At 35.5% G+C, this 235,670-nt stretch overlaps 6 protein-coding genes, 3 non-coding genes and 2 pseudogenes across 14 annotated transcripts; 4 read left to right on the top strand and 7 right to left on the bottom strand.

Annotated features, from left to right (window-relative positions):
- The first annotated feature begins 5,041 nt into the window (after positions 1 to 5,041).
- On the top strand, positions 5,042 to 6,592 carry Ufsp1 (UFM1 specific peptidase 1). Of its 2 annotated transcripts, XR_010370145.1 has the most exons (5): positions 5,042 to 5,187; positions 5,269 to 5,439; positions 5,667 to 5,876; positions 6,216 to 6,507; positions 6,546 to 6,592. XR_010370145.1 is itself a non-coding variant. In XM_064436535.1 (4 exons), exons 1-4 carry the CDS (start codon positions 5,074 to 5,076, stop codon positions 6,360 to 6,362), a joined length of 642 nt encoding a protein of 213 aa, XP_064292605.1. In that variant the 5' UTR covers positions 5,042 to 5,073; the 3' UTR covers positions 6,363 to 6,592. The 2 variants fall into 2 exon arrangements, 1 of the variants encoding a protein (XP_064292605.1); XM_064436535.1 differs by having other exon boundaries at positions 6,216 to 6,592.
- A 44-nt stretch (positions 6,593 to 6,636) lies between these two features.
- Dhc98D (Dynein heavy chain at 89D) lies at positions 6,637 to 59,724 on the bottom strand. Of its 2 annotated transcripts, XM_053758699.2 has the most exons (92): positions 59,600 to 59,724; positions 58,578 to 58,884; positions 57,829 to 58,020; positions 57,164 to 57,193; positions 56,379 to 56,519; positions 55,333 to 55,388; positions 54,751 to 54,981; positions 54,250 to 54,384; positions 53,342 to 53,412; positions 53,173 to 53,245; positions 52,693 to 52,781; positions 52,256 to 52,433; positions 51,976 to 52,122; positions 51,628 to 51,720; positions 51,179 to 51,369; positions 50,770 to 50,968; positions 50,318 to 50,565; positions 49,904 to 50,048; positions 49,398 to 49,511; positions 48,885 to 49,065; positions 48,321 to 48,473; positions 47,941 to 48,023; positions 47,609 to 47,735; positions 47,140 to 47,382; positions 46,821 to 46,990; positions 46,351 to 46,538; positions 45,845 to 46,006; positions 45,346 to 45,546; positions 44,821 to 45,112; positions 44,497 to 44,655; positions 43,872 to 44,108; positions 43,534 to 43,787; positions 43,040 to 43,188; positions 42,841 to 42,950; positions 42,318 to 42,496; positions 41,663 to 41,858; positions 41,315 to 41,412; positions 40,861 to 40,996; positions 39,636 to 39,722; positions 39,140 to 39,282; positions 38,748 to 38,926; positions 38,267 to 38,449; positions 37,666 to 37,791; positions 36,810 to 37,063; positions 36,250 to 36,438; positions 35,726 to 35,898; positions 35,240 to 35,405; positions 34,484 to 34,642; positions 34,097 to 34,191; positions 33,298 to 33,555; positions 32,940 to 33,099; positions 32,515 to 32,613; positions 31,198 to 31,321; positions 30,272 to 30,456; positions 30,074 to 30,166; positions 29,334 to 29,486; positions 28,532 to 28,687; positions 28,145 to 28,315; positions 27,647 to 27,835; positions 27,150 to 27,276; positions 26,834 to 26,934; positions 26,482 to 26,607; positions 24,924 to 25,101; positions 24,348 to 24,478; positions 24,008 to 24,150; positions 23,516 to 23,608; positions 21,934 to 22,036; positions 21,407 to 21,604; positions 20,907 to 21,051; positions 20,394 to 20,611; positions 19,787 to 19,992; positions 19,052 to 19,570; positions 18,816 to 18,963; positions 18,603 to 18,738; positions 18,093 to 18,247; positions 17,664 to 17,882; positions 17,316 to 17,480; positions 16,663 to 16,771; positions 16,053 to 16,216; positions 15,575 to 15,667; positions 14,664 to 14,842; positions 13,746 to 13,905; positions 12,981 to 13,182; positions 12,611 to 12,753; positions 12,267 to 12,425; positions 11,736 to 11,907; positions 11,211 to 11,342; positions 10,113 to 10,272; positions 9,570 to 9,789; positions 8,995 to 9,174; positions 8,507 to 8,653; positions 6,637 to 7,234 (listed from the first exon to the last, which is right to left on the bottom strand). In XM_053758699.2, the coding sequence occupies exons 2-92, from the start codon at positions 58,882 to 58,884 to the stop codon at positions 7,088 to 7,090; spliced, it is 14,778 nt and encodes a 4,925-aa protein (XP_053614674.1). In that variant the 5' UTR covers positions 59,600 to 59,724; the 3' UTR covers positions 6,637 to 7,087. The 2 variants fall into 2 exon arrangements, with proteins under 2 accessions (XP_053614674.1, XP_053614675.1); XM_053758700.2 differs by lacking the exon at positions 57,164 to 57,193.
- Positions 12,807 to 12,925, bottom strand: LOC128677989 (5S ribosomal RNA). The gene has a single exon (XR_008405592.1). It is a non-coding gene; the product is annotated as a 5S ribosomal RNA (ribosomal RNA).
- On the bottom strand, positions 29,633 to 29,705 carry TRNAA-AGC (transfer RNA alanine (anticodon AGC)). Its single transcript has one exon. It is a non-coding gene; the product is annotated as a tRNA-Ala (tRNA).
- Positions 31,881 to 31,953, bottom strand: TRNAA-AGC (transfer RNA alanine (anticodon AGC)). Its single transcript has one exon. It is a non-coding gene; the product is annotated as a tRNA-Ala (tRNA).
- Positions 59,725 to 60,647: 923 nt separating the features above from the next.
- Positions 60,648 to 70,275, bottom strand: LOC128677834 (putative uncharacterized protein DDB_G0282133). Of its 2 annotated transcripts, XM_053758969.1 has the most exons (4): positions 70,093 to 70,275; positions 64,959 to 65,120; positions 63,432 to 64,438; positions 60,648 to 62,054 (listed from the first exon to the last, which is right to left on the bottom strand). In XM_053758969.1, exons 1-4 carry the CDS (start codon positions 70,112 to 70,114, stop codon positions 60,828 to 60,830), a joined length of 2,418 nt encoding a protein of 805 aa, XP_053614944.1. In that variant the 5' UTR covers positions 70,115 to 70,275; the 3' UTR covers positions 60,648 to 60,827. The 2 variants fall into 2 exon arrangements, with proteins under 2 accessions (XP_053614944.1, XP_053614943.1); XM_053758968.1 differs by having other exon boundaries at positions 60,648 to 64,438.
- A 3,044-nt stretch (positions 70,276 to 73,319) lies between these two features.
- LOC128677549 (uncharacterized) lies at positions 73,320 to 76,751 on the bottom strand. The gene is made up of 5 exons (XM_053758483.1): positions 76,535 to 76,751; positions 76,049 to 76,084; positions 75,472 to 75,674; positions 74,218 to 74,456; positions 73,320 to 73,835 (listed from the first exon to the last, which is right to left on the bottom strand). Exons 1-5 carry the CDS (start codon positions 76,548 to 76,550, stop codon positions 73,370 to 73,372), a joined length of 960 nt encoding a protein of 319 aa, XP_053614458.1. The 5' UTR covers positions 76,551 to 76,751; the 3' UTR covers positions 73,320 to 73,369.
- A 495-nt stretch (positions 76,752 to 77,246) lies between these two features.
- LOC128677581 (uncharacterized) lies at positions 77,247 to 80,188 on the top strand. Of its 2 annotated transcripts, XM_053758531.1 has the most exons (4): positions 77,247 to 77,359; positions 77,961 to 78,183; positions 78,689 to 78,927; positions 79,443 to 80,188. In XM_053758531.1, the coding sequence occupies exons 2-4, from the start codon at positions 77,980 to 77,982 to the stop codon at positions 79,846 to 79,848; spliced, it is 849 nt and encodes a 282-aa protein (XP_053614506.1). In that variant the 5' UTR covers positions 77,247 to 77,359; positions 77,961 to 77,979; the 3' UTR covers positions 79,849 to 80,188. The 2 variants fall into 2 exon arrangements, with proteins under 2 accessions (XP_053614506.1, XP_053614505.1); XM_053758530.1 differs by lacking the exon at positions 77,247 to 77,359 and having other exon boundaries at positions 77,679 to 78,183.
- A 181-nt stretch (positions 80,189 to 80,369) lies between these two features.
- Positions 80,370 to 84,174, top strand: LOC128677629 (uncharacterized; annotated as a pseudogene).
- Positions 84,175 to 87,223: 3,049 nt separating this feature from the next.
- On the top strand, positions 87,224 to 217,506 carry Ptp36E (Protein tyrosine phosphatase 36E). 2 transcript variants are annotated; one of them, XM_053758311.1, is made up of 17 exons: positions 87,224 to 87,355; positions 135,068 to 135,536; positions 157,069 to 157,092; positions 181,162 to 181,280; positions 188,091 to 188,178; positions 191,917 to 191,993; positions 194,312 to 194,446; positions 206,640 to 206,777; positions 207,225 to 207,391; positions 208,189 to 208,324; positions 208,637 to 208,886; positions 209,090 to 209,166; positions 209,370 to 209,501; positions 209,851 to 209,979; positions 210,278 to 210,465; positions 211,826 to 211,961; positions 212,050 to 217,506. In XM_053758311.1, the coding sequence occupies exons 2-17, from the start codon at positions 135,338 to 135,340 to the stop codon at positions 212,128 to 212,130; spliced, it is 2,076 nt and encodes a 691-aa protein (XP_053614286.1). In that variant the 5' UTR covers positions 87,224 to 87,355; positions 135,068 to 135,337; the 3' UTR covers positions 212,131 to 217,506. The 2 variants fall into 2 exon arrangements, with proteins under 2 accessions (XP_053614286.1, XP_053614287.1); XM_053758312.1 differs by lacking the exon at positions 157,069 to 157,092.
- LOC128677891 (dihydropteridine reductase-like) lies at positions 114,982 to 115,726 on the bottom strand (annotated as a pseudogene).
- Positions 217,507 to 235,670: the final 18,164 nt, after the last annotated feature.

A 235,670-nucleotide genomic window follows, 5' to 3' on the forward strand; every position in this document is an offset into this window, starting at 1 on the left:
ATACGATCTTGATACACTATCGTATACTTGACATATATTTTACATGGATCAGCTCGGGCTCTATCCAGTGCAGTCCCCTTTCCCCATACATTTTTGATGTAGTTTTTGACGTTTTTGATCCGTATAATTTCTGATTACAATTTTCGACGTGGTAGGCAGGGTATGGAATAAAAAGAAGGTAGATATACAAATGAAAATATATTTAAGTACATTTCATTACATAATTAAGTACTTAAAGTGATAATTAACAATTATGAAACAAAGGTCGCATTATTCACATCGTAAAAGTTCTCGATTAGCGTCCACCACGGGCGATGCCATCATCTGGAAAAATAAATACATACTGAACTACATACTTAGTTAGATATATGTATTATAATTTAATCAAAAACATATATTGTATTATCTTTTACCTCTTACAGATGGTATTACATACATACATACATTTATCCCTATGATATGATTGCCAATAATAAATGTCACGATCGTATTGGATGTCACATAAAGCCGTAGACAAAGGATCACTTGATTAAAGTCCGGTATGTGCTGTGCCACGACATCAAAAGGCCTACCACGAAACATACAAACTCGTAGCATGTTACTACGTCCACATACTGTTTCTTTTGCCCAACAGTGCAATGCAAAAAATGAGAGAACGTGGGGAGCTATGTATGAAGTGCTACGTGTTTTCTATTTCATGGTAGCCCCCCAGAGCCTTAATGACCTAACTGCACTGTGAACGAACTAATACCTAGCTACAAAACCTTAATAATTACGTACTTGGTCTGTAAGGGTATTGGTTCGGTCCATTAACGGAGCCGCTGTTATAATCTGCGAAAAAAGTAAAATTAATTAAATGATTTGTTTTTAAAAAACCGAACTTTTAAAAAATTAAAAAAAAAAGCAATTTATGTTCAACAAGATAAGTATACAAAATAAATCAAGATTGGATAAAATAATATGTAAATTGTTTGCTGACCTATCGATGGGAAACTGATATCAGCTGAAAAAAAAGAATTTATGACGAATTATTTTTGAGTGCTTGCGTAGTTAAATTCGTCTCTGATAACGATTAGATTACACATATTTCAAGAGAAATTTCCAAAAGGTGAAAATCATGAAATATTTTCATAAAAAAATAACAACAGTTCATTCAGCGTTCTATGTAGTCTAATATATATATATATATATTTACATATAGGTATATGTAAAAATGTATATAATTGAGAAAATAATACGTACGTTTTTCTGGCCTAGGGGGTCGGGTTGCCGTCGGCCTATAGAAACCAGGGTCGACCTGAACTGTAAGGGAAAGCATATTAAATTGAAAATGTTAAATATGTACGATGTCCAAACGATTTCTTTGACATCGATTTTCATTTCCCAGAAAACTATTTCACGATTTTCAATACACTTGTATTTTTCTTTATAGGTACATTGAATTAACTATTAAGTACATCGCAGATTCATATTATCGAACAACATGTCACAAAAAGAGTATTTAAAAACACTTTCAGATACTAGAAAAACACTAACATTTCATATACGTATTAAATTATTTTTTAAAACTGTTAACAAAAACATATTTCAATATGTAACAAACATTTTAAATTGTAAACAATTTGTATAATTAAAGTACCTACATATGTAACAAAAAAATTCTTTTGTATCAATATTTTATGAATAACTATTACCTAATTACTGTCATCTTCGTAAGATAAAATATAACTGTGTTAATTAATACATCACATTGATAACAAATTGTGCCTTGATTAATGATCATTGCGTATAAGAATCTAACCTAACGCCAACTGATGAACCCTAAGTTTTTGTTATTATTAGACCTAGCGCTCGCATCGCATGGCTCGCATATAAGTAGTAGATATCAAGTTAAACAGTTGTTAAAACCCATTCTAACCTTTTCTAAGTTTGAAGCTCCGCTCGCTTCGCTCGCTCCACTCGCTCCACTTTGTTATGTCAAAACCTAACCTATCAAACCTATCTGTCACCGTTTGTAAGTAATGAATAACATAAGAAATGAAATTAAAAAATTGTAAACTAATTTTAAGATTTGTTACATATTGAATTAAATTATGTGAATTGTTTTATGGGGAATAAAAATCGTTGAAGTTAGTGATGGGTTTCCAATTTCCATTGCGGGAATGTGAGAAAAATAGTTTTCAGAAAATTAATAAATTAAATAAAATTAATGTCACTGTACATCCTATTTAGAAAATTATTTTCTTTTATAGTAGGTCGGTCTATCTATCTATCTATATGGTCTAATTCTAATTTATTGATTGTGGTTAGATACTTACATCCGCCGGATTGAGGTTGGTCAACGACGTTTACTAAAAAAATAGATAAAGAAGTATTATCAGGATGATTTTTTTCAGTTTTAAGATCAAAAATCCTTACATATTAAAAATAGCAGAAGCCTCCATGTCGCGTCTGTCTGTATGAACAGGAAAAACTACCGGACCGATTTTTGTACGGTTTTCACCAATATATACTAGTATGATGTGTTTTTCTTTCAATTAAAAACAGCCTACTTGATCAGCAATAAATAATTACCATCCACCACACCATCGCTTGGCCAATGATTCGACTCTATCATCCAAATGTTTAAATAGATGCCACATGGAAGCCACGTTCATTACTTTTTTGTCAAGTTGATGGACGTTACAATAATTGTTCTATAAAAACTTATTTAAGTAGGTACCTACTTCATAAAAAGTTAAAGCATTTTTAAGCTAAAGTAATTTTTTTGTAAGTAATTATTGCACTTCATAATATTTGATATTGACAGAAAGAGCTAAAACATACCTACTTTGGGTGTAACTTTTTATGAATAACATGATTAGACTATATGGCTCAACTAATATTTAATTTAGGTATATTTGTATGTAGATATGTAAGTACTTACCTGAGAAATCAGGTGATGAAGCTACTTTTACTGAAACGCAAAAACGATACTTAGGTACATCAGAAAATATTTAAATCCAAAAAAAATGTAACATACCTGGATCTTTTTCCTAACTTTATTTAATGTCCAAAGTTTAAACTTTCACTTAAGGTACCTTCGTTTTTTTATAATTTTGTTGATCTTAGTTAGGTCTTAGATTATATAGCGAGTAATATGTATAGGCAACTTATAAATAGATTATATATTTTGATCATAATATATTTCTGGTCTATTTGTAAGTTACCCATACACATTGCACCTAATTACCTTTATCTTGGGGCTGGCCGTAAACTGTTGCTATGACGGCGAGGGCTAGGATCATCTGTAATTTTAAAAAGTCGTTAGTACCACTAGTGCCTAGGAACTAGAGAATAGAACTAATTGGTATACGGTGGTTACGATCACCACCTTTTTTACTGATGGTGATATTATCTACGAGTAGCTATCTAAATAAATGTGATTGAGGAGGACTCTGAACACGGAACAGTCCCTGTTCCATGTTCAGAGTCCTGGCCTAGACTATGACCTATATTTCTCCTGAGATTGTGGGCTAAATCCTTGACAGCTGAGAGGCAACAATGGCATTCCCAAAGAGGTTGAAGTCAGGCGGCCGTACAAAAGTAGTCCGTAAAACCTTCAAAATTCAATGATATTTTTTATGCTAAAGTTACTTATCGGCTTCGAGGCATCACATCCGACAATAACACTGAGTACATGCTCAGATAAGACACAGCTCTATGTGGCACATAAAGAATATTTTACTTTAACCACTGGTAAATGAAGAAAAAATATTTAAAACACATCACATGGTAGTAGGACTAAGTAAATCTAATGCTAATTATTATAAAAAAACTTACGACAGTCTTCATTATGCCGATTATTGAAATTATAACAAAATAAATGAGCCACACACCGACAAGCACAGTAAGTGCATGTACACAAAATAGATTGCGCCGAATTGTAATACCAAATGTCGTTTATATAGTCTCCGTCGGAAGATAACCCGCGACCTCGCACAATGTTTATTTACAAAACTATTTTAGCAGAATTGGACGTTTTCCTGTTACCTAACTAATATATCTTGAATGTGTTTTTTCAGGACATTTATATACAATAATTAATAGGTAATAAAAGTATTGACGCCGGTTTGTGGTATCATGAGTGTTTAATATCGCAGCAATAGCTCTATCAATCTGACAATATAGCTCCACAATGTCGCTGAATATAATCAAATGCCGCCGCGAATGCATGAACATTGCATAATTAGTATGGGTGTTTTTATCTACCGCAATGTACCGCAATGTAAAACCAACAATGTATATCAAATCCGCCAAAGTTTGGAAAACTGTTCGACAACAGTGCGGATCCGGCATAACTATCTTACAAGGCCAGTTATATGTTAAGTAAATACTTATTTTGTACACCCATCACTACCAGTGCTATTTCTACGATGTTACATTCATATCGCAGCTCTACCCACACCACTGAACAAGACACAAGCATCGACTGACCAGAGAGTGCCAGTAAGTATCTGCGTGCTGGAGATGTGTCGGCTCCGGTCGAGCTTAGCCGGCATTGAGAATCGCAAGGAGTGTAAGAAATTTGTGTATAGTTCATAGGATACACAGATATAAGAACGTTAAATATCTGTGATCTGACAGTTCGATGAATTAAACACAAACGAGAAAAGGAACCTACCAGACCACAAACTGTTCTACGTGTACCACTCTGGTTCAAAAGAGGATTCTGTTAATCTGAGTACGTACCTTTTTACAGTATCTAGCTGTATTATTCGATGTTAGCTCTTAGGGCTGAATATTAAAAATAATGTTGATAATAAGAAAGATAGGTTCTAATCGTTTTCTAATCGTTCTAACTGTTAAATAAAATAGCTTAGATAAAATCTAAGCTATTTTAGTTAACAGTTTAAAAACAAATGTTTTTAAATTTGTGTTTTTAAAAACAAATGTTTTTAAATTTGTGCTTAGAATACATAAATGGCATTCCTCTGTTAACGCATTTGCTTCATTGAAACTTTTGTTTGCTGAAGCTGTCAAAGTCATCGCAAGAATGATCATGGCAGTGACAAACAGAACAACAAATAAAAAATGTCAGACTTGTTGACAAACGTTCACGAAGTTGCTGATATTTCTGGCGATTGTTATTTTGTTATAGGAAACTATGAATATTATCACTATTTGTGCGATGGATTTGACGACAGGGTTATTATTTTATTGTTTTATTATTATTAATATATTATGCGAAGTGATTTCATGTTTGATAGGTTATGTTGTTGTTTTCAGGGTTGGGGATGTGGCTATCGCACCCTGCAGACGATATGTTCTTGGGTGAAACACAACTATCGAGAAGATCAAAAGGTTCCATCTATTAGAGAGATACAGGAAATTCTGGTGCAATTGGAAGACAAACCTAGATCATTTGCAGGCTCAAAACAATGGATCGGCAGTTTTGAAGCGAGTTTTTGTTCAATTTTATTGATCCTAAAAATATTTACAAACATAATCATTCTTTCTTCTTATTCTTTCTCAAACAATCATTGGGAAAAAGAAAAAAGTTAAATCAATAGTGGTATATAAAGAACCAATAGATTATTACGTGTCCAATGATTTAAAGATTTGCCGTCATTACGCGAATGTTCGTTTTTATTGTTTTATTAAAGTTATTTTATGATTATTTTTAGGTCTGTTTGGTAATAGATAAATTGTACGACATTCCATGCAAAATCATTCATGTTAATAAAGGAGATGAATTGCAAAGTATCATAGACAGTTTGATTTCTCATTTTGTCAAGTTTGGAAGCCCCATCATGATGGGTGGGGATGTGGACTGTTCCTCTAAGGGCATCATGGGTGTCAGGGTTTGTGGAAATGATACCAGCCTGTTAGTTGTGGTAAGACATGTTTGATTTTAACCTTTTCTGGATATGCTTATCATGTATAGATGTGATAAAAAATAATCTTCCAAAACAGTCAAAATGGCTGGAGATCTAAACATGAGGTATTTTCATATAAGAAATGTATTAATATCCTCCTGATAAGATCATATATTTATGTAGTTTTTGTATCTAGAATTTTTGGATTAAGCTGACCATATTCCCTCATAATCCTTCAAACAGTCCAAGTCAATATTTTCATACCCAATTCACCTTTACACAGCTCTGTCGCAATGGTGTGATAGAGCTGGTGAAGTGAAGGTCTTAAGAAACTTATTTTCATCTGTTGGTTTCCAGGACCCTCACTATGTGGGCAAGGAGGAGTCAAAGGAGTTCCTACATAACAAAGGCTGGGTGAAGTGGCATCCAATCCGTGACTTCCTAAGTTCATCCTTTTACAATTTATGCTTGCCACAAGTTAGATATAAAAAGTTAAGTTTATAGTTTAACACTTTCATTGCAAATGTCTTCATTCTCATGCACTCTTTGCAAACATCGAGCATATATCCAACCAAATACCACTGCAAATGTGTTGAATAAAGTGTCATAGTGAAAGGGTATGTACTTTTTATCATTGATTTTTATTCTGGTTTAACAAATTATTATTACGAATATTATTTTTATAAGTTCATTTTACCTGTGTGGAGTATAAAATAAAAATGATTATTTAATGTTATCAGTTTTTATTTAAGCTAAATATATACAATTTATCTTCTTTTCAAACAATACATTAAATATAGGTGTATAAGATAATCTGACTAGATAAAAAATTAACTAAACATAATTCTACTTTCTGAAACTCTCGATTCTTATAAGAGATATTAATAGCAAACTCGCACTACGCACACTAGGTAGAGTACAAAGTTCTTGCGATGTTATCATACTGCATAATTAAGTCTATGGCTGTCAAAGTCTTGTAGATAACAATTTGATTTCAACAGGTTCATAAATAGTTTGATTTGCTTTATAAACTTGATACTGTCCCTCCAGTATGATCAATTTACTTTTCTCATCATACATAATTATATAAAAAGTCTTATATAAAATTTTATAAAAAGTATACTTCTTTCCTGGTGGGTCTACTATGGTCCGGAAGGACTTTCCCGTTCAGTCTACATTATAACCACACGAATCAGAGTTTCGTTGACTAGAAACACCATCATCAAACATTAATCAGTGTTCATGATAAGGCAGACGCCCTGCAGGATCCAGTGGCTGCAGTGCTCGGCGGTCCAGAGGTCGGACTCGAAGACCAGGCCCACGCCCATGGCGTTGCGGCGCGTGGACGTCGTGTACACGGGCGTGCGAAGCGTGTTCTGTTGAATACATTATATTTGTCAAATCACTACATAGTATTACAAAGTCACTTCCCGCTGTCTGCCCTTTGTATGCTTAGACCTTTAAAACTACGTGTAATATATGAGCGAGGTTACGTGCCCCATCCTTGCACGTAACTGTATATCACAGCCACATGACTGATGCTCTATCGTCTCCCCGTCTAGTAAACAACTCAGCGCTCGCTCGCGGCGCTTCGACTTATATCACAGTAGTGGGAAGGAATGAATGTAGACGCATACATTATACTACACAACGGGTTTTTTTTATACTTAGCATGATTCCTGAGGAAGGTTTAGGTGTATAATTTATTATCGTTTTATCGCAGCCGGGTCGGGTCGATAGTACATTATAATCCTTACATGTCATAAAAAGAAGTCCCCATGTCGCGTCTATCTGTATGAATGCGATAAACTCAAAAACTATATCGGACTGATTGTTGTACGGTTCTCACCAATACGTAGTGTGTCGTGAGGAAAGTTAGTTGTATAATTTATTATGGTTTTACCCGAGCGAAGTTGGGACGGACCACTAGTGACGAGGCATTTATGGACAGTAGCTTCATTACAGTTTGTGGCCTTGCCGCGAGTTTCTATACAGACGGTGCAGTCGCTATTTTATGATATATATATGATATATTTTATGCTTGAGATAACTACCAACGCGCTAACACATTCTAATATGGAGATTTGGCGTTGTTTGGTCTTGGTTTCGCCTTCCGTTGATATTCTAAATCTAGACTACAATTTATTTTTTTCGAAAGTAATGATTTCCTTGCATTGTCTGATGCGTTTGAACGCTATAACAATGTAAATTGAGGAAAATTTCAGCGTACCTACTAGATGATCTTCTGTTTGAGGTGCAATTTGTGTACTAAGTAAACACTTTAGTTGCATGCTAAAGATCATTTGAGGATTTTTTGCTTGGTGAACTTGAAACGGAATAGAGTCTAGAGCTGTTTTATGCTTGTTTTTAATCCGGTTTCGTACGACGACCTTGTCATATACTTCTACAGACTACGGACCAAATATATATCATCATCATCTGTGCACTTCTTTAAAGAAGGGGGAGCTTGTTTTCCATTCGGAAAGCCACGAGTCGCCATGGCCGTACCTCTTCCCCACTCGTCTGCCTCAGCCCTGCGTAAAGACATGGCAATACGAGTCTCCTCTTTTCTTTTACTTTGTGGACCAGACTCCTGTTATTATTTGCAACTTGCAACAGTGATGATGTGTGACGAAGATTATACCAACCTGCAGTTTCAACTTGTGAGCTTCAATAGGGATGATGTACATCACTGGCAGTTCAGTGACTAGGACCTTGGGGTGTGACCGTCGGAGACACCCATCTTCCACGTCCCAGCGAGCGCCCTCCAGGTACAAACCCCGCACGTAGCAGCCCTGGAAATATTTATTAAACCACATTGGAAACTACCTACTATTATGTCTTCTAGACGAATCTTCTAGCAAAAGAATTATCCGTAAAAGAATCTCATTAATCAAATAAGTGTTTCCCAATAACAAAAACAATTCATATTTTTGGTTGATCGGCCGATTCCAAAACGACCCTTACATACCTACATACTTATGAGGAATTCGACAGGGAATAGCTTTTTCCATAAAGTAGAGAAGGGACCTTTCGACGGCTGGAGAGACTATTGCAAGTAACTTCAAAACCGGCAGTCCTTAGTTGTACCTGTACCTGATAGCAATAAGCTAGTTAGAAGATACTATACACTTACCGTGACTGGTCTCTCCTCGATGTCATCAGCGTTGATCCATTTGGTGACCTTGGTGAACTGCGTGGAGCGATCCAAGGGCCACGTGTACAGTCGGCACGCAATCTGGATATGCGCGATCAGATATGACTCTGGGATGTGAAGCCCTGACAGCCAGATTACCACTGGTTCTTCTATTGTTGCCTGAAAAAGCGATAAAAATTTTGGATAGCTCATGCTGGTATGATAGGTGCCAATAGTGTTACATGGGTATATGGGTATCTACTGCTAAATTGCATATCTATGCCTACGCATATGAAAATAATATCCAGCTTATTGTGTTTTCCCACTGCATTGAGAAGGAATTAACACATTCTATGTTTATTCTTCGCTGTCACCAGCTTGGAAGAATGCTGCATAACAGAGCCGAAAGACTAGCTGTCTAGAAAAGATTTTAAACGATAATCTAAGTCAAAACAGCTTCCATTTTTATATGTCATGTACTTTTCTAGTAATTAGTATCTTTTAATTCTTAGTTGATAATAAGTATATTTTGGTATTGCTTAAATCTTTTTGTAGTAATATTGTAAGAAACATACCCAATCAGAGTACTGCTTAGTCCTGCTGATGAAGTGATCCATCCACCCGCCCAGGCCCTTACAAGTGGCTGGCGCGAGAGCACGCCACACGTTTGGCAGTTGTCCATTGAACAGACTGTAGGAGACGTTGTCGAGTACGGCGTCCATGCCGATTTCACCGGCTAACGCTTTGCGCAGGAGAGATAGGGTCGTGCGCATACGACTGATTAGGCGGTTGAATCTGAAAGAGTTAGATTCGATAGACTGGACTGATAAACAACCAACTAAGTAAATCCATCCCACAGCAAACGTCTAAACGTTAATTAGATCTTAGTCTGATTGCTGAGGTTTAAAATTATAAGACACCTTAGACTCTTAAAACTTTAAATGAACCATTTATTTTGCAGCTGGCACTTTGTACTTATCTATTACCAAATCTTACATCTATTCTTCGTTCTGTCGGCATTAGAGCGAATGTATTTAATCCATTTTAAATATTATATTTTATTTATTTTAATATTTTCTTTATTAATTAATCAATTATAATAATATAATGCAGGATACCTCTCAAGCTCCTGCAATAGTACGACCAGCGTGGGCGTGATGTTCATCTCGAACTGCTTGCGCACGCGCCAAATCTCGTAAAGCGCGGGCAGCTTGCTCAGAACGTCCACAGCGATCGTGTCTATGAAGTCTTCACGACTCATCGCGCCGCCACCCTCGCCTTGGGACAATCATCAGCCATTTTGATAGCACTAAGCACTAATTTAGCAATCGCGTTTAATTTTAGGCAATAAATGTTCATTCATTCATTCACTAATATTATAAAAGCGAAAGCTTGGACGTGTGTAAGGATGTTTGTTAATCGACGCAAAATCTATTACGTAATACGTGAAATTGTAACACGTGTTTTTGTGTAACACGGGTAGAATATATTCTGGAATAGCATATACGTACATTGCTTCCCTGCGAAATTCCTGTTAGTGTAATCCAGAATTTCTCACGGAAGCAAAGTACTTACATGAACACGAAATTCTTGAAATAGAAGATATTGCATTAAACTTACCAGTTACGGTTTTCACTGTTAGTTGGATGAAAATAAGAAGAAAATGAACATATGAGAAAATATAAAATCCCTTCTTTGTAACTAACTTACATACATAAACATCTATGAGAAAATGTAAAATCACTTCTTTATACTTACATTCAGCTTTCGGTACTGACGGCGTGAAATAAATAACGTAAACGTATAAGTAAAGAGAGAATATAGAAAAAAGTCCATTAGTCTTGTAAGTATAAATAGAGAGCAAACAAAAGATTATACCTTCAGTGATTGCAGATATACGTGTTGATTTGTTCAATCTTACAAGACTTACTGTGGAGATATTTTACGTAATAAACATCTTCGTAGAATTTTGTGGAAACAATATCAAACATTAGTTCAATCATTCTAGAGTAGATTAACGTTTATATACCAATAAGTAATTTTATAAAAAAGTCTTATGTTATTTCTAGTACTATAAAATCATAAAAAGACATGGTAAGATTGTTCACATAGTTGTAAGAAAAAAACGTTATTAGGTTGCATCGGGTAGCATTCGGCGACGACGATCGTGCCGTGATAAATGTGGGCGTAGCAGGAGAGAAAATGAAGGTACTGACTGGTTTGCGGTTGGAGCTCGATGAGATGCCCCCACATCTCGCGCACGGCCTGGCTGAAGTAGCCTATCTCCGCGTTGGGGTGTAGCCCGAATACCTCAGGGGTATTCGCTAACGGTAGGACATCGATGAATTCTGTGAAACAACATTTTATTATTTAGGTATGTATTAGCTTGTCCTTCTTCTTCTTGATCTTTTCCCGTCTATGCAGGGTCCGCACAAAAGTGTCGTTCATTGCGTTCTCTATGTATTCGGTTAGCAAAATCGCATTAATTAGTATTGATTGTTAATACTCATACATCCCTGCTCTCAGCCGTCCTCGCACATATAAATTAGTTATTTGAAAGTAGTTTTTCATGATCTACTTTTTTATTTTTCGTATTAGATTGATTCATATTTTTGTATTCCTCAATGGTCCGCGTAGAATTTTTTTGAACATTTTTATTAATATTATTATTTTAACACATCGTGGCAATGACATGTCTATTTGATGAATTGACAAGATAACATTGGAATGAAGAAACCAACCAATGTACTCTTCTCTTTCCCCGTCCGGAGGTATGACGTAGTCGAAGACGGAGTCCTTGTAGAAGTGGAAGGGCTGGAACTTGTCGAAGAGGAACTCTCCCATGTACTCCTCCATGTATGTGCGCACCACTCGTCGGTCGAAGTCGTCGATCACTCGCCCGCCGTACATCACCTATGAACGCAAACAATTCAGATTCAAAAATAATTTATTCATTCGCGTGTCGTCTCGCCTAAATTTGTGAGAACACCACCAAAACAGCACTTTCTGTGAGATGTCATATATAGGTTCTTCAGTGAGCAGGTAGTAGATAAGTGTGCCATGGTATGACAAGAGGCACATTAGTGAGTAGGATCAGAGCCTATTGATAGACTTCCATGTCGGTTAAGGTAGATGGGCTCCAGGTGCGCCGACAATGGGATGGATGATGCTGCGGGGTACCTCTCTTTCCGGTATTTAGTGGCTTCACTGGTTATAGGCGAGGCTTCTTTGATAAAACTGTGCCGGCTTTTAAACCTATACATATAACTTACTTCGCCAAAGAGATATTTGAGCGTGGCCCAGGGTATAGGCCCCTTGGCCGCCTGGCAGCGCTCGAGGTAGCACTGCAGGATCTGCATGCACACGACGAAGTCGGACTCGCTGAAGTCGTACGAGATGTTCCAGCCGATCTTGTCGTATTTGCGACGTTCCTGTGAAAATAACGGTTTATACAAAACTTTTCAAAAACTAATTAAAATGGGCGGAACGAACACATTTTTATCAAAATTTCTATTATTTATTAGCAAAAACTAAAACAAAATGTACAACGGTAAACTATAAGTAATATTTTATAATAAAAATGCATATTTTTTTTCTGTAATAAATAATGATTTACTTGAACAACAGCGTGGAAAAATGCAAGCACGTAGACCAGTTTCTTGAACAACGGATGCGGGCACTCTTCCAATGCGTGTGCGCGCATTTTGAAATATGTATTGCGAAGATTCAACTTCAGGCCGTTGGGTGGCTCCGTTACAACTGAAAAAATAAATTTAAAAAATATGTAATTATAGGATAACAACAATGCAAAAAGCCAACATCACGTGGTGTTCCCAGGCGGTCACCCATCCAAGTACTGACCGCGCCCGACGTTGCTTAACTTCGGTGATCAGACGAGAACCGGTGTTTTCAACGTGGTATGGACGTTGGCGACGATCGTTTTGAAATATGTGAACTATTTAGAGACTACTTTATATTTATCGTACCTTTGAGCGACCTTTGTAGAATGCCAATGGGGAATGTCGGTGTAGGATCAGTAGTCAGCCACAATCGATATTCTGGATGCGGCTTTTCCATCAACTCTAGTTGTTTCTCCAGTTCTCGGAGGAAGGACACGAGAAGGTGGCAGTTTTGGAGAATCAGCCATTGGCCGTGAGAAATCGCGCCTTCGAGCAATGCTAGCGCCGCCTGTGGCAGAAAAAGAAGTTAAATTTGTGATATTTTTACATTATCACAAAACATTTGTGTTTAGTTTTGTTATGAGCAGACACTTTTACAAGTATACATTAATAATTTTTTATAGATAGGTAAGTACTTACGAGTATATCAATTCTCAAAGCTACAAATTACTTACTAGTATTTCGGAAGGACCACTTCCGATATGAAAGGCTGCTAATATTGCCAATGGTTTGCTTGTCTATAAGGGACGCCGGCCCGTGTGAAGTGGAGACGAAAAGTAGGAAAGTGGACCCTGGGCTCCGAATTGAGAGGTAGGTTTTAGGTTTTACAATTGACACGGTAAAAGGACTATAGCAATAAAGCGATTTTATTATGCCGGCTCCACACTGTCGCCAGAGTCGAACTTCGGCGTATTCGGTATATAGATAGTTACATTGCTGATCTTTCAATGTTCGCGCATGGGTGACAGTCATCATTTAAATTAGAATATGACGTGAAAAAGTGCCTGTGAAGGCCTAATTTCTGAATAAATGATTTGATTTTGTGTGGAGCTGCCATTATATTTGTCTCACCCCTTCTTGGCCCTGTCCCAGCGAGAGGTACTTGAACTTGCCGCCGCCGAAGCCGCACCGGTCGGCCAGCTTCATCAGGTCGGCTGTAGGGTCCGACCCTGGACTCAGGATGAACACCACCGGCGTGAACGGAGTCGTCTGCTCCACTATCATGTCCAAACTGCGAGGAAAAACGTGATAAGTTAAAAAATACATAATTAAAAAAAATAGCTACCTCGGAGTACTAGATAGCATCAAACAACGACGTGTGTTCGACGAGTTTTATTAGTTTTTTACTGACGAATAATCATCATGTCGAGTGTGTTATTGCTAACACAAGATTTCATTCAAGTCGCCTAAAGGCATCTGACATGACTTTTACGACTTCTTACCATGGCAAGCCATCTATCTAGTGGCAAGTAGTCACGTACATGTGAACCTAACTGTTCACCAGTGTGCAGGATGATTCCTCACGATGTTTTCCTTCACCGGAAGCAAGTGGTGGTCTATGAAATCTACTATACATACATATATGAGTCAGATTGGTATACAAACGCATATGGCACGAGTAGGATACGAATCTAAGACCTTTCGATCCACAGACGGGCATCTTAATCATTACACTACCACCACTGAAACTATCTAATGCTAAACCCTCAATACGGATAGCGAGCGATGCGAGCGGGTGAGGTGGTAGGCGAAAACATGGAGTCAAGTACAAATGTAAGGAATGTATTGAGTTATATCAAAACTCAAAAATGTCGGCTCTCTACCTCTAAGTAGTGCTGCGAGCTTGATGGTGTTTTAAAAAAAACCCTGTATAGTTTTACTATACTTTATATCATGGACCAAATATGAAAGTAGTATGTATTAGCATATTTGGTCCATGCTACTTAACACCAGCGCCTACAACAACTTCTATCCCGTTAGCCCTCGTACCTGATGACGGGAGGCGTGATGTACTCCTCGCCCATAGTGACCGTGATGTAGTCGGTGAGCGCGCGGTAGATCCTGTCCACTCGGAAGCACCGCAGCAGCATCAGTATCTCGAACGGTTCCAACTTCTCGCGGTAGTTGTTCGGGATCTCGTTCGATTCCGGCGTGTCGCTGTCGAACCACTGTCGAAGATAATGTCGTTATGCTTAAAATTATAAAAAAAATCAGACTATAAGCTCCATACATTTGTTTATTTAAAACTAGAAGTTTTCCGAGGCTTCGCTCCCGTGGGAATTTCGAGATAAAAATATAGCCTATAGCGATCTTGAATAATGTAGTACCTTTCTAATAGTGAAAGAACTTTTGAAATCGGTTCAGTAGTTACGGAGATTATCCCCCCTTAAACATACAAACTCGCAAACGCTTATGTCTTTATAATAATAGTATACATTGAGAAATCAAATTAAAATACATTAAAATTATTACTTGAGATTTGCTGCTTTTTGAAAGCTAAGATGCTGAATGAATATTTCAAATAATAAAAGTCAACTATGATTGGTCCTATATTTACTCAAATATCATTATATTAGTGTAATATGCATTACGAATGACATTATTTATTAAAGTTTTTTGGTTTGTAGCGTATTTTTACCATTATTTAGTACCTTGTTCACGAAAAATCCATAGCCAATAGTCTCGCTTAGTACATATAATCGTAATCCTATCCTAATTATAACTAATATTATAAATGCGAAAGTAAGTTTTGTTACCTCTTCACGCTTTATCTTCTCAACCAATCTTCTTCAAATAATGCATCTAGTTTGAAGTTTGGAGAAGACCTTTCATCCTAAAAATAACTATTCCCAGCTGGCAAAAGCTGGTTCATCATAACAATAATAAAAATATGTAGGCACCTCCTGCCAAGCGTCAAGCCCTCTGGTGATGTGGTCGGGTAGCTCACCAAACGCAGGGAAGTCTACACTTAGTTTCATTATATCTTGCCAGCCCTGTTAACAAAGCATTTAGTCAGAAACAGCTAGATTATTAGAATATAAATCATATTGGGTTTGTATTGAAAGGATCCAGGCTGTCGGAGCTAAACAAGAGGTCTGCTGTCTGTGGAAAAAAGATATTAATGGAAATAAGAAGTTATTACTAAGGTCTGACTACTGTGAATGCCGAAGACCATGCAAAGTGAACATGCAAGTGAAAAAAAATAAGGGTAACGGCCTGGGCTCTGTATTCCGGTTGGGGAAAGAACCGTGAAAACGCTCAGATGAGAGTGATTGGCAAACACTACAGAATTGCATATATTTACATGAGACGTGACTAGAATTCCAACTATCTATCAGACTACTTAATGAATCAACCACTTCTACTTAGTCTGTAAACCTGTGATGGAATCCAGGCGCCTGGTGAAGCGCGAGCTGCCTTCTCCAAAGCAACATTTCCTTTGATGAAGAAGTCCAGCTGCATCTGGCTAACGAGGCCGTCGCTCTGCTGCAGCTTGATGTCCATTTGGAAGGAGAACAGAAGCTTGTGCCGCTCGAATATACCTGGATATCAGGTCATTGAGTTTTTTATTTTGTGTACCAATATAATTAGCTACCACATGAGGAAAGAGATGATTTTCGCTAGGCGTATACGACAAAAAATATTGTATGAAATCAACGGTTGTCTGCAACGCCGGAAACTCGTCTCGCAAATGTGAGATAATATTACAAAATACAATATAGTAATTTTGGTATATAAATGCTTATGTAACCCTGTGTTATTTAACATTTCTTCCATTGACTTTATTTTATCGACAACCATCCAGTATGTTTTGGATAATAAAAATAATTGAAAATTGTAATCTATATATCATATTATTCCTTGATGTGATTTTTAGTATTTACAGTTTTAGAAAGTAACAGAGCGAAACAGAAAAGAGAAGAGGTACACTAAAACCAGCGATCGGAGACCAAGTCATTGAAGAAAATTCTATATATAGACTACATACCAGTACAGCCGTAGTCGTAGACGTTTTTGGTGAGCATGTCGATTATGTTCCTCAGTCGCTTAGCGAGGATCACGTTGGGCATCGCTTTGCGGAGAGCGAATGAGAACACCTGAAGGAATGATATCTGAGTAAAATACCAAATATTTTTTAAATTTGGAAGATTTGTTCGCTATTGTCAGCTGAAGACCGAGTAAAGTTTTCTTAACATCAATGAGTTTGGAATCATAGGAGAGAATCACGAAGTCCAAGGATGTTAAATTTAAAATAAAAGATAGTACATATCTATAACTAAAACTTTATTTCAGGCCACCTTTTACTTTTCTTTTTTCTTGGCTTAACTACATTTATACATAACTATTACAGCTGAATAAACGTCTTTCATTAAATACCTGCCTAACTCTTTATAGCAGTCAAAATCCTTTTAATCGTTCTATGATTAAATAAGTAAAGCTCAGGGGCGCTGCTAATATTTCACCAATCTCAGTCATATTATAAATGCGAAAGTTTGGATGTGATATATTTGTTATTCAATCACGCTAAATCTACCAGAAAGATGTCGGTGATATTTGGACCAGGGTTAAATTTAACTGAACATATAGGGTATATTTTATCGCGGAGCGGAGTCCCTACTCATCAATGTACTACTATCTTACATCCAGATACGAAGACAGAGAATACTGGTACATGCTGTTGACGCCGGCCATGTCTGACAACACGAAGAAGAGAATGGAACCGCGCTTGGCCACAGGACGATAGCCGTCTCTCAGTTTCTCTATGTCTTTTGTCGTCGTTTCCGCGAGGGCCAGTTTTTCCATTACCTGTGAATAAGGTATTTACTTCAGAAACAAAATTAAGACTAAATTTCACTTGATAGTAAAACAAAATTTTTGATTTGTGACCGGTGAGGTATGTTTGCAGAAGACGCTTCATAGTCTATTTATAGCCAGCAAGATTAGTGTATAATACATAACTCATAATCGACATAATTTCATCATACATACTTCACCAGCTTTCGACTTGGTGTTCTCCAGTGTAACGACCAGCTCGACGTTGTCCAGCATGTTTCCGGTAGAGGTCGCTAGTTCTCTGAGCAAAGAGTCTTCGAGCCCAGACAGCAGACTCTTGTTGGCGCTGGTTTCTATGATGAGACTCTCTCGCTGTTCTTCAAGATCGGCACGCTCAGCTCGTACTACCACGCTTAGGAGCTGGTCTTCTAAGCCCTGGTATTAAAATGTTAAGTTTTGGTAGTATCTTGCCTTTGAATACTTGGATATGACGATAATAATAACAATAAAGAATTTCCTTCAGTAGAATAAGGCTATGAAACTCAAACGAGTTTCATAAAATCAGTTAAACTCTTAGGTACTCCAATGTCAAAAGAAACTATGCATCGCATTGTATCCTGATGGTTAACAAAATAAGTCTCTTACTTGCACTGTGACGGTATAATTGATGACGACCGCCTTGGCGTACGCAGCGGGGTTGAATTGGGGGTTGGCGAGCTTAGTGGTGAGGTACATGCGGAAATTGGGGTCGTAGTCAACCTCATTGCTGCCCAGCATCACGAATGTGCGCCCGCTTTCAACTACAAACGTAGATAGGTTTTTATGGAGGTACTTTTTCACTTTGATACAGGAGGACAAAATAGTAATCGCGGATTTTTTAAAATATGGCGGCCTATAATTATTTTCAAATAGATAGTAATTTTTTTGCAATAATAAAAAAGTTATTTGGTCCATCCATAACACATAACTATACCACGTAATGACATTACTTTTAAGTACATTCATTTATTTATTTGAACTTTATTGTTGCACAACTTTAAATGCAAATAAGAAGTAGACTAATAAATGTCTCAAGCTACTTGAGATTGTAAGAGAATCTGTATTTTCAACAGTATTAAGGAAATAGTGAAAATTTAGTGAGAATCTATTTCCTACCTTTAATATTCTTCTCCAGCACATTATCGACGACGGGGTCAATGTACTCGTTGACGTCCTGAAACAGCACCGGCATGCCATACTTGATGGCCATCTCAAGCTGCCGTAGAAACTGGGGGTCGTTGAACGATAGCACCTATACGAAAAAACATCCAATCAATATGTTGCATCAGATCGTATGAAATTTTAATAGTTGAAATGTAGTTAGTATACCTTGAGATTGTTCTTAGCCTCTTTCTTTTTAATCCAGGTAAGAGCTTGCGTCTGAGGATCTATACAGAGAGGAAACCGAGATGCTCGCGTAGTCAGAATACCGTTTTGAACTGACAGCTCGTCTGGAGGCAAACCTTCGGAGTTCCATCTACAAATAAAATGAAACTTATGATTAAAGTGATCGAATTAATTTCTGTTTATGGTCGATTTGTCTACGATTATCAGTAGTTTCTTACCCGCTTATCTCAACCTCATTGGTCAAGTTTCTTTCAAGCGTAAACGGCTCTGTGAGTGGTATTCCTCGCTCCATAACATCTCCCAGCCAATCTTCATAAATCATTGTCTCGCGGAAAGAGAAGGAAAATGGTCCGGCGTAACTCAAAAACGACGCAGACAGCAAACAATTCCCAATGAGCCGCGATTGCTCCACGTATAATGCGGCCAAATCTATTGTCCAACGTTTCTGTTCACTAGACAATCCAGACATGAGCTTGTCTGCTGCAACTAATCTTCGCATCATAATATCTGTCTCTTCTTGCAATTCCTGCCGCCTCAACATGGCAGTATCGTATTTTGCGTTCAACCCATCTAAAGTTCTCTGGAGCCGATCTATTTCTCTGTTTAGAGAAGCTAAATAGTTGACGGCTTCAGTGTACTCTTTCTCCAACGCTTCTACTTTGTCTTTCTTGGGTTTCACTTCTTTGTATACGGCACAGTAACCAAGGACAGCAATAACGAATTTCAATAAACCATATCTGACGAAAAAAGAAAAAGTTGTTTGTTATAAGGTCCTTTAAATTTCGATAAAGTTATCGTTGACTTGAAATTTTTATTTTATTTGAACGGGTGTATTTAACAGTTAGCTACGGCGGTTTAGCGGAATAGACATATTAGTAGGATATTATTATGGATAGTTCTTTCAGAATTGGAATAGGAACGCAACACATCAAACATCATTTAAACGTACTTACCCAGCTTTACTAATCTGTTGCATAGTCTCCAGTTTCTTGCTCTTCTTCATATGAGCCTTGACGGCTTTCACTTGATTCTGTGTGATGAGGTCACAGTTCATTTCCTGAAGGTTTCTCAAGAAATTCGGATCCGCCATCATGCCCTTAGCTCCCTTCCAACTGACATCTTTTATACCCCTAATGATGACGACACACTCACAGACGACCTAAGTGATAAACAAAAAAAATATTATACAGAAAAATGTTGCTATTATGTTGACGACTTCAAATTGTTACAAGCATTTACAAATGTTGTCTTATTTTAATAGTGCGGTAACTATATTCGGAGGCAATATGTATTTTGGTGTTTTGTTTTATGAATAAACTAGCGACCCGTGCCGACTTCTCTCGGATAAATACATAATAAAATATACATTTGAACCTTCCTCAGGAATCACACTAAATATCCGAAATCCGCATGAAATTCCGTGCAGTATAGATTTGGAGTTTATCGCGAACAGATGGAAGGATGTAAAGATGATTTGAATTGAAAATAATGTTTGACTTAACAAGCCCTATCATATGATGTTTGCAGCTGCTTTGTGGCTAAAAATCTATCACCACCAACCTGTACGGCCTCAGGCGGAGTTGCAAAGGATCTAATTTCAGTAATGTCATTCTTGTCCAAATCGGCCAAGGCGAGCCTAGCAGCTTCTAAGGCAGGCATGGCGGCCGACAATGCTTCTTCGGCCTCGGCTTTTTCTTCGGAAATCACCACGCTCTGTTCGGTAATCTCAACAGATTTGATGGCTGCGACTTGCTGCTTGCTGACTGCTGCTTCCGTAGCTGGGATAAAATAAGTGTAAAATCGCATATACTTCTAAAATTCTCAAATGTCTTAGGAAAATATTTGCCCATTTTAAGATCCAAAATTAAAAACGTCGCGATGCCACATTACTTTTAACTTGCTTGAGATAATCTAACACGCTTGAGATGAAGAAAAACATCGTGAGTCAATTTGCGTTTTATGATTAGCTAGGGTATGAAATAAATAATGCAAATTACTAAACTGCTCAGTTGACGATTCCACGTAATCGCATATATATTATGATAAGAAATAACGAGGAAAATAGTTTTTTACCAGTCGAAATTTCTCTGAGCAATATCTCGCACTCCTTGGTCTGTTCGGCGACGATTACCTTCTGCACGGCCAATTTTGCGTTCAAATCCTCTAATTGCACGTTAGCTTCTTCTATCTTAGCCAAGCCTCCTATTAGACGCTCGCACTAGATCCATGCAATATAACAAAATATATCACATTTTTGAGACGTAATTTTAGATACGTCATTTGATATTTTATATGGGTAAGAATAAAGGTGGCGGCGGCGGGGCTAGGTATATTATAAAAAAGGTTGTTGATTGTTAGCAAGGCAATAGATTAGATGATAAGGTCAGAAAATTGTAAAAAATATGTCATTGAGCATCGGAAAAACAGGGTCCACTTTCCTACTTTTTCATCTCCACTTGGAACGGTCGATTAGTTCACGCTAGTTTTAAATATTTTGTTTCTTTTGTAAGAAGTGTCTGAAATAGTAACAAATAAAACTATATATTCATCTAGTGCTTGGTACTTTTGTTTACCTGAGCGACAATAAAGGCATCCTTCTCGTTGAGCAGCGAGATGTAATTAGTGAGGTAGTCCATGTAGTGCTTCGGCGTGACGTAGTTGTTCCTACGCAGGCGCAAGAGGAACTCCACAGAGTACCGCGCCACGGACATGTGCACGTGCACAACGTGCTCCACTATTATCGGGCGGAACTCGTCTGGGATCTTCTGGATCTGTTTTATTTGAAAATATTTTATTTATTAATTTTTTTAACATCTTAACAGTGGATTATGGATTTGATGGATTTCCGAATCCATAATACGGCCATAATATTCCGAAAAATTTATACAGGGCATAGAAAATGCCTATATATATAGAAGGGTGGTTCTCAGAGCTTTTCCGTCGCTGCAGCCGCGTTGTCATTACCATCCGTCAATATATTCCGATTTATTTTCAACAAAAATAAAAAACTGTGAAATTTTTTGATGATAGGACTCAAATCACGTGTAGGTACATATAATATGTATGAAAGTATGTATATTAGTATGGATTGAACACTTACATCAGCAAGGAACACGTTGGCCACAGCCAGCAGCGCCTGCTTCGGCCACGGAAACTGCCAATCGATCGTAGTGTTGTTCACCAACCCTGGGAAACTTCGGCATCTGTTGGTAATTACAGGGTAATCATAGACTAGGATACATACAGGATGACATTTTGATCATTTTGTACTTTTGTCTACAAGCTCAGTCTATGCTACTGAACAACTTTTACGTTAGAGAAAAATCCTAAAACGAAAATGACAGGGCAGGACAGCTGAAATGAAAATTATGTAATGGCAAAATTATTCTTGCCAGAACTAGACCATTTCAAACGACAATCGCCACAATATTTTTTGATATCCTCCTATAGGACCTATTATAGGAGGATTTCCAAAAACACAGCAGCTTAATAGTAAAGGAACTATTAACTTACACTAAAGTAATAGCACCATATTATTGAGCTGCGTTACGCACCATAGCAAGTACAAATATAATGACAATATAACCGTCACGAAGTACATGTATTAAATGCCAAGAGAAACGACTGCATAGCGGGTTTTAAAATTGAACACCGCCATCTAGTGTTGCATTGGGAAAGTGTAATAAGGGATGAAATTCGGTGGCGGCGCCGTGTTCGCGCGCTAGACTTGCGATAATGGTGAACACGCCACGCAAAAGTTCAACTAAAATCAATTTATTGCACTAAAAACAAGATACAAAACATTGTTTTGTTTTGCTAAGTATATGACAACTTGAAAAATTACACATAGGCGGCCTTATCCCTAGTGCAATCTCGTACAGGCTACCTTGCGAAAAGGAGATATGATTCAAATGCATTTACTCTAGGTAATAATAAGTACTTATAAACATGGAAATATTACCCACTGAAGACTAAATATATTAGCTCTAAGGTTATACGCATTATATTTGTATCCTGAAGTGATGAGCATAATATCTCAATACGCGCGTATACAATCGCGCAGCGTGCGACATACGGTGGTGTACACTGGCTTTCAAACTCCATCAAGACCCCTTTGTTGGACTTTAATGTTGATGGCTAGAAGTGAAGAATAAAGTAGTGACAGTGACAGACATCTGTCCCTTATCTCATATTTTATCGCGGAATGGTTTCCCTTGAAATTGATTCGCTAACGACGTGCTACGTGTTTTACAGAACCTAATGAGTCAGGATAAGTATGTCATGTTCTCATTCGTATGCAAAAATGGTTCTATGACCATATCAAATACTTTTCGTGTTCGGGGTATGTACCTACTGTGGGCGAAGTGCGGGTTTGCATTTCACTTCTCATCATCGATTTGAAGTGAGACATATCGAAACAATCACATTGCAGAGTGGTTGTCGTTGCGTCACAAGGCGCAATGCGATTGGTCCGTTGCGTTTCGCTTCGAATCGATTCGATGGTGGGAAGTAAAAACCAGCACTAACCTCTCTGGTCTGATTACATTGTTTTTAGGTCTCAAGAAAACGATGGATGAGATTTGCCACAGGACCGAAGGAAAGAGGCACTAAAAAAGGTAGGCCTTTACTAGTAGTAGGTTGATGTGTGGCTGAAAACGATGATGATGACCGAATGCGCAAACCTGTTTCTCAGAATATCACCGCTGGGTGACATAGAGAGCACCACGTGCAGGTTGTCCGCGCATTTGTTGCAGAAGAAACTCCATACAGCGTCTCTGAAATTTAATTATTAAATTAATCGAATAGCTGGGTAAGTATATTATAGGTGAATATGCAGATTGCAGGTATTGTCTTAATCCGTGATATGTGGCTACTCACAGGTGTGTGGGCTAGACCTATGTTTAATCTTTACCACCTTGGCTAAACCTAGGTGCAGCTAGTCTCAGATGTTTTCACCTGGTTTTCGAGAGAGTGTTCTTCTTAGATCGAGATGCAGCCGACAATGATGTTTAAATTTGATATGTATAATTAGGATAACTTCAATCTAGGGCCTTGTCCAAACCTGTATTGGTGGTTTGGACCACAGGATTGTGTTCAGAAACGGTAGAAAACCTGGCCCACAAAAACCTATCATCTTGAATAAAATTGGCGGAAAGTAAACAAGTCAATCTCACTTGGCGACGCCGAAACCAGCTTCGTTGCACTCGTTGCGCACCGCGTTGATGATGCCGTCCTTCTCATCGTCGCCGAACAGCGCCGGTATCATCCCGATCATCAGGATGTTGTTGATAAACTCCAGGAAACCCTCTTCTAGGATCTGCATGGAACAGCAACTTAATATTATACAGATAATTAATTTGTATTTTTGTTCATAATGAATGAACTCAAAAACTGGACCGATATAAACTTTATGGTGCCTTCAATCATTTCAACGCACTATGGCTACTTTTGAAATCGAGGATATAGATCTATCGTTTCAGAGACGCTTTTGTTTTTTTTTAACATCAACCTCACCTGAGCTGCGGTGAACAGGAATACCGTCTTCTTGCCGTCCACGCCCAGCTGGTTGTACATGCGCTTCATGTCGTCTTTGAACGTGTTCTCGTTGTAGTTTCGAGTCACAGTTATTTCAAACATTTCGCATCCTGTATATATTTAAGTAATGCATTTTATTAAATCCATATAAAATAGAAATCTTCCTCTATCGTTCCATGTGCTTTAGCTCGATCTAGATCCCGCTACGGATGTCAATGCAGTTAGAATATAGTAGTACAGCCAGGTCACTAGGTAAAAAATAAGGAAAATTTAATTATTTAATCATGTACATACAGAGCTAAGAGTTGATAAACTCGAAGGATTTTTGTTGTAATTGAGATTCAATCGTGTAGGGTTGTTAGCCTATAGACTGTGAGAAGAATCTCCAGTTTATAAGCCATTCCCAATCTGCGCAGGAAGAGAAGCAACTAGCATATTCTATGTTTTTCTTTCGCTCCATGATGAGATTCTGCATTCATAAAAGGCCACTATTACTGCAGCGGGATGTGATGTGAAATGGTTGATGATAAAAATGTCGATAATAAAAAAATATACCAGCAGCGAAAGCAGCAAGTCGACAGATCGATTTCTTGCCGGAGCCACCAACGCCTATGATCATGGCATTGCCGCGGTCCATCCTCAGGATCCTGTGCAGTCGCGTCAGGTGCTCCAGGCAGTCCTCAAACAGGACTACAGACATCTTGCCCACACGCTCATTGAACTCGTCCAAAATCTGCATAGGATATGTACAATGTCTAAAATCCGCGTCAGCGTGTGATTTCCTTATTTTATATTGGTCGAAAATGTTATTGTTAGAACTGGTGTAAAATTTTATAGAAGTGGCTAAAGGCATCTCAGACTTGACTTTTACGATTACTTACTACAATCTAATGGTAAGTAGTCGCATAATCACTAGTGAACTATATTTAAAGACCATTTACAGTGAAATTGCGAGTCAGTTAGAGGCCGCTCATTTGGCTCGTATAAAGGCCGTAGGCCTGAGTCTGGCGCTTGGTTACACGCGGTCCCATCACCGCACATGGGAACACTGCTAGACAATGATTCGTTGAGGGTGGCCGTTGCTCTGAGGCTGGGTTGTGATGTGTGTGAACCACACCGCAGCATTTGCGGGAAGATGGTAGAAGCTGACGGTCACCATGATGTTGGATGTGTTAGATGGTCGTTTGTCTCGCCATCATTCTTTGAATGATATTTTTCGTGGGGTTTGATATCGGCAAATATTCCTTGTCAATTGGAACCTCCTGGCCTCTCGCGTACAGACGGAAAGCGACCTGACGGCAACACTTTAATACCGTGGCAGAGGGCGTTGCCTTTTATGGGACGTAACATGTGTAATGCACATATGCAGCGTCCTACCTCACTAATAGTAAGCGTTTGCCTGGGGCGGCTGCAAAGGTGGCAGCTGAACTTAAAATGGCCAAGTATTCTGTTCCAGTTGCCGTGGAAACGGCTGGCCCATGGTGTTCGGAGGCGAAGCGCTTTGTTGGTGAGATAGGACGGCGTTTAAGGTGTCGTGGATATGACTATCGCTCCGGATGGTACTTGGTTAAAAGGCTATCAATTGCTATCCAACGAGGAAACGCAGCTAGCGTTATGGGTACTTTTGAACCGGGTACAATTCGGGGTGGCATTTTTGATTGACATTGCAATTATTTATGTTTTATTTCGTTTTATTATTTGTATTTTTAATAATAAGTTACAATATAAAAAATAAAATACTATAAATATTTAGTTCACCAGTGTGCAGGTTTCCTCTGAATCTGAAATGAAATCTATAACTTCTCATGCTGAGTGAGTCAATAAAGCAATATAAAGCCTTGATAGCTAATAGCAGCATTTCCAAAGACAGGTAGGCAGCTGGTCGTAAAATCAGGGCCGAAAAATTCAATGGTCACATTTGAGATAGAGAGAACAACTAAAATCCATTTGGCTACTAGTTGTTCTCTTTACAATGTTTGAAAGTACATAATAAGTAGTTGAATAAAATAACAGACGAAAGTAAAATAAAACTATATAATCGAAATTCGATCACTGTGAACATATACCAAGTTTATCAAGTAAATTGGGTTTATGTTATGAAAACATAAATTACCTCTTGGAAAAGAAAGTAAACCGCTTCGTAGTCGAGTAGATCTTCATAATAACGAATTTCCTCCTCATCCAGTGCATTTCTGTAGTCACCAAACAACAGCGGGTCCCGTTGGACGTACTCTTCCAGCTGAAATAAAAATTGTTTCCCTCAACATGTCCCAAAAAGTAGGTTCTTCATAAAAGTTTTGTGATACATAATATCCTATGTGTTTTTCCAGTAAAATCTTATAAATGTATCTTGATCAATTTCTGTGTGTACCGTATTTCATCAAAATTCGCCCGGTAGATTATGATTGAGTATTCTTCAAATATTTACATTTATAATAAATTCACGGAAAAATAATTTCACGTACCGTCAATTCTTTTTCTACTTCCACTTCTTCCTCCTCTTCTATAACTAGTTCTTCTTCTTTTACTTCTGTCTTCTCAGGTTTCTTTATAGGTTCTCCAAATTCTGAAAAATGTACGGAACTTCAGCACAGAGTAGGTTGTATATTTCGATTTGCTAGCTCTAGTTTTAGTTGCAACTATCAAACACTAATTTCTTGTAGGTAAACAGGTGTGATAATATGGTTGTATGCATAAATATAAATAGTATTTGTATTGTACACATATTAGAGTTTACATCTAGAAATACGCTTTCAAACAAACAACTAGAAGATAAAATACCATCCTCTTCTTCAACCACGTTCACATCCTCCTCGGGGACCACGATTTCTTCAAGAACAACCGGCTCTTCTTCAGGGAAGTATTTGACAACATGTTCATGCATGTAGGTCCTCATCAATTCGTTATCCTGAAACGAAACGGTCATTTGTGATATTTATCATGTTTGGACTTAACGTTCGTAGCGTAAATTGCAATGAAAGTCAAACTTAGAAATTTTCTTTTATAATTCATTAAGATATTGTTGTAATAATGTTCACATTTGACTCTAAATCATTTTTGTTCTAAATATAGGTAAACTACAATAAATACGACTGTTAAGAACATGTCGTAGGGATATTACTGGTAGGGTTTTTTTTTTTAATATAATTCTACAGTTAATATATGGAAGTCTTATTATTATGCCAAAAATGCATGCAATAAAGGGCAAAAAATTAATTTGTCTTGAAAATTTGGTGTGAAAAAGAAAACAGCAATATAAAACAGATGAAAATAAATACCTGCACGTTGATAAGTCGATCGCAAATAACTCTGGTGAACTCATTCCTCCAGCACCTGACTACTGCTCGCTTCTCACTGAAGAAGTTGGGGTGAGTGAGACACATCCCGGCGGCGATGCGGGACAAGTCACGAAGGTTGAAGATGTAGTGGAACTTCGCTGGCGTCGGCGGCAAGTCCACGATTATTATCTGAACAATACTGTTTTTGTAATATTTTATGAAGAAGTTGGTTTGTGGATGATTACCTCTTTTTATGGCTAAGGTCTGAAAATCAAGTTTCAAAATTTAGTCAAAGCGTCATGACAGCTTCCTCTTTTACAGCAATGGGAACTCCAGAATGAGCAACTTTCACCTTGTGGAAATTTCATGTTATTAACCCGACACATTTCGTCATAAAATAATAGGCCCTCCTGACACAGTCAACGTGAAATTTATAGATCTTTGACATATGGAAGGTTTATTTATCAAATCAAGTCAGTATGTGCTTCAGATTCAAACCTTATACAAGTCCAGAGTCATCTGCACAATCTTATCCACGATGTCCTGGATCTCCTCCGGGAACGTCTCGAAGTGGCCTTTCAGGATGGACACGTATATATGCCTCAGGGTTGTCTCCGACGGGAACTGGAGGTTGTATACGGAGAACATTGATATGAAGCGGGGATCCACCTGGAATTTATAAAACAGTATATCTTCGAGTATTATACAAGCGTTTTTGCCGATCTTGTTCATACGGGTTAAGGAATTTTGTTGAGAAGACTATAACATGAAGTTCTGAAAAAAGGCCCTTACTGGATCAGATATAAAGTTATCTGGCTAATTACGCCTGTTAGTTAATTAGGTAAATTATTCTAAATTACTTTGAAAGGTCAAAAGTGTACTTACGTCATTCCTCCCGCCTCCGGCTTTGCCCATGGCGGCGAGGAAGCCGATGTCCTTCAGGTTCTTCCAGTTCAGGTCCTTTCCGCGATCATAGAAGCCTTTTCGCTCAAACAACAGTTTTAGAAGGGCAATGGGCTGCTGGGTTCCGTATGTGTCCACCTTTAAAAGAATTGAACTGATTGGAGGAATTCGCCGCTACCATAGCAGCGAATAACTCCAATGAAAATTAAAGTGCTTTAAGTGCAATTCTAGTTTAATTCTACCCGTTTTCTAAAGTTGATATTGCTTACAATAGCTATTCCTTTTTACAACCTTTCACTTCAATCTATATAATTTTCTTTAGGTGACTAAAGAACATTACATAGCCGATACTAGCGTAGAAAGTTGAAAGGACTCATTTTTTGACTGAATTATAGGTACGAGTAGGTATATTGAATCACTTTGAATATTATTACGGTATTACGTTTTATTTATTAAACTTTATTTTTCCAAGTAAAAACATACAAACAAAAAGCATTCTCTCCCAACTTAATACTTAAAGCATTCTCTCCCAGCGAATCGTTAAGACAAACAAACAAATTTGTGCGGTGCAAAAAGTAACACAATATGCTTACACATAGTTAAATATATAATGATAATTAAATAAGCTAAAATAAAGTATATAACTACAAAATATATAAAATTACGTTTGTATAATAAATAGATTTCGTTCCATCTATCATTATGTAGGTAATGTTCCGCATCAAGTGGCAATAACACTAAGCGCTTAATTATGTACGCCGAATATTAGCAGGAGATAAATTACGATTGGCATGTTCATATCGTCAATGAAGACGAGCATCTTCTTGCCGATGGGGGGCCCGAAGGTGTCCTTGCTGCGCTTCTCCACCACTGACTCCAGGGTTCTCTGCACGTCCATCGAGGACGTTCGCGATGAGAAGTTTAGTTGGGTTATTATCTGTTAACAAATGCAAACAAAATCTATATTTACATTGTTGACGTGGAAACGTTCAACACTAAATTTAACGTTCAGTATTTTAGGGCCGGCAGAATTGAATAAAAGTTTGTATTGATATAAAAACACAATTTAATTTTTTAAAAGTTTGGAGGCGCCGGGTATCGATCCCGGTACCTCTCGCATGCTAAGCGAGCGCTCTACCATCTGAGCTACGCCCCCGTTAAATTCAGTTGTCAAAAATAACAATTTATTTGCCAGACTAGTAGTTGCTCCGGTTTTAGAGAAGTCATATAAATAGCTATGTTTTAAAAATAAATATCCCTCACATTATATTAATCCTGTGATACTTATGTCTTATAGGAAACAGAGATGGGTTAACAACCCGTCCCAAATTGGGCGTACACTTTTATGCCTGGGCGTAAATTTTACTAAAGATTTGTGCGCGTGCGTAAATTTGGAATGATCGTTTTTTTCCCGGCGTAAACACATCTCTGAATTTGTAATTTTAGATCCATACCTAGACGTTTCTTTGCGCGATGTATGTAAGTACATGTAAATTAAAGCCGTGAGTAAGAGAAAGTACTCACATATTTTTCTGGTGGCAGCCCCCTCAAATAATTGGTAATAATGGCGGTTTTCGATGTCCCTGTATCTCCCACCAGAATCACTGGACGTTCGACCTGAAAAACCAATGGAATACGATGATAACTGACTCCATTCCTTCCCTCTTTATAATAATGTAATATATAATAAATAAATATAACATAAAGAAACATCAAACTTACGCTCTCCATAATCTTGATGAGCCACGTCATCCGGAGAGTGTCGACTGTGGGCACCAGGATAGCGGGGAACTTCATCTCTCTATCGTGTTCGTAGGTGGGCACCAGCCATTCCCACGCTTCCCATGTCCGGGTGGACAGCTCCAAGCAATAGTCGTACAGCGATGGGAAGCCCATTGGGAAATGTTCTGGGAAATGTGGGAATTTGTTCAATAAAATGTAAGTAGGTACCTATCTATTTCAGCACTAAATATCTTAATATTTTTCATAAATCTAACCTCTCTATCTTATCCTCACGGTATGTCGAGTTACCGTCTTGTTAATTTCTATCATTTGAAAGTAAATAAATTAGCTATTTGTTCCTAGTTGTTCCTAGTAGTATTTAGATCAAGATCCACTAAAACGTTTAATTTGATTTTGAATAAGTCATCATATCAATTGTTTAGATGAAAAGTGTTGGTTTTTATACGATTCATTCATGTTATTATTTTTAATTGGGTATGTGGTGTTTTAACATCTGTTTGTGTTGGTAGAAAGATACATAATCTAGTTGGTTTTTCAATAGCTACTACTCGTAATTTACAAAATTTAAATATAAAGGTCGTATGAAATATTGAACACTCAGATTTTTAAAAACAAATTTGATAAGACAAAAGTTTCACAACTGAATATAAACTCAAGTAGCAAATATTTAAAACATAAAGAAAAACTGAATAAAATTTAAGTCGAAATCAGCCTGTTTACAAATTCTTCTAGTGTAATCCAATATGCTTGTTCATCTACGGCGCAATCGGTGTTTTCCTATTTACAAAAGAAATTCCAAAAAAGAGGACATTAATTAATGTGCACAAAATGATTTCGTTTAACTCTTAACATATGTATTTCACAATCAGTAATTTTATATCTAGTAAATAAAACGGAGTATATACTTGTGGTGGCTTTTTTCTCCGGCGAGTCTTCCACCAGCATCATGGGACAAGCTTTCTTGACGTAGTTGTCGAAGTCGAAACGTCCGTCGTCGATTATGGCCGCGCCAAGGCTATTGTACATCGACTAAAAACAAACAAAAATATGTACTTAGGAGATATTGACTGGGGACGACAGCGCAAGCGGTATTTTGGGTCCATGTCATAAAATTAGGAGATTATTCGAACGAGAGAGTGGATAACAGCATTTTCCAAGAGGCGTCAATATCCAACCATGGTATTGGTATCCATTCGAAGCTTGTAATATCTTTGCAGAATGCAAATTTACGTTTTTCATGTGCTTAATCTAGATAGAAACAAATAAATAGAAAAAAAATAAGCTAACTAATATTAGAATATAATAACGTAAAATAAACGATCGATATTCGATAGGTAGGTACCTAATTAATTATGTAATGGAAACGAAAAACTGATATAAGGTTAGGTACATCGGCGATAAAATAATATATCGAAATAATCCTATTTATTCCTAATACGAGTATATGTAGGCTAAAAGATCAAGTTTGGTTTATATTATAGTGTTTTAACTACTTTATAATTACATTATAATAACGGACCTTAATATGAAGATTTTTTATTTAATATTGTTCGAGTTCGTTGAAACATTAGCAACATTAAAAAAAAATTGGAGGCGCCGGGTATCGATCCCGGTACCTCTCGCATGCTAAGCGAGCGCTCTACCATCTGAGCTACGCCCCCTGTGGCATAGCAATCAAAATGTATCACGCCAACGAAAGTGACATTGAGGTCAGAGCAACTGGTTTTCGAAAACGTCACTAGTGAACATTCATATTGATCAACCTTGACTAGCGATACCATTTTATTAATGTTGTAAATGTGGATTAATATGTCTCACGGTAGATAAGATCACGGTGACTGAAAACCGCGCGAAAAGTTGGCTATGAAACATGTTTCGCATACAAAAAAGTCCCGTTATTGGTTAATTATGTATTTATAAAACAAATTACTTTATTACATTTATAAAACAAAGTTCTCTAAACCAAAGTATGTTCGCGATAAAGTTAAAAACTATGTGTATAATTTATTATGTTTTCACTCGAGCGAAGCCGGGCCGCTAATATTATGTAGATGATGATGAAAGGACTCACTTTTTCATAAGTTAATTTATTGTTGTTAGAGTATAGGTACTTTAACAACAATAAATTAACTTTTGAAAACGTGAGTCCTTCCCAAACTTTATTTCTTGGTATCTTTATTGTAGATTGATTCTATCGCATACAAGAAGGCTGAAGCACTTACCACCATGAAGACACACTCCACAACGGTCTTGTCGACTTCCTCATTTATGTCCTCTTTGTTGGGCATCAGTCCACTGATCATATAAGCCAATTGGACCACCTGAAATATACTCTTACAAAATGTAACTAAAGTTCATCCTGAAATCGAATTAACATTTATCAAAGTTTTTATGCAATATATTTCCGTATAATACGAGTACAGCAAAAGGTTCAGGTTCAGGAGACCTTTTGAAGATAGAAGGGAGGGCTTTGCCCAGTAGTGGGACACAAAATAAAAGCTATATAAAAAAAGTAGTATATGTAGGAGAACTACTGGATCTTTTTTAACCGAGGGCATTCTCGCATAGTATAAATAGAATTTCGTTTATTGTCACGATATGATGTAGGTGAGACACCGTGTTTCCATTGAATATGATTGTGACATACCAAATTTAACGGCGTCTGCGGGACGATAGTCTTCAGCGGCGTTTGCTGCTGTAGACCGAACATGCCGAAAACGATGTAATTTATAGCCCCAGGCACGTAATGCTCGAAAAGAGAGTTGAGTTGCTCACGTTCCTCCTCGTTATTCCGACTACGAAGCCACCTAGAGAAAGAAATTTAATAATGAACTCTGAAATGCTTGTGGCAGAATATTTGGTATGTATGCTGCAACCAGAAGAGAAAAATCATGAGCTTCAGTTTTATGTCTAAGGCGACAAAACATTATTGAAGTGATTGGAATTCTATCGGTAGATGTATGGTTCCGACCATTAGGCACTGCGCACACTTTTTAGATACAAACTTGTCCCAATAAGGTTGGTAGCCTAAATTCTTGGGATCCACAAACACCATTCCAGCTCTGGACACAGTGGCAGGGGAAGCGTAATTCAGATCTCCCACTTCGAACAGGAGAGAGCAATATGGCGCCAGTCGGATTCTCTCGCCGTTGGCCAGGGTAAGCAGTTTGTTGTCGTCCATGACAGAGTTCATGTTCTCGATCCAGAGGGCGTCGACGTCTCCATCGAAGAGAGAATAGCGACGCTCGTCTTTTTCTGCAGGCCTGGAGTAAATGACAACAGGAAATCAGATACTATTGTTATTTATTAATGTTAATTATATAATCTTGAATTGATCGAAAGGTAGTTGACATGGCTAAAAATTTTTTGAAAGAGATTTCAACGCATCTCTTCGAGACAACTGGTGATTTGAGATAATAAGTCGTAAAAGAGTATAAGTCTGGCAGTACAGCGAGGAAATGCTGCCAGCATCCTGGGCACGATGCCTCGGTGCGGCGCGTTTGACGAGGTATTTTATTTGTAATTTATAAAAAAATATTTAAAAAGTTGACATGATGATAATTCCAAATTCAAGTAGCATGAAGTCGTCGCTTTCTAGATGCTTTCAATTAATCTATGTTTCTACATAGGTAGATTGATTTATTCTTTGTGACGAATGGCCCGTTAACAGCGGTCACAAATTACGCTGAAGAATGTCATAATTGGGAATAAGTCTGCAAGTGTTTATTTAGGTAAAAGTATAAATAGGAGTAAATAGAAATGTTAATCACATGTGTAACAATTTACATATTATTTTTGAGTTACCTATTCATCTCTCTAAAAATCTTGGAGTACAGGCCGTCAGTCCAATCTCTTGTGACTGGATCCAAAATACCGTAAAGTTCTATCACGGAACAAGCCTGAAAAATAGTATTCGGATATATCATTATGACAAAAGTAAATTCTACGAACAAGAGTACTTAAGTACTCTATAACTTTAAGAATTCATGTTGTTTGAAATTATTGAACTAAAGAATTTGGTACCCTTATTGATTGTGCCCTTGGTTTGCCGACATTGCATGTGGTTTCAAAGTTGTTCCGAAAGTTGTTCAACAATGGGACTTGTGGGATAGTCGGAAAGATTCTGGGTGTTAAGGACAGTCCATATGGAGACTTTTTCGGTCAGTGGGTTTCCACTGTGAATACACTCACCTTCGGATTGACAACAGTCAGTTTGGTAGGTAGACCGAGGTTAGTCTGCGCCTTCACCAGCGTCGCCAGAATGACAGACTTCCCCCCGCCCGTCGGGCCCACCAGCATCGAACAGTGACGAGTCATCATGGTCTCATAAAGCTGTACTACTTTATCAACCTGAAATTACGTGGGTATTTTAGAATATTCGTGACTGAAAATGTTGATAAGAGTATGGTGATACTCTTATCAACATTTTCAGCGCGAGATTTCAAGCGCGATCAAAATGTCTCAGGGTCAAATTCTAGCCGTGCCTCATGAGTTTGTGCACTAACTCAGTTTGCTAGTTTTTGTTTTCGTTGCCTTATTTACTATCGGTGAAGGAAGAACATCCTGAGGAAACCAGCACACTGCAATAGCTGTTGCTACTTGAGCTATTTCTTGATATGGGTAAGGCTTAAAAGCGAATGCTGTAATAAATTAAGTACTTCATTAACATTGTTAAGATAACAGTTGTATGTGTTTAATTATACACAATGATATAAGCATTCTACAAGTGTATAGCTCTACTATAGGAAAGAAGAATATTGGCCATTTGCTTCATTATTTATTATTTTATAAACTTAATTTTGCATTCAACTTGCTCAGTAATACTTATTTTATAATCATATAAAATAACTATATATACATATACTTAGCAAGCTTATATATATACTTAGCAAGTTGATGAGCACATCATCTGTAAATTATGTTGCGTACTTAATTATATCGGCTCACCTGATGATCCAGCACAATAAAGCTGTCTTTCTGTAGCACATCTATAACAGCAGCATTGAAATCAGGATAGCCGACACGAGGACATTCCAAACCAGGAAACAGATCCTTGATCAAGCCAAGGAAAAGCGGTACATCTTCGAACACAAACTTTGGGTAGTTCATGTCTCTGATAATGAAAATGAAAAATATAATCAATTGCAGCGATTGATAATTATCCATATTCGTTTAGAAAGAGTGGAGTGGAGAACTGTCGGCGCATTGATGTAGTATTATGCAATGCTATAAAAGAAAGGAATCCATTAAACAAATCCAAATTCCGATCAAGGAACGATACGGCTACGGCTGGTAAAGACACGATATGACATTATGACATGACATATTATATTTTATTTGAATTAACACTACTAAGCTAATTTTAGATTAATTGATAGATTTTTGTTTGCAGCATTATACATTAGCGGTTTATGAAGAAATTGCTTTGCTTACCGTAAAGCTCGCATCAGTACCATAATCTCACTCAGACCGACTGAATCTCTTCGAAGTTTTCCAGCCATTCGCAAGACGGCAGTCAAAGCGCGAAGCCCCCAATCGTAGTGAGACTGTTTCGACAGTTGTTCCCTTGCTACTTTGTACAGCACCGTCATTTTCTTTGCTAGCACCTAGTGATTATAATAAAGCAGTTTTATATTAGTCCTAATATTTACTGAACAACTTTTAGATGTGCAAATCGATGTTGGAGTTTCTTTTACTTAGGCAATGCAATTTTAAAAGATATTGTGCATATAATTAAGAGATTGATATTAAAGATATTGTGTATGAAAATTATATGCACAATATCTTTTAAAATTTCTTAATTTTCATAGCTATGTTATTGTGCTTGACTTTTTCAAATAAACTTCTGAAAACCTGCATAAATTTTCCCACGGTTTCAACTACTAGCTAAACTATAGATTGTTGCGTTGTGTTGTTGTGTAGTGTTTTGATAAAGAAGTGATGATGATGATATTAACCTTAGCAGTGAGGAACCCGTCAGAGAAGAGCGAAATCTGGCAGATCATCTCCAGGTCCGGGAGGATGCAGACGACGGGCCTGAACAGCGCCTTCACAGATTCAGGCAGCTCAGTACGGCCTGCGTAGCCCGGGTTCATAGTGATGAAGATGCCCACTTTGCTGTCCATCGCTATCTCTTGACCTTCGAACTGGAAGAAAAAATTAGTTTTATTCCTTTTCTTTGAATGTTACTATTAACATTCAAATGAAGCAATTGACAACGGGAAAACTGTTGCAAATATAATAATGTTTTCCTAAAATTGAGCGCCCTCAATTGCTTCATTAATTATGGCTACTATCAGATCCGATCCATACAGGTGTTTTGGTCACTAATGAATAAATACATCAAGCATACTCAATCCGACCCAACAATCTCTTTCATTGCTTATATATATCATAAAAACCATGACATCAAGAAACCTAAACCAACACGTGGCCTTCCAATTTCGTGATTTTGGGCTTTACTTAAAAGAGATATAGATATCGTCAACAATCGAATCTTTTGCATAGTAATATATACCGTGAATCGTTTCAACTTCATCAACAGGGCGCTCCTAATGCACTGCAGCTGTGTCGATATCACCGACAGCACTGAGATGTCAATTCTGTTGAACTCATCGAAGCAGCCCCAAGCCCCGCATTGGCACAGTCCTGCCAGGATCTGCCCCACGGCGCGGAAATCCATGCCTTCCCCGCAGTTTGTTACTACGCATAACAGTCCTAACGCTTTGGCCAGGTCTTTTGTTGTTTCTGTCTTGCCAGTTCCGGCAGGACCTGTAATGAAAACTTAGGTAATTGTCTTTATTTACGTAGGTGACTCAGGATGGAGGATATTTGCTTCGGATACAAGACTTTTTCACTTAGGTATTCCCTGGCTTTTAATTAGAGTTTCATTTCCTACTAAATGAATTTCCTATTGAAATAGATTTTCACTGATTCTGTTCTATGGAGAACAGATCGATGTTTATCATGAATAAGTAAATAAATAAATAAATATATTAGGACAAATCACACAGATTGAGCTAGCCCCAAAGTAAGTTCGAGACTTGTGTTATGGGATACTAACTCAACGATACTATATTTTATAAATAGATACATATATAAATAGACATCCAAGACCCGGGCCAATCAGAAAAAGATCATTTTCCATCATGACCCGACCGGGGATCGAACCCGGGACCTCTCGGTTCAGTGGCAAGAACTTTACCACTGCGCCACCGAGGTCGTCAAGTACCTAAGTACTCAGTCCATTCAAGCTTATTTCAAAAAGTCGAGATTACATAAGTCTTGTTTGTTTAAATTATGTTTTTCAAGATCTGTATGAACAATCAAAATGTATAAATTAAACGGAGTATGTTTAAAATTGCTAGATATACCTGCAGGAGCTCCACCTAGTTGCATTGTTAAAGCTTGAGTGATGGTAAGATATATTCGATCAGTAAGTGGTGTAATCACCAGTCTACCATTTAGACCCATGTATTCATAGCCGTATTCAAACACACCTGGAAATAACAATATTAGTTTGGTTTGTTTTAGATTTTTGAGTTGTTTCTATCATTAGTTAGATTGCTGTGATAAACATCAATGTATTGCTTAAGGCAGCAATAATATTATATGAACACCATTCTGTGATTCTTGTTTCTTGATTAGTGTCTTTTCAACGTTGGCTTCGGACTCATAAATGCCCGTCCATGCCTAAAATTTTGCACCAATATAATAAATTATTTAATTAATATGATCCTGATTTTTTAATAACTGCAGACTTGCAATAATAAAAATTATAAATGGACGGGCGAAACGTCGAAACACAAGTCACAGTAATACAGTTCGTCAATATATCTTCTACGTATTACAGTAAATACTTATATCTAATTTGATTAAACTAAGTTCTACCATAATAGCATAATTTTAGCTTACTAACCTAATATTATGAATCTCATAATATTTCATATGAGTTTATTAATGAAAATAACAAACCAGTGCACTGTCTGAGCCACAAGTTGTCGTCCTTCTTCAGCCAGTAGAACCGCAACTGGCTCTCCCACTCGAACTCTGACGCTTCTGTCACGTTGTCTCTCACGAAACCCTCGATGATGTCCCTCGAGTGGACATCGATCGTCGTGATCGTGCGGAACTTGAGACGGTCATTGGATGATAGATCTAATTAAAAATGAATTAAATTAAACATATCAATAAAGAGGAATGTAACAGATCGATTAACATCAGGCAGGGTTCTCCCTGGCTGATGTACCCCACACAAAGTGAGATAAACCCTTATCGAGCGGATAGGCGGATGTTGTATAATAAATCTAACATTACGTCAAATAAATAAATATTGTTTCATAAATAAACCTACAAAAACTTACACACTAATATTAGATAGGAAACAAATTAAATATTTTGAACTTTATAATTGCAAACATTTATAAGAAATTATTTAATTTTATGTACAAGTTACCTAGTCGCACTTTAACGACCAGTCCATCCAGCTGCTCGTTCTGCTGTTGCAAATGTTCCTTCATGGCCCGTTTGTTCCCTTTCTTGATCCGGTAGAAGGTCTCCTCAGTCTCCGCGGTCCACCACACGCCGTTAGCCGCCAGGCACACCATGCCTTGGTACTCCATGATCCAATCCGTTCTGATTGTAATTGAATTTTAAAAATAGTAACGCAAGTGAAGGAAACAAAAATAAATGTACTATATTACAAATTTTGAAATACGTGAACGTGTAAAACTTGAAAACCACATGCAGGGTAAATTAGGTTCAGATCAATTTACATATTACATTGAGCTCACGAAATATACACATTTAGGATATGTAAAATGTTTATAAGCAACAAAAGTGATATACCGTGGCACTCTCCAATTTCTGCCGAAGTAAAATATGGCCTTCTTGGTAATGAACTTGTTTGTGGATCTCATCTCATTCAGTACTAGGTTCATCCAGTCTTCTACGCGACCTTCGGTATACACTACGTAGCGGAAATCCATTATCTAAAAATCAAGGTACAATTTTATCAACATCACCTCCAGGTAAGCACCATTAAAACTGATATAGCAATTCATGGAGTAAAAATTATATTTATTGCCACTCACATATTGGCTAAAATTCGTTAAAGAACCTGGGGTTACCATGAAACATTAAGACACGTAGCACGTCATTGCGTCCACACGTTTTTTTTAAACGATGTGATTACGTGGTAGGCCTTCTGTAACCACTTTTATGGAATCAATAAATAGGGTCCTTCATGTGGATTTTTCATAAACTAAAGTAATCATAACACCAATTTAGTTAAAATTTAACCCAATACCAAAATTGGGATTCATGTAGGATTGAAATGCATTACCTCCCCTTCTGCAGATATCATCTTCGCTGCCACAGGGCGGTTGGTGTGATCAACGTACAGATCTAAGGCTCTTATGTTATCAAACATCTGAAAATAAATGCATTTGGTTGAGGCGCGTAATTGATTGATAGTAATCAATCAATTACTATATTATAATGATTGATAGTAATAAATCAATTACGCCTCAACCATATTTTTTTTTGTCAATTATATAGAAAGAAAGAAAGAAAGAAAAGAAAGAAAGAAAACACTTATTTGCCAAAAACATGAGTACAAATATACAAATTGATGTCAAAATGAATTAAACCTACATGTTTTACCGAATATAGGTATGCAAATATAAATAAATAAAGAGGAGCTTGCTATCCACTACAAATCCAAAACAAAAAAGAATTATAATGTATACTAGCACTAAATTCTATCCGAGTCTATCATTAAAGAAATCATTTAAAGTATAATAACATTTATCAGTTAATAAAGACTTGAGGTGCATTTTAAATAGATTTAAATTTAAGTTTTTATATTGATTTGGAATTTTGTTGTAAATTTTCGGTGCCATACATACTATGCTGTTACCGAGTAAAGCAGTTTTTGATTTTGATTATAATAATAAGCATTGAAATGATGCTCTCCACATACTACCACACATCACAGTGATATTGCGCATATAAAGATAATGCTTTTGTTCGTATAATGTGCATGGAGAGTGTCATCCCACCTCTTACAAGCAATAATGAGATAAAGAAATAGATGAAGACTCAATGAAGGCATCAGGTAAGTATGGAGTATCAAATAGCATGCTATAGGTTGACACAAAGGGAAGAGCCGAACATACGTTTATTTCAGAACATCGTAACAAAAAGTGGCAAAATAAATGTAAAGGGAAATGGACAAAAAGTAATGTTTATAACTAAATACAAACTGCGACACAATACTTGCATTTGTGGATGATGTGGTAAAAGATGTGTCAATTTATTATTAGGACGAAATACAAAATTATTTCTAAATAAAATGGATATCTACGTCGCAACCACTGCGATATCAATTGAGCATGAGCAAGGCCCAAGACACAGCGCGGTGAACTGCAGTACAGATCTTCCGCAAGTCTCTCTAATATTTCTAAGCACTCTGTCCCTGATCTGAGTAATTTCCTAGTCCTTTCCTTAGACAAAGCGTCGGGACCCAGGTAAAGGAGAAAATATTAATATGATACGTGTAACTATACCTTGATCATATGCTCCTGAACACAGCTACACTCGCTGCTACCGAGAATCGACAAGAGTTCGTCAGTTGATATGAAGAAGAACCGCGGAAAGATTCGCCGTTTCGAGTCCAAATAATCATTTAGAGACTTCTGACATCTGTATTGTAATAAAATAATTGCTTTAATTCTAAATTGAACTATTTGTACATTTGTACAATCAATGGTACAAATGGGACGTGCCAGGGCTACCACGAACGTGTACGCAATGTGTAAAAAGAAGTGAGAACGTGTATCCACACGTTACTACACTACATATCAATGGACCCTACTCTTTTAGTGTTACTAGAGGTCGTGTAGATTATAGCTAATCGGAAAATGCTGAAATCAGAAGACTAACTAAAGGTGTTAGACCTTTAGTTAGTTTTCAGGATTGGTGACCAAAATATTCTAAATAATGGTGAAACATTCTACTTACTTTTGTAGACCCAGACCCAAATTTACAAACTCCTCCAGTCTTCCGGGCATACAGCAGCAGTCCACTACGTTCAATCGCTTTGCAGTGTCCAGCATTATCTGTTAATAAAAAATATATTATTACGAATGTTAAAAATAAAGAGGCCCAAATATAATGGGAGAAGAGCTGGACGAAGAAGAATATAAACGCGAAAGTTTATGATGATAGTAAATTTGAAATAGTAAATTTGTTTTGTTTTTAATTGTTTATCTCTATGTTGGTCATTTTAAATTGAAGAGTTGCAACTTTAAACATGGAATGTGTTTGTTTAGTTAGTTAAATTAGTTTTATTATTTTTATATATTTTACCTTTCTAAAAGCTCTATCAATGTCATCGAACTTCTTAGCCTCGTCAGGTAGCTGCATTCGGATATCTCCACCAACGAAGATGCCCTCGAGGTAGAGCCACTTTCTCTGCGTCGCCATCCACTCTTCTATCACCTCTGAGATCAATGCCAAACGACGATCCCACGTGTGCACCACTGACAGGAATGGACCGATAAACCTGAAAGGTTAAAATATTAGATGGATGAGCTATTTATCTATTTCTTTATGTTTATTTTCATTGTTGTATTTCTTCTGATTTCAGATTTATATCGGTATAACTACTTCTGATAGATGCTAACGTATAAGAGATTGATACTCAGAAGGTTGAAAAAGCACATGCTTTCAACTTTCTGAGTAACAAAAGATTTGGCTTAGATGTCTAAGCCAAATTTTTCGTTAAAATAAATTAGCCACTTGGGATATTTTGTATGGTAGCCATGTAGCCATATGATAGCCTATGTCCACCAGTTGAACACCACAGGCTATTAAAAAATAAGCTATAATGTGATAAAAATATTAGGAGGGTTCTGTGTTCTTTTTCCCATAAAATAAATATAAACTAGAATAAACAAAATAAATCGATCAAATTCGGTGGCGTGTCCAAATCCTATACTCAGAGAGAGACTTAATTACTTACTGCGAGGCAGCCATGCTTTGCAGATTCATAGCATCCTCATCAACCTTCACCACGATTTCGTCACAGGGGTTGAGGGTGTAGCCACGGTCTTCACCGCGATTGAAGTGACGAGCGCAAGTGAACGCTATATTAGCCCAAGTATCTTGGACTTCCTTCACGCCGCGTTCTATTGCTAATTCCTATTATAATATTATCATTTCTTAGATCAGAAGAACAGGTCTTCATGCGGCAGAGAAAAATAAAATTATAGTCGTATTCACAAAGCAACATTATATTTACAGTCATCTGTTAGAAAATGGATTTGAAATTAACTACATTTTTGACATTGCAATATCAAATTGAATGGTCAAGATTGGTTTATAAACACCTAATGTTGCCAGAGGACATATGCCCTCATTTTCTATTCTTTGTCAATAGACGCTTGACCCTCATTTTATAGATATTTCAATATATTAACATTCTTGGATGGACACAATGGAAGATATTAAATGAATATTTGTTATTGTGTAAAGTAAATCGGTACCTTTATAGCATGGTTGACGATTTCTTCAGCAATCTCTTGATACTTGTGTAATTCCATGGCAAACATGTTTTCTAGAGTAAATCTATCGGGAGACATGTCGAAATCCTGATCTGAAAATAAATAATGACAAATAAATTTCAAAGGATTGCAGGAAAAGCTATGTGGATGCTAAGTAAATAATGTAATAATGGATACTTACGCGTCTTTGCCATCAGTTCTTTCCAATGCCTCTCACGCATAGCCTCGTTTTTGAGGGACACCATGAGAGGAACCACTCCTTTGAACTGTTTCATCTTGATATCCAACATTAAACCAGTGGGGGACAGGCGGACAACTTTGGGCAGTTTCCTGAAGGCATCATAAATATATTATATTAAAATTATATTCCTTTTAAAGTATGGTTTTACTACAGTTTTTCTGTTTTCAACAGTATAATAGTAAATAAAAATAGTTTCAAATTTCTATGAGTATTATTTATTGCTCGCGATTTTATAAAAATAAACATTTTGTTATAAAATTATCTTTAATCAACCTATACATTTGGCGCTCTTTCTTTTCTGAGTGTTTCCCGGTTCTTTCCTCAGCCATTGAGCTTTGGAGCCCAGGTTTCGCTTTTCTATTGATAAAGCGCGTGATCTATGTAAACATAGATCAGCAGTTTTATTACTTGTTAAGTAACAGGGTCAAAATTACCTATACTCCTTGAAGAACTGCTCGATTCCGTCTACTAAGGCTTGTGGATTGAGATTGATCCACAGCGTCTTGGCCCACAGTTCCCTGGCATTCTTCTGGGCCTTGTATATCTTGTAGATCTGCTCCATCGCCAAGAAGTCCGTCTTCGCCCGGTTGAAGTTGGAGAAATCCGCGAGAGGGTTGTCGAATAGTTGCTCCGCAGCTTGCAGCATCTTCTTGCGGGATTCTAGCTCATCAAAGTATTTCTGGTATTCCTGTTGTTTTAAAAATATAATAAAACACACTCAGATAGATTTAATGGTTATTCCAAATTTGTTTTATAAAAGTATAAGAGTTACCTCCATGAGAATGAGCCCTCTATCCATATCTTCACCGACAATACCCGGTCCTTCTGAATCGAACTTCTCCACAAACTCATCCAGTTCTTTCAAGAAGTTGGATATCTCGATAACGTTGAGTTTAGAGAACTTTTCCGTGGTCTGCTCTAGTGTATTGCCTCGAAACAGAGAGGTCTGATATAACGTGCCCCAGGAGGTTTGGAGATTTTTGGCAAACTCCAAATCTTCGTCTGAAACCTGTGGCAGTGATTAGTAAAATAAAAAAAACCATATAAATTAGCTCCATATCCTGCGCGGGGTACGCGGCATTCGTTTTATGTAATATCAAAAATTTGTTTTTAAATGGGTTAATAAATAAGTAAAGTAAATAATGGGTTAATAAAAAATGGCAGTAAGATGCATCTGGACAAGAACAACTTGTCATCAGAAGTAACCGACAATATAACGATATCATTATTATTAAAAAATATATTAATAAATATTAATCATCATTATCATTTCGGACATTTTTTATCGATTGCCGACTGCGGCTTGTCTTTTTCTGCATCAACTTTATCCTGTTATTTTTTTATTATAGTATTTGTGACTTCGATGAGTTTGTTTAATGCTTATAACTAAAACTCACATCGATACCATGCTGTCGTAGCATGTTGAATATCTCCTGCATGCCGCGGTACTTCACTTCCGCCGTGATGGTCATCGCTTGCACCAGCGTGATCGTGGCCATCACCAGCTTGAAGTCTTCTAGACCTTTTATGTTCATGTTCATTGTTGCACGTAGCGACTGGAGGTTAACAGTTGAAATCACACAGTAGTAGCAACACACAAATACATTCATTCATATCGACTGTGTTATCGCTTTAACACAGAACAAAACTCCTATTCTGAACCATTTCACCCTATTGTATATCTAAGCTAAGATTTAGATCAGTACTTTCAGATTACTTACATCAATCTGATTCTTCAAGTCGTACATGTTCATCCTAGTCTTTGTAGCTATGGATTGGCCCAACGTCGTCTTCCATTCCTGCGCATGATCCTGCACTTGCTTTATAATAGGTCTGAGATTTACTCTTATAGCACCGATGTCAACAAACTTAACATGAGCGTCGAGCTCTGCTATGATATCTTCGAAGAAGAAAAACTTTTCGTCGTATTTGTGGATTTGATCATGCTTTTGGATGTACTTCTCGCAGGAGAGGTGCTTGTCGAAGGCCCAAAGGTGCTGGTACTTTTGCCACCTTAAATAGTAGTTTTAATGAACAATTACAACAATAAATAGATTATTAATAGAAAAATAATTAGATTATTATTATTATTAATGATACAATAATTAGATTAACTGTTTATTGTACAATTTATAGAATAATATAATAAAATCATAGTTATAACTATGGAACAAAATATTGGAAAAACAGATTATTGGAAAAGCTTTAAATTTAAAATAGAGAAAGAAGATGATAATGATACATACTTCTGAGTATAGGTATTGATGTCCTGGGTTAATCTGTATATGGTATCTTGTATGAGCAGCGTGAGATCATTGACAGTGACCACTCTGAGTACGTCCTCGAAATACGAAAATACATAAAACTCGTTGCCAGTCGCTTCGGCGATGCGTTGCGGAGCACAAGGCAGGCATGTCTTCAGCATCCAACGAGGGAATGCCGTTAATCTGAAATAATAATTTAAATAGATATAGAATAATGTTGAATGTATTTTCTATCCGACTAATTGGTGACAGAAAATGTTCTCCGTGCTTTGGAAGGACTTGCAGTCGATAAAACATACCGATCCACATAGACCCACGAGGTGGATCTTGGGCTTATCTGAGCTTTAATTATTTATTTAACTATATTTTTCTAAGTGAAACGTAGGTACTGTAATCAAATGTCGAACTTAATACTAAAAGAAATCTTATATATCCAATAAGAAGTCTATGATACTCTCATTGAGATGGTTCATAATAAAACCTGTTCAAGAAATGTTTAATATTGTATCCGACGATATTGCAGCACTCGGCTGACGTGGGCCTCATGGTGATGTCGGGAGGTACCAGTACAGCATCCACTTGAAACATCGGTGACTTCTCGCTCAACATTCGTTGGAACTGTTCCAAATTCTCTATTGTAAACCTAGAAAATGTTAACACACACTTAGTAAAATATCAGTAAATATTACAAAAGGATAAAAAACATCTGTATCTCTCTCAAATGTCAATTTATTACAATACAGTTCTACTTGTATACTAATAAAGCTAGGTAAGCACTTGGGATGTTTTATTCATCACAAAAGTTATACTACAAAAGAAGTACAAAACAATGGCAGCTTTTCTCAAGCAGAGATTCCATCTTATCAGGTCAGGTTAATTTTAAGAGGTCTTTTTTCTGCATTTTCTCAATGTAAGACTAGTTATGCAAACTCTCGCAATATGCTATGAATTTGGTCATAGATAAAATTGTTTTGTAGAAACGCTCACGTAATAATGGCCTTGAAGATCCTCTTCTCCCAATAGCCGTAGTAAGAATGCATGACATTGGATTTCCCGGTGCTGGTGCCCAATATGAGATATTCCAGCTTCATCAGAATCGGGCCGATGCGGTCGTATATACGAGATACTACCGCCACTCGTTCTAGACGCTCGTTTTCTACTTCTACGAAGTACGTCTGCAGAATAAAGTCCAATTTATGAAGTTATAATGAATGTAAATTATGATTCAATAAAACTATATTTATGCATATCATTTATCTCCTAGAAATCTCCTGTTCATCACTAATAAAAATTACACTGATTTAAGTAAAGTATGTTATCATAGATTTCATGCGCAGTGAATCTAGTCATTTGTTAGTTTGTAAGTTTACCTTGTCTTGTAATCAAATTGTATATCGACAAATGTGAAGTTGAAGTATTGGACCTAAGTAATAGCTACAAACTACTTGCACTGATACCTTGCAAGGGTAAAGCCAAGTGTCATCAGGCAGTCCAGTTTCAGGATCAACGTAATCCTTGGGGCGAACCACAGGGAATAGGTCAAACAGTTGCAGCTGATCAATTAGGAACTGTATTTCTTTCTCCACCATCTTTAGTTGCTTGTATACAGCTTGAAGAGAATTCTGGCCTGATATTAAAAAAATACTAAATTTATTTCAGATGCAGGTTTCGAAGTACCGGAAATAAGTCAAAATTTGGTCTGGTAACATATTATGTTAATAACTTAAGTGGTACAGCTAGAGACCGGGCATATGCCCGGGCATATATTAATTTTACCTTTAGTGATATCCTGGATGTAGTCATTGATTCCAAGTGCAGTCCAAGTGACACGCGTCAACCCCGGTAATATATGTCTCTCCATATCAAGGAGGTGCTTCTTCATCAGAAAAGTCTCCGAGGGTGACAGTGAGGAGCAACCAGCATTGTATTTGGTAATGACGTCCTCTAATGCTTCTAGCTCGTAGTATAGACGCGGTTTTTGCATAGCCACGTCGCGAATATTTGAAGGAAGATCAAATCCTTGGAAGACCAAATTCCAAGTTAATGATGTTAAATTGTAAAAAGCTTATAAGAATAGTAAAGGTGTAATTAAAATTGCTGAAGCTGGAGAAAAATGTAAAAAGGAATAAACGTATGCTAGCAATATAAAAGCAGATGTTAAGCAAAAGCAACTGCTTACAAGATAAACTGATTAGTAACATATTGAAATCAAATTATTAAATAAATTAATGGCATAATGGCTTACCTAGTTGTTCCAGTAACTCAGCTTCATGGATAATTAGGAATATTTCTTTGTCAAAGTTAGGCGTGAATTCTAGATTATATTCTTGCATGAGCTTGTGGACTGTCAGGTCTCGCCAAGTTACGTCAGTCTTGAAAAGGGAATTACAAATTCTTCAAATATATTTGTGCATGGTATAAAAAGGCAAACGCAAATGGACAACGCATCCAAACTATTTCGTTCTACAAAGCGACGAAAAACATATATATGAAGCGATTAGGCAGAAGTGCAAGAGATTGTAAAGTCAAGAATTATAGCAATAGGAATCGATAATAAATAAATAAAAAATACTTTACCAAACCCTCCTTAGCTAGCAGTGAGACTGAGCTTGGAGATCTGACGTTTTCATAGTGTTGTCCAGGTATTCTCATCAGCATCACTTTATGTAAAATAATTAGGCATAGGTATGTTACATTAACATTCTCATTGGAAGATTATACTGCTAAATATTTTGTAGACGAAATATTTCTATTAAAGCATTTATTTAAAAAAATCTCACAACTCCTTCATTTAAGCAAGAAAAGACAAATCTTCTCGAAGTCGCTCGACAAGCCAATATCTATAACTCAACTATGCATGCATTTTAAAGCAGAGTCGACTCGAATAAGAACTATGCATTCAATCCTACCACTTTTTATTGGGAACGAATAATTTTAGATGTATTTTTTTTACTCACATGCTTTATCTCTTTTGCGTTTATCAGCGATTTCCTTATTCACAATATCGGCGGGCCTTAATGACATTACTGAGCCCTTCTTCTTGGCCAAGAATGCTTTGCCGGCGGCCGTCACCTGCATGCCGCCGCGACCACCAGATGACGCTGCTTGTTCTAGTAAAGATATATTATTTGTTCTAAGACACTTCGTCACAAAATCAAAAATTATGCAAAATTACATTAAAATAGCAAATGAATCGTCACAGCAATAAAAACATACTGGTCTAAGAATAAAAACCAGTATAAATGCATGCAATCCTTTCAATTTAATAGCTTTCAGCGTATTATAATATATACTTACTGACATCATCAATGTCGTCAGCTTATAAAAAGGAAATATATATTTATAATACTCAAAATATTGTAGAAGCGATTCATAAAGACTATAAACGGTACGTACAGTCGAATGCAAATCATAATGTTTACAGGTATTTTAGATATCTGTTCAGTAGTTACTCGTATAATGAATATACAAACACTTATATTTATTCATGTGGATATAAATTGGTAAATTTTAATAGTTACCTTCTTCTTTCTTGAAAACAACCCGCAGTATGTTCCTCTTCATGATATTATCGACGAAACGAGAAGCATTGTGCACCCATTCGTTATATTTCGTGTCTTCGTATTCTTTGACCATTCTCGAGAATGCTTTGTATTGTACAAATGCTTCTTGCTTCTGCTCACAGTCGTTTAGCTCTGGAACCTTTTGAAGATACGTTTTTGATGACGACGAAGAAGTATTAGACGTAACTATTTGTATAAAAAATAGATTGCTTTTAAGCGTTCAGTCTTTTCCCTAGGTACAAACCTAAAGGTATGAAGGTGAAGGTAGTCACCATTCACATGGTGGTCCAATATTCAAAAAGAGATCTGAAGGTTAACCCCTTGACAACACGGAACAGGGTTCTCAAGCGCAAACGTACGAGGACATCCGAACCCAAACGAAAAAAGATAAAGGGTGATGAAGAAGAAAAAATATAGGCACTTTAGACTCTGGTATTATATTTTTTTATTGAAGAATTTGGATAATCTTACCTTCTGGAATCTCATAATGGGCTGCTTCATTTTGTAGAACATGGCTCTAGCCCAGTATATACACCCAGCCACGGGGGGATGATTGCGCAGTAGTGGAGGATTTTTGCGGAATCGCTAGAATAATCATTTTGGAAACATAAATAAATTTATTGAAGTTTGAAATTTTGCCTATTCTGTAGAGAAGACGAAGGCAGACATAAGACTGAAGAAATATATTTTATGATCAAATAAAAACCTGAATGATAGAGAATTCTACTAAATGAATGATTTAAGATAAGACGTTCGGATGACGCAAATTCATAAAAAGCAATTTCATAAAAAAAGAACATTATGCACACGAATGGAAGGTGTGTGTGTATATAACATGTTTGATTTAAAAACCGCTATTATACATTTGAATGTGAAAAATATAAAATGTAAAGTTAGGGCAACAAGAGGCTGACTCAAAAAGAAAAGAAAATAAAAATTTGATGATAGGATGACCATAACATGATTAAGATACAAACAGTGAATTTGTCCTCGATGGCAGTAATCTCCTTGAGAAATTGGCGCATGACGAGTTCAAATTTAGTGGCGAGTTGTTTCTTGATGGACTGTCTTAGATCGAACTCCAGGAATTTTAATAACACCGTAAGGGCTTCTTCTGATGACCTGGAGAGAATGTATTTATTATTATCTATGGTGTAACGCTTGTTGATGGCGCAGTCAGAAGCTACACCGAAAGATGCAGGTTAAAATCTCAGATGTTGTTCTGATAAATCGAGTCTCAATTATATATTCAATTATATATACTACAGTAATTTTGACAGTAAAATATAATTACGATACAAATCTTTAAGTATTATGTTTAGATGTACGTATTAATTTCACAAATTAAATGAACACATTTGATAATTACAAGTAATAAGTATGCAACAAACCTCAAACTACCAAAACTTGAATTAATATAATTCTTGGCTTCCTCCTCCAAGTACCGCACCTCATTCCAAAAGTCTCCCATAATGACGTCCCAATTCTCCTTGTTGTCGAAGACGAATATACTAAAGTCAATGGTCCGGATAGGATAAACCAGATTCTTGACTCGTTTGCGGACATCATCAATTTGTGTGGGGTCACTAATGATTGATTTGAGTTCAGACCCGAATATACGCTCGAAGTCAATCAGAACCTGAATGATAGAGAATTCTACTAAATGAATGATTTAAGATAAAATACTTTGGTATTTTCTTGCTATTTCTTGAGAATGCATGGAAAAAATTAGGCAAAGCTTATAATTATTATATAAGTTCGAAAAACACGTAAATAATATACTGTTTTTGGGAAAATGTAGTAGTTAAACTCAAAAATGTGGATGACTAATGATTGAAAATACCTGAATAACATCACCCAAATCCCTAGCAACAGTTCCGATGTAATCAGAGGTAGTGAACAGCAGAGGTTGGTCGAACTCCCAGCGAGCGCCTTTGCCGCTCATCTCTATGTTGTGACGAGTCTCCCTGTACAGCGAGTGCCACATCTCCATGATCTTCTGCCCTGTTCTCGCTAGATTCAGGATCGTTTCGTTCTTCTTCCTGTAAATATTAGTCAGTGATAATTACCTCAGCCCTGGATTAGGGACACTTACTCTGGCTCAGTTTGACAAAAGTAGAAACAAGAAGAGAGAAGATATAACTACAAATGTTATATTAACGGGACTTAGCACATTTTTACACATTACCTCATCGTTCTTAACTAGGTGTTAATTTATATATGTAGGTATATGACGTAACCTGAAAACTCACTCAAACAACTTGTGCACATTAAGAAACCTCTCCAGCTTATTGCAGAGCGCCCAAGACAACCTTTGCAGGAGAGGCACCATGGTCTCGTCGGTTCTGAAGCCTTTTGACAGCACCCACATCATGTACAGGCTCTCCATCATCTCAGGCAACATGTCCACTACTTGCTGGAGCGGAGAATCGTCTTCTATCACCTAAGAATTGGATAGATGTTTGAGTCCTTTGGAGTTTCCACCATATGGGAGGCACAGATCAGATCTCTTCATAAAGTTTTCCAAAATCGTGATAATTTGGTAATATAATTCTGAATAAAAGGCAGGCCTTTGTTTGCATATTTAACAATTAATACAAATATATAAATGCTAAATAATATTGAGATTTAGTAAAATTACAAGTTTTTGACATTATTAGTTCAAAATCAAATATACAATAACTTATATACACATACTTACTGTAAAAAAGCGCATCAGAGTTGATAGAAATTTTAAATTATCTCCAGCCAGATTGAACTGCTCGAGTAGCCTCTCTTTGTAATTGTGGAATCCCTAAAAATCAAATAGTTTAATGTCAACAAGCAAAACAATCATCAGATCAATTTATACATACCATTGTCCCAAGGCCCCACTGTTGGGCCTTTCTTATGGTTACTTAAGATTACTAAAGGTTCTTTAAAATACAGCGCCAATATTATTAATAATACGCAAATCGTACAAACATCATGAAATGCGAGTATGTATTCACTTCACTCTTTCTTGCTATATCGTTTTCACCGTTCAAATTGATAACTTAGGTTATTTTACCTCTAAATACGTGGAGCCGCATTTCTGCAGCAAGGACAGTATCTTCACCACCATGGGCTGCTTCAACTGCTCCACGATCAAGGATATCTCGGCATCTCGCTCGCGCCAGTACTTGTATTCTGCCACTGGACCCTTACCTTCGCGACTCTAAAATAAATGCATTTGAATTATATCTTTGAATTTGATAATTTAGCTTTTTATGGCATCTTAGATCTTGTAATCACTGCCTGGTAAGACGGCTAATTTACACTTCTACGGGTATTACACAAAAACAATCCACCTTAGCTAAGCAAGCAGCGATTGTAGTATCAATATGGGACTGCCACAACATGACGGCTTCTTCTAGTTGCTTGATCAGATCCGGATCCATAATCATCAACCCGCCGTGGTGTTCATCAGTCAGCATCGGGATCACAGGCATGGGCAGTTGGATTTCACCCTCGATGTGCTCGATGGTCCTGGAAGTTTATCTTTTGTAAGAATATTGACTAGAATTAAATATACTTGTGGTGCTTAGTCGCCCTGGACCACTCTATATCGTTGGGAATTAAGGGTCAAATAGCCTTGGCAACTGATAGGCAACAATAACATTTCCAAGGAGGGTTGATGTCAGACAGGTAGCTGAATATAAAATGACAGCCGTTATTAAGCCGACCACAGGCTTCGCCATAGCCCCGGATGAAACCGCGAACATACGAACGTGAAGTGTCTTCTTACCAATCCACAATAGATACTAATGCTTGAATATCAGCTATGACTTCTTGTGCAGTAGTTTTATTTTCTTCGCAAATTTCCAAATCTAAGTCCTGAAAAAATAAAGGGTGACCAGAATTGTTTTAGCTCTAAAAGTTATGATTTAGCTCAAAAATGTCGGATCGGATTTTTTTTCATATCAAGTAAAAGTCTATAGAAATAAAGCTTTGCTAAGAACTGATTTATGTCAGTCATGTTTTAGTTAAAAAATAAAATATTATTAGCCTATATTAGACTAATAATATAATAATTATAATGCATTTGTAGATTAGAGGTAAGCTTTTTTGAGTTTGTATGTTCGAGGTAATAATCTCCGAAACTACCGAATCGATTTCTAAAATTATTTTACCATTAGAAAGGTACATTATCCAAGATTGCTATGTAATATTTTATTTCAAAATTTTCAGGGGAACGAAGCCCCGGGCAACATCTAGTAAATCTTACCGATTCGTCAGAATGTGTCATCAGCGTTGGGGCCACAACAATTTGTTGGGATACTGCTCGCATATTTTTGATCCTGAATGTAAATGTCAGAATTTACTATAAAAATACATCAACACATCTGATTTGAAGTACCAGTATACAGGTAAAATAAAAAAAACATTATATTTACCTCGTTTCAGCATTTTCCCCTCTTGCTATATTGGACATTCGGCGATAGTCTGATGGCCGAAGATAATTCACCTACAAATTCGGGACATAATTAGAACATCATGATCTATTATACCAGAACAGTATTTTGAGTGAACGAGCCTTTATATATCAGGGAGCTTCAATTTTTCAGTTCCCTGTATATTTTTCTAGCATTTAGTTTACTGTCTTGTCTTGGTCTAGTTAAAATATGTTGGTGACATACATTTTATCGAAGCCTACATGCAGTTAGTTGGTCGCTACGATCTTTACTGATTTCGCTGCGTTGGCTACCTTAACCGGAGGAAATATGACGACAGTCTCAAGAATCGTACAGCCGATAAAGTTACAGCGTAAAGGGCTCCGAGATGAGAAAGAACTATCTTTGGGCGTTACTCGCAAAAATGACCAGAGCGGTGTATTGCTCAAAATGAAGGAGAGAAGCGTCCTGGTGTCTAACATACAAAGATGCTAGATCATGTCCTTACAAAGGTTCCAGCGCTCCCCTATATTCGCACCCTAAGATAGGCTGCATCTTCAATTAGTTTAAGAGCGATAATACACGCCAGCAGCTAGCTCGCTAGTGTCAAGCTCAAAGATCGTTTTACGTGCCAGATGAGGTCTAAGGTGTTACATGCAAGCTCAAATAATGCCTATTCATTCATCTTGAAGATCATTAAAGTTTAGGATTCGGGAAACCTCGAAAGCGGGGAGAGAATTCCAGACCACAGCAGTTCGCAGTAGGAAAGAGGAACCAAATCGGAAAGTTAACCAGATAGAGGTGGAGACTTTGACCGCGCTGTGTCTTTTAGTTACTTGCCAGTTTTACTTGCATGTATCTGCTCTAATATAATTACTCAGGCCCTGGTAGTAACTGCACCTGAAACGGACCTGTGACGCGCTGTCTTCCATTTTGTGATGCTTGCCAGCGAAGGAGTGCTGTCGCGACATGGCATTTGCTCCGGTCTCAGTGTTCTGAAGCACTGAGATCTCGCGGAACTGACGCTCGAACAGTGGAATGAATGACTGAAATCATATATTAAAATTAAATGTATATGGACAAATTACGCATTAGATAGTCTAAGTCGAGACTTAGGTATGGAGCAATAACTCAGTGAAAATATATTTAATATCATGAACTAGGTTAATCTGAAAAATATCATTATCAATCATAAATTCACCTGACCGGGTTTCGAACCCGAAACAGTGCAGTCACGATGACCACTGAGGTCATTTAGAGATTGTCATAAGATATTCTACCAGTCAAACCTTTGGCCAATTGCTTGGCCAATATGAAATTGTTGCTCAAATACAGACAAAGTAAGACAGCCAATTGTCTTGCTCATAAATAAAAATATAGAAAACAAAATTTATAAGATAAAAGTATGTAACCTCTTTCAAATGCAACCCAAGACTCATAAGAACTCTGCCAGTTGTGGAACCAAACAGCAGATACTGTGGCATTTCAAGTTTAGTGAGCTCGTCGTTCTTGCTAAGAGGGATGCCTTCCGGAGCCAGTCTGATGAAGTACAGGTACCGACGGTTGCGGTGCGTCACTTGAGGAGTGAACGCGCCAAACACCGGGATCAGCTTGGGGTACTGGATTATACGTGGAATAGATTTCTGGAAATTAAAGAAGAAGAAGGCCATGTTATAAAAAAAATATTACATAGTTGAAAGCTATTGCCTGCGGCCTAAATAAAAGGTTTAAATCCCGTCCGAATGTTGATTCCTCGATTGAATTTCATTGACATGTCCTGGGCTCCGATTTGAGAAAACAACATTTTTTGGTGTCAATTTTCAAGAACACTGAATAAGTCCATAAAGAGTGCAAAGAAATTAATTTTATCATTTTAGGATAACAGTCATAAAATGCAGCAATGTTCATGTTTAACTGCCAAGCGACGTGTACTACAATACTGGCCAGTGTGAATTAAAAGTTGCTATCAATATTTGGAAAAAAACTGTACATACAATGACTGTGTAGTATTCAAGAGTTCCATCAACATCTGGGTCCACATCTTCGGGCGCTGTAATAAAATATATAAAACAATAAAAATATAAAATAATATAACATTATTTCATTTCTGGTTTAAATAAAACATTGAAAACGAAAAAGTAAAGTACACTGTTTAGAGCCTTCTGCACAACCTTCCATACGTGCAGCCTGTGGGCTAACTATACTCAGAAAGCTCACGGCGTTCTCCGAGTCTAGTATAATAACGCATTTAGGATGCTGCTGCGGCTGCCACGCTTCTATAATGCATCAGGGATGTTTGCCGAAGCAGGTGTAGACTGCTTTTATGCACAAAGCGTAAACGGTGCGCGTCCCTGGTAGACAGGGTGCGGGCGAGCGGTAGTAGCGTCAAATATGCTAGCTGACAGGCTATACTGTGACTATGTCAAACATTCATGTGCCATTTCGGGGGGAGTGGTGCAAGAATGGCCCATTTAAAAACAACTATTTTGTGTCCCTATTAACATTGTTTCTAAGTACTACTAACACAATGAGTCCTGGTTACTTGAAATAAAATTATTCATTCATTCATTAAAAAAATAATAATCCATATTTATTAAAAAAATGCATTTAAACAAAGATATATACTAGTAATTTTATTAAATCTTGAAATTCCTACGATATCAAAGATTCTTGCATCGGCTAGAATACACAATATTTATCTGTATTAATGTAAAATACCTTTAAATATTCATATATATTTAGAAAAAAAATATATGTACAATTGGTAAGCCCTTCTGACATTATAGGGACCAACGCTGTTTCTTTCAGCAGTGGGCGTTCCGAAATGTCTGTTCCGAAATGTGTAAAAAATTACTAAATGTATAATGTAACATTAAAAGTAAAAAGGTCTAATTTGTGAATAAATGATTTGATTTTGATATCTAAAACGGTCCCACTGTTTTTGCTATTTTTATTTAACTTGTCATTTAGCAGCGTTGTGTCTATCGCTTGATGTATTTTTACTAGCACTAGAAACCAAAAAGCTAGATTAATAACATACGGGGTGGGAAGCTGTAAATATCTTCCTCGCGGATGTGTGGTCTTTCTTCTTCTTCTGCCATCGGTTCTTCCTCTTCAGACCTCATTTCTTCTTCAGTCACTTGGACGTCTTCGACGATACTAGATGGTACCTCCTCAGGTTCTAAGATATAAATAAAATACTTATTATTTTTTTCCTATCTATTATAATTTTCGTTGAATATGTACTTATACATCATTATACTGATAATAATTATAGCTGCTGTTCCGAAAAGGAGTACTTTTTAGGGTGTATAAGCTTGACTTTGCCATATGCCTAGTTAATTAGAAAAGTTTCGGTTTTTAAAGCATTATTAATTACTATACCTAGTGCTAATAACTATGAATGTAAAAATACAATTGGTTGTAGGTTGTCTTTACATATTATAAAACAAAGTCCTGCCGCGTATGTCTGTCTCGTTCTGTGCGCGATAAACTACTACACGGATTTTAATGTGGTTTTTAGCAATAGATAGTGCGATTCCTGAGAAAGGTGTATAATTTATTATGATTCAACGGGCCGCTACGGTGCTAGTAATATACATAACACCACACTACAATCGAATTATCATCGTGGAAATAATTCGTCAAAACATGGTCAGAAATGTGATTGGTTCGGTGCGACTCACTTCGAATCGATTCGATGGTGAGAAGTGAAATGCGAACTCGCACTTCGCCCTCTGATCAATGGTCAAAGCATTTATTACGAGCTATTATGATTTCATTATTTTTTTGCAGTTAACTTTGGTAGTTTATTAATATAATTACCTGCTTCTGGTTCCGGTTCTACTGTACTAACTGAAATACAAAAAAAAATATTATGAATAAAAAAAAGAAACAAATCGCCAATATTAATCTTGGTTAAAATACTAGATTCATGTCGCCCTCGCTGTGGTAAAAAAATTATTAAAACCGGCTTGTACGTTTGTAAGTTACGGTGTTAGAGACTGACATACATAGACGCGTTAAACTTAAAACATTTATTTGATGATATTATTATTAATGTCATTAATAAATGAAATATAAAGTTCCGACTCACTTGCAATGGGATTCGAAAGAGAGAATAAAGAATAAAAAATGATTAGAATTGACGATAAATGTAAAATTATATCATAAACATGATTAACAAAGTAGATTAGTTGGAGTGGTGGTGACATTTATATACTGTTCAGGGCATCAGTACTCGACAGTTGCATTTCCTAATTAAAATTCATTTAAAATAAACAATATTATTTTAATTTGGAACGCTAGGATCGGGTGACGTTTTGTATATCGTAAAAACTATGAAATTTTAAAGATTTGGCTGTGGTTTTATTACTGTCTGACTGATGATAGCCCTCTTTAGGAATTGCGTTGTAACCACTCAGTTTTTAAGTTAAAAACTATTCATCTCGGATATCATTTTAAAAAGACGGAATAATTATATACAACACCTTTGCTTTTCACGCTTTTAACACTTTTAACACTTTTCATGCTCTTGACACTCTTCATGCTTTTCATACTCTTTGCTGTTATTTCCTCTGTCTCCGGTTCCGAGGGTGGGGGAGCGGGTGGCTCCTTGCCTTTCTTACCCTTTTTTTTCTTTGGTTCGGGTGGCGGCGGCGGGGGCGGTGGTGGAATGAGCCCTTTAAATTCGAACATTAATTTTGAAATTTTAACGGTCTAAAGCTAAAAAAATGCTTGATCATAAAATGTTCAAGTATTTTTATTAATGGTTCAAAAACTTATATTTTAGACGTTATACTTATATAATTCAAGGCGTTATTATAATATTATAATTTAAATAAATTATTGTTTTTTTTTTATGAAACTAACTTCTAGTGAATTGACTCTCAATGTGTCTTCTTATAATTTATGATTGAAAATGTTAATAAGACCAAACTTGCAGTTTATTTTACAGTTGTAGTAATAAAACTGTGAAGTAGGTAGGCTGTGCCTTTACATAGGATGATATTAAAGAAAATTGATTATGTAAGGTCATTATGGGACTAACAAAAGTTAAAATATTTTTAGATCTTTTGTCCGTCTGTTTGTATGTTTACTGACGCACCACGCTTAAACTACTGGATGGAATTTGATACAGTTTCACAATGATATGTTGCTTAGAACCCGAGATATTGACAAAAATAACAACACGATATAAACGCAGGCGAAGCATAAAACAAAAAATAATTATTCTTACGCCACTCAGTGAACTCCTTATCTTCATGTATAAGTTTATCCACGATGATCTTAGTAACATAAAAGGTTCTTTTATCCAAGGATAGTTCATTGGGCTTGAGAGGACTAGTCAGAAATGTTATCAACTTCTCTTTCTTCTCTTTGTCAAACATGTTGTAGAATAGCTCATCGTCGTCCATGTTGATGGCTGTGAGGATCCTGTTCTTGAGCCATAGGATCCTGGGGTCTGTGTGTAGATTCAAATTGGCTGGGACATCGTCTGGGTACGAGCTACTGGAGTATATCGATACTAGGTCTGCGTCCGACATCTAGTCGATAAAAAAATATTGATCTTAATAAATAAATTTACAGGGACAAATCAAACAGATTGAGTTAGCCCCAAAAGCCCCAAGCGAGATGTGCGTTATGGAATACTAACTGAACGATACAAAATGAACATCCAAGACTCAGGTCAGTCTGGAAAAGATCACATTTTTCCATTTTGACCAGAGTAGCAGTCAGCAGTCAGAGAATGATGGGGGTCGTCGTAATGTTCTTATATCACTAGCTGCGGATCAGGGCTTCACTGTTTTAGGAATTGGGATGGGGAAAGTACTATAAAACCTACACCAGGTTATTATGTACTCGTTAACGTAATTTCATCGAAATCTGTCCAGTTGATTTTGCTTGATTAAGTGATAAATATCTTCTGTCAAATATCTTATATGCTATACCCTTGTAGCGTATAAGATATAAACTAGTTTTTAATTTTTGCGAAAACTAGAATTAAAAACTACTTTTTAATTTTGTAAAAACATTAGTAGAAATAAAGGTTGGTAAAGCCCTGGGCTTTTCAAACATATCTTGAAGTTGCGGCTGTTATTCAAAGACCGGCGTCAACCGTCTTTGGGAATGCTGTTGTTGTCTATCAGCTATCAAAGCTCTTCAATACTCATAAGAAAAACCATGGTAGATATTCGAGTTATCTATTGTCCCACTATTAGATAAGTTGTTAAGTATGTAATTTTTAAATCGTTTACTTACGTCGTTATTGCAGGATACTTCTAAGTATATTATATAATATTTCACGTCCAAAATAAACTAAACTATATTTATGTTATTCAATAATATTTTACGTCACTAAGGAAGAAAACAAAATGTATGTAAATAAACAAACACGCTGTTATAGAAACGGAATAGTCGCCATGGCAATCTTTTAAATTTTCGCGCGCACTTCTATTCATAGTGCATCTATGGTTAAAACATGGATAGGGCATATTACGCAAAGCTCAGCGCAGATGGCGTTACTGGTACAAAAGCGCCAATTTTCAATACCTTCTACGCAATCATGGTGCGAGTTTAAAGGAAAAGGGAAGGATTTAGTGGATTATCCTGAAAAGAATAACATAATCTTAGGTTATGTTCTGTATTATTTGGTCATATGTGGTCATAAACTGATATAAAATTCATTTTGACTGAAGATCTTACCTGTAGAAAGTCCATATTTTAATAAGTCTTCACGTGTGAAGTGTTCCGAGCTTCTTTTCGACCGTTTACTGGCTCGAAAATTTTACAGCGTGAGGCGTATTCCACAGTTTTCGAAGTAATTTTATGTTATGGAAAACGATTTTTCCCAACATTTCGGCACCCGAATATACTACATTGTTGTATATTTTCACAAACGAATGCCTTCATAATGAAATGATAAATAAAGAACGTTTTAATCGACATAACAAAAGGCAGCAAAGCTTTTGTTTACCTAACATACAGTGCTGTACTCTGGCGGGAAAATGTGCAGTACTACTCCCTATTCCATGGGTCAAAATGAAAAGTTTGTTGATCATGATCACGTATTTTTTTTATGTAATAAAAAGGTAGGGGTAAGGGTATCGAAGGGTAAAGGTAAGGGTATCGAAGGTATCAACTGGATGGATAGATATCCATCCACAAGATTATCTTTCCATAAGAAAGATTGGCCCAGTTACTGCTGCGGATCAAAATGGCGGATCATGAGATGAATACATACTGTTTTTTAATAATCTTAGTAACTCAAAGAACAGTTTCAAACAAAATAAAACCCAAAACCATCGCTTTATTTTTTATTTTAAATAACGATTAATAACCTACCATAATTACTAATTACAAATGGTGCAGATTTATTTATATTTACAGTTATGACTAAATTAAGCTTAAATATATTACTGACATATTGGTAACTTTAATTAATAATCGCATCACTATCTCTCAACACATGGGTGTACTACTACTGTTCTTAAAAATTAAATTGCCGAGTTGGTACTCTACGAGAATACCCTATACTGTTGTCTTCTAACTCTAATTTTGAATTATAATTGTTAACCTGAGCCAATCGCAAATTACCTATTGAAGCTTGAGGTGCTGAATAGGATGATGGTCCATTATAAAGAGTGCTAATATCATTATATTGTGCCTTCAGTTGTTCTGGTGGTGTATGATCTACTGTGTAATTTATATCACTAGTAAGAATTTCTCGACCTTGAACCGAATCTTGAAGTTTACCCGATTTCTGCTTTGGACTACCAAACTGATCTATTTGAAAGGCATTCAAAATCCTTTGTTGATCTTTTTCATCATCTAATTGATAACTAACCGATGGAATGAACTGAAACGCGACGACTTTTGGAGTATTTGTAGTTTGAATTAATTTTGCATTTTGTGGCAAGTGCGGCTGTACTGATTGGCTGGTAAGAACATTTTCGTTAACATTATTTAGTTTTGTGTAAATGTAATATGTTTGATCTTTTTTATAATTTATCAATTTGTTGCTGTCTGAAGGATGATTAATAGTTCCTGAAATTTGGTCTTGTATTTGGGCTGATATACCATTATCGTCTCTTAGAAAATCATTGATATCATTTCTATTACCTTGATTATCAGATCGAACATTTTCAACTACTGTGCGAGTTGATTTCACTTCATTACTGTTGCTTTTGTAATTTTCATTTGAGTTTGTATTTTGTAAATTATTGGGAAGAATAAGTTTGGCAGAGCTATCTTTATTATATATCTGGTTGGTTACTACAGGCACTGGTAGTTGATATAACTGACCACTATATACACTTTGAGGATTGATTGGGTAAGGGTATCCTGTATTTTCATCGAGGACAGCATTTTGGAATCGAGCTCTTTGAATTTGCGCTTGTTGTGGTGGTGATGTAGGTGGTTGTTGTAATTGTTGAGGTTTATAGTCTTGTTGAATAAAATTATGACTAATGTTTTCTGTTAACTCGTTCTCAGTGATAGTAGATTTAGTTGCTGTTATAGTGTTCATAGAATTTAAGTTACTATTGCCAAACTGTGACGATGTTAGTTGTGATATCCTCTGTGTTATTGGTGATACGTCTTCGTTATCTTTGTACTGGTTTAATGCAGTTGTGGATACTGTAGTGTCTTGTTTTTCCAAGTTACTATATTCTTTAGCAACGTTGATGGAGTCAGCCAGTAGCGAAAATAAAAGGGCCTGTGAATTAGAAATATTTGAATTTTTATCTTCAATCAATTTACCTATAGGGATGAAGCTTGTAGTGGTAGGTTTAACAAAATGATTATTAGTTAGTACTAAATAGTTGCTGCTTCCTGTATTAAGTATTTCCAAATGATTAAAGTCAGTATCATTGTTACGTTTGAATAGGTAGTCAGCTACTTTTTCTGGTATAGATATCTTTAACGACACTGTTCTTTCTATTGTATTTGTTGGTATTGGCGGTTCCTTAAAAAAAGGTAAGTTAGATAACTGATTAGTGATATGATAGTTTTTTTGAGTTTCGATAGGAGGTTCTAAATCTACAGAAGGAGCTAAAATTAGTTTTGAACTTTTAGAAACTACTGGAGTTTGGGATGTTAGTTTTTCACCGCTATCTGTAATAGTTGGTCCCGGTGGTAAGTATTTATCATCAAGATAATCTATAGCACTATCTTGTTTCAACTGTCCAAACTGAGCAGGAGAAGCTGTATTTAAAACTTTACTTGTATCCTTTACAATATTATTGACAGTTATATCTAAATTTTCCTTGGTAAGTATCTCAGAAAATGTTAGGTTGTTATGATTATTATTGATATGGGGAAATATCGGGGTATTAGTAGTGGTTATACTTGTAGACGTAAATGTAGTTGTAGGTGAAGTAGCAGCTTGGCGAAGTTGTTCACCAGGAAAATATGTCGGTTCAACTAGTTCAGGGGGTAAATATTGTCTTGCTAATAAGGCAGGTCTTGGAGTTTGATTTTCAGGTGGCAAATAAATTTTAGCTGCCGGCTTAAAAGTCGTTGGAGGCAGATATACTAAAGAAGCTTTCGTTGGCGGTGGAGTTGCAATAATGGGAGCTAGATACTGTCGACCAGAAAACGTCGGACGAGGTGCTGCTGGGGGAGCATATGATGGCATTGGCTTATTCGTAGTAGCAATTTGTTTAGCTGCTGCTGTAGGCCTGTTATATACATAAGATCCGTCTGTAGCCACTATTTGTTTAGCGGCCACTGTTGGTCTATCATATATATAAGGACCGTTTGTGGTCACTATTTGTTTGGCAGAAACTGATGGCCTATTATACACATAAGGCTCATTCGTTTCTGTTACAAATCTTTCTGTCTGTGAATATGTCGTTGGTCTGTTATATACGTACGGAGTACTGTCATTAAATTCATCTGTAGGCGTTCTTGTAGGTCTGTTATAAGTATAAGGAGTTGGACTTAATAATTTTGCGGATTTGGACGGTTTAACTATCCATGTTTTTACAGTAATTCTTGATTTGGGTTTTCCAGGTTTGGGATCATCTACAAGTCTGCTAAGTGTTAATGTTTTAGCAATAATTGTAGGCTTAGGTGATGAATCGGTACTTACCAAATTTTGCTTAGCTTCAAGTTTTCCACTGATTTCATTTATAAATTGAGGACTAGGTGCATTGTATGTATATGCTTGTTTTTCTTGATTGGAGTTAAAAATATTCTGTTGTCTGGCTAAACCTAGCTCAGATTGTTTCTTATTGTTCAACTGAGAAAATTTCTGATTATCGTTATTGTATTGGGATTGTTGTTCATTGAACTGTCCTCTGTGAGTATTGACTACACTTTGTGTATTGAGCGTAGGTGCAGAATTGATTTTTTGTTTTTTTCCAAACTGCAAATTTACTTGATTGTAGTTCTGAGTAGGCCATGTAGGTTGCGTTGGTGGTGATGCGATTAACTTGTTTGAATAAGCTAAATTTGTAGATTGAGTCACACTACCTGTATGTCCATTAGAGTTCAGATTTAGCCGTTGTTGAGTCTGTACATTTTGAACGCCGTTGTATTGACTATATTGGCCATTTTGCCTTTGCCTTTGGAAAAATTCTGCGTCTTGTGTCGATGGTTGTATAGTGTTAAATGCAGCTGGTAAATATCTAGGCTCAGGTGTGGAAGCAGCAAAAACTAAGTCATTATTGTCATTAAAATTTTGCGGTGCTTGAATTTGTTTAGCTGGCACATACACGTTGTTTGGGATTCTTCCTGGGCCTCCTAATAGAGCTTCATTGGGAAACAGTTGACCAACTGGAGGTTTGTAATCTTGCATAACAATCAAATTTCCTCTCATAGATGTAAGATCGTAAGGATTGCGCATAGGATGAGTGAGCATTTTCTTAATGTCTTTCATCAACTGAGGACCCAGTCTAAGATTACTGAACCTGTCTCCATTATTAATTAATTCTGTGTCAGATTTCTCACATTTAACGTTCATCCACCAGTCACAGACGAACACACCTTGGTTGAAGAGGGTTCCGTTGGGACAGAGAAAGGACTGAAAGCCATAAGTGGCCCCGATTGTACATATTCGGAAAACTTGACAGCTGGTTTCGTAATCTGCGTAATATCCTGCAATTAGACGTAAAAGATCTATTAAATTTCTGATAATTATTCGAGTAGATGAGTAGATTCATATATTCATTTTGATAAATTAAATTATAAAACCAGTTTTCGTTGAGATTAATACACTCAAGAATAAAAGAAAGAAGGGACTGGACATGAGTACAAGTCATTAGCTAGAAGTAAAATCTGCTAAAATAGAGAAATAAGTGAATCGATGTAAAAGTTCTCAAACACCGAGAAAAAATATTACTGACGAACGGATATACCTACTAATAACAAATATAATTTATATAAACCACATGCACCGCATAATATCCGCGTCTACAAAAAGTGACCGCGTGACCGGTATCTTTCAATAACTTGAAGTATTATTCAGATAATAAAAAGTGGTCACTTCCATAACAATCCGTTAGCATGTGGTTCAGCCCTAGAATGTGATCACTACATATATTTTATGAGATAGCTGATAGGGTCATAGTCTGGGAATATCGAAGTCGAGAGATAGAAACTTCAAGTAGCAACCCACCTGGTTCCCGTCCAGCGCAAGAGAAGGAGGTCCTGGGGATAGCACCCAGGGTGGGGTAGTCGGATCCTGGCTCGCCAGGCACCGCTAGCCGGATGTCCCAGCCGTGCCCGTGGTCGTGGTTGTCTCTCCCGTTCTGAGATGCTGCCCACGGAATTATGGCCACTGGAAACAATATAATTTTGAGGTAACAACCTTTTGTAATATAATTTTGAGATTAAACAAATCCTATATGGAGATATGGCTTGCTGCTTTAGATGTTACATAGCAAGGATAATCCTATTTGGATCGTATTAACATGTGGAATCTAAGGACTAATACTTTTACGGTTAAAAACGGTTGCAACTCAAAAGACATAATAATTTAATAAAGCTAAAAATTCTGAAAGAAGCTCTTTTAAAAGTATTTGTCGTTCCAATCCACATATCAGCAAAAAGAAGAAAAGTTCCTAAATTTTTTTCTCCATAATATAAAAGATGTTTAATTTTAATAAATTCATTCTTGAACTTTCGATTACTTCGTAAGAAGATAATCTTCTACTTGATTGAGGCCTCAAACACGCACTAAAATCCAAACTGTAGTAGGTATTCTAGGAGTATTTTAGTCAGTTAAGAAACAATAGCAAGTAAGTAGGTGTGCTACTAAATTCTATAATAAATTTAACACAGTGCGTGTAGAATCGAAACGTAATTGCATTAAAGTTCGACACAACATTGTTTCTTCCACTATTGTGTTGCGAAGTAAGTATATGTGGCGTAGATAGTTCTCACACTTTTTGCGACGGCAGTAATCAAAGGCGCAAAAAGCGAGTTAATACGAGGCGGGTTCGCCTCTCACGGCTATGAAGCAAATTAGCTGGTAGAAATGCTTCATGTTTGGTTGAAGGAATGTATGTACTTGTTTGACGATTTTCTCTGGATGTCAAGGTTTCATTTTTTCACACTTTCACGACTTTTTCCCTCACAGGGTAGACAGAGCCAGGAGTTGCGAAGCTAGAAGGATACCTATGATATATGGCGGGCTTACGATGGGACTGAGATTCAACAGCGATACGTTGTAGGTTATATGCCTATGAGAAGAATTTCAGCTTTCTCTCCTTTGATTTTCACAATATACGACGAAGGTGAAGCGGCACATCCTTACATATTATGAAACAAAGTCCTCAGAAGCATCTGTCTGTTAGCGATAAACTCAAAAACTGCTGCACGGATTTTCATGCGGTTTTCACCAATGGATAGTGTGATTCATGAGGAAGGTGTAGGTGTATAATTTATTGTGTTTTTACCCGAGCGAAGTCGGCCCGAGCGAAGCGGTGGTGGTGTAATGGTTAAGTCATGAGGTTGAACTCAACGAAGTGTAGTTCCCCCGGTCCAAAATATAGTGATATTTCATAACATATACATATATATCTAAGTAGATAAATATCGAAGGCCCAGTTCAATATGAAAAATATAATTTTCAATCATGACCTGACCGGTGTTCGAAAAATTATTATTAAGGTGTTATTATTTCCACTTCAAACAATCATATTTTGCACTCACACATACGTACCTAGTAAAACCATATAAACCTATTTACTCGTTCCACAATCCGCAAACTTACGCCGCTCCGACGACGAACTTTTACATTAGTTTTGATAGATAGCTTTATTACTGCCAACATCGGTATTCCCACACCGAATAAATATTGAATTCGTTCCTTCTTTGTTACCAATCGCTTTTACTGATATATTTTCGATTAGGTTTGTTTTCCGATTACAATACAATCCTTGGGGAATTTAAATATCTAGGGTGCACTATCCATTTCGGCCGCGTATGTAACTGTACTTTGTAACCGGTTACAAAAGAAGAAAATTTTCTCTATTCTTGTAACCAGTTACAAACTATTCCTAAATCGCGTTGTATAACATCCATGGGAGTTGGACGAACATAGAGTGGTTCTATTGGATAAGAGCCACCGTTTCATATACTTAGCCATTTTCCGAGAGATTTAAGATGTAAGTACATAGTTAGTAATTTATTAATATACTAGCTGCGCCCTGGGGTTTAACTCCCGTGGGAATTTCGGGATAAAAAGTACCCTATGTGTTATTCCAGGTTATTTTCTACCCGTGTAGGTATCAAATTTCATAACAATCGGTCCAGTAGATAATGCATGAGGAGGTAACAAACAACCTTAGTGTCGCATTTATAATATTAGTTGGGATGGATAGGTACCAAGCTAAATTAGTAAAGGATGTGTGATTTCTAGCCCAGATTTATGTAATTGGTAGGAGGATTATGGCAGATACAAATGCACGACGTTTAATTGTAGATTTTTAGTAGATTCGTATAAACTATACCTAAAATGGTAACGAGAAACATAAAATAAAGATGAGTTTCACTATTAATATCTCGTCCACTAAAATCAATTTCCATAACCTCGATTGGGACAAACAAATGACGTAACAAAGATGCTATAATTCTCTGCCAAACGTCAATTTGTTATTCCTTTCTGTGCCCTTCCGGTGTTAAATTTACGGGGCCTATTAGACGAGCCCTATTGACCTATGTCGACAGGTCACGCCTAAAATCACACTTTATTTTTATAGATATACGGTTACGTAAAATGAAATCTGTTTTTTTAATAGTTACGTTGTTTAATAAAACAGGTTTCCACTTATATATTTATGGAGATTTTATTATTGTTTGACTAAAATCTTAATTTAGTACGTCTTGTTATTTAATTTTAAAAAAGAAAGACTTTATTTTTTCTCATATATATCAAATAATCTTTATTTGCATCTATATGCAAATAAAGACGTTGATTTAGACGTTCTAAAGAGTACCTTGATGTCTTTATATCAAGAATGTACCTATGTACTGTTTACAACGTCATATCAAGTCATAAGAATTATCACTTCATACTACATAGTATAAACAAAGTAGCTTCTCGCTGTCTATCTATCCCTATGTAGGGTGATGCTTAGCTTTAAAACTACGCCACGTTTTTTAAAAAGAGTGATTCAAGAGAAAGGTTGTATAATTTATTATAGTTTTACCCGAGCGAAGTCGAAACGGGCTGTTTGTTGTCTATAAATCACTAAACACTATGACACCGTAATGTGGGTTAATCATTATGAGACCACACCCATGGACCAAATTCTTTCGGATTAAGAGTGTCATAAAATGTGAAAAATGTACACATTTTATCTTTGAATCGTTTTCTTTTTAATGAATTCGTCGTTTAGTTGTTTTGGTTATGTAATAGTTATATCATAATAGTATAATGCTTACTATACGTAACTAGACAATCTTCTTTAAATCCTGTAATAGATTCATATGGGTAGAAGTACATAGAAGAATATATAATATGCTTAGTTGCGCCCCGGGACTTCGCTCCCGGGAATTGCGAGATAAAAAGTAGCCAATGTGTTATTCCAGGTTATATTTTACCAATGTACCTATCAATTTTCATAACAAACATACATACATACACACATCCTCATAAACTTTATATGATATGTAGGTAGGTGTCAAATAGCTAGGGCAAAAGTTAACTCTAGATCTCTAGAGCAAAGAAATCTCCTTCCGTCATATCCTACCGTGGATGTCGTAAAAGGCGACTAAAGGACACACAGCCCAGGCAGCTGATAGGCAACAAGGAGGAAGTTGTAAAAACATAGCCGAATTTTCAAAATTTGAAACTTTTTTCTACACTGAGGGCTTCGCGGCTTCACAACCCCGAACGCAACCGGTAACCGGTAACATGCAGAGTTGAAAGAGTAATCTCATCCCTAATGCATCTTAATGCATATATTTGGAGTACTGGAACAAAAAATATAAATACTAGTCGCAGCTACTTCCATTAGGGATGTTAAGCTATAACTCTCACAGATAACATCATTAAATTACTGCCTTAGTACCAGTCGTCTAGGTATGGTACCTAACCATTGCACCCCATGAGGGGTCATTTATATAAAATAATGATACACTGAATGCTTGCTGACAGCTCTCTCTCTCTCATCCTTGCGAATTTTTAGCTGCATTCTTACAAATGGCGTCCCGAAGACCGTGAAAAGTAGAGAAGCAAAAATCGGAAATATGTCTCTGGGCTCCGACACTTATGGGCTGGGAAGGAGTGGGGAAATGCTAAGATGACACGGACAGACAAATATTATTATCGGCACCTCAAGAAGAAGTTAATTAGGTTACACTAAAATTAAGACTTATGTCCTTGTGTGGAGTAAAATGGCCATCAGCGGAATATGAACTTTTAGACCTACGGACGTTAATTTACTTTGTTTTGTTTTAAAGTGAACCTTCTATACGAATTTGCTATACTTATTCTGTGATATCGTCATGTAATTTCAATGGATTCCAATGGAACGGTACGTTTTATCAGTGAATTTTATTTTACAGTGAGATATTATATTAATAAATTTGTGCACTTCGACTTTTATCAGCTTTCCAATCAGTGTAATTGTTGCGACTACAATTTTATATTCGGTTTCAAAGCTAATTTGTCGGATCATGATGGAAAATGATATTTTTCTGATTGGCTCGGGTCTTGGATGTTTAAATATATTCTATATGTATTTGCTAAAAAATATAGTATCGTTGAGTTATCTCATAACACAGGTCTATTTTTATTTTTACCTAACTTTCGAAGTTGATCGATGGATGTTGATCGATACAGATACAGTATCACGTCTTACGGAGTGGACAGGATAAATAGCCTTGTTTAGCTGTTATAGTAGGCTTATATTGTAAGAATTTGCAAACCAAAAATAGCTTTTATAGCCCTTTCACTTGACTGTTTTTTTCAATCTGCACGGAAAGAAATGCATGTTTTTTCTTCGGTCACAGATCGTCAGAAAATATGGGAATGAAGTAAGAACCATGGAATGTACAGCGGAAGTACTTACTAAATCCATGGTAAGAACTAAAAAAGATTTTCTGAAAGCTCTTCTCATATCAGTGACCTGTTTAAAAGCAGAAGGCTAGTAACGCTACAGCGATTTGCTGCCATTATTGGTACAAATAGGATGTTTTATGTAAGGTTCTTGAATATAGCTTGAATCATCATATATACCTCTATACAGGCACAATCCTTAAGAATTTACTATTGCGATGCTTTTAGGTCTCATCATACTTACCAAAAACAAATAATTTCCACATTTCAAACGTGCGGCACCATACAAACAACACAAAAGTCCTCACTGCAGTGTTTCCTTTGCTCAATTTTTTTGTCACAATTTAAAAAAAATAACTGTCACAAATTAAAAAGTTGAACACAGATTAAACAGCGACATTGTGATGACACGTTTGAATACCGAATGCGTCTGTGTATAAGTGTGGCGGTATGTATGCTCAGATACCTGTGAAGTGGTGGATGTTGATACCCTACCACAGTTCAGAATCATGGGATATTTCCATTCGATCGATTCATTGTTCTCAATGTATCGATCACTGAATGCAACAGTTATGAAATTACTTCGTTTTCGTGGTTGCAAGAATGCTAGATAACTGTCGAACTTGAGTATGGAATGCGTAATGGAATGTCATAATTTTGTTTTTAAGAAAACGTAGAATTATTATATTTTTATTTTACGACCACTGATGACTGTTAAGCAATAACAGTTATTAGGTATACACCGAACAGTTATATAAGGTTCGATCTCTGGTCAGAACTCTCAGGACAATTTGGAAAATGATATTTTTCCACAGATATACAAACATTATTTTTCATATTAACTTTGGTCTAGGATGCATAAACTTGAACATTGACTGAATCATTAGCATTAACATTAATTTCAATTTTAATCAAAACTAGTTGATAAGTTTTTAGAACCAATATTCGTAACTTTGAAATTTTTGGAACATTTTAATATCTTTGCAATAACTTTATTGCACAATAATAATTAAATAAAAATTAAAAAGGAAAAGTTTGTACTTGAATGTGGTGTATTCGCTGCTCCCTAAGGTACAACCCATATTTTTGGGCATAGTTAGTCTGATGAGATTATATTTTACAAAGTAGGCGCACGTTTAAACAACCAAAAACAAGTAATTCTGTGATAATGCTGATGTCGCAAGATGTCGTCGTTAGATGCTAAATGGGGCGACTTGAAAAAATCTGACACTAGTGTTAAATGTTAGCTGTAACTACATACTAGACAAAAACAACTGATAGAACCATTTTCACCATCGGTATTACGTCCGAATGCACTAATAACAACGACACAAAAGTTAGCACACAGCCTTTTTTGTCTCAGGTCACATGACAATCAAAAGCGACGCTGTTTTTGTGAACAGCCTGCGACCTGACTGTTTAGTGTAATGACTCTATTCGTAATTGATATGTAAAAATATTTGTGCCAAACGAATGTAATCGTAAATGTGTTTGTATGGTACGATTGCTGTCATTGCAATACATGGAATGGAAACGGTGATGGTCGAATGTGAATGAATGGAGAATGGAGTCTCAGCCAAAAAAGACAATATCGGAATTACCTAACGTACCTGTAAAACACAAATCTAAACTTTAAAAAAAATGGACCATGTACTTTGTTATTCTATTAGAAAATAATAATATGCAAAAAAGAACAATTATGGTGAGCTATTATGGCATGGTAGGGATTAAAATTGTTTAACAGATGTGTGTTTTAGTAATATTTTCTCAGCAGTGGTCGTTCCGAAATGCCAGTAGGTTGTTAGCTTTTTGGGAAATTCTATAATACTTTAAATGAAATATGCTTTCACTTATTTTTTTTTTTCTTTCCTCACGATATCAGTTTGTGATCATCAGTATCTTTTCTTCTCATAACTGTTTAGAATTTAGTTAGTCAAAAATCAAAATCAAATCATCTATTCAAAAATTAGGCCTTCACAGGCACTTTTTCACGTCACATTCCAAATTAAATGATGTTTACCAAAGCTTTAAACTACTAGCATTTCGGAACGACCATTGCTGAGAAGAAATGCCGAAAGAAACTCATTCAAACAGTGTTGGTCCCTATTATGCCAGAAGGGCTTACCATTTTTTAAATATAAATTTATGTATAATTTTTTATCAGTAATATAACAATGCAAGTAACAGTAGTAAATAGTTAATACACAGCACATAAAGTGGGATAAGGCTAGGCTGATAATCATGAGGTATAATATATACAGACAGATATAGTAACTTTCATACTCAAGTTTTTACTGAAAATTTGAATGTAATAGGTCCTACATATAAATTTCCAACCGTGTGAATCGATTAAACCAATCGATAATTCCAACTAAGAATTTACGTAGGTATATACGTAAGTACGACGTGAGAAACTAAAACGACGTATTAGGCTTTGTTTGCATAATGGGCTTTATGGCAAGAGTTGTTAACAATTCCGCATAATCACAATAAATCCAGAATTCACCACGTCCACTCACGTGGACTGTGGGATTAGTAAGTGGCTGAATAGGACATGTACTATATAATCCATAACATAGGTAACGAAGTACAGTTCATAACGATAACCTCTTGTACAGTTGAATAATATTGATGTGATCCTATGAATGTCATCATTGGTGCAATATATATAGATACCTAACTTCTTTACGTAGATGTAATATTTTTAATAATTTCTAGAATTTGCAGACTGAAAACATTGCAGTACTATCATTTAGATGCATTTTGCCATGATTGACAGGTAAGTTTTTTTACAAAAATATCTTACGATGCGTTCTAATATCTTGTGTCAAATAAGCTTTATTTGCCCGCGAGATCTTATTACATTTAATGAGTGACAAAAAAATCATGTTGAGGAGTGCCCATATCTGGAGCCGTTCCTGGATGCACTATCAGGTTATGCTTATCATAATAATGCATACTAAATGTGTGTACAAAATTTCAGCTCAATCGGTTGAAGATGTCAATTTTAGTATGGAGTTGAAAGATTCCAACCGAGACAGTTACATTGCAAGTTAAAAGCTTGTAAAGTTAGGTACCTATTACAAACCCACTGCATCAGTCGTTTCCGTTTTTTTTTTGTTGATGATGTCTATGATCGTTTCTCTGGATCCCGAAAAACGGATTTGTCATCATCGGATGAAAAATGTACATATTACAAAACAAAGTCATCTGGCCCGTCTGTCACGTTCGCGATAATTCAAAAACTACTCTATGGATTTTTATGTGATTTTACCATGCTTTATGCACTTTTTTGACTAACACAAAGCAACGCGGCAAAATATAACATTTTTTTAAACGTTGATCAACTAGAGTAACTACGATTTGGATACACGATGACGATGAGGAAGCTTTAGGTACATTTGAATGTACCTAAATGTTTTTACCCGAGCGAATACGGGACGTGACGCTAGTAAAAAAAAAATACAAAGCAATTTTTTTTAGATGTTATAATTTTAAGTGAATAATTTAAATGGGCACATTTATGTAAGGTTGGGTGTGGGGTGAAATTCCACTATCCTGCAATAAGCGCAAGATGGAATATTAACTACTCTTTTCTGCAATAATATCCATGACGTCACGCCTAAGTTTCTGAAGCCCAATTTGATGAAGAACCTCTGTGCTGCGAAGTTGTCCATAAGAGAATATGCTAGAACGTGCTGCCCGTTTCTTAGCAAATTATTAGCAGCAATTTTGGTTATGTATGAAGCGTATCCTAATCTTCGACATCGCTCCATGGAGTAGAGATGGGAGAGGGTGCCTGTTTCATCTACGAACACCCAGGCTAAGGGTAGATGTGTACTCGCGCTGTACAAAACATGGGTTAGATTGTTATCCATGAGTTTCTGGAAGTAATTGTAGGATGTTTCGCTGCGGAAGGGCCATGTCGCGTCGACCATTGAGAGGTGCTCAACTCTTAGCGGACCCACGTAGGTGTCTGGTGGTAACCTGAAAATGTACAACATGTTTACTTCTGATTTGTTTTTTTTTTTAAATTGAGATCGTCGAGTTACTTGTAACTTACACTAGCTACTCCCGCATCGTGAAGATATTAGTTTCCATTTCACACACAAGTAAAAACCAACAAGTGTACAGGTTTCCTCGCGATATTTTCCTTCACCGGAAGCAAGTGGTGGTCGATGAAAACTACTATACATGAGTCAGATTAGTATACAAATTCATATGGCATGAGTAGGATTCGAACCTGGGACCTTTCAATCCAAACACGAGCGTCTTAACCATTCCACCAACACTTCTCACGACTATGGGGACAATAATATTATTATTATGCATCCATAAAAAAGTAGAAACAGAATAAAACGTTACATACTCGGCATCGGCAAACTGCAAAGAGTCCTGAGTTTTCAAGTATTTGACAACGAAGCCGTTGCACTTGACTTCCAGTTTGAGGACGCTGGCGACCCGGTCTATCATCCTCATCACGTCAGGCATCACTGATGGCACAATGATGTCCTTGTTCCAGTTGATTATTTTGGTTGCGAGCAGAACTTCCTCCATGCATGCCAGATTGTCGGTCTTTACTGGGCATATGTACATGTGGTATGTTTCCTGTAAATCACAATACAAAATACTTTATTGCACATATGTTAATATAGAGCTTATGATTAAAATCGTATAAAAATTATATTAATATTAATTCTTTGTTCGATTTTAATTTAAGTATAATACTATTACATTTTATCAATGTCATATCTCGTCTTTTATTTTAGTAGGATATCATTTAATTTCTTTATTGAATTTTAAATGTACTATATTTAATTTTAAATTAGGTTTTTATATAATTCTAGCTGCGCCCCGGTGCTTTGTTCCCGTCGGAATTTCGAGACAAAACAAATAATAATAAATTTCATAATAATCCGTCCAGTAGACTTTGTGTGAAAGTGTAACATACATACACATGCATCCTCACAGTCGTATTTAGAATATTCGTAGGAAGTAGGATTTGTGGATTTGTAATAAGCTATCACATGTAACGCCATGGCTATTTTTTCTATTTATCTTTCGCTGGTTTGGTATACTGGATGAAATTTATATAGAAAAATAGGTAGCACCTGCGTACCTTTTCTGTTTGTACATTTTAAAATCGGCATATTTTGTTGGTGATGTTTAAACGCAAGCTGGCCGGATACAAGATACGGGAATAATAAAAAAAGGGATCCCTTTTTTTCTCATAATTTTTTTATCCTAATTTAATTTAGCATAACGAGTTATGCATATATTTTTTTACATAATAATATTTTGACATAGGTACTTGTTTTTTGGCATACCATTTCAATAAATTATTATTAATGAAATAAATTATAGTTTAGGCTAATGTATTTTACCATAATTTTGATTTGCATAAAGCTATAGTGTAGCAGTAGGTTAGGGTGCGGCGGAGTGGCCCTTGGGCCACCCATAAGCCGCCAATATGCTTTAGAATATTATGTTTAAAAATTGTTATGCTTATGGTAGGTATGGGTAAAAAAATTGTGCCAAAAACATTATACCAAATTAATATTGTGCGTAACTATTATTATGATAAGTAAAAGTATGTCATGTTAAATCATGACATAAAACTTACAGTTTCGCTTATAGCAATCATACCCTTATGGATAGAGCCATAAGGGCAATAAACCCTGAAGTTGAAGGAGGTGGCCACACCAGGGGTCGTGATGAGCATGTCGAGAAGACAGTAGCCCTCCACTGCGTAAGGCCAGTTTGACTGAAACAGGTCGTGCAGGCTGGGCCATTCGGCTACAGATATCTCCCGTAGCGGTTCGACGGCTGTAAATAATAAACAATGAAATAAATTTCAGTTAAAGAAATGGCTTATTTATGTACACAACAATCATATTAATATTTTTTACATTATACTACAACTGAAAGAAAATAAATTAAAACCAATAGAAACAAATTATTTAAAAAAAGGATAATAATTATTTACATGTTTATTTACAAAAATGGCAGTCCCTACAAATCGTTGCCTAGAAGTAGCGTGCCCAAAAGGCTAACAGCATTAGCACGTTGAATGGCCAGATTACTACTTTCTACTACTACTACTAATATATAAATCACAAAAATTATAAGTACGCAGTCAGAAACAACTATTCTACGATGACGAAGTCGCGGGTAAACAGCTAGTATATACTCTTACTAACCAGGTGACGCAGCTGCTGCTGATTCCAAATATCTATCTGCAAATAATAACATTATCAAGATAATTTTGTTAATCTTTACTAGTAACAGTAAAAAATTTAACGTTAAATAAGTAGACAGACATATCACTAAAATGCAAGGGGCCAAAGTTCTCTTTTAAACTTCTATTTTTAACCGACTACAAAAAAGGAGGTTTTAATTCTGTCGCAATCTTTTAATTATGGAATCTTCTTTACATATCATAAAACAAGGTCCTTCGCGACGTCTATCCGTCAGCAATAAACTCAAACTACTGTACGGCTTTTCATGCGGTTTTGCACAATAGATAATGTAATTCCTGGCGAAGTCGGGTCGAACCGCTAGTATTATTTAATCGATGTTTTATTCGATATTTTGAACTCGGTCTTTTGATGTATAGCAATTTAATATTTTAAGTTTCGATATTTTGAACATCGTTATTTTAATATTGTAATTATTCAAATACGTACCCACTATATCAGCCATTTTGAAGCAATGAGATAGCACTATATTCTAATGTGGTACTTTTTAGGTATGTGTAGCAAATTTTGTGGGTATTTAAAACTATTTTATGGAAGAGATGACTGGGAAATAAGGAAAAACATCTTGAAGATGTTATTTCTCACAAATTATCTGATTTAAAATTTTAATTTCTAGGACTCATCTTGCAGACAGACCGGTGATTTTGTCGATGTCAAGGTTGAGAAAAAATAAAAGGAAGATATTGACTGGTTTTCAAAGGAGTATTTAGCGTAAATATCGATGAAAACTTATTTAGTATTCATTACGTAGGGAGAAAATGTCTGGCTATGCCGCTGCCCCCTGGCCCTGGCAGAAGGGGCAAACCCAAGAAATGCTGGCTTGCTTGATGTCGTCAAGGACGATATGCTAAAATTAGCAGGTAGGTATTTTTTTGCGATTGATGGGACTTTTGTTTTTTTTTTCATATAAATATTTCAATATGTTTAGAAAATATTATATCTTAGATGGTTTAAAGGAATTCTGTAGAGTCATTGAAATATTATTATAATTTATGTCATTGTATTTTATGAAAAACTAGCCTCTTTGTATGAAACAAAGTTTCACCCCATGACAGTAATTTAGTGGTCGATTTTTGAAAAAATAGACAGCAGACTTTCGCATTAATGTCAGTATGGACCTTTAATGTGGATACATGGAACGTAGTATAGTACTTGTTGTACGGAGTACCTACTAAAGTACTCCGTACAACAAGTACTTAAATACCGAAAATATCATAACATTAAAAACACGATTTTGGTTTTGTGCTCTCTTAGGTAAATACAAGCAAAGTATTTTAGCAACAGATTATATTTTTTGATAACGTTGTGTAAATTGGACTAGTATCGCGATACTGTGAGATAGGTACCATTTAGGATGACACAGCAAAGTGATTGGACAAAAGCATAGTGCTGATAACAGATGGGTTATTAACTTTAACGTTTTTTTTTAAATCACTTATAATAATTTGTCCAGGAAATTTGGATGTGTGTACTTTTGAAGGTATCTTTGTTTAGCATAAAAAAGAACTTGGCCAACTTACCAAGTATTGACTGAAAAATGATCAATTGATTGATTGATCATACAGCTAAACTTGGTCTTCGAGTTTCGCAACTCCTGGGGACCCAACTCCTAAGGAATTAAGACGTGATAACTGTATGTAACTCTCTCTCTCTCTCATCATCTGAGCGTTTTCCCAGCTGAGCATCCCAGCCCAAAACCCGCTTACCTACCTACTTTTTTTCGTCTCCACTTCGCACAGTCATCGGCATCCCCAATTGTCAGACCATTTACCAGATAACTACATGTAACTCTGTATCTGCAAATAGCCGATATCCTTTAGCACATCACACCAACCCATCGCCAGTTTATTCTTAGACTTCGGTGACGACGCACGATGACTGACCCCTTACACTTCTGGCCTGTTAATAAATGGAAGGAGTCACAGGACGCCTTCAAATCTGATTGGCCGAGGAGTATACCAGGGTATACTGTTCTGGAGCATCAGAGGGAATGGTTGGAGCAGGGCCTAGAATATGGTTTTAAAGTTTATGTACCGTACGGCGACGTCTGGAATGGAATTATTGGGGTTAATGAAAAGGTGAGTTTTATTTATTTATTTATTAAACTTTATTGCGCCAAGTATCAAATGCCAACTTATTATGAGAAACAGAGAATTTATGCTATTACTTAAATTAAAGTGATCTGATTATTATCTACTAGGATCCCGACACGGGTTCGATCGGGTAAAATCAAAATAAGAAAAGTGGTTGCCTATGTTTCTCTTGAACGTTTCGTCTATCTCTGTGCCAAATTTCATTAAAAAATCTGTCGAGTAGTTTTTATAATTTAGTTTAGATTTAAAACATTTATGCTGAGACACGTTACCTAAAGACAATGAACTGTATTGACTGGCATTTTAGTAAATGTATATGTATATATATTTCTTACATTTTTAAACTTCAAGTTTAAGTTATTTTAAGTTTATTGTTATTCCTTATTATTTTTAGTTAGTTTGTAACACATAAGTATTTGTTTTTAAATTAATAACTAAGATAGTATACATATTCGGTTTTAGTTAATTATTAATTAAATATCCCTTCCAGAGTACATCCTATGAGATTGTGATACAATGTCCGCGGAACGACACAACCAAACTAGCGGACGCGCTGAAAACAACAAAACTGATCGACTGGAACAAGCCTATAGTACTCCCATTCGTCCCAACACACATTGCTCAGTGTGTCCAAACCCTGTTTGATGATCTCAATATGGAATTAGAAACCCACATACCGTCCCAGAGCTTTTATATGGAAAAAGATAGGCCATTGTTTGAAGATGTTAGGTAAGAAACAGTTTTCAATATAATACAAACAGTATTAAAAATTGGTTTAAATTATTTTAAAGCATTATCGAGATGAATGGATTAACGTTTTATAGTTCACGCGCGGCCCGATGGGATTGCGAGAGTATTGTTTTCATTTGTTTTTATAATCTCCAAGATCAAAGAGTTAAATCATCGAAAAAACTGAAAAGGTGTTCCTACTTGACACATGCCGACGCGAATGCGTGAACATTGTGTAGTTAGTATGAGTGCTTTTATTTCTGCAATGAAAAACCCCAGCAATGTATACCGAATATGATAAAGTTTGACAAACTGTTCTACGACAGTGTAGAGCTGGCATAATTAACTTTGATGACACTCAAATCACGTTAGTGATGAGTTGACGACTAAATATGTGATATCTATCCACAAAAATGTACTATTTTAAATTGTTTTGGACCATGTTTAATGCAATAAGGATTCATTCAATAGGTAAAAAAATATGTAATTTCATACCTAGATTTTTCACCTTCCAGCTTACCACCGGGAGTAACCCTGGATATTTTAACACGAGATCACCTCGACATAGTAGACCAGCATTGGCCACACCGCTACCCAGGTTCCGATTGGTATTTCGATCTCCTCATTAAATCTAAATCTGGATATGGACTATTCTTGAACGGAGAGTTAATTTCCTGGATGTTCAACAACGAATTTGGCATTTTGACACACGTATTCACTTTAGAAGAACATAGAAAAAAAGGGTATAGCGAAATACTCTTAAAACTTGTCTGTAACAAACTTTTGAAAGAACATAAAAATATATATGCTTTTTGTGTTGCCGACAATAAATGTGCTAGTAACTTGTACAATAAAGTCGGATTTTCAAATTATAACCAGTTCGGGTTTGGATGGTATTGGTTGAGGAGGAAAATCGAATAAACTTTTGTCATTAATCATTTGTTATTTCAATTGCACATTATTTTTCATCAGTTCTGCTCAAAATTTTACTTCGATGACTAGTGAGTTTGAAAACCCTAAGACACATACGTGCATTGATCACAATTAGATCCTTTTCAGTCGAAGTTATATTTGTGTATGTACATTATAATACAAATGTAGTGACCAACATTTGTATTTAATGTACATACTGTAGGCACCTTCCACTGGTCTATACCTAAGTTTATGTAATTTAAATGGAAAAAAACCAAAACTAAAGTATGTTGGTAATTATATTAGCGAATATTAAGTACATGTATTCATTTATCACCAGTCAGATAAAACAATTACCCGAGAACTTAATTGTTATCATTTTCTGAATAAATGGGATCATTAATAATTAAATATTTAATATGATATAAGAGTGCATCATTATGTTACTAGGTCGTGTCACAATGATGAATAAGTCAGTCGTCGCAGGCGCATACCGTGTGACAGTGACATATATTTACATAAGATATAAGTTTTTACATATTATAAATTTACAAGCTTTTTAATATCCACTCAACAAATCAATGTTGTGAGTATCTGATCCAGATAATACCTGAACTTGTGCTACTGTGAAAATGCTTATCTGATTAATCTCAAGCTTTATACTTCAATTGTGGATCATGTTTAAAGAATTATTCGAGTATATGCCAATGGAAAAATGGGCAGAACTTCAAGAAGCATTCAAAAGAGATTGGCCCAGAGGAGTGTCAGCGTTTTGGGCGTTGCAAACCCAAAAAGTATGGGTCGAAAGGGGATTGCTTCACGATTTTAAAGTGTATTGTCCTGTTGGTGATGTCATGTATGGTATGATTGCTATAAATAATAAAGTAAGTCGTAGCAATACTCAAACTATCGCTGGTTGACTGGAAGAGTTCCTTTCATGGTGCTTCATAAAGATATATTAAGGACGAGCTCGGTGGCGCAGTGGTAAAGTGCCTGCCTCTGAACCGAGAGGTCCCGGGTTCGATCCCGGTCGAGTCATATGGAAAATGATCTTTTTCTGATTGGCCCGGGTCTTGGATGTTTATCTATATATGTATTTGTTATAAAATATAGTATCGTTGAGTTAGTATCCCATAACACAGTCTCGAACTTACTTTGGGGCTAGCTCAATCTGTGTGATTTGTCCTAATATATTTATTTTAATATATTTATTAATATTACCAACAAACAAATAACATTTATCAAACATTTATTTAAAAAAATGCTTTTATAGGTATTTGGATTAAGCAATCATGATATGCATTTATAAAGTAAATTGGTAGAGCTGTCAGATGCCAACGCGAATTCGCAAACATTGCGTTGTAGGTACACATACCTAATGTGTGCTATATACCGCAATGAAAGATCAGCAATGTATACCGCAAATCCGCAAAAGTTCGGCGAACTCTTTGGCGACAGTGTGGAGCCGTCGTCACATTACCACATAATCCTCATTCTATATTTAGGAAAAATCATACAGAACAGAAACAAACAGTGGTAAAAGTCATATGTCATATGCCTTTAGGCGAATTAAATCTGATACCAATGAAAACCATTTGCTTCCGGTAAAGGAAACCAAATGAGGAAGGAAGACTTGAATTTAGTTCACTAGCATTCACTAGTATGTGAAATTGCGGATACTTGCCACTAGATGGCGTTAGTAGTCGCAAAAGACAGATCATTCTTGCATGTCATGCCGGCTCCGCACTATCGGCAAACAGTTCGCCAAATTTTGCGATTGCGACGTACATTGCTGGTTTTTCATTGCGGTAAATAAATGCTGGCGAACAAACTACGCTATGGTCATGCATTCGCTTCGGGATCTATCAAAGTAAGACAAGTGTGTTAGTGTTTAGCCGGCATCAGACTATATAATTCGACCCCAGTGTTAGTGACACATTATAGGATACAAATGGTCTTTATCCCTTACGGGGTGGACAGAGCCGAGAGCTGTGAAACTTGCAGGCCACGTTTAGTTGTATGGTGGAATTAAAATTACCTACTTAAGTAGTGTTGTCTACTGGTGTCTCGCGTCAGCCGAGAAGAATCTGTAGTTCATAGCTCTTTCCCTTGATTAACTTTGCAAACTAGGTGGAAGAAGAAGCTGCAGTTAACTATAATTACATTTATTACTTATTATTTTTAGGATTCATTCAAAGAAATCATAATTCAATGTCCTAGCGATGACACCAAAAAACTTGAAGAGGCCCTTAGAACAACAAAAATAATCGACTGGAATGATAATATCACTATACCGTTTCCTCAAAACCACATCACTCAGGGCATCGGAAATGTCCTAAGTTGTATAAATATGTATTTGGAATTAGATAAGAATTTGGTGTATAAGAATTTTAACAGCAGCCACTGTTTGAAAATGTTTGGTAAATAATTAATGTACTAACTTATTTATTTATTTAAAGGTTTAAGTATTGTAAAAAAAATCTGCAAATGGCGGAAGTGACACGCCATACTATGGCAGTGTCTACCAGTCAACCATATGACCAAATCTTCCTTCAAGTTTCGATTTTTACTTTTTTACCGACTATTGGCCCGTCCCGGCTTCGCTAGGGTAAAACATAATAAATTATACAACAATATCTCAGGAATCACACTATCTGTGGGCGAAAACTGCATGAAAATCCGTGCAGTAGTTTTTTAGTTTATCACGAACAGACAGAAGACTTTATTTTATAATATGTATGGCAAGTTTTATACTATAAATTGTGAACGCCTTGTATTCTCTACTGGACAGAGAATTCAAGGCGTCGGAAATAAATTCATCTTCATTCACAAATTACACTAATCTCTTGTTTATTTAATATTTCTTTATTTCGCTTTACATATATAGGTATACACATGTAAAGCCTTGTAAGTATATGTTAGTTAATGTAAGTTAATACGTAATTAAATTTTCCGTCCAATCTCCAGGGAATACATTACATAAAACATTTCATTTGTTTTTCAGCCTTCCTGAAGTTGTCTTCGGATATCTATCAGATGATCACATTCCTTTAGTGGACTCATTTTGGCCAAACAGATACGAAACTACACCGTCACCTATTTTCGATTTCTTATCAGAGCAGAGTCAGGATACGGCATATTCAAGAAAGATCAGCTAATTTGCTGGGTTTTCTACAATGAAGTTGGAGCACTGACGCATCTTACACATTAGAGAACTATCGAAGGCAAGGTTTGCTGAATTATTCTTAAAATTCGTCTGAAATATCCAGTCACTCTCGATTAAATTCTCTATCAAATAAAAAAAATTGCTCAAAATCGGTTCAGTAGTGTGGTTGCTACGATGCCGTGGACAGACATACACAGAACTCCCTCCTTCTTTAGTCGGCTGTTAAAATGTATCTTGTTCAAACTGTTTGAAATAAACACGTGATTTTAAATGTAGTGATTTAGTTTTTAAAGCCTTTTTGAAGTTAGTTATGAAGAGTAATTTTAATTCTTCTGTTAGATTTAGTTTTTATTTCCATTCAATCGTCGTCTGGGAATTTGCTTACGAAAAAAAAATTGAGAAAAGACTGTACGAGAATCTATGCACAGTTTTGAAAAAAGTCCTTACTTTGTTCGTCAAGATCGAACATAATCTTTAAGGGTTACATAAAAATAGATTGTATGAACCACAACCCGCGTAGGCGAGCCCTGCCTCTTGGGGCTACTTTTTAATTAAAGGTCTAATGATATAACCGGCCTCTATGAAATTAATCTAAAGTATCAAGTCATGCTCGCGATTACTCTTCATTCATAATATTTTAGGCGCGTAACAAACAACTTTAATTATATTTTAATGGAGAAGGTAATAGAAAACCACTATAGTGCTCTAAAAAGTCGGTGTGTGTGTTTCTGTCTACGTATTGACTACGACCCAGCCTGGAGGAATGGCAAAACATTTCCTATATTATGCTATGGATACTTCTTCTTTGCGTGTCAATAGCAAATCAACGCTCTATTGGGAGCTACTTAAATCAATTCTTGCCAGAATCGAGCCACTTCGATGGCTTCATCGGAAGCTGCCATTAAGTCAGCCCGAGTACAGGTATTTGGACACTCGGGACAGGCGAGGAGATGAGCCATCGATATTGGGGAGAAGCCACAATCGCACATGTTCTGAGTCTTGTCAAGCATACCCCACCTGGCTAGGTTTTCCTGGCTAGATTGTCTTTGCACCGGCCCACTTGAGTGCGCAATCTGTTTAGGCACTTCCAAGTGGGCCAGGGCTGATCATGGCCAGGCGGAAGTTCCTCTCGTAGGGCAACGAAATCTATGCTATGGACGCTATTGTTTGAAGATACATTTTTATTGTATTGTTTTGTATTGTTTTGTATTGTATTGTATATTTTATAGGTAGTAAACAAGCAATAATTTAAAATAAAACAAAAACCCATCTGCTTAAGAATCCTTGCGTTTAATTTGATACAATTTTGTAAGTATTCGGAAAAAAATGCTTTTTAACCTAGCCCTTTAATTTGATACAATTTTGTAAGTATTCGGAAAAAAATGCTTTTTAACCAGTCCAATGGCGTTATTGGACTGAGTGAAAAACATTTTTTTCGAATACTTACAAAAGGCACAGCCGCTTTGTTTGTTTTTATAACGTCACCTATCGAACATTCGGGCAGCTAATATGAATGTAACAATACCTCAATTATGTAAATCCGTTCAGGGGGTTTTGGAGATATGAGGATTACCTCTATATTAATAGAATATTACATAGGTACATACATACAAGATACGCGCCAAAAACGCGCGGTAATAAATCTTCGATTTGACTGAAAACAATTAAATTAGTCAAAAATAACGTGAAGTTCGTTCTCCGATGTCTAATTATAATAAAATACTCATTTGGTTTCCCGTTTTCAGAACGGAACAAACTTTTGAACAAACTCCAACCGTCATTATAAGTTAGCAGTAAACCGCACATAACCGGAGTAATTTGGTTTGAACAGCCGAGCCACTTCATTACTCGCACGGCACGACCCTGGGGTTCGTGGGTTTGAATCCCGAGGGGCATATATTTACTTCTTTTTCTTGTCAAGTCGGAATGGCTCCAACTGACCCAAACTCAGTTCCACCACTGTCATTGCTCGTCGTAGGCGGGTGAATTTTTGAGCATTCCGATCACTGTCATTAACCTCCTTCAAATTTCAACAAAGACAAGAATATTTTAACTACCCTAATTTATGAATAACTAGCGGCCTCTCCCGGCTTCACTCGGGTAATAAATGATACATCTAAAGCTTCATCAGTATCTATTAAAAGGGTTCTTTTAATAGATATTCATCAAATTCCGTTGCGTAGTTTTATACATACATAGGGACAGACTGAGGGAAGCGACTTTGTTTTGTATATTACTAATATTATAAAGAAAAAAGATTTGTATTTTTGTTTCTAATGAATAAACTCAAAAACAAAGAACTAGACCGATTTTGATGAAATTTGGCACAGATATAGGCGAAATCTTCAGGAGTGACATAGGCTTTTTATTATGGTTTTATCCGAGCGAAGCCGGGGTGAGCGGCTAGTATAATGGTAATCTGTGTTAACAATAGTGTAAAATTTGTATCAATATTTAAAATGGTTCTTAATTTGAAGGACGAAAGGCTCGAAAAGTCACCCCGGCGACGTCGAGCCCTCCGTATTGCAGGACGTGACTCGGTTTTCTATGCATCTCCCTGCCCGGAGTCAGAGACCTCCAGGGAAGGTCACCCGGTGGAATCTTCTCAACAGGAGGAATATTCAAATTCAAAATTCTTTATTCAATTTAGGATGATATACACACATCACTTATTGACGTAAAAAAATACTTAAACTAAGTCTACTGCCGACTACTAAAGCGCAGGTGAAGAAGAAGCGGCGCAACAAACTTCACCGCAGCCTTTTCTCCAAAGACGTAGATTAATAAACGTAGGTCTTATATATTGAGATGCGACGGTGATAGCGTTATTTTCACAATGTCATTCTAGTGTCCTTTGGTTCCATAGCACACTGGATTATCTGAAAGACACTTATTTTACTCACCATTTGTGTGAAATGTAACTCCCATAGACGTCCTAAAGATTGTGACCTACTATAATGTAATGGCACATTGCCATATTGCTATTTCTTTTGACTGCGACAATAGAATCTTCTGTCCTGTACTCACACATTTATATATTTAACACCCTTCTTTATTAAGTTGAGGGTTAATTAAAAACCAATAGCACATTTATTTTACATAAAAATATTATTTTTAAATTTACTTATTGCACTCCCGTGGTGTTAAAATTTCGATTTGTGTGTTTGTTAGTTACACAATCATGCAAAATTTTTTTGTTTCACTAATACTATTTTATAGGTCATTAACGTATATGGAAAAATACGGCAAATACCACTTAAGTCATTAATAAATCCAATCGCAAAGCGGAAATTTCAATGAATATGCCATAGCCGGGCGGTCATCCATTAAATACATTTTATTCCTGTGATAAACAGGGTGACCATTCTTTACAAATATTTCCTAGGAATTTCTTAGAAACATTTTTATGTTAAGAATTGGAAAATAGAATACTTTCAAATGCTTTATTTCGTTAGAAGTCAGTGTAGAAAAATTGTTAATACATGCTGAATAATAATGCTGAAATATAGAGGTCCTTGTTCGGTCCTTGCGAGGTGCTCTGGCGCTCCATGGCTCTAGAAAAAACCGGGAAAACGCTCAGATAAGTGAGAAATTCTTTGTAAAATAGAATTACTAATTATATAAGTATGTTACTAATATATTTATTTTGCTGTATTACTTTATGTGAAAGATCACATACATTGGTACATACAACAGTAAATGGATAAGCGAGTGGTCCTGTCCTAGGGCGGAACCACTCATCACACTATGCAATCTCTGGAATTACCGGTCTGATTTGAAAACTAACTTCTTTATAATTTACTATTTTAGATCAACTAAATTAATTGTTAACGATGATATTTAAATGTTTTAAAATATCATTTAAACTTTAGTAATTATATAGTTTCATTATTAATTAAAAAACAATGAGCTCAAATATAACTTATTTTACGACTGTTTTAGTCAATGTAATAATTGAAAAACAGTAAAAAAATTACAAATAGTGAAAGCAATTTTCTTAAAAAAAAAATCGGTTCAAAATGCTTTCAAACGAGAATCGCTTCAATATTGAATTGATCTTTGACAAATAATAATAAAACAAATTGTCGAGCCCGATAAAACCCAAAGAGTCCAGGACAATCCCACAATTGGCTCTCATCTGGCAACCTGAGTGATAAGGCGCGGGGCGGGCGGGCGGCAGTGTGGCGCGCCGTTCGGGCGCCCACCCGCCGCCCTAGTCGCCGCCCGCCGCCCAAAACGCGTCGACGCGTCGCCCGGACGTACCGTACGCGCTAATTTTGTACGCCACAGCTAATATACTAACAAAAAAGTGCAGTGAATCAGTGCATTATATTCACATTCTATTGCTCTGTAAGTATTTCTTCCTTTATGATGGAAATTACGGTTATTTTGTAAAATGCGAACGTTCAACCTTGACTCGTCAGTATTTTTGTTACTATTTTTTTCAGCTATAGTCATTATGAAATCGCTTTTATAAATAGATTATATTTCATTAATATATCATGTTTGGATTAGCGCGACCCATTCTGGAAAGAAGGGAATCGTGTCAAGGTTCGATACCTTGTAATAAGCGAGTCTTCTTCACGGCAAATCACTGAATGTGTTTCGTTAGTCATGTTGGCGATGTCTCAGAAACATTCGCGAGATTTTTTACATGTTATTCAAAAGTAATTACATGAAAATAGCTAAAATTAACGCTGTTGAAACCTAAATACTCGTCTATCTCTCTATTAGACAACTGACATGTAAAATGGATGATGTTTCAGACTATGTATAAGATAGCATATGTTTATTTTATCTACTGATGGCATGATATAAAATGTAACCACTAAACATTTTCACGAAAATATTGCAAAAGCCACATGATTACTACAAGTTAACAGATCTCACGTAGATTCTACATGATATAACCTACCATAAATTGACTTGACCGTTTTGCCACCGTAATATGGGCTGAAAGTGAAAAATCAATTCCTCAAGTCATTTATTTTTTCTTATCGATTCAAAATAGCTAATCAAACTGTGTTCGACCAGTATGTGGTACAATTTTCTTTATACAATACTAGCTGCGCCCCGGAGATTCGCTCCCGTGGGAATTTCGGGATAAAAAGTACCCTATGTGTTACTCCAGGTTATTATTCTACCCGTGTACCAAATTTCATAACATTCAGTCCAGAAGATTTTGCGTGAAAGAGTAACAAACGCACATACACACATAAATCCTCGCGAACTTTCGCATTTATAATATTAATAGGACTATTATTTATTGCGTGGTAACGAAATGACCATATTGAAATAATCGGCTATATCCGGTTATCCGGTACCTTTAACGAGTAGTTTTACTACTTAGTCCGACTACAACACTGTTGTGATACTTTACTCTTGTAACGCTACGCATTACGACCTCTATAGTCGTATCGCGTGCGCGCTGGCATGATTTTTATTTCTTTCAGTCTAAATTCAAAATTTTAAATTATTGTTCCATTTGATATTTTGAAATCACATTTTGACTCATTCATTACCATAACGATATCGGCACGTACCACACGTACGCTGTAATAATAAAATATATATATAATAAAATATCTTAAATTATTTATAGACTCTTGAAGGGTAAGTGTTTTAATATGTTTCGGAAAAGTGTTCTAAATTTTACAGTGATTTAGTTGTAGTACTATAGTTTATATTTTTTTATTTACAGGTCTGTATTTTATTTATTAATTATATTATTATATAACTGTCTGCCTTTGCCTATTCCTACTCCAACCCTACCTGAGGTTACCCTACGACCTAACACTCTAACATCTATACTCTTTTCTCTCTGTTAGACAACTTATTTACTTATTTAGTTGATACACAAACAGATTACAATCAAAACAGTTTTTAAGTATAGGCATAAAAAGAAGTTATGCTCTAGATTGTATTCCAGTGTACCTATACAGAATCAACATATTTATGGGCAAAATTACATCTTACCTACAAAAAAGATTAATAGAAAAAAAAAAACAAAAAAAAATTGCAATAGCCAAAGCAACAGCTATAATGTAATTATGATTAATGAACATAATGTAATTGTACGTACATATAATGTAATCATTTCGGACTGTATTCAACGCAATGTTTAGGAGTCAATTTGCTTAAAGAATAAAGAATAAGAAAGTTTAGGTTGAAACAAAATGTCGTGAACCTTATTAATATCGATTAAATGATTAATGTTATACCTGTTTATGCACACTTAATCTTATTTAATATCTGTCTGTCTGTGTACTCATCAACGGCTGAACCGATTTGGATGCGGGTTTTTTATTTGATAGCTAATTTTTATTAATATTATTAGAAAATAAACAATGTTTGATCAATGACGAGAACAACAATGACACAACACACTAATCTTTGCGTGTTCCTGCATTCGGAGCTGTGACGCCCCAAAGCCCAGCGTAAAATTGTAATTAAATTTGGAAGATTTGTCTATTTTACAACCTGTCGCCCGCCTGACGTCAACCTGTGCTTTATGTCCTTTAAAAGCGTATAAGAATTACGACGATTGAAAAATTGTAAAAGCGTACATATCAGTCAGATTTATTTGCCCAATCCTATTGTATAAAATAAAACAATTTTCTGAGTGCATACAACCACTAACACACACTGTAATTCTGCCAATGGCAGTGCAGTTGGAGTTCTCAATTCAAGTTATTTAGATGCGGGAAACGTGGACCGTATTCATGGCAATACCGGTGGTGGTCTAGTAGTTATGACTGTGATCGTATTGTCCTAGGTTTGTCCAAGTGTTGGATTCTACTCGTACCTTGAGTTTTGTATCAATCTGACTTATGTGTAGAAATTTTAATAGGCGACCACATTTATGTGCTATTCTCACAAGCTGGCCATTCCATATGTACTCGTAGCTGGAAAAAATACCAAATATCTGCAGGTATGTGACTTGAATACAATCTAAGTCAATTTGATAGCTTAACACTATGTTTAAGATGAAAATAGTGTTACCACCTCTTATGAATGGATATCTATTACCTATCACTTGATTATTAACTAACATTGGGCTAAAGTAAATCTTGGTTTCCGTCACTAGATGATGACATTTCTTGCGATTTTGTCGTCGACTCTAAACGTGGTTAACTGAGATTCTCATTTATCCAGCCGTACCAAGATTGGACCTGGTACAGGCTGGAGCAGCAGACAATTTATTAGGTCATTTGCTATTGCGCAGGTAAACTATAGACAATGACGTGTCAGGTTCCAATTCACGTGTGAATGACATCTACTCGGTTGATCCACATCCCGGTCTAGTGAGTCAAAATATCTATCTCTTCACAGCATGATCCACTCAAATTGACAAATTATTTCCTTACCAACTTTTAACTTGGAATAGAGGATCAAGTCTAAACCTAATAAGCCAACACTACAAGCCGAGGGGTACTCAGTCAGTATCTTGAGGCGATCTTATCATCAGTGATCAGACACCAAATGGCAAAGGGTCGAAAAAGAACGAGATAAACAGGAAAGCATAAATCAGAGTTACAAAGAAGAGATTATACAGAAATAGAGAGCTTGAAATTGTAATACCTATTATGAAAAGTGAGGAAAGACGGGCTAAAAGAGTATTTACTTGGGTCCGGACTGATGGCGAAAGATCGCAAAGCAAACTGACGAGATGGTCGGACGATCTGTCTGTCTTCGATAAGGGATGGCAACAACTGGCGAGGAATACAAGGGTAGCTTTTGCCCAGCAGTGGGATTTGCAGATATACCATCAACTTTTACGGTACGATTCAAATGCAGCGCAGTTCAATTTAATGAACTAAACTGACTCGCATTCATACAAAAAATTAAATCGTTGGTACGAATGTGCGATGATCAATTTAGGTCGCAAAGTGGATCGCGTTAAGAGATGGTAAACCCCAACTAAATAAAACAAAAATAAATGCAGTAAATTATCCGTACTGTCACTATTTTGTTCTCAAGTTATAGATGACTGTACCGGAAATTGCAAGGTCCGCGCGCGCCGCTTCCGACCGCGAGCGAGCGCACGAAACCGCCACGATATTTTACTTTCACGACGAAATGACACATCATTTCGGTAGAGCGGTGTACGAGACACATCATGTGTGGGTTCACTGACGAGATATCGATATCTGCTACAGAAATTGGAAACTTTTATCTACCTTATAGAAAAAGTAAATATGGAATAATTACCGTTGCTTGCAGTTCCGCTCACGGCAGCCTATGTTTGAATATTTATATTATAACAAAGATTTTTTTTTTATTTCACCGTAGATATCTATTTATGTGAAAAACTATGTGCGGGTTGAAAGTTTCGACTGTATTACTGGCAGATAACGAAACTATATTGTAAACCGAGAGACGTCTATTATTAGCTTTGACACTTTTTTATTTATTTATACTTTATTTAACCGATGATGATGGTCTAGTGGTTCAGACCGTCCGTATGAGATTGTAAGATCTCTATAAAAGCCACATGAGCTGAAAAATATCGCGAGAAAACCTGCACACTGGTTGACAGTTTAAGATGCAACTAGATGTCGGTAGGTAGTCGTAAGTCATATTAGATGCTTTTAGATGACTTGTATAAAACCTGACACCAGTGTTAGTAATAACTCCACTTTAAAAGAAATATAATAACTTTCTATTCTTTCTGTCCGAGTGTGCACAATTTGAAAAGAGAACAATAGATGGGCTTTATGTCTTAAGGCTTTCTTTGTCAGTCAAACCTTAAAACCTTTCAGAGAAGGTCCTTATGTTGGTCTGTTAGTCTTGTCTGTTAGTATATATAATATACTATAAACAAACTAACAGACAAAACTATATACCGGTGACAGCCTCGCTCCGGAAATTACGTGTTCCATCAAACGAAGTTTCCCGCTCTCTCTTCAGCGGTAGAAATACGGACAGTTTTATTTTAACATTAGCTTTTGCCCGCGGCCGTCTCCACTGTGAATTTTCTACTTCTTTCCAGGATAAAGTGTCCTATATACCTCTCTATATGTTTGCTATTTTCAGCGGATCTTTTTAATTATTTGCATGGAATACATACATACATCAAATTATGACTATCATGATAGTTCATCATGTAGTTTAAGATTGAGGCTCTTGTCGATGGAGTTCCTTCCATTGTTCTCTCTCCAAAGACAACTCCTTCAATTCTTGATACGACATGATACCCACTTTTTCTTTAATTTGTCTGTTGGAATGTAACTATCTCTTTATGTTATGACTAAGACATCATAAATTATTAGAACGAATTTAGAGCATACATTGAAATTGAAACAGGTTAGTGCAGGAAGTACACTCGACAGCATATGTCATGCAGGCTCCAAATATATAAATTTGTGCTCCACAATATCGTCGAACTTAGACAGACGCCGCCGCGAATGCACGAACATTGCGTACTTTGTTTGTGTTCTTTTATTTACCACAATGAAAAATCAGCAATGTATGCCGAATGCGTAAAAGTACGGCGAACTTTTCCGCTATACTGAGGAGCCGGCATCAGACACATGGGTCAGATCAAGACCACTCGCGGACTCTTGGCTGCAACCCTTTACAGCTGTGAAAGGAACCAGTAAAAAAATCAAAGGGCTTTTGCCATTTACATCTCACCATCGAGTCGATTCGAAGTGAGACGCAGCGAATCAATCACATTGCGCCATTGTGACGCAACGACAACCACACTGCAATGTGATTGGTTTGCTGCGGCTCACTTTGAATCTATTCGATGGTGAGAAGTGAAATGCAAACCCGCACTTAGCCCTTTAGAGTCCACGAAACATTACAAATACATTTTATTATTACAGTTTCACCAATCTATTAAATTGTTTAAAATGTATGTATAGTGGCTTACACGATAACTAATCCAGCTGAAACCTTATGTGGCGGTGTCTAAGGGCGTTGTGAGTGAAGTTGTAAAGTCTGCGTGTCGATGTTGACTGTACGCAGAAAGGTATCGTGTTTTGGTCACTTCCATTTAGGATTGAAGCCGCACTGGAATGGATGAATGGTTGATTGGAAATGTTGGTGTAAATGCGATTTCTATTGGCAGTTTCAGCTGATATTTGTTCTGGTAATGTATACACATTACTGTAATCACTGTTATTTTACTTATAGACGACTTTGCTTTACAGTTTAAATTGAAATAAACATGTACGATCAAAAGTTGCTGTGAATAGAGAATTAAAATATGATTTTGTAGTACTTTGTGAAATTTTTATATGTACTAACGGCCGTGCAGTAACTTTTGAGTTTATCGCAAACCGACAGACAGACGTGTCAAACATTGGTTTATATTATATAAGGTTATTTATTGATAATAATAACTAGCAAACCTCTGTGACCTAATGGTCATCATGCCGGACTGATACACTGGAAGTCCCGGATTCGATCCCCAGTCAAGATTGAAAATGATCTAGATACTAACCTATTACCAGCTAACCTCCTAACACAAGGCAAACCTGACTTTCCTGATTGACTGACCTGATTTGTCTGTCCCCGACTATATAATATGTGTAAATAGGGTAAATAGGGTAGTTGTCTATATATACCCGTACGGTGTATTTTTTTGTTCTCATTGCGGTATTTATATTGTAATGAGAACAAAACGCTTTTTGACTCAAAAATTTGTGACGTCACTTGTACCCACTGTCATTCAAGCCCCATATAATTTATACCTGGTAATATTTGTTTTGGTAATTTATACTGGTAATATATATTTTGATTTAGACACATTTAAAATGGCAACTATTTTGACTCTAGCTAGCTTTGAGATTTAAATGTACAGGCAGCCATCTTGAAGATTTTCACGGAAAGCTGCCCACGCGGGCGCCGTCCTTGAGGACCCTTCAAACATCTGAATACGACCTTGTGTCGTTTAGTAAACAAATACACATACATTACTAACATATACATATACTAATATATATGTATATAGTATACGAGTAGGTATCTGACCTAAATTACACTTCGCGCATTTCTGGAATTATTTATTCCTGGAATTATAAAAATCTATTCGAATTCACCAAAATTAATTAGAAGTTTGCATTATATATTTTTTTTCTTACAAGGTAGACTTGTTTGGGGAACGTATGGGAGTGTTTTTAAAAAGTTATAAAAATTAATGAGAATTAAACTTATTTATTTAAATTAATTACAAAAATTAGATTGTAATAATACACGGGACGTCTGTCGGAGGTTTACGACCAGAACAGTCTGTGTAATGCAGCAATGCATTCGGGCTCTATGCAAGTCCCTAAAAGTGCTGACATGAACTTATTTAGTTATACATACTTAGTATTTAGGGATTTACATAAGCAACCCTAGTAGAGGGTGATTGCACGACTAGGTTTATTGTTTAAACAATCTTACAATATCTTTTTTATTATTCAACAGAGATAAATTAAATAGGAATAAGTATAATACTTTTTTGAGAAATTAATATAATCTCTCGTGGTTAATAAAATTCACTTTAGATTGTGTAGGTTTGACCTAATAAGGATATGATTTATATTCAACAAAAAACTGTAAAGTATTGTGAAGATTGTCTATATGTTAGGGCTTACAAAGATTCGCACGTTTTAAATAATATTTCTTCTTCGGTTTACGAAAATGTTAAAACTAGAACTCTTGACCACGCTACGGGGTCCACACCCCTATAAAAATCCGAATTGCCGAATTGTCAACTTGATATAATAAAGTCTGTTTTCATTCGCTGTTTTACTGTCGAAAATCTTCGTTTATTTAATTCTGTCGACATTGCCCAAAGATCCAATTTAGGTGTTCTAAGTGTCGCTTGTGGTGAACAAAATGGCGCGAAATTCTCGTGCGATTAAGAACAGCGTAATAATGTGAGAACCAAGACTTTAATTAAAACGAACACGTCTAGCATTATACGAAATTTCTAGAATTAAAATATAAGAAATAAGAGTGTAAGACAAGCAGGAGAGAACGGTAGCGGTACGAAATAGGTACATAGCGGAAATCGTATCTGAATATGGGAAATTGAACTAAACAAACTATACGAATTAAAATCACATAAATTTAACCAATCTTATAGAATACGCGACAAAATAATGACTGAGATTTTACTGCGATTCCTTTTGAGAAATCAAATTCACGCGAGTGAAGTCGCGGGCAAAAGATAAGAGGGGAAAAAAAAAGAGTGCAATGTTTAGTTTACTAGTACAGTCAACAACACATCGACCTATCCAAAGCCATTGCGGCTTCGCCACTATTAAAGTGGCATAAAGAACAATAACTTGACATGCGGCGCCGAGTGTACGCATAATGTAATTACGATGTTATTTTTGCTTATCGTCCATGCACTTTATTGTGAAAACGTTATCATTTCTTGTTGGCGGGACTGATAAAACGTGTATCGATTTTAACATAAAGCGTTTATATACCTACATCATGGCATGTTGGAAATTGATATGATGAAGAAGGCTGCGCCCTCTCGTAATTTACTTTTATCCATGGCCGTGGCAATTTAATATCATTTTACCACGAGTACTTGCATTTGAATCCCCTTGAGGATCAGACAAGGTGATCCAGAACTCACTAACTCCTACACTAGCGTCCCGGCCCAGCTTCTCTCGGGTAAACCGACATAAATTATGCGCGAAACTTTTCTTAGATATTACATTATCTATTTAATTAAAGTCCGCATTAAAATCCGAGATCTAAGCATACATAGGAACATTTGTGTTATACTATGTAATGATAAGTAATACGAATTTACAATGGATGTTTATTTCTAGTGTAAAGGAAAAATTATTGTAATAATATTAATTATATAATTATTTATTGGTGGTTTCCCCGTAACAAAGGAAGTAAGGAATTTTATTTTGTGTTTTTTTGTGAAATAAATTAATATTACTTAATATGACATATGCCAAAAGTACATCCTATACAGATATGTACAAAAAACAGAGATATGTATTTGCCCACTTCAAGATTTAGGCACATAACTATGACTAAGTTTAATACTAGTATAATAGTTATCACACTCTAACATTTCATGTAGTCTTACATTTTACAAAAATTGTGAACGCTTTTTTCATCTATGTATCATGATTAATGTGTCCACTTCGCCCATTGAGTTATGACGCATTGTCCCAGACTATACCAATATGAAATATCATCCACTACACCAATTCGGTAGTCACAGACGGGAATAAAACCCGTAAATCAGCGGTTAATGGATTGCTCGTGACTCGGGAAGTGACATATGGGTGCACTACCAATATTTTTATAACTGCGTATATATATTTCTTTAACGTCTGGTTACGTCTGCCATTTAATTGGAGGCTATCCCGTTCATTCAATTGAATGACTAAATGACAACTACCCAAGTTGTTGAATGAAACTTTCAACCAATTGGCTGAACGTCAATGAGCCGTTTTGTTATGATACACACGTTACGTGTTAGGGTTAGGGTGACATTATATACAACTTGGGCATACGTATCCCTATTAGCGCAACAATTCTATATCAGTTTAGCACCAGTCAATATTTTTAAGTATGTTTTCGACTAGCTTTTGCCCGCAGATTCGCCCGTGTGATTTTCCACTGGAGAAGTTATTTTTCCGGAATGAAAGGTACCCTATGTCCTTCTCCGTACTTTAAACTATATTTATGGAAAACTTCAAGATGATTGGTTGAGTAGATAGATTGTGAAGAGGTAACAAACATACTTTCGCATTTATAATATTAGTTAGGATTTTTATCCACATTATAAAATAGAATATAAGAGAAAATAGATATATTCCTCTATCCATTATAATCGTTAAATGCACTGTCACTGTTCCACATAGTTTATCCCTTAAGACTAACTTCTGGATTTGAGAGGAAACATCGGAAATTAACACCAGGGATTCCAACTAAAACTTTATCACACAGGGTTACTTGTAAACCACCAACAAAATAGCAGTTTTAGAACGCTAGACTCCATTAAACGCCTCGTACGATATCCAAGAAGATATGGAGTGTTCTTATTCTAAGGTAAAACCACACGCCAATAATCCAGTTACAAAATAATCTATTGGAAGACAATCCAAGCACGAAAACCATCGAAGTTATCGTAACTTGTTGTAATCCCATGTCGTAATTGAAATCGGGCATTAGAACAATTGGCTAATTGGGGGCAAAGTTGTGTGTGTGTGGGTCCGGTCGGATTTACAAGGGATAGGACGATCGAGGCTTGCGGTCCTTTTCAGGGGTCTACACAATTATTTGAATTATTTTTAAATTCATATAAATTGCACAAATCAATGAAGAAATTTTATTGAAGTTGTTCTCTCATGAGGTGGCCAAACGTATTTCCTTGTGTCTATTGACCGCAGTAACGATCACATTTGATCATATCCAGTGCTCCCTTATTTATGGTGTCCAATATACTAAATCTATATATCTATCGTAGAGGGAAGCAAAATTTATGGCAAAGGATACATAGTAATGGAAGCTGGACCACCTACAAGAATAACGTTCTGAAACACTTAATAATTATGTATAAATCAAGATTCAAATTATTCTGAATTAGAATGCTCATAAGCATTCTGATTCAGAATAATTTGAAGGAACTTAAACATAGTTTAACCTTTAACCACAGGTTTAACTCCACCAAAGACAATCTTGTAATAGTTGCAAGGAGACCTAACAAAGTTAACATAACTCGTGATAGTCCCATGTAATTGAAATAGGGTATTAGCACAATCGCCTAATTGGAGGCAAAGTTATGTGTGTGGGGCCGCACGGACTTACAACGGATAAAATTGGTGTTCTTTTTGAAGTTTTGCCAAACTAATGTGTCGATTCGGTCGAATACCGATTGGACCATTCAACATTCGACACAAAGTCAAAAAGTGCCAATTGGACCTCATTTATTTTCAATTATATATACATTTCATTTCAATGGGCCTATACCCATTGAATCTTCCCTAAAATGTTGTTGAAAATTGTTGAACTTTTTTTTAGATTATCCAGATAACTAAGGTCTTCAAAATTAGGCCCTGTGTAGGCAAGATTTTTTTTAGGTCCAGTAGGAACCTGGTTCACATAGGTACTACAGAGTAAAGGTAGAAATAACTCTTTAGAAGATTACTCTCTCTCTCTCTTTAGGGTTTCAATGGATTGCCGATCATATTTCCTTCTTTAGTCTTGTAACAAGAGTGGGCGCTTTGTCTGATAAGGGAATTAAGAATTAATTATAAAGTCTATCCAATTTCGGAAGTCAATGGAATAATTAGAAAGGGACGTTGACAGGGCAATTTTCTATCAAAAGGTGCTCATAAACTTTGTGAATGTCAAATTTTTTATCAATATCCGAGAAAGAATTGGAAAGGAAGGAAATTGTTTTATTTATTATCAGTAATTTGCACTAAGCAACAGTAGCAAATTATGTTGTGTTACTTTAAACTATCAACAATTTGGCATTCTCTACTAATGAACCTATCATTAATAGAAGTAAGAAATAAGAATGCCAAATTGTTGATAGTTCAAAGTATTTGTATTTCAAGACTCAAAATATAATTATGACTTCAATAAACTCTCGAAACAAATGGGTCTAAATAAGAAAAAATTAAAACATTATCCTTACATATTATAAAATTAAGTCCTTTGCCGCGTCTGTCTGTTTGTTTGCGATAAACTCAAAAACATCGGTCCGGATTTTCATGCGGGTTTCACCAAAGTATAGTGTGATTCCCGAGGAAGGTTTAGGTACATAATTTATTATGTTTTTACCCGAGCGAAGCCGGGACGGGCTGCTAAAGTAGAAAATAAAACTATTTTCGTGTATATAAATATTGTCTAAAAGTTCATCATAAATCGCGCGTAAAATATGATCAAATTAGATATTATTATTATTCAGACATCAATGAAAGAATAATTAGGTCACGCCCTCCAACGGCTTTTTATTAATGTGTTTACGTCTGTGTGTCACTTCCAATTGAGAGTGAGTTAAGAATAATATTTTCTGGTTCAGAATAAAGGAGTGTTAAGTCAAAACAGACTCAATGATTTTTAATTAAAATATTTATTTAGTATTTATTTAGAATAAGTCTTTTTTGAGTGAATGTATGCTAACGCAGATGTCAGATTTTATTCAAGTCGCCTAAAGGTATTTAATATAGGTTTTATCCAGTGGTACTAATCCCATACAGATTAGAAAACTAAATATTCAACCTTTGTGAACGATTTTATAAAAAAGAGCTTACGAATGAACGGATTAAAACGTGACCTCACGTCTTTATCCCTATCGGGGTAAACAGAGCAAAAAATTGCGATATTCGAAGTCCATGTTATACAAAATTATACGGTTTTATATACAATTTTTTGCTCCACTACATCGATGCAGTTGTTCGTATATTGATAAGAGGTGAACGAACCAAACGCCCCAAATTAAAATAATAACCGCAATAGGTTTCTAATCGCAACAGATGTACAAATAACGCGAATTTTTGGCATATTCCTTTTAAGAAATCGGTGAAAACTGCTCTAAGCTATATATTTATACTGCTCTAAGCTGCCAAATTGTCGATACCGCACGTCGCGTCGAAATCTAAATTTGCTGCTCCGTTCGACACGACGCGTGTCCCATACATTTCATCTAAAACGTGTTATTTTTGTTTTACATTCACATAAAACTCGAGTGCTCGTTTATTTTTAAACATGTCTCGAAAAGGGCGTTATTATTTTACTTAATTGGGCATTTCTAAAGGTCTACCTACGTCCAGATAAATTATATAAGAGTCAAACAATATTGATTGTTGTGTTGTGATGGATAGCAATCTGCGAGTTTATAATACTTAACGCGGTGAACAAACTTTCAAATAAATAAATAAATAAATATATTAGAACAAATCACACAAATCGCGAGCTGAGCTAGCCCCAAAGTAAGTTCGACACTTGTGCCATGGGATACCAACTCAACGATACTATACCTTATAACAAATACATATATAGATAAACATCCAAGACCCGGGCCAATCAGAAAAAGATCACTCTCCATCATGACCCGACCGGGGACCGAACTCGGGACCTCCCGGCTCAGAGGCAAGCACCCCATCACTGCGCCACCGAGGCCGTCAAACATCATTAATTAGAAATGGTAATTTCTCCAACAGTAGCGACGCGTATTCGTACTACATAAGTCTGACCGATTGAGGACCCAACTGTACACAATTGGATCAGGTTTATCTGTCCGCGACTGTACAATTCATAAAATTTTCTAAGAATTTTAATAACAAAATATTCCTTGTGTTATAATCACAAATCTTTTCCATTTTCCATCCAACTATTGAATATTTAATATGCGATTCTGTCTATTTATCGGCTTCACTTTAATAACGAACCCTTGCGTCTTCTTGAGTGGGGGTTATAAGTTTTGTATTGCGAGAGACGAAGCCATTGTAGGATTTCCTTCACAAAGTCTGGACAGCTGTGCTAGGAAATTACACTGAATTCTCCTTGAATACACATTGTTATAACAATGTCAGGACATTTTATTCAATGGCAGCCTATATATTTTTAAATTTTAGTATTTACATTACAGAATTACTCGAAATTAAAATTATGTATTCTTCCTCACATCTATACATATAATAAAACAGTAAAAATATATTTTAAAAAAATGTTATCGACGCGATTGAAAAAAAGGTGTTTTTTCTGACACCCTATTAAATATGTCGATACTTAGTTGTAGTCGATTTCTCGAATGTAAAATTATTTCACTGGCGTGTGATAAGGTGAACTAACACAGGGTTGTTAGATAACTTTCTTACGTAGAACTTCGCGTTTCTCAGCATATACTGGTAAACTTCTAATAACACGAGTTTATCGTAAAATCAGCAAGACGACGTATAGGTACCAAAACTTTCGATGTTTTAAAGCAAATATCTTGCATTTCTTATTTTTGGTGAAATATTTTGTATATTAACTACTAGCGGCCAATCCCGGCTTCGCTCGGGTAAAACCATAATAAATTATACATCTAAACTTTACTTAGAAATCACAGTGTCTATTAAAAAACCCGCGTCGACCCGGAAACGACTTTACAACGAAAATTTAAAAAACACTGCATTTGTTTTCATTGCGCCGACTCCTATAATCAGTAAATATTCAAGTTTGTGACGAGTTCGCTTTCATTTTAAATTTTACTCGTGAAAGTTAGTTGAAAAAGCGAATTTTCGGAATGGATACTGACATAGTTTGGAATGATTCAGGTGGCTACAAACTCACTATGAATGCGCATTGCCACTTCAAAGTTTGCTTATAACGAAACGCAAGGACTGTAACTGAAATTTAAGGCGCTATTAGCCGCACACTAGCGCCACCATCAGTTTATTTCATTTCTTAACAAAAGAAAAAAAAACAGATTATGCTACACTAGATTAAGAATTTTAGTAGAAAGTATTACAGTTTTCTACAATACAATGTGGCCACAGTCTTTGATCTAGTCATTGTGTAATGGAATACTACTTTCTCATAAAATTCTTCACCTAGTGTGTCATATAATTTTTCGACATATTTTTTTATTATTTTTTGCTAATAAATAAAATAAATTGATAAAAAGGTGCTATACGTAGCGTTTTAATGAAATTAGCTTCTTTATGCCCGACACCCACGACCACTATTTGGAAGACCTAGATTTTGTAATTGTGGCCACAGACATCTGTCCGTACTTCTGGGTGTGTTGTTCCCATTTTTTGTGTGTTCATTTATAGTATAGATAATATGTCCGTTTGTCGGAAACTTAGATATAATATCTGTTGCTATCTTTATTTTGTACTGAAAGTCAAATAGTGTTGACTAACAACGTTAGGACTGCCACCTCGGCCGAAATTGCGAAACTTCCAGTCCCTGAATATTTGAAGTCAATTATTCTGAGAAAACAGCGGCGACTTGTGAAAGAGGCTATGTCACAGCGGGAATTCCGAGCAGTACTTCCTTGGTTTTAATAGTGGAGTTGGCATGAATTTCGTTAAGTCCTGAGAATAAAATTGAATGGTCTGATTCATCACTAACACTATAGTCGCTTCAGATGTCTGTCTGTCCTTATCCATAGATCTGTTGTAAATAAAAGGCATGCTAGACCAAAATTATTTTATTCTCTTAACATAACAATATGAAACTGACAGGCAAATATCACATTGATACGAGTTTTTTTAAATAATAAATAATATAAGTTTTCAGAGTAGACCTTTGGATTAGAGATTTAGGAACAGAGGATGCAGTAAATTGATCAAGCGCTTCGTGTTGTGAAGGGCCTGAATAAGAAAATGAAGGAAGTCATCAAAGCAAAAGTTTGTTTATATTGAGTTTGTTATCTGAAGTGCAAACCTTCGAAGTTTGTTATTTCGTTATCGTCCAATTATGTTCGAAATGGTTAATCCTGCGGTATCATAAACCAAATGAAAATGTCGCGAAATAGTTATATAGTCCGTTAATAACCGAAAATTGTATATTGTTTGGGTTTATTTGATGTGATTTTTTTAATCATCTTTGAATGGAAAATACAAAGTATGCCATTTTGCCTAAAGGACGGCAGCGCGCAGGTCTAAGTTAACGTTAAAGTTGCCTGGTGCAGCTCACCCTATTTAATGCTTAATTATTTTTAATTCCTAGGTTATGCGTTCTTCTGTTTTTGAGATTTCTGTCGATAATAACCGAGAATCGAGTTTCATATCTTTCTTATTTAGTGTGTTATGGCTAAAATGGTGTCAAATTTTGTTCATTGATGTGTGTGAGTGATTTTGTCAACTAAAAGGAACTGACATTTACAAATATCGTCATTTGATGGCAGTTGTCGCATATCAGCACACTTAACAATTATCACGACGACCTCGGCGGAGTGGTAAAGTACTTGCCTCTGAACAGAGCGGTCCCGGGTTCGATCCCGGGTCGGGTCATTATGGAAATTGATCTTTTTCTGATTGGCCCGGGTTTTGGATGTTTATTTATATATGTATTTGTTACAAAATATAGTATTGATGAGTTTGTATCCCATAACACAAGTCTCGAACTTACTTTGGGGCTAGCTCAATCTGTGTGATTTGTTCTAATATATTTATATTTAAGTATTTATGTTCTAATATATTTATTTATCAGTATGCAGGATTCCGCACGATGCGATGTTTTGCTTCACAAGGTCTATGAAAACAATAGGTACATGAGTCAGTATTGGTATAAAAAACTCATATGGCACGAGTAGGATTCGAACCTGGGACCTTCCGACATCTTAATCACGACTCATGAGTGTTACGTAGAACAGCTACGTAGATTTATCACACTTAATTTGGCTCGTCCTTGCGTCTCGGCGCGTGATGGCACCCTAATATCGAGGTTATCTCTTTATTACTAAGGCTTTACGTACATGGGTCAATATTCTTTCTTGTCACTTGCCAGGAATGAGTTATAATGTTTCTTGTAAGCATCATATCATGAGAGAATAGCTGGATATGAAAATTTGGTCTGTAACGATTCATGTTGACGATACATACATGAGCGTATATGTGTCCCTGTTGGGGATGGCCTTCCTCATAGATGTTTTAGGAGTGACCCATCCCACTGACCCAAAGCGAATCTTTGGGTTTAAACGACTTCAAATACAACCAGGGCCAAGTACTTTCCAAAGCACGGGGGAACTCGAGATAAAAGTTTTGGTCACCCATTTCGTGGCTGACCGTTGTGAAAGTTTCTTCACCGCCACTATCGCAGGGCGAGCGCGCATGCCGCTGATATTTAGCTCCTCTTATCATATTTTATATATATATATATATATTTATATTACGTTGACAGATAAGCCTGTTTATCCTGTGTTCAAAACTTCAACATATCATTAATTTAAATTTACCAACTTTGTTGATGCGTGAATTTAGACAAAATTATTAATCCTTATGATTCTGTGTTAATTATGGTGTTAATCATAAGTTACAATATTTATTTTAAATTAAATCATATACTTTGATACATAATATGATTTCAAAGAGTCCATCAATTATAACTGCTATTGTGACGGATATCGAAATATCTGTTTTCTGCATACCATTATCAAAGTCTGGTTTACACAACAAATCAAGAGTATTTTCTCATTCTTTCGTTAGGGCGAAAGGTGTGTGATCGTGTATTCTTTTTGTATGCAAGCGTACACTATGTACACAACAATAGATGCAATGATAGTCAGTTCTCAGTTTTATGAAAAACACCAAACCGACACAGTTTTAAGTCACATTTTTTTAAGGATAAACTATTGTTTTAAACCGCAGTATATGTAATTTGACTAATAATATAATATACGTCGCAGCCATCTGGTTTAATTAGCCATTTAATTAGAAGGCTAGTCCGTTTATTACACGCCGGCATTCACTTGAACCCCTAAGCCGATCATTAATTGAAATAGCATCAATCAACGTTCAACTAGTTAACATATCGTAAGCTAGCCCTTTGACGGCTGACGTAAAATCACTGGACGTAATTTGTTGGGTTGGGACATTAGGTTTTATCTTACTGTATAATAGATAAGGATGGTCCAGGACAGATATGGTTAGGGTAAACGGAATGGGAGGAAGCTTATTAATTTCCTATTTCCCCTCCCGACTCATCCACACACTGGACTTTCCCACTAGTGGGTGAAAAGGTAATTCAAGAAATACAGTTACCCACCATTTACCAACTATATCCTACATGAACCAACTACCTACTGCTGAAATTACTGTATTGAAAAGAAAATACTTTGATTAAGACTGTATTAAATGTATTAATGAAACTAAAAATGTTTTATCATGAACATGGAAAAAATTGTTGAAAGAAGATTGATGACAGTTAACAAGTACATAAAAAAGAAATTATAAGACTTGAATAAAAAGAGGTTATTACTAAAATTGTGTTTCTAACACTTGCATTTTTTTAAAAGCATTTAATGAGATCAAATTCATTGAATCACTCGTTTCCAATATTAGCACTATGTTTTATTTACTTGCACGCTTTGTTTGACAAACTAAACAGGAAATATTATATCAGTAGTTATTTGCTATTATAGGGCACGATAGAGGGCTGGCATACAGATAAAATCCATTAACAAAACAGACGAAAAGAAGCCATTTGAACACATGTGCAGTCAGCCCTATATAGTCACATAGTTAATAATCCCGCAAGCCAATACAAGCACCAATAACACGCTTATTACACTCCAGTCTGACAGACTAGCGATAAACGGTCTGCCAATTACCCTCTCCAACAACTTCTAACATGGGTCAGCCAGAGCAAAATTCATTAAAAAAGAAATGGAAAAGCTGTAGTGCGGGCTTGAAATTTACTTTTCACTTCTCATGCTCTTCGAGGTTGAACTTATGATTTAAGCACTAATATAAAGCACAATTTCCGTCAATGAATTTTCTTTTTTTTATAGAGCAGTAATCAATATATAGAGCAATAATCTCAATTAAAATAAAATATAATAAATAATCTCATTTAAAAATGAAACGCTCTATAGAGCAAAAAAGTAAAATTTTCGTCTAATCAGCTTATATCCGAGACCAGTATTGGTCAAAATAAATAGACGCATTGTACAGTCAACAAAACATCAACATACCCAAATTCATTGGAAACTAGCCACTATTACCGCATCATAGAGGGTAACTAGATGTGCTGTTAAGTATGTACGACAAGGAATTGTATCTTGTAACTGTGAAGGTCTACTAATTTCTGAATAAACGCTTCGACTTTGACAATTTAAAAATAATAAGTTTTTGTCTATAATTATTTTTATTATTTCAATTTCAGGTAAGTGCACTATCTACTTTTCTTTTCTGCATGGTAAGTCGTACCTCGGGTTGGACCAGGGAATATTTTTCTTTTAGTGATCTATGGGTTGTAAATCTATGGGTATGAAATGTAAGTAAATGTGTGTACGCGACTACTTACCATTAGATGATGTTAGGTAGTTCCAAAAGTAATATTCATAATATTTATTCAACTTAGGTTGACATAAAATTAACTTAAAACTAAGTCTACCGCCGACTTCTAAAGGGTAGGTGAAGAAGAAGCGGCACAACAACTCCATCGCAGCCTTTTGCCCGTCAATTAACAAATGTGGATCTTATATTAGACATATATTTAATTCATACCAGATGCTTTTCGGCAGGTTATAAATAAAATGTTAGCAATAATGACTATATGATAGCAAATAACGAATAACGACGAATAACTGTTACCAATAACACAATCGTAAAGAAAGAAAGAATTCCTTTTTTTGAAAACGATTTTCACGGCAATCGCACGAACTCCAAGAGGTAAGATTTTGTTCCCTTGTTTCACTTGAAATTATTTATTTATATCCTTCACATCAATGCGTAGGTAATTTTAGCCGGGGCGGTACTCAGCCACTCTATGAATAAGACATGATGCGAAGCACAGATTCAAAATTGTCTAGATATCACATTTACAAAAAATATTGTAGCTTTAAGAATTATTATAATGAAAATAAAAAGTAAAAATAAATTTATTGATAATGTTTCTTACAACTATATAAGTTAAACAGACTCCACAATTAGCTAGGAATCGAAGAGGGATGAAGCTGTGGGCAAAAGCTAGGTATGCGAATTAATTCTTTGACTTTGGGGTTGACACTTTCTTCTTAAGGCATATTACCATAGCACAGCTCACAAGTCTTGACAAAACTTTGATAATTTAGGACTAAATATTGAGATTTTTATTATTTTTTTGACTTATTAAATTTCGCCGAAATCCTTTTAACGAAAATCAGTTAAATTTCACTTAAATTTAACAATAAATATTTTTTTATTTTATTTACCTTATTTATCATAGAGAATATAATATATTAGAATGAGCTTTTTTCACAAATACGACGAAAGATACTAAAATTTTTGCAGAAATAATTTGACGGTTCATTAATAGACAGTGCGGTGTCTATGATTATATAGATCTATGATGCAAGGAATTCTCTTCATGGTAATAGGGTGCTAAAGTCATGGGGATAAGGGCGTGTTTATACTAATTCAAGGGTAATGTGTGTCCTGGAATCACCTCTCTTATAAATTACTAATGCTCTAAGAATACCTTAGCAGATATTTGAAAAGACAGAGAAGAAACAGGGATTAAAATCCGTTGCGTAGTTTTATAGATTTAAACATACATATAGGGACAGACAGACAGTGGTAAGCAATTTTGTTTTATACTATGATAAAACGAAAATAAATAAAAAAATCATTAAAAGTCGTTAGGTAACGATTTCTTTTAGAATACCTTCTTTGTAAATCGATTGTGTTAATTTACAAGTGAATAATGTAACAAAACTAAGTTAAAAAATACGTATAAAATATATCAGCCTAGATATCAGCCAATTATACCTAATCTCAGTCAAATATTTCTAGAGTCAAACCACAGATAAAAGAATTATTCCATCCGAATTAACTCTTTGTCATTATCCCTTTGTTACTGTTTCTGACGAGCTGCAGAATGGATCAATTACCACGTTTCAGTCATTTACAATCGATATGATTTAGAATCGTCAAAGATATAAAAAAAGTATTTTTTTTCGAATGTTAGATAATTTCAAAATTGGAATCATTTCTGACGAAAAATATGAACGTTGAATTTGGCATCGTAGTTGCATTTTGTAGCTTAGCTAGGACTGGGTACAGACCACAGACGGGTTTTCTACCTGCGTGTAAAGTTCATAGAGCGATTTTTGCCTAGGGAACTAATAATAATAATATAATTTTAATTTAAAAAAATAGTATGGTGGTGACACGGCCTATAGAACAGAGAGAATCTGTGTATACATACAGATTATGGAGTCTGTAGCGGGTGCCCTGGCCACCACTATCGTACCTATGTCGACTTTGACAAGTTGGCATACTATGCGTTTTTCTGCGCAGGTTAGTCAAAGTTGATTGCTGAATCCCACTCTAAGAACAGAAAATTGAACACTGTTGAATGGACACAGCTGCAAATTAACCACTCAATGGCACAAAAATTTTAAAGGGATTTAAAATTTTATCGCCAGACGTTTAAAATGGAAACCCGGCGAAGAGCGTCCAGTAAAAGTAATAGCTTTTTCCACAAATTCTGTCTTGTTACCAACATCAAATTGTACTAACTGTCTTTTTTATGAATCTTTTATCATCAAAATAGAGGTTTTATACAAATTGGCGATCAATGTGACTATTTATGTCGCAAAATTTGTTATTTTACATAAAAGTTTAAACCTACAAGGTATTTCCCGTTGACTTAAAATGATGAAATTTAGCAAAGAGGTAGAACTAACAATACCTATTTAAAAAAGAAAAAATCCCAATTTGTAATTTATAGCGAGATTAAAAAATATAATTATTTTATTGAATGCAGACTTAAATATAATTTTGCGAAATTAAATTAGAATAAGTAGAACATTAAGGAAGGTTTGTGGAACATTAAGGAAGAATATCAGATCGGACGAGTGGATTCAAACCTGGGACATTTCGATCCTACCACAGGCGGGCATTCTTACCGCTGAACCACCACCGCTTCTCTGGCCAATCTCATTGAAAAATAGTGCATGTGAGCACGGCGTTTTAAAGTACTAATTCAGCAATAAATTATTTATAGAGAAAATAAATATAATATATTTATTTTTTCATTAATCTATGAACGTCTGTCTCTGTCTAATAATAATCTGTGAAATATTACGCTCACTCCTCCACTCCATCGCAATATCCAGCATTATTCGTTATTCAGAATACTGTCTTTCAAAGTAAATTTCAAACTCTCTTTTATTTAATTACGCATTTTTGAAGGCGATCAGTCAGTTTGGCTTCATTAGGCAAGGTCGAAAAGTGTGCCGTGGTCTCTTTTGTGCTGCGCTGTTTGTTCCTATGATATTATACTATACATACGTAGTTAAGTGCGATTTGATGTCCAGAAGTCTGGTTTGGCCATTATAATTCCGTTAAGATGTATTTAGATATTTCTTGAAAAATATTGTGCGGACGCACAGCTTTTGCGGTTGCTTCACACTATCGCGGACGAGTTCACTAAACTATATTCGTCATTCATTGATGTTTTTTTATTGCGGTAAATAAAAGACATACAAATTGTGCAAAGTTCGCACATTCGCGTCGGCAGTTGGCGTTCAGCGATAGTTTGGTGTCTTGTTAACATTATCTTCACTAACAATTTTATTCCACTTAATTACTGCTTTGCGAATCAAATGATAAATAAAAGAAATAAATAAAATAGATTGTGAAAGTTTCTGAAAAAAAAATGTGGGATTAACGATTTGGAGCCAGAAAGCGGTCACCTTCGTTCGACGTCCGCAATTTGTCTTGAAATCTCCGGTTTTTCTTCGGAAAATTTGAATCTGTGTTTGAAGTTCATGCATTAGACGAGGGAGAGCGGATAACTTTCACAAGCTTCCGTATAATATTGATGGTCGTCTGTCGAAACGTTTGTGAAGACAATTTTTATTAATATGCTTAAGGCTGTGTATTTATGTTGACGTTATCCGCATTAGGCTCACGTGATTGTTATCATTCATGATTTTTAAATAGGGCATATTACGCAAAGCTCAGCGCAGATGGCGCTACTGGTACAATTAAGGTACACAAACCTTGCCAATGAAGGCAAAAAGCGCCAATTTTAAAAATTGTTGCAGATTTACGACCAAAAATACCTTCTACGCAATCATGGTGCGAGTTTAAAGGAAAAAGAAGGGATTTAGTGGATTATCCTGAAAATAATAACATTATTTTAGGTTATGTTCTGCATTATTTGGTCAACTGTGGTCATAAACTGATATAAACTTGATTTTGACTGGAGCTCTTACCTGTATGAAGTCCATATTTTAATAAGTCTTCACGTGTGAAGGGTTTCGAGCTTGACTGGCTTGAACATTTTACAGCGTGAGGCGTATCCCATAGTTTTTGAAGTTTTTTATCTTATGGAAAACAATTCCAATATTTCGGCACCCGAATATGCTACATTGTTGTATATTTTCACAAACGAATGCTTACATAATGAAAGGATTAATAAAGTACTCTAAAATAAGCGTTTTAATCGACATAGCAAAAGGCGGCAAAGCTTTTGTGTACCTAACATACAGTGCTGTACTCTGGCTACCCTATTGGTTATCTTCCTATTATCACGTTTGTTGCGGCTTAGCCTTAGGCGTTATTTTTTTAAATAAACTGTCAAAGTCTATTTTGACGTTTCTTGTATGACATAAAACGAAGTACTTACCATGGAATTAGTAGGTACTCCACGAAGTACTTATCAAATCTATGGTATTTACCCACTAAATCCGTGTACATAAATAAATGCCGCCTTTTTGCACGTCACATTTCTTCTTGTTGAGTTCAATGTTGTTCCCCTCATGGGCCACCAAAAAATTTATCGTAGGGTACACTTTGATTGGTGGCAAATGAAATTAAATTTTTCATTCAATCCATTCTAATATTATATGCATTGTTTGCCTATCTGTCTATTCCGTTTTCACGGCCAACAGATGTTGAGAAATTTTGGAAAAACTTTTTTTTTTACATCAACCCCCAATAGGGGTGAAAGTTTGTATGAAAGTTATGTTGAAACGACCAAGGACGATATACATATTATTGTTACTGTACTATCATCAGCAAATAATGTCATAATATATGTCAACATCGTACAAATATACTGGTCCTAGAATCTGGAATGGGTAAACAAATACATTAATCACAAACAATATAATAATTCTGTCAGAAATAGGTAATTATTCTACGCTAACGAAATCGCGGGTAAATAGCTTGTATGGTAATATTTGCATTTATATACTTTGAGGTTACTATTAATTCACAAGTAACCCTTGGTTGACCCTTTTAGCTCAAATCTCGATACAAATTCACAATAATAAATCAACGTCACCATTACCACAATCATCAGAACCAAATCGATGACCTGCAAACGACAAATCTACATTGAGAAGCGACACTTGCCTCAATTTCCGGCCGCCATTGTTACCTGACAATTGTGGGGGGTTCCCCCTAGCCAGTGGCGAAGCTAAATAACGACAAGCCCTAGTGCATAAAGATCTGGGGGCCCCAATTAAGCTAGTAGGTACACGATGACTGATGTCAATTCACGACGCATTTTCGGAGGAAAGAAAATAACGTTTTCAGCAGCTAAGATATTAAATTTTATGATACAAAATGATCAACGTATATTAACGTTTTTTTATTGAAAGATCAATCGCTAAATAATCCATAGTAGACACCTCTGTCGTAAATTTATGAATGGCCAAATTCCAAATAAACTGAGACAAAGAGCAGACGAAGAAAATCTTAAAACAAGTTCGCTGGTAAAAGCTCGAGGACCCCTGAACATGGAGCCCCAGTGCAAGGCGGCATCGTCTAGCCCTCTTGTAGTTACGCCACTGCCCCAGCCTACTGCCATACAACTGATTGCCACTCTTGTCACTATTATATTCGAGAAGCACACGCCAATTTGGACAATCCTTTTGCGTATTGGAAATTTATACTTGAGTTTATGATGTACATTTTTTTTGCATTTAATGAATATGCGGCGAGTGATTTTCACCCTAAATAGGATGCATATCCATATCCTCTAGTAGATGTCGTACGAGGCGACTAAGGAAAGCTATAAAAGTTGAAGTCGTTCCTAAAGAAGGTTGACTTTAGAAAGTAGTCTTATCGTTTATTTAAAACAGTACCTACATTTCATTTAAGAAGTTTTGTATATTTTGCATCCAAACTATCAGATATTATGCAAAATGTATGGTAAATATCGCACAATCATGGTCCAAACTCCGTTAAAGCAGCTTCGACTGTGCGCAAACTGCTTAGCTAACTAGCTTTTGATGAGATAAACTCAAACATTTTTTGGTTTAAAAGTCTAAAGTTGTTTTATATATGTTAACTCTCTTCTGCCTCTCTTCATCATTTCGTCGAATTCCTCACGGCTGAGGATCGTAGTCATTACGTGGAATGAAACACACAACATATTTCTTGGCATTATTAATGGAGTGGTTCTCTCCATTTCACACACAATTTAATAATAATCAACCAGTGTGCAGGTTTCCTCACGATGTTTTCCTTCACCGGAAGCAAGTGGAGGTCGATGTAAACTACTATACATGAGTCGGATTGGTATACAAACTCATGTGGCACGAGTAAGATTCGAACCTGGGACCTTTCGATCTACAGTCTTAATCCATTACACCATTACCGCTTGTTGTAGTAGTACCCTAATAGCTGGGCAAGGCATGCAGTGAGTTACGTACATACACATACATAAAACAAGACAATTGAAATGCGGTCGGCAGTATTTCAATTTGCTGCAAAACGATTTTGTTTTTGAATAAATCTGTTTTAGTGTGAACAAAGAAGGGAATACAATATTTGTCTTGTGAATGTCTTCGTCGTCATAGGCATATTCATTTGGCACATATTATATACTCTTTATATACACAACAAAAACAAAATAATCTAAAATCAATGTCTTCCCAGAACGTCACCGTCGGGCACACCAAATTCCTTTGAATTCGTTTCGATCTCAGTATTGTTGTCTAAATTTATAGCTGCAGAAATACCAAACGTTGACATTTCATTTACCGTTCCCCAGTTGACTGTATTCTGGTTGATTAACAATGAGAACAATGGATTAGATAATTTATAGAAATGTTGCTACCATAATCGCGTTTCAAAACATTTCATTCGGCTTTTCTTTGGTAAAATGATTTCAATTCGCAGAGAAATAGCGACTGGCAGTAATTTTGTTTTCAATTTTGCGTTCCGTGTCGTGTTCGACCTATAATTGGCATACCCATTTACTTGATTCTTACAGTCGCATTTCATTAACCTCCATAAGACACGTTAGGAGATAAATCAAGGTCCGTAATTTATGGAAAACTATCTTTTGGCTGCGGCTTCGTCCGCGTGATTTCCCACGGGAACAATTATTTTTCTGGGTTGAAAGGTACCCTATGTTTTTACATACTTCAAACTATATGTATGCAAAATTTCAAGAAGATTTGTTGAGCAGATATAGCGATAAACAAACTCACTTTCCCATTTATAATATTAGTTAAGATTAGGACAAAATTAATTAACAGATATTGTATCTTAAGATTGAGACAAAATGACTGCATTTTCGCCGCTGGCGGCGTTTCGCCTTAAGCAAGGCAGTCGAACGACTGTATGAATCTCATTAAAGTATGGTTCTATGCTTCTTGTCCAATCTGCTTCATTGAAAGAAACAATTTTCTATTAGGACATTATCTACGCTTAAAAAATTATTAACTTGCGGCTCCTTAAGATCTCGTAGAACGCCTACGACGTTTGTCTACGACGTAGCAAGCCTACGTCGTAATAGAGGTTAGAATAAGTACTTTTCTAAGAATACAGTCAACCGCGCGTTAAGTCATTACGTTAGTTTCTCTCAGTTTCTTGTCCGCCATTAGGAATCGGAGCTCACCACTTTCCTACTTTTTCCAAAAAATAACAAGCTTTTTGCCTGATAATATAAAATAAAATACAATAAACGAAATGCAATTTGTACAAAAACCATTCATTATTCAGCTACTCTTCGATATTTTTCATATTTCTATTTTTATAATCGTTGCAGAGAATTATAAGAAAGGAAAAAAAAAGATTGTGTATTGTGTGATTACGTATTCATTGCTTGTTATACTTTAAAATCTGTATAACGCGAGTTTTTCCTCACAAATATGACAAAGACAAGGTACTACATTCAGAATTCCGTAATCTCATGCTCTACTTAAACTTCGCGGAATATAAAACATGTTTGTTTATTTGATATTCCAGATAGCGGTAACTTAATATGGCTTTCTCAGGAAACATTTCTGAGTTTCGTGACTGAAATGAATAATAGTTTTTTTTTGTTTTGTTTTTTTTTTACGTCTTAAGCTTCGAGGATCATTCTGGAGACGAAAGTAGGATGCCCTTCACTATCATTGCATAATATAAAACAAAGTCGCGTCCCGCTGTCTGTCTGTACATATATATGCTAAATCTTTAAAACTACGCAACAGATTTTGATGCGGTTTTTTTAAATACATAGTGTGATTTCTGAGGAAAGTTTAGGTAATGCTTAGTTAAGTGTAATTCCTTTAAAAAAAAATAAATGGACAACACTCAACAGCTAAGCACTGAGCTTGTAACGCCGGTCCTATGGACATAAACACAGAGTTGAGCACAACACACCCAGAACGACAAACACACATGCGGTATCGCAAGTACAAGTATTTGCCCACGCTGAGAATCGAACTCAGGACCTCCAGATAGCGGACGGGCGTGGTGTCCACGTCACGACAGTGAAACCAAAGTTTTCACCATAATTGAGATTTAGAACTAGTTAAATGTTAGTATCCTATCGCCTATGAGAAGTCCTAACCCATGATTGAATTTTACAATCTGCGCTAAAGGGTGGTTCGCAGAGCGTTTCGACCGGTGCGGTCGCGTTGTCATTACAATCCCTCGATTTTCTTGAGCAAGGAATCATTTCCAATATCAATCATTCGTAAAATTGACATTACTATAGTACACAAGTACTAATTAAAATAATTTATATTTTTCCTTCAATTCCATAGAGACAAATAAGCAAATAGATCTAAAACAATTAACACTGACATTACTTATTCAATGCTCATTCCGCTCCGCCAAAAGTTTTGATATCGATTTTATAACGAAGACAAATTAACATTCGCTGTTGTTTTCGAAAACAAAGCTACCTAATTTGATCAATTAGGTGACTACTCCGAGATTGTTATTACATTTTTTATTTTGCCATTAGTGTGCAATATGTAACTTTAAATAATAAATATAAAACACAGCCATTTCTAAAAAAAATATTTAGAATGGTGGGTATTGACATAGATAGATAGAAAAACATTTACGTAAATAAAAATTATTGCACTTAAGCACTTTATTTTTTAAATTTAATTAATTTACTTCTTTTTCACTTTTGTGACCACTGACATGAGTCAATTCCACGTCATAAAATTCTGTGATATAATTTTTTGTTACAAGAGAGACCTGGCTCCCACTAGCAGGACGCTGTTCTCCCTTGATCCACTTCTTAAACAACTGCGCAATATACGACAGAGGCGTCCAGCTACTAAAGTCTGCTTTCGGCATCCACTTTCGATTCATTTCTGTATCCAACGTGACTGGCAGTATAGCCACTGCCAACGCATCGTCAGGTAAACCTGAACCTTTTGCGCCAAGGGATTTCGTAAGCTGGTGGACTGCACCTTTAGCTAGTCCATAGTCAATCATACCAGGGGTAGGATCGAGTGCAGCATTAGCGCCAGTTAGTGCTAGTAACCCATCAGGAATGAGATATTTTACAGCAAGCGTAGTAGCAATAGTTGATGTACAAACGGATTGGCGCCACATTAGGTCTGTTGCTTGCCGAGTTTTTTATTAGCGTTGCCGCCTGCCCAGCCACCGGCTACGCAAATTACTGCATTCACTTTCTCACCTTTTAGTGAAGAATCAAGTTCCTTAACAAGATACCCCTCTTGTTGGACCCACGAGCCATCTTCAGGGACCACAATGTTGAAGTCAGCACTCTCGTTCGGATTTAAGTCAACGTTGGCGACCCACCAGTTCGCAGACTTGAAATGGTTGACACAGTGCCGAGTGGGCCACGACCTCCGTGCACAACGATTCTGCCATTAAACATTATAATGTTTCGTGTAAAGAGCAAAGCGAGTGACACTAATTCTTCTTGATTACGCCGTCAAAGATGGACAAAGATTAATGTCAAACGCGTTACGGTCTGACAAGGATCTTTTCTCTTTTTAATGAGGGCGCCATTTTGGTCCTAAATAGGATTTGTTTGTACATTGACACTAGTTCGCCTTTCTGCCAAATTCTACATGATTTATCCGATTTGACGCCATTTCTAAATCCATGCGATTTGATTGTTTGCGTTTAGTTTTACAACTTTTATTCACTAAAAATAATATAAATACCCACTACTCCCAAATTGTCTCTATATACTTATACTTATAAATTTATATTTATGAAAGTAATGTTTTTATCCACAATAATACAAGTATATAATGTAATACTAACCAAATAAGTTTAACCAATGGCCTCTCCATCTGCACTTTAATATTGTTTTCAAATTGCTGTATAAAATTAAACCGTTAATTAATCCAAGCTAGTAGTCCAAAACAAATCCATCCATCTCATAATGACAATGAATCATATGATAATTGCAATGGCAATGGAGCAGTGAAGGGCTTAATCTGATTAATTGCCTGAATTGAGCTTACCTACGGATCGTAATTTTGAGCGCGCTAAGCCGAAATTTGCGATCGACTTGGAACGAGCTTCAGGAGCAATCAAAGCTGTCACTGATTTTATTTCAGGACTCTCTCTCTCATTTGAGCGTTTGGTTGCCTCCTTAGCTGTTAAAAGTTGGATCCCAGGATTCGCTTTCCTTCTTTTTTGTCTACGCTTCGCACGGTCGACGTCATCCCTGGTTGTGAGACCTTGGCCACGCATATCATCCTTGATGATATCAAGCCAGAATCTCTCGGGTTTGCCCCTTCCACCAAATATACTACGTTTCTTCTTCGAGTTTCACAAACATTGACTCTGATTAACCCGTCAGGAATAAAGACGTTATTCTGTAATAAAGACTCGAAGACTATATATCATACACTTGATATTAAATTACCTTGTTTATAACCATCTAGATGTTGCCCGGGGCTTCGTTCCCGTGGGAATTTTGAGATAAAATATAGCCTATAGATAAAAATCTTGGATAATGTACTTTTCTAATGGTGAAAGAATTTTTGAAATCGGTTCGTTAGTGTCGAAGATTACCCGCCTCAAACATACAAGCTCACAAACACTTACCTCTTTATAATATATTAAGATCGTATTAGAATCCATTCGTGGATTATCATTTTCTTTATTTTTTTTATTGGTTTATTGCTTTTATTTACAAAATAATCGTCTGTTACGTGATGGTAACTATAAAACGTTTTAAAATGATTATTAAAAGACATGTCTTACGGAAATAAATCTATTCTTCCCATTAATCTTCTACTGATGGTTTTTTTACACAATTTATTAGCTTCTATTTCGGATTAACATCCACTCCGACTTGGAATATAAATTATTCCTAGGTTTCTGATGCTTCGGGATTAACGATGTAAAACTCCGAGCAGAAAATACTGCATAATCTGATTCCATTTTGAATAAAAAGTATTTCTGTATAAATGACTATTGGAGATAGAGAATCGTATCTAGATCTAGACTGATGATAAAATGATTTCAAATAAATCAACTTTATAAAAGTAGAGAGAAATAAAAGTGATTAAAATTAAATGGATTTCTTTCAGCATTTTTCTAGTAAGTAGTTTGCATCTGTGAAACTCATAATCGTAAATAACACAGCACTGACAAAGCTATGAGAGCTAATTAACGTTCTAGTTATCGATATATAATCCATAGCAAGTATATCTGACCAATGTGCGGATTAGCAATCGACATAATATAACGTTGTCACCTGCAGTAGATGTGGTCTAAATCTCCTCATTACTGATATCATTAATGGCTTACAAATTTGGTCGCTATTCAAATTCAAAATTATTTATTCAATTTAGGATTATATACATCACTTATTGACGTCAAAACATGAATATACTATATGAGTATACTTAGCTGTTATATGTCTATCTGTGTCTATGATGGTATTGTGTTCGTCATCTCTTCTTCCTAGTTTCATTGGCGGCTGTGACGGCCCAGAGCCCAAGGTCCGCGTAAATTTTAAATTTTGAAGATTTTTTATTTCACTATAATAATATAATTTCTATGTGTTGGATCTATATCCCCACGGAAGCCTCTCAAAGGACCGGACTATGTCCGTGAATCCCTAAGGAGAAACAATATAATAACAAGTTTTTCATTCTTCTCTCACCATAAACGTTCTCTCATATACACCTTCACCTTTTTTTTTCCTTCTTATCGAGTGAAAATAATAAACAAATACATATAAGTGTATAGTATTTATCTAGTTCGTTCATAAAAAAATAGATTGTTGTTTGTATAAGAAATTGAGATAATATGGAGCCAAAACCCATATCAGAGAACAAATAATAGATTTTTTAAATAGAATATGATTGTAATATAACATTTCGTCAGGTACCTCGTATTAGACATCTGGTGAAACTCCTTAATTGCAGAACTTTGCTCGTTGTCACCGTCGAAACGACGGCGTGAAGGGTTGTATGACGGTGGAATTCATTTTGTGATAACAGAAATCTTGATTTAGGTAGGTTTAAGTATGGACGACAGGATAAATATTCCTATAACGATTTGTTATTTTATTTTTTATCTATAATGTACTTATACGTTATAAAATATATAGTATCATTGAGTTCATATCCCATGACACAAGTTTCGAACTTTGGGGCTAACTCAATCTGTGTGATTTGTCGGTATATATTTATTTATTATTTTCACCTATACAGTAGATCTGAATAGTATACAGCTGTTTACTATTGTGAAAATTTCCTTATGATATTTTACATATTACTCTGGCACGACAGGATTTGGATATGAACTAGAGCATGAATCTTTATCCTTACATTATTATAATACAAAGCCCTTTACCGCGTCTGTCTGTTTATCTGTTCGCGATGAACTCAAAAAGTACTGCACGGATATTCATGCTGTTTTCACCAATAGATAGAGTGATTCCTGAGTAAGGTTTAGCGGGGTATAATATATTATGTTCTTACCCGAGCGAACCGGTAGTTTGACTAGCGGCCCGTACCGGGCTGAAAATGACTAAGTTTATTTAATTTATTATTTAGACTAACATGATTATATATGTATGATATATATGTATATAATATTTATAATGTAAATAAAGACGAACCGACCTTAAATATACTAACAAATCCGTAAAAACCAACGATAAAATTAATATTTCTTTTATCTATAGTAAAAACCATTCGATGTTAAAAATGTTGAAAATACATGGTTCATATAATCTTAAACCATAAACAATATACTCGAACTACTCAATACCAGAATCACTTGAATATAATATGCAGGAAGGTTCTCATATTCACCAGGTGACGCTACATTTCCATAATCGAGTGCGCGTTATTATCGATATAGGCACTTGTCGATTCGATTATCGAGTCCATTTTCAATTTCAGAGCAGTATTATCTTTGAGCTATGAGCGAATGCGTAAATATTTAGTATTTAGTTACTAGCAAGAGTCGTAAATGTTTGATATATGTATATATTTACTTCTGAATTACTTATTTGGCAAAAAACTGTGAATTAGGTAAACGCATGCCAACAATTTCAGGTCAGGTAGAAGAATACCCTTTTTTGAAGCCGCTCCTGTGTACATTTAACTTGCAGGATTTGATCATTGATATCGGTTGTTCAGAATTCCTTATCGTCTAAAAGAAAAATATAATTCAACAAAACGTGGACATGCCACATTAAATAAAATTTGACATGATACGTTTGAAGATCCAATTTCCGAATGTTGACTTTGGCTATGCATTATACAAAAATTGAAGAATATTGTTAATAAATAAAATTATTTCTCAATTTAAAATTAAAATCTCGATAAACACTATAAAACATTAAATCAAATTCTCTTCGCGATCCCACTCGAACTGAAAATCGCGCGGCAAAATGACTATAAAATAAAAGTGGAGCTATAACTTTCGTAATCCCTGAAGATTCATCTCCTAGAAGCGATTTTCCCTCTATCCACGGCAAATCCGTCGCCGAGACAGCCCTATTGCTAAAGATTGAGTTATAAATAAGGGCAGGGGAACACCTAGTTTATTGCTCGCCGATTGATAGGGGCGGAGCACCGATATAAATCTCTTTTATTGTACTGGACAGTGTATCTCAGGTGTTATCACCTGACAACACCTGCGTTACACTACCTAGCATATGTGGGCTTAATCTTTAATTTATAATTCATAGGTACGTACAGCATTTTATTGTCAACCAGAATTCAATTATTGTTCTTTTTTCTAGTTATTATGAGTGTATTATTGGGATCTAAAAAACCGAAAAGAAAAAAATATAGTGTTTTTTTTTTAACGGATACTCCTGATTAATAAATTTTGAATATTTTTTTTAGAGTCCGAAAGCTATTTGCTAGAAAATTATTCAAAATTTTGCAAGAATAACTTATTTAGTCCAGCGGTGTATATATATATTAAAAGTCCGTGGCAGCGGGCAGAGCCCGAGCAAATTGATTGGACCATTTTGAGGTTTGATGAAAGATTCTACAATGTTTGCTTTCATCAAGAAAATTTTCAAAGACGTGAGAAAAGTCCATTGAAATAAAGTATGAAACGTGAAAACTCGTGATCGAAATACCACTTTTAATAGTTTTTAAAATTTATTAGTTTTTCAGCTGTTATATGTCAGTCATTGCGGTCATATTCTTTTAGTAGGTAAATTATGTCGAATCAGACATTTTTTTTTTAACTTTTAAAAATAGGTAACTATCAATTATCGTTACATATCCCATTAAATACTTTTAGTTTTTACACCAGGGTATGATCGTTTTTTATTTAAAATGTATACAATGAATGCTGTATCCCAGTTGTAGTTTCATATTGCATGTGATAATTCGATTTTCGCGGAACCGATATTCGATGGCCGAGATTCAATGTGACAATTATAGGACTGTCCGCTGACATGACGCGTTCTATTTCGGCAGCCATTTTTGTTTTTCTGGACAAAACCATAGACACGAAAAAAATTTAGTTCATCTTCTCTTATATTAAATTTCGTTCTTGTTTAAATAACTTACGCTTTTCAAAATACATAAATATATATTTTTAAATTAGTTTTAGTATAGGTCATGGAAATATAACTACCATACCTAATAAGGTTTTTGCGTAGACAGAGAAAAATATAATACTTAATAATAGTTATTCTGTCATTTATACACGCGGTGAGTGAGACGAAACCGTCGTACAAATTCTAATCTTAACCTTAACCAATATCTATTATAAATGCAAAAGTAAGTGTTTGTTTACGCTTAATATCTTCGTGAAAGTTTGCATACACATGTAGTTTGAAGGACATAAGGGACATTTTATCCCGGAAAATTCCCTACTCCCGTGGGAAATTCACCCGAGGGAAGTCGCGGAGTGCAGCTACTATAAAATAAAAATAAAGGCTGGTCTCGCTATCTCGCACATTAGCGCGTAACGTGCGGTTCCCTTTTTAATTATCCCACGGCCATTTTTAATTACGACAAAGGAAAATAAAGATTGCTTTGTGTTATTCTAAATTAGAAGCGGTGCGAATGTCTTCTTATGTTGTTCAGTTAACTCTGAGTTGGACCGTAGCTGTCGTTCGGGAGTGGTTCTCAGCGCGTTTAGACAAGCTGCCGCGCTGTCATTACAATTTGTCAAATTTTAACAAAGACACGATTTAGTTTTATTAACTGACTTTAAAATAATTAATCTGTACTAGTTTCATGTCAATTTTGGAAATGATTCCTTCCTCATACAAATTAACGGATCGTAATGACAGCGCGGCCGCAGCTGTCGAAACGCTCTGAGAACCGCCTGGGTTGAATTCAAAAATATTCGTTTTATTTAAAAAACTAAGTTAAAATGTATATTATAAACACAAACGGACTTAAAAGCCGCCACTATATTGTATTATGAACGAACATTACAATAATTTACTCGACTTCAATCCAGTCGTTCTCGGTTAACGAAAACGAATTTGTAACTTCACTTCTGAAGCACTATCCTTAGATTAATAAAGCGCTATCTTAGTGATGGTATTTTCATCGCTTTATTTTAGAGGATGTTCATAAAAAGTAAAACATACTTTATGCCTTAATATATTATGTCACTATTAGAAATTATAATGTTTGACATTATACTTAAGCTATTGAAAGTATTGTATAATCTGTGCTTTAGCTTATTATGATATATTTTTTTAATAAGAGCGTAAATTTAAACAACCATCCAGTGCATTAATTTATATTCATTGATTTGACAATATAACGATATTTTAAAATGATTTATATCACCTATTTACAATGTAATGATTTCATATTTAGCTAAATTCAGAAGTAAACATCTAAGGATTGAAATTTACGAACATTTGTTTTTTTTTATTACTGTAAAACTTACAAAAAGCAATTCCATTTTACAAATATTTTGAAAAGCCGTCGTCGCCGGTATGTCAGTCGTCTGGAGTTTCGACCAAAAATATTTCAGGTCGAAATTTATTAAATAAAACTTTCAAATGCCACCGTATAAATAAAATGTACATTTTGAAATATTTCACCCGGGTTACCTTTGACGTGGAATCTTTTCGCGAACTTTCGGAAAATAAGGGTTAAAAAATTAATGATGTTACTGCAAATAACATATATACATAACATAATTAAACTAAAAGAACTTTAAAACTGAAAATTCGCTTGATATTTAGCTACTAGGTATTTCATTCAGAATAATTTGACCTATATCATTCAAATTTAAGAAAGAAAAGGATATTGCCAGTTAGAAATAAAGTATACAAACATCACGTGCCTTAATCCCGACACGAACCCCGCATCAATAAAATGGCAACACTTTGCTACGAAAGGAAACCATAACCATTTATTTTCTCAAATTTCCCGCCCTTTCACCTGTTTTATTTGAACTAACGGTACTTGCATTGACTGTTGTTATAGATGTTTCTCGGAAGGGAAAATATTTCTTGATAAACTTCCAACGTTATTACTAAGGAAATACATTTATTTTGCGATTGTTTTTTATTTCATTTTAATATAGGTCAAGCCCTTCGCGAAGTACCTACAAATTTCAAGCCTTCATAATTCAGATAGAAAAAATGAACCCCAACCAGAAGGAACATTTTGATTTAATTATTAAAAATAAATTATAAAGTGGACAATGCGTGTGTCACACACGCTGGTGTAGCAGGCGTCCGTAGGATTTGGTGACCATCATAAATAGAAATATATATAAAGGTGACCATCCATCAGGTGGATCGTATACCTGTTAATGTGCACGTGGAATTTATATAATTATGTATACAAAAAATCTATGAACAATTTATAAATAAAATAGTGGGTAGTTATTAATTTTATTTGTGTATTTTACGCTCATAACCGAGGTATTTTAAACCTACAAGAAATATATCCATCTAGAAATATATAGAAGAAATGTTCATTATTTAGTTATCGATTGCAGTTTTTAAGACATTTTCCTTTCAGCAGTTTCTCTAAGTTTTCAAATGCAGGTTTAAAGTTCAAGAAAGTTCTTAGAAGACGGAGTTTGCTCGATTAACGATTCTGCAATTTATGGATTCTTAATAATACGTTTATTTTATTTGTTGATTTTTATATAAGTTACAATATTAAGTAACTTTTCCAAAAATAATTTACCCTGAAATGTGAAATTATAACCATTTTCATGTCCATATGTACAAGCCACCATAAGCTATCCTAAATATCCAATTTGCTATGGCTACAACAAAATATTTGACACTTTTTATACCCAAATTCCAACGGAAGTTAAGCTTTGTACCACAGCGACTGGCCACAGATGAATAATTAAGAATATTTTCAAGAAAAAAACAAAGACAAGACAGAAGGGCAGAGATTCCAAATTTAAAATTCCAACCGTGGGCGCCCTAGGGAATCTATGTTTAAAGTCGGAATAAGTTTGGAAATCGAATTCGAAAAGTTATGACCGCTGTTGAGCTACTGGATTAGAAGTAAAACTGGTACTCGTAGTAGGAGTTACTCCCAAGGGTGTGCAATCCAATCAATGTTGGTTTGGCCGGGACGTGTGCGGAATAATTCAATTATACCAGTATTTACTACGTATAGAACCCACTGTGTTTGTCCCGCTACGGCAATGAATAGATCCTGAGGCTTTTATAGACATAAGTTGAAAGAAAATTACGCTTAAATAAGAGTTCTAAATATTCTTTGTTATTAGAAAAAGGGGAAGCTTTTGCCCAACAGTGGGACAGTTAAGTGGGCAAATGATTTATCGGTTTCTTGTAAAATATTATGTTTTGACACATCCATTTGGGACGGGAGTATCGGAATAAAAAATGTCTATTGCTGAATATTTTTTTTGAGAATCCGTAGTAGTTCCTAACATCAAGGTCTGATGGTGTAAATAAGCTTACGAACTTTTCCTTTACAATGTTAATTTGGTTGCATTTATCTACACTAATATTATTTATTCATGGAAAACTGAAAAACTGTCGATTTCCTAAATAGACGTTTTATATAAACCTTTTCATAGTTAGACGTTTTCTAAATGGGCTATTAGCTAGCTAGGCAGATTGCTCATTAGACGTTTCGCTTTGTTAGACGTTGTGCTACTTAGACTTTCTGATCGGGAGGGAACAAGATTTAATATGATCGTGAAAATCAGTCAATATTATGATAGCGAATGAATTGCTTTTCTGTATTAAAAAATCGTGTTTTCCACGCAATTTAACATTACTCTTTATTACGGTTTGACTTTACCCATCATCCCAGGTTTAGCCTGAATACACAATGATGCGTTCGTTTTGTTTTTATACATTCAACAGCACATGAACTTATCAAAATTCATTGCAAATTCGCGCCTATTGCCGCGGCATAAAGATTAAGAGATGCGGTCGACAGTACTTTACCGTATTTTTCAAATTTATTTTCACCCGCGACGGAACGGAGAAAACTTTATATTTGGGGTGTGAGGTTGTTTATCTGTGAAACGTTTTAATATCAGAATGATGATTTTTTGCTAAATCATATTCGATGTTTTTAATTAATACGTTCGATCTTCGTTTCTATTATTTTTAAGCAAAACGTAGAAAAAATTATTTACATTTAAATTAAGTGAAACATGTACCTATTATATGTTATGGTACAAGTTAATACATGATTACAATATTTGGCAAATTGATGACATAATTGGCAAATCTGTGTAGGAAAATATAATTATTTTCCTACACAGATTTGCGTATAACGATGATAACGTAAAATGGCATACGTATACTAAGTTCTAGACCATAAACTATACTCTCTTGTTCTGCATTCGCATACCCTAGGAAAACACATTTTTTGCATACACGACGTATGAATAGATAACGATCAGGGTTGTCAACGATGAAATATTATCATAACGATTGAGAAATGTATTCTATACCCTACATACAGGTCGACTTTTTGAACCAGAGCCAAATTACATCGCTAGAAGTTTAGTAGGTACAGGAAAGCGAATAATTTGTTATGCAAGGAAACTTATTTTGCTGACTCTACTAAGTATGTATATATTTATTGGTGTATTCTAGTTTTATGGAGAATAATAATCATATTCTGTTTGGTTCGACTTTCGAGTTTCCGTGCGCATTTTAACATACTACATCACACCTGTTTCCCATGGGAGTAGGTAAAAAGCAGGGTTTTCATATTCACAGATATGGAAACATTGTATTGTCATTTACTTATGACTATGAAATTTAACAATCAAGTACTATTTCTATATGAATTCTGTATCTTTCGGAAACAATACGATGAAATTTTTGCCATGAAACGGAAAAGATAACCGTAACAGCGCCTCAAGACATTTGCAGATCACGTAATTTCAATCTGGTAATTTGAATAATGTCTACAAAGTGACAACCCTGTGCCAGTGAAGTGAACAGTGACGCGACCTAGCGACAAATTTAATAAATCACTTGCCGAATCACGGCTTCATCCCGGTAATTATTGTAGATATTTGGAAAGTAAATCTTTATTATTATATTATTTTTTATCTCTTCTTAGCCGTATTGTCCCATGGTTGACGGTCGTGGTCAGTACTAGGAATGGAACACACACAACAACTATCTTGACATTTTTCATGAAGTGGTTTGCCACTGCCTTCTCCATTTCACACACAAATTAATAATAATCAACCAGTGTGGAGGTTTTCTCACAATGTTTTCCTTCACCGGAAGCAATTGGTGGTTGATAAAAAATACTATACATGAGTCAAATTGGTATACAAACTCATATGGTATCTTAACCATTACATTACTACCGCTATTATTTTTATAGTACGTATTAATTTTAAATATAGTAAAAATAATTTATTAAAAACATTAATTTTGATTAAGGTTATTGTCTAAACAACTAAAAACAATATTTTTTAAAAGACAAAAACTAATTAGAAGCTCACATACCTACTTGCAACTAAACGCCACTTCCTTTGTTGTGAGAAAAAACAAACAATATGAAAAATGTTTTTAATCCATAACCCTTCTCGCTCCCAAAACGAAGAAATAATCGAAATGATCCCCAACGAAATGAACAATGTAAAAAATTTCCCTATAACGATTTATCTGTCTAAAATATAATATAATTAATGTAATGCCAACATTATGTGTTCATTATCCCTTGGGACTAATTCGCGAAGGATTTCAATTAACCCTGTGCCATTAAAATTCGGGTTAGCGCCGCAGAATGTGACCTCACAAAAATTTGCCCCTTACTTCATATTTTAATGTAAGCGGAAATATATTTGTTAAATTTCGTTGAGATATAAGTAGTTAAACCATCTCGGGAATGTTCGCTATCGGTTTTAAAGCTTTTTATCCCTTAGTCGCCTTAAACGATATTTACGGTAGAATACTAAGTGATTTTATTTTGATCTCTTCTTTTTCGTAGATATTTTTTAAATATATTCGTTTTTCTCTCGACGTCACTTAACGTGTTGGGTTTTGTGTTAACTTTCAAGTTGTGCAATGAAGTTTAAAATATGTTTTATTCCAATTCCAATTTTATAACAAAAAAAAGTCGACTATACTGTCATTTCCGTCAATAATCACGTGATTGGTCCGTATTTCATCCAATCTATATAATGTCTATTTCTCACATTTATCTAGTTTTAATTATACAAATAGGTAAATGATAAGTAAAATTAGGCAAAACTTAAACAAAATATCTGTCATCTTAGTTTCTTTTGTTATTTAATATTAGTTTTAATTAAAATATTTTTTCTGTAAATTAGTACTACGGACGTAGTAAATAATTTCGTATAAAAAGAAAATACTATAGAAAAACAATTGAGGCACGATTGTTGAACGATAACAGCAGAATAAACTCCCAGGAATCCAGTTGAACTTTTTTGCCATTCTCTTGCTGTCGCAGTTGCAAAAGCTAATTGGATATCTTTTTACTACGTTCTTTGAATGCTGGCTTTTCATAGACTTGAATAACTTTATTTCATATGGAGGGTGATTTGTGAAAAATTATTTGAAAAATAAACTTTCATTTATTTTACTTACTACTTAGTTACTTTAACTTAACCAGGATATGTTTTCCTTTTAAATAACTTGTTTAGATTGTTGTTATAACTTAGCGAGATGGGATGGACATTTTTGTAAATATAATGTATGTAAATTCTTATCCTTTTTTCGAATAGTTTGTTATTTTTAATTAAGTCGGTTTTTTTTTTCTTTTTGCCGTAGTTTAATAACGAGAAAAAATATCCCATGACCTAGGCTAGTATCTAGTTATGGTCTAGTATTCCATAGTCCTAGCTATACATAATCGTTCGCAATCTGAATGGTACTTAATATAGTATATTTCGACGATATTTCGACGACCTCAGTGGCGAAGTTGTAAAGTTATTGCCTCTGAACCGAGAGGTCCTGGGTTCGATCCCCGGTCGGTTCATAATGGAAAATTATATTTTTCGGATTGGCGCGGGTCTTGGATGTTTATCTATTATATGTATTTGTTATAAAATATAGCATCGTTGAGTTAGTATCCCATAACACAAGTTTCGAACTTACTTTGGGGCTAGCTCAATCTGTGTGATTTGTCCTAATATATTTATATATTTATTTATTTATAGTAAAAAACAAATATGGCTGAACGTAGAAATTTGGAATATATTACCAAGTTTGTATGAAGAAGCGGCGGAAAAGCCCACGGCAGAATCTATAGTATTAAAACATTATTATTGTAAATACATTTGAATACCAAACAATTCAGTAGTAACTTATAGTGTTACATCACTACTCGGCTTGTAAATACAAGCACATCCAATGTAAATAACAAAACTACATATTACTTACGTACCTACACGGCGCGTCGAATTGGGGACGCAAGATCAAAGAAGTTTCCTCGAAAACCGACTACTTTCCCGCAGGCAAATAACTGGGACCACAGACACTCCTGGGGGAGATCCGTTTATCGAAGAAAAAATTCGCCACGAACACTCACGATTGCGACTGAATTCAATTATTCCCATCTTCTGTTTGCCGTGTCCCGAAATTTGGGGAAACGGGGAATATTTAAGTCCTTTGTAGTTGGGAGTTCTGTGATGTTTTCCACACGACTGTGGCCTTGAGTGTGCATTATGGAGTGAATTTATTATAGGTTGTTTTGTACAGTCAACACATCGACCTAAGAAAATTATTTGCGAATTCGACAATTTAATGAATTAAATGTATCTATCATAATATTCGTAATATACCCTTATCATCTACCTATACCATTTACACTCATAATATAAAGAGGAAAGATATGTATTTGTATATCTTTGTATGTTACAAATTATAGCATCGCTTTTGATCATTTTTGGTACATACAGAGTCTAGGCTACTTCTATATTTTTCTCGTAAATTTTAAGTGTAAATAATTCAATTAATTTGTCAATTTAGTATGTTTGTACACTATCTACTTATTCATCCTGTAAGTCTTTTGCAAAATTTCACAGAATATTGAATGTGAATATTTCACAAGCAATATTTTTACGACTTTTGTAAATCTCAACACGCCCTCTAGTGAGTTACAGCGGGATGTTTAAATAATAAATATGAGCTAACGAGAAATTGTGTTTGAAAGCCAATCTCGATGGTAATCAAGACGATGGGCCCCGGAGCAAGTAATTATGCCTAGTTTGCTCAATCTCCAGTTTTCTCTTAATTACAAGTGCCTTAGACAGAAAACCTCATTAATGGACGAGTTAGCGATGAGTCAATTTATTTACATACATGGCAGAGGGAGGTTCATACTCCTGCCTTCTATGTTTTCGTAACTATTAACTCCTATTAAAATATTTTTTCGGTTATTAAATAAAAAATTTTTTCCGCTTTCGCTAGTGCCAGTTAAGCAACCATAAAGGTCTTATATTTAACCCATCTTTATTTGCAGAAGTTAAAACACACCAATCCACATTGGGACCGCATAGTGAATATAGCCTCTTCCTTATACATTCATATAGAAGGCCAGTGCCCCGTCAGTGGGAATATTCAAAATGGCTGATGATTAGTGATGACGGCAGTGAAATTTATGAAAGCAAAAAAAAATATTCATCGTTATGAATATTTTTAAAATTCAGACGAATATTTGAGATACACACACAAAATTAAAAGCGTACTTTAGAGCCTTTTTTCTTTGACCAAGTCTTTTGAATAACAATGAAATGGCAACAAACTCATCATTTCTCAATGGCGAAAAAGAACACTCGGAAAATTTTATATAACCACTCGTGTACACAGATACAGTGGTGCCCTCTGGGCCGTAAAATAGTTCGGCATTCAGCGGCCTCTGAATATTTGATGGCCGTATGGACGGATGGATGGAAGAAGTACCTCGCTTGAATGAACCTCAAACAGATTGAAACAACTCTGTAGGTAATACGAGCATACATATTTGAGGAGATTATTTGAAGCTGAACACATATAAGATGTATCAATTTTTTAGGTCCTGGTAGGTCTAAAAGTTAATCACCTGTGTGACTGCCTACGCAAGGATTTTTTTTGCGCGCTTATCCTAATCACTTTTATGTTAAATTATCCTAGAATTAACGTTTTCCTTTTCCATCCATCTCTGTCTAATCTGGTCTGTTTCTGGGAAACTAGTTAGGTACAGTCAACAGCACAACAACCTACACCAATTCATTGCAAACTCGCCGCCATTACCGCGCCATACATGTGAACATGCAGGGTAATTTGATATGCTCTTGACTCTGTACATACAGCTATGAAGATTTACACGAATTATTTATCTAAAGTACATATAGATGTTAGAATTTCTACCGGACGGTATAATTACTCAATTCATCAATCGTAAAAAAAATCTGATCCATGGAATCCTTACAATGTTCAATGTGAAAGTTAAAAAATTCACCAAACTTCACAATTTGCATCAAATCAGAGTTTTGAAACTCTTTCAATAAACGAAGTGGTATCGGACCGTTGCCGACGCAACAAAAGTATTTAAACCGACGCCATAATACCTTAACTGTAACGAAATTAAGTAACTTTTACACGGTTCCAAAGAGTTTAGGAAACTTCGGAACTATTCGCGAAGTAAATAAATTTTAACGAGTAAATTTGGCCCCCATGTACCTACGACTAGATTAGGGATACACAATTTGCAAGACTACTATATTGTCACCTATATTGTTGTAAACAAGCGAAAATTAAGTATTTCGAAATTGATTATTTTGCAGCTATTGAGACGTCTAACACGATATGGTTTTTGACCGATGTTAATTATTATTTAATTTAATAAATAAAATTACCACGAAAATCCTTTACTTTCACCCGAGCGAAGTCTTCATTAAATAAATTAGAAATAGTCGCAGACCATAATGCTATTATCGTCAATGGAAGAAAACTTGGAATTCGAGCGACTTAAAATCTTGTAAGATTGGTGCCAAGATAATAGAAGACCTTTCTATTGTTGCAACTTTATTTATTATCAATAATAATATAAGGATTAGAAATAGCTCTTACGAAAACATAACATTTTCCCACGAGTACTGCGACTTCAAGGTCAAAACTTAGGAACTCAATACATTTTTATGTGGCTTTTATTTTTTGGCATAGTATGATTTAAGTAATGAAATAAATCCAGCCAAGTACGAGTCGGACTCGCGCACGATAATACAAAAACGGCAAAAAATCATGTATGGTAGCCTCATTATTTGAATTCTGGTATTAGAATATAAAGCCTGGTGACAGACGGACAAAAATTTTTACACTTTGGTTACGGAACTAAGTTTATTTTTTTTCTCATTCAGCTCGCCATTTTGTAAAAAAATTAAATTTTCGCCACAATTGTGTCTCGAACTTGGATTCACTTTGTAACAATCTGTGGTTAGCGTTGAACACCAATCAATAATAACAATTAGCCTCAGTATAACTATTATACTTTATATCATATATTGTATCACGATATATTTTATTGTATCATTGTTGAGCCAAATAATTACCTATTGAATTTGACAGCTTGCTGTAATGTTGACTGTGAACCACCGGCACTTTTTCTTGCCCGTGGCCCTACAAATATTTCGCGTTGGGATGTAAAAACTTGTACCGGTAGATCATCGGTTAATTTTATACAATGTTATTTTCTTGACCTTCAATTTGACTTGATTCATTTTCCGCTCTCCAAGCTGTCAACAACGGAACACTGTTTGATTTATAGCCACGGATGTTTTCAATAGTTTCATCATGTTTTATGAAGACACCAACGCAATTTCCAACGCTAAACAAAAATTGCAACTCGCTTAGTTGGTGCGTGGCATGAAGTCGAACTAATTTTTCTGTATGTAATTACTTATTTTTATAGACGTGGCGGCCCCATTTAAAGAAAATCTTATATTTGTCATTAGGTGCATATTGTTCCCATCCTATATTTATAAATCTCGTCGACTAGTCTGTCCGCATACCGGCAATGTTGCAATGAATAATGTATTTTAATATAACAGCGTATGGTTTAAATTTCATTACAGCGGCAATAGACGATAAATATGTTGACCTATTGGTAGATTTTGGCGTACCTACACTATTAATGAAAGTGGATGGTTGCAGTTCATTTACGAAATTACATACATAACCCGCCCGCATAGATACTATTCATAGGCATTTTACATTTTTTCTTGGTTTTGTTGTCATCATTTTTGAAAAAAGAACTATTTTGTTAAAATCTTGTGTTTTCTTATCAACAAAGATCGTCCTATGAATTTGTAAACACTGACTCAAACTTATCCTAGAGTGACGCTCACGGTGAAAAATTTGTTTATTACTTTGTTATGTGGAAAATCACACACCACTCCGGTTTAGTCACAGAAACAAAAAAAAACTGGTAATAATGACACCAATTAATGTTTCCGGTCATCGATCTAGACGATTTGGATCATAGAAATTAGATCAAATTTAGATCTTTTGTAACATTTACTTGCAATGTTACAAAAGATCTAAATTTGCCAAAAAAATGACCTCAAAATATAAGCTATGCGCCGGGGCTTCCTTCCTCCAGTGTCCCCAGGCTGAGAACGACAACATCTGGTAATTTCGAGTTAATAATATTTTGTTTTAGTGATTTCAATGAAATCTATTATTGAGATTTTACACGATTGAGTAACGAACACCCTTAAATCCTTACTTTCATATTTACATATTACTAGAACTGTGACCTTTACTACAAACACTACATAAACCTCTCGATTTATAAGTCCTAGTGTCGGCGTTGAGAAACGTGGTCATCCTCGTTCGTTGTTCCTCTCTAGCCGAATATTCATCATACTGGACTGCTACATGGATGTCCAGATTTGGCTGTTTTCCTATCTATTCTTTCCATGAGATCTTTGAGTTACTGTATTAGAACAAAAGGCTCGAACTTATACTTTGAGGCTAACTTAATCTGTGTGGTTAGTCTTCATATTATTTCTGTCGTTACACATATGGACATTTGGTAATTAACGTTGGCTGAAACCCAAAAATAACTGGACATTGTGGACAATACGCCAAGTATCTGGTGACGAGAGTACGTGTAAAAATACACTCTCCTTAGCAGCATGGAAATAACTCGCTATACTGTTATGCGAAACTTTTTGAAGATACACGAAATGACGTGGTAGGGAAGCACATTAACCTTTGTTAATCTAATCTTGAAATGCTTGAAAAATTAGACATAGATAGTCGATAGATAGAAAAGATAGATATACAACTCGCATTATATAACCGACGATAAGTAAAAGGATATAAAGTATATGCAAGAAGAATTTAAAAAATGTCTCCGATAATCAAAATCAATCAAAATCAAATCATTTATTCAGAAATTAGGCCTTCACAGGCACTATTTCACGTCATATTCTAAATTAAATGATGTTTACCAAAGCTACAAACTACTAGCATTTCGGAACGACCACTGCAAGAAATGCCGAAAGAAACTCATTCAAACACTGTTGGTCCCTATAATGTTGGATAATGTTGGAGATGCTACCTAGTTCATAAAAAACTAGTTGGTAATTAGATATCATGCATGGGTTGCTAGCAATCCATGGACTGTGGTCTTAACTTTAACCAATCAAACCTTGTTCTTTGCTATTGTATCGTACGATGCTGAATTACTTTCAGTAATATGCATTGAATTTCTTCACAGGTTTTCCTTTTGGTTGTATAAGAAAAGCTAGAAGTACACATTCCTTATTTCATTATATATGTTCTGATCATACTACTCGTTTATAAATATTAGTAAATGCGTCATAATACAATACTCTACCCACTGCTCCTCCATTCATGAAGCGAAGGATGCGTTGGAACAATTTCAATAAACAGACGCCTATTACTTTGGTTATATTTATATTGGGGCATTCCTTTGAAATTAATACAACATCATTCAAAATTGTATGGTTGTTTTGTGGATCACGAGCATTGAAATTTTGAGGGTACAACTTTCATTTCTTACACAATCGAATAATGCTCACGTTCGAGAGGTCATTTTGAAATTCAATTTTGTTTTCCATGCAGTGTCGTCATTCTCAAAAATGTTATCGAACTCATCGATCGATGTTACTTTTTAGATTACAAAAATTACATCAAAAACTCTTTTCCCCGTTGTAGCCAATTGATGAACGTTATATTTTTCGATTATATGGGAATCGGGACCAACTCCAGAATTTAGCTTCATAATTTCAATTCTTCTTCTACAATTTAAATCTTTATAGCTTGCAGTGTCATGTCCAATGCGATGCAGTAATTTTTCTATCTAGCCTATGTCTCATAAACATTATAGCAGTAGTGGAATGAAACAACTTTCATCGTAATATTAATTTTTAAAGCAAAATAGCTCACTCTCTAACTCTTACTCTCGCCTTGTTATCAATATTTTTTAAAATCTTTTTTTTTTCACGTAAAAATTTCTTATACGATCTAGTACATTTTGTAATATAGTTACATGTGTGTGGAAAATTACGAGTAAAAAAAATTTGGCACGCATACTGTTGTACTTTATTGATAGTTGTAAAACTGTTATGTACTGCACCTGCTCCGTCAATTACAGTATGTCTAAACGTTCACAGCTGTTTTCTTTTCCTATTTTACTAGCGACTGTCCGAAAACATTCTCAAATAGTATGATTATCATACTGTCATGATAATCATGCATATAAATAGAAATTAACAGATAAGTAGCACATTATATATAAATAAAAAATTGATATTTTTATTTTAGCTATTAGATTTTAAACAAAAATATTTTAGATTTCGCTTTACGCTGTGCAGAGCTTTTTACTATATTTTTCGAAGATTTATGAGAAGTACATTTGCACTCTTAAACTTAAGTGTACTTCTAAGAATATAATTACGATGGTATTATTTTATGCACACGCCAGTCACCTCTCCTCACGGGTCTACTGAAAGAGATTTCATTTGAAATAAATGTTTGTTGTACTTTAAATAATGTACTCTATTTTATAAGTTTCTTATGTTTTACACTTACATATTTAGAAATAAATAAGATTTCACTTCATGCTTAATAGCATAAAATCTAATTTTAGGTGGCTTAGATCCAAGCATAAAGTTGAATTTTACAAGCAAAATTAAAACACATTTGTTACTCCTTTAATGATCATCGTTTTCCCGGCAACTTCCTTAGCCATTGAGCTTTAGAGCCGAGTATCCGCTGTGACTCCCTCAGGTGTGTATACCACAATTGTTTATTTAGAACCTATTAACATTTTCATCTCTATTGTTTCAGATGGCGGGAGGCTTGTACAAAAAATAAAAACAATGTTCGCGCTGTTATGATATAGCGACATCGTGTATCCTAAACCAAAACCATTAAATTCTTATACCATGTGTTAGAAACATCTGTGTCAAATTGTATAAAGTGTAAATAATCGTATTTTGATATAATTTATTCTTACGCTTAGTAGTAAAGACTAGTTTTTGTATAAAAAATCGTGAAATGTGTTTGTTTGTATAGGGGGTGTTTTTTGTTTAATTGGGTGTTAATACTAGTGTAAAAATGTCGTCGAGGACAGGCCAGCGGGGCACCTCTGTGGCGGCTAGTCAGAGGAAGCACCGGTCTCGTTCCACCTCGAGGTATGACATGGAGAAGAAGCCGAAGAAGAAGGAGACCATGCGGTCGACAGGCACCACCAGTTTGGTGTCTATTCCCAATAGCATCAAACTGACGATGCTCAACAGTGGCCTCATTTCTTTTGGTGAGTTGTTATATGATTTTTTAAAATCTAGTCTATGGATTATTGTGTCCCACTGCTTGACAAAGGCCCTTTGATTGACGTATAAATATAGATTTATGAATACCTATAGCATTCTGCGTCATATACTGCCGTTTCTGACTGATGTTTGCGTAAGGGCAAATACAAAAAGTGCTGGCTTGATGTTCTCAAGTGTTATTAAAATTGACATGCCAATGGTTTGACAAATAGATGATAATAACCAGGAAGTTGAGGAGAAGAAGTAGGCAAGTGGACCCTGGGCTTGAAGCTCCAGTTGAGGAAGTAACCAGGAAAAAGCTCAGATGAGAGAGAGAGACAATTTTTGGAACAAATTATCCAAATGTACATACAAATTACCAAATATTTTCAAAACCTGCTCAGGCGTTATGAAATGTGAAATATTTTTTTTAACTGCTAGAATATTACGTTGAAAAAACATATAATTACGACGGGCTTTGAAATTATACCGACCCAGCTATATCCCCGTAATAAATACACCCACTAAATAAGTCTGTAAGAAGATAAGCCTTATTTAAAGGTCCGATTTATTATCATATAATACTGCGCCGGACCATCCGACCGTACCAGACCCAGAGCGACCACTCTGAAATGTAGGCTACTATCGTCTGCCGGACCGGCCATGGGGAAATCCTAAGTTGGCTACCATTACCAATCGACTCGACGAACTCACTTCCATACTTAAAGCTGTAGCGTAAATTTTATATACTTCTATCGATGTCGTATTCACAATTAAGAAATAAAGTACATCGACTAGACTACGATCAAACCAAATTCATTTCAAATCAACTTCGCAACAGCAACTACAATGGAATGTGAACACTCCCACAATGCGATATGAGTTTCCAGTGACTTTAGTTTGAATAAATAATTTTGTAGTAAGTACGTTAATAAATAATGGTGCTAATAATAAACTTTCGTGTCACGCAATAAGATTAAATTTCCTTTTGGACTGTATTCAAAAATAGACCTTCTGTACTATTACATATTCTGTAGACAGACCATCAGACCGGACCATGCGGTCCGCAGGTCGACCCACGATGTAGGTACTAACAGAGATCCGAACCTTGCATATTTCATAAAGGAATCATTATTTCACAAGTCGTTTTTGCCCGACCCTGATTTTAGGTTTTCACTCACTAAATAATAAAATATTTTGTACGCTTTTCATCTTTGTTGGGAAATACCTAAATATATACCTATCATGTTATGAAACCTATCATGTTATGAAAAAATAAATTTTGAATTATAAATAGCTTCAAACTCTTAATTTACTATTCTTTTAGACTATGGGAATATCATATTACCTACGAACCCTTACTGAATAGCATATCAATCAATCAAAATGCATTGTTTATTCGCTCCTATTACCATCGCACAGGTCGCTTTTTATTAAATTCTATACAAAATTTTATTCGAATAAATACTAGGTACTACTAGACAATATTTTTGTGTGACAAACACTAATTGCACCACTGAAAGATGACATTAACTTTAACCTAAGCGCGTCGTTCTCGTTTAGATTAAAATGGCGTACTTTGTCTGTGGTCTGCGCACGTTAAAGTTAACGTCAAAGAGTCATCTTTGAGTGGAAGTGGACCGGCATGGAAGATGAAATCATGTGGTTTTTTAGTTAGACTTACGGTGCGTTGTACCAGCTGGTACAACGCACCGTAAGTGGGTCTAACTAAAAAACCACATGATTTCATCTTCCATGCCGGTCTTTTCTCAGAACAAATAAATAGAAAATAATTTACTGTAACATTCATTTTACGGTCATAAAACGCGTAGATTCAATGAAACTTCTAAATATAAAATGTTACTTGTACATCTGGAATCGAATAAGATGCCAATTCTGTACATTCATAACACGGATGTTTACAAATAGCTATGCAATGACTACTACACACACACACACAGTGCTGGAATATAACGTTTTTCGCACTAACATATATAATTTCGAAAGGAGTGTTGAGATAAAATTTAAAAGAAACAGAAGACCGTAAAAACACTTTCATTCTCTTCCTCATTCATACTCTGCCTGGGTTTACCCGGGTAAAAAGAAAACTTTAAAATTTCGAAGATTAGTCTATTATTTTGCGACGAATATAGAGATAAAAAAACATTCCCAAAACATTCTTAAAAGTTTCAAGTCAAACTTTGATCCAGGGCTGAAGGCGTCGCGCCCACGAATGAAACCGATAGTAAAAGGAAGATAGTAGGTAGGTAGATAAATATTTGACGTTAAGAAGCTTGTTATTTAAATTTGAACCCATAAACGAAAAAGATAAACAAAAAACAACTATAAGATCTAGCGTGTCTATGAAAGTTATCATAAAAGAGGTCATTGTTTGTATAATTGTGAATACCACAAGTTTAAATGCATTCAATTTAACAACTGTGTATCAGATCTAATGGCAGCAAAATCCGTTCCGTTGTTTCAATTCAATTTCGCTTAAATCAGGAAATAAGTACGCAATATTTTCATTTTAAATTTCATATTTCTATTAAAATTATCGTTATGTAAGCAAAATAAATTCGAACAATAAATTAAGTCAGATTTTCACTTTTGATCTCACATTTTCTTAATCTCTCAGAAATACTTAATTTTATTAGTAACTTATATATTTTTATAAATTCGACGTTTTTTCATCGTTAATGAATACCTTTCACTAATAAAGTGAAAGTTTAATCTTATCCATTTGCCAAGATACTAAAAAAAATCAATATTCTTTAGGGGCATCTCATCGAGGTTCAAATAACAAGCTACTTTACGTCAAACGGTGATTGATTATGATTATAACAAAGATTAATATCAAAAGGAAACAAATTCATCTTAGCGCTGTAAAAATGTATTTTCATGATTTATAACCAAGCAGAGAGTACCGGTAATACATCCGAAATCCTAACTAACGTACAAGTAGTTGGCGAAAGAGGTAACCTAAAGAGCGCGAGGAAGAAGTTTTATCATAAGTATTTATTTTACAATACAAAGAAACAATAAATAAATTTAGGCCGATGCCGGCGCCGGCGGCGTCCGGCGGTATGATGAGCGGCCGCTCTGGCCTTCCTACCTCAAATACAACTACTCGATATCCCTTGGATATCGTACGAGGTGACTAAAGGACAATAACTCTTGCTCCTAAGATTGTGTCTAGTCGAAGTTGTGACACTAAAATGGTACATACTCGTGGACCTTACTATACAATCGAAGATATATTTACTCGAGCAATGAATGATTTGTGTTAACCAGATGTAGCCCATGCTTAACTTTTTTTTTTTAATGGTTCGTCATTATAGATGTGTTTACGCGTGGTTTACGCCTAAGCATAACTATTTATAATTTTCACCATCGAAGGCATTTGTATTTTTCCAACAAAATCTGTTGTTTTTCGCCACGTTTTTCGCCACGTTTTTCGCATAGTCCCACAATCACGTCTTGGCGGACGAAAATAGTTTGGAAAGGCGGTTGCCCGCTCCTAGGTCAAGAGAACGACGTGTTATATCCGTTTATTGTTTTAGACCGGCATTCCAGACACATGGGCGTCTTTTCAATACATACCTAGAGAAAGTAGTATTTTCCATAACATTCTCAGGATTCACATATTGAAAATGACTTCAGTTGTTATTATGAAGTTTTAAGAACAGAACTCGATAATAAATCAGTCATCATAAATTTATCACTCTCAGAACAGATGTTATTTTGTGAAAAATTCTTGCCGATTCTGATTGAATAGTCAATGTTGTTTTAAATTTTCCACTTCAATGTCAATTGTAAAATTAATCATGATTATATGTATAATGTTTTTACGAGGTTTTCTGTTCTTATTCCCATGCGTCCCTTTGCAATTCTTGTAAATTTGTAATTTATTTCTTGTAATGTTCAAAAATGTATTTTTATTTTATGAAATTAAAATATTAAAGAATGCTGGTTACATTTTTAATGCTATTTCTCAATTTGCATACTTGCAAAATTTCACAGTTAAAACAGAATAACAATTTGCCGACATTTAACATTCAACAGAAAGAACCTTTTGACTTTGGCTCAAACTTTTAAATAATTTGCATGAAAATTCACTTCGGTGGAATTTTCCCCTTTTCAGTTAATTTTCGACAGTTGTAAGTGTGTAACAAATTGTTACCAATTTAAGTATAGATGCTTAGCCATCTCCTCAATATTTTGTACTATACGTGATACTTTTGTACGAGGTGATAAGCGCTCATAAGAATTCAGTAACACATCTTTATTCCTTACGGCAAATTTTACTTCATCTATTTTACTTCAGAACTGTTTATATTTAATTTTTCACAGGAAATTACATAATTTTAGAGATACAGTACTATATTAGGGTTACAGTAACCAAATTCACTGTAGATCAAGGTTATGCAAAAACATGTCAGAAATCAATCTTGTATGTGTCACCTTGATTCTTCGTAAGAGCCCTCTCCTTTGACGTGTTGGGAGCCATCGTCTATTATTGCTTTCTCGTACGTCGACGAATCAACCTCCTGAACTTCTCAAATGAAATCGGATAAACAATAAATAGGTATAGGTAGGTACTGCCATAGAGGAGATACTTTTATTCCAATATATCCACAGGGCGGATCCCCGGGCTCCACAGCTCGTGAAGCACTATATTACATAAAATGAAATAGGTTCTAAATCAAATAAAGCCCCAGCGGCATTGTTTCGAAATTGCCCAAATTTATATACAGTCAACGCCACGACACATTGACATTTCATAGCGAATTATCAACCGCCAGTGGGAACGCTGGTGTGGTGCACGCGTCCTCCTGTGTACCGAAAGGGCCCAGGTTCGAATAAAATGTCGTTAGGTTATTAACTGGTTCCACTGACTTATATATGTAACTTGTGCACTAGAATAAGAAACAGCTGCGGCTAGTTATAGTGATAGGCATTAATCAATTGAATCAAATCTGACACCAGTACCGTTAATATCAAACACACACTCGATAAGAAAGATTGACAGTATATGACGAGTAGGTAAGTTGTATTCATGTTGTAGCTGACTGTACTTAAGTAAAGATCAATGACTGGGGCTGTTTCTATTAGGTTACCCGTTGCTATAGATTATATAAAACTACGACAGGCAGTTTTCTGGGCACTCATTTATCACACGCAGTGATGGATGATGCTGAGCCATCACATCACCCAAAATGCTGAGTAATTCTCATATCAGATGTGCGGGGATTAATATCTAAATGGTTAATGCATATCATTAATATTTTGTACAAACAATAGTCGTGCTCAAATCAAGTCAACATATTTTTATTCAATTAGCCAAAATTAACCTTTTAAATCTTCATATTTATTTCATGGCTTTCATATTTATTCACTACACGATGGCGGCGGCGTGAACAAAACGCGTACTTCTACGCGGTTGTTTGAATGAGTTTAGTTTGAAACATAATTTAAGTGCAAGGTAAGTCGACACTATGTGTTATTTACTATCTTGAAAACATATAAAGAACTTGAATCTAAATGTTAAAAAAGATAACAAGAAAATCAATTAACAATGGTAAATATAGAGTAGATTGCACCAGTCAACTTTGATGTTAATTTTAACCTGCACAAAAAAATATAAATTCAGTCTAAATGTCACCATTTTGTCTAAACGTCGATGGCGCGTAGGTTAAAGTCAACAATTGAACAAGTGCAACTCACCCTTGCTCAGCCGGGTGAATTTGCTGAATCTCTCCAGCTTTCTCCGACAGTTGTTTCTCCTTCCTACCCGTGGAATTATATAATTGCCGCATGGTTGAACCTAGTTTGTAGTGCTTAGTAGTTTGTAGCTTTGTTAAATATATTATATGACGTGAAAAAGTGCATGTGAAGGCCTAATTTGTGAATAAATTATTTTTATTATTATTATTTTGAACATTATTATATACAGACAAATAGACAATACTCAACTAAGCATTAAGCTTGTATCGTGAGTTCGATAGACACAAACACAGTAAAATATGTGTGTTTTCTAATACGAACACAAATCCGTGACGGTTCGATGAAAGGTACGGATCGAGGCATTTAATCTGACGGAGAAGGACATCTACCCTTTCCTCGGTGGGTAAACAGATACCTATCCTCAAAAAGCTCTTAGTGGGGTCAAGTTATTAAATTTAACCTAACTTGCGGGCAGTTGGAATCGAATTGGGCACGCCCCGGGTTAACCAGAGGTTGTACTTTAAACGATATTTTATTGGCTGAAAGTATTGAATTCTGTTTTGTTTTAATGACCCCCAAACGACCGACGGAGGGGAGTTATAAGTTTAATGTGTCTGTCTGTCCGTGGCATCGTAACGGCTCTAAACGGCTGTACCGATTTAGATAGAGTTTTTTTTTATTAAAAAGAGAATTTAACCGGTTGTTCTTAGCTATGTTTTCAAAATTTGTGTTCATCCGTTTGGTAACCACTAAGTCTTTTCTAACGGATTAGAGAATGCTAAAAACTTTGGAGCTTTCGGGGGTTTCTTAAACTTTAAATTTATTTTTTATAGAATTTTCCAACATGCCTTGTTTGCGCAATCTCTCTTGGTTGTAGTTTATGCGCTTAGGAATTTCAGTTTAGACCGAGCTTAAACACTTCTCTAGTTATTATTGATCCTATACTAAATTTATAAATGCGAAAGTTTGTGGGGATGTATGTCTGTATTTTTGTTACTCTTTCACGCAAAATATACTGAACGGATTGTTATGAAATTTGTTACACACGCCAATAGAATATAACCTGAATTAACACATAGGGCATTCCTACGTCTATACACATAACACATAGGGATTCCTACATCCCGAAATTCCTACGGGAGCGTGGCCTCGGGGCACAGCTAGTATTTATAATAAATAAATTATGTGGAGTGTTCTAAAGTACGCTGCTTTAGTCATATAATAAAAAATAATGTATCTTTATCATAACTTTAAACTATGTTTACGGAGCAACTATGTATTATACCTATACTAAATCTCTTACCAAGACACTAAAAGACACGAAAAAGCCTTTGACAAGGTCTTTGTGCCATATTCGTCAAAGGACATCAAATTCCATTTTATTCCTAAGTACCCTCAAAGATATGAGCCAAAGTTGTCGGAAGCGGAACATATGAAATTTTTATCAGCATCGAAGCGAAGAAATGACGGTGTTTATCTCGATTTAAAATCTCCACTCGATAGGTACCTCTCGATTCTCGGTCCGTGTCATTTTGCCACGATATCGTTAGAAGGAATTTTAAGCCTTTAAAATGCTCGAAGGTTCTAAAGTTAAAATAAAAAAATAAAACCGAATTTAAGATAATTTAATTTATTGACCAATTTATTGATCCAACCGTAATTATTATATTTGATTATATTTTTAAATATTCCAGATAGGTATAGGTACGAAACGTGTGAGAGAAACATAAAAATCGGCGAAAAGCTGAAAATCTAGACTTTTTTGCTACAAAAAGGTGTCTGCGCTCCTAATTGCCGGAACAGCTAACGGAACAGGTGGAACTATCCGTCCGCTTCGCCGAGCTTCGTGCTATATTCAGAAATTTGTGTGCTACAAATGTGTGACTTAACTTGTTTGTTAATTTCTTAAAATTTGTTGTTCATATTCTAGTATGATGACAAATAGTATCACGTCTTTAACCGTTATGGTGTAAGTTGATAAATAATGGTGTTTAATATGTAGCATAACATTTTATAGAAAATATTGGTCTTGTTTATTTTTGTTTATACTAAACGATACATTCAATAAATATTTGTGATGAAATGTACGCATTTTTTAAATTAAAATGTTGAATATTAGCATTGTTTTTCTTACTTAACAAAAATCAAAGCAGACTTAATTACAAAAGCATTATTGAGAATACTTACTGCTAGCTTAATAAGAAAAGAAACCAAACAAATTTAAATTCAAGAATGAATACCTAATTTCTAAAAAAACAAAAGGTTCTTAATTTGATTTCCGTTTATCTTTCGCGACCGCCCTAGCATTGGCGTAATATAAAAAAACAATTCATTTTTCTCTTTCAACGGTGTAGCTGGCACCTTCCGCTTGCCAGGAAAGCTTTTGTGCCAGGACTTCCCGCGAATGAACATCTGCTTTTTAATGCTTGCTAATTCACTGGCTGGTAACTTTTTTTATTTAAAGAGAAAAAAGGCTAAATAGTTTGTATTTGCTTTGTACAATTTAACTATATTATACACTCAGGATTTTGACGCATAGACTAAAAAAATAATACATTATTCGCCGAGGTAAGGAAGTAACGGATTTCGACGAGGGTTACATGCTAAGCCCGAGACGCAGTCGAGGGCGTTAATCACCCGAGTAGAGAATCGTACTTTCTTCCGAGTGATACGTGTGAAAGGTTATTCATTGCAGCTTATGCACTTTCATTAATTCATGGGAGCGTTAAAATATATTTCGATATATTATTATATATCCAAAGAATGTAAAAATTTAAAAGAAACTACGAATTAAAGATAAAATTCAATAATTTTTTGATGTGCAATGCATTAGCACATTTTTTTGCTGTTTAAAATAATATTCAATTAAATATTTTTAGTAAGCCTAAATAAAACTGGGTGAGCCTCAAATAAATATTTTGACGGCATTAAAATAAAGTGGGTCAGTCATTAATAGCCGGACTTCGATTGGTGATCGGATAAGCAAACAATTGGTGTTTGTCGGTCCAACTGGGAGTCTGACTTTCAAAAGTGAAGCTGATATTACAAATAGTACTTTATTACACAAATAAGTTAAGGTACACTATATTCAAACCAGCTTTTGCGTATGAGAATATTATTAATACTACTAATGGAACTGGTTCAACAGAGGAAAAAAAATACCATTTCAATAACAACATTAGCGTAGCAGTGGAAGCTACAGTGCTTAATTATTCCGGTCAGAGCTATAATTTTAAATAGAAGTGGTCCGAGTATTAAGCCCTGCGCTACTCCACTATATTAGGAGAAAATATATAAATAAATAAATATATTAGGACAAATCACACAGATTGAGCTAGCCCCAAAGTAAGTTCGAGACTGTGTTATGGGAACTTACTCAACAAAAATAAAATATAGTATTTTATAACAAATACATATATAGATAAACATCCAAGACCCGGGCCAATCAGAAAAAGATCATTTTCCATCATGACCCGACCGGGGATCGAACCCGGGACCTCTCGGTTCGGAGGCAAGCACTTTACCACTGCGCCACAGAGGTCGTCAAAGGTCGGAAAAGACAAGACCCCGCATGTTTAACATGTTTCACCTTCTGGGAGAGGCCCATTAAATAAATCATCAAACCACTGAATTGAACTTGGGTCCAAATCATAGTACCTCAATCCTCACTCAGAGAGCAGAAATGGGATGTCGAGGCTGTCAAAAGCAAGGCTAAAGTCTAGCAAAGTCAAAATAGTACCCCATTCTTTTCATCGGCAAGTATATTGTCAGTCACGTCCAATGGAATGCTTGCGGAGTCCAGATAGTAAAACTTAGTAATAGTCTAGTATTATTGTATTGTTCTTAATATACGATATCAGTAGTAGGTAAGTCGCTTTATCTTGGACTTTAGAAAGGTATAGTAGCAAACTTATTGACCTAAGATCTACGAGGTCACAGGGGTTATATTACTTAGGGATCGGAATGACCAGAGCTTCCTTCCATTGAGATAGAAAAGTACCAATGACAAGAGATAAATTAATATTTTAGTTATAATACTCGGAGTATTAGGAATAGTAAGAGTAATCATATCTCTGCTAATGCCATCTGTTCCAGTAGCTCAGACGCTCAATGATTGCGGAGGCAAGTGGGAAAACGTTCAGATGAAAGAATAGCTCTCACAAAGAATCACAGTCTACGTCCACCATCGCTTCATAAATAATCTCAATTGCATATAACATTCTATTTATAGAATCAGATCATAAAAATTATGTAAATGAAGAACGTATGAGAGAAAGTGAGCAAAAAGGGTATTTGAAAATTGGTGTGTATCCTCATGCTTTACATAATCGGGAAACAGTTCGAAGATATTAGGCGGTTTCGGCGTACATTGCTGGTTTTGCACTGCGGTAAAATAAAAGCTCAAACAAACTACGCAATGTTGATTATTTATCGTCGTCATCTATCGTCGGCATGAAGGCCTACACATAACGGTATACATATGGCGTTAACGAGCCAAGGGAATCTGGGACCATCGTGTGTTTAGAATGAAATTAATATATATCGGAATAAAATATTTTTTTGGTATTTTGTGATTTTGTAATTCTTGAATTTATCTTTTCTGGTGCGAAAGACTGCTAAATTGCCGTTCTATGCTATTGGAGCCAGTATCTTGGTATCTTTGTACTAGGAAGCTTTCTTCAACGACGCAGCGGCAACGCTCTGCATCGCGCAACGTAGAGCAACAGAACAGCGAGGCCGCGCTTTACATGAACAAACTTCTTCACTTCATAAAATGACTTCTGTTCAATCCTCGGACATTCTTTCAATTAGACAAGCCGCGGCATTCCTTTTTTTTCCAGAGAGGGCGCCACTCGTTTGAGAAATAAAAATATTTACTTAGTTAAGCATTTTTGACATGCCTTTTTCCTTTGTTAGGGACTATTTCTTTTTTCGTTCATGCCTACGTAAAAGTTTACAAAAACGTTGAAAAGTTTACAGACAAATATAAAGCATTCCTTTAAGATTACAATAAAAAGCTTTGTAGTGTGTACGTACAGTCAACAGCACATTAAACTACCAAAAATAATTGTAAATTCGCCCTTTCGCCATTGCATCCATGCACGAATTTAATAAATCCACATAAGAAAAGAATCTATTTTGGCAATATATTTATTTGAACAAACAGTAAATTACAAAATATTGTACATATTTACAAATGAATATACATATCACTAAAAAGTTTTCCTCATTCACCACGCGATAAGTTACTTATAAAGCCATTTTACACGAGTATAAGTATCCTGCCGGGGCGGTAGAAATTCGTTTTCAATTAACTGTCTGACCCGACGTCCTAGATGAACGACTGAATGCTGCTCAGTACGATGCAACGATGTGTGTGTATTTGTAATTAGGTATGGCGACAACGCCGACAACACACTCGCCTACTCTTATACTCGCGGACAGGCCACACAATTATAATATATTTAAGTTTAATTTCGACGTAACAAGTCCGTTTTCTCCACTTTGTTGTTTTATTCACTCAAATGATGTCAATCATTTGAGTGAATAAAACATTGACTTTTATCACCAACATAAATTATCGGAAAACTCTCAAATCAAAGCCACGATAATCTTAATATTTAAATGAAATTTAACACAAATAAAACATTAAGCGAATAATACAAAAAAATATCGGTTGTCTGGAAGAAATCGCTTTTTTAAGGATAAGACCGGCAATTGTACATTTTAGTTATATTTTCTATCTCTCACTAGTCTCAATAGTGAACAAAGAGTTCATTAATTCACTAAACCACAGTAAGACGTCGCGCTACCATACAGCGTTTGTCGCACAGCCAGGACGCGAAGTAAGCGGTTGAAGCAGACCGATGGGAAGTCGCAGCTAATCCACTTAAATTAATAGTGATCTTCCTTTGCTCAAATTACATTTTCTCAGAATGTAATTCAAGTTTCCACCGTCTCTAGTGGAATTACTTTTGTTGGAAATGACACGAAGTTGATCCATACTAATTTAAAGAGATCTGTTTGTGATGAGACAACTATACTAAAAGTTTGTAATGATCTCTCTAGATAGATCAATGAAATAATATTACAGTATCCTTATTGTCCTTATGTATTTCAACACCTCGTCGTGGTCAGTACGTGGAATGAAACACACACAAAGGTTTTTTAGCAATATTATTCCTCATTTCACACACTAAACGATAACTCAACTGGAGTGCAGATTTATTTACTATGATATAAAATTGAAGATGGGAAATATATATTCACTATATCTTCTCTATATTCTTAGTTAATTTAAACAATGTACGATGTGCTTACAATGTAGCCAGCTGTATCTACTGCCTACAATTAAAAAATATCGTTACAAGTAAAATTTTCTATAAAATATTTTTTACAATATTCTTTTATAATATGTAATTTTCCATACACTGAACATATTCTGAATGCTTTTTAAAAAGCCAACCTGCGAACATAATAAACATACTTTGTCCTTCACTTCTTAGCTCGTCGACTCACATTTGCGAAGACCATTAAGATACCTCCTCTCGGAGCAGTGGATGCTGCCGAGGCATCTGTGGCGTCATACAGATCTTAAACAAAAACTTAACATTGCTTCCTTCATATTTCTTAGAAGTGTGAAATCATACTTCTAATTCCGGCCACACACTATTGCCAAACTAGGACACATCATTATTTACCACAATGAAAAAACCAACAGTGTATACCGAACGCCCCGAAATTCTAGGCTATACATTATCGTGAAACCTGTGTAACCATAGCCGACTTAAGATACGAAGAAAAAAATAAAACTCGGATAAATCAGTGAGGCGAACTTGTATCCCTGTGGCACACACGTTTAACATCCTAACATTCCGACAAACTTCGTGTCATTCAATAATCAAATCCCTAAAGGTCGTGACGATTCTTTCTGCCGGCTCCAGAGTGAAATCAAAAATCAAAATCAAAATCAAATCATTTATTCAGAAATTAGGCCTTCACAGGCACTTTTTCACGTCATAATCTAAATTAAATGATGTTTACCAAAGCTACAAACTACTAGCATTTCGGAACGACCACTGCTGAGAAGAAATGCCGAAAGAAACTCATTCAAACAGTGTTGGTCCCTATTATGCCAGAAGGGCTTACCATTTTTTAAATATAAATTTATGTATAATTTTTTATCAGTAATATAACATGTAAGTACATAATAAAGGATGGTTTAGGCCCGTTCGCTTTTGGGCCCGGCAATAAAAGTTGTCCATACTGTCACCGAACTCAGATACATGCCGGCGCGAATGCGTGAACATTGAGTAGTTAGTATGAGTGCTAATATTTACTGAATATAATCAATAATTAATAAATATATCAGGGCAAATAACACAGATTGATATGTAATATGAGAATCCCAAGGTAAGTTCGAGACTTGTGTTATGGGATACTAACTCAACGATACTATATTTTATAACAAATACATATATAGATAAACATCCAAGACCCGGGCCAATCAGAAAAAATCGTTTTCCATCTTGACCCGACCGGGGGTCGATCCCGGGACCTCTTGGTTCAGGGGCAAGCACTTTACTACTGCACTATACAATATATACCGATTCCTCCAAAGTTTAAATTTCCGACAGCATTAAACTCGTTCGAATTACAGCCAATAGCAGATTAAAACAAGTAGATTGACCTACTGGCAACAAATAATATAATACATTTTTTTATTACAAACGTTTATTACAAAATTACAAAAAGCAAACTAAATTTTAAGGGGATTTGGAAATATTTTCTACCAAAAAAAAATCCTAATCACGCCAAGCTTTCCCGACTTGAAATTAAAAGGAAAATTAAGGCTATACAATTTGTGGGCTCAAATTAGTGGAGTCCATGATGTCCGCGCTGTGGGCGGAATTTTAAGCCTTATCTGATTAAGAATCACATAATTAATACAGACTTTTCCTCAATAAATTAAAATTACCAGCTTGATATTACGTGCGAAATTTTAACAAAATTTAAATCAGCTGCTTTCGCCTCCAATAATTTATTTAGTGAAATTCAAAACATTTTGTAGTGACACCAATGTAGATAGCACTGTGGGGGCTAACACTTGGTTGATATCCTAACTATCCTAACTAATATTATAAATGCGAAAGTAAGTTTGTTTGTTACCTCTTCACGCTCTATCTATCCAACCTATCTTGTTGAAATTTTACATACATGTAGTTTAAAGTGTGGAGAAGAACATAGAGTACCCTTCATCCAGGGAATTTTCCCGGGATGGAAGGTACTCTATGTGTACTATATGTTCCCACAGGTATAGTTATTTAATTATTCCCGTGGGAAATCTACGTGGGCGAAGATGAATAAGAATTGCCACACATTTAAATTTAAAAACTAAGTACACTAAGTACAGCCAATCTAAATATTAAAATTGTTTTTCTGCATCACATACTACTAGCATTTCGTAAAGACCATGGCAGTAATGATAAGAAATGTTAAAAGAAGCTAATTTACAGTGTTCGTCTTTATCGAAGAATATTTTATTTTATTCAAGTAATATAACATACACATATAAGTAAGATATGGCTAAGATTTTTATGGAAAAGTGAAAATAGCAACAGGCAAATAACGTTACTCAATTACCCTTTACAATAGACATATTTATTGTTGAGAACGACAACAAAAGCCAACAAGTAAAACAAACAAGTTTCTTTTGAAACTTTTTCATTATGTCGGTATAAAATATTTCGCCATTTGTATGTATTTAAACAAACACGCCATTGCAACGAATCATGAGAAAATTGTGGTTTACAGCGAGCAATAACTGAAAGTAATAAGACATTTCCCGTGAAATGTTAAAAAAAAATAACACGCAATAAAATTATTACCGCCTCACCTGAAGCTCGGAGTTCGTCGATGGTGTCGACAGTATACCACGCGGGCTTTACCATTGAACGTTGACTAAGCTATTGATTTTGACAGTCGGAATTAAGCCAGCAATGTGATGTAATCTTTGAGAAATTATATGAAGCGATGTGAGTATTGGACACTTGTTGCCATGCGGGGAAAATCTTATACGCGCACGCGCGTTCTACTATTATATTAAGATCCCTGCCGTGTCGTCCTGCTTTGTATGTTTTAATAAGAGCTTAAGAGGGAGAGGGGATCAGATTATAATTGCTATACGTGGCGTAGAAAAGATTCGAGTTCATTTGGGGAAGATCACTCATCGCCCACGCACGGTATTTTATCCATCGCTCTCTCGTTAGGCGGCGTCCTAAATGAACGCTTCACTACGCGGCGTGACGCAGAAATGACGAAACATGTGATTTTCATATTTATGCTAAAAGGACAATGTAATTATACCATGTTTAATAGGATCAATGTCATTAATTCAGAGTAATTACGGTGGCAACATAGAAAAAAAAACATGCAATACCATTGAATATATGTGTATGTTATATTGCACATCATTTTAATTGTAAAAAAATATTATACACATAACTAGTTTTAAGTAATGTGTAAGATAAGATAAATTTTTGTACAAGAGATTGCGCAAAACGCAGCCAGATAGCAGTAAACAACATCTTCCATGAACATTCCGACATGAAAAAATACTATTTTTCGTTCCTTTTCGAGAGGAAAAATAGTATTGCGGATTAGGACATCTAAACGTAATATCAAACGTCACATCGCACCGCGTCACGCTACCTTACTTCGTTTGTCGGTCACCTAGGTCTTTACAGGTTTATTGTCGATATAAAATAAAATAATTTATGGGGATCGTGTACTTATTGGTATTCTTGGAATAGTATTATCACAGGAAAATTCCAAGGAAGCGTCTATTGTGTTGATACAGAAGAAACTTTTATGAAGCCGAGTGAATGATATTCGTTTTATTTTAAGAATTTTCTGTAGTCTATAGAATGATTACAAAACCTTTCATCATCATTACTCAAATCCGTATTTTCCTCGACATACAGTTTACATTAGAATTGTGTTTTTTGTAATATCAGATAACAATATTTTTTAGTATGTACTGTAGCTGAATTATTTTCTGGACGATGAATAGAAAAACATTTATTTATAATAACAGCAGTATGCTTTATATGTTTTATATATAACAGAGTAAGATTGCATAGTGTAAAATAGCAACTACTCATACAGTCGACAACATATCAACTTACCTAAATTTATTGCAAAATGGCCGCTATTACCGCGGCATAAAGGTCCATGCGGGATATTCGGCACGCGGTTGATTGTAAGTAAGCCGTCTTAATACTGTCCTCGAGCTGTCAACACGAAACGACCTCTAAAGGACCCCCTATTAAGACCACAATGGACCCCGTTGCAATCCATTTACTGAACACAATTCGCGGTCAACATAATTAATGTACCTGAGAGGGTTTTACCTCACAATTAGAGGCATTTGGAGGATGTATTGGACTGCGGGAAATCGGATTAAATATAACTAGAGATGGTGAAATCATTTCGGTAAATGTAGTCGAACTGTGTGTTATGGTAGAGGTTAGCTCAGAGATATTTGTTGATTTCTCTGAACTAGCGGCCCATCCCGGCTCTGCTCGGGTAATAACATAATAATTATACGCCTAAACCTTACTCACGAATCACACTATATGGTGTAGTTTTTAAGTTTATCGCGAAAAGACAGACGGACGTGGTCGAGGATTTCTTTTTATAATATTTAAGGATGATTTCTCAAATGGATAGGTACATTCAGAAACTACATAATATGTGCATCAACTAAATATTAAGGTGGCTTTATATATAGCGTGCTTTCGTTGCTGTCAAATTTTATTCAAGTCGCCTAAAGGCATCTGACATGGCTTTCATGACTAACTGCCGCCATCTACATACACCAAATAGTCACGCAATGCAGGTTTCCTCACAATTATTACCTTCACCAAGTAACACGAGTAGGTACAATTCGAATCTAGATCATTTCTGTCCCCAAGTATCCGTATCTTTACCACTGAACCACAACCGCTTCAATATCCAGGGAATAGTAGATCATAAACCTTTATATTAAAAGTAAACTAAGTACCTATAAAGAGGTTACAATTTATGACATTCAGTAGAACGTGATAGGTGGTCGGCATATAAAACAGGACTGTCTGAGTGCTGTCACAAAATGGACGAATACAGAAATATCACTCCGTAGAATATACTCTTAGGGTGAGTTGCAACAGTCAACTTTGACGCTGACCTTAACCTGCATGCTGTAAATAGATATACAAAATGGGCTTATGCTCTAACCCCATATACCTAAAAACGAAATATTTTACACTTACTTGTGTGAATGTCACGAGCGTTTTGAACGCCGCCGTGGGCTGTCATTAGTGTTTATTAAATTGTACCATACACAGTAATCAATTTAATTATCCTATTTTATAAAAATGTAAAGTACTGGTACAATGTTAATTTTATGAATTAAAAAAAAATTGATTCCTTATTTTTTTTAAATGTCCCACACTAATGAAACGATACACGCCGCGTTCAAACGCTTGTGAAATTCACCCACATAATCTGTTAGCTCACATAATAAGTTGAATTGAACACGATTTATACTCCCATGCACTACATAATATGATAGCGTCCAGAGTGGCGTCTCCCGACATTCCTGTTACCAGCTGACCTACATACGTATGTATGTATGTATGGTGCGCCCCAGTTCTATAACTGATATTGGATGCAATGAAACTATCTTTCACAAAGTTTTGACCGAAGGATAAGGTTGTTATTTATCATTTCTCGTTTGTGAGTTGGGATGCCTATTTGAATTCGAATGAGTTTACGAGGCAAGAAAGTAACGGAGTCCAACAAGGGTGAAATATTAGGCCCGAGATACAGGCCGGGCCTAATATTTCATTTTATATATTGGTGCTTAACGCTCTCTACTACAGTCCAGAGCGTTAAGCACCCGAGTTGAGAATCTCTCGGACTTTCTTATGAGTAATACATAGTGCTAAAGCTTTATACGACCCCAGCCTACAAGGATAATGAAATAAGAAGGTTTTTCTGGCAAAATGTTATTCATTACAGCTCGTGTACTTTTGTTATTCCATGGTTGCATTAAAATATCTTCAATATTGTCAGTAAATGACTACATGTCGATATATCATCAAATATTCAAAGAGTGATTTAAAGAGAGAATAAATTAATTTAAAAAATACTACAAATTGAAAATAAAATACAACAATTTACTATGGCGCAATGTACTTGTACTTATATATAAATAAAACACGAACCTCTACTAGTACTAACAGTTATATTTATCGACTAAAGATTGCAGATTCGAGCTAAAACTCATTGGGGAGTATCCCAATCATTTCGAAGGCTCCCCGGACACTGTAACCATCCGAGGGTCCGCAAAGGGCTGAGCCCCAAATAGCTCAATACCGTAACTTGTCCACATTTGTCAGACCATCCCGAGTGTGCTTCGAATCACAATTTACATAGAAACGGGGTGTTTATCGAGGAGAGGCAGAGGAGTTAGTGACAAGTGACGAGCGGACAAATTATTTGATTGAAATCTTTGGCGATCTCTCTAGATTCACAGTCAACACCCGAATACCGGAGCATGAGCAGACCATTAAATTTTGATAATTTAATTCTGATTTTATGACTGGCAACTAAGAGCAGTTAAGAGGGCACAAACTTGAACAATAACCTGACTATCACATTTTTAACAATCTCTTTTACATATAAACTAAAGAAGTAATCCATACAAATTATGCCGCAGAAAGAGTTATTTTTAAAAGCAATATAGGTTTCCATTATAGTGTTAAGTAAATTAATAATAAATAAATTGTGTTATGAAAATATACATAACTATAAATCTACTTAACACAAACACAACATTTACTTGTCACAACTTTTGATTATATATATTATTTATTTATTTATGTTAAATGACCCTTTACAAAGAAATTTCCGCAGGCCTGGTCAATGTCTCCGGGGACCCAAGGGCTGGTGACTATTTTGACCAACGTTTGAGTTTGGCCATACAAAGAGGAAATGTCGCCAGCCTTCTGGGAACTTTAGCGCACGACGACGGCGATTTAGTGTCAATTTTTTATTTGATTTAATAGTTGTGACAAACACAACTTACTTATTTGTAAGTACGGATTTCGGTGACCACAGTATTTGTCATTGCAAATTGTGACAACTTGTTTCCAATAATAAATTATCATACTTTCAAATAAAATCCCATCAGGTGTCGCATAATTTGTATAGATAATGTTTTTTCAGTTTTCAATCATAAATAAAATACATTGACAAAAATATTGATTGTGGCGCTAGTGTGCTGATTGGCGCAGTCTTAAGTTCGTAACTTAAACCTTGTTTAAAGGAAGGAAGGGGATTTGAAAGGCGTCTTTTCGACGCGCCGTGGCACGAGCAGAGACAAGGTGATCTAATATAAAGAAATGTAATATAAACGAAAATAATTTGAAACATCCTTACATATTATAAAATGAAGTCCACCTGCCTGTTCGTGATAAACTCAAAAACTACCGGTGGTGAATTTCACGACTGTTTGAACGCAGCGTGTAGAGTTTCATTAGTGTCGCATTTTTTTTTAATAAAGATTTTTTTTAAATAAACATAAAATTAACATTGTACCAGTACTTATTTATAAAATAGGATAATAAAATTGATTGCTGAAGTGTATGGTACAATTTAATAAACACTAATGATAGTCCACGGCGGCGTTCAAAACGCTCGTGAAATTCACCTCCGGACGGATTTTGATTCCTGAGGAAGGCTTACGTGTAGAATTTATGTTGGTTTTACTCGAGCAAAGCCAGGCTGGGCAGCTAGTACTTAATAAAAAAAATTATATATTCTAACGTATTTATGTAAAAATCTAGATATATTTTCATTTTTTTTCCATTATATTTAGTAAATACTTGTGAAATCTGATAACACGCATACTTTAGAAAGAAATATTTAGCCTATTTAAGAAAATTAAGCTCAACACTTTAATAACTTATATTTTGCTTCTGTTTCATGTAACTGATTCGCTTCTGTTGGACCATATAGGTAAGTATTGTTTTTATTCTGTGGAAGTTTCTGGAAAACTCATTAAAATAATAATATAAGATCTTAGGAAATAGAAGAGTTTGGTATGGGAAGTTACTTCAGCTGTATCTTACTGAAAACGGTAATGTATGGAATAAATGGTAAGTTTCGAATTTGTTGATGTTTCCAGTGATCCATTATAATCATCACTACATTACTTACACAGTTATAAAGGGGTGTATAAAAAAATATTTTCTTAACTTTTTCAGGATGTATTGATTGATCAGATCAGAAAAACTCATATTTCAGAAATGGCATGCCGTGTCCACACGACTTTTTATTTAGGGATTTAGCTTACATTAGCTATCATGTTAGATTTAAAAAAAACTTTAAAAAAACAGATGCACACGAATTCCTTCAATTGACACAGTCTTAACAGTCTTAGCAATAACACATCGATATGAATGAATGTCTAGCCAGGATTCACCGAAGATAAGCATGATACAGCTCTGTGACCACCTATAACCGTCACCACCTAGGTATATCCAACCCTGATGCACTAGATAGTTTAGCCGTAATATATATATATATATATATATATATATATATATATATATATATATATATATATATATATATATATATATATATAATATATATATATATAATATATATATATATATATATATATATATATATATATATAAAAGATTTTCAGAAACTGTTTCTTTATAAACCTGTGACAAAATTACATCAAATATAAATATCAAATTTCTTTCGTATTTGTTAAAACCTTTAAAATGAAGTATTTAGGGTTAATATCCACCGAGCACTGGTTTATAACACAGCATTTGATGGTGCGCGCGACTTTCACGGTGTCCTTTACGGCTTTTGTCGTTAAAACTTTAACGCTGCTCTATGGTCTAAAATCCAAATTTTCAAAATTTATACCTCATTCATTTTCTATTTAATAGACTCCTTTTTATTATGTTAAAACTGATGTTATTATTAGAAACAAATTTAATACGTAGTTTATGCAGTTTATTTATTTTTATCAAAGTTACGTTCAGTTTTCACCATTTTAAATTAAGAATCTTGAAATAAAAAATGACAAACTTCATAATAAAATGACAAACTTGAAATAAAAGATTGATTACATACAATTTGTCTCACGATTTTTCCGATTAATTACAAATAAATTGATTGATTGCAGCACAGAGAGCCGTCATCTTTCATTCTGCTTGTCACAATTCATCAAATTTATTTCGGTAATGTAGATTTAAAATTCATTCGCGTCAGATAAAGATTTAACTGAATGTTTTATAAAGCAAGTACTTGATTGTATTTAACATAATTAAAAATATTCTGAGATCCACACAAGTATCAAGATCTAATTGGAGTTTACTATACACATAGACATTAAATTGTAACATTTAAAAAATTCCTAATAACGCCAATATTACCAGTCACCTGCATACCACTCATTGCCATGGTACACAGGTCAATATCATTCGTCATGCTTTTGCTGTCATTGTCAATGTCATACGCTGTTTTCATGTTCGTTTAGTGCTGCACTCTGGCGTGATGACAGTAAACATCCCATTCATGTCGATGGAGCATATGACGGACGACAGGAATTAAACCTACTTAAGTGAAATCAAAGACCATTAGACATTTAAATAGGTATTAGTAGACATTTTAATAAGGCTTGAGTAAAATAAAAATCATTCACCAACACAGAATTAATGTAACATTTTGTTATTTCAGACCGGGTGACGTTTAAGCCAGAGAGTAAGTGACGGTTTTGTGGAAAAACATTTGTGTTTAGAGGCTCATTCGGCTTATTCTGGACTGCGATTTTATTTTTGTTTTCTTATTTCGAAGCCTACTTATATTGTAGATAGTAAATGCCCAAAAATATTTAAAGCGACAATTCCTAATATTTGTAAATATTATTATTTTTTTCTATCACTCTATGATAGAAAAAAGTTCTAGTACTACCTATGCTCGCTCATTGCAAAAACACAGCTTAAGTTGTATGTGTTAAGGGAACGGGTGAATTAGTGTGTATGGATTTTCGCCGGCTGATATTTAGCCATGTAGCGCTCTAATGCTAACATGAAACATAAAACACGTATCACATCATTGGATCTACACGTTCACTCTTTATTTTACATGAGGAGTACACAATATGTGAAAAAGAGACAAAATATGGACGATAAAACATGTTACGTGTTTGCATGTTTCGTGGTACACTCAATCGAATAGAATATGAATTTTTGTGTTGCAGTATTAGTATTTACACTTGATTAAGTTTTTCATAAAATATAGTCAAACACTTCCATTTGCTAATAATTTAAAAGGCACTTTCTTGATATGGATATTAAATGGATATTAAAAAAGTAAGCAGGTTTTTTTAAAAATACGCAGTTCGGAATAAGTCTTCGCTCTTTGTACGCTAGAATAGAACTAATGCCTCATTTGTTGCCTTCGTAATAATAAACGACTTTTAGGAATGCACGCTGGTATCGATTCATTGAAAAGTTGACTGTACAGAACAATGTCTTTTATGTTTTATTTTGTATAATTATTCCAGTAAAATTCGGTGAAGGCGAGATGTGTAGTGTGTAAATTGTGCATAACATGCATACACACATGCGTTACAATTCCTTACAATAAATGAGCACAGATGCGCATCATGCAGTAGGTCTGCACTTGCCTTGAATATCGTAGGAATTACAATACTGTTAATGTAAATATTAATTAAAATATACACTTGTGGAATTACCTTAAGGCTTTTATAATGATTTCTTTATGTCAACAATTAGTTTTTACATACAAAAAAACTTCCGACATACAGTTTTATATATAAATTAAACGAAGGCAACAGTCAAATGCGCAACTATTCGCTTAGAAAAAAAAAACTGATTTGACTAACAAGACAATTTTTAGTTTTCGCTATTATATAAACGTCGTAACAACATATTTGCTGCATATTAGAATATTTGTGATAATGTGTGATTTTAGCAAATTAGATTAGATGTAATTTTGTATAACGAGATATACAAAAAAAAACTAAAAAAAAAGCTCAAAAATATAATGCTAAGCTTCTCGCTTACCTTAGTATGTTTTAGACGTAACATTAGTGCTTATATTATAGACCTAATGCCTTCTTTACACGGTATTAGAACAAGCGCTTAGTAAGTTCAACATCATTTTCATTAATGCGGGACAAAATATCACACCGTCCGCACTACTGAATTCAAAACTGGTCGAACGTCAAAAAATTGTAAATGTACCAGGAATATCTTTTCTCTTATGCTAATTTTAGAGTAGCAAGTTATTTTATTGAACCAATCGCTTTGACTAAACATACGTTGCATGTGCGTGCACCAAGGAACAAATAGGTGTTAGATATGCAGTTTTCAAAAAACATCTAATTTTGGCAGTAAATATGACTTAGAGACCATCTCTTAGCAAAATAAAAGCAAGCAACATTCACAAACTATTTTAAATTGTGTTTCTTTAATTTGAGGTCAGAACTATATCAATCTACAAGCACAAATATATCAATCTACCACCCATTTTCGGTAATCTTTTTACAATTAACGACATTATTTAAAACACTAAAATATTTGACTAAGCGCAACGTTACTAAACTCTGGTAACATTAGAAGCAAATTAACTATGTGTAGACTAGAATAAATACTAAAGCCACTAAGGGTTTACGAAGCTTTTTATGAAGCTTAGAGGTTGTTGCTAGGGAAACTTTGTGAGTAGAGAGGTTATATTGCTGACTTGTTGGTAAAAACGACTTTGCGGCATTAACGACGTACAACATTTTTATGATACCAGTATATTAAAGCAACACTTTTTTTTCTGAACCCAAGAGCAACTTTGTACGGCTAAATACTGGAGTCAGCTTGGCAAGTATTATCTTGATACATATCATTGTATGGGTTGCATGCGCAGAAAACCACAAAGTAGGTACGCCATTTTGTCTAAACATCAACGGCGTACCGGTTAAAATCAACGTCAAATTTGACGGTGCAAACTACATAACTATCATACTATAATATACCTTTCCTGGCGGTGTGACACTCAATGACCTGCCTGACAGATTTCTACAACTTAAGTGTTAATATTAAGGTATAAATCTAAATTTGTACAACCCTTCACATGAAATACTTTTTTTTTGTAAAGTCTTTTTTTGTTATTTTTAAAAGTCATCATCACTAAATTAGCTAACTTAGCTAGCTTAACTAGAAAACTATACAACCAAGAAACATTCAAACTGTCTTATCAATAACATACTCGACTCACGTAATTAGGTACTAACTTATATATATATATATTTTTAATTATTTATTGAAAAATAATTTCATGTGTTTACAAATATCATAGACAGTTTTATAGTAACTAATCAATTTGACTAAATGACGTGTATTTATTTATATATTTTTTATTAACATTAAAAAAAGTCTAATTAATTATATTATATTCATTAAATTGATTCATTTCTATAAGTTAATAATAGTGACAACACCGAACTGAAAAACCTACCCTCTTTTGGAACAATTGTTACCTATCAGCTATTAAGACTATGTATGCCTTAGTCGCCTCTGACATCCATGGAGGATATGGACTGGTCCTATTCCAGGGCGCATCCACACGCCACCAAGTCACCCATAGTGTCACGACTTAAATCGTTAGATATAAAACGCCACCTTAAAAATGTCAAAGTGGTAACCACATATTCATATTTCCATCTAGCCGTCCTATGGCGAGTAAAATTGGCGAGTGACCTCTTGTACTAATTGGGTCAGTGGTAGCTTGCATATAAATGGAGCTATAGTTTGCAAAACCACTCTCCTCAATTTTGTCACAAATATTATTATACATAGGACACCACAAACAGACGTACAATACAACAGTACATATCTAACTAAACCTACTGATAAAAACTAAGATAATCAAAAGTATTATCTTATTCTGAAAACATCTAAATATACACTTCTTTTCGCTCTTACTTAATACGCTCTGTGATAATTTTTTTATACCTACCACTAATGGACAAAATTTCTCCTTTAAAATAATTACTTATAAAGACAAAATAATACAAAACTTAGTGCATACTCATATTTTTGCAGATTTAAAAAAGACACAACAATAAACGGCCGCCTTGGAAAATTTCCTCCAAACATTTTTTTTAAAATAAATATAATCAGTATTTAATTAGATCACTATGTATACAATAAAATTACTTACATCTGTTCAATACATTTAATTTAAGAACTGAAATTGAAATTAACTATAATATTTAATTTATAACTATTTCAGACTCATTGTTCAGCGGAAGTGAACGTCGTGCTCAATAGGCTGGCAGTGTTGCCACTTTGAATTGCCATTTTATTTTTTCTTCATTTACACTTTGTACATCTTATTATAGAAGATTTTTCCAGAGTACATTTATCGTCTCTCCGCAACACATGTCAACACTTTGTACCAATAACCAACAACATACCGACACACATAACAACAGACAACTGGCCGAGATAGCGTTGTCACCTGACATCTCTCGCGTGGGACTCGCTGCCGGGAACCGCATCTCTTCGATATTAATTTCCTGTAGGGGAAACATTTATTACTTTTCTTTTGTTATGACGGCAAATTGTAAAATATATATTTTTATGGATGCTTTTTTATACGTTTGACATGTCTGTTGTATCTGTACGTACGTTTGTGACTGGGTCGACGACATAATAAAAGTTACGGGTCAAAACTAATTGATTTTGAATGGCACACGACGTTCACTATAAGAAGCCTATTAGTGGCCCAACATTGGGAAAAAGAAGGTTGTCAATTTGTGTTAATCGTAATCGAAAGTTAGTTTAGACGAGTCCAATGTGTCATTTTAATTTCTTCATGTCTTTGAAATCATTGTTATTATCAAAACGATTGTTTCACAGACGTTTCTTGTAATCCATAATCCCTTAAATTGTCATCAAACATCAAAATTTGGGCAACGCACTGTGAAAATTTAGACCGTCATACTATGACGAAGGTCTGACAGTCGCTGGCTCATAGTCCATTAATTTTTGGTTTGCGAATGAAGCCACATTTCTTATATTATTTATTGACCGAGCGAACAAAGCGAGCGAGGTCTAACATTCTACTTGGGGCAAAAATACATTTTTTATATGTTTGTAACGCGATAACTTTCGAACCGTTGGTCAAATTTTGATGAAATTTAAAAGGTGTGTATTAGAATATGCCAATAGAATTTTTAAGTTCGTGGGGCATCAAAATCGGTTCAGTCGTTTTGGAAATATACACCATTTTGTAAAAAATATTGTGGTCGCCAGGTCGAAGTTCGCGGCGAACAACTAGTCAAGTAAAACAGTATGATTCACGCTAGTCCTCGCTCAACAAACTGCAATGAACCAGTGACAGCTGGCTTGTATCCAAGCATTGTGTCACATTCCTGCCGGCTCCCGCGGGAACTCGAGTCTATCGATTTCCAATATATGTCTATTAAACGACACATACTGCTGACATAACCTACTGTTGTCATTAGGTCTGCCACAGATTATATAATACTTCCAGTAGTTCTGCAGTCTCTTAAATTGCAACTGAAGAAGGAACCGGGAAAAAGCTCAGATTAGAGAGAACCATTGAATAAAAAGGCTACCGTGAAATTTGTTGCGCCGCTTCTCCTTCACCGCGCTTCGGAAGTCTATTAGTAGGTCAATAGGTAAGTGATATACATAATTCTAACGTGAATAGAGAATTTTGAATTGAATGAAAAGGCATAAAATAGCTTGAACCTAAGATTTTCTACTACACACAACACAAAATTTTACACTAAATCGAATATCTACCCATATGTATGTCCTCTGTGTACTAAGGTCTTACTTTTTCTTCATCCAAATATCTATTTATATATCTGCACAAAATATATCCAAAGTCACGTTATAATGATTCACTACACCCAATAAACTTGAATGACACCTGGCTGGGATCCAAGCAGTTGACATTTACCTGCTTCCTGCGGGATTGCAGTGTCAAAATCGTCCAAACGGTGACAGAAAATGTAGCAAACATTTTGAAAAACCAATAATGGCTGCTGGACATTTTAACTACCATCTCTAGAGTAGGGAATCGGAATACAAGCAAACCTTCATACAACTGCGTTTTCGTAGATACACTACTACAAGCGTGCAGTGCATGCGTGCGTGTCTACTAGCCGCTGCATCGCGTACGCGCAGTAACTGGTTAAAACCGGATAACGCGCGCTCGGCCAGTAGACAAGCTGGGGCCGGCAACAAACGGTTGTCATATGTTTCAGTTATGAATTTTATTTTATTTTTATTGGAATACAGTATAAATATTCCACTAAACTAGCTTCCACGATACAAATATTTTTTACAACCTATTTAGGTAGTAAAAAAGTTGAGTAGTTAAGTTCGAAGGCGTAAATCGAGTAATGTTTTGTCTGCTTTATTTAAATCTCTTTTGCCAACCCTACTAAAATAGGTAATAATTTCGCAAGATCTTTAAAACCTTTGCCTCTATTCCGATTGCCAAATCTGATATTATACCACTGCTTATTATGGCGAATTCGCTGATGTCTTATATTTTTGTACATGTATAGTATCTGTCAACATCTTACGAGGTATATTGATTTTAGATTGACAATTCAATTATTGGGAACAATGCTATATAATCGGATAAGACACGACATTGTTACAGCGCGAAGCTGTAATACAATATCGTATCTTAATCAAATATTATTAATTATTGTCGATACTGAATAATAACTATGTACACTCATATATGTATGCTTCCTCTAAATGTTGAGACGTGGAATAAACTTTTCATTATTATAACCTACGGCTGGTATTGGGAGATGTCGAGAAAACGAATTAAATGGATCTTCTCGACTATAATGCTCTGTGTGACTGTGGAGCGGTTCAAGCCATGGCCCGTCTTGCTCATACTGTCCCTCCTCCTGCTCCATAGAACACTTCAATGAGGTTGACGACAAGGCAGTTGCTGTGACTACATAGTTCATACTGTAAAATTAATATAATTTGTCGTATTTTCGACTGGAAAAGAAGAACAAATATTACGGACAAAGACGTTTGCAAAATACCGTTTTATTTCGGTACTATTCACGTCCAATTCTAAATTATATAATTTCTCAATACTACAAGCATTTTCGAATAATAAATTTAAGAAAATATATAAAAATCGAACTAATCATAATGTTGACGAGTGGATGCATGTCAGCCATCGCGAAACCCAACCATAATTATAAAAATTCTATCTTGCAATATGCATCAATTCAATTGCAGCACAAGATCAATACGTTTGTGGACATTGTTCTCTGGGGACACAACGGTCTAGCTCGATTTCAAACTGTCTCGAAGTTGCAAACTAGATTTACTTACGGACATCAAAACATTTTCTTGGTTTATTTATATTGCGAATTGCAACTTATATTTTTACATACTTATATAGGTTTGTTTTCCTATATTTTTCGATAGATAGCCAGTCACACGGCAAACGAAATAAAAGCTTTGAAACGTTGTTTTCTTTTGCCATAGGCACAGATTATATAATACTTCCAGTACCATAGGAAAGATGGCTGTTTCGAAATGATTAGGTATATAAGCTTGCCGCAAGCATCCAACTAATGTACCTCTCCGCGTGGAATCGGTATTTACCGATAAATAAGTTATGTTGAGAAATTTCCAAGTAAAGCGTTTATAGGATACGTGATCTACTTAATATTGTTGAGAGTGTGGCAACTATTGGGATATACATCTATATCTAATAAAGTTTCGACGTCTATTTTCAGTGATTTATCAAAGTATACTTGCGTTATATAAAAGTCTTATAGTGTAGTCTAGTCTTCAATATGGATATATGCGGTAAAACTAAAGATTTTGTGTTTGAGGGAGTCATTACGATCTGTCAAATTTCTTGAGGAAGGAATCATTTCCAAAATCAACCATTCATAAAATTGACATAACCACACAGTACAGATTAATAATTTTAAAGTCAAATAATAAAAATAATTCTTGTCTTATTGTTAAAATTTGAAAAATTGTAATGAGAGCGCGGCGGCAGCGGTTGGCCAAAATCTTTGGTCAGCAAAAAAATAAAACGAAGATGTAGCAGTCATTCAATGAAATTATATTGCCTTTTTGGATTTTACAACAAAAATAACAAATTTGTCAATTTTCATATTAAAAATCATTCGGCGGGAATCCTTGTATATGTCATTGTGAAAAAATATTTTAAATTAAGGAATGCAAAAATAAACTTTTTTTTTTGTTGGTTGCCAGTGCAACATCAATCCTGAACATACCGCCCACCAAGGACATCCTGAAGGAATGTCCTTAATTACCGCCCACCATGCAAGGACATACACAAATATGCATAATGTGAAAATATATAAAAACAGTTTTAGTAGACAGTTATTTTACATTAAACTGGATATTAAAATAAAATATTAGAATCTATAGCTGCAATACTCTTATTATATATAAGAATCTTCTTATAAGTTTAATTTAGACTATTATTATAACAATGTCTTCGATTTTTTATCAACTTTTGTTTTCTGAATTCAAACTAAATATACTGCTGAGAAATGCAATTTGATTAAGTAAATGATATCTTATTTTATCAAGTAAATAATTAAATCAAATTAATGTTACTTTTTATATCTTACAACTTTTTGATAAACTTATTGAAATGCATTATATTTACACATTTTGAAAACTCTGAACTGTTCTCAACTCAAACACTAAAAACTATATAATGCTTATATCAATATTGCTTAACTAGCATTCTAGCAATTCTAGTATCATAAAATAACATATATTCTAAACAAAAATTAAGAAGTTATAGGTAACACACATATTTTAGAAGTAGGTCTTTTTATAAGGTTGCTTTGAGTACGTATAGTAATCACACGTGTAATACCATCAGGACCAGGATGTTTGTGTTCTACCTTCCCAAGAAGCCATCTTCCTGGAGGCATGTCATCCTCCTTTATTAGTACCACATCACCTACCGTTGGTTCGGGATTATGATTGCGCCATTTGTAGCGCTGCAAAAACTGATTTAAATAATCTTTTGACCATTGTTGCCAGTAATTTTGTAACATTTTTTGTGTCAATTGCCATCTCCTTAATGTTTGTACATTTGATTTTGCATAATCATAATCCGGTGCCAAAACCAGTGGTTCCCCGACCAAAAAATGCCCTGGGGTTAGTACAAACGGCTTGTTTGGATCCTCAACGTATGACATTGGCCTTGAATTAAGGCAAGCCTCAATTTGAGTCAGTACCGTACTCATTTCCTCAAAGGTTAATGTAGAATTTCCGATAACCCGCTTCATGTGATACTTAGTTGCCTTTATTCCAGCTTCCCATAACCCGCCAAAATTAGGCGCTCTAGTTGGTATAAAGTGCCATATAGTTCCGTTGTTTGCGAGAGACTCAGATATTTCAGGTATTAAGCGTGAAATCTCGTCTTCGACCATGCTACGAAGCTCACGAGACGCACCAACAAAATTTGTGCCGTTATCACTATACAATTCAGTACACCGACCACGTCGAGCAATAAATCTCTTAAAGGCAGCTAAAAATCCCTTCGATGTCAAATCACTAACCGCTTCCAAGTGCACAGCACGCGTAGCCATGCAAATAAATAATGCGATATAGCCCTTGTAGGATTTGTTGCCTCGACCCTTTGAAACTCTTATGTTTATTGGCCCAGCATAATCGAGGCCACTTTTAAGGAAAGGTTTCAGATTTGGAGTTACCCGAGAAGATGGTAACTGCCCCATCAGCTGGGTTCTAGCCTTAGCAGAATATCGAATACACTTTACACAATTTCTTACACAAGCCTTGACTAAATGTTTAACACCCAAAATCCAATATTTAGTTCTCAAATAAGCCAGCATTAATTGAGGACCACCGTGTAATGTTTTTTGATGTGCATCTTGAATCAAAAGTTTAGTCAAAAATGAATCCTTTGACATAAGAATTGGATGTTTTTTATTGTATTGTAGTTGCGACATTTCTAACCTACCGCCAACTCGTATAATGTCCTTGGAATCTATAAATAGGTTCAGTGATTTAATATTCCTCTTATTTGGTTTAAATTCTTTATTCATTTTTAAATATCCCTTTTCTTCAGGAAAACCTTCTTCTTGACTTCTTTTAATACATATCTCTAGCGCTTCTTCTAATTCACCGGTTGAAAGATGTTGACTATCTGGATGTTTATTCCCCTTGCGAAGATATAAAAATCTTCTGCAGTAAGCTATTACTCGAAGCAATCTAGTCAATGACGAATATTTGTTCCACAAATCAGAATCAAATGTCGTTGTGTGCGTTTTGATCTCCTCTAAGTTAGTAGAAGTATCAGGTTTTCTATATTTTATCGTAAGTTCTTTAAGAAATCTAGGTCCATGAAACCACATCTCATTTTTTCCTAGTTCAACAGGAGATACTCCTCTTGATGCGCAATCTGCTGGGTTTTCCTTCGACGAAACGTGTGACCAATGATGCGTGTCCAATGTAACTAAGATCTCCGATACCCTATTGGCCACGAATGTTTTCCATCGGCATGGGTGACTATTTAGCCATGCAAGCACAACTTCTGAATCAGTCCAAGCATGTATATTAGCATGTGGTATATTCATAACTTCTGCAACTTCTGTTAACAATTTGGCCAAGAGTGTCGCTCCACACAATTCTAACCTAGGTATTGACACTTGTTTTATAGGCGCTACCTTCGTCTTTGAAGCAACTAAATGGACATTAATTTCGCCAGCTGAATTTGTCACTCTTGTATACACTACTGCAGCATATGCGATTTTGGAAGCGTCCGAAAAACCATGCAATTCTACATTGTCATTGCTCGAAATTGTTGCAATCCAACGAGGAATCTTAATATCGCTTAATGAATTCAAATTATTACGATAAGTTATCCATTCTGATAATAAATCTTTTGGGACCGCCTGATCCCAATCAATACCCGCTAACCACAGCTTTTGTATCAATACTTTTGCTAATATAATACTGGGTGCTAACCATCCCAAAGGATCGAATAGACGAGAAATATCCGATATAACCTTTCTTTTTGTGAGTGGTTCGGTTAATGGAGGAAGATCAACTGAATACTGAAATATATCTGCACGTGGAACCCAGGTAAGTCCTAAAATTTTAACTATATTGTCTGCCTTAATTTTTAATTCTTCATCTGTATTCTGTTTTCCTTTTCTCATTCTATTTAACAATTCTTCACTATTACTAATCCATTTTTGCAATTGAAATCCGGCCTTTCCTAAAACATCTTTCATTTGTTCATAAATCTCGTAACAATTATTTACATTTTCGGCACCAGTCATTAAATCATTCATATAAAAATCATTTTTTATTTTTAAGGCTATAGCATTATTCATGGCTTCATCGTCAGCTACCTGATGCAACACACGTACTGCTAAAAATGGCGCTGAAGCAGTTCCAAAGGTAACTGTAATCAGCTCATATTCTTCTAGGTCATTGTTAGGCTTATCCCTCCAGAGTATACGTTGAAAGACTGTATCTCTTCTGTCTACTAAAACTTGCCGATACATCTTAATTATATCTGCAACTATGCTTATCTTATGCATTCTCCAACGCATTATCAAATGGCGAAGCTCGGCTTGTAACTGTGGACCAACCATCAATTCATCATTTAGCGATACTCCATTTCTTCCTTTGCAGGACGCGTCATACACAACCCTTACCTTTGAAGTGTCCTTATCCTCCCTGACTACTGCATGATGAGGCAAGTAAACTGCATTCTTATTATTTTCATCTTCTTTAGGCACTTTCTGCATATGTCCCAGTTCTAAATATTCATGGATAACTTTAGTATACTCGTCCTTCAATTTCTTATTCTTTGAAAGTTTACATTCTAAATTGTTCAACCGCTTCAGTGCTATCAACCTAGATTCCCCATACTTGCAAACTGGATCAGAATTTCGAAAAGGTAAACGAACTATATAACGACCATTACTGTCGCGCCGTGTAGTGTTTGTAAATAATTCTTCACATTTTACTTCTTCCTCTGAAAATATCTTCTTTTTTGCAGGTTCTGCTTCCAGTTCCCAAAATTTCTTTAGAATATCTTCAGTTTCAACATTTGAATGCATAACAGCAATATGTGAAATAATATTTGAACTGGTATCAGTATTTATTAAACCTGATAAAATCCACCCGAAGGAAGTGTCCTGAGCTACTAGTGATCCATCAGGACTTCGCTTCACACCATCTTTAAGAACTTGACTATATATCTCAGCTCCTAATAATAAGTCAATTTTGTTTGGTTTATAATAATCGGGATCTGCCAATTCTACCTTAATACAATTAATCCATTCAAGCTTCGTTACTGTTGTAACTGGAAGTAATGATGTAATAGACTGGAGTACATGAGCATTAATCTTCACTTCAAAATTAGGATCAATCCTCGAATGAATCACAAGTGTAACAGTACACTTAGATTTAATATTTTTATCACCACCTACCCCTGTAATGAGGTGCTCTGAAGGAACTTTCTTCAGACCTAAATATTGAACCATCGCCTCGGTGATAAAGGAACCCTGTGAGCCTTGATCCATTAAAGATCTAATTAATCTATAAGATCCATCTCTTGATTGAGCCTTAACCACTGCTGTGGCTAATAAAACTGTCTTTTTACTACCTGTTGAAACACAAGAAACCAGTGGCTGAGCAGTATCCGTTGTTTGGGCAGTACTAATATTACTACCAATTATACCTTCATTGCAATGGACTGTACTTACTTTGGATGACTTCTCTTTACTGGTATCAATATTGGCAGTATTTATAGAAGAACCGGAACCAACGCTAGGGTGTAGTAATGAATTATGTCGACTTTTACAAATGTGACATTTATGCATAGATTTACAAAACTTGGCAGCGTGGTTTCCTCGTAAACAACGGAAACAAAAACCTTTTTCCTGTACAAAATTACGACGAGAATCAACAGGTATTTTACTAAACTTTTTACATACACTTAGCTTATGGTTTTCAGTACAATACGGACAATTAAATTCTTTGATTTCTCTGACATGAAGAGATGTACTTTTATGGACATGTTGCGGTTTAGACCTAAGCTCCAAAGACTCTAAACCTCGGAAACGCCCGGTCAAAAACTCAACAAACTGTTCATAAGTAGGTAGGGCATCAGAGGGATCTGACGACACTTTCAATTCCCAGGCCTTCCGAGTGTCTTTATCGAGTTTCTGACTAATTATATGTATAACTAATATGTCCCAACTTGCTACATCTACACCTAAATTTTTCATGGATGCCAAGCAATCTGATGTAGTACTGACCAAGTTTTTAATATCACAAGATGATTCATTAATTAATGCTTTCTGATTTAATAAACGGTTTAATATGCCACTAGCTAAATATTTTTTATTATTATACATGCGTTCCAATTTTTCCCAACTACAGGAGTAACTGTCGGCTGTAACTTGTACATTGCGTAGCAGCTGTTCCGCATCCCCTTTCAAATGCCCTTTTAAATAATAAAATTTCTGTGCATCGTCTAAGGAATTATTATTATGAACCAGTCCTAGAAACAGGTCGCGGAACGTCTGCCACTCAGTGTATTTTCCCGTAAAAATGGGTATTTTTATTTCGGGTAACTTCAGCTTTACCTTAGTATTTGAGTTACCGCTATTGCCACATTCTAGTTGGGTAATTGTCCCTGTACATCGGGTTATTTGAAATAATGCCTGTTTTAACTCAGTTTTGTATTCAATGTACTGATCCTCAACCTCGTCATAAATACTATTTTTATAATAATCAGAATTTTGCAATTCAGACTCCTTAACTGTAGATATTAAATTAGTGTGTGTGCTGTGGAACTGTGCCCACTGCTGCTCTAATTGTTCCAACCTGATTTCTAAGTAGGGTATTGTGATACGGTCCTTAGGGCTTTTTTTATAATTAATTTTGCCTCTGCAGATTTTGTTTTTGATATCATTTTGAAGCGCCAATAAGGACTCCATTTTTACTTAGAAATTGTAAAATTAAATAAAAAAACAAATTAAAGTTCGTAAAGGCAATGCACACACACAAATGCACTCAAAAAACTTTATATATATACAATTTAAATAGTAGTTATGACAGCTTTATAGCTAGCTACCTATATCTTACAAAACACAAAGTAAAATATTATATATTGGTAGGCAGACACTAAATACTTATAAGTATTATACAACGTCCAAGCACCTTTTTTGTCCAAATGTTTATTTTTATGGAAAATCACGCCAAAATCCGACACGCTATACGTTAGCAATTATTAACACTTCTTGTCTACAAATTTTAGCACTTCTTGGACTTCCGTTGAAAAATAAATACTTAAATCAATTGTACTTACAACATTTCACTTGCACTCACTAATGCTTAGCTCGTTGCAACCTCAGCTCACAACCAAACTTGAATCCAAACAGTTTGGCTTCCTTGCGCCGCACGTAAGTACATCCAATTACTTCCTCCGGGAATCGAACTCCCGGCCGCCGAATACCTCACTCTGTAACGCTCCTCTTCTTGACCGTTCTTTCCTTAACCATCTCTGATTAGCGGTCTGAAGCCCGACAACGTTATTTGTTGCCACAATTATATTTACGCGTACAATAGTGTTCCACTACATATTTTTGCCGATAACATTAATCCGACTCAAAGGACCAAATGGCCAAAATCTTTGGTCAGCAAAAAAATAAAACGAAGATGTAGCAGTCATTCAATGAAATTATATTGCCTTTTTGGATTTTACAACAAAAATAACAAATTTGTCAATTTTCATATTAAAAATCATTCGGCGGGAATCCTTGTATATGTCATTGTGAAAAAATATTTTAAATTAAGGAATGCAAAAATAAACTTTTTTTTTTGTTGGTTGCCAGTGCAACATCAATCCTGAACAGCGGTCGAAACGCTCTGATACGCTCCCTTGAATGAAAACGAAGATTTAACTGTTATTAGGATTTAAAACATATAACTAGCTTGTGCTCTATACAATGTCTATATCTATAGGCTAATAAAAGAAATAGTCTAATGAAACTTTAAACTTCAAAACTGTTTAATTATCCCCGAAAAATATCAAATCCCATTTTCCAATAATATTTTTGTTCGTTTCCTTTGAATTCCCCATTATAAAGAGAAATAAATACGTATCAAGTAAATATAGGTACGAGACGAATGGTGAATGTATTAAGTACGAGGATTTATCATTTACCAATGCACACAAATAAACAAGCTTATGGCAGAGTATTTTTCTTTTTGTCAACAATATTATCATATCATATACGAAATGGCAAAGTTTATGAATGTGTTCCTGGTTCATTCTGACGTCGCGGGGCTTATGAAACTGTTCAATTTTTGAGGTTTGACTGTGGCTTACTTTCGGCCGCCTGTCTGACGCTAAACCCTTTGAGAATGCTATGGGCACTCAAGACCCTAAATCGCTTTGTACGACATCAACAGGAGGAATAGAGTGGACCACCACTCTATTACTTCCTTGGTTACACGTGTACATAAGTCATCTATTTATTGTAATAAGTGAGACCACAAAACTGGAATTCAAATTATCTGTTCAACTAACACGTAATGTTAACAGCACATCAAGTTACCCTGCATGAACCTTTATGTTGGTGCGGTGATAGCGTCGTAATGAATTTGGGTAGGTTGATGTGCTGTTGACTGTACCTATAAACAGTATATTTTACCAACTTCCACAAAAACAGAAAGGCTGACAAAATCGATTTGATAAAGGATCCAATAACTTGTTCCATTTTATCCAACGAACAAAAACTTGTCCCTGTTTGTTAGCTGTATTTCTGTTTTCATTAATTAAGACTATAGTCTATTGCGACACACGATACCTCGGTTATTAGATCCCTAACAATGCAAGAGCTTTGTTAAGTGTGAACTCGACAGAATTTAGTGGACTCTGCTTCGATCCAGTTGATTCGAGCCTCGTGTCTAGTTTTTCTCGGCTTGAACATAATATCTTCTTTCTTTGACTCAATTTATTTGATCATTACGATTTGTTGCATTTTATTATATTATTTTATTATATTAAATATTCCGTACTAGATTACTGGCAGCTAGTTAATAGTATAATTTTTTATGTAAATAACGTATGTGAACTTACCAACAGTCAAGGTCAAAATAATAATTACATGGGTTTTGCAATGACTCGTAGGAGATAATGGCTTTATTTGAAAAAGGATCGTTACCATAATAATTTCACGCAGACAAAGCCTTAGGCAAATAAGGTTTTATCACCAAACACCAGCAGATAATTTTTTTTGCTCGTTTGGCCACTATGCCATGAAAAAAGACTGAAATAGGACAATTTACAACGAAGCCACGGTGACTTCCTTATTATTGTATGCAAATGGCAAACATGGATCCAAGAGAACAAAATGTAAATACTAATTGGCCCACGGTACCTATCTCGATCAGAAATCTTTAAACCTGCGTTGTCAGCTGAGTCTGTTTGGACTTATTAATTAGCAGGCAGGCGAGGACGGTGCGAAACTTCGCGAATTATAATCAAGCATGATGGAAATCAGTAATTTGTGCGCGCTGTTTGCGGGTTTTCCGGGCCTGTAGGAAACACACCGATATGCGTAAGTTGTTTTATTGTGGTGTGTGGTTTCCACCCTATAATAGATTTAATCAAATCAAAATTTAATTATCATCTAATTTATTTTTTACGTAGACCATGGGCAAAAGCTTTTTGTAATTTATGACAGCTTCGATTTTATGACCGACTGTCTGCCTCTCGTCAGCCCTCTCTGGGAATACTTCATAGTGCAGCTGTCATAATTTCATCTCGTATGACATCCGACAAATTAGGCCTATTTTAAAATAACCGACACGAACTAATTTTAAACATCCCGTTTCATTATTAATTACTTAATACGGGTATTAAACGCGCATATGTACCTTTTAATATACTTCAAATAAAAAACTTTGCAATAAAAACACGCGCTATGGATATTTTATTTCAACTAATTATCACAATTCCATTTTAATACGAAGAAAAACTGTACCCGAGGGTATTTAAGCGGGTGAAGCCGCGGGTAAACAGCTAATATAATAATAGTAGAGTACGTACGTATTTAAGTACTATTCTCTAACGTCTACGTGTATATTATACATGTTTTGTCTCTCAGGTATTGATTAACCCAAGACTTCCTCAAACTGATCATTACCACATGATTGCTAACATTAGGGCATAATATATGTATGTATACTTATGTATATATACTGAGATATACAAGGTTCATTACAACGTGTTCCTTGCTGCGCATGCAAATTACTTGTACGACATGGAACAACTCCGCATAGACAACTACAAATAATGGTATTTATGGAACTCTATGTGGAGGCAGTAGAGATCAGTTTTCAATGAATTTGGGTATGTATAACGTGGGACCACTGCGTGGCTAATCATTATAATGTAAGGAAGTTAATTCGATTTATTCCGGAGTTCGGGACTACCCTCGTTAACAGTCGTGAAATGTGTATTAATTTATCATCATTAGTTCATCATTTTAATAACGTGTAGAAGTAAACTGTGGTATTTTTAATATAAAAACTTTCTTGGAGGACTGAAGAAACGTCTTTGGTATATAGGTATTTTTAGTTTTTGAACTAAAGTACGCAAGTAAATTGGGAAATCAGCCTGTTTATGAAGTTTGTTATCAGTGCTTCTATTTGTTTTAATTATACACACTAATTAAATTACCTTGTTATTGTATTGTACAAATATATTACACGCGCAAAATAAGAATTAAATGGATTTATTCTTTACTCAGAATTTGAGTCGATCAACTTTTGAGTTGCTCCACTTGCTTCAAAACAAATAGCGCTAGAATAGGGAATTCTCCTTCCGTGAATGTCGTAGAAGGCGACTAAGGGTAGCTGATAGGCAATCAATCGCATAAAGGGTTGACGATAAGCAGACGGCTGGTTGTCATCTCACAGCTGGGTGGTTCGCAGAGCGTTTCGACCGCTGCGGTCACGCTGTCATTACAAGTTTTCAAATTTTAACAAAGACAAGAATGAGTTTTACTATATAAATATAAATATATTAGGACTAATCACACAGATTGAGCTAGCTCCAAAGTAAGTTCAAGACTTGTGTTATGGTCTGAATCTGCAAAGCTGAATCTGCAAATTTAATCAAAGGTTTTTTTTACACTGAACCTTTGTCGCAACGTCATTGCCCTTGAATAGATCTGGGAATATCCAAGGATAAGACAGAGTTAGTACTTATAATAACTACTTGGACACAACACACAACAACACATTTTATTATTATACTAGCTAGCTATATCCGACAGTTCCGTCCGCGTCAGCCTATATGTCACTGCTCCAGCTCTCCAACAATTATAAAAATATCCACTCCAAAAAATCGCCTCAATCCAACAAATTTTGATATAAAAGAAAAACAAACAAACACACTTTCAAATAATATTTGTATGGTTATGGAAGTAGGACTTTTCGAAAAGCACCCGTAAACTAGTTATCGATTTCACTAAAAGCTACAGTCAAAAGATTTTCGATTCGATATGCTGATCGGAATACGCATAACACGGAGTTTTCATGGAAAAATAGTTATATAAGCTAAAGTAAAATATAACTTAAACTGTATGATTTATTATAACATTTATAACTGCATTCTCATATATGAAGTGCTTTAATATCCTGCAGTGAATGTGAATAGAGGCCCGGAAAACCAAAACAGCGTTGTACAGAACTAACTTCATAATAAAATAGAAATGTGAAGAAAAGAATTGAAAAAAATGGATACACATATTATTTTAATAGCGAAAGTTTTTTTTACTTGTTATTTTTCTACTCAACCAGTATTATTGAATATAACTCTAATCAATATGCGGATCCCACGCCCAACCATCTACCATCGAACTAGGAGCAGATATTGACAGAAGTCGTTGCGAATGATTCGATAGAGTAAGTTAAACAATTAAAAGAAATTGATAAGAAAAACAATATATAAATATTCATCAATTACTATCTGAGATCTAGGTGGCTCCTCAGATGTTTAGATTGTGGAACCTTCACAATGACAAAAATTTGGACATTCAAATTGATGTACAAATTCCAGGTACATATGTATACAAAATGTGGTAATATATGTGGTACAGGTAATGACTTTCATCATGGTGAGGGAATTAATGGGGAGAGGTAAGTTTCCTTTTAAAATCTGAAGTGGCTCCTCAATCCAAGGAATCACTCCATATCCTATCGTGTATGTCATACAAGGCGAATAAATTATACACTGCCTACTGTACAATAAAAATCGATAGAACAACACACTTGAACACTAACCGAGTCAGCAAATCGATGTTTATATCCGAGAGTCGAGTAAGTGACATCGGATTGCCCATTATTACGCTCGGACATGCCAACAGAGTAATTTGACACAAATGCGATTTCGCTGCGTGAATTCGAAATAATCGCAATAATGATTGATTAATCGGATGTTTTACTGGACCTGTGGTATTTTATTGACGTAGCTATGTTTAATTTAGGAGTAAGATAGAATTACAGGTAGTGTTGTACCTACACGCGTTAATGACGGCGCAGGTTATAAATTTTATGAGAATTTTGAGAAGTTAGACACACACCTTTACTGTATCAAATGAAAAGCATAATACAAACTCCACTGAGATCACATAATGTGTAAAACTGTTACTGTATATTATTGCTTCTTGATTTCAAATAAAAATAACCTTGTTTTAATAATAACCTACTTTTGGAGTGCGTAAAGACAAAATCAAAGACAACAAATATAATCTTAAATAAACATCCACGTTACCTACATCTGGTACTGGTCTTCATTTCTTGGGCATCGAATTGAAAACAATTACAAAACCCGATAAAGAGCCGAATAACATATCATGAAAACAATATGGGTACAATACACATCCCCATTGAGTAAATTCGCAACCCCAAAATACTGAAAGTCGTAAAAAACTTTGCATGACGTGAATAAACGAGATGGAAGTAGTAAACATGGTGCTTATTGTGTGAAATCAGTGCGGTATTTTCCTATTCCATGCGCCTGTATTGTGTAGTGATGGGTCCATTTTATATGCGCGTCGTTGACGGCGTTTTTACATTCAGTTCAAGGTTTTTATTGCTGCTAAAATAGAGAGGGTGCAGAATATTCAAACCACTATTTTACCCACAGACTTAAAGGCTGCGATTTTATCCTACCAATCTTACTAAGATTACAATTGCGTTTATATAAACGCGGATATGTGTGTGGTACTCTATGACTATCATATATTAATCATAATATATGGTAGTGATAGAGTAACACACTACCTTGTAACTACCTTGAATTACAAATTATATATTTTTATATTGTTTGCACACTTTTTCACAGAACATTCTATAAATGTGAGGTTCATCAAATTGGTATCAAAATTATTAGGTTACCTATTGTATAAGCATTTTGATTTAATAAACTAATACGTTCGTACGTACGTTTTAACTCATACGTTCATACTCTCATCAATTCTCACCACGGAGAGGCAGGGAGTATCTTTGGTGACGCATTTTGGCAAGTGTTACGATCCATCATATCATCCTCATCCTCTCGGATTACGTGAGAGCGCCGCAGTATTTAAAATCCCTGGGGTACATTTATTAAAATTACTCAGTTAATAATTAAGTTGTTCTTTTACTAACTTCGACTATGGCCCTTGCAATCAAAGGCGCGCGGCGGTGCAAGCATATATTAAAATTTTGTAAGTAGGACATTTTTGTACGCGGTCATACGATTTAGGCTAAATATCGACCTTATAATTATACGCTATACTTTGCTACGCCGTCACCGGAGAAGTTTTGTAAAACACCAACTGTTTTCAGCAGTCAATGACGGTTATAATACGAACACAAGGTACTTATATATTTTGTGTTGAGCAAATTGTATTTGAAGTTGTACAACATCTAGTGTTATGTGAGATATCTATATTGCTATCAAAGCAGGTATGCTGCATATGTATAAAAAAATAACAAGATTATTGATTGGACACCCTGTTCCCACGCTTCATAACCCAGGCCGCAAAATATATTCGTATAAAAATTAAGACAACGTTTTACATACAACAAACGCTAAATAAACATTTATAAGAGCGAAAAATTGAGCATTTTCACAGTATCGTTAGCCTGTGAAACCACGTGCTTAGACCTCGATTCTTATTAAAACTTATTCCAATATTATATACAGGAATAGAAAACAAAACATCTTCAAAAGGAAAATTATCATCGATAAACCCCAAAAGGCAACTTTATCAACTTTGAGGAACAACTAAGTACCAATAATTCGATACCGACCATAACGACTACTACTGTAATAAAATCTGCACGCAACATGATTCCGGGCACGATCTCTTAGAGAAACAAATTGTAGTAGAACTCGCGCGGAGTTATAAATGGTAAAAATTTACCCGCACACACTGTAATAGCTCGTAACATGGGATAGACATCGATAAACACAGGAATAAGCAAAACACATCATCTGTGATCACAAAAATTTGCCCGCGCTAATCGAAACCTAGATAGACCTCTTAATAGAGGATGGGCGTGATGACCACTAGGCCATGGAGTACGTCATAATTTGGGTAAATGATGAATGCTGATAAAGGCAATGAAGTTCAAGTGGCTCATACACGAGTCCCTCACGAAATGTCAGAAATTTTACATACATTTAAAATAAATATCTTATCATGTTCTGGATGTTGTAATTCTTGTGGCTTGATATTTTCATTGTAAAATTGTCAACTAAAAATAAAGCTGATAAATAAATATATATAAATATATCAGGACAAATCCCACAGATTGAGCTAGCCCCAAAGTAAGCTCGAGACTTGTGTTATGGGATACTAACTCAACGTTACTATATTTTATAACAAATACACAATATAGATAAACATCCAAGACCCGGGCCAATCAGAAAAAGATCATTTTCCATCATAACCCGACCGGGATCGAACCCGGGATCTCTCGGTTCAGTGGCAAGAACTACCACTGCGCCACCGAGGTCGTCAAAAAATCACAACTTTCCATCAACCCAGTCTAAAACAGGAGAAAATTTGCAACTTGTGTTTTAAATTGAGTGAACTATTCCATACTCTATAGGCATGTCATTCTAACACAATCGCAATTCCAATATCTATCAAATCTTCTTGGGTTCATTTATTTCGTTCTTCGGGCCGAAACTGATACATTTTTTTTTATTTATGACAACATGCCAGTATGTCAGTGCATAAATCTTGATTTTGATAATATCTCTGTGATTTTCGGTTAATACTACCTATATTTTAGCAAAACTTGGAGTTTCGGAACTTATTTTCTTTTATAATTAATATTTATAACTAATATGATGGATGACATGTTATATTTAGGTTATATTTTACCCCATGTGTGACTCTAATTAACTATATCCATCCATGCACCAGTGTTTATTATTTGGGACCATAATTTTATAAACTGATTGACATAAAGTTTTAAAAATTTTGTTTCAAACTCTAACTATGTTTAAGAAAAGGTTTCGAAGCGTATCAAAGCAAGGTCGTAAAAACATAGACGTCCTTTGCGGGTAAAGTCATAAAACTTGTTTTGAAGCACATGGGAACAAACACATCAAAAGAAGTTTCTTTTTCTGTTTCAGTTATGAAATAAATTTAATATAATAAAAAATGATAACGTTGACAACTGTGGTCCCGCCCTAAAATAGGACCACACGAAATCATAAAGTGGATGTCGTACAAAGCGATTTAGGGACACATTTTTTAACCGCTGATAGGCAAGTATAGCAAAGACGGTTGACGTCAGGCAGTAATAGTAGTAAAAGCATAGGTAGCCAATTCTCCAAAATGGTTGATATTTTTAACCCTCGGCTTTCGGGCGTCACAGTACCGAATATAACCTGGAACACGCGAGGATGAGACAGAATTACTACATCAGATTATTTTAATCCTTCCATCCATTCAAAAATCTTCTATTATAAATAAATAAGTACTGCATTGTTAGAAAAATTTTTCGAATCGATAATAACGGACAGATAAAATTAGAACTATTAAGCACAAGTATTTACTAGGTGCAAAAGTGGGAAATTCACGCGGCGCAGCAGCGGGAATAAGCTAATGATTCATATTTAAAAACAATACTAAAATGAACTCTGGTGAAGAAATAAGTAGGAATTTATGAGAACGATGGGCTCACACAATGAAAACAATTATTTATTCACTGAGGTGAAATAACAGTAAGTTTAACAACTATAACAGAACAACAACTGAAAAACTTAGCAGTTTCACAGACTTAGCGCATACGCTCTCAAGCCCAGTGAAAACGAGTCACTCTTTGTCACATTAAACAGGTTGCACAAACACGTAAACTGCAACCGAAAGAACAAACAAAAACACACGATTTATAAAAATGTTCGTCTCTACAATATTTGAACGCTTGTGTAGTAATTTTGTTTGCAATAAGGTTGTAGGTACGCAGTGGTTAGCGCCCTCGGCTTGTGATAGAGGCGGTTAAGTCACTCTCAAACTAGTCAGTCATTGGATGGGTGACCAAAAATGTTTTATCTTGATCTCCGCCGTGCTACGGATAGTACCGGTGCTATTTACAAAGGCCTCGCCTTGTTGGTGGCCTATTCTTCTTATCCATCCATAATGACTGAGCCCCAGCAGTAGGGATGTTTAAAAAGCTGTCGATGATGATACCTTGGCCTTAAAAACTACTTATCGCACTGATTGTACTATCAGTTGCAAATATTTTAATTGAAATAGGATCACTTGTTTTTTTTTTTAATTTATTAAAAAACAACACCTGGACACCATCAGGTTCAAAGGTCGTCGAGTAAACCTACAATTAATTTAATGGTCACGTTAACCAAAGCAGCGCGGCGCGTTGAATAAATCATCGTGCCGCGCTGCCTTCTAGCGTTTCTCGATAACCTAGACACCGTTAAAATAACGCCCACTCGGTTTAGTGACGTCAGAGCATTACAAAAGGTCTTATCTTTTATATTTAAGGGCGTCAAAACTAAAAGGCGAGTATTACTCTGGAATCTGAAGACTGTTCTGACATTATTTTGGACAGACTTTTGATCGGTCCATAAGTACTTTTAATGGTCCCTATTAGTGAAGTTCTTCATTGACGTCTTCCTGACTATTTCTTGCAGAAAAGAGAAATGTTTTTTAAGTGCTTTGCTAAGGTAATAGGTACTTTATGGGTTCTGTTCTATACTATATTCATTAATAACAGAAAACGGATATATCGGTGCAGAAAATAATCAGAAAATTTTGACTCTCTACTTCATTTTGGTGATTTTGAAAAATTAATTTTAGAAAAAAAATTGTGGAATTTAGTAATTTAAAAATTACTAAACGAATAACAATATTCGTAAGGTACAAACCTTGGATAAACTAAATGGCATTGGAATAAAAAGCTTTTTATTATTATTAGGCGATTCACACACGGCGCCGCGTCTCCGCGGCTTGCTATTCTGTCGGGCGGTGCTGTGTGAGAATCGGCTTATAGCATGATTGAATAGCACATTTACAACACGCGATTAACACCACGAAGTATACCTATTATTCGCAGGAGCTCTTCCTGCATTTTTCACACAAAGGGAATGTGTGAAATATGTGTCAGCAGCCTTGTGCTTTTGCAAAACGAAATTTATAAATTTTATTGTTTACAGCGGACGAGAACGGGTCGATATCCGAGACTATCCCCGACCGGCCGGTGGAGATCAAGAATTTCCCGAAACTCTGCGAACAGCGGAGGAAATTTCCAGTTCTCTACAAACTCGAGTTTCAGGTATAACTTTATTTTGTACTAATTAGAATTGGGCAACCATAACTCCAACTTAATGTTTTTGTTGCACTCCTTTCGGAATACAGTTTAAAGTAGGATAGTAGAACAATTGAGAACAGGACAATATTTTAAAGATTAAAACCCGAGGTTTAGATTATTTGTAGTTATTTTTGGTGATAACTTTCTGTCTGACTGAATTGTCATAATTCAAAATAAATAATTTATATTTATTTGTCATATGTTATAAAATAGTTGATTTCCCGAGTTTGAGCAATCTATTTATAAAAACATTTTCCTCGGTTAGCCAATGCCAATACAATAATTAAAAGTGTAGGTACTGAAGAAAGTAGATAGTATAAACACCAGCATAAAAAAAACCAACTCCACGTAAATGTAAAAGCGTTTGATACAAGACTATAAAATACAAAGAATTCGTATACATAGAGGCTGACCGTCGTCGACTGGCGTCCCTAGATCCCAACTGAGCGACAAACGTGGCAAGGCAACGACACGCGACACGATACGTCACTATCCAATGTACCTGTGTATTTGCTTGTAGCATTTGTAGTTTACTCTTAGAGTGGTTTGCATCAGTCAACTTTGACTAGCGAAGTACGCCATTTAGTCAAAACGACACGACTGCGACGTCGTTAATGTACATGCGTGTCACACCGCGTAGTGTGGCAATACGTCACTCACCTAGGACGCCGGGTGAGCGATGCTATCGCTAGACGTCCGTTATCTCTTAAAACAATAAAAGAAAATTTTAGAGCATTTTCTCAAGTCACAACAACCATTGTAGTAATTGCATTCAGTCGGGATATTCTGCAGCACAAATAAACAATACAAACTTGGCTGGTCTTGCATGTGCAGCAATAATAAAAAAGAATGAGAATAACACTCGGCGAGATGAGAATGTACAGTCGGCAATAAAAAGTGATAATTTTACTTCCCATTTTTTATATTCTTTATTTACCTTTTTTCTAGTCGGTTAATGTGTTCCACTTTTGGGCAAAGGCCTATCCTTTCTTTTCCCACAAATCTCCGTCGAGAGCAGCTTGATGCCATCCCGCAGGAACCTATCAATATCGTCCCGCCATCTCTTTCGCGGTCTCCCTCTGCCTATTCCCTTCTGGCACCCGTAGGGTAGCCAGTCGGCCTATCTTTCAGGCGGCATGCGGGAAACGTGTCCAGCCCAATCCGACTTTAGCTTGGCCGACTTGGCGCCTACGTCTACTATTCTAGTTTTTATGCGCAATTCGGATTCATAAGAGTTGACAACACATAGCCTTGTGTAGTGACCCTTAGATGCATTTACCTTATGTATAGATCTTTATTAACAAATAGTATTAAATTAAAGTATCATGTTAAAGTATTATATTACCAAACAAAAGGCGGCAACTGTTTGTTATTGGATATTGGTAAGCCTTTGATCATCCGCCATGCTATATATTTTATGGGTTAAGATTATGTAATCACGTGTAACCAATTAGTATTTAAGGAAATATTAAATTCAAATAAAGTTGAGTTTATTGTGAGCATCCGAGTGTTTCACTTCGCGTGTATCTTCGCCCCCATATCACACTTGGCCGATGATAACTTTTATTACAAAAAATCGAACTGTGGGTGATTCAATGAAAACAATATATAAAGTTTTCCTAGGTTGACTGTATCCATAACTCGTTACAACAATCCCCCCCCTCATTCAATTAACCAGTTATTGCCCCACCGCCATGGTCCAATAACTTTCAGTTGGGAGGGAAAAAAAGTACGTACGCATTTGAAAAGAGATGATTGCAATCAATCAGTGTGCTCCACTGACTGAACTGAGCACATTTTTGAAAATTTCCAAAACTAACTGCCGATATTCTCAGTTTTATATCACACGAAAATATGTTTGTGTATTTGTTTTTTTGTCCTTTTTTCACGTCATAACTTTTTTTTGAGGTATTTTTGGGATGAGGATAGTTAAAGAGATGGAAAATGGCATAATCTGTTTACCGTGAGCGATGTCGCTAGCAATAGCTTGTACTAGTACAGTGCATAATAAATAAATACAGTATTACATTTTAACACTGCTATTCACCCTTTGGCTTTCGACAAACGATATACATACTTACCGGTCATTAGTTTCTGTTAGAATTTATTAGCATATAAAGCGCCACATTTGAATTCCTTTCTAGCTAAAACAAACGCTGCATTAGCCCCGGCTCTAGGGGCGACCAATCCGGGGCAAATTCGAGAAAGGTGCCATGCTCACTACTTAGTTTAAAAAATAGTCGCTTCCCGTTGTCTGTGCCTATTTGTGCTTAGATCTTTAAGTTTTAAAGCACAACGTATTTTGATGTGGTTTTTTTATAGATAGTGTGATTGGTAAGTGTACGTTTGTGAGGTACGTTTAGATGTGTATAATTTATTATGGTTTTACCCGAACGAAGCCGGGGCGGCCTCAATTGTTTTATTTAAAAAAAAAACGACTTAAAGTCCTTCTTTAACTATACTAGTTTTATTCTACTAATATTTTAAGTACGAAATACTGATGTAAGTATGTTTTTTTTCTAAATAGTACAAAACCTATTAAAGGGATTTAGATGATAACTGAATATAACCTGAACTATCACATGAAATGCATTAATCAAAAAATTCCCGTACGAATGTTTGCCCAGGACACAGTTAAGCAAGCATAACTAGTCTACATACTCCACGAATATAATGTCCCGCAAAGATAAATAAATAAATAAATAGAAGGTTTCGGATCTTCATTATTTTTATTTATGATAAAAGGGTCACGAAGTTACCTACTACCCCAGTACCAAACCGTCGTAGATACAGCGCTGCATACAATTAATGTAGTCCCCTTGCAGCTATCTCCTCTTTAACAAATGAACAAAATAACACGTTCAGTCAATTTTGCAACGAATTTCGGTAGAAATTTCGTACAAATTCGGGTCTATTAGCGCTGCATTTTGATATATTTTTAAGACCTACATTGTTAATTGACGTATTGGGAGAAAAGTCTGTGGTGAAGTTTATTGCGCCGTTTCATATTCACCTGCGCTTTGGAAGTCGGCAGTAGACAGTATAAGAATTTTTTGAGTGATTTAATAGTATATCATCCTAAATTGAATAAAGACTTGCATATAAATCCACGAGGGATATGTAGTTCTACCTGCAATTAGTGAAATCCACAATTACTAACGTTTGTTTTGTTTGAACTCAAACGAATGCTTGTGTGGAGACTTAATTGAAATTGAGATAAATTACTTAAATTCCCAGTTGCAAAGAGATAAAATGTATGCACACGTTTGAATTAATTAAAATGTCTTCCTATCTGAACAACACTTGCATAAAATTGTTTGAATTAAATTTACGTAAATAACAATTTTAATGATAGTACTTTGTAAGAAATACTTCTTACTTAAGTAGAAATAAGTAGTAGTTCGTTCTTTTTTGTCTCAATATTATTGGAATTATCCAAAAAGTTTTACTTATTTGGAAAATTCTCATAATTCTTGGGGATATTAGTTATTAATAAATAAAAATATACGGGATAAAAATACCACATGTGTTATTCCGTTAGGTACATTGTACCCTTGTGCAAAACTTTATAACAATCCGTGCAGTAGATTGCGCGTGAAAAAATATGAAAAAATATATCCTCACTAACTTTCTCATTTATAATATTAGAAGGAATTTATAGGATTCTGTGGTACCCATAAACTATTGCACATAGCCACAGATAATATATAGTTAGGTACTGCAACGAAGTCTCCAGTCCTCCCGAACTTGGATTAAGAAGTTTAAAAGTCATTTAGGCAGAGAGCTTGGTGCAATTTTTGCAGCAGTAATAATCTGTCTCTCAGCGGGTGGAAATTTCGCGGGGTTGGTCTTTGTAAAATGAACTGCAACTGTTACAAAACTTCGAAACTACTGTAATGAATTTACTTTTGTAACTCCATCTTGTATATCAGCTTAGTGTCAATTGACTTTTTTAACTCCCGATCACAGAGCACGGAACGTCATTTCGCTCGTGAGCAAAATGACGTTCCGTGTAATTTTAACGTTTGATGACATGAAAATTAAATAGATTTATATTTTTTACCATGTTATAAATGAATAGATGTTGTTATTTTATTGTTAATTGACCTCTCTCTTTCTTTCATCTCAGCGTTTTCCCAGTGTCTTTCGCAGCCATTGAGCATCGAAGCCCAAGATTGGCTTTTCTACTTCGCATGGCATTCGTAGCCGTCATACCATTTTGACACAAATATTATCCTTCTATCCATCGTCCTATATTGTGAACTGATAACGTTGCTATAAATTGAGAAGAATTATAGAATCTATGTCTATACGTGAATATAATGTTTATTCTGAACGTTATACTTTATATTCGTATCTCTATGACGTTGGTTATTCCCGCTACTAGCAAATTCAATTTTTTTTTTACCCTTTTGGCTAACAAACGTATTAATAGCTACATATTCGATCAATGTTTTTCAAAGCGCCTATTATAAATAATTATAATAAGCGCGTTTAAAAACATTGATCGAATATGTAGCTATTTTTGGTCTTAGATAACTAAGACCAAAAATAAGCGAAAAATACATATTAAGAAGGTACATCGTTATATTATGAAGACATATATCACCTCAATCGTAAGACAAGATACTTATAGCCTAAATGACACAGTCTTAGAAATAAAATACTCGATAAGAAGAAAGAAGAAAGCAAAATGAAACTAAAAATAAATAAAAGCTTATAAAAATATGTGGAATGTTAAAGGCAATCCCGGCTCATGAATATCAAGGGTTAAGCCTAGCTGACGCGACCTACTTACCCTGTATTACCCACGCATACAGCCGTGTTTCCATTTTCGGCTAAGCTACACTGTGTTGCCAAAATTATTGAACGCATTAATGCTTCTTACCCCTATATTCTTTATCCTCGTCTCAATGCTCTTTGCATATATTAGTGTTATTTATGAGCTTTGTTCTTGTAGATGGATTTTCTTTCGTCTCTGCATTTTCCCGGATTTTCCTTCGTTTTCCTCGGCCGCAGAGCATAGAAGCCCAAGGTCCGCTGTTTTTATGACCATGCTTTATAACTTAGCTGGAACAGTTATATTTGTGCCAATGGTCTGACAACTAGGAATGCGTTTGCATAGCTTAGCTATCGCACATCTCGGTGGAGTTTTGCCTTACGACTTAGAAGTGTTTAGTTAGAACCTATTGTACATATGGCGCGATGAAGACTACTGAATGATTTCTTGTTATGAGAAAACCCATATATGCGTTCGATCTGTTTAGCGTATAGTCGGAAAACGCTCAGAGCGAGTGTTCCAAACCTTAGCTATCGCACATCTCAGTGGAATTTAACCTTATGATACAGCGCCTTCAAATCCTCTCGTTTAGAAAACAACAACTGGATTTGCAGTTATCTCTTAAAACAGGCGGATCCATAGTTAAATGTAACGGAGAACAAGGCCGTGATTAAATAGCTTATGTGTAAATTAAACAGATTAATATATGAAAAACTTCGCACGTATATATTTATGTTTCGCGCTTACTTGCAGTACAGTCAAGAGAATATCAACCTTCCCAAATTTATTGCAAACTCGCCGCTATTACCGCAGAATCGGGGTTCATGCAGGATAACTTGACATGCTATTGACTGTACGATGTCTATTATTATATGATTATGATGAAGAGGCATTAGGTTTTGTAAACACGTTTATCTATAGTGATACTTACTATAGTCATATTAAAAGAATCTTTTCGTTCTAAACAAACACGCCATTAGGTGTAAAGATGAAGCTGTTTTTCACTCACTTTGAGTCACCGGCTAGACACGAAATTACTTAATGATTTCGTAATTAATGTTGATCGCATAATTAATGAAAATAGTTACGATTTTGTTTCGATTTGTAATTATTTATTTTATGTATTTATTATTATCACTGCAATAATAAAATTATACTTACCATTTTCACACCGTCTATTTATATCATTTAAGTAAAACAAAATATTCTGAAATGTCCATCTTCAAAAAGTTTAATAATATTGTATTTACTTTTATTTAACAAGCTTGGTTTGATGTCCCACTGTTGGGCAATTTAGGCATACTCATTATACTGTCTCACTTTTATCAAAGCGTTTTTTGTGTGAAGTCGGAGGTGAAGTCGGAGGACTTCACTTTCTTACATTTTCTTTGTATTAATGTTATTATTAATTTACTTATTATAAACTAGCGACCCACGCCGGCTTCGCACGGGTGCAATATTACGCATGTTACATATATAATTAACCTTCCTCTGGAATCACTCTATCTATTAAATAAACTCGAAACAAAATCCGTTGCGTAGTTTTAAAGATCTCAGCATATATAGGGACAGACAGTGGGAACCGTATTTATTTTATACTGTGTAGTGATAGTGACGAATATTGCTGACAGTAGTCAAAACATTTCTACTTTATCGATGTGTTTCTTTTTAAACCCTGACGCAAAAAGAGCGGTTTTATAAGTTTTACGTGTTTGTCTGTGTATCTGTCTGTGGGCATCGTAGCTCCCAAACGGATGACCCGATTTTTGTTTTTTGTATCATAGATAAATTTATCCCGAGCCATGTTTCATGAAAATCGGTTAAGCCGATCAAAATTTGTAGCGAAATGAATATTGAAAGTCGGGGATTTTTTAATTTTTGTAACAAATAAACTTGTTATTTATTATTGTTATCAAAATAGGCGCCAAGTCAAAACAAAGTGTAAATTATTTGTGTACCCCAAACTTGTTCTAAGTTGAAACTTGTTGTTGCAGACGGCTGTCAAAGTGGAGACACACTCGTGTCGGCACGCCACAAAGAAGACCAATTTACACAAAAACCAAAACCAAAAAGTTATACCTTGTAAGTATATTTCTGTCTTTATTTATGTTGCATTATTCAGGGTGAGATGCAACAATCGACTTTGACCTTAACTTTAACTTTCAAGCCGCTGACTAAAGGCGCGACAAAATAGCGTTCTTTGCGTCTTCTGCCCAGGTTAAAGTTAACGTTAAAGTTGACCGGTACCCATTCTAAGAGAGCGGTCGCTGGTCACTAACGCCACCTCACGTTGTTATTAATTTATTTTAATTAATAGCGATTACAAAAAATACCACAGGAGATTATGCTACACTACATTTCATTAGACTGTCTCTCTCTCTCACTCCCTCTCTCTCTCTCCGTCTCTCTCTCTCTCTATCTCGGTGCTATGAAGCTGCGATGCCCGGAGTCAGAGTAAAAATAACCATAAAATTTTAAAGATTCAATTGTGATTTTTCGACCTGTCGCCTGACGTTAACCCTCCTTGAGCATGCTATTGTTGCTTATCAGTAACCTAGGCTATTTACCACTTAGTACCACCTCATACGATATCAACGGAAGGATTTGGAGTGGTCCTATTCTAGGGCGGAACCACACGCCTTTCTTTATTAGATAGTTTTATAGTTCCATCAGATTCTATCACGGAAATTTTAGATTACAGACATTCGTCTTAATTCATCTTTTTAATTGAGCCGTGAGAATAGATTTATGGCATTTTATTGTAAACGGATAAATAACTAAATTCACGCGGACGAAATTAAGGGCAGAAGCTAGTTTAAATAATGTGTACCAGTTAAAACAAATATATGCAATTTATAAAACAAACCTAACGACCACGATCGTCAAGTTAAAGTTCATTGTGTAGTAAAGTAATCGCGTCTACGAACTTTCGTAGCGTTGTAGAGCGCCGTAGCATCTCGTAGATCGGAAAGAATCGGATTAAAAACTAGTTTAAGTACAGTTAACAGCACGCAGCAACCTACCCAAATTCATTGCAAATGGTAACTAGATGTGCTGTTGGCTGTAAAAGAGAATAATATTTGAATAAACAAAATTAATTCCTTTAATTATAATCCGTCGTGGGGTTCCACTTCATATGCTCCCGTGGATGTCGTACGAGGCGAATAAGAGACACATAGCCATAATAGCTTATAGACAACAATACCATACCCAAGGAGGGAACGTGCTCAGTAAGTTGACATACAGTTAACTGAACAATGTCGAGCGTTATAATTTGTCCAATGGAAACGCGTCACAAAGCTTCAAGTTGCGAACTTTGATAAAGGTACGTTGCATTGTGTGAAGGTTAATTGTGAAGTGACGTTATAATATAATTCTGAAATTTTCGACGAAGAATTTAATGATATTTCGACGACAAACGCAATGTATGAATAATGAACAACTGGACATTGGATGAAAGTTTAATAATAATAATCGCCCCGACATAACCCTGCAAGATGAAATAAATAAAATAACTTAACTTATGGATGGAACTTAAATTATGGACATAAAAAAAAATATACCTATATAAAGATAGGACACACAAAAAAAAAACTTTTCGTGCATATCACAAACACTAGTTCTGTTAATTACATTATTAAGTAAACTTAAGAATATTGGTACTGAAATTGCCACTTTTATGGAAGAGCGTGGCCTTCTGACACAGGTGTACTTCACTTAATAGAAGGTCACAAATACTGAAACACACTGTACCTTTTTGTTAAAGCAAGAAAATTATATTTTTCATTTTCATGGATGTCACTGTTGCCAATATCTATAACATTAAAAAAACAATAGCTGAAAAAATACATAAATATATTATTATTATAATATATTTGCGTGATGAAGTCATCAGGATCAAAGAAATAAAGTCACTTGCCGCTGTCTATCCCTATGTATGCTTAGATCTTTAAACTACTTTGATGCAGGCAAGAGGAAAGTTCTTATGTATGTATATGAATAATGGCTCCCGAGCGAAGCCGGGGCGGGTGCTAGTTGTGAAAAAAGAATGTTTATATTATTTAAAACATTTTGTGTAGACCATGGATTACGACTAAACCTCATTTAATTCGGTCTCGTATCGCAAACATAATCACACAGAATAAGTAATAGTATAGCGAGCAGAATATTCGCTCTCTACAAGAGTCAAACAAAATCGAAACTTATGTCGTGGCATTAGCGCTCATATTCCTTTGGCACTATCGAATTAAATTATGGCTCGGCAAAAGTTTGTAGTGAGCGCACTAGCGCCACCACCAAATTTTTATCAATTTATTTTAAGAAATAGCGAAAACTAAAACATACTACATGAGATTATAATATTTGGATAATCAATTTCATTGTAATTTGCTTTTATTGTTTTATTTTATTATTTGACTTTGTTCTTCTTCGACGATCTTCTATATTTTCATTTCAATAAACAATATTCATAGCACAAGTCGATCTTTCACATCGATCATCTTACAGGGTTACGTTCACGTTACGTCACATGAATCTGTCTGTATTTCTCAGCTGTCGTACGAAATTAAATCATAACCGGATGACACTAAAGTTCATTTTCCGTTGGCCAAAGCATATTACTCTTGTGGGGTCCAATTATCATACTTAACCTTCAAAATAACGCTCCTCGGTCTCGTGTCGCACGTAATGGGATGCGATTAAATAAACGCCCACACAAACAGAATGATTAATGAAGATGACAAATGATGGTATTTTCACAATGACTATCCTACGGTTTTCTTCATGAAGTAACAATTTCTATAAATGATATTACAAGACTTTCATTATAGATTTGTTAATCCGTTTAACTTTGGTAGGAAATTGTGTGAAGTGAGTTAAATTTAAATAATCGTCAAAGTGATTGATTTTAACAAAAGTTAGTTAGACTAAGCTAACGATAACAGCCATTTAGATTATCTCTCTCAGGTTGTTTCCACAGCCGCTTAGCGTAGGAACCCATCGTCCGCTTTCCTATTTTTTCTTCGCATTGTCTTTAGCTGTCAGACCATTGACACGCATTTCTTGTCGATATCAAGCCAGTCACTTTAGATTTGCCACTTCTGTCAGGACCATGGAAAAAAGGTATAGCTAAACATTTGTAGGTACCCAACATAAGTTCTTTATTTTTTTGCAATGACATTTATTTTTCTCGACAATATACGCATCATAACATAAGTACATACCGTCAACATAAATCGTATCTCATACGAGTTTATTTTGAAATATAAAATTCATAGAAATAGAACATTATTCAACACCCGATTCAAAAGAATTTATAGATTTATTCAGTATTCCATTCTGTCACTTCATGTTAAACCTAGCGATGTTCTCGATAGCCCACTATCGAATAGTCTATCGATAGTATTGATCGGCTGTCGATAGTATCGATAGCACAGATTTTTTTTTCAATTTTTTTTTATATTTATTTGTACCCTTATCTCAAGAATGAGGGGAATACTATCGCTACTATTGATAGTTTTTTTATTAACGAGAATCAATACTATCCATAGTACTAATCAAAGGTATCCATAATATATCAATTGTAATAATCTAGTCTAACAATAGTTAGGAATCTTTAGTCTAAAATAATAAATACAATACGGGTTTTACCTATTCGAGTATACGAGTTCGAGTATACCTATACGAGTTACACCTATTCGATACGAGTAGCATTATTCTCTTTAACATATACGAATACAGGCTACTACCTGCAATACAGTACTCTTTATTGCAATGCTGATTAGTATCTTAATTTTAAATAAATGTGTGATTTGTCCGCAGATGATTACAATCGAGTGGTGCTAGATACAGTAGACCGAGAGCCAGACTCAGATTATATTAATGCTTCCTATATAGATGTAAGTAAATTAAGTTAAATATAGACATAAACTATTTTTTTCTTATAAGTCTTATTATGTATACTAGATAACCATTTTTTTATGGTTTTAAACTTTTCTAACCATTTTTAAACTAATGTGAGGATTTTTTACGTGTAAAAAGGGAAGTGAAGGTACGTATGTACATGATTTTCATACTAACTTTCAATTATTATAGTCAATTGGGGATTGATTTTAAATTTTGTTTTGCATGTATACAAGATTTCAACAAAATTAATCCAGCAGTTTAACCGTGAAAGCGAAACAGACAGACAGGCAAACTTTCACATTTATAATATTTGTATGTATTCAAATGATTATATCTCTTAGTATAGTCTCTTATGTCCTACAAATTACTTTATTATTGAATCCAAAACATACAAAATAGTACTAATGCAAACTCAAATAGAAAAGGCATTTAAAAATGGCTGACAACAAATTGATTTTGAACCCAGGAACCGATGTTAGCTGTATAAAAAGCTGTGACGTCCACCGTGCTTTTAGAAAACGCTTTGGCTCGCGATTTTGACACGTGGAAAAAATGTTTTGTTTTTCGCAAACGAATATTCCATTGCGTAACGTGCACTAGCCGTATCACCATCAAGGACGAATATTATTTAAACATTCTTCTCATCAAAATAATGCAGTTTAGTAATTTATTGAATGCTGACATTGATGTCCGTAAGAATGAACTATAAATCCTCACGCACAACTCTAACTTCTTTTATTATTTATTATGTGCGTCTGTTGTCCATCCGTCTGAAATTTTCACAGATGATGAATTTCAAATATAAATAAATGCAAAAAAAAACCAGACCAGTGGGTTGGGACCAAATTAAGTGGGTTCACACAACAAACATAACTTTTTTTTACCGTTTTTATAGAAAACGTTACGGAAATCTTTGTTTTAGCTGGTTTTCTTTTATTGTTCTCTGTTCATTTAAATAATTAGAATGCAAAAATAGACAAGAAACTTTGTAAAAGTCTATCTAGAGATAGACAAAGTTTTTAGAGATCTAGAAAGGTATTTATACTTTTAAAAAGGCAATATCGGACGGAGCGACGGGGAACACAATACCTTTGATCTGATTGAAAAAAGACAGGAAAAAGTAATATTCCACTAAAGCAAACCCATTTGCCTTATTGGATCGTTTCAGTAAATTACGCTTTTCTTTTATTTTTCGCGTTTTGAAACAACATCTAGGAAAATAATAACAAGTTTTTTTTTAATAAATTTCATATTTAAAATAAGCTTTTACTGTCGTCAATGCATTGTCAAACGTGTAGGTACCTATATAAAGTTTCAACTAAATCTGACACGAAAGAAAATAACTGTTTAAAAAAGTAACAAAATTTCACACTAACAAAAGTATTTGCAAATTAACTAAAAGCTTGTAAAAATGACAAATATTAATTTTTAATTTATTTACCAATCAGTAGTGAAAAAGGTTACCTATATGTTATGTAAATTTCGAAAAAAAATACAACAGTTTACAAATTTCCTCCCTTTCTAAAATTAGGCTTAGGAATGCTATTGCGGGATTAAACTGATACTACGTTTTTATAAGGACACCCAGGTCCTTTATAATGTCATGACTTGCGCGATACAAGGGTCCCTTAGACATGTGACCCTTGTCAACTCAGAAAGTATATAGGAGTACATTTTGACAGCAATTGTTAACAGATCTGATTTAAGGTTTTTGCAAATGTAAAATTTTATTTGCATTTTATATTTAATATTTACTTTTATTTACTTTAAAATATTATACACAACTACAGTAAATTACGTACTTGCACATTTTTTTTTTAATATTCGTGATTGAATTGATTGAATCAACAGCACATAAAGTTACCGTGTATGAACCTCTATGGCGCGATAATAGCGACGAGTTGCAATGAATTTGGGTAGGTTGATATGCTGTTGACTGTACATCGACACAATCATTTACCATAAAATATTTTATAGCTGGCAGTTTATACGAATGACTGGCTGACTTACTAAAAAAAATTAAATCCGGAATCAAATTTTATTGTTCCGAATGAACAGATAATAAAAACAATGGAATTCATACCGACAGATTTTCAAATGGCGAAAAATGTTTATCACCCACTCAAACTGGAAATATGTTCCAAAAACAAACAGATTTAAAATAACGTCACGCATTTTTTCTAGACTTTTCTAGCAGGTTACCATAATCCAAAATTTAATCTATATCTAAGAGGTTCATTTTCTTAATGTTGTAGTATTAAATAATATTTTGAACGAAATAACTGTTTATTGACGTGCATTTTGTCCACAGAGTGTATTAAAACCAAACGCGTACATAGTGACGCAGGGGCCAACGGAAGACACAGTGGTGTGCTTCTGGCGAATGATATGGCAAGAGCGAGCCGCCGCCATCGTCATGCTCACCAAAACCTTCGACTTCATCAAAGTAAGTAGTTATTTATTTAATAGCTTTCTTCGTGGCTTCGTTCGCGTGGGTATCCCATGGGGATAGTTCTTTTTCCGGAATGAATGATACTCATTGTTGTCATACATTCCAATTTGGGCAGGACGTCCTGATTTTTAGGGTTCCGTAACCAAATGGTAAAAGCGGAACCCTTATAGTTTCGTCATGTCTGTCTGTCTGTCCGTCCGTCCGTATGTCACAGCCACTTTTTCCGAAACTGTAAGAACTATACTGTTGAAACTTGGAAAGTAGATGTATTCTATGAACCGCATTAAGATTTTACACAAAAATAGAAAAAAAAACAATAAATTTTGGGGGTCCACATACTAAGTTCCAGTTTTCCAGTTTTTATACAACCAATACGTGTGGGGTATCTATGGATAGGTCTTTAAAAATGATATTGAGGTTTCTAATATCATTCTTTCCTGAGTTTGCGCGAGAAACATTTCCAAAGTGGTAAAATGTGTGTGTCGCCCTGTAACTTCTAAAATAATAAAATGATAAAACTCAAAAAATATATGTAAACATTACTATGTAAACTTCCACCGAAAATTGGTTTGAACGAGATCTAGTAGGTAGATTTTTTTATACGTCATAAATCATAAACCGCAATACGGAACCCTTCATGGGCGAATCCGACTCGCACTTGGCCGCTTTTTTAAACCCCTAATTTTGTGTACCACGCGGGGTGTGACATATCAGTCCATTTTTTGCGGATATGGGTCACTGCGGGTTTGCATTTCACTTCTCAACATCGAATCAATTCTTTAACTTTTTGACGACTTAGGCTAAGCTTAATAAAGGGTAAACCATACTATACTAACTATTTACTATTGTATTTATATATTTTTTAAAACCAATTACTAACAATTAAGTTCTTTCTAAGTATTATCTATAATATATATATATATAAATATATATATATATATAAATCCCGAAAAAATTTACAATTGTTTCAACAACCTTTTGTTATTGAAACATTTGTTTCAATAACAAACGTGATCCAAACCGTTTTACGTACGGAAAACCTACGTGCGCGAGTCCAACTTACACTTGGTAGGTTTTTCAAGTCAAGGCTTTCCAAACGTTGTGACGAATAACAATGGAATTCCCGGAATCGTTAAACTTACAGACAATCCTGAACGTTGTATTGCTTAAAACAGAGAACTTAGACATAATTTGTTATGGACCAGCGCATTTTAATTGAACGATAATGAGATTATTCAAAATAAATTGTTTGCTTTGTCTTCTTCTCGAAATATCTCATAAATTTTGGAGAATTGTTTCTTTTGCTGTGACCTTCATCTTCCGGGGCTTCGGTTCGATAGGGCTGTTTCAGATATTTGATTTTATTTATATTTTTGATTTCGACTTGTATATCCTTATACATATTATAAAACAAGGTCCTCTGTCGCGTCTGTTTGCTAACTCAAAAACTACTGTACGCATATTCATTCGGTTTTATTTGTGAGGTATATTTAAATGTATAATTCCTGAGGTATATTTAATTGTATAATTCCTGAGGTATATTTAAGTGTATAATTCCTGAGGTATATTTAAGTGTATAATTCCTGAGGTATATTTAAGTGTATAATTCCTGAGGTATATTTAAGTGTATAATTTATTGTTTTTAGCGAAGCCGGAACGAGTCGCTAGTTTTGTAATATTGTATTGTTCATTGTAAAAGTAAACTGTAGAAGAGCGTGGATTGCTAACACAAGTATAATTTTGCTTAAATTAAATCCCCAAAGATGTGTTGTGTAAACATTAGCGAGAAATATTTTTTCCCGCGTCTCTTTCTCATTTTCGCAAGTTCCAAATTTCATTAGGGACTGTGACACAACGACACCCTGGACCAACATAAAAATACAGCTATGATTTTACAACCGGCCGCCTGCCTAACGTCAACCCTACTTGGGAATCGCGTGGGATGAAACATAAGATAGAACATTTTAAGTAACTAGAAACTTTAAAATGTTCAGTCCGAATTATTAAAAGCATAATTTCCAAACGGAGCGATTCCATTAAGCGCTATTTGGTCCATCACGGTTATGCTGCAAGTTTGTCCCAGCATTGCGGTACATTTTCTGCCAAATTGAGCACTACGCCTACACGAACCGCGATCAAATTCCGCCCTAATGGACTGAAGAAAATGGGTGTCCATGGCATAATATTGGAGCCTCCTACGACGGGCGTATTGTTTTTCTCGTTCCTATTTTTACTACAGATATATTTCATCTCAAATAACTGTTACATAATTCTTAAAGAATGTTGAAGATAATTGATTTATTAACGTAATATTGTATACTCAACCGTCAACTTTAACGCGCGCAGAAAATCGCAAGTACGCCATTTTGTCTAAACATCAGCGGCGCGCCGCCGGATAAAATCAACGTCGAATTTGACGGTGCAGCTCGCTTGTTTGTACGGTTTATGTTAAATTGAGTTGATAATTAACTATATTATGCCTTCCTTCTTCCTTTGTCATTTAAATGGTTTTTTTTTCATGTGTCGGTCTGAAACTGTTATCTTTTCTATCTACAAAATAAAACATCGTATGTAAAGTGAGTTGGCTGATCCTAAGTTGGTGAAACATTTCCACAATGTTAGCACTCGTTCGTAGCTTAACTGAAATCCGGCGAGGTCGAAAGCCAGACGTAACTCTAAGCCATGGCGAGCTCACACCCACACGTCTCCTTTTAAAATATTCAGAGCTGACAACAAAGCATCAAACTAAATTCGATTTTTTTTTCGTTTTACTACACACCCATAGATTTGTTAATTGACGTCTTTGGAGAAAAGTTTGTTTCGCCACTTCTTCATCGGCGCTTGGCTTAGAGCTTGGCGGTAGACATTTTTGACTTTTCACTTTTACGTTAAATACCCAAAGCACGCCATTTTGTCTAAACGGCAGCGGTGCACAGGTTAAAGTAACTTAGGTCGTCAATTTTCACTGATCCTTAGCTGAATAAAAAAAATTAATTCGAAACGAATAACTAAACACTTGTGCCAAATATTATGCGACCGGAATCAAACGATATTGACAACTAGATAATATCATTTTTAGGCACGTAACTTTTAAAATGGAAAGATAATGTGTATAGGAAATGTTTTAGATTAGACAGATCATTAAAAATCTTATTGTAGTAATATTTTGTTTTTTGGTGTTAACTTCTATACCTAAATAAATTTTAAAAAACTGGATGAAACTCAGCAAAGCGATGGATATTGCTTGGCAAATATGTAGGCTACATTTCATTCGGGAAAAATCCACGATAATTTAATTATCTTTGCACCAAGTATAATATAGCAGTAGTAATTTCGGCGAGGGAAATCTAATTTAGATTAAAATTGTATTTATTTTTCAATTACTCTCCAGCTCTCAAACTATATCCACACCAAAATCACCGTTATGATGTGAAAGAAGTACAAACAAACACACTTTCACCTTTATAATATTAGGAAGGCGGAAGTATGTACAGTCAACAGCACATCTAGTTACCTATACCATGAATCTCTATGGACAATAGCGGCCAGTTTGCAAAGAATTTGGGTAGGTTGTGTACACTGACTGTACACCAAGAAAGAGATTTTAGGTTATACCATATATATTATTCTTTAATCTATGGTTTTACCTAAATTACTTCTAAATGATATTCAAAACCGTCAATTCAAACTAACACAGAACAGTAAAATTAAATTGATTTGTAACATAAACTATAATTCCTGAATATTTTATAGCTAAATAATAAATAAAACAAACCCATCCGTCACATATCGTCTGATCAAGTACCTAGTTATTATATTTTTCGCTCCTTACACTGCAGATATGCAACGCTCGCCAGTGAATAATAAACAAGCTGTCTACGGATCTGCCCCCGACGTTAGCAATCCTGTCGAAAACTTGGGAAGCGACACAGTCACCCTTCGATCATCTAAAAGGCGTCGCTGTGATTGTGGAACCAATTACGAATCTAAATTGGATATCTTTATTGATTCACTAACCGAGTGGAAGCAAACAACTGACGATAAATTAAATAGCATCCAGACGTCTATGTCGGATATTCAACGTCTTAACGCTGAAATAGTTGCGTCCAATATCGAAATAGAAAAATCTATCACCTTACTCTCTGTGAAGTACGAAAACGTTTGTGAACAGCTGTCGTCTATTCAAATTAGGACCGAGGAATGCCTGGACCGCGTCTCGAAATCTGAATTGGTTGCTGAGGAAATCGATAGATCGTCACGATCGGCCTGCCTCGAGCTGCGCAATATTCCTCACAAATCAAACTCCAGCCAAGAAGATTTGGTAAAAATTGTAGTCACTACATTTAAAGCACTCTCGATCGAAATATTTCCTATAAACATCTTTGACGTGCGCCATCTTCCATCAAAGTCCGTGAACAAAACCATAGTTGTCTCACTCAATTCAGTACTGACTAAAAATAAAATACTGAGAGCCTTTAAGTCATTCAACAAGTCGAATGCCGGCAATAGGCTGAACTCAGGTATTTTCGATTCCGCTTCAACTTCCCAGCCAATCTACATTGCCGAACATCTGACTCCTAGGGCCCGACGGTTACACTACTTGGCCCGTGAGTTCGCAAAAGAGGAACAGTACAAGCATTGTTGGACATCAGGAGGACGGGTGCTGCTGCGGAAATACGACGACTCGAAATACTTAGTCGTTACTTCTGAGGATCAACTGTTAGCGCTAAAACAAAAATGTTAATTATTTCTGTACCCATTTAAAGTCTCATTAACCACTTTCACTTAGCTCGCTTACCTACTTAATTAATTGTTAACAGGCAACCTAGCGATAATATCTTCATACGTTATTCTTAAATATTTAAATATTTAAATATTTAATTTATAGATACTTGTTGATTTACTCATACTTTATTACGTTAATTGTATAAACTTTTTTACTTATATACTATAACTTTTAGGATATGCATTTTTAAACAAAAACTGTATTGATTAGCTGGCATCCCATAACACAAGGTAACTTTTCTTGGGGCTAGCTCAATCTGTCGGCATTTTTGTTATTAATTTATCGATAGTTCCATACGTAATTAGTTAAAATTTTCTATTCATTAATTATATATTAATATCATATTATATATTACACCTATACTAACGGTATAAACCTATTCATTGCTCTATATATATCTATCTAATGAAACGTACATAACTCTAATATTTAATAACCATACCGAATACATCTCTTGTGACTAACAACTTTATACACATCATCAATGGATAGAAATATAGATATTTTATCAAACATTGACTCCGTTACCGTCTCTTCTTCCTATTTATGCAACCCACAAGATGTTCATACTCACTTACCTGCATACAATAAGTACCTGACAATCCTCACCCAAAATATTCGTAGTGTATCGGCCAACTTGGACAGCTTTCTCATATTCTTGGATAACCTAGACATAGAACCAGATATTATAGTCTTTACAGAATGTTGGTTACAAAAAAACTCATTAATTCCTAATCTCCAAGGTTATCATTACTCTGTATCGTCATCCCCTGCCAATCAAAATGACGGTGTAATAATTTACTATAAAACCGAACTCCTAGGTATTAGTATCACTGAACCTTCGATAGATGAAGCTAGCTCATTACTAGTAAAATTAAATAGTGAAACAGCAATCTTGGGCATCTATCGGCCCTGCGCCTTCCTAAACTTTACAAAATTCACACAATCACTTAATAACGTTCTGGATAGCCTAAAGAATTACAAAAATATTGTAATCATCGGAGATATTAATATAGACATATTGCCAACCCGTCTGGACGAGGAAAACGATGATTACCTTAACATCCTGGCCCTTCATGGCCTTCTACCAACCCATACATTTCCTACCAGATACGAAGAAAGCCGAAAAAGCTGCCTCGATCACGCCTTTTTAAAATCTTCCCTGCAAGCCCATTCCTTCGTTATTGAAACCACAATAACAGATCATTATTCTGTTTTACTGGCCTTAGACATTAATAAAACAATTTTACCTAAACCTACAAAAACTCGAGTTGACCATCAAAATTTAACACACTCGCTGCTAACCACAGATTTTTCCCCTTTACTCGACTCAACCGACCCAAATTTTGCAGCTAACTATCTAATTAACACACTTAAAGATCTTATTTCCTTACACACTACTACACTCGTTCCAGCCCGTCATAGAATATTAAAGCCATGGATTACTCCTGGACTACTTAGGTGTATTCGCAATAAAAATAAGTTGCATAAAAAACTCTTAAGAGATCCTACCAACATGACACTTCGCACAACTTATGTAAGATATCGCAAATTATGTAACGCCACCATAAAATCGGTAAAAAGAACTTTCGAAAAAAAGACTATTAAAAAAGCCGGCAACAATTCCAAGGCCTTGTGGAAAGCTGTCAAGAGAGTTACTAATTTAGAAAAATCCCCTTCTACGTCTAGTGACCTACTTGATTGTAAACCCACTTTTGAGACTTCTCTAAATCATGTTAATTCTTACTTTGTCAATGTCGGTAAATCTCTTGCAGAAAACATAAGAAGTCAGATCAACTCTACTGCTACTTCCCCTACATCTCCCTACTGTAAAACTAATACATCCCTGAATTCTTTTGTTCTTCTTGACACATCAGCTGAAGAGGTAGAAAATATTATAGATTCTTTAAGAGACGACTGCGCTGTTGGCTGGGATGATGTCTCTTCAACATTTATAAAACGTAACAAAAAAATATTAACTCCCCTTATCACCCACATCTGCAATATCTCCCTATCCTCCGGTATCTTTCCGTCAGCTTTCAAGAAAGCTGTAATCCACCCCATATATAAAAGTGGAGCGAAAGATCTTCCTAGCAACTACCGGCCTATATCCATTCTCCCGGCTCTTTCTAAAATTCTAGAGCGCCTCATTAATATCCGGCTCAAATCTTACCTTGAAGCGCATTCCATCCTCTCCACTAACCAATATGGCTTTCGCACAGGAAGATCTACAAACGACGCTGTTAATGAGTTGACTGACACTATAGTTAGAAATCTTGATAAGGGTAACAAGTGCGCAGGCCTGTTTTTGGATTTTTCCAAGGCCTTCGATACCGTCTCGATCTCTAACCTTCTGAAAAAGCTGGATTCTATAGGTGTAAGAGGTACTCAACTGAAACTCTTCGAAAGCTACTTGACTGATCGATCTCAATGTGTGTCTATAAACAACAAAGTAAGCTCTGACCTTCCCATTCAGTATGGAGTTCCTCAGGGAAGTATCCTGGGCCCCACACTATTTTTAGTCTATATTAACGACCTGTTTTCTCTAAATATTTCTCACTGTAAAGTAATATCTTACGCAGATGACACTGCACTACTATTTTTTGCAAAATCTTGGGAAGATACATACCGTCACGCTCAGATTGGCTTAAACTCTGTTTCAAATTGGCTACTACACAACCTTTTAACACTAAATGTCCAAAAAACCCAACTTATAAACTTCTCTATATATAACTTAGTCTCCCATCGTAATGCTATTGCGAAACTATCAATTACTGCTCACTCACATTTTGACCATAACAACACTTGTTTTTGTACTCCCCTAACTCCTTCTGCATCTGTGAAATACCTAGGTATTGTATTGGACCAAAATCTAAACTTTAGATTACATGTTAATGCTATGGCTGGCAGAATTCGCAAACTAATATATATATTTAAAAAATTAAGACATGTGGCACACCCAAAGATCGTGAAAATGGCTTATATTGCCTTAGGACAGTCGTTACTTACATATTGTATAAGCTCCTGGGGAGGAGCGTGCAAGACCATATTAATTAAACTTGAAAGAGCTCAACGAGCTCTTCTCAAGGTCTGTACCTCCAAACCATTTTTATATCCTACATTCCAACTATACCAATATTGTGAAGTATTATCTGTCCGACAGCTATACATCCTGCGGGTCATTACTCAACAGCACGGGAATACTCGTCATAACCCGAACCTACGTAACCGTCTTGTAGCTACCTCTTCTCTCTTCTCTACGAAATTCGCACATAGATTTCCTTGTTTTACCGGACCCTTTTTATACAACAATGCTCACTCAAAATTAGCTTTGGTAACACTTTCTACCTTCTCTTGTAAAAAATCTATCCATAATTATTTGTTTTCCCTTAATTACGACGAAACGGAAAATCTTCTACATCCTCTTATCTGATTCGTTATTTATTTATGTTGGTACGTATCTTATGTTTACATGACTTATTTCATATTACACATTACTGTAGATCTTTAAATTTTTACTAATTTTTAACCCTCATTCTGAATGACAAGTTATGCGTCACTCTTTATAATTTAGCTCGTAAGTTCATACTAATCATCCTTAAAACTGTAATCCTTCAGAAATTGTAATACTAATGAAATGTATGTACCTAATTCTAATTCTAAGCTGTAAGAGCATGGCGCACTGTTACACAGGCTTGAGTCTTTAACAGACGCCAGTCTCCACCAATATTTTCTATGTTTTTTGTAATTTTTCTGTGCCTATGGAGACGAAATAAATACTTTTTTACTTTTTTACTTTTTACTTTTACAACTTTGGATTGAGTCATGAATTCGTTAGTTACATAAACAAAGGTTAAATACCCTGGGAGTCTCCATCGGCAAGGGTACGTACCTGTCATAATATTCTCAGCAGTAGCGTACTGAAAGGGCGAACTGCCCCGGGCCCCACGATTGTCCAAAAAATGTACATAATTGCAGCGAATACAGTATGACAAGCAATGCAAGTGAAAAAAACGTATTATTGACGAACTAAATTTTTTTGCCATTGTAATACCATATAAAATGATCTCAATTGGTTGATGAACACCCAGTGTTCCCAGTCAACTTCTTCATAGTCGTATTCCTCATGGGTCGAGGTTATTACGTGGAATGATACACACACAACAACTTTCTTGACATTATTAATGGAGTGGTTTGCCATTGCCTTCTCCATTTCACACACAAGTTAATAAGAATCAACCAGTGTGCGGGTTTCCTCACGATGTTTTCCTTCACCGGAAGCAAGTGGTAGTCGATGAAAACTACATACATGAGTCCGATTGCTATACAAACTCATGTGGCATGAGTAGGATTCGAACCTGGGACCTTTCCATCCACAGGCGAACGTCTTAACCATTACACCACCACCGCTTGACCAGTCAACAAGAGACAGTATTCTGATTTAATTTCTTCACTTTCTTGACAAATTATAATTTCATTGATTGGAGTTGCAAAAGACAGTCATGAAGCTTGATACTTATCATGTAAGTTTTGTACCTATCGAGTGACACGCGGCAGCAGGCTTTACGTTTGAAAGTGAACCACCGCTGAACCATGTCATTGCGAATGTGGCATGGTGTCAAAAAAAATTCATGCGTCAGTCAGATCAGAACTTGCACACATTGTGTACACTCCATCTTTACCCCATGAGATTTCTAGAAATTCCTACGCTTCGCCCATCTAAGGGGCGTTAAATTATTATTGTGCCCTGGGTGACGATGACCCAAGCTATGCCACTGATTCTAAGCTGGCCCGAACCCGCAAGTTCAAGTTCCAGCTTTAGAAAGGTCAATGGTATTCAGTATCAAGTCCTTTCAATTAACTAGGAGCTAGAGGAGATATTATTTCTGGTACAGTTCGAAACATTATTAGACAACCAAATCAATAAATTTAATTGCACTGAAAGGTCACTGACCTCTTAACATGATGTACATATAATAAAGTTTGATAGGACATATACCACTTTGCAACCTACTAAATGTACTATATTTCTTTAAATGCGTTTGATCTGATCTGAGACATATTGACTCCTCACGCCAACATTTACTACTTATTTCCCCATATTTACCCAGCTTTGGTACTATTATTCTTCGTCTTAGCATGTCGATTAGGTTAATTTGTGAGGACCAATACAACGCCATCGAAACAGCACGTCCTATTGCGTCACACAGGTCCTTCAATGTGGCTTCTCGGGGCAGTACAATAGACATGCCATGGGTTGTATTTATAAAAGTCAATACACAAATATCCTTAGTCAATTAATTTCGTTTTCTGAAATCTCCAAATATCGTTAAAATAAACGGACTCCAGAGATCTAAAGAACTAATTTGAACACGAAGGGAAGGGAATTTAGCCAAGCAAAGGATCCAAACATCAAAGAAGATGTTTACGCAATCCGTTTAAGATGCACGCGTGAATGATCTCGTCTCTCGTAGGTTTGAAGTTCACTCCGTATCTACCTGTTACCCGAATTCCAATACACATACTCCATTCCCACTCCGTCGGATGCTATAATCTACGATCACTAAATCCAGAAACGAATACCTAATACAATTTTACAAAACGAAATTAGTTTCTCTGTTAAACATAAATAGAGACAATGTCCCAAAAGCCTTCTTTATTAGTTTTACAATTAAAGGGCACAGAAAACTTCATTGTTATTAGAAACATAAAATGAATTCTTTGGTTGATTGATTGCTGGATTGAATGGTTGACAACGAGTAATTAAATAAGTACCTACAACAACGTCTTATTGAATAAGTTAATAATAATATTTTTATTTAACCTATTTTCCACTTGACGGAGAAACGAAGTACTTATGACGGAATGTTATTTTTTTTGCATTTCAAGCTTCATTTGCTTTTGGTTTTTTTTTTTCAATTTACGTATTATTAGTATTAAAAGTCCTTTCAATTCATACACGGGGTATCATCGACTTTCTATGGGATGAAAACCAATTTGACTAAATTCGATGGCCCCTTTCATGGTATTACCGCACGGTGTGAGAGAGGACACGTTACCCAGTGGAGCGGTGAGCAAAAATTTACGAATATTTTTCGCTCTATTTGGCGGCGTCGAGGACACAAATATACACACATAGTTACAGAAGTAAAACTCATTAAAATTGCTAAACATTTATTTGAACTTTAATGAACAAAATAGAATTAGTAAAAGTACAAAAGGTGAATGTAATACTAAAATATGATGATCTAGCAGTCAACCATTGGGTGTGACCCAATCATTATATGCTATAAATAGAAAAGTTAAAAAAAAATATCGTTTTATTTTGAAAAATTTATGAATTCTCAAAATCTGTGGAATATTATTAGTATCCGGAGTAATCTACACTAATATTATGAAGGAGAACTCGAACGATTTATAAAATTCTTTCATCAGTAGGAAGCTACAATATTTTTTAGTGACAGCAGCATTTTAGCAGTTAAAGCATCACCATCCAGTAACTCGGTGATAAAAAAAAATTGCCAGATGAAATGACAGAGAAAGAAAAAAAATAAGTAACATAGCGAAGAAGAGAAGATAAATTAATAAAATAAAGTATATTGTCTATTTGATGCAAAGCAACAATGTTTGCTTGAAAATACAGATCCCTGTATTTTCAAGCAAACATTGTGAGGTGCTCAGGTGCTCAGTTATTTTTTATTTTGATAAATATTTTTGAGTCTGAGTTTTTGTGTGATTGACAGCTCTATTCTACATTTTAGTTATTTTATTCAGGGCGGTTCGCTCAATTTTCTTTGCATTATGAAACGCCGCATGCTCCTAACTAAACGCTGATGGGGCGATTTTTTAATCATATTAAAACTGCAGTGTCGTTTCTGTTTTAGATGGCCAGTGAATAAATTGGTAGCTCGTTATTTAAAGCTTTTAAAATTGCATTAAAATTTCCAATTTTCCTAGTATCCAAATTCAAAACAAAAATAAACAACTAAACATAACAACAAAAGTACAATTTAATTATTTACCTGATCTAGCCTTGCGTCTACGTTCATTTAATATGAAAATTGACAGCTGTGTACCTGTGACATATTTTGTTAAATAAATACAGAAAGTTATAAGTTTCACGTGTCTGTGTTTTTGAATGTCTATCCGTGGCATCGTAGCAGCCAATCGACTGAACCGATTTGGATCTAGTTTTTCTTTTATTTGAAAGATAATTTAATTGAGAATGTTCTTAGCTGTGTTTCGAAAATTGCGTTCAGCCGTTTGGAAACCTTCAGCTCTTTTCTAGCAGATGAGATTACAAAGCCAACATCTGAGTCGGGGATTTGTAAAATTTTAAATTTCGTTTCTTTTATTAATTTTATAGATGTAATCATCTATTCATATCTTGTTTTTTTTAAGGTAATGTGCGTGCAGTACTGGCCTCCGAACAAAGAAAAAGACGAGACATACGGAGACATCAGCGTGGGTATCGTCCAGGAGGAGGAGCTCGCCAACTTCCACATACGAACCTTCAGGCTGTACAAATCTGAAAAAGATGTGAGTATGAGAGTGAGTTCGTCATCATCTCTCAGCTCTTTTCTCCCTACTGCTGTGCATAGGCCGCTCTTCTATTACGCAAACCTGTGCTAATCCATGATACTAACTTATAATGTAATCCATAAATATGATGTATTTATTTATTGCTTTATTAATTATACAAAATACAAGTTTTAGTTTACAAAATGAAGAAAACTATTAGAGATCCGGACGGGCGCTGCAATGGGAGAAGGGATATTTCGTTAAGTTTTGTTAACCTTACATATTTTAAAACAAAGTCCTCTGCCGCAACTGTTTATCTGTCTGCTCGCGATAAACTCAAAAAATATTACACGGATTTTCATGCTGTTTTCACCAATGGACAGTTCCTATGCGTTTAGATGTTGTATTATGCATAATATGAATCAGAAGTCTATTTAGTTCTAAATCCGAAACAACCTCTCGCAGGTGGTGGTGGAAGAACGTTTCATCCTACAGTTTCACTACACACAGTGGCACTCCCACACGTGTCCATTCAGCAATGCCCTACTAGAGTTCCGTAGACGAGTGCGGGCAGTTGTCGGAAGACGGCTGGCTACTAACCCAGCTGCTGGACCCATGGTAGTTCATTGCAAGTAAGTATTGTAACAAGTTTATTATGTTAGACAAATTAAAGACCTCCGACTTTCAATATTCTTTTCGCTACAACTTTTGCACGGCTCAACCGATTTTGATCAAACATATCTAAGAACCACCATATAAAAATTAGTTATCAAATAAAAAAAACCGCATCCAAATCGGTTTACCCGTTGATGAGCTACGATGCCACGTACACAGACAGACAAACACACTTAGCGGTCAAACTTATAACACTTTTTGCATCGGGGGTAAAAAAAAATAGCTAAATTCAGTCAGTCAAAAATTTTCTTGAAGACGTCTTAAATCTAGTGCACGCTACGGAGTTACTAGATAGACACATCACGAAAGCTTTTGCATAAAATGAATAAAATGTTTAAAGTTTTTGCATACAATTACTTTTGAATATTGAATATGGTAAATTCTAACCAAAAATTTCTCAAGAAATAATTAAGTTACCTACACTGTTTACATTGTATGGCTTCTGAAAATTAATATTAAATATTTTTGTATATTATTTTTATAATAACATCAAGATGAAGGAGCAATGCGTAACAGAAGTAGCTGCCGTTTTGATTCGTCTTTATCTCATCTGACCGCAATCCCAGTATACTTCCTCAGCCTAAGTGCGTCGTTCTTGACGACATCAAGTTAACATTTGCCAGGACATAGCCAGACATTCGTTTGTAGCCTACTTTGTACTTCTATCCGCACAAAAACTGGAAATAAACAAACTGAAAATATTGAATTTTGAAATCAATTTTGAACAATTTTATTAATAAGAATTAATTTTCAGTGACGGAGGAGGTCGATCCGGAGTGTACTTGGCTATTGATGCAAATCTCGAGTTGGCGGAAGAAGAAGACTGTTTTGATGTTTATGGATACTTGAAGAAACTGAGACAATCCAGAAAAGGCCTTATAGAAAACGAGGTGAATATAGAATCTGCTGGTATAGGATACATAATCTTCATTTGTTGACTTATTAAGATTTATCAACATTTTACAAAAATTTCAATACCATTTTACAATATTTAAAACCATTTACAGATATTTATTTTTAAGAGGTTATTAGAACCAACATAATATTATAGTTCCTTGTTCGAGTATAATATAGCTTTTCTGGTACTTATCCTGTAATAACCAGCTTGAATTAAGTTTTATGATTCTTACCGAATCTAGATTATATGTGAAATTTAGTCGTTTTAAATGATATACTTAAATTTATCGATTGTTTTTCAAAAGGAACAATACAAATTCGTGTACGACACGTTGGAAGAGCACGTTGTATGCGGGGTGTCTTGGTTCCCTGTGTCGGAACTATCCCAAAGACTGAAGCAGAAGTCCCAGAGAGACCCAGTGTCCAAGCTGAATGAGTACCAGAAGGAGTACCAGCAGATCTGCAAGCAGACCCCCAGGTTCACGATAGGGGACTGCGCTGGGGGACACAGAGGGGACAATCGAGAGAAGAATCGGGATGTACTGGTAGTGCCACGTAAGTTTCATCTGCTTCTTCAAATAATAAATCGACTGTTGAGCGTAGTTGTTTTGCTCTTTCGTATACAAAATTCTGATTGAATGAATTTCAGCTTTGTCATAAGGCCTACAGCGAGAGTAAATTTTATTACACATAAAATTGCATCTTCAAGTACTGAAACATTTTCATGTTGTTTTTATGTTTATCCGTTTTCATTACAGCTGACAACTTTCGCCCATACCTGACTTCTTTCCAAGGAAACAGTTTCACTGACTACATCAATGCTGTATTCGTAGATGTAAGTAAGATAAATTTAAAGATTAATTTATCCGCGTATCGCATTCATTATCTTTACTATGTTTGACTTCATCGAAAAAATTATGATAAACACGACCTGATGGTGCACCCAGAACGGCTCCAGACGTGGGAATAAAATTATCGTCATTATTGCATCCACCAAATTTGCTGGATATTAATATATATTTAATTTAAATTTTGTAGGGCTACACCAAGCCTCGTGAGTACATTGTGACAGAATGGCCGCTAATAATGACTCAAGGAGAATTCTGGTCTTTAGTATATGACTACGAGTGCGCTGCTGTTGTCGTGCTTTGTGTTCCTCCTAAGAACTCTGTAAGTTTTAAAACATATTTATTATATTTTTTTTTTCAGTTCAAAAATATAAATAAAGAACAACTAAATTAAATTTACCTAAAATTAAAAGTAAACTATATATCTGAAACTAGTAGTATGTAATAAAGTATCTTCAAACTAACTCGTATAAGTGGAAAAGATGAATTGGTTCAGCGAAGCACTGCCATAACAACAACACTTAAACTAACTTTGGGGCTAACTCAATCTGTGTGATTTATCAATATACACATATATGTTTATTGTTTTCCTGGAAATAATATGAGTTTATTGTCGGATCGCACAAAAATGCGAAATGCGAGATTTCTAAAATCCCCTTTTTTTCTTGCAGCAACAATTTCCTCCTTTCTGGCCTGAAGGACGCCACTCCAAGAAGTACGGCCCGGTGTTCACGATTGACCATGTCTCACACAACCATTACACTAATATCAAGACTTGGATATTCAGAATCAACAAAAAAGTTAGTAGTTTTCATTAATAGTTCAATATGTTTCTCATTACGACAGGAATACACGCGCGCGACACAAATTGACGCCATGACAAGATATAAGTATTTACGTGGTGTACCGCAAGGAAATTACCTATGCTATGAAATGATTACGAGTCACACATTGAATGCAATAAGATCTCTCTCTCTAACAACAATAAAAGCTTGTGTCAAAAATGACATTTTTGTAAAAAAACTTCTTGAAATGCAAGTTGGTTAAGATTTATATAGGTTGTTTCCACTCGTCGTTGTAAACTTTCAATTCCAACAGATCGTGTCTCTCACGGAGCTGATGGCTGGCGTCAAGGCTCCTCCGAAGACGGTTCAGCTATTCCAACTGACCTGCTGGCCCATGGGCCACAAGGTTCCATCATCAACCAACTCGCTGGTGGAACTCATGAACATGGTGGAAAGATGGCGACAGCGCACCGACTACGGACCAGTTTGTGTTGTTTCTCCGTGAGTAATATTGAGTATCATCATCCTCCTCACCTTATCCCATTATCTGGGCTGAGCGCAATATTTATGTTCTTTCCATAATTCCCTATTTCTGGTTGTACTTAAATCCACCCCCAACATCCCCATATCTTCTAATAGGTACACAATTCATATAATACAAACTTGCAGCTATTTTAATGATTTTACAACCGGCCATCTACCTGACGTTAACACTCTTTGCGAATGCTATTAGCTTTTAGCTGGTAAGGTTATGTGTCCCCAAGTCTCCTCGTACGAACATAATCGTTTATTTCAATTGTGTGCGATTATGTTTACCTAGTGATTATTTCCGTACAAATTGTAACATTATATTTTATGCTGTCGTTTGTTATAAGGTACTTTTCTTAGTGGCGATTTTAAAACTTCCGAAATGTTAGCAGTCGGTATATTTGCAAAATAATAATAAAAGTGCATTCCAAAGTTATTTACATTATATATTTATACCACAGAAGTAGGGAATCGGCTATTCTATAAGCTTCATACGGTTACGTTTTCGTAGGTACACTACTCCAAGCATGCAGCGCATGTCTACTAGCCGCTTGTTGCGTACGCGCCGCAACTAAATAAAACCGGTTTATACGCGCGCTCCGCCAGTAGACCAGCAGAGGGCTGCGCAACGGCTAGCCGTAACAGCTGTCTGTTGAATGTTTCGCGCTACTGCTCAGTAAAAATTGAAGAATTTTAAATTATGTTTAGTGGAATATAGTGCAAATAGTAGGTAGATTCGGAGGTGTAAACCTAATAAATGTTTTGTTTATATTATTTAAATCTCCTTTACCAACCCTACCAAAATAAGTACAATTTTGAACGCTCCTTAGAAAGGTTAGCCTCTGTTCCAATTCCTAACTCCTGTGTTTATACTATGAGTGGATTCAAGATACCTAAAATAGAGTTATGACGTCTGTTAACCAAATTCGACCGTTTAAAATAGAACATTCATACCTGATATTGTGTTATGATTTATTTATAAACCGATGTACAAGACCTGTGAACAAAGGACTTTTCTGTGAATATACACTAATGCTGTAAAAGTTGGAGATTATATAAATCCTTCGTTTGTCAGCAAAACCCTTTTGTTACCGACTTGTATTAAAATATGAGTAGCGGCCAGTCTGCAAATTATATTTGGGTCATATTATGCGCTATGATTATATATCTGATCAAGTACGAATACATAATGCTGTGGCTGTGGATGAAAAAAAAATCGATGATTTTAGTAAAATTATTTTCTCTCTATGTTTGAGAATTTAGAAGTATATACTAGACTAGATGTTAATAATAGTATAATAGTATAGATTTATCAAGTATTTCTTCATTGCAGAGATGGCCGCAGCCGAGCCGGGGTCTATTGTGCTGCTAATGCTTGTATCGAACAAGTCATTAAGCACGGAGAAGTTGACGTCTTCCAAGCCGTGAAGACCGTCCGTCGCCACCGACCACAACTTGTTGAAAACATGGTAAGAAAGTTAAACATTAACAGTACCCAATTTGGTTTATTATTCTTTAAAGTATATAGTATATATTAATAGTGTTTGTTTTATGCAGACTGAATACAAGTACTGCTACGACCTCGTGCTCCACTACGTGCTGCATTACTTAAATAAAGACATGAACGAAAAGAAGTGAGAGTGCGAACTTAAGGACGAACTCTGGTTCATAGAATTTGGGCGCGGGGCCGCTCTGCCCACCACGCCAGAAGAGACCAGCCCTTCTGCGACTCGCGCGCCGCGTCCGACTCGGCCGGCCCGTCCTCGGCGGGGGCTGTCGCTGGACCGGCTGCTGCCCATAGCGCGCCCGCCGATACCGCATGCTGCCACTGTTGAAGCTCAGCCGCGTCGCCCGCGCCGCGATCGTCCTCCACTACGCCGCTCCATCCGCCTCGAAGACGACGATGCCGCCGCTGAAGAAAGACGTCGCGTGTTCCACCATGGGCCACGCGCGCCTTCCTTTGACGAGGGAGACGCTAGTGATGAGCATGAAGAGTGTGACTGCGTACGGACGTCCTTAGAACGCTCTGGACCATCTGCAGACACGCCCGACGAGGACGAATACGAACCGGAGTTCGCCATCTCACCACCCACCGCCGAGCCTACACCGTCGCCACGGACACTACGGGGCGTCTCTTCTGATCGAGTTTTAGCCGATCGCCACGATGGACCGTGTGTCCCACGCGGACCGGCTCGAGCACACTCTCAATGTGTATTCGAACGACGCTTGCCAAAGATTTATAAATTTGGTCTGATGGACAAGTCCAAGCGAGCGAGTTCAAGTGCACTATATGAAAATATTGACCGTTCACCGACTGAAGCTTTCTACAACGCGACTGGGTCGACTCGACTCAGTTCACAAGAGTTATTTGAAAAATTTTGTTCAGAGGAATTTACGTCACTGTATGGACGTGAAAATTATCGTAGACGGCGACCGCCACATTCCAAGTCAACTGGGAGCAGTGGATCTGATGTTCGACATGAAAGAACATGTTGTCGCCGGCCTCCCTGTGGTTCTCAACCGGCGTTGACTCGACGCCACGTGTGTCAAGTACCCCGCTCTGACCGCTCCACGGACTCTGATGAGACGTCACCACGTCGGAATGCTCCCCAACTATTTCCTCTCGACTCTAATGCCGCACATAGCTCTGACTGCTCACGATCCGCGCCATTACTTAGCCCTGATCGATTTGAAGCTCGTTTTACTTTTGATATTTCTGAGCGCAGTGAAGTAACCTCTAATCGAGACGACACACCATCTGACGCAACAGAAACTCGCAATTTGACTCTTTACGAGGAGCCACATTCAGATCGAACTAGTCTTTGTGAGTTGTATGATGCCGCATTCACATCACATCGGCCATCTTTTAGGCGTGATGGATCTCGGCGTCGTGGTGGAAATATTGACTTAAGCACATTAGACTTCCGTGCAATAGATGATGAGAGTCCTCACACTAGTCGTCGCGCTTCCCAGCGCAGTGCAGATGAAACATTACGCCAAAACTCTGAGTCACGTAGCTGGGCTTCTGACTCTGTATTTGCTACCCCTGAGCGGCGACTGCGTGAAATGTCATCACCTTCGTCCGTAGATACCAAACGATCAGCAGCCAACGCAGAAGAGTCCCGCGCCGAATCCGCAGCAGCTGATTCCACACTCGCAGATACTACAGTGGTTGAAGAAGAAGCGCCCAGTGTTATAGAACGCTCTGAATACGCACTGGCACTTAGCCTGGGACGTATCGATCTCGATGATGACATTATATCGGATAGAGCGTTGTCAACACCTATTGCTGACGGAGCGAAGCTCTCCAGCCGTCCTTCGATGCACAAGTTAGAGCCGATCGAACCGGAGCGGTTGTGTGGAGGTGCAAGTAGAGGTGTTGGAAGTGAAGGTGACGCTAGCAGCGTTCGTTCTGGTGCATCTGGGCGACGACGGCGCGGTGCTTCAGAGCCGCCTCGACGCTCTGCCCGCTGCTTCCCGCTCTGACTGCGGACGGCGGCGCCGGCCCCCCGCCGCGCCGCAGCCGCCGCCGCGCCCTCCCGTGCCTTCCTGCCAGCCGCGTGCCGTCTTCGCCTCCTCGCCGTCTCGCGTCCGCGCCGCTTCAATCGCCGTGTGGTTCCCATTAGATCTCGCGTAGCGCTCTCTACGTAACTTCCTGTCTATGATGATAGCCATAAATTAAAACCAGCAGTCGTTGAAAATTATATATATGTACTTCTATAAAATAGAATTAGGTGCAGACTTTATTATCACATAGGAATTGTAAATAGTGTAACCTAAATTAAAACATCTGAATTTATTATTCGATGGTCTGTAAGATAAATTAAACTTTCTGAAAAAAAAAATTGCGTAGCATTATTCTCGTGTGGCTACGCCGTAGGAGTTAACAACTATATTGTTATAGTAGAACCGCCTAAATGAGTCCTCGCCCGCGGAGTACAAGGGGCGCGGGGGTACGACGACAAAGGGGACCGAGAGAGGTGCGGGCGGCGGGCGCATTCTTGTAAAAAATCAGTTCGCTCGCTACGCGGTTAGCGATCACACGTGTTGACAGTTGCGGACGCCTTGTGAAAGTTATACATGAGATTACATTCTCAAGATGAGTCGAAATGTTTTCGGACATAGAATTAATAGTCAGTGCAAACAAATGGCGTTTAACGTATATGAATATTTTAGAAAAAAGAAACTCGACCCAAATTCTGATGAATATAAACAAGATATACCTTTAAATAAAACTGTAGCAGAAGTTACTGGATTATCAGAAAAGACTGTATCTAGAATTGTACAACAAGGGAAAGCATTAAATGACAACGAGAGATTTAAATCACCAAGAAAACCAAAACAGGTTCGTAGAAAAAGAGTGGAAATAGACGATTTCACAAAAGGAGTGGTAAGAAGAAAAGTCACTCAGTTTTACACAATTTTCAAAAAAATACCTACTCTGAAAACTTTGAACGCTGTACTTAGAGAAGAGAATATATTACACTGCGGCAGGGAATATTTAAGGCTATTATTACATGATCTAGGTTTTAAATTTAAGAAATGCGGATCTAAAAGGAAACTCCTTATCGAACAGCCAAATATCACATCGTGGAGGTGGAAATACCTAAATACTATTAAAAAATATCGTAGAGAAAGAAGACATATTTTATACCTTGACGAAACTTATGTAAACGCGTCTCATAACGTTTCAAAATGTTGGCAATCAAAGGATGAACTTGGCGTTCTATCTCATATTGGTAAAGGGGACCGTTTGATCATCGTACATTGTGGAGGTCAAATTGGATTTGTAGACGGAGCCCTTGTGATATTCAAATCCAAATGTAAAACAGGTGATTATCACGATTCTATGAATTTCGCAAATTTCAGTAAATGGATAAATGAAAAGCTCATGCCTAATATACCGCAAAATTCTGTCATAGTAATGGACAACGCAGCTTATCATTCGGTTCGAGAAGAGAAAAAGCCAACTATGGCTTCTACCAAGCCAACTATGCAAGAATGGCTACGACGACATAACGTGCCTTTTGATGAAAAACTTAGAAAAGATGACTTATATAAATTAATTAAAAGCCATTTCACAGAAGATATTTACAAAATTGACGAGGTATTGAAAAGAAACGGACACGAAGTATTGCGTTTGCCTCCATATCACCCAGACCTGAACCCCATTGAGTTGGTCTGGGGTGATATCAAAGGACAATTAGCACAAAAAAGTATCGACTCTAATTTGGACCAGAAAAAAGAAATATTAGAGAGATTATTTGCTGAATATCCCAAAGAGAAATGGGAGAATTGTGTTAAACACGTGATTAAAATCGAAGACGAATATTGCAAACATGATGGAGCACTAGATGAAGTTGTTGATTTTATTATTAATGTGCAAGACGATTCTGATGATTCTGATGATGGCTGTTTCGAAAGTGAAGAATCAAGTTCCAGTGATACTGATATTATGGACATAAGTGATTGATTTATAATTTTGATAAATTTTGCATAAATAAATATTACATACATAACTTTATTACCTTTTTTTTACCTACATATCATACCTATATATCATAAAATCACATTTTTATCGAATTGTTTTGTATGAAAAATAAAAATTTGAAAATAACAATAATCGAAAAATGCTTATGCTATTTAATTCATGTACGTGGTCTCGTTGATACCATGGAGATATGGGATAACAAAAGGAACACGTTGTATAGTTTACAGTTGTTTCATTCAAATTTTGTATAGCCATTATTAATTTTTTAATAAAAATCTTCACCTGTTTGCCGCTAACCACTATGACTTCACATATCTCAAGAAATGTCCAGTAACATTTCGCCTCTTGTATTACACGCTACGCTCGACCGCCGCCCGCACCTCTTTCGTTCCCCTTCGTCGTCGTACCCCCGCGCCCCTTGTACTCCGCGGGCGAGGACTCATTTAGGCGGTTATACTATAGAGTCGTACTATTTATGTAGGTACCACGCGTTTCTTAAGCGACTAAGTAGTCTTCGCCCGTTCACCTTACTGTGACTGCCAAATTTTCTAAAGAGGTAAATATACTTATAGTGTCTAGTATAAGGCCGACTGTTCGGCATTAGATAGGCAGTGCCTAGACTAATCGCTACGAGCGTAGAGCGTAGATTCTAAATCTCGTAGATAGAAATTTGATCTCGAGTCCGCCGCAGGCGCTCGGTCGCAGTCCATGACTGACACAGGGTCACCTTTAGTCAATAAATTGGTTCCACGTTAGCCTTGGCATGTATGATGTGTATAGGCGTCAATGTGGAACGAAATCGCAAAGACCTACGCGATGTATGAAGCCTTATGTAGAAAACCTATACTGCAATGGGTGAGACATTTTTGAAAGTTTCAAAAAACTTCATTAAAATATTTTTATCAATTGCGCGTCAATATAACCTAAACCTTACTTATATGTCTCTACGTAAAAGGAATAAGTACTTTTTTGAAAAAAAAACATTAGAACAAACATAATTTGTTACCCATTACAGAGTAGGTGTAGACATTAGGCGTTAGTATATAACTAGTTAGTATATAAAATAAAAACAAATTGATTTTGGGAGTGTTATGTGATTTTTATGCTGAAAAGCAGTAGCTAAACCTTTTCTTTATGGGGTTGATTACTCCATTTTTGCAGACTGAGCCTGACATTGGAAATATTCCTGAACATCTTCCAAAATTGTAACTAAGTTTTACTTTTAACATTTTGATGTGCTGGTTCTTGGTGTTAGTATTTGTAGATTATTCCAATATGTTATACTGTGCTTGACATTTTGTGAGGAGCTGTAAACGTGATGCCAAACTTGTCTGAGGGGAATTCCCGTGCGACTTTTAATTCTACTTCGATTTGTCTCTCGGGATAAATAACTCGGCCGAGACACGTCTACAACTATCCTCATCTTAAAAAATATTATTATAGCTTGTATTTTTCTGTAGTTATTTTACACAAGTACCTAACATAGCTGTGTAAAGTAACTAGAGTACGCGCCACAAACGAAGTCCTATATACACGCTGCACGCAGCCATTGACAAAAATAACATGGTGGACACATATTGCTGTGCATAGATTTAGAAGAGGGTCGCCATTGCTGTGGGAATTCATCGTGGCGCGCACTTCATAATTTTGTATTGAAAATGTGCCAATATTTCTATTAATTAAAATTTTAAACTTTGTTTCATATATTTCGGCGTTAAACGTAATTTATTACGGGCTCGGAGGTCTTGTTTAGTAATTTGTTAAGGAGAAATTTCCAATTAATTATTTTATTAAATATAAGCAGTTGATTTTATAAATGTGTACTTATACGCTTCGGTGAATTAATATATTTTAATAAATAATATTTATAAAGTACTGCTAATGAAATATTATTATATTTATTTTAGAAACGTGTAGAAATATCTGTATGTATTGTGTTAAGAATTTCGTAGTTAGATTAATTAATAATGCGTCCGATTGAATATAGTTTGATGGATTTTTACATATATTCCTTTTGATATTGCTGTGTCGTCTATAGAATTTTATTACGCCTTGAAGTATTTCAAAATATGACTTTAAAGCATTTTTCTTCTGAATACATAAATATATATTTTTATAGGTAATTATCGTAGTACAAGTATGTTTACTTTGTGAGAAATTAGCGAGATCATAAGAATGAAATTCTATGAACAATATCTGGTATATGATCTTCCCTAACCACCTTTGAATAATACTGAGCTTTCTCATAAATCGTAGGCTCTTATTGAGTTAAATGCCTAATTGGTTTAGTTTGTTCCCTATTATGTTGAGTTGATTATAAATTAGGTATTTCTGTCAACTATTGGCAGTAATAAACTAGCGACGTTGTACAGACCTACTTACAACAGAGCAGCATCCTTGAGTGTACAATTAGCAATATGCCACTGAGAAATTCTATTCTCGAAAATTTCCTCCCTTGAGAATTCCCGCAACAAAAGAATTTCTCGTCGGAAATTTCACGGGAATAAACTGAAGGAAAGTGTCGGGAATTTTCGAGAATATTACCTGACCGTTTTGAGATTTTGTGAACGACACATCGCTTGTACCAAATGCACAATAGTCCATAGGTACATAATATATTTAGATGTCTTGACTACATAAATATTAATAAAAGTATAATAACGCACAACTTAAAGCCAAATGTAATGTACATTGTACCTAGTAATACATAGAATTAAATGTCCCTTTCTGACTGCAAATAATTTTAGAAAGAGTCCACTGCGTGACGCGTCTTTCCATCTCTTTTTAGCACACTGAAATCATACACTGGAAAGAGAGTATAAGCCCTACCTTCTATATATATATAAGTATAATACCCTTCGATAGCGTTCGTGTTGTGTGCGCAAGAGAAAGCAATTCGCCCATTTCTGTCACACGCGTCATGAAGCGGACGTCCTATTGTTATTAGAAAATGCTTTTTGTGAAAACAGCGGCCAAGTTTCATTTGCGTTGGTAGCTAGGTATAGCTACTAAGAACATTATAGTTTTGAAGCAACTTCCGCTTTTGTTTTATTGTTGAATATACACTAAGTATATGGGCCAATATATCGGCTCATACTAGCTTCTTTTGAATATATTTAAAAGACAATTTTTTTAAATGCAAAAACCATGATAGAAAATTCCATCGATGTTTCTAAAATATGTGTTGTTATTTAACTTTAGCTTGCTTATAACAGCCAAAACATGTGCATGTTTACCTAATTTAACTGTCACTTATAACAATTTATTGTAGAATTCTACATCATACATAAAAATTACACTACTTAAATATACTTATCACAGTCACTGACGATATTAGAAAATAATAAAAAAATACAAACTAAATTAAACTTAGGTACGTTAAATAAAAACTCTTGTCCGAGGATCATTTCACAATAGATGTTTTTCAATGTATTACAAACCATTTTTTCTATCAATGCTTTTTTCCGTTTTTATGCCCAATAGATCCTTCGAAAAAATGTTTTTTATTTATAGCAACATCCCAATATGTGCACTACACAGAGGCCGTAGTGCAACTTTGCTAATTACATCTTAGCCAGCATACAGTCGATTCGCAGGTAACCAATCACAGTGCGTCATTATGACGCAGCGACAACCACACAGCAATGTTATTGGTTCGCTGTGTCTCATTTCAAATCGATTTCGCTTTAAAAGAATAGTGTCCAAAAATCGATGGTGTTTCTATCATGTTTCCATTGCTATTCTTAGTTATGTTTTTATACATTTATTTAAGTAGATATATAGTAATGGTGTTGTAAATGCTTCGTTGTAACTGTAAGTTAAATTTTCATGTGGACCATTATTCGATTTTTTTAGTACTACTATAATATTATATTAATAAACACGAATTTTCTTTAAAATTAACAAGTTTTAAGATAAAGTAATATCTCGCCGCACCGACCATCTTTTTATATGTAAATAATAAATAGAAACCTAAAAAAATATGTAGTCGATTGTACTACCTACCTACACTAAATTATACCAAATTATTGTATACCATATACTTATACATATTAATGAATTTGATTATAGAAGGGAAAATTGTAACGTAAAGTATAATTATATAAATTATATAGAAACATTGTGATTTCAAGTTTTCAACTTCCAAAATATTGTCAAATAACATATTGAAATATTGTTGTCATGAATGTTATTTAAAAAGTAATTTTAAAATTTATACATGGAACTTAATGGAAAATATATTTATTTGTTGTATAAAATAACTTGTTTTATTTTTCTGAAAATATTCTTTACTACGAATAAAAATACATATTTACGAGACAACAATGTACCTATGTTTGTAACGCGATAACTTTCGAACCGTTGTTCTGGCTTTGATGAAATTTAAAAGGTATGTGGGATCTGTCATTATAATTTTTAAATTCGTAGGGCATCAAAATCGGTTAAGTGGTTTCTGAAATATTTACAATTTTGTAAAAATTCATTGTGTTTGCGACGAACAACTAGTTTATGTAAACGAGGAATTTAATGTTCTATTCCATATTACCACAGTGCAAACCTCAGGCTCAATTCCGAACGCCTCCACGTAGGACAGTCGGGGGTGCGGGGAAGGCGGGCCTCTCCCAGCGCTGTACAAGACGCGTTGGGAGCTAAATAACAGGCTGTAACTTCTGAGAAATAAAATTAATTAATATACAGATATATAATAATTTGTGACAACCCTGACCGCATTTTCAACGCTGGCGGCTGTCTTGCCTCCGAACATATGTATGAATCTTATTACGTATATAGTGACAATATAGTGATATTGTCGACGGCCCGAGGCTCAATGTGATATGTAATTAACGTATGCTGTTCATGCAAGTAGTCGGTGAGGTTTTTTATTAAAATGAGGTCGGTGTTAATTAACGACAAGTTGTCTTCGAACGACAAGATCTCTTGTGAAAGTATGAGATTATAATGACAGCAGGAACTCTTCTTTCATAACTGAGGTAAAATCTATGTAAATAATGATTTGTGGACTTTTGAGAGGAAGCTAACCCTAGGCTCCGACGCTCTCGATTTAAGGAGATACCAGAGGGGTTAATGCGGGCTTGCATTTCACTTCTCACCATCGAATCGATTCGAAGTGAGACGCAGCAAACCGATCGCCGAATAAAAGTCAGAATAGCGCTATGTGATTGGTTCGCTTCATTATCACTATATTGTGATTGGTTCTCACTTCGAATCGATTCGATGGTGAAAAGTTATAAGGAAACCCTTACTTTTACTCTATCTCATTCGGATCATCTGTAAATAGAGAGATAAAAGTAAAATTAAGAATGTAGGCCATAAGTTACTTAGATTCCCAAGTTCCCGTAAGAACGAAGCAGCGAATCAAATATTTTTTACATTATAATTATATTACGTTTTTCAAAATAAGCAGTGGTAGTCTAATGTCATAAGACAAATGAACCAAAAAGTCCCAGGTGCCACAGTTTGAGTACCAATTACCTATAGTAATTTTCATCGACCACCACTTGCTTCCGATGAAGGAAAATATCGCGAGGCACTGCACTCTAGTTCATAAAAATATCTTATAGTGTGTAAAATAGAGATGGCCATGGAAAACCAACGGCATTATTTAATATACTAGTAGTGCCCCGGGTCTTCGCTCTCGTGGGAATTTCGGGATATAAAGTACCTTTTGTGTTATTCCAGGTTATATTCTACCCGTGTACCAAATTTCAGAACAATCCACCATACATCCTCCCTCACAAACTGTAGTTACAATATTATTAGGATTGCTAAGAAAGCCATTATTTCCCTCAGCCATGAGAAATACGACTGAAGAAGAGGTAAAATTAACTAGCCGGTTTCGTTTAAAAGTTATTTAACCTAAACAAAACACACTCGTACAAAGTAATAATTTCTGAAGTCGTTGTGCGTTGCGGTTCCCATAACAATCTAGTGTAGGTAGGGTTACCATATCTCAAGATTTGTTCTTTCATGTACAGATTTGTAAACTCATAAGAATTCACACATCTGAGAAAATGTAATGATTTCTAGAATTTTAAATAAAGTCTTTCATAAAGATCTCTTTCATTGTAGGTAAGATGATAGCATAGGCGTCGTGGATCGGGTCGGGAGGTTCTATTGTGGTTGAGCTTCGCGATGGGTGACTCATGCGTCAACTCGTGAACGGATGCTGCCGTGGGGAACTGATCAGCTCGATCTTTTATTAAAAGTTTTTTTTTGTTTGGTTAATTATACATATATATATATATATATATATATGTATAATTAACAATATAATAATATAAATATAATTAATAATATATATATATATATAAAGGTATATATATATATATATATATATATATATATATATATAAAAAAAAGGTATACTGAAACATAATATGATTGTGATCAAGTGCTGATGAAAGGAATATATATATATATATATATATATATATATATATATATATATATATATATATATATATATATATATATATATATATATATATACGTCAACTCGTGAACGGATGCTGCCGTGGGGAACTGATCAGCTCGATCTTTTATTAAAAGTTTTTTTTTGTTTGGTTAATTATACATATATATATATATATATATATATATATATATGTATAATTAACAATATAATAATATAAATATAATTAATAATATATATATATATAAAGGTATATATATATATATATATATATAAAAAAAAGGTATACTGAAACATAATATGATTGTGATCAAGTGCTGATGAAAGGAATATATATATATATATATATATATATATATATATATATATATATATATATATATATATATATATATTTATATATATATATATATATATATATATAGCACTTGATCACAATCATATTATGTTTCAGTATACCTTTTTTTTGACCATGTACTTTATTGTGTACTTACATTGTTATATTACTGATAAAAAAATATACATAAATTTATATTTAAAAAATGGTAAGCCCTTCTGGCACCAACACTGTTTGAATGAGTTTCTTTCGGCATTTCTTCTCAGCAGTGGTCGTTCCGAAATGCTAGTAGTTTGTAGCTTTGGTAAACATCATTTAATTTAGAATATGACGTGAAAAAGTGCCTGTGAAGGCCTAATTTCTGAATAAATGATATGATTTTGATTTAATGTCCCACGATAATCTCGTAGTGCATTACAAACACAAAAAAATTATACTTTCTTTTTGTATGTTTTGATCTCTCAAACATGCATAAAGATTTTTAAATGTTCTCACATTTTGTACCCGTGAATACAATATCCTCAGCATATATTCAATTCCTCAATGAAAACCAGATCTTTTCTCCGGATTTTAAATATTTTCATATGGTAACCCTAAGTGTAGGTGTCTATGTGAGCGCCGGCTGGTGGGCCAATTATTTTGCCGTAAATGCGGTGCTTTAATACAGGTACTGTTTAATTTTCGTAACAACGTATACGTAAAATTTGGCGTGTTCTTTTTATTTCAAAATAAAATCTAATCATTTATTTACAAATTAGGCCTTCACAGGAACTTTTTCACGTCTTATATGTATATATGTACTGGTATTTCGAATGAAGATATGCAGAAAGAAACTGATATAAACAGTTTAAACAGTGTTGGTCCCTATAACACCAGGTGGGCTTTTGTTTCTTTTTGGATACTTTTTTTTCTTATAGTATAGTACAAATTAGGTAGGCACATAAAGTATATTTCAGTAATTTGTTCGGGTGCTTTAAATGTAAAAAAATCTTGTAACCTATACTGTTGCCTATCTTAAACTCCTTTCATTTTTAATTCTATGTTAAGATCATTAAATTCAACCAACTTTCTATAAATTTACTCAATAAAATTGCTGAACTAAGTTTTTCAGCTCGAATATGAAATGTTGATTTTTGTTCCGACGAGAGTTTCCATTGATATAAAAAAATCTAGAATTTGTATAAAATGAAATCTGGAATCTCGCCCAATTGAATCCAAAAAAATGTTTGAATTGGATTTTAATGGCGATGGAATACAACTGCTTATATAGCAAGCTATAACTGTAGGATTATTGAATCCATTTCAGGTATTGGATGAATATAATTTAATGAAGCTCTTGGAAGCGTCTTTTCTAATAGAATGTTTCAAAGCCAGGCACAATTAGGATTTTCCGAGTTTAAAGATAGTTTTAAAGGTCAAATTTAAACCATATGTTACAAGCACTGAAGCAGGAAAAATAACCCGTGAAGATAAAATGCTGAACTTGAAGTTACAACTACACTAGTTAACGTCAAAGTTGATGGTGCAACCCACCCTAAGCAGAGGTGTCACAAATTATGTGATTCAGAAAAGATTCGAGTGTGGGATTACGACCGACCGCCTGTACGACGGCAGCCACTTTTATACAATAACATGATACTATCTTAAACCAAAGCTGGCGTTAAATAATTATTCATTTATTTTTGTTGATCAATGGCCCTTCTAAATCTATGTTTTCGAACGCGGCGGCCGCGCTGTCATTACGATACGTCAATTTTCTCGAGCAACGAATCATTTCCAAAATCAAATAATTTATAAAAATGACATTATCACAGTACACAATAATTATTTTAAAGTCGAGAAGACAGTAAAGCTAATTCTTGTCTTTGTTAAAATTTGAAAAATATTAAAGACAGCGCTGCCGCAGCGGCCGAAACGCTCTGCGAGCCGCTTAGTATTGTGTTAGTTACGTTGGGACTTGGGACGCGCGAGAGATGGAAAATTATGCCGCAGTTAATCCTGAAATCCGTACTACATGAAAAACGTTTTTGCTAAACTCCACTGGCATGCTGATCTGAAACGTTTTAGTAGTTTTAGCTTGCAAATATATTTTTACATGCTTTTATTTAGCAATATATGTATGAATGTACATGTATGAGGATAAATTTGTTCAGGTGGAAACTCCAACCGATTGAACTGAAATGATGTAAACACGTTAATTTGGATGACAATGCATTATAATGGCATGACCTGATGGTACATCCAGCATCAGTTCCCGATCAGGGATCTCCAACGGTTTACTTCACAGACATCATGTCTTTTGCGACGAAATGCTGCACCACTTCTCAATATAAGTAGGTTAAATGTAAATAAGCGTCTCAGTTTTAAAAAGCCTTGAAAGGTATGGAAAATAAAAAAAATCTGGCTTCGGAGCGTTACAGCCACAAATATATACTGACTTTTCCATGTTTATCGGTCACCTAGGACGTCGTGTCACGTGAAGGTTCCGGATAAACGTTATACTCCACCAGACTGATCAGTTTATCTACCCTCGACTTTATTTTGTGTTAGTTCAATATCACAATGCAAATAGGTAAATTTGTAAATAGTTTTAAGACAAATTATGTGGAAGAAGTCAATTTTATTAACTTCCAGGGAAACCACACTATACTGCCTCAAAAAGTGATGGAAAAAACCAGAGGTATGTTAAAATTGTTGTGAGATTAGAGATGTTGCTCTACAAAAAGGGAGATCTTCGATTAAATTGTTAAATTCTACTCGACATTTTACATTTAAATACACATAAGCGTGCTATGAGCTACGGTTACCACATATTGTAACAGAAATCGTCACAGCCTCAACGAAAACAGAAGTGTATCTCACTATTAGAAAACAGAACAGAAGTATATTATATCTGTGTCTAATTGATTATACCTAACTATGTAGATTTTTCTAATCAATGTCCTTTCCTTACTAAAAAAAACTTTTCGCGTCTGTCCGCGAGAAAAATGAAAAACAACTGCACGGATTTTCATACAGTTTTCCCCAATAGACAGTGTGATTCCGGAGCAAGGTTTGAGTGTATAATTTATTATGTTTTTAACCCGAGCGAAGCCGCGATGGGCCGCTAAATTATGGAGATAATGAAGATTGCCTTCTATCACCTGTATATTTGCTGTACCATCCTGCAAATGTAGAGGGATGCAATTTCCTTTCAACACAAACGTACAAACCAACCTGTTTAGTTGAAAGCATTTCTAAGGTTCTTCAACTCGGCGTTACATTTTGCGGGTCTACTGTGCGCTACCTATAAACGAAAACTACCTGACCAAAACATATTAATTTATATTCTTTATTTAGACAAAAACAGTAAACAAGTTTATATAACTATATTTATATAATAAAAACGTGTAATTGTGGTATCGTATAAAACAAAAACTATAATAGTAATCCATTACAGATACTCGTAGGATTTAACTATGGACGTAGGATAGCTGGACAGACAGACACACCTAAAAATTTTACTGATGAGAGGTCAATGCCAATGCAATAAAAGACTTGACAGTTATTTTGAAATTGCAGACATGCAATTTGATTTTTTTGGTTTGTTTACGCCACGTGGATAAAACTTCAATTTTCTCCAAATAATAAGTGTTTGTTTTGTTCCTAAAAACCTTGTTTTATACTCGTATGAACCATTTTAAGTCAATTACTAATACAGTTAACTTTGTAATTGTAATTCAAATTCTCCTCTCGACAGCTTCCATCCTGAAGTTTGTTTCGAGGTTAACCAACTGCTAAATCTCCATGAACTATTGTAACACCATAACAGAATGGGAAATGGTGGTGAGATTTAGATTAATGACGTCAAGTAATTACCGTTTATAAATAGAAGCGTTCCGAGTTGTATTTACTATTAATATTTAAATGGTGTTCGCGTGATAAAGACCTAAAAGATAATGTACTTCAATATTTTTTTATTCATAAATATATATTTATTTACATATTTATTTGTGTTTTACAAGATTGTATTTAACTTGCAATGTAACAATGTCTCGGGTGGAATTTTGCTGCAGCTTAATTTTGAAGTCTTCAATCGATTGAGCTGAAATTTTGTGCACACGTTCAGTTTAGACGACAATGCATTATTATGATAAGCATTACCTGATGGTAGTCCACGAGTAGGAACTATACGGCAAAAACAACGGCATTTCATAAATGATGCTAGCCAGAATTCAGCTCAATAAATATACCAAATAAAATTGATACAATTATATTGATTGCTTAATTAAATCAAAGAGCTTCACATTGGGCCCTCGTGGTGGGTCATATCATGGCCCATCCTCCTCGTCCGCCCAATAAAGGTCTAGTATAATGTATTCTTTAAAGTATCATATTATTATCAGATTCGAAATAGGAAAGAAAACACCCACCATTGCGATTTGATTTGTATTATCTTTTTAATCGTATATTTTAACAGCCAGTGCAAATTGCTAGATGATGCTGACTGTTTCTAACTTAATTGAAACCTTGCAAACAACTAAATGTGGCCTTTGAATCTCCCATATCTTGGCCCTGATTACCTCGTAAGGGACAAAGACGTGATATATACGAGTATGTATGTGAGAAAAATTTTAATAATTCCCAAATATTTCCCGCATAAAATGGTTCTAATTTTATGTGTACTTATTACGGGACTGAAACAACCTTCCTTCACATTATCGGATTAGAAAATTGGAAGTTTCTCGTACGAGGGTTCGAGGCTTATGTGATAGGAAATAAATCAATGTACACCCACGTGCTGTTGCGAAAATTATCCCAGCTCAAAATGGCCGCGGGAAGGAGCTTTTATTCTAATAATAACACTCCAGTTACATAATTTATTTACACACAAAAAATAAACAGCACCAAAAATATTAAAAAATATATCGAAAACTAATAACATCAAATTAAAACTATAATACCTATATGGTATGGAATACCATGATTCCTTAATTTTACTTATAGTACCAGCAGATTTTTTAAATAAACACTCAAATCAATATTATGACATTGATATTTATATTATTTTATAAGTTTCCGTATCACGTGGTCTTTGTCTAAAGTGCATTATGATGGTTGTTTTACCAAGAGTTATTATTATATAATTATGGATGTTAAAGTTGAATCAATATGTAATTTATAATTATTTGCATCATTGCATTTTATTGTTAGCGTACTATCGCCAGATTATGTCATATTTATGTAAATACTTTATATACTTACTTATGTTTTATAGTGTGAACTCCAAGTATTAGATTAGAACATTTCCTATATGTTTCATGTAAATCTATTCTGTTTGATAAATGTCCTTTGAGAATGTTGTGGGTACATAACTCAGAAATTTAAGGTTGTGGGTTGTTTATCAACTTTATCCAGTTAAATCTAGTTTCAGCGGCAGAATACAGTACCCATTACACATTGAAGTAATTCGCTGGTGTGTAAAATTCATCTGTCTCTGTGTGACAACATTCCAGTCTCGTATACCGCCCCGGGGTACAGACAATAGACTATTTGTCTATGTATCTACTGAATTATATTAGGACTCTGTTTTTCACATTATTTTCACCTAATGCTTTAGTATAAAAGCTCTAATATTACCGATATTATTAATCAAATCTTTACTAAGATTCTTGATAACTATTTTCGGTAATGTGGACACATAAGAAAGTACTTATTCATAGGCTTTATATGCATTTTACAAGCTTTTATTTAACTCGCAATTTCACCTGAACACAAATACTTTGTGTAAGAAAAAAAAAACTTATTTAAACTGATTTATGAAATCGAAAAGCAAAATATATCTACTTAGATATATTTACCACCCCGTGTTTTTGAAATATGATTGTTGTGGTTCTATCACAAATAAAAATTGATCAAAACACGCGACAAGAAAAACATAATAGTATTCACTATAAAGAAAAAAAATAGGAGAAGACACGGTCGTAAATAATTTAACTTATTTTTCTCGCCATTTTCCAAGTTTTTCTACTACGAACAATAACAAAATGTCACTCAGCATTAAAGTATGAAACGAATCGTTCTAACACAAAGACTAGCCGATCGCAGACATGAAATAAATGGAAGTAGCAAATCCGTACAACGGAACGTATCCTAATACTTTATCTGTGGGAGCCCGGGATTGGTTGTAATCGCTCATTCGGAATCCAATTCTCAGCTCCGTGCAGAGAAATCACGCGATTGCTCTGCGGTCGCGGTCATTATCTTGAAAAATAAAACCATTATTTTCGAACTTGTTGTCTTTAGATCATCATCATATCGAATGTGTTATTGCTAATATTGGTGTCAGATTTTATTCAAGTCGCCTAAAGACATGACTTTTACGACTACTTACCTCCATCTAGCGGCAGGTAGTCGCATACACACTAGGGAAAACTGTCCACCAGAGTGCAGGTTTCCTCACGATGTCTTCCTTCACCGGAAGCAAGTGGTGGTCTATGAAAACTACCTTATATAAATCAGATTGGTATACAAATCTGATTCGTATATAGTATAGTTTTCATTTTAGATTATACAAGCCAATCAATGGGTTACTGGAGAATCCTATCATAGGCGATGGGTTTGCAACCTGCCACTTTTTCAGAATCTCATCCATCATTAGCTTGTCTTCCATCGTTTTTGGGTTTCGGGACTCTTTGCTTTGTCTTAGCTGGTACACATAATTTATGTACCTACTCCGTGAAGTGAGTTAAAACATGTTAAATTGTAAAAAGTCTAACTGTAATCAAATTTTCCCTATCTTTCAGAGTCCTAGAGGACAAAATGAAATAAAATCGTGTAATAAAATGGCCGATATTTACCTATTCACTCCAAAAAGTCAAAATGTACCTTACTTATTTAAATTGATGTACCTACTTACAATAATTTAAAAACTAGAGCGTAACCTTGCCATGAACATATATGAAATTAAACAAAAATACAATATAGTGAATATATCCGACTAACTAGAACAAAAGAAAGGCTGTCGAACATACCACTTTTTCGCGGTTCGTAATTAGCCTCGCAATCTATCGAGCACTCACTGCAAACTCGTTCTATCTCCCAAAGTGGTCTGTGGACATCCTTCAATCTTGAAGGATTGAGCGTGAGGAAACGGGTCTAGAAAAAAGAAAATATGTTATCTTTACATATTATAATAAGAAGTAGTCGTAGCGTCTATCTGTATGAACACGATAAATATAAAAACCGGACTCGTCTACCGGCCAGATTATCACCAATAAATAGTGTGATTCCTCCTAAAGAACGTTTAGGTGTATAATGTACTGGATGTTACCCGGAGCTTTGTTCCCGTGAGAATTTTGAGACAAAATATAGCCTATAGCAATCTTGGATAATGTACCTTTCTAATGGTGAATGAATTTACTTTTTAACATACAAACTCACAAACGATTACCTCTTTATAATATCAGTATCTGTTCATAGTCGTATTCCTCATGGCTGAGTGTCGGTGTCATTACGTGGAATTAAATACACACAACAACTTTCTTGGCATTAGTAATGGAGTGGTTTGCCATTGCCTTCTCCATTTCTCACACAAGTTAATAATCAACCAGTGTGCAGGTTTCCCCACGATGTTTTCCTTCACCGGAAGCAAGTGGTGGTCGATGAAAACTACTATACATGAGTCAGATTGGTATACAAACTCATGTGGCACGAGTAGGATTCGAACCTGGGACCTTTCGATCCACAGACGGGCGTCTTAACCATTACACCACCACCGCTTCAATATCAGATTATGGTTTTACGCGAGTGAAGCCGGCTGCTAGTTTTGAGATAAAAACTGCCCGCATCAAAATCCGTTATGTAGTTTTAAAGATCTAAGCATACATAGGGACAGACAGCGCGAAGGGACTATGTAAATAGTGATACGAGTACAACATTGGAACTTCAAATCGCATGTGTGACATCCCTGATGGTGCAGTTGTCCATAGGCCGAGGTAACCACTTTCCATCAGGTGGGCCGCATGCCTGTCTGCTTCGTAGTATAAAAAACTATTTGAAACAGTTTCGGTCGTTGAAATGAATCCAGAAAGTTCTTTGTTCACATTATTTTCCCAAAATATAGGGAGAAAGTTCACGTACCGCAGAGTAAGTACATAAATTCCGAGAAATAAAGGGTACCTTATCCCTTAAGCCGCATTCTTTTACCGACACAATAAATTACTTATAGCGAACGTTTCGCTTCCGATAAGGGTCGATGTATAACTATATGTGCTGTGCTGTATATTAGTAATTGAACAATCAGATTAGTTTGATTCTTACCAAAAACTGTAATTTTTTATTTGCCAATAGTTTCTGTTTCGCTTGTCTATGTTTATAACACTACACCATGAAATTATGTTCACTCTGTTTAAAACCTTAAAAAGGATGTAAATTAATTAAAATAACCTTTGTAGAAACAAACTTATGCTAGAAAATGTGGAAGAACATATGGAAGAAAAATTGAAAAGAAGTTCTTTTTTAAGTCTTTAAATATAAAATCAGGGGAAAATATAATAGACATATTGTCAAAAAAATTATAACAATTATAACGCTGATACACTTTATTATAATATATACAAAACTTTACATAAACGCGGCTTTCTCTGCTTGGACAAAACATATACCTATTATAGCTTTAAATACTACATTATTATATATTTAAGTATTATGTGTGTAGCTGCCCTTAACTCGAGACTGGTGACTTGGGGCTTACACGGGAATCATTTTAGGACTGTTGGTCCCAAACTTAATTAATTCGAGAGCACTTAGACACACCGGTCAATCTCAACACATGCTTGGCCATAAATATCTCTCTCTCTCTCTCTCTCTTATCTTTTCGTGTGCCCTGTTTCATTGGGTCGAGCTGTGACGAGTGAGATGCCACGAAAGAAAGGTTTTTTCTAAACAAATTTTGAATATTCAGCTGGCATTTTTTGATGCTGTGCTACCTAAAAACTAATCTCACACTAACAAAACCTGTATTGCTTGCGCGCACTTTTAGCAAACCCAAGGCGCCCTTTATTATCCAGCGTCCTGGGCGGTCGCCCAGTTTCGTCCACCCCAACCGCCACCACTGACCCTGTATATTATGAAGTGGGACATTGATCACATTGATAGCGCTCGGGAGAGGCAGTGAACAAACGAGCTTATATCGCTAACATAATGTTCTAGGTCAGCGCGCAGCGGTGATTGATCGAGCTAACGAGTGGCCAGATTATATTGCCCTTTTTTTATATATGCAAGTCTCTTCCTACAAGTATTACAACAATCGTCTGTAATACTTGTAGGAAGAATAAGACGAACACAGCGTGCACGATAAGAAAATCGGAAAAGAAAAAAATGTCAAATAGAAAACAATATGAGATAACTAGTTAATTGTGACTGAATTCTCAAACGGATTACAATCCATCACGGACGAAAATATGACTGGCTCTAACACGAAAAGTTTTGCGTGATTAATTAATAATTATCCTCACTCGTCCAATGTTTCGCATTTGTGACGCCGCCGGTTCCACACTATTGTCGAACATCGACGCGAACGCTTGAACGTTGCGAAGTTTATCTATTATTTTTATATATTTCGACGACCTCTGTTATGGTCCTCATGCCGGTCTGCTACACTGGAGGTCCCGGGTTCGATCCCGGGTCTGATCAAGATGCAAAATGAACTTTTTCAGATTGACCTGGGTCTTGGATGTTTATATACATATATATGTAGGTGTATGTTATAAAATATGGTATCGTTGAGTTAGTATGCCATATATTTCGAATTTACTTTGGGGCTAATTCAATCTGTGTTATTTGTCCATTTATAAAAAAAAGTTTGCATGAGTGATTTTATTAACCAGCTATGTATGCCGAATCTGTCAATCGAACTATGATCGAACTTTTCCACAATATTATGAAGCCGGCGTAAAATATATAGGATAACAACTATAGAACTATGTCTGAAACGCGAGCTCTAGACGTTGATGACGAGACGACTATGATGACCTCAGACACTTTAAATCTTATTAATTACAATAAAATCTAAAAATATAGTAAAAAGCATCTTCTTCTTTGCGAAATGCGAGCTTTCGTCGCTGTCTGAACGGAGTCCCGGGCACTACTCTCTGTCAACAGACGTAATGCAGACACTTTAGACCCGCATTAAAGAGATATCAGGTAACAACTATCCTACGGCGCGGCGTGTGGTGGCGACCTATGGGACTATTCCATATCTTCAGTGGATGTCATTCAAGACGACTAACAGATACGGGGTGTCCACAGTTCACAAAATCACCTTTATCGTAATCACATTTCGCCGATTATCAAATATATAATTTTTATAACAAAAAAAAAATTTCGCAGAATTTTCAAGCAGAACTCTGCTTGACATAATTAGCTTAGGTAAAAACATAATAATAAAAAAAAGTAACTTGCGATATAAAAAACCGGTCAAGTAGAAGTTAGACTCGCGCACCGAGTGGTCCGTACAAAATTTTGAAGATTCGCGAGCGTATACACTCATTTTCTACGAAACTAATTACAACAATTACATAGGTATAACTTTTTTCTGTGATGTACATTACCAATTTTTGTTTTTTTTCCTATATCAGCATCAGCATTTTTTTTCTATATCACTTCCAAGTTTAATGATTCTAGATCATCGGAAAGAACCCTATAGGATTTGATTCCCTTATGAAATCGCAAAATATGCGACATAAACGGTTATATTTTTTTTTATCGCGTTAACGTAGGTACCTATAGTTTGATTTTTTCCAGCTAAAAGAGTACGTTCTCTTTTAGCTGAGTATTTGGTATACATTTCAACTTGATACCTTTACACGTTCCTAAAAAATGGGTCTTGACAGACGGACAGACAGACAGACGGACAACGAAGTGATCTTATAAGGGTTCCGTTTTTACCTTTTGAGGTACAGAACCCTAAAAAATTTTTTCGGCGAAACGTGCTTTCGATGAAGACTTCTGTGAACTGTGGACGTGGACGGACACCCCAAAGCAGCATACACAGCCAAAGCAGCTTAGGGCTATTTAAGGGCTTGATAGATTATTTAATTGAAGCCAATGAAAATAAAATTTTGTAAAACATTAAATAAACGGTATATCTTGTCTGTATGACAAGAGTCCAACGCAGTAATAGAACCAATAGAAAAAAACGCTTTTATTTTCGAACAAGGCTCACATTTTAATTGTTAAATTAGGCTAGGGTACCATACGGATTCTTGACATTTGCTGTTTATACAGAGTGTTTAGACTCGTAAAATAGTTTACAGGTAAGCCGGTAAGATGTGTATGAAATTAGATCTCTATATCCTTACTATTTTACACGTCGCCTTCTAAAAGGAACGAATTGAATTTCTCTGACGCTAGAAAAACGTCAATATTTTACTTTTAAATCCGGATTATAAAATGGTAATGGATATTTCACACCATGAAAAATAAAATTAATAAAAGTAACTTTATTTAAACATCAATTTCATTAATTATTTTCAGTGAAGCGTATTGGCTCTGAAATAGTGCACATGTAATTTGGCCTATTGTGAAATTGCCTGTAATAATGATTGGTCAGTAACTTTAGCTGCCTACTTGCATTTTTGATAAAAAGGAATCTTGATCTTAAAACTTACGAAATAATTATGAATTTAAGTAACTAATTAACTTTTTCATGCTGCACGCTGGCATCATTGCGATACTAGCGCCACCACGGCGGCTGCGGCAGCACGAGGAATCAAGGACGCGCATGCGCGTGAGTAAACGTCAAGATAAACGTGTTATGTCACTGAAGGAAGAGCAGATGAATATTGTTGTCTTGAAAAGTGGATTTTGTTAATTGTACATCGCATTGTATTATATTGTTTACAACTATATTCTGGCATTTCTTTTACTATTTAATAGTAGGTTTCATATGATTCAGAAACTCAAAAGTTTAATTAATATATAGTGTTTGCTATGTATACTTAATTGTGGACGCTGATGTGCACGTGAATTTAGTACGAAGCTATTTAAACGACGGGCAAGCTTTACTGAATAATTTCGTTTGATATTCAGGGCTGGGCGCGTGACGTGTCACCGCAAATGACGTCACGTCAGGGCTGCCAACAACCGTGTTGATAGCCCTGTCCGAAATATACAAAATACTCCGGCATTTTTTATTTTAACGTAAAAGAACTTTTTTGAATTTCACAATTTGCAGTTTCGACGCTGTACCAAACGCAGGCGAAAAATTGCGTACCTAGAAATGTTTTGTAATCACTCTATTGAATAATTTTCTTGTTGTTATACAAATAACTGTTTAGGCTGTATATTATTGATTAAAATACTAATGAATAATTATGAACAAATTTAGAAACAAACATTGTCATAACTCCATTACGAGGCTGTAATTTTATTCTTTTTGTTGATCTATGGGCTGTAATATAGATATCTGCTGATAAAGCTCATAAAAGCTAGCTAGTCGCTTTAAAAAGTAACTCCTGTGCAGCGAAAAAAGCGTAGAAACTGTGGAAAGGTTACGTGTTCCCTGCGCACACGCTAGGAATTTACAAACCAAAATTGAAAAAATCATGTCCACGCACTTACTGTGGTGATATTGTATTGTGAGACCAAAACAAACCATTCCTTTCATTCAAAAAACTGCCAGCCTTCTTGTATCCCAGTAAAGTCTCTACTGGAAAATATCTCTAGATACGTCATGGTTTCAATCGATACAGACTGTTGGTATTCGCATTAAGACGATGTCCAATCGGAGCCTACAACTAGTCAAAGCAAAATTGACCTGTTTGGAAACGGGGATAAAGGCCGATGTCCTTGTTCTTACTCCGAACAGTTCAGTGCACAATATGAAAAGTATAGAAGCACCTACTCGGAAGGTCACTTATTCTAACAGTACATCT

This window comes from Plodia interpunctella, chromosome 18 (assembly GCF_027563975.2).
Source record: "Plodia interpunctella isolate USDA-ARS_2022_Savannah chromosome 18, ilPloInte3.2, whole genome shotgun sequence".
NCBI lineage: Eukaryota > Metazoa > Arthropoda > Insecta > Lepidoptera > Pyralidae > Plodia > Plodia interpunctella.

Excerpts from the sequence above, each read along its gene's own strand:
- LOC128677581 (XM_053758531.1), top strand. The coding sequence starts at position 77,980 with ATGACTGACCCCTTACACTTCTGGCCTGTTAATAAATGGAAGGAGTCA. Across the intron at positions 78,184-78,688 it reads TTATTGGGGTTAATGAAAAG|AGTACATCCTATGAGATTGT; the intron begins GTGAGTTTTATT and ends TATCCCTTCCAG. Across the intron at positions 78,928-79,442 it reads CCATTGTTTGAAGATGTTAG|CTTACCACCGGGAGTAACCC; the intron begins GTAAGAAACAGT and ends TTCACCTTCCAG.
- LOC128677549 (XM_053758483.1), bottom strand. Across the intron at positions 75,675-76,048 it reads AGCAGCAGCTGCGTCACCTG|CCGTCGAACCGCTACGGGAG; the intron begins GTTAGTAAGAGT and ends TATTATTTACAG. Across the intron at positions 73,836-74,217 it reads TTGCAGTTTGCCGATGCCGA|GTTACCACCAGACACCTACG; the intron begins GTATGTAACGTT and ends GTACATTTTCAG.
- LOC128677834 (XM_053758968.1), bottom strand. The coding sequence starts at position 70,114 with ATGTGGAAATTATTTGTTTTTG. Across the intron at positions 65,121-70,092 it reads GTGGAAATTATTTGTTTTTG|TGGCCATAATTCCGTGGGCA; the intron begins GTAAGTATGATG and ends TATTGTTTCCAG. Across the intron at positions 64,439-64,958 it reads TTGCGCTGGACGGGAACCAG|GATATTACGCAGATTACGAA; the intron begins GTGGGTTGCTAC and ends GTCTAATTGCAG.
- Ufsp1 (XM_064436535.1), top strand. The coding sequence starts at position 5,074 with ATGTCAGACTTGTTGACAAACGTTCACGAAGTTGCTGATATTTCTGGC. Across the intron at positions 5,188-5,268 it reads GCGATGGATTTGACGACAGG|GGTTGGGGATGTGGCTATCG; the intron begins GTTATTATTTTA and ends TGTTGTTTTCAG. Across the intron at positions 5,877-6,215 it reads ATACCAGCCTGTTAGTTGTG|GACCCTCACTATGTGGGCAA; the intron begins GTAAGACATGTT and ends GTTGGTTTCCAG.
- Ptp36E (XM_053758311.1), top strand. The coding sequence starts at position 135,338 with ATGTCGTCGAGGACAGGCCAGCGGGGCACCTCTGTGGCGGCTAGTCAG. Across the intron at positions 208,325-208,636 it reads AAGGCCTTATAGAAAACGAG|GAACAATACAAATTCGTGTA; the intron begins GTGAATATAGAA and ends GTTTTTCAAAAG. Across the intron at positions 209,167-209,369 it reads TCAATGCTGTATTCGTAGAT|GGCTACACCAAGCCTCGTGA; the intron begins GTAAGTAAGATA and ends TAAATTTTGTAG.
- Dhc98D (XM_053758699.2), bottom strand. The coding sequence starts at position 58,884 with ATGTCGGACGCAGACCTAGTATCGATATACTCCAGTAGCTCGTACCCA. Across the intron at positions 48,024-48,320 it reads ACGCAAAAGAGATAAAGCAT|TGATGCTGATGAGAATACCT; the intron begins GTGAGTAAAAAA and ends TTTTACATAAAG. Across the intron at positions 37,792-38,266 it reads GTGGCTCAGACAGTGCACTG|GTGTGTTTGAATACGGCTAT; the intron begins GTTTGTTATTTT and ends TGTTATTTCCAG.